Source organism: Budorcas taxicolor, chromosome 10 (assembly GCF_023091745.1).
Source record: "Budorcas taxicolor isolate Tak-1 chromosome 10, Takin1.1, whole genome shotgun sequence".
NCBI classification, from domain to species: Eukaryota; Metazoa; Chordata; class Mammalia; order Artiodactyla; family Bovidae; genus Budorcas; species Budorcas taxicolor.
Window position 1 is genome coordinate 43,087,250 of NC_068919.1, and position 288,358 is coordinate 43,375,607.

Consider the following 288,358-nt stretch of genomic DNA (forward strand, 5'->3'; position numbering starts at 1 on the left):
ATATACCCAGAAGTAGATTTGCTGCATCATGTAATAGTCCTATTTTTAATATTTTGAGGAACCTTCCTACTATTTACCATAATGGCTGCAACCAACTTACATTCCCACCAAACTACAGAGGTTCCCTTTCTCCACATCAGCACTTACTTTTGTCTTGCTAACAATAGCCATCCAAACAGTTGTGATGTAATAGCAGCTCTTTGTGGTTTTGATTTGCATTCCCCCGTGACAGTGATATTTAGCACAGTTTTAGGTACCTTTTAAAGCATCTGCCTGCAATGCGGGAGACCTGGGTTCAATCCCTGGGTTGGGAAGATCACCTGGAGAAGGAAATAGCAACCCACTCCAGTATTCTTGCCTGGAGAATCCCATGGATGGAGGAGCCTGTTGGGCTACAGTCCATGGGGTCGCAAAGAGTCGGACACAACTGAACAACTTCCCTTTCACTTTCACTTTTCACTTTATGTACCTTTTAGCCATCTGAATATCTTCTTTGGAAAAAACATAGTCAGATTCTTTGTCCATTTCAAAAATTGAATTGTATTTTTACTATAGAGTTGTATGAGTTTTTTAATATTTAGATATTAACCCCTTATCACATATATGATTTGCAAATATTTTCTCCTTTTTCATTTTGTTGATCATTTCTTTGGTTGTGCAAAAGCTTTGTAATTTGACATAGTGTGGTTAGATGGCAAATTTAAAAAATTGTTGCCAAGACCAATATCTAGGAGCTTACTCTCCTGTTTTCTTCTAGGAGTCTCATTTTCTTCTAGGAGTCTTCAGGTTTTATATTTAAATCTTTAATATATTTTGAGTTAATCTTTAGTTAGTTTTGTGAAGGGTGTAAGATAGGGGTCTAGTTTCATCCTTTTAAGTGTGAATATCCAATGTTTAAGCACTATTTATTGAAGAGACTCTCTTCTCTGAGTATTTCTTGGCTCTCATCAAATATTAGTTGACCATTTAAGCATGAGTTTATTTCTGGGCTCTTTTCTCCCCTCCATTGGTCTATGTATCTGGTTTTATGCTGGTAACATACTGTTTTGGTTACTATAGCTTTGTAATATAGTTTGAAATCAGAAAGTGTGATGCTCTCAGCTTTGTTCTTCTTTCTCAGGATTGCTTTGGCTATTTGGGGGTCTTCTGTGGCTCTATATGAATTTTGGAATTATTTCTCCAAAAAGTAAATTTTTACTGAAGTCTCACAAGGAGATACTAAAGTGAAATACATTACACAGCAGGTGGCATGATTCCTAAAGATTCTCTTCACTGTCAAAAGTATCATTTTTAATTTGAAATAACAGTTCTTATAAAAATACGTAGTGATTGTGGGTCAAAGTTGTTTTTTTTTAAATCATCAAAATGATGATGAAGCCAGTTAAGGATGATAAGAGAATATACTGAATATTTAGTTAGTGAAACAAAAAAATGAATGTTTAAGAATAAGACTACTAATACAAAACTAATGTATTTACCACAGGACAATTAACCATTATCTTTGGGGTTCTCTTTTCTACTTTCAGAAATAATTTGTGTTTCTACAGCTCAAAAATTATTCTCCAAAGGTGTCTTAGCTCAGGCTCCCAAAATAAAATACCATAGACTAGGTAGCTTAGGCAACAGAAACTTATTCTCTCAAAGTTCTGGAGTCTAGAAGTCTACGATCATCATGTCAGCTTGTCTAGTTTCCGGTGAGATTTCTCTTCTTGGCTTAAGGATGCCCATCTTCTCCCTATATCTTCAAAAGTGAACTCTAGGGTGTCCCTTCTTAGAAAGCCACTAATCCCATCACAAGGGACCCATCCTCATAACCTCACCTAAATAAAGTAACCTCTCAAATGTTCCATCTCCAAATATGACCATATTGGGGGTAGATCAACATACGTATTAGTGGTAGAATGGAGACAGTTCTTTCCATGGCAGTAGGCAAAAACATTTGCATTAGCAGTTTTCTTTAAAGTTTAGATTTTACGCTTATAAAATGGTAAAACATTCTAATAAATAATTAGTAAGTTGGACTCCCCTGGTGGCTCAGTGGTAAAGAATCCACCTGCCAATGCAGAAGATGTGGGTTTGATCCCTGGTCTGGGAAGATCCCCTGGAGAAGGAAATGGCAACCCATTCCATTACTCTTGCCTGGAGAACCCTAAGGACAGAGGAGCCTGGTGGGCTATAGTCCGTAGGGTTGCATGGAGTTGAACACGACTTAGTGACTGAACAACATGACAACCATTAGTAGGTCAAACAAATGTACACCCTTCTGAATTCAGATGACCCTTATGAAGACTTAAAAAAGGACCCTGGCATGACAAGGAAGGCATTTGCCTTTTGGGACTTGGAGAGTTGTTCTTAGCATCACTCATTTACCTCTGAAGACCTACTCAAAATTCAGATTTATGAATTCTGAAACACAGTTTGGGAGGGAGGGATATTCTGTATATAGAAGAATATAAAGTGAGCATATAAATACAGTACATGGGTCCCAGGGACTTAGGAGGAATCTTTGCTAATTAGAACTTCATGGAAAATCCATGTCCAGTCCTCCTCTTCATAGCAATTTCCACAGTTTCCCCCTAAATCTCTCTTTCCTTCTACATGTTCCATGAAAATCTTCATCTTTCACTGATTCTTCTTTCCCCACTCAAGACTCTTTTCCAGCTCCTTTTGGCACCATGAATTTCTTCTAACGTCTTTCTAATGTAAACCATTTTAACATCTCCAGGTGTCTTTTAATTCTTGGTACCCAATATCTCTATAGCAAGAGGCAAAAAGAGTCCTTAGAACCAGGAATAGGGAAAGACCATGAACACAAACTCAGTCATATTTATTCCTTCAACATCTAGCTTTAGGTAAAGACCATTACTCCTTTTCACTAAGGTGGAGATGGCTGAGGAAGCCTAATGGCTACCTCCCTAAGGAATTTTTAACAATAGTCAGGAAGCCTTAAATCAAAAAAAGTGAAAACCATTATTTGTGCAATTTCAGGCAGAGGGAATGAGGTCTGTGAGATTTGAGGGGCATAAAGAATAGCAGTATTGATTTTTAGAAAAACTCCCAGGAGCATGCATTCTGCAGAGCATCACTCACCTGTCACTGTAGCCACTTCATCATAGCATGCTTCCCATGTGCCACCTGGTGGGACGAGGAATGAAATGATCATCACATGAGTACTGCTACCACTCCCCTCATCATTGTTTCCCTCTTGTTACAATGATATTGGCGGCTGTGTGGTTAGCATGGGATATAATGTTTCCATGGCTTAAAGTAACTGGCTTGAGACCCTCTCAATGTGTGTCAGAATGCCTTTAAGACCCCCTCATCGTGCAGTACCAATTGAGTTAGAAACATAGTCTTGCTCTCGGGAAAATTATTGGAAGAGACAAAAAAATTGTCAGTTACAAAAATTTGTAGAATGCTGACTTTATTTGGAAAGTGCATTAAATAAATAACACACTGCACTGAGGCTTCTGGAGAAGGCAGAAGGAAGGTGTTTTAAGGGCTGACAGGAGAAAGGAAAGCAGGAATTACCTCAGAGGATTCTTGTCTTTCTGTTAGCTAGAAGGATGCAAATACCTATTTTTCTATGTATAGAAAATCCTCCAGAGTGTGCCTGGCCTTAGCATATAGACTTTGCACAACGGTCTGGGACTGCCAGCCATGCTCTGGTCTTCATCCCAGGGCTTGCCTGGCTTCTGTCTGCCCTGGGTTCCCTGCTGAGGTCACAGCCATGTGGAAGCCAGGCCTTCCCTATGACTAATGACAAAGCTTGTCAACCAGCTGGAAGACAGGACTCAAGTGCTGGGGAAAGATGGCAGATGAAAGGCTGGCTTGGTGCTAATGTGACTCCCTCCAGAGGGTAGCAAGTCAGAAGAAAGCCTCCCCTGCTTTATGCAAAAGGCCTTGTGCTTGTGTGCTGTGTGGATGCCCGTGTCCCTGAGTGGTGCTTAAGGAGAAACACATGCTGTTCAACACTGAGATCATTAAAGCCACTTTAATTTTCTAGAAGCATCCTTTTCATGGAAGAGAAGGAAAGCATACAGGATGTTGCCCAAGTGGGGTCTGAGAACACAACTAGGGCTGTAACAAACGCAAAATTATTGAGTACATGGCCTGAAGTGCTCATTAATAGAATGCAAATGTTCTGGAAATAGATTTTGTTTCCCATTCCCTTTAGGGCATTCCATTTATTTCTGTATGTCCAAAGAGACCCATTTTCCTCTGTAATCCATGCTCTGAGTTACAGCTCTTTCTTATATGCCTAGTTTAAAGATGGCCTAAATATCCACCCCACTATGGTATATAAACAGATAACAATAAATTCCATGCTAGAAAGAGCTGGGAACTCTGATGGTCCGCAGGGTCTTCACCTAAGTAGAGGAACGCAAATGAACAGAAGGGCAATTCTGTAGGGTTAGGCTTTCTCTCCTGGAATTACTAGCAAGACTCAGCTTCTTTAATGCTCCCTCTGAGGGAGGAGCCAAAGAGACAAGAGCAAGCTTCAGGCTAACCTGATGTTTATTAACGGCTGAGGGAAAGAGCTGAGGGTGAGATTCAGTAATTACCATGGGAAGCAGAAAGGAACACTGAACTAATATAGCAGATAAGAGTTATAAAGCACCAGAAAATGCAAAATGAAGACAAAGCATTCAGATTTTTTATTCTCTCCAAGCCTAACTTCTTACACCCTTTCTTTTATCTTCAGAAGGAGGAAAATTACTTTTATATTCAGACCTCCATACCTCCTGGCTCTCTTTATGTATAATATTTTAGAGGTCCATGGCTATCTAGGTAAATAAGAGGAGTTTTCATGCGATCCATCCTGGTTGCCTCTTCCTTCCCCACAGCTCTGGAGCATCACCCACCATTGGTTTGAGATAGGCTGACTCAGGCATATCAACCCGCTCGTCTTGCCCAGGCTCTGTGCTCCTCCACAAACGCTTAAACTGAAGTACCTAAAGAAAAGCGTCTTGGAGGATGGGATAGGGTGGTGGGGGGTGTATTTTAAGGCAGATGACTAGGGTCATCCACTCCTGCTCCTTACCGGCAACTTTCCAATTAAGGAAAGACCCAAATTTATTAGGCTCCCAAAGTGTCTTCCTTTCAGAATGGGAAGTAAATGTAAATGCAAACATAAAATGAGGAAGCAAAACATGAAGGCCCATGGAAGAAAAGGAGTAGGCAAAAGTGAGAGGCAAATGAGGAAATCATTCTGTAGGAATTAGGAGATCATTGTGAAAAACAGACATGCCTTCCAGCATGCAGGTCTGGGGACAGATTTGGTGGAATGCCCTTCTTTAGGGCCGTACAGGAACAGTGGTGATCTCAATGACAGCCCCCAGATAATGTAAATTCTGTCACGAAAAAACAGTAGATTGTGTCTAGTACAGGAAATAGAGACAAATACATTTAAGAATGATGTTGAACACGAATTAACTTCACACGCAGTGCCCAGAAAGTCCCCTCGAGGGAAACATACTGATTTCTGAACATTCTGCCTCAGGAAGTTTTTATTACACTGCATGTTATTTTCCCATTGTCTGCAAGACCTCCTTTTTTGTCTAACCTATGATGTCATGCTTATTTGCCCTCTCCTGACCTAAACGGTAATGAAGTCTTTAAAAAAAGAACTCTCCTTTTCAGAGCCAGGACACTAAAAGCTTGTTCAGATATGAGACAATTGTCTCGATAATATCTAGTCTAGACACAGGGACTCATGAAAAGAAGGTACAATTATAATCTTTTAGTCTGAAGTTGATGTCTTCAAATAAGTTTTCTAAAAAGCTGATGTTAATATGTGTTATTTTTATCAAGATGATGAGAGAGCAAACATCTTTCCTGGGTCTTCACCAGAGCAGTTAATTATCTCTTCTTTCTGTATCCTCTAAGAATTGTCAAAGTCAGTAACTGACCCTGTGATGGGCAGGCAGGATGTCTCAGGCAGCAGCTCCGGGGCTCTGAGCACCTGAACAAAGTGCTGAGGATCTGGCCCTTCACCATCCCAGTACAGGAGAGGTGCTTCCTGAGTTCCCACCACCAGAAGAGTCGTGGACCTGTTCAAGGTCCAGATTAATTTAACAAGATGTCAGTTTGGCCTGTGTTGCCAGAGGGATAGCCCATGTGTGACCATTTTTCACAGAGCACAGATATTTGCCAGAATTGAAGTCAGGAAAAATGAATCCCTCTTCCTCCTGAGATCTCTGCTGCTAATCTTGGTGCCACTGAAGTAGCAAACTGAGATGTTCCAGTAAAAGGCCCACCCATGTTCTTATAAAGCAGAAGAGATCAACAACCCAGTTAAGTTAGAATTAGCTGAACTATATCAAGTGCTGCTAATCAACACCATTCTTATTATAAATCATAGGGAAGGTCTTTAGGACAAAGAGAGAGACATTGCTTTTATAGCAATGCAAAGAAATAATTGTTGAGTGGAGAGATGAAGGCGCACCCATCTACTCTGGGTAGTTACTCCTGAGAGTACTCCTTGCCTCTTCTTTCTTCCCCTCTCTCCCTTTGACCTCCTCCCAGATATCACCAGACACTTGACCACTGAGTGCTGTGGAAACCACTCGAACATTTTCTGTGTCTACTCTTGCCTTCCATCCTACTCCCTTTCAAAGCCAACCCCACATTGTCACAGCATTGTTTTTCCCAAATGCCAACCTGATCATATCAGCCCCCTGACTAAGCTCTTCTCTGCTTCCTCCTTTTCCTGCAGTGGTTGAAATGTCCCAAACCGCCCCCAGCCCACTTCTTCAACCCATGGTGGGCTCCACCAATACAGCTCGGCCATTTGCTCCCGCTAGACCAACCCCTCATGGCTCTGTCCCACCTCACACTTCTGAACAGGCAGATACCTCAGCCTGAAGAGTCCCCTTTCTCCTACTCAGCCCTCAGCCACTGTCTCAATTGCTATTTCTGTTCTAAAGACTCTCCTGGAAGCCCAGGCCAAATAAATTCATCTCCTCCCTATGCTTTCTCTTCTCAATTTCCCCTATCAGTGTTTAGTAGGGTTTACATGGGCTGTTCCAGCTACTCAGCCAGTCTAAAGACACTCAAGCTGGTGAAGTACAAACATGGATCTGTTTTATCCTTCAAGTGGCTTCTACCAGCTTTGTTGCAGTTGACTCTCCATTCCTCTGGGCAGCAAGCTGCCTTAATGGTACTTCATTCTGTCCCATAATCCTTCAGTCACTTCGCATCTCCCTAGGGCAAGCAAGACCAGGTCAGGGGGCACATCTGCTCTCTGACATAGCCTCTTTATCCTTAAAGTATTAGAGCAAGGGGTGGTAGAAAAGGTCTCCTTTTCTCATTGACTTCAGCAGTGGTGAGGTTGCTGACAACCTGTTGTTTCTCACGGCTGGTAGGTGGGGGTCACTGTATAAGCAATCAGTGTGGCCTCGTGGAAGCCCTAAAATGTCCACTGAAGAGGACTTGTTTCCCAAAAGATACCCTAAGCATTGGTGTTTCCTTCCCAGGTGAATCAACAGCAACATCCAGTTGACACCACTCCCCTCCACTCCCCTCTACTCCCCATCCCCAGAGGTATCACTCACATCCCTCTGATGTCTGTTCCTCTTTACCTCTTGACACAAATTTGGCTGAAACAGTTGGGAGCTCTTGTGGAGTTTAATTTTAGAGAATGTTGCCTGTTAGACCTATGGAAACTATAATAAAATCTTGAAAAGAAAAATATGTGCTCTTGTCCTTAGGTTTAAAGTAAATATTCCAAAAGTCACCTGATTTACTGTAGATCCCTTTTTTAAAATTCTTTTTTTCTTTTTATTGCTATCTTAGGAATCTGGCTACAGGCTAAATTAGATAATCATATGGAGCCAATCACTTTTTTAAATCTTGTCATTTTAAACCCTAAAAAGCCATATGTCTTTAAACTACAGTTAGAGAAATTAGACCCAGCATTTCTCAAAGAACTGCTGAAGAACTCAAGAGATGTTCTGCGAAGACATGGCTCAGTGGTCAAATACATTTGGGAAATATCATATTCTCTAGGGCCTCTTCCTGTTCTATTCTGTATTCTATTTATTTTCTCCAGTCACCATCAATATTGGCATATCAAAACCTCTGAGAAGTTCTGCATCAAATGAACCTGTGATTTTGAACCTAAGACTTTGTAAAATTACGTGTGCTCTGAGTTTCCTGCCCCAACTTTTTACCCTGTGTGACACCTATTGACCCAGTTTGGCTTTTGTGATGAGGCAGAGTGGAATGCCAGAAAGAGCATTAAGAAATGGCAGTTACCGGGCCAGGATCTATCCACCTTGTACCCTGGAGCACCCCCTCAGCTTCAATTCTCTGGCATTTGTAAAACTTGGCATGCGTCAGCTCATTGCAGCTCCAACCTTCCATAAGACAGGCATTCAGAAATGACTTCATGCTTTTTTATGGCTAAAAATAGAAAAAAAAAAGATTTCATGATTCAGCTACTGATAACTAATAGTAAAGCATGTTAGTAAAAGCATATTAGTCTAAACTAATAGTAAAGCAAACTAACAGTAAAACTAAAAGTAATATAAGTACTTCTGTGTGTGTGTTTCTCAGCATCTATGAAAATTCTGCCTGATTAGGTTTTTAAAAGCTTTATTTGTTTTAAAATTTGTCGAAAGCAGAAAAAAATTGGTAAAGAACGATAGATTAATTTTAAACCATTTGAATCTAAGATATGAAAAGTTAAGAAAGTAAATGATCAACAAATTTAGTTTTGTGTACACAGAGTAGTATGAGATATATTTTACATGCTTTTTATATACTTGTGCTCTTTGTGGTTGGGTTTAGTTGCTAAGCCGTGCCAGACCCTTGCGACTTCATAGACTGTAGCTCGCCAGGCTCCTCTGTCCGTGAGATTTTCCAGTCAAGAGTAGTGGAGTGGGTTGCCATTTCCTTCTCCAGGGGATCTTCCCAACCCAGGGACTGAACCCTGGTCTCCTGCATTGCAGGCAGATTCTTTATCGACTGAGCTATGAGGGAAGCTCATTGTAGATATTACTAAAGACAGGTAACACCCAAGCTATGAAAACCATCAAAATCTGCATGAATCAATTTTTGAATGTGGTTTTATCTGGGTGTTACAAATTTTTTTAAAAAGAAAAAAATAACTGCATTTTGTTATTTCTCCAAAGTTACTGGCTAGAAATAAAAATCCAACAAGTGTTACAAGTTAGAGCATTTGGGATCTTAATTTTATATTTATGAAACTATACAAATAAGAGTAACTCTAAAAAGTGTCCATGAAACCTCTTTTTTCTGTTTTGTTTTCAGTCTAAATTAATTCTTCCACCCCAGTTAAATATTCCAGATTTCCTTACAGAGGGCCTCTGGCTTATTATTGAAGGGCTCTAGCCACCTGAGAATGGCATCTGTCTTCCTGTCACCATGCCAACTCCTTAGGCAACAAATGAGGGATTTCCCCTTTTTTTTCCCCTAGTTTTGCCTCCGGTGAGGGAGAGTTATGCTCCTACCACAGGAAGAGTACCATTTCTTATTACAATTGATTCCTTTCCTCTGCTTTGTGTGAGAGAAAGGCTTGAGATGAAATCCTTTGTCTTTTTAGATATGATTTTTGTTTTCTCACTATTCTTACTGACGTCTTTGTGTGGTGCAGTGGCTGGGATCCCACGGCATTTACATGGCAACCAGGAAATCAGTCATTCACAGTTGCCATGGTAACCAGAGGGGGCAGGGAGGAGAAGTCCATTTTATCACAGTCACTGTGTCCCTTCCTGGAAGCCTACAGAATTTTTAGACAGAGGTCATTATGAACACAACAACAACAACAAATGCCTGTTGGCATCAAGACAGCTGTGTCCTGGCATCACAAAACATCCTGTAGAGGAGGGTGTGGGTGAGGCAAACATCACAAGGAGGCCAAGGGCGTTGCCTTCTGCGCTCAGAGCTCAGGGCGCTGACTTGGTCTCTGAGCAAGTCTGTAGAGGGAGGGCTTTGAACACCAGCTCCACACTGAATTGCCCAAGCTTCTCTCTAAAGCTTCAGTCTGCAAAAAAAAAAAGAGCAGGTAACCAGTGCTGTATAGGAGACTTAGGGTCTCAGTGTGGGTGGGGAAGCACAGCTCTGCTTTTATGGTAAAAGGAGCCCCAAACTGCGGAAGTGGGGCAGAGGGTGCTGCCCCAAGAAAAACGGAAGTGTCTGTTAAGTTGTTTCCTCCCGCATCTGCTTCTGGAATTGAAGGTCGTCATTTTTCAAATTTTTTTTAAAAAGTCATCTGAGATGAACCAATAAGATTACCTTTTACAAGCATGATTAGAATCCTTCATGGATGGTCAGATGATGCTTTATAATAGACAACAGAGGCCCTGGTCTCCAGGAACAGACGTGGTTCTTGGATTTGTCTAGTCTCCTCTTTGGGGAACCAGAAGTGACCTATGAAACAATCACATTTATAACTGAAGTTGAGAATGCACTACTTGATTTTAAAAGTCTTCTAAGGGCACTCTCCTAATAGGCTAGAAATGCTGCGCTATATATGTAGATCCTTTCCTTTGCAAAGGAAGGGGAGGACCGCTCATCTTCCTTTTTTGAAACAACGGAATGCTCTTCTTTTCCTCTTTTGACAATGAAATGAACAAACTCTTGATTTCCACCCCTCTTTCCTCCAAGCTGCTCCTCTCCCCACCCTCACCCCCCAACACACATTTCCTTGTGTTCGTCTCAATAAATAGCTCCAGGCTTCATCATTCACTTTAGAGTCTTCGTTACTTTTACTTCTCCCACATTCAATTTAGCAGCAAATTCTTACAGGTCTAGTTTCAAAATATATCCTGAATTCAGTCATCTTACCACCTTTATTCATCATACCCAAGCCTCCTCATCTTTGTAAATTCTAAAAGACCCTCCTTACTGTTGCCTGAGTTTCTCTTATGTCTACCTATATCTTGGTCTCATAATGCAAGTCAAATCATGCCATACCCCTGTTCAAACCACTCCCCACTCACCCATAGCTGTACCTAACACTCAGAACACAACCATAACCCACAGAATGCTGCCTGACCTGGCCCCTGACTGCCTCTCCCCTTCACTTTCCTGTTTGTGAATTCTCTTCCACTGAGGCTGACCTCCTTGCTGTTCTTTGAATACATGGAATATTCCCTCATCCTAGGAGCTCTGCATTTGCTGGAACGTTCTTCCCCCCACTTTAGCAGGCCTCAAGCCCTCACTCACTCCCTGCAAGTCTCTAAACGTTGGCTCCTACCAGGAGACCTTTGCATCAGCCCAAGTCTTGGTAGGAAATAGAAAGCACACAATTTTTATGGGAATGAAGGGACTCAGTACAGAGGTGTGTACACGGTTAAGGAACCCAACAGCAAGATTTGATGCCACGACTGGGCTTGAAGGGGCAAAGGGAAGGAAGAGTGTTGCAGAAGTGCTAAGAGAGCTGCAGTTCTGGAGGCCCTTGGGGCTGCCCAGAGGGGGCTGTGGTGACTGTGGGAGGAAACTAGGACCAGAGCAGAATGTGGAGGAGTAGACACACTCACCTCACCTTCTGTGCGTTGGCCAAACACAGCTGGAAACCAGAGTCCAAGGCTGTTGGGTACTATTCAACTTTTCTCTTGTTGCATCACAAATTACCCCAAAGCACAGAGGCTTGAAACAATAAACATTTATTAATCCCTTCCAGTTTCTGTGGGTCAGGAATTTGGAAGCAGCTTATCTTGGTGCCTCCAGCCCCAGGTCTCATATGAGGTTGCAGTGAAGATGTCAGTTTTTTGAAGGCTTGTCCGGAATGGAAGGGGGCTTCCCATGGACAGAGGAGCCTGGTGGGCTATGGTCCACAGGGTCACAAAGAGTTGGACACAACTGAAGTGACTTACACACGTACACACAGCACACTGGAGTGGAAGATTTGTTTCCGAGGTGGCTCATTTAACGCGACTGGAAAACTGTTGCTCATTTTTGGCAGGAGGCCTAAAATCTTGCCCGCACATGGGTCTCCTCGTAGCTCCTTGAGTGTCCTCATAACATGGTACCTGGCTTCCCCCAGAGTGAGTGGTCCAAGAGCCCACGGTGGAAGCTAAGAGCCTTTTACGACCAGCCTGGGAAGTCACACATTGTCATCTTGGTCCCACAGATCCACCTGGGGGATGAGACCACACCCGTTTTGAATAGCAGGAGCCAAGAATAAGTGGGGCCATCTCAGAGATACCACTGGGCACAGAACACAACAAAGAGGGCAGAGAATGAGTTGAAAGGAATGGGTAAAATGTGGAAATCAGGGACGAATCAGCAGCCTTCCTGACCATCCTACTTAAGATATTGTATGCATTCCTGCCACTCTCTTCCCCTTTGTTATTTTTCTCCACAAGACAAAGCTACTTGACATACCAGATACTTATTTGTTTGCTTTTATTTTTTGATGCCCCTACTATCATATGAACTGGCTGGCACCTAGTAAGCTTCCAATAAATACCTGGATATTTGAATGTATAAATTATACCCAATTTGAGATACAAAGTAAGTGCTTTTAAATAACCAATTCCAGTGACATGCCCACGTTTTTTAAACTAAAAGTTTATTTTGTGCCCCCACTCCGCCCCGCCACCGGCCCACCCACCCCTGCCCAAAGGATCCTGTTCAGTGAATTAGAATTTGCCTCTGGGAGTCTTACAAGCAACACAGTTGCTTCTTGGTCTTTCCTTCCTCTTCATCTGGTGGTGGTGATATTTTTCCCTTCTTTTTACAGTCAAGTGTTCATATTTTTTTTTCCACTTAAAAATAAGTTACATTGCCTTTTATTTATTTGGCTCTCAGTTGAGTTCTGTTTTCAGAAGTCTTATTTTTAAAAATGGCTCTTATGAGAAAAATAAACCCTTCTCTCTTAATCTTTCCCCCTTGTTTTCCCCTCTGGATGGAGGAGCCTGGTAGGCTGCAGTCCATGGGGTTGCTGGGAGTCGGACACGACTGACCAACTTCACTTTGACTTTTCACTTTCATGCATTGGAGAAGGAAATGGCAACCCACTCCAGTATTCTTGCCTGGAGGATCCCCTCTTCCATTTATTCCCGAAACCTCCCAAGGGCACCTGGGGGGACTTCTGCGGCACCTATGAGGCTAAAGAGATTGCTGGCCTCTGCTTACCATGGGTCCAAAAAGAGTAGGTTGCAAGCAGAGAACATTTCTCCTGGGCCCCACTGGAGCCCATGTTCACGATATTTTCTCCATTGACTGACCATGAGGAGAAGAAGTAGGCAGCCCCAGGAACTCTGGGGATGGGTGGAGGATGGCTTTTCTCCTCCAGTAGCCCTACAGGGTGTATTAACATCTCTCCAGAAACGAAGTGGGAGAAACTAATCCCATATGTCATGAAACAGCTTCCCTTGGAGTGGAGGAGTAGTAGTCAAAGTGATAAAAAGACATGACTTGATGCCACGTGTGCTCACGTATCATTCCACACAACATCTACACAGAAGCATTCACTCATAATTCGGTACACCTCGTTTCACCATCCATACCATAATCGGCAGCTTTCATCTCTTGTTAATACTAAACCTAATCCTGGCTGCCAACTCAGTTAGTTAGAGTGTGGTGCTATTTCATAAACCTCATCATTTACACATATTATAATATAAGTAATGAGTAATTCTTGTAAAATCCATTCATTCATTTAACAAAGTTTTTTTTTAGTGAGCGCTCACTTGTGTATCAGGTGCCCTCAAGATAAGCAAACAGTTATCACTCAAGAAATTTAGTGGTAGAAAGGTGTTTTTATTTTCCCATCCGATGAGTGTTGTAAATGGTAGGACTTTGAAGAATTTCCTTAGATTATTATTCCAGAATAAAATGGGAGTTTGTTTTGGAAATCCATTCATTCTGGAGACTTTAATTTCTTCCTTGAAATCTCATTTTTCTCTAACGGCGTCCCCTCAGCTAAGGGCTTCCCTGGTAGCTCAGTTGATAAAGAATCTGCCTTCAATGCAGGAGACCCTGGTTCGATTCCTGGGCTGGGAAGATCTGCTAGAGAAGGAAACAGCTACTTACTCCAATATTCTGGCCTGGAGAATTCCATGGACTGTATAGTCCATCTATGGGCAAGTAAAACTTTTTTCTTCTTGCCTATATTAGTTGAGGTTATTGTTGCCACTTTGTTCAGATGTAAAACCATTGATGTATGTAATCCTTAAGTAAAAGTTCAGGTCATGTAGTTTTCCATGCTTATATCAGAGTACCAAGTGTGTTTATAAGGTATTGGTGGGATTTTTTTTTAAGTCATATTTATGCTGTCAGTTTTCAGATAGTATAACTCTACTTTCTAGATGTAAAAATCTGATGGTAGAAGGTTAGGGGGGCTGTCTGTAAATGTTTAATAGCAAACAGATAGCTTGGCTGTGGTCTGAATCAATTTCAGTATTTTGTGCTGGGAAGGAATCAATGACAACCACTGGTCTTGAGCAAGTAACCCAGTCTTTCCACTTGAAAACAAAACCATTAATAGCAATGTATAAATAATGATAAACTTGCTTCCTAACATGATACTATAGGATTTTTTTTTTTTTTTTTTTGGCTGTGCCAAGACATGTGGGATCTTAGTTCCCTGACCAGGGATCAAACCTGGGCCCCCTGAGGTGGAAGTACAGATTCTTAATCACTGGACTGCCAGGAAAGTCCCAGGATGTTTGTTTGTTTGTTTTTTTAAACTATAAATAAAACTACAGATGTTTGGCTTATAATCTTCCTCCTAAAATTAATCTCTGTACCTCACTTGAAATGCTTTGACTTTACCCATAAATGCAACAAATATTTACTGTGCACCTATATGGCTATGTTCTGAGCATTTATTAGAGACACAGCATGAGTAGGACATGACCTGTGTGTTCCAGAATTCCGCACATGGTGGAGGATAGAAGAAGGGGAACACACAAGGACAACACAGTGTGATAAGAGCTATAACCAGGATAAGCAATAGGGGATTTGTGGAGGAGCAGGGTAACAACTAACTCAGCCATTTCGTTTTAGAAAACTGTACAAGTAAAATAGTAATTTGCTAAGAAATCTTATTTATTGGCTACGTTTGCGAAGTCAATCATTGGAGATTTTCAAATTTACTATACACCATGCAATTCTTTTCTGCTGAAATTACCTGTGTAATCATACAAGTAATATTTAAAGAATGTTGAATAACATCTTACAGAAATAACTGAAATCATTTTTGTAACATTTCATTGGAAGTTATAGCAAATTCTTCACATTACTGAAAATGTACCTTCCAAGTTTACAAACTGTAAAAAGAGCCATCAACTGACAAACCTTCATAAGAGCTTTTTACATATACTGAGACTTCATTATCATCTTAGTAAATAACAGATATTGCTTCCTGATTTAAGATTCTTATTTGGTTGGTAACTTCAGGATCTTTCCTGTTTCAATATCAATAGCACATTTTCCTCCTTGCCACATCCTCTTCTCGATTTCTGATTCCCAAGGACATTTTGGGTCATATTTTAAGCAGGCTTGGTGGTTTGTTTGTTCATTTTCTTAGAATTTTGTAAAATGTATGCTCTTACATCTTAAAAGTAGTCAGTAATACTCATAACTTTCTTCCACAGGACCTAATGGTTTCAACTCAAAGTTAACCAACTTGTCCCCCTGAGCACACACAGTTTACAGAGAGCAGAGACACATCCCTGCCCTCAGGAAGCACTCAGTCTAGTTAGCCTCCAGTGGACTTCTGAGTAGAGACAGAGTCACCACCCAGCACTCAACATCACAATGCTCTCCTCACCACCTATGGTTCTGTTTCTGAAATTCTACCACAGGAGAATCCAAGGTGAGAAACTTAAGACTTAGGAGAAAGCTAGAACTGGGGAGACCAAGGTCATAAGCAAACCTGTGAATGTGCTTTGCAGTAGGGAAATCACCTAAAACACAATGACAGAAGGTCCTTAGACATCTTTTATTGTCCAGCCTTTTGCCAACTTATTTACCATCCAAATAGATCAGCCTGTCTGACAACACATTTGGCAGAGAAGAATCAAATCTTGCCCTTCTGCCTTGTCTGCAAATCATTGGAGTTATTATCATATGGCTTTTCTTTCAAGATACTTCAAAATGATTTACTTGTGTGATATTAATCTCACTGGTTCGTACCCTTTAATTCTGACCTTTTCGAAGGCTTGTTTTTCCCAGGCTTTGTTTGTGTGCCATGTTCTCTAACCTCTGCCATACTTGGTTGCTGACTCCTTCCTCTTGATCTTGTTGCTTGTTTCCTGCTATTTCTGCTTCTCTGTATGTTTCTTCAGAGACTTTTGAGAGGGAATGAGTTGTATTTTGCAGAATCATGCTTTGTTTTTATGGTAACAATGCATTTGGTTTAAACTCTTTCATCACCCTGATGGACAGCCCAGCTCTACTTTCCGCTGGTGGAGGGTTTGAAACATTTTCTGCTTCTGGGAAGACACGAAGCAGGCAACATCCACTCGGGGAGTATCTGCCCTTTGTCCCTACTTACGCTGGCCAAGCACTCCCTATGCACAGCTGTTTGGATCCACAGCCAGGCCTCTATGGCTCTTTCTCGCCTGCTTCCAGCTCTGACTCCTTCCCCATCTCTTGCCTGCTTCCTGCCGTTGTCCCTTCACACCCAGTGTATTCTTCAACAAGACCTCCTGCTTTACAATTAGCCCTCCTTCTGTGCCCCTCAGCTCCCATCTATCTTTGGCCTCTGAGCCACACCCTCTGGCCTTCCCTTCCCATCAGCACTTGTATTTGTTGTTGCTGTTGTTCTGTCCTTCAGTCGTGTCCAGTTCTTTGTGACCCCTTGAACTACAGCACGCCAGGCTTCCCTGTCCTTCACTATCTCCTGGAGTTTGCTCAGACTCATGTCTACAGAGTCAGTGATGCCATCCAGCCATCTCATCCTCTGTCGCCCCCTTCTCCTCTTGCCCTCAATCTTTTCATTTCTTGAACTCATGGATCCCTGTCAACCTCCCCAGGGCTGTATGTAGTACAAACATATAGACACTTGAGTTAACAACCCAAATGGGTTCAGTCATGGTGACATGTCAGGCAACTTAAGGGGAAAATCGGGGAGCATTTAGCCCTGCCCAGTGCAAAGGGAAAGGACAGCTCATGCTTCTCTGGAGGAAGAAGAGGTGGCCATCCCTCGGCAAACCCCTTGTCCTATTAACTTCTGGGCTGGGATTTACTGCAGACACCGACATGTCCCATTTGTGAGGGTCAGCCGCTCTCTCAAGAAACATTAGTTCTACCCACCCTGACCCCTGACTCTCTATGAACCAAATATGATTCGTCTCCTTGGCTCCTAACAGCTGGGGGTAGGCTCAGATGTCTCGGGGGAAGGAATGACCATGTGACACACAGATCAGATCCTGATTATGCCTTTTTTTTAAAAAAGAAAAAGTCTTTAGAGAGACTGTTCTGTTCTTTCAGTTAATCCAAGTAATGCCTGGAATTCTGGATTTTCTATGATAAGATAACAGCTGAATGATTCATTTATTTATTCTTGATTATTATTCAGCGCTACAATTAAGCCATTGAGTGTCCCATTGGTGCATATAAGTGGACAGGATTTGTTAACATACACATTCACCTTCTTATTCCCGTTTTGCTTTTCCCTCTCCAGCTCAGGAGCTGCAGTGTTGGTAGTTTCTGGGTCCTTCCTAAAACAATAGAATAAGGAAGGGGAGAGAGAGACCCAGACTGAGACATGGACAGAAAAGCAGAGAGGGCTTAGCCAGAGAAGGCAAGTCAAGCAGAATAGTAAAGAAATAGCTGGGCAAGGCAAAAGGAGAAGGCAGAGGGAGGAACAGTATTTAATGAGATTAGAGGGCGAGTTTGGAGAGTGAGGGGCCCTGGGACAGCTGTGAGTTGGCAAAAGCCAGAAAATGCAGGAGGGAATGTGACAAGGGTTTCTGACTTATAAATTAGTCTCTTATAAGTTTATCCAGAAATGCAAGTAAACAATAGCTTTCTTTCCTTTTTCTTTTTTTCTGCTTCTTTTTAACATTTATTTTCTAAATTACATTTTCGTTGCCAGACTGTGCTTCTTTATAAACAATTCAGTGCAGAAATGAAACCAGGAGTTACCCCCAGATTCCCCAGGGTTGCATAGAGAACAAATATTCAGAATATATGTATGTACCCCAGCTTTCTGCAGACAATTTGGAAAAGGAAAAAAAAAAAAAAACAGTAGAAGGATTCTTGCTTCTTACCCCATGACCAACTTCTCAAATCAGAAACTTCCTTTTCCCCTCTCCACCATGCACCCAAAAGAAAACAAAAGCACTTTTGGAATCTCTGCCAATGATGCTCTTTCATTACGCAAGCATCTGTTAAGTACCTGCTATGTAACAAGTAAATGGCAATGGCAACCCACTCCAGCACTCTTGTCTGGAAAATCTCATGGACAGAGGAGCCTGGTAGGCTGTAGTCTATGGGGTCAACTAAGAGTCGGATACAACTGAGCGTCTTCACTTTAACTTTTCACTTTCATGCATTGGAGAAGGCAATGGCAACCCACTCCAGTGTTCTTGCCTGGAGAATCCCAGGGACGGCGGAGTCTGGTGGGCTGCTGTCTATGGGGTCGCACAGAATCGGACACGACTGAAGTGACTTAGCAGCAGTAGCAGCAGCATGTGACAGACCATGGCCCTAGGCTTTAGGGCTAATATTGATGAGTGAGGTGGACATTTTAGTAACTCATTAAAACACCGCAGTTAGTGCTGCTATGGAAACAGAGGCTAGGCCCTGTGCTCTCGTGAGGCAAGGAAGACAGCCCTGCTTGCATGGTAACGGGAGGCTTCTGCGAGAAGCTGAGTTTACAGGGGTAAGTGGGAGTCACCAGCAGACAAAGTGGAGGAAAGAATAAGGGCTCCTGGTGAAAGGGAGGGCATGTGCTGAGATGTGGAGGAGGGACGAGCACGACCCCAGGAGAGCCATGACTGTGGGTCAGATTGTGACTGGTTAGCTAATAAGGCTGGGATGGATGTGGGTGCCATTATAAAAGGCCCACTGTGCCGTGCAAGCCTGCAAGCAATAAGAAAGAGAGATTCTGAAAAATTATAGCAGGGCTGTGACTTGCTCACCTCTTCATCTTAGAGACGTACTGCTAGTGAGCATGGCTTAGAAGAGAGACTGGAGGTACGGGGACAAAACAGAAAGCATTGCAGTCATCTAGGGAAGACCAAAGCATTGCTGGCCAGGGTAATAGACAGGAGGAGTTTGGTTGAAGAGCTAGTTTCATGGTGGGTGTGAAGGATGAGGAACTTTAAACCAGACTTAGGGTTGAAAAGACAGATGGTTCTGGTGCTGTTCTTATATTCCTGCTGAGGGCAACTGGTTTGTAGTCCTCACTGCATGAAATAGAGAACATAGAAAGAGGAACAAGCTTTGGATGAGGCAATGTATACAATTTGGGAAATACTGATATTAAAGAACTCCAAGGAGCATCCAGCTAGAATGTTCGATAACACAGTAGAGATATCAAGCCAAAATCATGGCCTCCTTACCACCTTATCTGCCAAGTAAATGTAAAAGGTACAAGGTATCCGTGCCTACAAACAGAGCCACTGATGACTGTTGGAGCATTTTTAGAGGCTTCTGTCTTATGTATAAGCTCATGTTGATTTACTGATGGTGTGAACATGTCATGGTGAGATGTAATTGTGTCTCCTAAGAAATGGACACCTTGCAGGCTGAGTGTGCATATTTCCCATGATTGTGTTAAGAGCTCTGAACTAGGTTAATCTCTCTTGACCCATCTATACCCCATTTTTCTTTCTCTCCAGAAAAAGAAGCTATTTGAATCAGTTGAAAGCAATGAGATTAATGACAGAAAGAAAAAGATCTTAAAATATAGTTTTTAGCTTTGAAGAGAGATTGGGTACTACTTTCTAGCAATGGGCAGGTTAACCCACTGTCTTGGGGCCAGAGATGGAAGAACTGATCGGAAGGCAGCAGGCCAAATTCCTGGAGGCTTTAGTGTCTGAAAGAGACTTCCCTCTGTAGACATAAAGATGAGGACCAGCCACTCTCATGGTTAAGAGAGAGAAAGTGAGAAGGGTGGCAGAGATGATTTAAACAACACTAAGAAAAAGAGGCCTGTTTGAATCCAGAGTTCATGCCAGCGTCCGCTGCTAGTTTAAAATTGACCAAAAATTTGTTTCAATAATCTCTCCAACCATTCTTACTTGTGCTTCTCATTTTTCTTAGACTTGATTTCATATATATTTAAATTTTCATTTAAAAGCTTCCAGTAACCTTTGGCACCAGGATTCCTGACTTGGAGGTAGTCCATGTCTGATCACTGGGCTATAGAAGGCTGTGGGGATTTAATGAAATCCTCTCCTGCTACAGTTCTGGTTACTGGTGGTTCAAAAGTAGTTCCCCATTTAAAATCTTGAAACAATCCATTCATAATTTTCTGATGTTAATGAGTTGATTTCAGGGTCCTTTTTGATAAAAGATTTCTAGGTAGAAGAAATAAGCAAACTCTTATTCATGGAATATCAAACCAAAACAAAGGGTATCCCAGGGACTGTCTCAGAACACTTCATAGAAATTGAATTCTATATCTTCCAGGCTAATGTGCTGTGGTCTTTAGGTGGGATAGGAAGGCTCACCTGGTGACTTCCCTGATGATAGAGTTATCCTGCATCAGCCCTAGTTTCCCAATGTTCCTTGTTAGTTTACTTGCTAGAGGGGTGAGGCAAGCCTGGGTTAAAATGTAGAGTTGAGAATTTACTCTGTTGCCCAGGAAGATTAGCTTTCCAAGCACTGATTCTTGAGGAGAGGTTTCTTAACAATGTTGCCTGGACACTAGAAGGATTCCCCCCACCCCTACCCTCAGCCTGTATTTAATTTGTAGCTTCCCCCAAAGCACCTTGTGTTCCTAATGAGGAAGAATGACTCACAAGATGAATAAATTCAGAGCCCCAAGAGCAATGAGGTTTAGTGGTGAATATACTAACCATGGGGAATCAGGAAACCAAGTGGTGGTCCTGGTTTGGCTGCTGACTGCTAAAGTTACCACCATCTCTGAGCTTGTATCCTCTAAAAAGAGCTCTGATATGTCAAACGTATCTTATGTTTTAGGAAAATATTATTATCATGTTGTGCGTCATTTCATTTAATCCTCAAATTTCTGCTATGGGGCATGACCCTGCGCTCTGTTGTTTCGGTCGTGCCCAACTCGTTGTAACCCTATGGACAGTAGCCTGATAGGCTCCTCTCTTCATGGGATCCTCCAGGCAAGAACACTGGAGTGGGTTGCCTTGCCCTCCTCCAGGGGATCTTCCTGACCCAGGGATTGAACTTGCATCTCTTGAGTCTCCTGCGTCAGCAGGTGGACTCTACCACTAGTGCCATGGGGTGTGACTTTAATCACCTCTATTTTTGCAGATGAGGAAACTGAGGCACGTAGAGGTTAAATAATTTGCCCAAGTTCATAGCCAGTAATGACAGCGTGGACTCAGATACTGGTGGGCAGACTGCTTGCAGTCTCTCCCCTTATTGCTAACACTCCACCACCTCCTAAAGTGAAGGGAAAGGCCGAGAGAATGGCGAGGGTCCTTTTAGTTCTGCTAGTGTAGGGCAGAGGGCTCTGGCTCTGTTTCTGGGGGGAGAAGATCCAGCATTCAGCCCCACCTCGTTCCTTCCCACTACTGAGAATCTCTCGGGGAATACGTCTTCACTACTAGGTCACAGGTAGCATTTCTTATCTCCTATGCCCCACAAAAATACATATTAGGGCCATTCTTTTCTGAGCACGTGGGTTAAGCCAAAGCTCAATGTAGTAGGGCCTTGGAGAAATGAAGCATCGGGAATGTTGGCCACAGAGAGAAGTGTTTCAGCAAGAAGCTGCAAGCTCCCAGCTCACTGGCTTGGTAGGGACCCCAGTAAATCAGGATAAGCCATGGAGGCTGGCACTGGATCTCAGGGGTAGAATGTGGTCAGGGGCTGCAGACCCCTCAAAACAACAGCAGCAGCAGCAGCAACAAACCAAGTTCAAGCAAAGAAAGCAGACTGTGTGTGTGGAAGGGGGCTGAAAGCAGGGAATGAGGGGGAGGAAGGAGCAGACAGGACCAAAGGGACCTGGAACAAAAGGGGGAAGAGGATTTACAGGCAAAGGGTTCCAGTGAGCCCTGAAATGGAAGGAGAGGGAAAGAAGTAAGCAGCTCACTGTAAGCTAGAGGAGGAAGTGGGAGATGCGCTGCTTCCTGTAGAAAGACCGATGATTGAAGACAAAGCTGGGTGGGGACTAGTCCCTGGGCTGCAGGCGCTGCTGCTACACATACACACAACGGCTGCCGCTCAGTGGGCAGCTCCTACTACTGCGGGGCTGGGCTGGGCGGGCTGCGCCGGAGCTCGCCTGCACTCAGCGGCGCGGAGGGCGGAGGAAAGCCACTCTCCTCGGACCAGCCTCGGGAGCCAAGGTAAAGGAAATGCTTTTCGTGTTGCTCCTTGTTAAGTGGGAAAAATGACCACCGCCAGCGGTTTTAAGGGCAGATTTCGAAGGGAAGAAAGGCACATTGTTCGGGGATGGGAGGAAATGATCAGGATGGGTTCTGTTAGGAGGACTTTTGAGAAGGACCAAATTTGTGACACCTAGGTTTGAAAAAATAATCCTCATTAGTGCTTAGCTTCCGTGACTCATCAGGAAAACATGCTAAATATTAAGAAGCTGTTTGCAGAGTTCTCTTGTAAGAAAAGCAGAGCCCAGGCGAAATCAATGGGGGCTGTGAAGCTGTGGGCTGACCATCTGAGCGCCGCAGTCCTGTTTCAGGGGTGTAAGTGGTGTAAAATGTTAATTGCATTATCTTTCTTACACAGAGCACTGGAGTGGCCTGTCTTGCAGCCTAAGGATTGTGATTTGGCTTTTTATGTTGTTTGTTTGTTTTGGGAGAGTAAATCCTTTTGTACTCAGAATTTACCAACAAAGGCTGGAATTGCGTATGTGAGGGACAGTATTTACCATTTAAAAAACGGTGTCTTCCTCCCTCTGCGCTCTGCAGCTGCTCTCAGGATAACCTTAGAAACAGCTATCAGTTGCCAGTGGGTCTTATCCTAAAGTTGCATCCTTTCTCAAAGGAGTGGGGCGAGTTTAACTTACCTAGAATCAGATAGGAGTGTATATATGGATTTTATGTTTATATAGATTTTATTCAGCTCTAGGTCAAGGTACATATTAGCCTCGGTGAGGGACAACATGTTAAAGTGTTGCCAGAGTTGTTTCCTTACCTGCATATGCTGTGCATGGACAAAATAGTGAAATCAGAACGTGATTTTTATTCTTTGATTTTCTTGAGCAATGGGTCATCTTATTGAGAGTCTGTGGCCCTGGCTTGTTCATATTTGTGAATGATACATACAAGTGCAGTAAATAGGTCTAACGGATTAGAAATGAAATTGTGAGATTCTTTTCGCAGAGTATGTAGGAGGAAGAGTTTAATATCCCAACATAGCCTGATGTTAAAAATTAACCTTTGTCTCCAATAAGAAGTATGGTTAAGCAATAAATGACCATTGGTAAAAACGTTTTGTCTTGCATTTTTAGAATGAAAGGAGATACATTTTCAAAGGAAAGAAAGAACTGCTTATAGTGGAGTAAAAATAATAAAAAGGTCCTATTTAGACACTCATAAATTTTTAAAATGTGGGTTTTAAATACTAAATATGCCATGGAGAGTGTATATGCTTCCTTTTTTATCATTATTCTCAATTGTGAAGTTTCTTTTAATGTCATCTTTATGAAATTGATTTGGCTTCTCAAAATATGTGGGGTAACAGCACATTTCAGAAATAAGAATTTTGGGGTCCTTAAGGAATAAAATGTCTAATTTTCTGAGCTTGTTTATGATGACTAACAGGCAAAGTATTACTGGTGTTGAAACCATGGCGCTCCCCTGACAGATCTGTTGAATTTAATCAAACCTGTGGGCAAAACAAGGCATGCCACGTATTCCATGGCTCCAGTTGCTGTATGTCTCCTGGAGTAAAATATGTAAAGATCATGTACCCAAAGAAGAGATCTTGGGTGGATCTTGGATCCAGAATGCCCCTAACTGCAGCTATATGCTCGAGCTGCCTGTCATGAAATGGAAAGTTGGGAGTCTGGGCTATATGAGTGAAAATGGGACTCACCCCCTGGTACTTACTCATCTACAGTCTGGATTCACTAGGTAATGCCAACACCCTGCTTTGTGTGGGGATGTGGAGACAATCTGCCTTACTTCTCTCTGTGTTTCATAAAAGAGTAAGAAAATGAAACCTTGGGTCATAGACACAGGGGAGTCCAGAAACCCCCTGCTCTCTTTTAAAAAGACGTTGAACAAGAGATGCCTATTTTTGCATAGCCCAAAACATTTCCTTAATTGTTAAATTCCAGCTTGAAGCACAACATGAATGAGTAACAGCAGATCAGTAACTATGATGGTAGGAGGTTTAGGAAAAAGGTGAAGAAACTCCTAGCCTGTAAAATGGGACTATTTCCACTTCTTCTGGCCATACAGAATATAAGAAGACATACTGCTTTTGTCCAGAGTGTTTAGAGTCAGCCGACACTGAAATTTTAATTGTGTGTGTGTGTGTTTTTCCCCTGCCATATGGCTCATGGCAGAGTGGAAACACGACTCCATTATTTCCTGGCCAGTCCTGGGCCTCATGGTGGGCTCCTAGTGAATGCGTTTGGTTGACTGACTTTTTTAGCGTACTTCAGAAGGCAGGCTCAACTTTTAAGTATAAAAGCTCTATAGTCAAAGCACAAAGCCTCTTCAAAGACAACTGTGGGAGCAGAAAACAGCATGGTAGAGTGAAAAGAACACAGGCTTCGAGAGGCAGGCAAATTTGCCTTTGAATACTACCGCTAGTGCTTGCTCCTTGACCTTGTACGTGAATTTATGAACCTTGCTTTCTTCACTGTAAAGAAGGGTTAATAATCAAGGTAGTTTTTCATCGTTGTTTGTTGTGTTATGGTTTTATTTGGTTTTTGCTTTTGTGTATGATTTGTGAGTGCCTGTCAGGTACATAGTAGGTACCCAGGTCCTTTTTTCTCCTGCATCAGGATAAGTTAGTCTATTCTTAATCTTTGCCACCGTCTCAAAGATTCCAGGAGACATTTTTTTAATTGCAGTTAAATATATATATAAAACAAAATTTCCCATTTTAACCATTTTTAAGTATGCCATTCTGTGGCATTAAGTATGTTGACGTTGTTGTAACCATCACCACCATTCATCTCCAGAGCTTTTTCATCTTCTCAAACTGAAAATCTGTTGCATTAAACAGTAATTTCCCATTCCCTCCTCCCCCTGGCAACCACTATTCTACCTTCTGTTCATGAATCTGGCTACTCTAGGTACCTCATCTAAGTGGAATCATGTGGTATTTGTCCTTTTGTGATGGCTTAATTCATTTACCAAAATGTCTTAAACGTTTGTCCATATTGTGACATATGTTGTAATTTTATGCCTTGTTTAGGCTGAATAATATTCCATTTTATGTATATATTATATTTTCTAATTCATTAATCTACTGATGGACATTGTGGTTACTTCCTTGTTTTTGCGTTTGTGACTAATCCTGCTATGATCATGGGTGTACAAACATCTGTGTGAGTCCCTGCTTTCACTTCTTTTTGGATACCCAGAAGGGTTAAATGCTATATTATATGGTAACTGTGTTTAATTTTTGAAGAATGACTATACTGTTTTCCATAGCAACTATGGTGACACCAGTGGTAAAGAAATCGCCTGCCAATGCAGGAAACACAGGAGAGGAGGGTTCAATTCCTGGGTCAGGAAGATCCCCGGGAGGAGGAAATTGCAACCCATTCCAGTATTCTTGCCTGGAGAATTCCATGGACAGAGGAGCCTGGCAGGCTACAGTCCATGGGGTCGCAAAGAGACAGACACGATTAAGCAGGCCTCACAATGCAACGGACACAACATATTTCCATTACAGCACATTAGGGTCCCAATTTGCATTTCCCTGAGGATTAGTGATGTTGAATGTCTTTTCATGTGTATATTGGCAATTTGTTGTCTTCTTTAGAGAAATGTCTGTTCAAGTCCTTTACCCATTTTTTTTTAAATTGGGTTGTTTTCAAGGAGATGTATTTAAATAGTGGCATCTCTTAACATAGTGTGTCAGAAAGATCATGACTATAATATTTGTGTTTAATCTCTTGCATGCACCAATATTACCCCTGCCCAAGTGAAATACTTCTCTCAAAAGTAACTTTTAAACTGAAAAGGAGAAAGCAAATCTGCATAGATCCTGGTAACTGGTAACATCAAGAACTGGATAGTGAACTTCAAACCCTTATTGTAGACCAGTGGTCCTGGTGGCCAGGCTGCCACAAAGGAGGCAGTAGGGACCTGTCACTTCAGTGTCCTTATAGTCTCTACACATTAGCTTCAGGAGAAAAAAATGCCCAACAGGTAGCAAGTTCAACTACAGTACTAAGTTTTTCTCGAACTTTTTCTAATAGAGAGGATTAATCTTGGAAAGGGGCTATAGTAGTTAAACAACAACAGATTCTGAGAGAAGTTTCTACTAACAAAATGTGATTCTAATCCAAATTTCACATCTTAAAATAAAGAACCCTGTGTTTCATTCTCCGCCACAGATTTCACTCTCTATTCCAAAACCAGAGAGGTAGGGTATGGATGGGGCTGAGGACATCTGAGTGGAATGATTAGGGAGGACTCTGATGAACAGCAATGATGCCTGAGATGGCGTGGTTGAAGATGTTGACCTTGAATGGTTTGAAGAGATTGTATATTAATGTGTATGTTAATTTTTTGTAATACACTCTGTGTGTGTACTAAGAGGTTGGATAATGGCCCCCAACTTTTTAAAATTTGCAAATCTGTTGATTCTACAGTTACTGGGAAAACCTATGACTGGCTTTACTAGATCCAGATGGGAGAGGGGAATTACAGCGCTGGGTTAAGGCTAGGACATCACGGAACGCATGGTGGAGCTAAAAACTACCTGGGAACAAACCTATCCTGTATCACCCCCTCAGTGATGGATTATAAAATAGACCCAGAATTTACCTTTCCAGAACTGCACAGTTGATTAATACCTCATTTCTCAATTCAGTTTCCATTTTACTTTCCTCCATTGTAGAGAAAAGATTTAGAGAAAGTCATTCTACTTTGTCACTTTAAAAATTGTTTGGAAGACCATATTATTTGGTTTAAAAAGAAGGTAATGATTACATTTTATATGCTATGTTTCTCTGTTCAAATTTGTTCACATGTAAAGCTGTCACTGTGGAACTGAGATTCAGATTTTCAAGTAAGAGCATTAGAAATGTATGTGGTTCCCTAAAACTCTTATGCTAAAGAAAACGAGTTATGTCTAATGGGAGTCGATGTTCATACAGTGTTCAGAATCTCCAGAGGACTTCATTAAACTTTAAAAAAGAGGGAGCTCAATTCTCAAACTCTACTGGTAAAACATGTTTCTTAGAAGTGAAGATAGAAAACAAAATCAGCCCTTTCATCTCTTGGCAAATATGTTTAAATGGTCAGCTCTTAATGTTTGAAAGATTTAGAAAAACTGGGTGGTTGACCCTTCCTCCCCATTTCTTTGGCCTTCCATTTGTCCCCTTGTCAGCCTGGTTGTCAGGGTCATGCTTTCCCATGATCCTCTGTCCCAGTCACCCAGCAATAGAACTGAAGGAGAGGGTTTGGAAACTGAGGTGATGGCTTCACTTCAGAGTCCTTGCAACACCAGCAAGGACTTTGCTGTTTTTGGAAAATCCTTTTCCTTTTTATTTCACTTTTTTACTCCACTCTGCATTTTCAATGAAAACAATGAAATCCAACCCCCCATTTCCTTTTTTCATTGCAGGTCACTTTTTGTTTTTCAGAGAATGTATGTATTATGGAATTCTTCAACCTCATTCTTTACCACCTCAAAATTTTTCCTGTCTTCCTTCATTTTCTTCTCCTCCCTTCCTAGCTTGTATTAGCACAGCCTTTCTTTCAATCCAGAAGTCAGCTCTTTACTTGGAACGTGTCAGTTCATTTCTTTTTACTTTCTAGGGGGCTATGTTCTGATGATAATTCTGTCTCCTTCCTACATATTTGGTTTCTTCCTTTTATTGACCCTTTCCTCTGCCTGCAAACTTGTTTCAATTCAGTTCAGTTCAGTCGCTCAGTAATGTCCAACTGTTTGTGACCCCATGGACTTGGCACACCAGGCTTCCCTGTCCATCACCAACTCTCAGAGTTTACTCAAACTCATGTCCATTGAGTCAGTGATGCCATCCAACCATCTCATCCTCTGTCATTCCCTTCTCCTCCTGCCTTCAATCTTTCCCAGCATCAGGGTCTTTTCTAGTGAGTCAGTTCTTTGCATCAGGTGGCCAGAGTATTGGAGTTTCAGCTTTAGCATCAGTCCTTCCAATGTATACTCAGGATTGATCTCTTTAGGATGGACTGGTTGGGTTTCCTTGCAGTCCAAGGGACTCTTAAGAATCTTCTCCAACACCACAGTTAAAAAGCATCAATTCTTTGGTGCTAAGCTTTCTTTATAGTCCAACTCTCACATCCACACATGACTACTGAAAAAAACATAGCCTTGACTAGACGGACCTTTGTTGGCAAAGTAATGTCTCTGCCTTTTAATACGCTGTCTAGGTTGGTCATAACTTTCCTTCCAAGGAATAAGCATCTTTTAATTCAAGGCTGCAGTCACCATCTGCAGTGATTTTTGGAGCCCCCCAAAATAAAGTCTGACACTACTTCCCCTGTTTCCCCATCTATTTCCCATGAAGTGATAGGACTGGATGCCATGATCTTCATTTTTTGAATGTTGAGTTTTAAGCCAACTTTTTCACTCTCTTCTTTCACTTTCATCAAGAGGCTCTTTAGTTCTTCACTTTCTGCCATAAGGGTGGTGTCATCTGCATATCTGAGGTTATTGATATTTCTCCCGGCAATCTTGATTCCAGCTTGTGCTTCCTCCAGCCCAGTGTTTCTCATGATGTACTCTGCATATAAGTTAACTAAGCAGGGTGACAATATACAGCCTTGATGTACTCCTTTTCCTATTTGGAACCACTCTGTTCCATGTCCAGTTCTAACTGTTGCTTCCTGACCTGCATATAGATTTCTCAAGAGGCAGGTCAGGTGGTCTGGTATTCCCATCTCTTTCAGAATTTTCCACAGTTTATTGTGATCCACACAGTCAAAGGCTTTGGCATAGTCAATAAAGCAGAAGTAGATGTTTTTCTGGAACTCTCTTGCTTTATTGATGATCCAGCAAATGTTGGCAATTTGATCTCTGGTTCCTCTGCCTTTTGTAAATCCAGTTTGAACATCTGGAAGTTCACGGTTCACATACTGTTGAAGCCTGGCTTGGAGAATTTTGAGCATTACTTTGCTAGCATGTGAAGTGAGTGCAACTGTGTGGTGAAAGTGAGGTCGCTCAGTCGTGTCTGACTCTTTGCGACCTCACGGATTGTAGCCTACCAGGCTCCTCCATCCATGGGATTTTCCAGGCAAGAATGCTGGAGTGGGTTGCCATTTCCTTCTCCAGGAGATCTTCCCCACCCAGGGATCGAACGCAGGTCTCCCTCATTGTAGACAGACGCTTTAAGGTCTGAGCCACCAGGGAAGTCAGTTTACACTATAACTAAACTTTAAATAAACCTGTTGCCAACAAAGGTTCCCTTTGACTTTGGTAACCTTTGCTAACTTTGTTTTCTTCCTACCTGTAGGGGAAGAAAAATAGTTTTCCCTTCGCCCTTCTCAGTTCTAGGAAGCCTGTAACAAAAGGTTGATAAGGGAAAAGCAAACAGACATTTATTAACTTGAATACCTCATCTATACATGGGAGGTACCAAGGAAGAATGAGTAGCTCTCAGAAGCGATTTAGAACTCAGGCTTAAATACCACCTTGAGCTAAAGACAAAATTGAGAGGGAGGAGTGGAGGAGGTCAGTTATGGGGAGGTGGCCAGGAAAATTGAGGTAAATAAGAGTTAAGAGTTGATACGCATATTTAAGTTGGTGCCGGTCCTTTGACGAGAGGCTCTATCAAGTTAATTATCCTTCTTTCCTAGGACCAGAGAGGGAGGCATTCTTAGAAATGAAGATTTCCTTTATAAATGTAAATTTCCCTTACAAAAATGTAACTTCTAGTCTGTTTTCATAATTTGTCCGATTTCCCAAAATAATCTGCTCAAAATATTTTTACGCCAAAGAGACATATTTGGGGGTGGTATATTCTACCACCCTTCATGCCTATCTGAAGGTTCCCAACTTTGCCATTAACTCCAAGTTCTGCACCTCAAATATGAGTATTCTCAAGATTTGATTCTTCTGCCACTTAATTTCTCCCTCTTCCTTTTTCAAATCCTTTTCTAAGATTTCTGTCATTGTCACAGGGGTGGAGAGCATCTCCAAATCTAATTCTGCATCTTCATCTCTAACTTACTCTAAATTTGCACATCAAGCACCTTATGGACTTGGCAGAACACACAACCCACTGAAACTGAGACCAGAATCAGTGTTTGCCATTGCCTTTCCCCACTCACAACCAGTTCTTCACCTGATTCCATGACTATTAATGACACCCCATTCTCTTAGTCCCTCAATTAGGAAAACTCAATTCCATTATTTTCCTCACCAGTCAAGGTGGAGTCAGTCACTCAGACCTTTGCCTTGTCCTTGGAAACATACCTTGATACTATTTGCTCTTTCCCACGTTGATAGTTGGTGTCTTAGGTCTGGTTCTCCTGACCTCCAGATGGGCTGATTGGTGGTTTTCTTGCCCCTCCCTAGAAGAACTCTCCTGCTGCTCCTTCTATACTTCACCTCTATGGTTTGGCTTCTCTGCCTCACCAAAGTCCTTTCATCCTGTAAGACTCAGTTCAAATGCTACTTCTTCATGAAGTTTCCTTGGTTTCTTCCTTCCCCAATAAAAAACAGCCTTTATTTCCCCTGAAGTCTTTTGTTCTTTCCTCTCAGCAGTTAGTGCATTCTAGTGTATATAATGGCAATGGCAGTCTTTTTCTTTTTTTTTCTTTTGCAAGCTCTTTGAGGATAGCAGGCACACCCAGTTTCATCTTTGTCTTCTTTATAGCACGTGAGAAAGAACAGCTTGGGTTTTTGTTTGGTTTTAATTTCAGTTTTAATGAAGTGTAATTGTCAAATAAAATTATAAGATATTTAAAGTGTTCATCATGGTGATTGGATATACATATATACTGTAAAAGTATTCCTCCCAATTAATTAACACATTCATCAACCCATATGTATTTGTGGGTTTGGTGAGGTTTTTGCCTCTTTTTTTAGTGAAAGCCTTTGGGTTCACAAATGCAGTTTATCATTTGTTTAATGAACTTTCATGGGTCATTTACTTTTTGATGCAGAGTGGGCTAGATATTCTAGGAGCTCATAAACTACTGGGGAAACAGACAAATACTGATGAAATTACAATATAGTTAGTCAGTCTGTCCGCAAGTCTTAACTGAATGTTTGCAGTGTGCCTTGTGTCCTTTGAGGGCCTAGGATACTTGGATGAACAAAACAGGCCAGTTCTTTGTTTTCTTGGAATTTACACTGTAGTGTTGAGAGAGACCCAGTAAACATGTAAATCAGCGGTTTTCAGATCTGGCTGCACATTAGAAATCACTGAGAGGTACTTTGAAAAAAATACCTGTGGCCCAACCTCAACCCAGACTAATTAAATCAGAATCAGCCAGGATTGGACTCCACTGACAAAAACAAATTACTATACAAGAAAATACCAGGCAGTGATAAGTGCTGAGGTGGATTAAAATAGAAATAGACTAAATGATAGAGATTGTGCGTATGATGGTGTAGTCATGGCGATTTTACTTTTGTGGGGTAATCCCTGAAGGCCCCTCTGAGATGACATTTGAATGAGACCTGTATTATGGTGAGGAGTAAGCCATGTAAGCAGCTTTGGGGAGAGAGTTCCCAAGCAGGAAGTACAGGTCTCTTTCTGAAATAAGGGTGAGGTGGACTTCCAGCTGAAGTGTGACCCTTTTCACACACACCTGTGCAAGAATCTATAGCATGTCCTTTCTCTGCCGAAAGCAGCTTTCCAGTTGAACTAGGTAGACTACAAATGCAGAACACTTGGCTTCTCTGTTGAGCATATGTGGGTGAGATTGTATTTAGATCAAAGTGATTTAGTAGTCAGAGTAGCCAGGAAGACTACTCTGTTTAATAATCTTCTTTTACATGGCCACCAGCACCACAGGGCTTGTTGTCAGAATTAAACATGAATCTTACTGTTTAAAATCACCTTAGATATTTGGTATGATCTCTTAGATGGATAAAGTAGAGAAAATAGTGACTTCTGCCCTTAACTCTACGTGGGGGAACCAGGGAAAACCTCACAGGGGAGTTATTCGAACTACACAGCACCAAGCACTCACTCATGTCCGGATGAGTGTGTTTCAAGAATCAGGTTGAGAACTAGCATTTGTTGAGCATTCTGTTTGAGCTTCTGTGTGCTGGAGACTTTATATATGTTACTGTTTTCCATTAGCTTTTTCTTTAAATTGAAGTATAGTTGATTTACAATGTTGTGTTAGTTTCTGGTGTATAGCAAAGTGATTAAGATAAACATATATATTTCATATTCTTTTTCATTATGGTTTATTATAAGATATTATAGTTCCCTGTGCTATACAGTAGGACCTTGTTTATTTTTAGACAGTAGCATAGATCTGTTAATCCCAAACTCCTAATTTATCCCTCCCCCGCCTCCTTTCCCCTTTGGTAACCATACATTTGTTTTCTGTGTCTCCGTTAGCTTTTAAAGTAATCCTATGTGATGAGAACAATATTTTTCAATCAGGATACTTTTGGATGCTGGTGAAAGAATACCCTACCAAAACCGTGTAAACAATAGGACATTTATTGAGGACCTCCTCCTAGCTGGACACTGTTCCTAGCAACCTCAAATCTTTCTCTCCTCCTATTCTGACATCCTGAGCAGGTTGGTTTGTCTTCTGAAGCCAGCTCTCCTCACTGTGCTGAGATGGGCTCTCACTACAATTTCAGTTATGGGCTGATTTCAGTTTCACTGGAGGCACAGTGAAATGCCCATATACCTCTTCTTAATGTTACAGAAAAGCTGCCCATAGCAGAATTCACCTTCACAACTCACCACGCCTTCCCTATTAGTAGCAAGGCCAACAGAACTGCTGAAATTGGCTCATTTGTTTTCTTGTGAGGCCATGGCACAACCCTGCCTTTCTGAAGAGCATGGTCACCAGACCCCAGACAAAAGATCTGACTCAGTTAGCAAGGATGAAGGGTGACTGATTATCGAGTGGGTGGTCAACAGAGTCTGCCGCTATATTATTTCCATCCTGTACATGAAGATATCAAGGCTCAAAAAGGTCAAAATTATCAAGATCACACAACTTTGAGTTGAACAGTGTTTCCATGCATTCTCTTTTCAGAAAAGCAAACACACACGTATACACAAATGAAAAGCTTGTTTTTGTTGATAGTGATGATCTAGGTAGATTAGAGAAAGAGTCCTGGAAGAAAATACAAAATGGCTGCTATGAGACTTAAGCAAAAAAAATCACCTTCAAACAAATGATTCCAGAAGAAATTACAACAGGTCCTGGTGAGCATTAAGAATGGCATTTAGTTTGGACAACCAGTCCTGCATTTCTGCATTATAATTGTATCATTTCAGTTCAGTTCAGTCGCTCAGTTGTGTCCGACTCTTTGCGACCCCATGAACCGCAGCACGCCAGGCCTCCCTGTCCATCACCAACCCCCGGAGTTCACTCAGACTCACATCCATCGAGTCAGTGATGCCATCCAGCCATCTCATTCTCTGTCATCCCCTTCTCCTCCTGCCCCCAATCCCTCCCAGCATCAGGGTCTTTTCCAATGAGTCATCTCTTCGCATGAGGTGGCCCAAGTGCTGGAGTTTCAGCTTCAGCATCATTCCTTCCAAAGAAATCCCAGGGCTGATCTCCTTCAGAGTGGACTGGTTGGATCTCCTTACAGTCCAAGGGACTCTCAAGAGTCTTCTCCAGCACCATTTGTAATTGTATATATATATATAATTAAATTGAGTGCTGCTGACTGGTCATTATAATCAATTTGATCTAAAGAAAATCCACCCTGGACCAAGAAATGACCAAGAGAGGCCAAGGGCTCTGTGTACGTTGTCTTTCAGACTTAAATGAAAACTGTGTTTTCTCCGGAGAGCCATGCATTTTGTTGATGATGGCGTGTGTAAGGGAAGAAAGAATAATCTCTGACATTTCTAATTATGAGTTATTTTGAAAGTGGGTTTTCACTTTGCAACTCCAGGGCCAACATGCAGTTCGATCAGTGTTGCTTTTTCTTTGTGGTTTCTTCGCTTCCCATATGAGACTCCATTGCAGAGGCTGGGTTTGTAAGAGGACAGCAGTGAAAAGAGAAACTGCAGCGGAGCTGCTGTCATCGCCGGTGTTTTGGCGGCTTGCCCCAGGTGTACTTCTGTGCCTTATCATTGTAACAGGTTAGTGTTAACGGTGGGAGTATCTTCTCTGTAATAAATGACTGAGTGCTTCCTACTCTTCTATTTGCATTTTTAAACAGGAAAGTAAATGTTAATTTCTAGGCTTTTCCAACAGAGCTGTGTTTAAGAAGGGTATTTATCTGATCTGCCCAGAGCCATATGAGAAAAATTGTGAAAAAAATCTAAACATGAAAAATAAATTAACTCTCATTTTAGAGTCTTTGATGGAGAATTGAATTGATCCTTTGAGATTTTTTAAACTTCATGAATTTTAGTGGTGTTTAGATGGCTCAGACAGTAAAGCATCTGTCTACAATGTGGGAGACCTGGGTTCGATCCCTGGGTCTGGAAGATCCCCTGGAGAAGGAAATGGCAACCCACTCCAGTACTATTGCCTGGAAAATGGCATGGACAGAGAAGCCTGGTAGGCTACAGTCCATGGGGTCACAAAGAGTCGGACACGACTGAGCGACTTCACTCACTCAGAGACCATTACTATATATAAGCATTAATTTCACTAATAGTTTTACTATGATTTTTTCCTTTGGGGACAGAAACTTGATTATTGAGCAGTCCCAAGATTATCTTTTAATTAAGCTAACAAAAATTTGAGTAAAAAAAAAAAGTAAAAATTTCTAAGCAAAAAAAAAAAAAAAAAGATTTTTTATTATGTTTTAAAATAATCCCAAAATACTATAGTGTAGAAAATAATATTCTAAGGCTTAATTCACAGGAGAGCATAGTAGTTAAAGAATATTGGTTTGGAATCAGAATATCTTGGACAAGTTCCTTATACTATTTGTGCCTGTTTCCTTATCTATAAACTAGGATATAATGACAATACCTACTTTACAAAATTGTCAGGAGAAGATTATATAGTGTGTATAAAACGTTTATTTAACATCAGTTCAGTTCAGTTCAGTTCAGTCGCTCAGTTGTGTCCGACTCTTTGTGACCCCATGAATCGCAGCACACCAGGCCTCCCTGTCCATCACCAACTCCCGGAGTTCACTCAGAATCGCGTCCATCGAGTCAGTGATGCCATCCAGCCATCTCATTCTCTGTCGTCCTCTTCTCCTCCTGCCCCCAATCCCTCCCAGCATCAGAGTCTTTTCCAATGAGTCAGTTCTTCGCATGAGGTGGCCAAAGTACTGGAGTTTCAGCTTCAGCCTAGTGCCTAACAGATAGTAATTAACTATTCAGAATTGTAGCTGTTATTATTGTTATTTTTATTTCTGTTACCACAGTAATAAATTTATTATTTTATTATTATTGTTACCACGAAGATGGAGGCGAGTATCTTTTATTCTAGCTTTGGGGTTCTTAGCAGGTTTTAGCAGAAACGATTATGATCCAGTAAGAGTGACAGGTGCTCAGAACTTAGAGTAAAGAATCACCCAAGGAAGCCTTCTTCCCTGGCATAATCAGATGTTAGTGTTTTGACTTTAAGTGATAGTCTCAAGCTTGCATTATTTGTTCACCAATGCATGTGCTTAGTCATAAATATTTCCAGTTTTCCTCGCCTACTTATGATAGACTCACATCTCTGTCTACTTTAGTTTGATGTAGCCATGTGTCTTGCACTGGCCAGTGAAACGTGACCGGAAGTGATGTTTGTCACCTCTAGGAAAAAGCTTAAAAGAACCAGGATGTGAATACATTCCTTGGCAATTGACTGTGGTAGAAGCACAAACACAGTGGCTGAGCCCTTAAGCCTGGTTCTTAGAATAAAGACAACAGAAATGGTCTCTCCACTGACCTACAGTGGACATGTAGAGAGAGGAGAAATGAGTTTTTCTTTCTTAAAGGGTTTGAGGATTGTTAATTATGACAGTATAACCTAATCTATCCTAACCAGTATAGTCTGGTTATCCCTTCAAACTCTAGAGAAAAAAATATTATTGGTAACAGTACATAAAAGATGTAGCACTTTGGAGAAATTAATTTTTAATGACTATTGTATGTGTGTGTGTGTGATAAATTATACCATAAGTAAGCCTTAGGATACTTCACATTTTAATTTAAATAGATATGCATAAAATTTATTTAAATCTCTTTTAAAATAGGGTTTATTTCCATTTCAAACAGAGGAAAATCAGTATACCAAGATTACAACATCTGTTTTCCTTTGAAGAGAGTCATCTGTGATGCCCAAGTCAGGACTATGAATTCTAGACCTGATGTAATCACTGGGTCATGGTTCCTTTGACTTAAAGCTCATCCAGAATGGTACTTTGTGACACAGAGGATCTTCTGAGAGAAAATAAGGGACTAAACCATGCCTGTGGCCTTTGTCTCCAGTAGGAAAATGGTCTTCCCTAAGCTCTATTGCAATGTTCAGTTATAAACAATGGTGCTAAGTACATACAGGGTCTTAAATAACTCGTATTGATAAATGGATGGAAGTAGTCTACAGTTCTTCCAAATGTTGGCGTCTCTCATATTCACTTTTTAAAAATGAACCTTTATCTTAGACCTTGGTTTAAAAACGTCTCGGTACTAAGACTTACATTTACCCTAGAATCAAGTTACATTGTTATGATTAGACAGTGTTAAGGAAAAGAAAATTCATTTTAATAAAAAAAGACATTTATTCTTTTAAAGCATTTTACATGTACACACAGATGTAAGCTATTTTATTTGATATTTTTTACTACTGATTTTTTCATCTGATTATTACGTTTGGATCTCTAAAACTGCATTATGAAATACCTTAATTATTTAAATTAGGAACAGATTCATTATCTCCATTGTACAAACTCAAATTAATTTCATTATTAACCCAAATTTTAAATTGATTAATCTTGGAGTGTTTAAGGAATCAAGAGGGATTTTTTTCATCCTTAAAGAAAAGGACATATTGATTTGATGACTCTCTCTCCATCATACCAGTTGTGCTACAAAGAGCAAGAAATTTGTAAGAAACTTTGGATAGATTTTATAAACCAGCCAGAAACCTGTTTGTCTGGGGCTTCTAGGGGAACAATCTGTGAGTCATTTTAAAAAACAAACACACTCATAATCACAGAGCATGTTGTTACCATGGTTATCAGGCCTGTGGAGTTGGGTTGCTTATGTTCCTGTAAAGGGAAGAGGGGGAGAGAAACTGAGAATTCAGAGCTTTGACTATCAGCTTCAATTTGACTATTGTGAGAGAAAGTGTAAGGGTTTCTCAAGAACATGCTGGCTCAGTCATCCTGAGAGGGAAGTGAAGAAACTCTGGAATCCTCCCTTTGTTACTGAATATAAGTTAATCATACTAGTGTTAGGTGTTATGATTCACAGGGGAGAAAAGGACCATTTGGCATACTCTTGGGAAGATGGGGGAAATAGGTCCCTTATCTGCTATGTAATTACATGTAAGTCTCTAAGGTCTACCAGGGAAGTGACTGGTGTGCAGATGCACAGGGCTTTAATGAGCGTCTAAAAGGTACCAAATGCCACTGGCATAATATTATTACAGATTTAAAGGATCCTTAGTGCATTATTCTGATACAGTTAGAGATGGGTTTTAGGCCATTGTTTCAGATCCAGTCCCCAAGTAGACCAGGTCTCTTTTCTCTGTTTTATGGAGGGAATATGACTCCTTTGTCTTGTACAATCATCTTATAATACAGGCCTCTGGGTCACAAAGGTGACCAAGGAGGTTATGTGAACTCTGCCAAAACTGTTATTCCTCCAGGGGAAAGTAAAATCAGCATGCTTGTTTTTTTTTGTTTTTTTGATGGACAGTCAACAAAGTGGGATTACTGAGGAATGATTCATTATGATTCTATACGGAGAACAAACAACACTGTAAATTAAAGGTATAAGTTGGTACACATACAATACTGGTTTTCAAGAATATTTTTAAATTTAAGAAGCTTCAGCATCCTCTTAAATGGAAAAGTATAATACATTGACCTAGAGATTTGTTTTTTTTTAACCTGGGTTCGATCCCTGGGTTGTGAAGATCCCCTGGAGGAGGGGCATGGCACCTCACTCCAGGATTCTTGCCTGGAGAATCCTCTTGGACAGAGGAGCCTGGCGGGCTACAGTCCATGGGGTCTCAGAGTCAGGCACGACTGAGCAACTAAGCATAGCACAGAGGTTTTTTAGGGTATTCCTTATGCAGACTTTATTTCTAGAACTTTTCTTTATTAAAACTATTTTTTAAAAAGCTTGAAATGAAGTGCCATGGGGTGTGATTAAAGGGTGATACAAATGCAGGGAGTTTGTATATGATTTTGCCGTGGCATATGGTGTAATAACTATTTCTCAAAACTCATTTCTCTTTTCATATATAGGAAGAAGGCACATGTTATCCAAACTTCATTCTATGCTGTCTTAATTTTTTTTAAGATTAGTAAACAAGGCTTAAACTTTTTTTTTGGATGATGAAAGGAATTCATTGAAAATTCCAAAAATACTTAAAGTGTAAAAAATAACCTAAGACTGACCCTTTCCATTAATCAAGTTGTTGGTTGAACTACATGTGACAGAGACCTGATCACAGTGACTGACAAAAGTTAGAAGTTATTTGTCTTTCACATAACAGCCCAGAAGTGTGTAGTCCAGGGCTGGTGAGGGAACTCCTTGACAAGATCTCCCAGGGACCCAGGCTCCTCTGTCATACTGTTACATCATCCCTATCATGTTTTCCTTGCTTTGTGGTCTAAAGTGGCTTCTTGCCATAAAAACCTCACTGTGACCAGTAGGAAGGAAGGAAGTTGGAAAGGGGAGGGCATGACCCAGAAGTTGCATGGATCACTTTTGCAGCCTTCCCCTTGAACTTTGTCACATGACCACATACCTAGCCACAAGGGAAGGTGGGAAAAGCACTTACTCTTGACTTAAATGTGTCTAGCTTAGAATGGAGGCAAGAGATATTGAGTCATATCTAGCAATTTCTAGTACTTACATTTTCTGGGCATAAAGGACAATACACTGTTAACATTTTGATGTGATCCTTCCAATCTTTTTCTAGAAAAATGTGTGTCAGAAAGATGTTATGTATAATATTTACTAGGAAATATTATATATGTTATACTAGGAGAATATTATATATGAAAAATATTAAAGAAAATATTAGAAAATTTATATATAATATAAATATTAGAAAATTAGCTGGGTTTATACTATATATATAATTTTGTATTCTTTTCATGTAAGTTTATTTCATGTGTATTTTCCTCAGCATTTAAATCTTTTGTATTTATCCTTTCCAAGTTCCACTGTGTGTAGTTTTTTTGTTTTACTTAATAGCTGTTATTATTAATATTTAAGCTATTTCTAATGCCTTGATAATAATTATTTGTGTATATTTAGCATTTGGGGGATCACATTAAGGAGTGACCTCACTAAGACAATGGCTGAGAATATATCTGAGATCTTAATATAGTGCCCAACTACTTTCCAGAGAGATTGTGCCAGTTTATGCTCCCCCAATAGTGTGTAGGCTTCCCTGTGGCTCAGCTGGTAAAGAATCTGGCACAATGGGCTTCCCTTGTAGCTCAGCTGGTAAAGAATCTGCCTGCAATGTGGGAAGATCCCCTGGACGGGGAAAGGCTACCCACTCCAGTATTCTGGCCTAGAGAATTCCATGGACTGTATCGTCCATGGGGGTCACAAAGAGTCGGACATGACTGAGTGAATTTCACTTTACAATAGCTTATGAGAGTGCTACACTAAGAGCTCCCTTCAAGGCTAATTTTGCAAGTCCCACTAATCATTGTTGTCCCTAGGGTTTATTCTCTGAAAATAGGTTGTTTTTTGCCCTTGGCTTGTTTTTGTTTCCTTTGCTGTCATTAATCATGAAATAATAGTTTTCTAATAACTTTGGCTCATTTAAAAACATATGGTCCCTTATAGTCATCGGGAATATGAGCACTTGAGCTGAGATTTTAGCACACATGTCAGTCTCAAACAGTGGGCAGTCTCTAGAGACATTGATGTTCATTTGGTCTTAGGACCCAACGTGAAAGTGATTTCCACCCTCAGTCATAATACTCTAGATGCCAAATACCTCTTAATTCTGAGACATAACAAATTAGGAATGATAGAGCATTCCTTGAGGCTTAGGTAGTTCCCTTTGAGCTGACTGCTCGATATCTTTTCAGCAGTAAAGAAGCTCCTCTACATAGGAACTTTCTCTGATATGAATCACACTCGCACTCGGCAAAATTAGGCCAGCTCTGCTGAACATCTTCAAAGGTCATTAGTGGCTAGGGGTATAGGCATTTCTACCTCTTTATTTATTATTATTTTGGCTGTGCTGGGTCTTTATTGCTGTGCATGGGCTTTCTCTAGTTGCCCTGAGTGGGCTTCTCACCGCGGTGGCTTCTCTTGTTTTGGAGCACAGGCTCTAGGTGTGTGGACTCAGTAGTGTGGTTCCGGGTCTCTAGAGCACAGGCTCAATAGTTGTGGCTCACAGGCTTAATTGCTATGCAGCATGTGGGATCTTCCTGGACCAGGGATCATACCGGCGTTCCCTGTGTTAGAAGGCAGATTCTTAATCACTGGACCACTAGGGAAGTCCGTGTTTCTACTTCTGAATAGCCTTTTGCTTTGGATGCTAAAGATGTTTTTAACCATAAACTTATTCAGTCTACCCTCTTAAAGGGCTGCTGCTGCTGCTAAGTCACTTCAGTCGTGTCTGACTCTGTGCGACCCCATAGACGGCAGCCCACCAGGCTCCCCCGTCCCTGGGATTCTCCAGGCAAGAACATTGGAGTGGGTTGCCAGGTTGCCATTTCCTCCTCCAATAGATGCACACAAATGGAGCCCCACTTCTGTCCCTAGTACCTGACAAAAGAGCATATCTGCACGTTGGTCCTGCTGGGAGCTAATCGAGTTAGGAGGAAAGTTTGTTTCATCTCACCTGTACACAGCCTCTCACCAAGAACTCTGCTTGCCCTAGGTTCCCCAGGCTGACTTTCGTGTTTTCTTGTAGGCTGGGGATGTTCACAAAGAAAGGAACTCATATTTTCACAAATCTGTTTCTTCAAAGAAAAAGAGTTAACAAATGTTTCTTGGCTCAGAAATGTAAACCTGTGAACCCCCCTGCCCTTCAAACTATTTAGCCATCACCACCAAACCCTATTTACAGAAACATTTATTTGCTTGTTCAGCTTTTATGTATCATGTTGTCTCTCCTTTTTTTAATAAAACACTTTCCTCTCTGTTTTCTCAACAGCCAGTGAGCCTCAGGCTTTGGGAAGTGAAGAGGTAAGAATTCTGAAATATTTTCTTCTAGGATCTTAAATCTAACCAGAACTTTAAAATGAAAAAAACATCTTCAGTAAGCCTATAGGTGAAAGCATTTAACATGAAATGTTGATCAAGAAGAAGCATTTATAGTCTTTAGCAATGTTGATTGCTGAAGGGGATTTAAAGGGGAAAGAAAAGACTCTCCTTAATGATTGTTAAAGATCAGATTTCTCACCAGAACTCGCTCTGCCCTCCTCCCCACTTTGCCCCCTACTTTTTTCTAAAAACCTGAATTTGGAGACCCTTTGAGATGACTGCCTTAACAAAATGTATCCCTATGGCACCAGACATGATTAACTGGTAGCACCCATTGAGGATAATGAAAGACAGATGTCAGAGTAAATTAGACTGGAGAAGGATAGGGAAAACCCTGTTCTTAACTGGTTTTGATGTTATAAGGGCTTTTCCAGCAGCAACAATAGTAACAATAAAAGGTCTGTTTAATACTGGTGTAGTTTCTTCTTGAAGAAACTGACTTGGCTTTTGAAACTGATGAAAGTCATTTGAATCTAGCTATAGACTTGAAAAAAGTGAAAGTTACTCAGTTGTGTCCGTCTCTTTGCAGCACCATGGATACATCCATGGAATTCTTGAGGCCAGAGTACTGGAGTGGGTAGCCTTTCCTTTCTCCAGGGGATCTTCCCAACCCAGGGATTGAACCCAAGTCTCCCACTTTGCAGGCAGATTCTTTACCAGCTGAGCCACAAGGGAAGCCCTAAGGTCACCATATTGCTGAGGCAGGTGATAATGTATTCACCCTCTCCAACCAAGACATAGTTCCACCTTTCGTCGTCCTGATGTGGACTTTCCCCCCTATTTTAAAATTTAACTTCCTTATGAAAAATTTCAGGCATATACCCAAATAGAGAGGATAGCATAATGAACCTCTACATCCCTGTCACTCAGTTTTCGTAGTTATTGGCTCATGAGCAGTATTGTTTCTTTGTACCCCTACCTGCTTCTCTTCTTTCCCCACTGGATCATATGGCAATGGCTTAAACATGGCTGTTGGATTTTTTATTGTTTATTTACATAACTATTACTGGCTACAGCAAAATGCAAATAAAAAATAAAACCTACTTTTACCCTTAGTTTACTGAAGGTAGCCATTCATCCATTTACTCATTCAGCCAATATTTAGTATTCACTACTCTCAGAACCTTCTTAGGAGAAGAAGTAGAGAGAAGCCTCGTGCAAGGGAGACCAGTATATATCTTGGGTTGGGAATGATGGGCTGGATATGTAAGAATGGCTGAATAGAGATGAAGGAATGGAGGACATCTAGAAAAACTGCCAAGTTTCTCTTTTGGGAGATTCAGTGGTGGTGATAACTGGGCTACAAGAAGAACAGATTCAAATCTGAGGAGTGGCCACATCCAGATGGGTGTGTCCAGTAGACTGCTCGTGGATGGTACAGAACAGTGGTTCTCAGTCCTGGGTGCACATCGGAATCTTCAGGGATGTGTTTGAAAGTACTGACCAGTTGAATCAGAATCTGAATATCTGTAGTTTTTAAGAGCTCCCGGGTGATTATAATATATAGTCAGGATTGAGAATTTCTGGTCTAGAGATTATTAGAAGGAAGGTCTACGTGTGTTTTGTGCTTTTAAGACCATGCATAGCTTTTGTTACCCCATAATGAGATTTTGTTTGAAGTATTTAATATCTTTCAGGTGAGGGCTGAGCCATCCCTACTTTCTACCAAATACTATAAATAATGAAGTCTTTTATTTATTTATTTATTTATTTATTTTTGTATTTTTTTTCCTTTATTTTAATTTACAATACTGTAATGGGTAATGAAGTCGTTTAAAACAAGTACTTCATGTTCTCTTATCTGATTTGGTGTTGATTTCTTTCATACTAATAAATGTACTTAAATGTTTCAAATTAATTCAAGCGGATTTCTCAGTGGGAGTTGCTGTGTGTTGAATGGGGCAATTCTTCATTGTATTCCTTGGTATCCTGCCCTTGGCTCACAAAAGGCCAGTGGCATCTTCCAGCAATCTGGTGCCCTAAGGATACATTGAGGACTGCTGTGTCTTTACACACCTTTAAAGAAGTTATTTGTCATTTTCACTCTTCTGTACAAGCATTTTTGCTTCATACATAATTACTGGTTTCAGTTATGCAAAGAAACTCCTTATATAAGTGATCTCTGCTAACAAACTAAAGAAAGAAACTAAACAGACATTTAAAAAAATATATTGTTTTGCACTGTTGGAGGGATTTTGAGCATATTTGTTCTAGTACCAAATCTAATTTTTGTGTCTGTATAGAGATGCAAATGAAGCAGTAGGTAAGAAATGGTCAAATATTGAGATTTAAAACAAAATACTGCTAAAGTGTTATGCAAATTGAACAGCAGTGATGACGATGTCTTCATTTCTTGTTTGCTGCTATAACAAGTTATCACAAACTTTGTGGATTAAAATAGTACAAGTATATTATCTTACAGTTCTGCAGGTTAGGTTCTGTAGAGATCTCACTGGTCTAAAGAACTGTGTTCCTTTCTGGTGGAAAGGAGAGAAAGAATTCTGGAGAGAATCCTAGAGTCCCCTTCCTCCATTTTCAAAGCCAACAGCCTTGCATCTCCACGTGTCTTTCACCCATAGCCATTCCTCTGAACTGAGCCAGGAAGTGTTCTTTGACTTTAAGGGTCCATGTAATAAGATTTGGCATATCTAGGTAATGCAAGATACTCTCCCCATCCCAGGGTCCTTAATTTAATCGTATCTTCAAAGTTCCTCTGTCCATGTAAGGTTGTATATTCACAGGTTCCAGGAATTAGGGCATGGACCTATTTGAGGGCTATTATTCTGCCTGCATGCATGCTCAGTTGTGTCTGACTCTTTGTTACCCCATGGACTGTGGGTTAAAATAGTACAAAAATATTATCTTACTTGGAGCCCACCGAGCTCCTCTGTTCATGGGCTTCTCCAGGCAAGAATACTGGAATAGGTTGCCATGGTTTCCTCCAGGGAATCTTCCTGATCCAGGGATCGAACCCACATCTCCTGTGTCCTCCTGCATTGCAGGCAGATTTTTTACTGCTGAGCCACTGGGGGAAGCCCATTATTCTGCCTACTGCAGAGTAAAAAAGATGAACTGTTCAGAAAGGTAGAAATGCTTCAGGTAACAGAGATGGAATTATCTTACATTTCATTGTATAGGGTTGAGAAGGTTTAGGGTTCCCAACTTGATTAAGTGAGTTCTTGTCTTGACTCTGCAAATCCTGCTTTGTGGATACGGGCACTAAAGGCTTTTAGTTTTCTTGGAGTATGTGGCGTTGGATCAGGTGGACAGGTTGAAGTCCAGTGGCTCCTCCCTTGGCCAGACTTTCTGGTGCTGTGGGTGTGGCCTCTGAGGACTGTGCTGCTTTTGGCGTTTCTCCAGCTCTGGAGAGTTTGCCGGCAGTGTGCAAGTTCCAAGGTCTTTGAATAGCACCAAAGAAATGTGAGATTTTTATTTTATGCTGTTATGTCTGCCTGTCACATTATGCTATATTTATTAGGCTCTAACCTGTAGAAATTGGAAGAAAAATAACAATATTCTAGAACTTTCAGTTCAGTTCAGTCACTCAGTCATGTCCGACTCCTTGTGACTCATGAATCGCAGCATGCCAGGCCTCCCTGTCCATCACCAACTCCCGGAGTTCACTCAAACTCATGTCCATCGAGTCGGTGATACCATCAAGCCATCTCATACTCTGTCATCCCCTTCTCCTCGGGCCCCCAATCCCTCCCAGCATCAGAGTCTTTTCCAATGAGTCAATTCTTCGCATGAGGTGGCCAAAGTATTGGAGTTTCAGCTTTAGCATCAGTCCTTCCAATGAACACCCAGGACTGATCTCCTTTAGGATGGATTGGTTGGACCTCCTTGCAGCCCAAGGGACTCTCAAGAGTCTTCTCCAACACCACACTTCAAAAGCATCAATTCTTCGGCACTCAGCTTTCTTCACAGTCCAACTCTCACATCCATACATGACCACTGGAAAAACTATACCCTTGACTAGACGGACCTTTGTTGGCAAAGTAATATCTCTGCTTTTTAATATGCTATCTAGATTTGTCATAACTTTCCTTCCAAGGAGTAAGTGTCCTTTAATTTAATGGCTGCAGTCACCATCTGCAGTGATTTTGGAGCCCCCCAAAATAAAGTCTGACACTGTTTCCACTGTTTCCCCATTTATTTCCCATGAAATGATGGGACCAGGTTGCCATGATCTTAATTTTCTGAATGTTGAGCTTTAAGCCAACTTTTTCACTCTCCTCTAGAACTTTACTGTAGTGGTATTTATTCTAGCTAATTTCTAAGTGTGGTTTAATTTCCATACATTAGGTAGGTCATCCCCACAAAGCATAAAACCATTGCTTGCCTAGTGAATGAAATGGATCACTGTGTTATTTTTTAAAACGATCTCTGCAGTAGTATGTAGCCATAAATTTTTGATGGAGATTTTAAATGTAGCTAATTTTGTAACGAGTCCCCTCTCTATCCACTTCTAGACAGGTCAGCAATACAGATCTGAATGTCAAACATAGGGCTAGCTGTAGAATAACAAACCATCCTGATTTTGTCCAAGACTGAGGGATTACTGGGGAGTTGGGATCTTTAGTGCTAAAACTACTAGAGTTCTGGGCAGTTTGGGACAGTTGAGCCCAAAGATGTTTAAAAATAGCTCTGGTAGAAAGTGATTGTCATGCTGATGAATTGTGAAAGTAGAAATTTTGATTGAACAAAATAATGACAATAACCTCCCGGGTTTGGGTTGAGCATAAGGGTGAACCCTAACTCTTGAAAAATCTGTATCCACATACATTTGTTTGCCCCAAGCCATCTTAGAAGAACCAACATTTATGAAGCGTTAGATTTCATAACCCACTCTTAGATTTCTCCAGTGTTACCTGTGTACCCCTGCATGATGTCCATGGTGTAAGTAAGTGGGTGCATCTTATTGAAGACTCTTATTCAGCCTTTCCTCCCTTCTCCATAATGCCCTGCTCTGTCCTCACCCACAGCATAGTCAGACTGAGAAATCAGGAATACTAAAGACCCTAAAGCCTCATTGATTTTATTTCTCTGACATTTATTTGGAGATTTTTATTCTCTAAGCCGCTGGTTCAAAGAGGTTGTAAGTGGGTTTCCGGAAGATGTGGCGGCTCTTGCCTGGGCTGCTTCCCGGCTTCATTCTCTCCACTTCGCTCCACACCCAGGGCGCTCCGAGGTGCTATTGCCGCCTCCCTCACCTCTGCAGCCATGATCTCGTTAACGGACACACAGAAAATTGGAATGGGATTAACAGGATTTGGCGTGTTCTTCCTATTCTTTGGAATGATCCTCTTTTTTGACAAAGCACTACTGGCTATTGGAAATGTTTTATTTGTGGCTGGCTTGGCTTTTGTAATTGGTTTAGAAAGAATATTCAGATTCTTCTTCCAAAAACATAAAGTGAAAGCTACAGGATTTTTCCTGGGTGGTGTGTTTGTGGTCCTGATTGGTTCACATTTGATAGGCATGATCTTTGAAATTTATGGATTCTTTCTCGTTCAGGGGCTTCTTTCCTGTGGTTGTTGGCTTTATTAGAAGAGTGCCAGTCCTTGGATCCCTCTTGAACTTACCTGGAATTAGATCGTTTGTAGATAAAGTCGGAGAAAGCAACAATATGGTGTAACAACCATTGAATTGAAGACTCATTTAAAATATTGTATTATTTATAAAATCCTTTGAAGAATATTCAGCACAAAATTAAATTACCTGAAATAGCTTGTAATGTTCTTTACAGAAGTTTAAAAGGTATAGCCTACAAAGTACCAACAACAGTTAACAAAGAAGCGATGAAAACAGGCTTCTAACCAAGTCATCTAAGAGGTCAGCAAGCAAACCGAAGGAGGTGAAATCTATGTTACATGCATATTGAAACTTTTAAAGGCCATTTTTATTATTTTTCCACAATGTGTGAAACACAGGCATCCATAGAGAACTGTATGTAATCCCTATTTCTTTCCTTCTTATGTTCAAGATGCAAGCATATCCATAGGCATTTGCTTTTTAGAAGTGTCCACTGCAATGGCAAAAATATTTCCAGTTGCACTGTGTCTCTGAAAATGATGCATGAGTTAGATTGGATTATGTCATTTTAATCTATTAAAACCAGGAAATCCCCCCCCCCCCCCAAAAAAAAAAAAAAACAAAGAGGTTGTAAGTGTACTTAAAAGAGCAATTCATTACCTTCCCCAGAACAGAATTTGACTTTTAGGAGCTGGTAATCTTTTTTTTTTAATGGGTTTGTTTCCTATCTTCTAAATGGTTCTAGCTGGTAGGTACAAGGAATTCTTTCTTCATTTTTATTTTTCTTCCAAAAAAAAAAAAAGACTGAGCACTGTCTGTTGTAGAAGATCTGGGTTTCTGATGAGAATAGGTCTTGAATAGATTGTGAGTTAACTCTGATATTCTTATGAATCCCTTTTTGGGGTTCCTTCCTTCTAGGACTCTCAATCTTGGTTTCATTTTTTTAAGACTAACCTCTTTTCAGTTTTGAATCTCAGCTGGGTTTTTTCGTGAATCAAACAAACTCTAGAAGAAATGAAAGGAGATGAAATCCTTATGCTGTTGATTAAACTCAGCTTCTTTTATTCCTTTCCAAAGAGAAATTACAGAGTCAATGTAAATAGGAGATCCAAATGACCCAAACTATTCTGCATGCAGGGTTTCTGTGGGGGTAATAGGAATGTTTTGGAACTAAATAGAGATGATGGATATGCAACTTCTTAAATATACTAAATGCCATTGAATTGTACACTTTAAAGTGGTCCATGATTAATTTCATGTTCTGTGAATTTTTACCTCGAAATAAAAATGCTGAACTTCAAGAGGAAGGAAAAAAAAAAAAAGACTGTTTCTCCCTATTCAAATTCTGGAGGAAATCTCATCCATTTTAATACACTCATGTTTTTAGATTTATAAACCAAAATAGTTGTCCTGTCCTGTGCCATTACTAGGAGAACATATTTGGACTTAAAAGTGTCTGCCAGCAGAGCCAGTCAGGAAATTCAAAGAGTTAAGATACTAGTTGTTTCTTATTAAGATACATATTTTTGTTGCTTAATTATAAATGGCCTATAATTTACAAAGCTATTGCAATAAAAAATTTTTTTGAAGTTTAACAATTTAAAACACTGGACTTTTTCCACTTCCACTTTACAAGTTATATCAACTAAGTTGAAAAGTTTTTTAATACCCTGTAGTGGTGGTCTTCAATTGGGTATGACAAAACAGAAAGAGTCCAGATGTTGCAACTTCAGTGAAATGTGAGCATGGTAACAAATTTCATATATAGAAATGTCTTTTATTAAAACATCTTCTTAGATATTCCCAAGTGCTGCCAGCTGATCAAAGTGCAATGGGCATTTATTTTAAGGGATGTCTACATAGGGGTAAAATGGTAAAACTTTAAGGTTTAATTCCTTCTAGATTTAGAGACAACTTTTTTGACCTTTTGCAGAGACGTAACTAGGCAACCAGTATAGCACTTAGCTGGTGCACAGCATCCAAGCTTTGTAGCTGTTGCATCATTTTTTAAAAATGCTAGTTAAATCTTTTAGTTTTGGCATCTGCTGCCATGTAACCTTTAATTCCTCAGAAATAACATACAAACCCTCCGCTATAAGACAGAATGGTTCCTAGAAGTCTAGCATCCTCTGATGTTAATAAACAGCAGTAACAGAGTAGAGAGGCAGCTGAATGTACTGTTTTATAATTGGACATTAAGAAGGTAGTTTTTAGTGTCGGTGTGTAAAGGTGTAAGAATTTAAAACCATATCCTCAGCAGGTGGGTATGAGCATTCCTCACAATATGATGAATGGAAAATGTACTTTCATAGAAATCAGAGCTGGCTTTTAGTCTAGTGAAGTGCACTTCACTTTGCTGGATAGGTGGTAACTAGAAATACTTAGTTTGATCAGTAAGCAGGAAATATTGAAAGCTTCTTAAGTGTCAGATTCTATATTAGATATATACTATGTTCAATTTCTGTAGTAACTAACCTAGTAATTTTTCAATGTTTTTTTTATTAAAGGAATATGTGTGTAAGATTTTTAAAAATTTAAGTAGTAAACACAGGAATAAGTAAAAAAGAGAAGTTCTTTCCAAACACCAACTTATAGCCCACTCCTTGGAGATAATCACTCTTAATACTGGTCTTGTATGTCTTCCAAAAATTTTCCATCTCTTGGTTAATCTGTACTGAGAAGGTACGATGAGTGCCATTAAACCATCTGTTTTTAAACTTTTCTTTGGGACTAAATCTTTTCAAGACACCATTTGATGCTTCTTAAAGAGTAAAAATGTCAGAAGCAACGTGATGCTAACGGAGGGCTGGTGGCGGGGAGAATGATGACTGAAGACTGTTACTGTGTAATTTTAGCTTCTGTAAGATTCACATACAGAATGCAAGTAATAAACCTTAAGGTAGTTCCTTATCATTTTCAAAGTCATCTGGAGTATGTTGTCACCCTTTATCCTTTTGATGACCCTGTGATGCAGAAATTGTTTACTTTGCTTTACAAAGAAGGAAGCTGTGGTTCCCAGAGGTTAGGTAACTTGCCCATGAACACAGATGGCAAGTGACAGGAACAGGACAAGAATCTGAGGTCTTTTCCAAGCCTTGAACCAGAGTGCACTGGCAACTGTGAGGAAGAGAGGAACTCCATAGGGTCCCTGTAGTGAGAGGCCAGAAGTGAAGGAGAGGCTGTTAGGCTTACAGTCTGAAGATCCAGTTGTGAAGTCGTTCTGATTCTGCTCCTTGGGCAAGATGCAGCCTGTATGCCCTGCTCACAGTTCCCTAACTGGCCGTGTCTGTTTTGCTTGTCTGGGGAGTACTGGCCAGAGGAGTTGGTTCGAAGGGTGGGCATGCAACCCAGCAAGGGTCAATAGAGTCTTTCTCTGAAATTTTTCAACTCAGGTTGCGAGAGGAGAGGTCCCACCCTTTCCTGCCTCAAGGTAGTAAGAATCACTAAGGGCATGCTTCAGTCTCCTGAAAGAGTAAAGTCTGATGCATAGAGGGGAAGCAAAAGAGAGAAAGACAGAGAGATAAAGGGAAGGAAAGAGAGCCCAGTGAGAATTGGAGTCCATCCATCCAGTTGAAGTGAACCAATATATTCCCATTTTTTTACCTAACCTAATTCAAGTTGCTACTGAAAGAATCCTATTATTTTGGGGCCTTAGTTTCCTCATCTGTAAAATGGGGATTTTAATATTTTCTGTGAAATACTGGAAAAGTGAATTGAGATAATGAATAGGAAAGTTCTTTGTAAATTTTAAAATGCTGTACAAATACAAGATAGTATTATTCATGGATATGTTGTATTAAGCTAGGGAAAAGCTGAAAGAATGAAGCTACCACTCATTTAAAAAATAAGAGTTGAGAGCTTTGTAAGAACCATCTGGTGTTATGTAGAAGTAAATGAAAGCTGCCAGAACTCCCAGATTTTCTTTTGGTATCCTTTTTCAAATACTCTTTAAGTTCTAATAAATACCCATCATAAATACAGGGGTAGGTCTTTCCTCACTGGCTCAGGTTAATCCAGTGAGTTCCTCTTTTCTATCTCCTGTCCTAATCTATGGTAAACACACACACACACTAACAAAAAACAAACAAAAATGAACAAAGCATCGTATTAATATTTCAACATTTTATCCTTTTCACTTAAAAGAGCTTTACAGATTTTAAATGGTATTTTGGCATCATCAAAGAAATTTAACCTTAAAGTAGTTATTCTGTTTAGTTATGACATAGTTGAGGCAGTTCTTGGGATGGGAGGTTAGTTTGGGGCTTAGATAGGATCAAAATCCATCTTTTACCTTAATAGACTTATATCTTTGATATAGAAACTCTAATCAAAGTCTACTTGAGATTGTATCTTATGCATGTCACAGGAGGCATCACTTCACCTCTACAGCATTATACACTGTATATGATGCTATTTATCAATGAGAGAAAACAGATGGCACCTCTGAAATCTGTTCTCTTTCCTTGATTTGCTGTTTAGGCAGTTTTTATTGTAACAACTGTATCTTTCTTTGTATTTGACCATTAAAACAGAAAGAGTGGTTTAAAGTCTCAATCTCAGTGGAATGTCATATGCAGAAAGGTCGAAGGTACCATAGAAGTATGGTCAGTAAGTGTAAAGAAGCATGACATAGCAAACTGGATGTCAAACATCTCTCATATTTTAAAAATCTGAGAAATACATCCACCACCTTCACTGTTCTTACAAATCTATGCTTTTGCCTTACAGAATTGCCAAGGCAGGAAGGGCGGATTGGTGGTGTTTGACCACCCTACTCCACATCTCACCTTGCTGTTATTTGTTTTTGTCTGGGCTTGATTTCAACCCCATGAATGTCAGTGTTTTCATATAAATTGAGAACTTGGAATAAGTTCTTTTTCTGAATAAGCATAGTCTTAACCCTCAGAAACTGTCAGCTGCACTGAAAACAATTGACATCCTTAAGTCAATTAATTTTAGGAGAGCTTAATAAAGAGAATATTTATAAGGACATGAACAGAGTTTAGGGAAACCACAAGGGAGGATGTACCTCCTCAGGGCTCCTTCACCATCCTAGACCTAGCGGGGATGAGGGCTAGGAGGAGAGGACCCTCCTGCCTGGAACTGCGGCCTCTAGGAAAGGGATGTGGCCCAATTATAATGATCCTGCCAGCAGGGGTGCTGGGAAACAAATGCCCTGAAATAATTCTCCTCTCTCCTCCTATCTGCTTGTGCTCACTATTGACTAAAGTCAACTGGAAGACAATGAACAAGGAAGCTGGCTGCCGAGTCCACAGTTTAGTCTCTCAGAGTGTAGAGCCAGGTACGACGGAATGGAGAATGGGTTTGGAGAGGCAAATAGAAGATATATGCCACAGTTAATCGTCATTGTGAAGATCTTCCGTGAAAGAAATAACACCCTCTTCTCCCCCAAATCTGAGTTGTCTTATAAAAAAATTGTTTTAACCAGCTTTCACTTTTTCATTAATTGTACTTAATTAGTTTCCTAGTCCATGTTCAAATGAACACGGACGCGATTGGTAGCATTTGGAGAGACTTCCGTTGTTTGTGTGGTAAAAACATGATCAGGAGGAGGTAAGGAGGTGATGAAACCACCTTCGTGCTTGTCCTGCTCAGACATAGGATGGGATCCTCAACTCAAAGTTCAAGTTTAGAGGAAGGAGTGGTGAAAAGTAAGTAGACGCCTCAGAGCAACTCTGAATAGTCCACATTCTTGGGCTTCTCATAATCAAAGGAGTGACTTCTGTCCCAGAGAAGTACAGCATCCACCTCTGGTGGGTTGAGTAGGCAGGTTTTGTTTTTGTCCAGCTTGCTTTTAATCTCAGATGAATTATTTTCACTCCTTTGACCTAGGGACCAGGATTACTTGCCTTGATCTAATCCAGATTAACCATTCTGATCCACTGAGAATGAGTAAATCAATTGAATCGGATAAATCTCCATAATTGGAAAGGTATTTGTGGCAGCATAAAATGATGGGGGGAAAAAAAAAAAAACAAATTTGGAGTACTACCCTAAAGCATACAGTTCTGTGGACCAGAAACTCCCTGACTTGGGAAATGCTTGGACCAAGGATCCCAGAACAGAGTTGGGTCTATAACAGAAACAGTGAAAGGCAGTGTGGTGTAATGAAAGGGCATGGATTTTGAGATCTCAGCCTGGTACTGACTGACCATCTTGGAAAACTTCTGTGCTTTCACATTCTCAAATTTCCTTGTGTGTAAAATGAGAGTAATTTAACTTGTTACAGAATTAATTGAAACCATATCTGCAAACTAAAAGTAGCGTTTTCCATATGCTCACTTTTTTTGGTGTGTGCTTAGTTGCTTCAATTGCGTCCAATTTTTTCCGAACTTCTGGACTGTAACCTGCTAGTCTCCTCAGTGCATGGGACTCTCCAGGCAAGAATACTGGAGTGGGTTTCCATGCCCTCCTCCAGGGGATCTTCCCAACCTAGGGATCAAACTCGTGTCTCCTGTGTCTTCTCCACTGCAGGCAGGTTCTTTACCACTGAGCCACTGGGGAAGCCTACTTTTTTTGGGGTGGTGGGAATGGTATACTCTGTTTTTAAAAAATAGTGTTTCTTAACAGCTCTGTTGAAACATAATTGACATGCAATATAATGGACATATGATGAATGATACCTATTTAAAGTTGAAGAATATTGACTGCATACATCCATGGAAGTATAGCCACCATCAAAGCAGTGAACAAATCCATGTAAAAGTTTCTTAAAAAAAAAAAAAAGTTTCTTCATGCTCAGTAACAATCTCTCCTTTCCCTTCCCCATCTTCAGGCAACTAATGATCTGCTTTCTGTCACTCTAGAAGAGTTTGCATTTTCCAGAGTTTTATGTAAGTGTAGATATATATTATATTTACTTTTGCCTGGCCTCTTTTGCTAACATAATTACATGGAGATGCATCCATACTGTATGTATCAATATTTTATTCCTTTTATTACTGAGTAATATTCTAGAGTATTGGTATGCCACAATTTATCTGCTCACCTATCAAAGGAGTTTACTCAATTATATTTTAATTCTATTTTCCTTCTTCTTCCCTCAATAATAGTATAAGAAAAAATTTTATATCCCGTGTTAAGACTGCTGACATTTCTACTAACATTATCTAGAAGTAATATGATTTATGGGAATGGAGTGTAAAAGCAAGTATCACAGTAGTTGTCTATTAACCCCAGGCTTAGGTTTAGTTCTGAGCTGAAGGCTAGTTCCTTCTGCTTTCTAGACTTTCTTTTGTTCTTTATCACAAATTAGCAACCAACCCAAATGCCCATCAACTGATGAATGGATAAAATTATGGTATATCTATACAATGGAATATTATTTGCCATAAAAAGGAAGTACTGATTTATACTACAATATGGATGAACCTTGAAATGATTATGCTAAGTGAAAGAAACCAGGCACAACAGGCTACGTAATCTATGGTTCCATTTATCGAAGTGTCCAGAACAGGAAAATCCTATAGATACAGAAAGTAGGCTGCAGGACCTGGGGTGGGGGAGGGGAAATGGGGATTGACTGTTTAAAAACTATGGACTTTGTTTTTTGGGTGAAGAAAATGTTCTGGAATTTGATGGTAGTGGTGGATGTACAATTTTAAAATTTTCTCAAATCACTGAATTTTGTATACTTTAAAAGGGTAAATTTTTATGTGCATTGTATTTCAAAAAAGCTGATTTTTTAAAAAAGCAATCTGTGCAACTTTGCTGAAGGAAATGTACTCAGGCACAGCAATTAATTTAATTTCCCATTTTTCACTTGCTAAAGAGAAAATTTAGAGCTGCTTACCTCATTGATCGTGCTGCACCTGTATTTCCAGGTCATGAGCATGAAGTGGAACTTTCTAGCATGAGGAAGTAAAAATGTCGCATCTGTAAATAAGTCATGTTTGGGGAGGTAGTTCAGTATCATACTGTTTTGGTTTACTTGAGATGGTGAAGGGCCTGGAGCCACTTTAACTTTTTTGTCTTTTCCTTTCCTTTTAAAAATAACATGCTTGCAGATTGTCTAACCACTCTTTCCTCTAGCCTTAGTTAACCAGATACAGGATATCCTGTCGGTAAAACATCTTAGCTAAATCAGATTATTTACCAAACTCCTAACAGCAATAGACAGAACAGAGTGACAAAGTAGACGTCCAAATATTCAAAATAATCCTTGGGAAAGGAAAGAAGCCAGTAGCATAGAATTAGCAGTGATTCAATTAGAGGAACAGCTTTGGTTTCCAGCAGCTGTGGAGGATGGGAGTAAGGACAGACTTCCTCCCTTTCTAATTGTCTTCCTTCACCTGGTAAAACACCACCTTATATAGAAGGCTTTTAGCTGCTCCACTGCTGTGAATCAGGACTGACATTGTAATATCTGGAAATAGAGCTTCATCTGGTCTGTTCCCAATAAATCAGTGTTTCCTGGGTCCTCAAGATTTGTAGTCGAGAAATGGCATGTTTTCCCCCTGCTTTTGAAAATCTTACTAGCCGAAACTTGAGTTTTGGTGTCATGTAATTTAAATTAGAAAGTAAATCAAAGGATTACCCCAGGGTGAAAGTAAAACCCATGTAACTCTTGCCCAGAAATGTTCCCTTTGCTTTTTGCTGTGATTTAACAAAGTTTTCCCAAGGTGATTTGAAAAATTTTATGTCACTGTGTGTGTTTATCTTGGATTTTCTGATACAGTCTCACCAGTTTCTGGTGCACTGCAAAAATTGTGTAAGAGAAATTTCCACTTTACCCTGACTCTGGAAGAACATGACTCCCAGGGCTGTTCCTTTTGAGTATTACTCTAAAATATATCTGTTCATTTATATATTAAACATCTGCAATGCAAAGCATTCTTGTAAGATGATTAAGTGACTTCTCTAGTAATAGGATGGGCTTTGTTGGCATGGGCAAGCATAGCTCTAGATTCTGTGTGCACATGTGTGTGTGAGTGAAACACACCACACATCCTGAAAATATATGGATGTATACACATGTACACCTTAAAGACTGTTGGTGAAACATGCATACGTTTCCTGACTTTTCTCCCTATCTTTAAGACTCCCGTTTGCTCCTTCCAGCCCCTCCTTTCTCCTTCTTCCTGGAAAGCCATAATCTGGATTATTTTTCTTTTACCTGTCATTCCCCTGCTTTTTCTTAAATTGTTTAGTGTCACCTGTTTTTGAAATGCAATCATACTTTTTCTCTGGCTTAGATTTTTACCCAACATTACATTTTGAGATTAACTAGGTAAATATATCAGAGAAGGCAATGGCAACCCACTCCAGTACTCTTGCCTGGCAAATCCCATGGATGGAGGAGCCTGGTGGGCTGCAGTCCATGGGGTCGCTAGGAGTTGGACACGACTGAGCAACTTCACTTTCACTTTTCACTTTCATGCACTGGAGAAGGAAATGGCAACCCACTCCAGTATTCTTGCCTGGAGAATCCCAGGGACAGGGGAGCCTGGTGGGCTGCCGTCTCTGGGGTCGCACAGAGTCGGACATGACTGAAGCGACTTAGCAGCAGCAGCAGCAGCAGGTAGGTATATGCAGCTGAAGTTCACTCATTTTCCCTACTATCTAGTATTAATTAGTACATCAGTATTTCTTCCTGTGTATGAAACATCCCATACTTTTTCTGTTAAACCCATTTGGGACATTTGGGTTGCTTCCAGTTTTTTAGTTTAGTTTAGTCGTGTCGGACTCTTTGTGACCCCGTGAATCGCAGCACACCAGGCCTCCCTGTCCATCACCAACTCCCGGAGTTCACTCAGACTCACGTCCACCGAGTCAGTGATGCCATCCAGCCATCTCATCCTCTGTCCAGTTTTTTGCTCTCATGAAAATGCTGCACAGTACACTCTGTACATGGGTCTTAGTCCTCATCCAGTTTTTCTAGGACGTATACTTTGGAGTTCAGTTGCTAGGTCATACAATATGCAATGCTCAAATTTATTAGGTAATGCCAAGTCATTTGAAAGTGATTACACTGATTCACTCTTCATTAGTAGTGTAAAAATGTGACTTTTGCTCCACTTGTCAACACTTAATGTTCTCTGAATTTTTGTTTTTATTAGTCTTATTGCAAATTCTGAAATTTGTTTTGGTTAACAAATATTTGGTTGGGTTTTTATTTTGCATCATCTTATTGAAAGAGACAAGAAAATAAATGTGTTTGTTCACTACATTTGATAAAATTAAATGGACCATCACTAGATTCTGCCAATAGATATATTTCCAAGTGATAGCCAGCCTGAGAGTCTTGTTCCTTTCCTGTTTTTGCTTTATTAGATATTTTTGATATGCAAAAATTTCAACAAGTAAAACAGTGCAAAGATATATGAGGAAGCTAATTTCTCCTTTCCTCTTTTACCCTCCCCCCAGCAGGCTACCAGTGTTAATGATAGGGTATATCATTACACATTTTTTTCATATTCATAAACATGTAATAGACTTATGTTAGATTGTGACTTAGATTGCCATTTTATTAGATCGAAAAGAGTTGAATATCAGCAATTTCATACGGTTCAATCACACATGCACACATATCCCGATCTTTGAGGATCTTTCAAATGTAAGCGTTACCACGCGGCTGTGTTTTCATGGTAAATGTCACAGACGTTCATCCAGCTCATAGGCATGGCTCTCACTCACTCACGTTAGTGATTACACCATGTTCACTCCTCCGTCCCTGTGGAGAAAAATTAACGTCTCCCTTGGGTGGCTTGTGGTTCTTCACCCTGGTTGAATCCCAAGACGGGGGAGCAACAGGGGGCAGAGTCAAAGGACACATATATCTCCAGTTTAAAAGTATATTGCCAGATTCCTTTCCCCAAAAGTTGTAACAGTGCAGGTTTCCATTAGCAAGTGTCAGAATGCTTGTTTTCTGTATTTAGTCATCACTGAGTATTATTACTCTTCTGGGTGAAAACTGGTATCCTATTTTCATTTATATTCCCATGAATTTTGGTGAGTTGAGCCTGTTTTCACGTTTTATTTTTCTCTTGCATTCTTCTGTGAATTGTTATTTCATATCCTTTGCTCATGTCTCTTTAAGATGATTTGGCTCCTCAGTTTGTTGGGAGCTCTTAGTTTATTAATGATAGTGATGTTTTGTTTGTTCTATATGACACAGTTGTTTATTTCCCAGTATATTATTTGTCTTTGATTTTGTTTACATTATATTTTGCTTTCCAAAATTTTTTTAATATTTAGTCACATATATCTGTCTTTTTCTTTATGGTTTCTATCTTCAGAAGGCGTCTTCTGTCTAAGCCAATATCCTTCTAATTCTTCTTCTAATGCTTGTATTGATTTATTTATATATATATTAAATCCATCTGAAATATATTTTGTACATGGTATGATATATGAGTATAACTTTATGATCTTTCAAATGTATAGCCAGTCTGATGACACCATGTATTTTATTTATGAAGTCAAATGCAACTTTAGCCCTATATTGTTTCACATATACATCTATCAATTTCTGTACCTTGTATTATATTTCCTGGGTCTGTTTCTATTCCTGTATCAAGATGATACTACCTTGATTATGATAGTTATATTTTAGGCTTTAATATATAGAAAAGCAACTGAGTCCTATTTTACTCTTCTTTTAAAATATTTCTTGGTATTATTTGGCATTTTTTCCCATATAAGGGTTAAACTGATTTTGTTTCAATATAAAATGTCATTGGAGATTCTGCTTAAGATAGAATTAAAATTATATATTAATTTGGAAAGGATTAACTGTTTTATATTCAGTTTTTTCCATCCAGGAGTCATGTCTCTCTGTTCAAGTCTTATTTTATATCTTCTAAAAATACTGTCAAATGGTTTTCAAATAAATACTGAACTTTCTTCTAAAATGTGTTCCTCAGTATGTAAGAGTTTTTATTTCTTTTGGAATTGGAAATTTGGTTAAATGGTTAGATAAAAGATATAAATATAAATAACTTTTCTACTCTTAAGGCTAAAACTCATTCTCAGGCTAAAGTACAGAGGAGTCTCCAGGGATGGATGTGGTAAGCTGACTCAAAGACTGTTAAAGAAGAGCTTTGTGCCACTTGACCTCATTCCCGCTTTGCTGCCATGGGGCAGACAGAGGCTGTGCTCTGAACTTTGTGTGATCAGGCACGCTCGTTTCTTCTCTCAGTGCTAGATTGGCCATGCCTTATTTAAAGGTGGGTCTTAGAGGAAACTAATGACTGTAGTTACATTTCTGTTTTCTTTGAAGCGTACTTTTATCTGTTTGTATAGAGGTTCATTTGAAAATAAAACCTCACTTATATGAAGTAGATGAGGAAAATTACTTATTGGATAATAACTTATCATCAGTTTAAAAAACATCTACAGTACTCCTGTATTTACTTTTAAAGGCTAGAGTTTACAAGTAAAAATATTTGTACTTCTTGGAAAACAGTAACCTAAGTGGCAGTGTAGACAGGCTTCTTCATATTAAACCCATTAAAATGCCAATGAAAATGTCACACACAAAAATTTTCAATAGTACAACCTCCGTATTCAGAAAACAACTCAAAGAAGAGTTTTCAAAATAACTAATTTTAAAAAAATAACTCATTTATAACTTTACAATCACAAGGAACAAAATTACAAACAAACAATAAACTTTAAAATTATCTGATTCAGAACAACAAAGTCTCAGAGTTCAAAAATGATTCAACTATGCCCTAAATGATAAGAAAGAAGATATAAAGCTGTGACGCAAAGGCCATGTAGTGAAATTGCAATACTACAAATAAGGACATGTCTAAGAGTAGTAAAGAATACATTGATAACTGCTAAATATCAATAGTTAATTAGGGCGGTATGTTTATTAACTACTAAATGAATTCCAAAATTAGGTTGCTTAAATAAATGTGCATAGACAGTGATGAATCAAGATAACTCATTTCTAGAAAATTGAGCATAGTATTTCAACTTAAAAATAATAAGTAAATACTTGACCCAATAAAAGAAATACATTTTGAAGAATCAGTAATCTAAGGTAAAAGTATTTTCAGAATTGATTTGGCCTATAAGTGAAAATGAATACCCCGAGAAAGATATCAAGACATTTACTATTCATATCTTCAATCTTCAGTGAAAAATAAATTTTAAAACATTTGGAAAGAAAGTCCAGATAACTTTCAAATAATGATTTCAGATGTAGCCACAATTAAGACCATGAACTCCCCAAGGAAATGAAACAACATCTGCAGTTCTTTTTATGGAAAAGAATGATCCAGGCAAGATATCATTCATTTGGGAAAGCTAAAGAAAGATTTTCACATATCCCACCAACCCTAAATTGTCACTGACCTTACACTTTGATCCAGAACAAGAACTTCATGTTGTAGCGGCCTTATCGACTAAAGATGGGAGACTGAAAACACCAACTGAAGAGAGATCAATGCTTCTGACCCCATCATCCCATTTCAGAATAAGATTGTGATCTAAAGCTTAAAAGGAAGAGAAGAAGGGAACTACTATTTAGGGAGCAACTACTATGTATCAAGTTCTTGACATTTTTTCATTTACTCTTCAAAAACCCTGATGGTATGATCTCCCTGTTTTAGATGAGAACACAGTCTCAGAGAGGTTAAGAAACTTGCTTTGATAAGTGAAAACGAAAGTTGCTCAGTTGTGTCCGACTCTTTGCGACCCCATGGACTGTACCCCACCAGGCTCCTCTGTCCATGGAATTCTCCAGGTCAGAGTACTGGAGTGGGTAGCCATTCCCTTCTCCAGGGAATCTTACCTACTCAGGGATTGAACCCAGGTCTCCTACATTATGGGTGGATTCTTTACTGTCTGAGCCACCAGGGAAGCCCAAGAATACTGGAGTGGGTAGCCTATCCCTTCTCCAGGGGATCTTCCCAACCCAGAAATTGAACCGGGATCTCCTGTATTGCAGGCAGATTCTTTACCAGCTGAGCTACTAGGGAAGCCCTGCTTTGATAAGTAGTAGAACTTGAATTCATGTCTTTCTGACCCCACAGAAAAAGCAGAAGTTTCAGAGTAACAGTTAAAAACTAAGAATAAGATAAGACAGGTAAGGGCTGAAACCTGTAACTCAATTTTTTTTTTAATTTATGCAATAAAAGTCTAAGGATATGATGTTTATTATATGGCTATATGTAGAAAACAACAGAAAAATGAATTTGATGATTGTCATGATTGTGTGTGAGTCGGTGTACAGATGTGGTTTAAGTGAAAATCCTTTTACTGAATGCTTTCCAACAAACATATTTCAAAAGAAAGGAGAAAGAAGTATATACACAGTGCTTAATACCAATGGCATGTATTAAGCATAAATAAATAGCAAAAACAAGATGAAATAAAGATAGTTGTCCAAACATAACAATCATAACAGATATAAAATTAATCTGCACAAAACAGATGTACTTAAAAGGTAATTAAAATATAAGGCAGAACTATGATATATTAAATTATAAGGAAATGGAGAATAATAATATCTGAGAATATCACAACAAAATGGATAAAGGGGAAAACCTTTAGAAGCATAAGGAACAGCGTTGTGTGTGTGTGTGTGTGTGTGTTTTTGCATTCGTGGTCAGTTGTGTCTGACTCTCTGCAACCCCACGGACTGTAGTCCGCCAGACTCCTGTGCCCATGGAATTTTCCAGGCAACAATACTGGAGTGGGTTGCCATTTCCTACTCTAGGGGATATTCCCGATCCAGAGATCAAACCTGCATCTCTGGCACCTTTTGTGTTCGCAGGTTTACCACCACAGCACTTTACCACTAGTGCCACCTGAGCAAATAATGTTAAAATGTACAAGTGGTGACTCTGGAGTGAGGTCTCTTTTTGGTGAGGCAGCATTCCAGGAATGAAGGTTAACATCATCGGGTGTAAACCAAGAGCCCTCGGGCCAGGGAAAAGCTTTGGCCTTTTGAAATTTAAGAGTAAATGTTGTATACCTCTGGGTTTACTGAGTAGAGTTGGAGAGTCAGGCTTTATCTGGAGTGGATATAGTTGAGTAAAACTATTCATTCATTTATAGTTAAGAAATGTATACATCTCCTTGGCTTAATCATCTTTGGGAAGAAAGAGACTTCCTAAGGTGATACAGCTGTAAAAGTGATGGCTCCTGTAGCTAATAAGAATGAAGACAGATGTGGGAGGCAGGGTTATGTCACTCACAACTCCAGGGGGGCTTGTGGGAATGAAGTTGTAATGTAAAAAGGATAATGCTAGAATTAAGAGATGTCTGTTGAGCAAGGTTTACAGATGGAATCAAGCTTGCAGTTGAATCAGAACTCTCATGGTCACTTCAAGAAGGAGAGATGGATTGAGAAGTTTAACTGATGAAAAAGTTACTGGCTGGGTAAATGAGCGATCAACTTTGCTTTCCAGGGACATAAGCCTACTTGTAATATGGTCTGTATTTCCCTGAGGAGATTGTTACCAGATTGCTTGGGTCCCCTCTTATCTGGTTTTGCAGGAGGCAGGGAACTCCTTTGGTGAAAGGCTAGATGGAACTCAGTGGAGTCAGGTAGACAGAGCATGGCTTTGGCCCTACCATGTTTGATGCCAGAATCTTATAGCTTATAACAACTGCATGCCCTGCAATGTGTTGAAGGAATAATGCTTTAAAGGAAGACCATGGGAAATATCTGCATAATAATGACGTTCTTTCCTAGTCCTGCCTTGAAATGAAGTTGTTGGGAGGCAGGTCTGTATGAAAGGGAGAGAGACCCTCTCACTGTGGATTTAACACTCTTGAGTGTTCTCTGTAGGGTTCTTACTCTCAGGGTATTGCTTCCATTTATTTTATTTTCCATCTATGGCCCTGGTTTCTCAAGTGAATTGTCTCTGAACTCTGGTAACCTATGTTAGAGACCACAGATTCTAGTTTACAGATCTCATATTCTGAAAATTTTGGAGTGGTATTATTCCAACCTTTGAGGCTAATATTACTGCTTACAAATGATTGTGAAGTATTTAAATTATACAGGAAAGGACAGAGAATTTCTTTCTTTCTAAGTGGTTCTTTTGAAAGACTTGCATGAATAATTTTAAGGACAGAAATAGCCCCTGCATTTAGGTTTTGCTGGGTCTGACGTAGATGTGTGTTGGGGTAAGTATAGGCACGAATACCACAGATCTGGCCAGGAAGAAAGATTGTCCCCAGACTTCTTTCCTTGCTTCCTCATCTCTATTTAATAAAAAGTGAAAAAATACAAGAAAGTAACATGAAACAAAGCTGAAAAGATAACTCATTTGAAAAAGAAGGGACTTCTGTGGCAGTGCAATAGCTAGGATTCCATGTTTCCACTGCAGGCAACACCAGTTCTATTCCTGGTTGGGTAACTAAGATCCCACATCCGGCAGCGAAAGAGAGGGAGGGAGGGGAGAAGAAGTAAAGAAGAAAAAGAAAGAAAAATTGTGAAAATAATAGCTCCAACCAAAGCCCAATGGGCCAAACAAAATAGCCACAAAAGACCAGGGAAGGTTCTTTGTCTGAATTTAAAATACCAATAACAACAACAACAACAAAACATTAGGAAGTGCATTGAATACAAATGTTGATTTCATTGCAGAGTCCTTCCGTTCTGTAAGTTTGCAGCCTCTGCCACCACAGGGAAGCACTTACCAGACAAGTGTTGCTATGGCCAAGTCACTGTCCCTTGCTTTCTTCATTTTTTATTTAAATTGAGACATAAATAACATATAACACACTGGTTTAGAATGTATGACATACAATGTAACGATTCAAGGTATGAATATATTGCAAAACAGTCACTAAGATAAGTCTAGTTTACATGCATCACCATACAGTTACAAATTTATTTTTCTTGGGATGAGAACTTTTTAAGATCTTTTTTAGAAACTGCACTGTTAATGCTGGTCGCAATGCTGTACATTACATCCCAGGACTTATTTGTCTTGTTACTGAAAGTCTGTACCTTTTGACCATCTTCACCCTTTTCACAAACCCCCTCCTCACCTCTAGCAATCACCAGTCTGTTCCATCTATGTACTGGGGGAATTTGCTTTGTTTTACGATACTACTTATAAGTGAAAGCATACTGAGCTTTCCTTCTCTGTCTGACTTGTTTTACTTACCCTAATGCCCTCTGAGTCCATTCATATTGGCACGAATAGCAAGACTTCATTGTTTTGTATGGCTGAGTAATATTCTATTGTATGTGTGTGTATCACATTTTCTTTACCTCTTCATTGATGGACATTTAGGCTGTTTCTTTGAAAGTCTTTGCTTTTGTAAACAATACTGCTGTGAACATGGGGATGCAGATATCTTTTCAAGTTGATGTTTTTGTTTCCTTTGAATAAATACCCCGAGAAGGAACTGCTGGATCATATGGTAATTTTCCTTTTAATTTTTAAAAAAAGATTTATTATTTATTTATGGCCGTGCTGGGTGTTCGCTGCTGCACATGGGCCTTCTCCAGTTGTGGTGAGTGGGGGCTAGTCTCCAGTTGTGGTGCATGGACTTCCTGTGTTGTGAGCATGCGCTCTAAGGCACGGGCATCAGTGGCTGTAGCAGGCGGGCTCAGTAGTTGGGGTGCACATCTTATGGTTGGAATATTCCCAGGCCAGGGATCAAACTGACATTCCTTGTGTTGGCAGGTGGATTTTTCACCACTGTATCACCAGGGAAGCGCCTCTTTTTAATTTTTTGAGGAGCTTCTTCCTACTCTCTTTGATAGCCCGCTACAACACATAGACATTGTCAACTCTGCCTTCTAGGTCCTAGCTGTGACACCATGAGGATTTGGTGAAAATGAAATAGAAAGGGTGATCCAGACTGCTATTTAGGATAACCCTTCAAATTCTGTGTGTTTACCCTTCAGCCGCTGTGAGAAATGGTGGGGAAAAAGGGGGAGGAGGGGTAGTGTGTGTATAAAATCTCCATCTCTGACAGTGCCTTGTCAGCTTTCTGGAAACCTGTCTCTACTCTAGAATTCATCTTCAAGGACTAGACTGTTTCTGAGACTTTCCCTTGTCTCTGCTGCATGCTTCTGGTCTTGAAAATTAACTGACAAATAAGCGTTTGCTTCAAGGCTCTTTGAGGGGTAAACAATGTCTTTCCCTCTCCCAGCACATTGCTGCCCATCAGCTTTTGCTTGGCCTTGCCTTGGCTAAGGTTTGGCCATTTTCTGGTTGAGCTCACAGCCTCTGAACAGCCTCTTTCCTGGGACTTGGGCCATCCCCAGCTCAGGCCTAAGCTGGAAGGAACTAAAGCAAGGACAGTACCAACAGTAAGGCAGAATTATTATGATTTATGACAAAATTAAAGGTAGAGAAAGGGAAATAAACATCTTGGGTTTTTTGAGGTTTTTTGTATTGAAATTGTGGTAAAATACACATAACATAAAATTTACCATCTTAACCATTTTTAAATGTACAGTTCAGTGATCTTAAGCACATTTTCATTGTGCAACCATCATCCACTTCCAGAACTCTTTTCATCTTGCAAAACTGAAACTCTGTACCCCTTAAACAGTAATTTTCCATTCCTTTCTGCCCCTAGCCCCTGGCAACAGCAATTCGACTTTCTGTCTGTATAAACTACTCTAGGCACCTCATATAAGAGTATGGAAAGTGGAAAACATTAGTCGCTCGCTCAGTCATTTCTGACTCTTTGCAACGCTATAGTCTGTCCATGGAATTCTCTAGGCAAGAATACTGGAATGGATGGTCTTCCCCTTCTCCAGGGGATCTTCCTAACCCAGAGATCCAACCTGGGTGTCCTGCATTGCAGGCAGATTCTTTACTATCTGAGCTACCAGGGAAGTCCATATTGGAGTATATATCAATAACCTCGGACATGCAGATGACACCACCCTTATGGCAGAAAGTGAAGAGGAACTAAAGAGCCTCTTGATGAAAGTGAAAGTGGAGAGTGAAAAAGTTGGCTCAACATTCAGAAAATGAAGATCATGGCATCCGGTCCCATCACTTCATGGCAAATAGATGGGGAAACAGTGGAAACAGTGTCAGACTTTATTTTTTGGGGCTCCAAATTCACTGCAGATGGTGACTGCAGCCATGAAATTAAAAGACGCTTACTCCTTAGAAGAAAAGTTATGACCAACCTAGATAGCATATTCAAAAGCAGAGACATTACTTTGCCGACTAAGGTCCGTCTAGTCAAGGCTATGGTTTTTCCTGTGGTCATGTATGGATGTGAGAGTTGGACTGTGAAGAAGGCTGAGTGCCGAAGAATTGATGCTTTTGAACTGTGGTGTTGGAGAAGACTCTTGAGAGTCCCTTGGACTGCAAGGAGATACAACCAGTCCATTCTGAAGGAGATCAGCCCTGGGATTTCTTTGGAAGGAATGATGCTAACGCTGAAACTCCAATACTTTGGCCACCTCATGCGAAGAGTTGACTCATTGGAAAAGACTCTGATGCTGTGAGGGATTGGGGGCAGGAGGAGAAGGGGATGACAGAGGATGAGATGGCTGGATGGCATCACTGACTCAATGGACGTGAGTCTGAGTGAACTCCGGGAGTTGATGATGGACAGGGAGGCCTGGCGTGCTGTGATTCACGGGGTCGCAAAGAGTCGGACACGACTGAGCAACTGAACTGAACTGAACTGATACAGTATATTTGTTCACAGTAATTTTTTTGTGACTGGCTTATTTTACTTAGTATAATGTCTTCAAAGTTTATTCATCTTATAGCATATCAGAATTTCTTTCTACGTCTGAATAATATTCCATTGTGTGTATGTGTGTATCAAAGTTTATTTATCCATTCATCTACTGATAGACACTTGTTTGCTTCCAGCTCTGGGCCATTGTAAATAATGTTTGAGTATACAAATATCTCTTCAAGACCCTATTTTGGGGCTATACTTAGAAGTGGAATTGTTGGATCATATGATATGTATATTGTTAATTTTTTGTGAAACAGCCATACTGTTTTCCATAACTGTATCATTTTATATTCTCAGCAAAAGTACACAGGCAAAAGCATATTAGTTCACTGAGCATCTTTTCAAGTACTTGCTGACCACTGCTGTATCTTTGGAGAAAAGTATATTAAGTCATTTGCCCACTTCTTAATTGGGTTGTTTGTTTATTATTATTGATTTGTAGGAGTTTTTTATATATTCTGGATATTAACTTCTTATGTGATTTGCAAATATTTTCTTCCACTTTATGAGTTTTCTTTTTCCTCTGTTAATTGTGGGCTTGGCTGCACAGAAGTTTTAAATTTTGACATAAACCAATTTATTTATTTTTATTTTTGTTGGCAGTGGAAAATATTTTTCTCAGACATATAGGAAGTTTCAAAAGTATGTTCTTGAACACATAGACACTTTCAATGAGGAAAAAGTTAGAAAATATACGTCATAGTTTATGAACATAATACAACTCACCCAAAAGTACTTGTAGTAAAAATTCTGTATATAAAGTAATTAGATCATAGGCAAGAAGTACAAAGGGAAAAATTTGTCACTTTCAGGATTGTTTGATTCTTTATTTCTTCTGGGAAATAAAGGAAACTGTTAATCATATAGGAAAGAGGAGGGGCTACCATGTTTGAGAATGGGAAGAAGGGAAAAGGCAGTGGTGTTTTGAATCATCTGCAAATTGACAGGTGATTTGCATATGTTGTTTTACTAATTTCTTATACTAGGCTTGTGAGGGAGACATTGCTGTTGCCATTCCACAGGCCAAGGCTTGATATCTTGCACAAAGCGACAGATTTACTGAACAGTAGAGCTGGGATGGGAACCCAAGACCTCTTTTTTCCCTAACCCCTTACCAGGTGAACTAATAGTTAAGTAACAGTTAGTTATTTTAAGACAGGACACTTTATGGAATATAGCAAAATTATTTTAAAACTAATTAGTGAGAATTAATTTTCAAATTATCAAAAAATAGCAAGGATGATTTAAAATGTCTCACAGTTCAGAATGGTATGATCCAGAATTAAAAATGGAAACATAGATTATTGTGACAGAGAAGACCTCAAGAATAAGGCTTCATATATGTAGGATTTAATATCGAATACTCTTGAGTATAAACAATTATTGGGGGAAAAGCAACTCATCATTTTATCAAGGCTGCGAGTTCTATAAATCCACATGTAGAAAAAGTAATAGACTGGGGTCTGACACTTGCCAGTAGAAATTTCGTTTGACCAGAGACGGGTGTGTATCTGTGTGTGTGTGTGTGTGTGTGTGTGTGTGTGTGTATTTGAAGGCTTCTATGTGGAACATTGAGACTACAGTTTGCCAGGGACTCTCCATTTCCTTAGCATCCTCATCTTATCAAAACTGCATCTTTGTCCCTGCCTGGACCCTTTGCCATTTGGGCTTGTGGTTTCTGATGTGTACTCATTCTCGATGAGTGAGTCTTGTAAAAATGAGCAAAAAATCACAGTCACCTCAGATCTTGTTAAAACACAGATGGCTGGGCCCCACCCCAGAGTTTCTGCTTCAGTAGATCTGGGATGAGGCCCAAGAATTTGCATTTCTAACAAATTCCCAGATGAAGTAAAGTCCCTTGACCTGAGAGTACATAAATTGAGCAACTTTTCTACTTTTAAAAGAAACTTCTATATTGCAGAGCAATTTGGATTCTGCTGAATCTGATGATTTTTTTAAAAATGGGCCTACATTTTCTATGGCTCTTTTAAAATTGCATTTTCCTGGAAATGTATTTTTATTAAATGTTATAGAAGTATTGGTCCACAGGGATTAAAAATCAAAAACAAACAAGTGAACCAAAAACATGTCCAGAACCACAGAGAGTTTGAGAAGCACTGTCACCAGAATTATGACCAGCTGGCATTTCCCTTGGTGGGATCACATGTTCTGGGGTCAGCCACAGCTTGCAGGCCTAGAAACTTGATCTAGTTGAAGAACCAGAGTTGATTGAAGTCACAACATAGACACACGTTGTCAGGTTCCACAAAGAACTGGAATCTAAAACCACATGCCAATGATAATTTACTAATCTACAATGAAAAATGAACCTACAGACTGGCTGGGTTACTCATGTTGGCCTGACCAGTGAGTCAGTTCCCTGCCTGAGAAACCATCTTATAATCCAGAGGTTACTCAGTGAGCATGAAAATGAGAAAAAGGGAGCTCAGTATATGGTTTGAATGTTGATGGCATCAGGCTGATCACCTAGTGAAGACATAGGCATGTACCTGCTAAGTGGACCACATCCCCTTGGTCATTGCTTTGATGGATGGACGTTTACTTATGAAGCTTGCACTGCTGGCTCGCCCATTTCCCCTTCCTAACTGACAGGTAATGATATTAGTTCAGTCAAGTCACTGCCATCAGTCTAGTCAGATCTGTCTGAAAGTACGTAATTCTGTCTCTTTGTTGATGTCTTTGCAAATCTCCGCTGCACCCATTAAGCTATGATTGTCAAAGTCAATTCTGAAAAAATTAAAAACATGAATCTCATCCAAATGCATATTGAGCACATGTCAAAGAGTTAATTAGCTCATTAAAGGAAAGAGTGAATGAAAAAATTGATATAAGAAGTATGTATAGTCTATGAGAGAAAGAATGCTGAAATAATATTTTCAAGTTATATATAAAACTGGTTAATATCCTATAGGGCAATAAAGACATAAGCTTTGGGGTTGTTTTTTAAATCAACTTGTGTGTATCTCTACCAGAAAAAAATGCCATTTGTAATTTAGCGATTTTCTACAAATATCTGTCTAGCTTTACAGAGTCAGGCCCTAATCAATAGTAAGTAGAAAAAAAAAGCTGTCCTTCTTACAGTGATCAAATGAGCCTTTTAGACAATGCTCTTGTGTGACATTGAAGGGTACACAGTAATCATTCTTCCTTATTTCTGAGTTTTGGAAGACTTTTTTTTAACAGACTTAATAGTTTTACTCTCAGAGAGCTATCCCATTTTCTTGTCTCCAAGTTCTCTGAAAGAAGAGAGATCATCTGGGGAAGAGCAGAGAGAAACTGCTCGGTCACTGAACTTTCACTGTGCTCAGTTCTTCCCAGCCAATGGGACTCGACCTTAAAGAATTTGGGTCTATTGGTTGCCTAATTGAAGAAAAGAGGAACTCCGTATTCACAGTGTGCCTCCTGGCATTTAAATGTTCTCATCAGCTGACTTTGGGCTTGGTTCATTTGGGTCAGATATTCAGCCAGTGCATGCAGAGTTCAAATATGGAGCAATTTAAGGATGATTCCAGTGTGTTCCTATATCCTGCCAAGTTGACCGTCTGAAGTATTTGGGAATGTTTAGGATCTGTTATCTAAGCAGGTGTCACATCTGCAGGAATTATGTTCCTGAGTAATCATTTCATGTAAAATATGTCTTACAGGGAACCTAAGGCTAATCATCAGCTGATACAGCAGAGCTGCATCGAATGTTCAAATACTGCAGTGTTTTCGTATCAGTTGGTGAAGAGAAATTATCCTTGGTTGAGGTTATAAGAACCTAACAATGTTGCCCATCAGTGGCTGTGGAGGTGGTAATGGACCTGGGAGGAGTGCCAACTAGAGGCTGGTGGTCTGGGGGGCAGTAGGAAAGGCAGGTCCTCTCTCTGGCCCAGGGCTCCCTGGAGTTGCAGTGGTAGCAGAGCAGACAGAGGCCATCCAGTAAGCATTGGCATCCAGCTCTCTACCTGCAGTGAAGGGCCTGTAGGATGCCTAGCTGCAACAAAGACACCAGTTTTTGTGACTGCCAGTATCACGGTGACATCACTGATATGGATCTATAGTTTGAACAGGGGCATCACCTAGCTAAGTGACAGCTACATCAACTTAAGATCACCACAACAATTTGTAAAAAAAATCAACAATTGATTTGGAAATTTCTAGAATATTTTGGAAAATCATTTTCTGTATAACATATCATTTATGCATATTTTAAGATGTAGTTAATTCAACAACTAAAAGGGATGTTAAATATATTTTGGTTAAATGTTTTTGGCTTATTATATATTAATATTTTATCTTGCCAGTTGTTAAATATTTTGATTATGATTCATTTCTGGCTATTTAAAGTTCAAATTATTCAACTTAACCATCAAAATTAAGGAAAAAAATCAATTGGGAAGCTATTGGCATTATAATAGGAAGAGATTTATTGTTTGAATTTAGATAAGTGTTTATTCAAAGTTTAAGAGATGACACAGCCTCCGATAGTCATACAGCTGAATTTTAATAGGCAGTTTGTAAAAAAGTAAAGGCCAGAGGAGGGGAGGTTCCCCAAGGGCAGAAACTGCATCTGATTAAACCGGGTCTCTTGGTTGCCTGGTAGGGACTTGATAAATGTTGATTGACTAAGTGAATGACTGAATCAGTATATTAAAAAGCTCTTTATCTTCACCAGTAATTACATAAATACCAACTAAAACAATCATGAGATACAACTTCATAGCAATTAATTTAGCAAATTTAAAGAAATAAAAAACCAAAGCTGAAGAACTGTTGGGGAAACAGGAAAGCTCTTCATCACTTTCTGAAGGGACTTAGTTAATTTATAAAGAGAAGTTGCTCAGCCGTGTCCAGCTCTTTGTGACCCCATGGGCTGTAGCCCACCAGGCTTATCCGTCCATGGGATTCTCCAGGCAAGAATACTGGAGTGGATTGCCATTTCCTTCTCCAGGGGATCTTCCCAACCCAGGGATTGAACCCAGGTCTCCCGCATTGTAGGCAGACGCTCTACCATCTGAGCCACCAAGGAAGTCCTCAGTTAATTTATAGTTACTAATAATCAAGGATACTTACTTTCTTCACCCATTTCCTGAGGAATTTATCCTCTGGGAAAAAATGTTTAAAAAAAATGAAAACTTTTCTTTAAAAATGTTTATTGTAGAGCTATTTAAAATAGCAAAAAGTGAAAGTAAAAGTCATTCACTTGTGTCTGACTCTTTGCAACCCATCCATGGAATTCTCTAGGCCAGAATACTGGAGTGGGTAGCCTTTCCTCTCTCCTGGGGATCTTCCCAACCCAGGGACTGGAAGCCATCAAAACATTTGACAGCTCAGTGGAATATTGTACACTCATTTAAAATGATACACATGAGAATTTCATGGAGAAGTTCAGAAGAAATGTTAACTAATACAAATACTCTGTTTGCACCCATGTTTAAAAACAAAACATCTATTGAATGAAAATGTGAGAGGCAGTGGAAAGCATCCAGATGAAAAGCTGGTAGGATGTCTTTATTAATAAGTTCCTTTCTAATGGATGAACAAGAAATCTTACAGAAATATTTGCCTCCAGATTGCTAATAGAGAAATTACCACAGATCATTCTTAGCACATTAAAATTTAACCCCAAATTAATTTTCTCAAAACTGGGGATTGTTTTCTCTTTGCAATTTACATTGCTCCTACAGATTCATGACACATAAATTCAAAAGGGTGATGTGGGATAGCAGTGTTCAAAAGCAATTCATGGTTTATAGGAATATTTCTGGGAACAGAGCACAAGTTATTTGCAAGTTCCATATGTGTGAATTTGCCTACTTACTTAAATTTATTTGTAGTCCCCCAATCAAAACTCAACAGCATTTTCACAGTCATTCACAGACATAAACAAAGGAGGAAAAATTTGAGTTGCTCAACATGTATAGTCCCAGCTTAGGCCAAACCAAAAAGATACTCTGCCTTTTTGTTTCAGCGCTCATACTTTAAACAAAGTGTTCTTTTCACGGTCTATTTAGTGCCATGTTTTTCACATTATTGAGCTCTTTTTTTGTTGTTGTTGGTGGTGATTATACTATTCAAAATGTTCCCCAAAACATAGTGCTGATGTGCTATCTAGCATTCCTAAGTAGAAGAATTCTGTGATGTGCCTTATGGAGAAAATACATGTGTTAGATAAAATTCCTTCAGGTATGAATTGTAGTGTTGTTGCCCCTGATTTCAATACTAATGAATCAACAATATATATTAGGGACTTTCCTGGTGGTCCAGTGGTTAAGACTTCATCTTCCAAGGCAGAGTGTGTGTGTTCAATGTCTGGTCAGGAAGCTAACATCCCACATGCCTCAGGGCCAAGAAACCAAAACATAAAACAGAGCAATATTTTAACAAGTTCAATAAAGACTTTAAAAATGGTCCATATAAAAAACCAATTTATATATTAGACAAGATGTGTTCATAAACAGAAACATACATAAAACAAGGTTATGTGTTGATCAACTGATCAAATGTCGTGACCTGAGTTCCCAGGAACTTAATCCTGTATTTCCCCTGGGTACAGTGCTTCAGTATTTGCTCGCTTATTTTTTATGGCAGCTTAAAGAACACACTGCCATGAACAATAAGAATTGACTGTGTATGGTTCTAGTGGGAGCATAGACTTGATGTATTCATATTTGGTCAGGTATCATCAGTGATACTGAAAATCTTGGGCAGAGTGGAAAAAGACATCTGTTTTTAGGTTATTGTAATTTTTGCTCCCCATTGGCAGTGGGCACACACCTTTCCAGACCCACATGGTTTTTAGCCTTTTGTAGAGTTTTTCAGATCTCTTGTTCTCTTTTTTTTCCTCTAAGATCAGCGAGAATATTGTTAGTCAAGTAGTGTGGACATGCACAATAAATCCTAAGGAGATGGTAAGAACCTCAGAAGATGTATCCAGTGTTTTTCTTTATGTCCCCACGAGATCAGAAACTGACAAGTGCTACCAATTGGGAAGAACTCAGTGACATAGCGGCTATGACCTGACTCCTAATCAGACAGCCCATGCTGGACGTAATGAAGACTCAAACCTCAGAGAACGGTGTTCTGTTCCCAGGTCTACCCACTGTGGGCATTCTTAGTTAAAGCAGTAGCAACTAACTTGGGCATAAAATGAATTTACCAAAAGGATAGGTAACACTCAGAGAATCTCTGGGAGAACTGGAGATCTTTACTTATAGAGCATGCATAGTCAGACGTGCACCCAAATTATACTGTAGAGCTGGTCCAGAGAAGACGCTACTACTGCTTCTGTGGGATGCAAACACGGGAGTTCACACAGCTGGCACCCGACACTGGGAGCTTGAATTCTGCTGCTAAACTGCTGCCATAGCTGCCTCAGAAAACCCAGAGTAGCTGCCATCACACTCACATCCCGCAGATTCCATTCTCCACATTGCTTGCTTCCTTTTCAGATTTCTAAGCAGCGGCTTCGGTGATGTACTTGTACAATGGATTTTTTTTCTAATTTTTCTTAAAGTATAGTTGATTTAAAATATTAGTTTCTACTGTACAGCAAAGTGAATCAGTTATACATATATCCACCCTTTTAAAAATTCTTTTCCCATATAGGTCATTACAGGGTATTGAAAGAGTTAACTTTTTTTCCCTGTGCTACACAATAGGTCCTTATTATAATGGTTATCCGTTTTATATGGAGTAGTGTGTATATGTCTCAAAACTTGGGAAGAAGCAGGAAAAGGAGGAAAATGAATGATAAAAGTGCCTTACCATTTGCACAGTTCTTTACAAAGAGGGGTTCATTGGTGGTGACTGAGGCCACCATAGAGACAGACACATTTTCTTTCACCCTTCTAAGCCAGTAAACACAGGGGGATTATTGCTATCCCAGGTCCACTTAAGTTTCTAGAATCTTCCATATGAGACAGGAGTTTCTACTCCCTGCCTTTCCTACACCTGGCCCTCAAAGGCCATACTCTGTTTCTTCTTTCCTCCTCCTTCCTTCTTTATTTTATAATTTCATATGAAATTTTCTTTACCCAGTAGGAAATATGACATTATGATACATTTTGTATAGCATACTTTATAATGAAACTGCTCTTCTTTCTTCTAAAATGTGTATTCTGTAAATGTAAATTTATGCATAGAGCATGATTTGCTTTAATCAATGTACAAGATTTTCCCATTCAAGCAGTGAGTGAAACAATCAGAATGCAGTTACATTTCAATGGAGAACAAGAATTTTTTTAATCTCCCTGTAGCATTTCTAGAACAATGATTCTCAACATGTCAATTGGAAAAGCCATATTTTAAATAAAATTTTACCAGTCTTAGTAATAGTATGTAATAGAAGCCAATCGTTTACTATCCAGCTCTTAATTGAAGAGTGTTTCTAAATGAATTTGCATTTGATGTATCACACTGTTATCTATGTATTCTTGTGAAAACAGAACAACACATAGGTGTAGAATATATTTTCTGTGCAGCCAGTTGGAGAACCCTTTGTGGGGACTCTGACTTTGTTATTAGGTCACGCCAGAGGCACAGGCATGACATTTCCTGGATTGTAGTCAGGCTGGCGTCCACTGCCAAGTCTCCTTGGCCCAAGCTGGCAGCAAATTGATGGTGTCTTGGGAGAGATTGGCTCCCCCTGCCCAAATATGCTGGCCCTGCTTTCCAGCCTCTCACTGGCTTTTGAGGTGGTGGTTCATACACATGTTTTTTTTTATTTTTTCAGTTATGCAAAAATGCCTACTACATATGCAAGCCATTTAGAAACAGAAAATAAAAGCCATTCCTAGAATAATTTAAACAGATGTTTATGACTGGATTAAAAAACCATTAAAAATAAGAGTCTTGAGTGGAAGCACACTGACAAAGCAGAAAAGACTGTAATAGTGAAAGCTCATTTCCCTCACTGCACTGGACATTGAACAGAAGTAAACCCACGTATGAAAGCAGCTCATTTCTTCTTTCATCAGAGACCCTTACTTACAAGGAAATAATGGACAGTTCTTTCAGCTCTACGGTCCTTTTCTCTTTGTTATGAATGTCCTCTTGTTACATTTCATTTGAGTCCCTACCTGAGTCAATAAAGTAATGGTTTAAAAAGATGGAAAGCTTTTCAGAAGCACACAATTTTAACTTAAAGGTCTGAGACCAAATCAGTTCCAGGCTCTGGTGACCTCCGTTGCACTCCGTCCCCCTTTCCTGATCATTATTGGACCCCTCCTGAGGACGGAATAAAATGCCTAATACTGATTTTCGTTGCTGTTGTTACCAGTTCAGGGTTGATGCAGAGTGGGAACTAATGTGAGATTAAGTTTAGAGCATAAAGATGGTCATTTAAAAGGCAATACATGTAGACTGGGAGACAGGCACTAAAAATCACATAGTTGATTGGGTCCTGTATGAGTTTTCTATGGCTGCTGCTGCTGCTAAGTCGCTTCAGTCGTGTCCGACCCTGTGCGACCCCATAGACGGCAGCCCACCAGGCTCCCCCGTCCCTGGGATTCTCCAGGCAAGAACACTGGAGTGGGTTGCCATTTCCTTCTCCATTTCTATGGCTACATAACAAATTAACTCTGCCTCCTAATGTCTGCGTTATTTCCCTTTGCTGTACTTTGCAGTGATTTTGGGGAAGGTGTTTCATTTGGCAGAGAAATCTGACAGAAAGGAGAAAGGCCTGCAGTGAGACCAGGGCAACCATCCAGGAGAGTGAAGAGGAGCCATGAATGGCTTGTCCCCAGGTAGCAGAAACCCCTCTGCACATAGATCCAGAACCCGAGTTTGGCTTCTCCACCTTGAGTATGAACACTGGGAATGTGTATCCCTTGCTGAGATAACTCTGACATCTTCAGGTGTCTGTGCATCGGTGAGGACAGGAATAGAACAGACGAGAAGAGTGTTATAGAAAGCAAGTTCCCCAGTTCTCGTCAACAGCCTGCCACCATTCCTGCTGGAAACCTCACTATCGCTTTGCTTGACACCTTGAAATCAAATTATCTGAGAAAAGTAATTCATTGATACCAGCCACTGCTGTGTAAGTTGAGGTTAATGTTTCACATTAGTTGAAGAGACCATTCATTCATTGATTCATGGGTTCATTCAACAAATAATACCTATTGAGTACCCACATAGTCTCTGCGTATATAATCGTGATCCAAAACAGGCGTCAACATGGAACTGTCAGTCTAGTGGAGAAGATGGACAATGATCAAATAATTCCAAACTCAGTTACAAACTGTAACTCTGTCTAGGAATAAGCCAGGGAGGTGGAAATCTAAAAGATGAGTTGAGGTCAGTAGGGTTGACTGCTAGACAGAAAACAAAGTAACAAAAAGCATAGCTGCAAAGGCCTTGAGGTGGGAAGGCATTTGTCTGTTTTGAGAAACTATAAAAGGCCAGTGGGGCCATAGCGAGAGATGAGGTTAGAGTGGGGCTTGGGGCCAGGGGCCAGGTCATGCAGGGCCTATACATCTCGCTAGAAGAAGCAGTTTAAAAAAAGAAATTCAGCATTTGGAAATGTTCAAAGAGGCAGACACAGGGATTGGAGGGGAGTGATGGACATTGGACTGGAAAGGAGAGATGTCCCTGGGATAAGAAGGCCCCAACAGCATCCTTAGCCACGTCTGTCCTTCCCCTCATTAACCACCTTGGGTTTGTAGGCAGGGCACTGTTTGGCTGGGACCCTCTACTGCTCATGGCACTCACTGCAGGGGCAGAACAGACTTACCAGGGCCCTCCTTTCTACCCTCATGGACTTAACAGTCTGCGCCCCACTTTGCCTTTCAGCCGCCTGGGAGGATTCCAACAAAAGTCCGTCTCTAATTCTGTTAATTGAATTACAGAGGAAAGGCCCTAGTGCATTCAGCAAACCTTAATCCAACTCCACGTAACCTTAGAACGCTCCATGTTTTAAAAAACCTACTGCAGCATGCCTCTAAAGCAGCATTTAATTGACATAATATGGGTCACCTGTCTACATGGAATTAACTGGCAGAGCTTCCAGAACAACCTACTTTCCCTCCCTTTGGCCTCTGGTTCTTGAACTTCTGAAATGCGTGACTGCCACTCGAGTCAGTTCTGAGTCATTATGTAACAAAGAGGCGTAAGGTTGAGAACACCTAGCTTCAGGGTTGGTCCAGGGATGCGGTTGAGGGGTGAGAAGGGAATGTGGTCGGGGGCTTGGGAACTGTGCTGGGGCCTGCCGGTGTTGCTCAGCAAACTGATCAGCTTCAGCTTCTGTAAACACACAAGACAGAAAGCATCCCCATGGCTCGGTGTGCTGCTTTCATGCGGTCATGCCTGTAGTGTCAGTCTTTATTAAAACTTGCGCACATGTGTGTGCCTAGGGTGGGGACAGTAAATGAGAAAGTTCTGTTATGGGGCAGGAGATGGAATAGTCCCTGAGCATTACCTTGGTGTCCCTGTGCCCTGACCTAGGAAGTCACAGACCTGAACAACCAAGTGTGCGTGGCCTGGGAGATCCGCCATCTGAGGTCACATCCTGGCTTGGACCACTGCTCAGATTCTTAACCACTTTGCCACATTGGCTCTTGGCCATATATAAACGTTAGCTTTCATTATTATTGGGAGAGGGGTAAGAAAGGATGGGGGAAATATGGCAGAAATGGCCAGAGGAGGAAGGTGAGAGTACTAAGTTCCCTTGGGCAGCACTGTGAGCCTCTCTGCCCTCCACCACCACACCTCTGGCCCTCTTCACCCCCTACCCCTAAATCTCTAGTGGGTCAGACTAAATACCAAGTATCACTTGAGACTGTTACACCCTCACTGAAACCTCCTGAGCTCACCTAGGTGAGGGAGAGGCTGTCACTTTCTGCTGTTGCTACAGCTGCCCAGATTAGTGAAGGCTGTCAAGGGTCAGGCCACAAGACTCTGCCACCATGGCCAGAGCAGAGCCCCTTTTGTGGATTGAGTCATGTCCCCTTTCATTAGCCAGGAGTGAAATTCTCAGAACAGAATTGCAAAATTGACCAAATCTGACATTCTAGAGAAGAGTTATTCCCTGCAGGGTTACCACATCGAATCTTTCTTCTAATATGTCAGTAGTTGTAGTATAAGGCCAAAGTCGTCACACAGGGGAACATCATATGGGCAGTTCTTCCCAAGAGTTTTACACCACATATCTTGCTGCAGTCTATATCTCAGCTACTTGGCTTGGTTTTGTTTGTTTTTTTTTCCCCTGAGGTGGGAGATGGCCTAGGAAAGGCTAAAATAAATATTTAGATAAATTGCTAAAGTTCATTCACTCTGCTGGGAGTTTGCTTAACCTGTAATCTTAAGAGTTTTGCTTTCAAAGGGATGCTACTGCTGAAATGTTCAGACATAGAGCTGTCTGATATCTGCTGTCTAGTTTCACGTGGTGGGTAGGGAGACAGAGAAGGCAGAAGTGACAGTTGTTAAATCTAGGTGGATGATATATGGTTTTATTCTTTCAACTATTCTGTATGTTTCCAATTTTAAAAAATAAGTTGGGATATCATATGGTATTACTTATATGTGGAATCTAAAAAAATATATACAATTGAACTTCTATACAATACAAAACAGAAGTAGACCCATGGACATAGAAAACAGGCTTACAGTTACCAATTAGAAAAGGTGGGGAGTTATAGATTAAGAATTTGGAATTAACATATGATATATATACTATTATATGTAAAATAGATAACCAGCAAGGACTTACTGTGTAGCAAAGGGAACTATAATCAATATTTCATAATAACCTATAAGGGAAAACAATCTAGAAAATATATATGTGTGTGTGTGTGTAGCTAAATCTCTCTGCTGTACACTTGAAAGTAATGCAACTTGTAAGTCAGCTATGCTTCAATTAAAATTTTAAACTTGGGGAAAAACAGACACATATAAAAATAAAGTTTAAGGGAAGAATGTAAAACCACAGTTACTACTGATGGGATCTGTACAATGGAAGTGTGATACAGGGTTTGGTGATCTTTTCCCCTGTCATCCACAGATCCAGTAGAAACCTAGAAAGTCTGTAGGGAAGGGAGGCAACAGATGGGAAAGAGGTGCACCAAATAAAGAGATGACTTTCATGGCTGTTAGTACTGCTGCAGAGCTGTAAATTTCTGTGGGAGTGAAGTTTACAACCTTTAAGTAACATTTTTAAGTCTAATATTAAGATCCAGGCCTTCCATATGCCTTTGAAACTGATCCAACAACAGCAAAAGTTTTGCACGTATGTGTGAAATATTTTTTCATTGATGTGTTTCATTCAAAATATATGAAAAACAATGGAAAGAATGTCATTAAAAATTTATCTCTATGTGGTAGAATTAAAGATGCTTTTTATATTTTTTCATATTAAACCTCTCTGAATTTTTCAGATTTTTTTCAAGTGACATGTACTATTTTATAATAGGAAAAAGTTGGTTTTATATGAAAAAGAAATGTCATATAGGTATTAATAGTATCTCTGTTGTTTTCTATGTAGTTACATGGAAGCTATCCACAAGTTTCTATGTAACTTGTTTTCTATAATTACCACTATTAATAACCACCACATCAAGTGGAATGTATCTCTTTTATTCAGAAATTAAAATGAGAAATTTCCAGAGAGTCTGTCCAGTGTCTTAACAAGAGTTGATAAATAAACCTTCAATGACTTTATTCATACTTTTAATATTATGAGTTTTAACCACCTTAAAAATTTGCCCAATTTTGAGGCGTTTTTCACATTTACTGATTTTAACAGTGCTTCGGCCAATATCTACCCAATTTCACCCTTACTTTCTCTTTAAAACTCTTGAGTAGAGCCATCTTGGCCTGGTAACTTCTCTAGATGCAATTAGTCAGTCCGGTCGAGAATGTTATGTGCATTGACCACTGTTTGACTGAATTGCTCAAGCATTTCTCTTTCCCAAGATTATTTTCAGATTGAATCTCCCCAGTGGTTTCCTCAATAAAGACTAGTGCCAATAATTCATTTAGTTTCTTGACAAACATATTTTCATCCCTAGGCCCATGTCATGTCTACAAATAGCCAAATGATTTATTTTTAATTTATATGAATGAATTTTATAAGGGACTCACAAAATTCTTTCTGGCCCAATTTCAAATTTTTACCCAATTTGCCATATTTAGTAGATCTATTTGAGCTATGTTTGGGTAGGAATTTCTAATTCTGCGCTTAATACTGGGAGTCACTGTTTTGAGTATAAGGTTCAAAGCTTTTTGTTTTTGTTCAGGGTTTTGCTTGCTTGCTTTTTTATGTACTTTGGCAGAAGGTATTTAAGTTGCCATCATCTTGTTTCTTGAGGATGTAATGGTTCCATGTTTGCTCTTCTCTGTGTCTGTCTCCACTCTTATTCCAGCTAGAGGCTGCCAGATATGGCAGCATCATTGCATAGGAGTCATTGGGCAACGAGAAATAGACATCAGATCAAGGTAAAATGGAAGAGGATTGCCATCCTAGACAGCTTCGGTAGGCCCAAAGAGATGTGGATAAAGAAACACTGACCTCAGTGACCATCAGTTCAGTTCAGTTGCTCAGTCGTGTCTGACTCTTTGTGACCCCATAAATTGCAGCCTGCCAGGCCTCCTTGTCCATCACCAACTCCCGGAATTCACCCAAATTCATGTCCATTGAGTTGGTGATGCGATCCAGCCATCTCGTCCTCTGTCGTCCCCTTCTCCTCCTGCCCCCAATCCCTCCCAGCATCAGAGTCTTTTCCAATGAGTCAACTCTTCACATGAGGTGGCCAAAGTATTGGAGTTTCAGCTTTAGCATCAGTCCTTCCAAAGAACACCCAGGAGTGATCTTCAGAATGGACTGGTTGGATCTCCTTGCAGTCCAAGGGACTCTCAAGAGTTTTCTCCAACACCACAGTTCAAAAGCATCAATTCTTCGGCACTCAGCTTTCTTCACAGTCCCACTCTCACAGCCATACATGACCACGAGAAAACCATAACCTTGACTAGACGGACCTTTGTTGGCAAAGTGATATCTCTGCTTTTGAATATGCTATCTAGGTTGGTCATAACTTTCGTTCCAAGGAGTAAGCGTGTTTTAATTTCATGGCTGCAGTCACCATCTGCAGTGATTTTGGAGCCCCAAAAAATAAAGTCTGACACTGTTTCCACTGTTTCCCCATCTGTTTCCCATGAAGTGATGGGACCAGATGCCATGATCTTCATTTTTTTAATGTTGAGCTTTAAGCCAATTTCTTCACTCTCCTCTTTCACTTTCATCAAGAGGCTTTTTAGTTCCTCTTCACTTTCTGCCATAAGGGTGGGGTCATCTGCATATCTGAGGTTATTGATATTTCTCCCGGCAGTCTTGATTCCAGCTTGTGCTTCTTGCAGCCCAGCATTTCTCATGATGTACTCTGCATATAAGTTAAATAAGCAGGGTGACCATATACAGCCTTGATGTACTCCTTTTCCTATTTGGAACTAGTCTGTTGTTCCATGTCCAGTTCTAACTGTTGCTTCCTGACCTGCATATAGATTTCTCAAGAGGCAGGTCAGGTGGTCTGGTATTCCCATCTCTTTCAGAATTGTCCACAGTTTATTGTGATCCACACAGTCAAAGGCTTTGGCATAGTCAATAAAGCAGAAATAGATGTTTTTCTGGAACTCTCTTGCTTTTTCAATGATCCAGCAGATGTTGGCAATTTGATCTCTGGTTCCTCTGCCTTTTGTAAATCTAGTTTGAACATCTGGAAGTTCACGGTTCACATATTGCTGAAGCCTGGCTTGCAGAATTTTGAGCATTGTTTTACTAGCATGTGAGATGTGTCTCCTTGAATCTTCTTGAAGAATCCTTCCTGCTTTGGATGCCCAGGATGGAGAAGAAATTCAAATAAATGGAAACTGTTTTGACAGGAAGTTTGGTGAATCATCTTGGGTGCTGAGCCCCATGTAACACTATCTGAAAATAATCAGATGTCCTCAGTTTTTATGTAGCTAAAGCTTTAAATAGACTATGTGATTAACGTACTTCAGGTGCTTATCACTCATTCATTCATTTGTAAATGAAATACCTAAATAAAGGAGTTTAAGGGAGCTCCTTTGTAGCTGTGATCTGGTGCGTCCAGTAACAGAGAAATGTTACTCTTGGCAGATGAAATTTGTTGGACAGATTCCTACTGGTTAGTTAGCTTGATCACACTTTATTTGAATATTGGTTTGGGGATTTTTTTCTAAGTGTAATACAGGTTTGATTTGGTCTTTAATATTGACCAGAGTCACTCACATATTCATAGCTTTGGAGGAAAGCTGAAGATAGTATGATCGGAAGCTCTTTCAGTAAGGCAGGGGAAATGGACAAAAGATACCCATGGCTTCCTGTTATGGCTTACTTCCTTGCCCTCTGCCATCAAGAAGGGCCGAAGAGCCTGTCACTTCATGATTTCCCCCTTGGGTTTAACTTCAGGGGCATTTCTTCCTATTTATGAGTTTGCTTTGCCTTGTCAGAAAACTATGCAACTCTGGAAAGTACTTACTGTTGTGCCTCAGCTATTCAGAAACGTTGACCATGTTTAGAACTTGAAGTATATTAATCAGTTCAGTGATCTGTTCCCTATGCTCCCTTTCATCTTCGTTCTTTTCTTAGAATAAGGACCTCATCCTTAAAGGAAAAGAGGCTTGTCAAAGCTGTTAACTAGCTTATGGGTAAGAAAGGCAAATTTATGTTTTATCTTAATGTGCCTCTGCTCCATTATGAGGGAAAAGGAAGTATTTCAGTGTAGCAATTATGACTGACTTATAATGTGTTTTGTTCCTTGTAAACTGCTACTGCCTCAAATAAAATGAAAAGAACAAAGAGCATAAATGAATTCACAGAAGACATCTAAGTTGCTCTCAGGATATGGGAAGATTTAGAGAAGCAGCAGGAAAACAAATTAATCCTGGGATAAATGGAAACTTAGGGGGAAATGGGTAAATATGATGATACATTAACAGCTGCCTGTTCTCTTCTGTAGTAGACTTGTCACTATGGGGTGGAGCTCACCCCACTCTTTAAGCAAGCTCCAAGCCTTGCCAATGCCTTCCTTCCTAGCTAGATTAAAGTGATATTTGTATTGGGGAAAAAAACCTTATATGAATGTTAGGCCCTTAATATAATTTCTCCTGAAAAAATATTAATGTTTTTCTAAAATGTTTTGTGATGAAGTGCTATTTGGAAAAATTCACATTGTTCTGAATTGGTTCTTTGAAAGGAACATATACTTAGCATGGATTAATCATTTTTGCATGCATTTGTGAAATAAAGGTCATGTTCTTAGAACTTTGGAACCAAATGCTGTACTCCTTTTCTGAGGTAGAAACATACTGCAGAACGCCACCTCTGGGTTTTTTCATTCCCCTGGGAGTGTGACAGTAGGTGACAAGTAACAACAGTATTTATTGTAAGAATAACCTATTTTTACTGTCATTTTTACAGGAGGCATTAGAAATACAAAGGATACAGTGGAGCTGTAAGAGAATATAAAACTCAACCTCAAAGATAAATTCCTTGAGAACAGGAACTCTTCCTGTTTATTTCTTTGTTCTCTACTAGACAACATACTACATAGAGTAGGCATCAAATGAATGAAGAATGATTCAGTTAATGAAATCAGGCATCATTCTATCTACATAATCATTTTATTTCTGTATGTAAGTTCCTTGTGTTGAGTGGTAGCTGATAGTGTTTAATAAAAGATGAATTTTAGCTAGAAAGCCATGTTTGAGCTCTATTATTATTTTAGACAGAAAAAAACACAGAGATTGAGTGGGCGCTGGAATGTCTCCATTATTTGCCCCCAGAGATGTATGGAATAGCTGAGCATAGTGCCCCGTTGGCAGAACATGGTAGGAAGATTTGCATGTTGGCTTCCCACAAGGACCTATTCTGTGCTGCTATTTCATATTTCAGTCTCCAGGATACCAGTGTTGTAACATCTTAGAGTGCTAAAATTTTACCACCAAAATAATTCTGAAAAAGAAAGAAATGGAAATTAATCAAATTAAACACATTCCCCTGGGAGAACAGGATTTGTAGCTAGTGCCGCTTCATCAGAGGTCGGTGATAGAGGAGAAAGCCAGGAGCATAGAAGTAGGACCCAGGGAGACCCAGCCTCCTGCTGTGTGGTGGGGGCAGGGCAGGGTGCCTTGGGCCACAGTCAAGTTGGTGTAGGTATCCCAGGGTGCCATGCGATGAACCGGGGATGTCAGGTAGTGACTTGTGTCAAGGTTCCGGGCCCATCTGCCAGCTTGAAAGCTGCTTCCTATCTGCTGCTGCTGCTACTAAGTCGCTTCAGTTGTGTCTGACTCTGTGTGACTCCATGGACAGCAGCCCACCAGGCTCCCCTCTCTACAGGATTCTCCAGGCAAGAATACTGGAGTGGGTTGCCATTTCTTTCTCCAGCTTCCTATCTAATAGCATTTATTAAGATTCAGGAAGGAAGGTGAGGCCATTGGGGGTTGAGGCCAGACAGAAGGCCCAGCCAAATGGGAAGGATGCACGGAACATTACCTAGATGCCCCAGGTGTTCCCTGCTCATGAGGCTTAAGAAGCAAAATCTATTTCAGACCTTACCCATCGCTGGAAATCTGATTTTATATACACTGCTACATTTGTCTAGGGCTACTTGGGTAACAGGTAGGATGAGTCTGCCAAGAGTAAGGCAGATTTTTACTTACACAAATGTATTTTCTAAAAACCAAAGAGCAGTTGGTAGCTAGAAAGGAGGAGGAGGTGGCTAGGGAAGGCACGGTCTAATGGATTTCCTTACGCCTTTGGTAGCTCTTTGGCATGTGAATGCAACTTCAGCTAATCCCTCTCCCTTTCAAAACGATACTGCCTTTCTGAAATTTCTTCCATCAAAAGTGAAAACAATCCCCAAATGCTCTGGAGTCAAAATACCAGCAGTATTCCAACCAACACTTCCCAGCAAAACCCAGCCACTGCCAGGAAGAGTGATGGAGAAGGATTGATTTTTGCATAGATGTACTTGCTAAGCCCCAGGAGGAGAGCACAAGAAAACTGCATCCCATTTGTTGGATGGCAGTGATGTGGTTGGTTTTCTTCATACTGCAACATCCTCTGGCATCTTCCTGCAAGACACAACACATTCTATGGGGTTAGAGCCAGAAACTTAACCTGGTGCTGAGTTTATTAGAACTGTGTCTTTTTTATTACTTAAAATTGACCAGGCTCCTCTGTCCAAGAATATTGGAGTGGGCTGCCGTGCCCTCCTCCAGGGGATCTTCCCGACCCAGACATTGAACCCACGTCTCCTGTGGCTCCTACACTGCAGGTGGATTCTTTTACCACTGAGCCACTGGGGAAGCCCACTTAACATCCAGAGAATGGTATAAATCTTGAATGTACTGAATGTTCTCTAATGAAAGGCATTTAGAATTAATCAAGGGTGTTTTCTTTTTCCCTGAAAGTCAAAATCAGGCTGTAAAACAAAAACCAGAACCATACCATTGAGCAATTTAGCCATATGTATTTCAATCAAAAGCAAATCTGGATTTTTGATCATTTATTAATCATCAGACACACTATATTATATTAAAAACTAACAACCAGGCCCCACTTTTCTCTCCAGAAAAGGAAAGAAGACTGAAGCTACAGGGTAATGAGCCAGAAGTGACAGGGAAAACAGCTGGATACAGTGGGATAGAAGTGATCCCCAAAGCATTTTTATTTGACGGTGTCAAAGACAGCTGCCAAGGTTGTGACCTAGTAAGATTTGGCTGTATCATCCAAATGTGGTCATACACGTTGGTAAAGAGCTGCACTATCTCTGCACTGCACAGAGCAGCATTCAGCCAGTTCTACTGCTTAGTAGTTCCCATGTAAACATAAGTCCCAGGAGAGAGCACTTTTAAAAATATAAAGTTGACTCCTGTCTTCATTTTAAAAAGAGAGCAGACTTTTCAGTTTCACCTGAATGAGATGAGGCTAAGCGATGAGTCTAAATTTTTAAAATATCTATCCATCCCAACTAATTCAATGGTATTTTCTTTTCCTGATATTTTTAATATTTTTTACTGCATTTTTATTGGACTATAGTTGATTTACAGTGTCATGTTACTTTCTGCTATACAGCAAGTCAAAGGTATTTTCTAAAAATAAAAGCAATTTTTCATCTTTGGCAGGGTCACCATGAGAGAGTGCTTCCCTTATGTTTTATAGACTCTCTTTCCAATAATTTGGGCTTGCCTGGAAGCTCAGCTTGAAAAGAATCCGCCTGCAATACAGGAGACCTGGGTTCAATCCCTGGGTTGGGAAGATCCCCTGGAGAAGGGAATAGCTACCCACTTCCGCATTCTGGCCTGGAGAATTCCATGGACCGTACAGTCTGTGGGGTTGCAAGGAGTTGGACACAACTGAGCGACTTTCAGTTTCACACTTTCACTTTCCAATAACTTACACTTTTCAAAATAAGTAACTAAATAAATGTACTAACACATATTGCACAAAAATGAGACAGTTTTTACTCAGATCCAGCTATAGAATAGAAACTAAAGCAGATTGGTTACTTACACACAAAATTAACGCCGCTTGTTTGACTATGTTGTCTTCATTGTGAAAGAGTTAAAAAACAAGGCGTTATCTTTTGGAGAAATTCTTATATATCATCATTAAGGAAATAGAAGTTAAAAAAGTTTTTATAATTCAGCTAGAGTAAAAGCTTTAGGCCAATTTAAATTCCATTAATTCATAGTTGGTTTCATTTCAGATAGTGACTGGATTGACATTTAATTTTACTCAGCAAAGTTTTTCTTTGTGGATAATAATGCAAGTGATTATAATCCAGTAATGTGTAAGCAAGATTGTAGGAGTAACATTTAAAATATTAAAAGAATAATCTGTTTTTGAAGATCCTTAAGGTCTTTTGAAACAGCTCTTTCCATATAAAAAGTGAACATACCAAACACAAGTTATTTTATCTGGTCTTTGAAGCAGATCTTCAGAGAAATATCTAGCAGAAAGCTCTGCTCACATACTTTAAGTTACCCTGAAACTTAAAAGTAATACAGTTGACCCTTGAACAATGTGGGTTCAGACTACATGGATCCACTTATAAGCAGATTTTTTTAATAGTAAATACTACAGTACTACACACTCGGTGATAATTTGAATCCTTAGATTTCAAACAGTGGATGCAGAGGGGCTGACTATAAGTTAAGCCCGATTTTTCAACTGTGAGGAGGGTTTCTCCCCAACCCTCAAGCTATTCAATGGTCAGTTATACATTCTCCCGCCAGTATATCCCATGACTTAGATGTTTTAGACTGGTCTTTCCTTCTACTTAGTTTGATGATTGAGGTTTAACAGTATAGCCAGTCCCACTCAGTGGGTCCCTGGACCGTGAATGAAAGATAGATTTGGGAGCCAATTAGGCCTCTGCTACTTAAGACTTTGACTGTTAGAACATGTTCAGCCTTAGGGAATGGATGTGGTCCATTGACTGAGTAAAGGTAACAGGCCCTGAAAAACAGATGTCTGTTAGGCAAAATATGGAGCAGCCTAACATTATCTTTTAAAACTGTTGCTGAGTTTTCGTTGTATGTTCATTTAACAAGTATTAATTGAACACCTATATACCAGGTTCTAGACATTTATAGGCAAATAAAAATAGATAAAGCCTCTGTCCTCATGGAGCTCACTGTCTAGCTGGGGAGGCAGAAAATAAAAACACAACTCTGTGTGTGTGTGTGTATTTACAAATTGTGATACAGAAATCCTCAGGAGGATGGTAACAGGGTGCCCTGATATACAATAGGAAGACAGGTGAGCATTAGGATTTTGAGCTCTTAAAATAGTCTTCCTTGAATGGTTCTTAGTTTCTTCTTCCTTTCATCCTATTTGACAGTGAAAGATAACAAGAATGTCTCAATAGTGAATTTTTCCTGTGTTGCTGTCAATATTGATCTTTCTTAACCAAGATATAACGAATTTACAGAGGCCTGATGAAACACGATTGTTGGGGTCGTGGAAACATGAAAGGCAATATGGAATCTTGAGAAGGGTACCTAGCTCCTTGTTGTTGCTTAGTCGCCCATTCATGTCCAACTGTTTGTGACCCCACGGACTGCAGCACACCAGGCCTCTGTGTCCCTCACCATCTCCTGGAGTTTGCTCAATTTCATATCAATTGCATCAGTGATGCCATCTCTGACACCCTCTTCTCCTTCTGCCCTCAATCTTTCCCAGCATCAGGGACTTTTCCAATGAGTTTGTCTTCCTAGCTCCTTGCTACTGCTGCTGCTAAGTCGCTTCAGTCGTGTCCGACTCTGTGCGACCCCATAGATGGCAGCCCACCAGGCTCCCCTGTCCCTGGGATTCTCCAGGCAAGAACACTGGAGTGGGCTGCCATTTCCTTCTCCAATGCGTGAAAGTGAAAAGTGAAAGTGAAGTCGCTCAGTCATGTCCAACACTCAGCGACCCCATGGACTGCAGCCTTCCAGGCTCCTGCATCCATGGGATTTTCCAGGCAAGAGTACTGGAGTGGGGTGCCATTGCCTTCTTAGGGAGACCTAAATTCTGCTAAGGACCAGGGAGGAGGCAGAGAGAGAAGAGAACAGTATGTACAAATTTCTTTAGGATTGGAGTGATGTTGGTTGTGCTGTGGACTTTGCTGAACTTGCTGTATGTCCCTAAGTTAAGTCTCCTAACTTCACTGAATCTCATTTTTTCTTCTATAAAATGAGAGAATTAAAATGAGATAATTTCTGAAGCCCTTTCAGATCCAAAGTCTTGAAAGACTATATAGTATAGTATATAACTTAGTACAGACTCTGAAACCAGATGTAAGAATTTAAATACCAGCTCTGTCACCTACTGGCTGTGAGCTTGAATAAGGTTCTTAACTTCTCTGTGCATTCATTTCCAAAAGTGGAAGATAATATTAGTGCCTACCGCATAGCAGGAGGACTCTGAATTAAGAACTTGTAGCAGTGCTGCCTCATAGTAAGTGCTCAATAAGAGTGTTGCTATTATCAATATCCTCTGAAAGAAAATTATCTCTAAAGGATGAAACTCCATTAGAGGCAGAATGCTCAAGACACTGGAGCAAACATATAAACAGAACAGTGTGTAGGTTCCAAGATTCACATTTTCACTATTCCTATCACACCTCCCTTTGTTTCAGCATGGTTTAAAGGGGCAATTGCTTATTGCTGGAAGAGGGGCTATAACCATAGAATGCTCTATTGGATGCCCATAGGGCCTCTTCTTTCTTAGGACACATGAAGATGACTAAGTCTCTGGGTATGGGATATGTACAGGATATTAAAGTGCTTACTTCATAATTCTGTCACACGCGCAGTGCAGCCAGTACCATAAGGCAGCAGAGATAAATGCCAGGACGAAAGATGCTGAGATGTGGATTCTTTTAAGGCAATGAGTTTTTTTCTTTTAAGCAGCTTAATGAGACCTCATTAATTGAACTTGGGAAGGAGTTTTCAAATCACAAAAAAGTTCATTTAAAAATTATAAGCATTACCTTTAGCCGACTTCTGTCTGCTGCAGATTCTATGTTAATGAAGCTAAGGCAGAGTTGTAATAAGCAGCATAATTTTTCTCTTTATTTCTTCATGCTTTTAAATCTCTGAAGTCGTATCACTTTTTTCTTTGTTCTATTTTCATAAATACTACCTGGATTCAGTTGGTACCTGAATTGTTTAATGAATAAAGAATAAACTGATAGCTGGTATATATCTTTTTCCTGTGTGCATATGTGTATAATTATGTGACAGCCAAGTAAGGCAAATTGTAAAACTCTGCACAGCCTTTTCCTACACCTTCCTTAGATTGAGGGATATCCAAAATAGTTTAGACAGGGATTCCCACCTCTGGAGTCTAATGCCTGATGACCTGAAGTGGAACTGATGTAATAATAATAGAAATAAAGTGCTCAATAAATGTAATCCACTTGAATCGTCTGAAAGTCATCCCCCTGACCCCGGTCCATGGAAAAACTGTCTTCCTCAAAACTGGTCCCTGGTGCTGAAAAGGCTGGGGACTGCTGGTTTAGAAGATCTTGCTTCTTTAGTAAAAAGAGACAAACTAGGATAGTATGATGGGAAGAAAATTGTTTGTGAATCTTGTAAAATTTAATATGTAGTCGCTTTCCTGGTGGTCCAATGGTTAAGACTCTGCCCTTCCACTACATGGGGTAAGAGTTCGATCCCGGGTGGGAACTAAGATACTGTGTGGCATAGCAGGGGGGAAAAATGTAGTGTTTTAGATAAAAGGCAAAGAAAAAAAAGATAATTAACTCTACTTATAGAAAAACTAGTTGCCTGACATTTTTCTGGAGATCAGCGCACCAGGGTTCCTCTTTATTGTTCCTTGCAGAGATCAACCCTCTTCTGGGGGAAAAGACCCTGAGTGATTGTGACCAGTCCACACCTCTTAGCCCTGACCATGCACCAGGACCCCACTCCCAACCAGCCACCAGACACAGGAACATTTACTCAGAAAAGCCTCCAGTACTTCCCACTCCCCCTCCATCATCCCCAGGCACGTAGCATCTCTGATGAGCCTCTTCCCCATCTTCAGTTTCTCCTCCCTCTCCAAAGACTGTTCACAAGGAGCTCAGTTTTTCCTAAAGAGTAAGAAACAAAAAAGTCTTTATGTGAGAGTCTGCTTAAGAAATAACCGACTCCAATTTATAAAGGCCCCTTTCATTCTGTTTGCTGGCCTGTGCTTCCTGAGCAGCCGCGGGTGGGACAGCTCAATGGGGCCTAGTCACAGGCTGCAACTGCTAATTTCCATCCAAGCCTGCGCCGGGGAGGAGGAGGGAAGGGTGCATGCCGCCCTGCAGACGCCCTCCCAGAGCAGCCCTAGGAGCTCTGCCTTTAAACAGACCAATGCACGTTTCCTGAGCGAGGTGGTCCTTTCTACCAAATAACTTGCTTTAATGATTTCCCGTGTACAGAGTGACTTTATTTTTCATAAAATGCCTTACTTAAAAATAACAACCGATCAGAGAAAATAATAGGTATTAAGTAGAAAATGGTTGGAACCTAGGGTCTCTTTCTGCTGCAGGTCTGCAAAGTGGTACCCTGCTAAACCAGTCTGTGACATTTCCTGTTGGAACCATCAGGGTGGTGCCCCAAGTGAGGCAGAGCTATTCTGAGAGAGTTCCCTCTTGGTCTTGGGTCTTAGGTTAGAATTACATAGAGGTCATCACACAGTCCAGACTTTGAATGTAAACTGTTGGGGTAAAGAGACGGTTGGTTTTACTGACTCACAACATTTTTTTGGAAGCTGTGAAATCAAATAGTTTTACTTTTTTTCATATATATACAATACAAATGTATACACATTTTCATTTTTCCATTCTATATTGATAATATATATTTTGTCTATATTTAAAACATAAATATATAAATTTTATAATATATAAGATATGTAAACATTTAAAATATATTTATATATTATGTGTATGTTTTAGATTTAAATGAAATAACATTTGTATTTAGGACTCCAGCTGAATTTCATAGCAGCTTTATAAACTGGGAGAATGCAACCATGTACCAGGATTAATATGGTTAAAGTTTCACTCTATCTTATTTTTTAAAATTTTATATTAAACATGGAATAGAATGCAAAATGGATGAGACTTTAAGATAAAAATGGAATGTAACCCTTGCTTGTAGAAGAAAAGGCCGAGATTTTTAGGGGCACAGATTTCTTCTATTCTCTCAACCCAAGCAGATACCCTGAGACACTGGTCAGCAAAAATTAGAAAGATTCTCTACTCAGAGCTAGTTAAACCCCCAGCCCCACCTTCATTCTATAGTTATATATTCTATAGCCTTTTCAGGTTTCTCTTTTTAAAAATTTCTTTATTTACACTGTTTGTTCCTTCATATCTTTGTTTCACTATGTTGAATTACTTTATTTTTTAAATACAAATTTATTTATTTTGATTGGAGGCTAATTACTTTACAATATTGTATTGGTTTTGCCATGCATCAATATGAATCCGCCACGGATGTACACGTGTTCCCCATCCTGAACCCCCCTCTCTTCTCCCTCCCCGTACCATCCCTCTGGGTTGTCCCAGTGCACCAGCCCCAAGCATCCTGTATCATGCATCAAACCTGGACTGGCAATTTGTTTCATATATGATATTATACATGTTTCAATGCCATTCTCCCAAATCATCCCACCCTCTCCCTCTCCCATAGAGTCCCAAAGACTGTTCTATACATCTGTGTCTCTTTTGCTGTCCCGCATACAGGGTTATCATTACCATCTTTCTAAATTCCATATATATGCGTTACTATACTGTATTGGTGTTTTTCTTTCTGGCTTACTTCACTCTGTATAATCGGCTCCAGTTTCATCCACCTCATTAGAACTGATTCAAATGTATTCTTTTTAATGGCTGAGTGATACTCCATTGTGTATTATACATATACTGTGGTATATACAATACTACATTGTGTATATGTATCACAGCTTTCTTATCCATTCATCTGCTGATGGACATCTAGGTTGCTTCCATGTCCTGGCTATTATAAACAGTGCTGCGATGAACATTGGGGTACACGTGTCTCTTTCAATTCTGGTTTCCTTGGTGTGTATGCCCAGTAGTGGGATTGCTGGGTCATAAGGCAGTTCTATTTCCAGTTTTTTAATGAATCTCCACACTGTTCTCCATAGTGGCTGTACTAGTTTTCATTCCCACCAACAGTATAAGAGGGTTCCCTTTTCTCCACACCCTCTCCAGTATTTATTGCTTGTAGACTTTTGGATCGCAGCCATTCTGACTGGCGTGAAACGGTACCTCATTGTGGTTTTGATTTGCATTTCTCTGATAATGAGTGATGTTGAGCATCTTTTCATGTGTTTGTTAGCCATCTGTATGTCTTCTTTGGAGAAATATCTGTTTAGTTCTTTGGCCCATTTTTTGATTGGGTCGTTTATTTTTCTGGAATTGAGCTGCAGGAGTTGCTTGTATATTTTTGAGATTAGTTGTTTGTCAGTTGCTTCATTTGCTATTATTTTCTCCCATTCTGAAGGCTGTCTTTTTACCTTGCTTATAGTTTCCTTTGTTGTGCAGAAGCTTTTAATTTTAATTAGATCCCATTTGTTTATTTTTGCCTTTATTTCCAATATTCTGGGAGGTGAGTCATAGAGGATCCTGCTGTGATTTATGTCAGAGTGTTTTGCCTATGTTTTCCTCTAGGAGTTTTATAGTTTCTGGTCTTATGTTTAGATCTTTAATCCATTTTGAATTACTTTAAACACCAGCTTTCTGTCCTGATTCACTTCACAGACCAACCCAGAAGCCCCAAGTTCCTAACGTAGGGTCCACTTAACAGTTTCATGAGCTAGAGGAAGTCAGTTCATTCATTTAAACCCTAGTTTCCTAGTCTGAAAATAGGAATGATAGCATCTGCTTTGCCATCCCAAACAGCTATGAAATCAAAATGACATAATATACATGGAAGGCCTCTTGTCAATGATGAAGTACTACTTAAATATTAGTCATCCCTAGAGTTGGACTGTGAAGAAGGCTGAGCGCCGAAGAATTGATGCTTTTGAACTGTGGTGTTGGAGAAGACTCTTGAGAGTCCCTTGGACTGCAAGGAGATCCAACCAGTCCATTCTGAAGGAGATCAACCCTGGGATTTCTTTGGAGGGAATGATGCTAAAGCTGAAACTCTAGTACTTTGACCACCTCATGAGAAGAGTTGACTCATTGGAAAAGACCCTGATGCTGAGAGGGATTGGGGGCAGGAGGAGAAGGGGACGACCGAGGATGAGATGCCTGGATGGCATCACTGACTCGATGGACGTGAGTCTGAGTGAACTCTGGGAGTTGGTGATGGACAGGGAGGCCTAGAGTGCTGCGATTCATGGGGTCGCAAAGAGTCGGACACGACTGAGCGACTGAACTGAACTGAACTGATGAATAATTTTAGTCGAGATCAGTGGCATATCATTATACATTTTACTAATGTATTAGTTACTAGATGAAGAAGAACTGTGTAGGGGGAGGAAATTTTGAAATATAAGCCATCTAAGAAGATCAGGTCTATAGTGTTACCTCAGTGAATGACTTCAGTATTTGAAATGATCACATATCAGGAGAGAGAAGGAAGAAGAAAGAGATGAGTAAATGTCAGAACAAAGTTCTGCTCTGTGGTTCAGCATTGGGAGCTTGAAGTCAGAATAGCCCCTCATGGCCCAAGTCGCTATAGAGGAAAAAGTCCTTAGATGATACTTACCTTCAATTATTAGACAACCCCAAGACACAGACCATGGAGTTCTGAGTATAATATTTCTCACAGCCAGGATCTGCCCAAACTGTAAATGGTCAACACTAGCCCCACTTAGCTTTCAAAATAAGTAATGCTCTTGTCTACTTCTATAGGCTGGTGCAGCCTGTCTCTCCTCCCTGGTGTTCACAAGAACAACCAGAGGTTGTTAAACATGTACTGTGTATGGGGCACTATACTAGCACCATGCAAACATAACTCATCTTATTTTAACCTCACAGCAACCCTAAGAACTAGATACTTTCATATATCCATTTCACAGTTGACAAAACTGAGGCTGAATGTGTAAGAAACTCAACCAGTGAATATAGGGCGAAAGATCCAACTGAAAGGTAGTAGTGTGACTTTAAACCTGGGTGGGTTCCATGTCTCCCTGTACTTCCAACAGGTGGCATGGCTTTTTGCAGAGAAAGTACAGAGGACATACCCTTCTTGGGGCCTGCTGCTCAAATTCTCTTATCAAAAGCCTTAATTATACTTGGAGAGGTGAGGACAGAGTAGAGCCCAAAAGGGAAAGGATCCAAGGAAGTGACGGATTGTGTTTTTATTTTGGAAGCTAAATGAGGGTTTGAGAAGAACAGAGATCTCAGATCATTGAGAATGAAAATGTCATTTTTTAAAAAGTGATCTGTTCGTATTTAGTGAGCTCTTAGATCTGCTGTTGGCCATGATAAGTTACACTGGGTTGTTTTGCTGTCTTCCAAATCTTCTGAAATCCTCAGTTTGACATTATGTTTGCTTCTAACACTCTGCTTCACTCACCGCATTTAAGTTTATTTAGAGAAAAATCATGAAGTGCAAAGCAAAACAGTGGATTTTAGATCTTAACTTTTAAAAATACCCCATCTCTTACCTTCTAAACAAGTCATAGAAATTATAGGCAGAAATAGATTTGTATGTTGGAGAAGGCAATGGCAACCCACTCCAATATTCTTGCCTGCAAAATCCCGTGGACGGAGAAGCCTGGTAGGCTGCAGTCCATGGGGTCGCTAAGAGTCGGACACGACTGAGCGACTTCACTTTCACTTTTCACTTTCATGCATTGGAGAAGGAAATGTCAACCCACTCCAGTATTCTTGCCTGGAGAATCCAGGGATGGGGGAACCTAGTGGGCTGCCGTCTATGGGGTCGCACAGATTCGGACACGACTGAAGTGACTTAGGAGCAGCAGCAGTAGATTCCTATGTTAGGATAACAACAGAAGGTTTATATCTGACTCTAGAATGAACTTTGGACTAATGGTGGGAGGGTGGGGGGTATAGTAGGCAGATGCAGGCCAAAGTTTCATGTCCCAGTATATGGCTGACCAAAAATGGTCTTTGACACAGGAGCACAGTGACTCCAGTGCTGATCCCTGTTAGAGATTCTGATTTTTTGAATGGTTACTTTTGTTACCCTTCATCAACTATTGATGTGATTTTTAATTCAATAAAAGTTAGACTAACATTTATGATAGTTATAATAATTATAACAGGTCTTCCCTGGTGGCTCAGACAGTAAGGAATCCACCTGCAATACAGGAGACCTGGATTCGATCTCTGGGTTGGGAGGATCCCCTGGAGAAGGAAATGCTGCCCACTACAGTATTCTTGCCTGGGAAATCCCATGGACAGAGGAGCCTGGCGGTCTACAGTCCATGACGTCGCAAAAGAGTCAGACACAACTTGGCAACATGCATTTTCACTTTTCACTATAATAGTCTTGGTATTAAAATCACCAAAAGATAATAATCCATTTGAGAAAACACCTGGATATAAGTGCCAGATGTCTATTTCTCTGTTTTCAGGCTCATTCTTTTAACTCGTGGTCTGATCAGCAACTCATTGTGTAGGCACCTTTCACAATGTCTTCTCCAATCAGAAAGAGGCAGCTGGTGCAGACAGATACGCTCTCTGAATTGGGTCAAGTTGCCAAACTTACTTCATCTGATTCCTTTCCTTGGCCTGTTAATGAAGAGAAGAGTCTTCTCTCCTTCCAGGGCTGTGCTGGGCTCATTTTTTGTCTCCTCTGACCATTAGTGGTTCCATTTGATCAGATTATTCTGAGTGACTAGTCACTTCAGCAATATGGGAAATAATTTTGTCTGAGATCAAATGTCTGTTGCTTATTCGGTGCTGAGGTCATGTTAAATTATAATCACCACTCTTCTCTGATCCCTTTTCCCAATTTTATAGTATTAAAAGTCTTCTTATTCAGATTTTCTTGTGTCATTCAGGGTCTCTGGTTCAATTAAGACCCAGCTGCCATTGGATAAGTAACAGTAAACAATATTAGAACTCCAGTCAGGAGGGTCTGATTCTTCGTGTCACTGGCTCAAATTGCAGTTCCACTGGTTCAGTTTGTCTTGATCATGTATGTGGCCGAGGATCAATTATCAATTCATTTCCAAAGCTGGAGAAGACTTGTTGGCATCTTTCTTTTCTGCTTCTCTTAGGAGCTTTTGTCACGTACTTAAATTAAGTTCCATGCCTTTCTCACTTTCACTTGGACCATTTCATTTAAATATATGACTTGGTTCAGTTATGTACTTGTGTACTGAGCATGCTGTCAGTGCTTTGCATTGATTAGCTAGAGAAAAATTATTCTTATTATTTTTTGTACTTTAGTGTTTTATTATTCATGATTGAATCACAATGTCCCCAACACAGGTATTATGAAACAAGTTTTTATTAGTACTTATTTTGTTTTCCAGAGGGACTCTTTATGTACCAGATTCTTTTTTTCTAGATTTATGGAGATGCAATTTGCATGTAACATTGTTTAAGTTCAAGACATACAATGCAATGATTTGATACATGTATAACTGTGAAATAATTACCACAATAAAGTTAGTCATATCTATTGCCTCACATAATTACCTTTTTTGTGTGTATGTATGTTCTAAGAACGTTTAAGATTTGCTCTCTTAGCAATTTTTAAGTATGTAATTCAGTATTGTTAACTATAGTCACCATGCTATACATTAGATTCCCAGAACTTATTTGTCTTATAGCTGGATGTTTATGCCCTTTGACTGATGTCTTCCCGTATCCCTCACCCCTAGCCCCTGGCAACCACTACCCACTACTTAGAGAGAAATTCTTTCTTAACAGATGACTGTATTTCATGTGAGTACTATAAACTCTCTTTTTTTTTTCTTTCTCTCTTTCTGGAAAAGAAATGTGTTAGTTGTCCTTCCTAGGTGCCTCTGTTATACCCTGGGCTTTCTCCTTTCATAGTGCACAAGCTGCTATGTTGAAATTGCCTATTTATGGGTCTGTCTCAGCAGCTTTACCTTTAGAGTGTGACCTCCTTGGAAACTGCGTTGTGTCTGGTTTTCTGTTCTACCCCTGGCTCCCAGTATTGCTTGACACCTTAAGTAGGCAAACCCGAAATCTCTCGATTACACTGAGATTCCAAAGGAAAATAGTGCCAGAAGTCTGGCAAGACTTCTTTGTAATAGACAGTTACATTAAATCAGGCCACCCAGTTGTTGAGAAAGAATGATCTGTTAGGTAAAGGAAGACTGAAAGTTTTGGAACTATGTCTTTTTGGTGTTCTTCATAAATGACAAACAGGTCCCCTCGTGTAATTAAATTCATAAGGTTTTGTCATAACACCAGAACACTGTATGGAAATACCAAGTCTCCTCTGAAGTCCCTATTGGGTGTTTGAGTTTGCCAGCCTTTGCACCATCACAGTAAACGGTATGAACCAAACCACCATTCATATAAACCGTGTGCTCTCTTTGTTCTCACCAGCCCACAACTTTAGTAATTTTTACAGACTTTTATGTAAGATTCTGTTCTGACATCTGTATATATGTAGAACTCTTAGAATAAAAAGAACTTCACAAGCAAGTGGGACTATTGATGTTAGGGTTTTTTGGACCAAATCCCAGGAATTTCAGTGTCTCTGTAATGTCAGAGTATTAATTAGACTTCTGTGAGATGAATTGGGTTCATTTAACTAATGATGCTGGGAGGGATTGGGGGCAGGAGGAGAAGGGGACAACAGAGGATGGGATGGCTGGATGGCATCACTGACTCGATGGACGTGAGTTTGAGTGAAGTCTGGGAGTTGGTGATGGACAGGGAGGCCTGGCGTGCTGCAGTTCATGGGGTTGCAAAGAGTCGGACACGACTGAGCGACTGAACTGAACTGAACTGAACCTGATGAGGAGTCACCTGAATGATAGCCGAGCAAGTGTGCTGGGGTAGATGCAGGGCTAGTTGTTTCTTCTCCAGCTATTTTAAATAGATGCTCTACCGGGGCCATTGACCACTTCTGTCCCATTCCTGTCTGCTCCTCGGTGGTGGGTGCACCACATCTGCACGACCCATCTGACATTTGCCGAAGAAGTGGAAAGGTGTGCTAGAGGCAAGAGTCCAGTCACTCACTAAGCAGCCTTTCAAGACACACGGCGTTTCTGAAAATGAGTGTCTATAAACCGCAGAATTCTCTAGCAACTCCAACAGAATTTGCTTCTTCAACCAAGGCAAAAGATAAAGAAAGCCTGCCCAGGCATTAGTCATAAATATAAGCCTTGTGTGCTAGAACCCAAAGTAAACGAGTGTGGGTAAGGTTAATGAATATCCATATGTTGAAACTAAAAGGACATCTGCTTCTCTTTTCCACTCAGTTTTGGTGTGATTGTCATGGAAATATTCAGGATGAGAGAAGACCACATCCCTTGATCCTTCTATGCTTGGTAGGGCGGAAAACGCAAGGAGGAGGGAAGGCTGGTTTTGAAAGATGAGGCTGGCAGTAGTAATTGACGTAGGTTGCTCTGATGCCAGTTTGACAGATAATGAAAGTTTTTATAGGAGATTTTCAGTGCCTCTGAAAACTATTTGCTAGGATGTTATGTTTTCGCCAGCCGGAAATAAATGTATCATCCTAATTTTAAACTCACCAGCCATGAAAGCATTTATCTCAAGAAATTCGAGAATATGTTTCTATACAGACAGCTAATCACCATGCCTGTCTGTGAAGTGGCCCATTTATCTTAGCCTCAACTGCATGACAGTGTACGTTGCCCTCACCCAAGTGAATAATGCTCTAACCAGGCATGAACAGCTCTTCTGACTCTTCTGCACATACTTCTTTTGGTGTGTTTGGTTAGCACACTGTACAAGTATGGTCTGAACACTCATTCCTCTTCAGCAGAGTCAGCATTGAATAACAGAATAACAGGACTCTGTGGTCCTATTATTCCACAAAATGCTTGTTCAGGCCTGTCCTGCCTGTGCGTTGGTGATGGAGGACACAGTAGCCCTGAGCCTGACCCATCCTCAGCAGCATGAGCTCCATCCTTGGCCCTGCTTTGTGGAAGAAACTAGTCATTTTTACAGGAAAGACCTAGTAATAGGATTGTATTTTCTGGGTTTTTCTAGTGAAAGTACTAGATCTCAGAGACTTTAAGTATTGACTTGTCGTCCTCATCTGTGACCTTGGTCAGGTCATCTGATCTCTCTGTTGTTTCTTCATCTGCAAATTGGTTTCTGGTTTGCCTCAGAGGTATTTCCCCAAATAGTGGAAAACACAGTATGAGTTCTTGAAGGTAACTTTCCACTGTTGTACTTATCATTCTGTTCATATTGATATCCTAAAATTAAATGAAACAAGCCTCAGGAGTATCACCTGGAAGTTAGTGTCAAATCCTCTCACCCTCAGGTAAGGGCAACATTTAGATTGTCCATCAGAAAACCTGATTTAAAGCTGAGTTCCTGTAAATTTTTTTTAAGTTCTAAAATACAAAAACTCTCAAAGCCCATCTATAAGTGATGGTAAAAAGCAAGCCCCTTTCTGGGAAATGATTCTTTGAACAAAAGTATTATAGGTGCTTCATTCATTCACTTTACAAAGAGTTATTTAAAGCCTGCCATGAGCCAAGCACTGTTGTGGGCACCAGTGATTCACAAGTGATCAAAACAGACAAATTCCCAGTGCTCAGGGAGCTTATATTTTAGTAGGAAATACAAGCCATAAAAAATAAAGATAATATACATCAGGTTGTGATAAACGCCAAGAGAGAACATAAAACTGGGTAAAAGGGATGAGAGGTGTAAGAAGGAGAGGTGATTCTTTTTAGCCAAGAAGGCCATGGAAGGCCTCTGATAAGTTAGTGTTTGAGCGGACACCTGAATAAAGTGAGGAGGTCAACTCTAAGAATAGCATTCTAGAGGGGCCGGAAGGTACAAAGGCCCTGAGACAGGAGTAAGCTCACCATTTTTAGGGAACAGCAAGGAGATGCTGTAGCTGTATTGCAGTGAAAAGATGAGAGATGAAATCAGAGAGATGCCCACGGGCCTTGTTATTTAGCTCTTATACACCCTGTAAAGAACTGAGCTTTTACTCCTTGTGACATACCTTTTATTAGCAAACACTCTAGTTGCTACATGAAGAGTGGACTGAAAGGAGTAAGGGCAAAATCAGGAAAGACAGTAAAATATGGAAATGGTCAAGCAAGAAATAAAGGTGGTTAGGCCAGTATGGCAGCAGTGGAAGGGAGGAGAGCAGGGAATGATTCTGGGATTCTGGACATAGTTTGAAGGAACAGTTCAAGGATTTGCTGGTCAATTGGAGGTCAGATGTGGTTAACAAAGAAGCAAAAAGGTATCCTCATAGTTTAAATCTGAGCAACCAGAGGAATGGAACTGCCGTTGCCTGCCATGAGGAGCAGGTCTAGGGGGTAGACAATTAAAAATTTTGTTTGAGACTTATCAAGGCTGAGATGTCCATTCATGTGGAGAGATTGAGTAGGTAGTTGAATATGTGGGTCTGCAGATCAGTAGCAAGACTAGTAACTAAGATACAGATTTGAGAGATTTAAGCGTGGTACTTACAGCTGTGGGTCTGAATGAGATCAATGGGGGGCAGGGGTGGGATGGGGTGGCTGTTGAGCATAAACATAAAAATGCACAAAGACACCGAGACCTAGGAATTGAGAAGATGAATAAAACCGAGAGGAGAAACTGAGGTGAAACTGACAGTAACATAAAACAAGAATCAAGAAAGACAGAAAATGACAAGTGTTGGCAAGGAGGTGGAGAGATTGAAACCCTTGTGCACTGCACTGTTGGTGGAAATATAAAAGAGTACTTCTGCTTTGGAAAACAGGATGGAGGGTCCTCAAAAATCAAAAATGGGATTAACATATCCAGCAATCCCACTTCCAGGCATATCTCCAAAATTGAAAGCAGGATTTTGAGGAGATAGCTGTACTTCCGTGTTCATAATAACATTGTTCACATTAGCCAAGAGGTGGCAGCAACCCGAGTGTTCATCCATGGATGAACAGATAAACATAAGTGGTATATGTATATAAATGGAATATTACTTAGCCTTAAAAAGGTGGAAATCCTGCCACATGCTGCAATATAGATGAACCTTGAGGACATTATGCTAAATGAAATAATCCAGTCACAAGAAGTCAAATAGTATATGATTTCACTTACACAGAGTATCTAAAGTAGTCAAACTCATAGAAACAGTAAAATTGTGGTTGCCAAGGGGTGGAGGGGAGAGGGAAATGAGTAGTTGTTCAATGGGCATAGGGTTGCATATTTTGCAAGGTTAAAAACTTCAAGGGATCTGTTGTACAACAGTGTGAATATGGTTAACACTACTAAACTGCACACTTAAAGACGGATATGGTGATAGATTTTGTTATGTACCTTTTGCCACAATTTTGAATGAATGAATCAATCAAGAAAGGGCCACTTCCCTGAAGTCAAATGGAAAAAGTGTTTAAGAAGAAGGAAGCAATATAACCGTGTTAAATGTTGCTAGAAGGTTTTAGTTGCTGAACGTCGTTGTTGTTGTCGTTGTTTAGTTGCTAAGTCATGTCTGACTCTTTTTGCCACCCCATGGACTGCAGCCTGCCAGGCTCCTCTGTCCATGGGATTTCCCAGACAAGAATACTGGAGTGGGTTGCCATTTCCTTCTCCAGGTGATCTTCCTACCCAGGGATCGAACCTGTGGCTCCTGCATTGGCAGGCAGATTCTCTACCACCAGGGAAGACCCCATAGTTGCTGAATAATAGCCCTGAAAGATATCAAGTTCTAATCCTGGAATCTGCAAGTATTACCATATAAGGATACAGAGTCTTAAGTTAAGGTTCTTGACAGGAAGTCATCACCCTAGATTATCCTGGTGGATCCACAATGTTAAGTATCCTTACAAGAGAGAGGCAGAGGCAGATGACACACAGAAGAGGAGGAGGAGGCATGGTGACCACAGAGGCAGACGTCAGGTTGATGTGGCCACAAGTCAAAGAATGCCAGCAGCCACCAGAAGCTGGAAGCAGCAAGAAATGGATTCTTTCCTGGAAAGTCCAGGGTAAATCATGGCTCCGATTTCCACTTAGTGGCACTAAGTTTGAACTTCCAGGTTCCAGAACTGTGTGTAATTTCTGCAGTTTCAAGCCATGACGTTTATGGTGATTTGTTACAGCAACCACAGCAAGCTAAGACCAAAGTCAAGTAAGATGAGGACTGAGAAGTGACTGTTGGATTTGACAGACTGGGAGCTGGACCTGCTGGTGACAAAGACAAATGTAGTTTTTACAGAGTGCTGGAGGAAAGGCTATTTGGAGTGAGTAGAGGAAAGAACTGGAGGAAGAGAAATGGATACAGAGAGGCCAGACAAGTTTTCCAGGTCATCTGTAAGGGAAAGCAGAAGAATGGGTTTGCAGAGGGCATGCAGTCAAGGAACAAGTTTTATTGTTGTTGTTTTTCTGAAGATGGGAGATGTTTAGCTGATGTGATTGGTCCAATAAAGAGGAAAGGAAAATTGGTGATGCAAGAGAAAATTTTAAAAAAAATGGCAAGAATCAAGTCCTTTAGCAGATAAGGATGGGAGCCCAGGCTGACGTGAAGGGGCGCCTCACCAAGACGGAGAAAAAAATCAGAGCACGAGCAGTTCATCGTCCAAGAGAAGGCAGAGTTTGTGAGCTTAGAAGTGCAGATACACAGAGGTTGGAAGGATTGGTCATGGTAGACTGTAGGTGTTCTCCTCTGGCTGCTGCTGGCTTTTCAGTGAGATTAGAAGGTTACCAGCTAAGAATGAGGATGGAGAGAGCGAAGAAGTATTAGAGGTTGAAGGACAGAGGCGAAGGTATGAGAAAAGTCACTGAAAGCTGACTAAGGAAATGTAGAAGAAAAGCTGGACAACACTGAAGACCCACTTTAAGTTAATGTCTGTGGATTTGTGATGATTTGTTTACTCAACCCTCCTAGCTGCTTAAGGGTAGTTTGGGAGTTGGATTCAACCAGGGTTGGGGATTTTAGCAGCTGGTGTGATTGAGGGAGAAAGAGGCAGAGTTGCTGTTTGTTTAAAGGGAGTGACCGCATGCTAGACCACGGAATAAAAGCCAGGTAAGGTGGCGTATGTGGAGAAGGCGATGGCACCCCACTCCAGCACTCTTGCCTGGAAAATCCCGTGGACGGAGGAGCCTGGTGGGCTGCAGTCCATGGGGTCGCTAGGAGTCGGACACGACTGAGCGACTTCACTTTCACACATTGGAAAAGGAAATGGCAACCCACTCCAGTGTTCTTGCCTGGAGAATCCCAGGGACGGGGGAGCCTGGTGGGCTGCCGTCTTTGGGGTCGCACAGAGTCGGACACGACGGAAGCGCCTTAGCAGCAGCGGCCTCAAGGTGGCATATGAGGGCGTGAGGGTTTGAGCGATAGTGAAAAGGCAGCAGGTTCAATGAATAAGTGTCCTGAATTCTTAGAATCTGGGTGCAGTAAGGGTAATCTGGAAGGATAGGAAATGAACTGGAGAGAATGGGAAGCTTGAAATCCTTCTTTCAGGAGAGGCTGTTCTCTTCGTCATGGGTCTTTTCTTCGTATTTATCTGCTTTCCTTGAACATTTAGTTTTGGAATTAGGGTTGAAATTTAACTAGGTTGAGAGAGTAGTAGATCTGTGGGATTTAATGATAAGAGTGGCAAGAGTGAAACTCTTGACTATCGCTTGAACAACAAGCAAAAAGAACTAGAAAGGAATCACGCAAGCATTCACCTCAGTCTTCATTTTACAGAAAACGAAACTGAGGCCCAGAGGAGTAAAAGGACTTCTTTCTGATTTCTTGGCTAAGTTGAAACTTGCATCCAGACCTCTAGCCTCAGAACTGACTGCTCTCTGTAATATACCCCTGCTGGTTCTCACATTGTCTTCACGAACGCCAGGAACACCTTGGAGAGCCATGACTGACAGCTCATTAAGCATCATCATGGCCTGTTACTTCCATGCCCCTCTGTCTTTCCCTCCACCTTTCCATCCAGAGACACCACATTTACTAAAAAGAGATTGCCTCTAAAAAACTCCTTGGAAATCTACACAATTATCTGTTTCTCCCTTCATGCAACATTAAACCTGTTTGATTAAAAATGTAGAGATCTGCTTAGCAAATACTATTCACTCACTAATCAAGGAAACTTTGTAGTCAAATTTGCTGGCTATTTACATTCTTTACAAAAATAGTACAAAATGTAACTAAGCTGGAAAAATCAAGCTCAGTTTCTCTGGTCTGATCCATTAGAATGTCTCACTGTTGGGTAGTGATCACCATAGGGTATTTGGGGGTCAGGTGAGAGAGAGAGATTATTTTTACTTTGTTGACCCCCCACTTCCCCTCCCATTCTCCTAATAGGGTTTCTCTGTGGTGACCACACATAGAGGGTGTGAAGGCTGTGAAACTTAGTGAGAAATTTGAACCTTTATAATGCTTCCAATGTATTGGGTACCAAGGCGTTAGAAATACTCAAGAAACAGTGAAAAGCACATCTAACTGGTATCTTAAAACTAAATTTAAATTCTTGGTTCTGACACTGGATTAGAGCTGCATTTTCTAAAGCAGTTCATTTTGTTTTGTTTTTTTAATCTGTGAGGTTAGGGTCTTGGTTCAGAAGGTTTCAAGTGTCTCATATTTGTGTGTTATGTGTGTTAGTCACTGAGTCATGTCCAACTCTTTGTGATCTCATGGTCTATAACTCACCAGGCTCCTTTGTCCATGGGATTCTCCAGGCTAGAATATTGGAGTGGGTTGCATTTCTTTCTCCAGGGGATCTTCCATCATATTTAAAGTCTCATATTTAGCCTCTCTTTAAGGGTTAGTGGCATAAATTTGCAGAGGAGCCATTTTCTAACTTGCTCATTCCTAGAAAAATCTTCAGCCCTAATCTTGAAGAAGGCTTCCTTTTATGAGCCCGCAGGGCCTGCCAAAGCTGGACCAACTTGTTAAATGAAACATAGGACCACTCTGCATTCCACATATTTATAGATATTTCTAAGCCTGTGTCACCAATGATTAAAGTGTATTAAATCAGTGGCTATAAAAAAGATTTCTGTTTTGGGTAGAGAGTTCTGCAAGGTAACTTCTGAGTCCTGCTTAACTCTGAGATGTAATAACACCATGAACTCCATGGTATATTAAGTAAGGTCAGTCAAGTTCACAGCCTTTCCTTTCTCAGAACTGCTCTTAGTACCTGGGGACCAATCTCAAAAGTGTTCATTCTGAGGGCAGGCTAGAAAAGGAAAAAAGTGAGCAGCCAAGGTGGTTACATAGCTCCTAAAAATAGTGTCTACAATTGAAGTGGTTTCAGAACTATATATACACAATGGTCAAACCCTTTCATCAGCACATGAAAAAATGGGTAAATTCTAATGTGTATAAATTACACCTCGATAAATCTGCTTAAAAAAAAAATAGAATCTGTAAGATGACTGTTTCCCAAGTCAACATTTTAGACAGTTCCTTGCACCCTTTGGAGATGGCAAAAAAAAAAAAGTAGTGTCCCTTGGAGAAGAGTCCTTTTCTTGATTCTCCTCCCCTCCAGCCCAGGGTATTTTTGAATCAGCGTGGGCAATTATTGTCCTTACTTTGTGACAAAGTAAAAAAAAAAAGACTACTTGTCCCTTTCTCTTTCTTACATTTTTTCCTCTATTCACTCCATGTAATCAAAGGGATATTGGTATGGCAATGTATTTTATGCACCTAGGGCAGTACTTTTAAAAATGATGTTGGCTAAAAGAAGGAAAAATGACTTTGTACTATGTATCAGAGCTGTGTAATAGCCTTAAAAGATGTGGTATAAAGTTTGACAGTTGACTAATGGGGAAACATTAAAATAACTTCATTTTCTTAAGAACATGGGGGCTGGCGGGAAAGGATAAATCTTGCAGAATGGGTAATGAGAGAACATCTCAGAAGGTCAGCTTTTACGCAGGTCCCAGCAAATGATTATATATATTAGTTAATATTATCTTCCCAGCATGATATTACACACCAAAAATAAGCACTGCAAGTAAAGGAAGGGCACTTGAACATTACTGTGAGGGTGAACTTGGTTGTCTTCGGTGGTAAGATTATAGGTGATTTTTGTGTTCTGAATCTCTGTGTTTTTCAGCTTTCAACGGCTATGTATTTCTTTAAAAACTATATATATATACACATATATAGTTTTTAAAAAATGAATTGTTCCCTGCTGCCCCTGAAACTCAGCTAATAAGAGAGATGAGTCCTTCTGGTTTATGTTCTCAGGGCTGTGGGGATTCTACCTGAGTTGAGTGGTCACAGATTGGTTGAGAGGGTGACTCGGGGCCAGTGCTACAAAGGAGCTCTCAGTATCAGACTTATGTTTACACTTTCAAACTGAGTGTGTGTGTAATTTTGCGCCTGGGAAAAGTTACTGACGATTTAGATGTTGCCCAAAACAACCCCAAAAATGGTGAGAAAGAAGAATGTGCACCAGTCTGAAGCTTCTCTTTTGCCCCTAGAATGGGGATACCTGAAGATCAGATGAGATATAGTTAAGAATCTGGGAGGCACCTTTTGGGGAAACATGCTATGTAATCTTATTTGCTCCTAACGAAAGCCAATATAAGCAATCTGTATCCAGGAGCATCTGTTTGATGGGACTGCGGTGAGGGGCATGGATGATGCCATGTACCAGGCACTCATCCTCAGAAGCAGCAGACCTTGCTGAGATCTGACAGGTGCCGGGTACACAGTGGAGGACTTTCATTTAAAAAAAAAAAAAAAAAAAAGTAGATGCTCAAAGTAGTTGAGCACCTACTTTGCTCTAAGTTAACATCTAAAGGCGGAGAGAGGCTGATGGTCAATAAATTGATTAGATAATTCCAAATTATTATAATAATTGAAAATAAATAGGGAGATGTGCAAAAAAATGACGGGCTAGAAAGGGGTCCTTTGGATAGTGTGAACAGGAGATTTGGTGTTTGGATAGAGGTCAGAAGAAGATAGTAACAGCAATGGGTGTCTCCACAGGAGCTATGCAACATTGCAAATGGGGGAGACGGCAACTATGGGGGCCCTTGGATGAAACCTAGCTGAGGCTGTTTAACCAGTAAAGACAGATTTAGAGCGATTTTAGAAATAGAGTATCAGCACGCTGTGTTTTTTAAAGCCAGAGAAATAGCTTGAATCATACTAGCACAGGCTCCTAGACTGGTGTGGCCTTGCGAGGGGGCCAAGGAGGGTGCTGTAGTCACTGAGGAAGATTCCTCAGTGGAAAGATCTGAGCTGTACGATGCAGGTGTGTGTGAAGGACGAGAGAGATGGCAAAGCCATGGCTGCCGAGGGCACGAGCTGTGTTGGGAGCACACAGAACAGGCTGATCTGACTGAAGATGAGGGCTGATGATATGGAGCAGCAGCAGGCAGTGGACGTTTTGATGGAAACAGTTGCTATGTGTGCACAGACACTCCGCTGGCCTTACATCCAGGAAATTAAATCAGCCTGAGGAGGAGGCAGAAGCCAGTCAGCCTCAGGTACTAGGCTTGCAAATTTATTCCATGACCACAGAAATCCTTTACAAGCACTATAACTGGATATGGGCTGTTGACTGGGATCCAGAAGATCCCAGTGAAAGGAAGCGCCATCCTGGAATTACGGAGGTGGCCCATGCACACTCACATCCACCCAGTGGCTGGTTTCCTTAGAAACTTACTGAGCGTAGCAAGTTCACTTGCTTCTGGGTCATGCACATTAAACGCTCAATAAATCCTCGTTAACTAATTTTATGTCACAATTGATTTTCAGATAATCACATCTCCTTAAGGTTGTCAACACAAATTGGAAATTTCAAAATTGGTTGTAAAGATTTACCCACCCTCCTCCCCCCGCAAAAAAAAGGTTTCCCTCCCTCTTTTGGATTGTTTGTTGAGTTCTTGCTTAATAATCACAGTTTGTCGTGATCATAGATTTTCCCCTTTGCCTTTCTTAGTCCCTGATTTCCTTTCCATGTCCCTTCTTGTGAGAATGAGATATTAAGTATGTAATCCTTCTAGGACACAGTGCTTAGTAATTGCTAAATAAATGGTGCTGGTCATTCTCTCTATTCATGCCGACTCCTTGTATGGCACTCCACAATGTACAAAATGCTGTCACAAATGTTAGACACACGTGTGCAGTCTTAGAGTTATTAGCCCCACTTGACTGCTGAGCCACGGAGGCCCGGAAAGATTGAATGATTGCCCTGCTATAAACGGCTGGGAGTATCAGCATGGCCTAGAATCCAGATCTTCTCCTAGTTTCTGTTTTTCTACTTTTGTACTGTCTCTCATTGGCATTATTGGGAATATTCCCAAACAACTCCGTGATTAAAAACAAACCTGAATGGAGGAGGTTTGATTGTTATTGGAGGGCTGTATTGGGGAGCTCTGGAGTGAGAAATGGCAACCCACTCCAGTATTCTTGCCTGGGGAATCACCAAGGACAGAAGAGCCTGGTGAGCTGCAGTCCATAGGGTCACAAAGAGCTGGACTCGGCTGAAGTGACTTCGCACACATGTATGCATTGGGGAGCTCAGCCAAGGGACTTCTGGTGTTACCATTTTGTAAGGAGCCATATGAGCAGTGGCCAGGAAGTCCAGGGGGTCAAGTCTTCCTTGCAAGATTAAAGCTGTGGGTTTGTTGTTGCTGTTGTTTTTTTTTTTTTTAAAGAAATTAATTAACCAATAGGTAATTTCCTACAAAATAACAGAAGGCTGCTGCCTGTCCTATCTGCCTTGCCTGTTGTGGTGGAGTATTAGATATTAGATGTCAGTAGGTTCACAGAGCCATTTCTATGGAAACGGTTTCATTATTTCTCTTTTGTTGAAATCCTAGCGATTCGTGGTCTGGATTTCCATATTAAAAAGAAAAGAAAATCCGACATACGCCATATAAAATACTAATCTTGTTTCCTTGGAGTAAACAAAGCCCATCTAACATCTAAAAATGTCAGCTCCCATCTGTGGACACAAGCCATTTCCTGGTCCAAGACTCAGATAAGAACTAAAAGCTTAAATGTCATTTCTTGAGCTGCAGCATGGCCTATTCACTCCTGTTTCATTTTACAAAATCCCGTGAAATCCATGACTTTGAGTCAGCATTTTTCAAGGGTTTTGTGTTTGTCAAGGTCATTAAAAGCAGCTAACCAATGATCCTCTTTGCAAGAGGAAGGCTTGTATCTGTGGAGACATTGTTTTGAAAACAACAGTTTACTGCAAAGCAGAGAGTTGTCATTTCAAATAATGTTTTCTGGCAGCAAGTGAGAGAGGGAAGCTCGCCATGTCTTACTGTCTACCTCCACAGCCTAGATGGTCCCCATGCTGATTTGAGGGAGTCAGACATGATCTTTTCTCCCATTTGGAAGTTGGTACCATCCCAGGAAACCCACATGAAAATAGCACACAGTGGACTGATTGCTTCCTTGGTTCATTCTCTTCCCCCTTGGCCCCAGAGTGCTTTCTATTGGTGTGGCTTCCACACCAGCCCTCATTCACCTTAGCTCTCCCTGTAGCTGCACAGACCATAAAAATCACTATTCGTTTGTGAAAATGGCCAACCTATGCCTTGACTCCCAGATCAGGATCAGTCTGCTGCCTCTAAAAATGTGAATTGAGATAGGCTAAAGGAAAAACCTTTCCCTGGGGAGCTTGCTTTAGAAACAGCCTTCTTGCTCACATTCTGACTTAATCTTAGTCTCTTTCAACTGGGGATGTGGTGCTTATTACTTCCCTAGGATTGTTGTGAGGATTAAATAGGATAATGTTCTAGAGCACTTGGCCCAGTTCCTGGCACATGGCAAGCCCTTGGTTTATAAGCTAATATTCATTTTCAGTCTGAGTTCCTAGTCCTCTGCTGATAGAACAGAGATTTAGGCTTGTAAAATCAATTTCTCAGAAATAGGAAGCCCTTAAAGATAGGGACAGGAGGAGGGGAAAGTCACTTGGAGGGCTCGTTTTGTTTTGTTTAAAAATTCTTCACTTAAGCCAGTATTGTGGAGTCTGGCTTTCTGGATTCTGGCTGCCGGTGAACTCCTTGAGGCTCCCAGTCCCTGCCCGTCCCCACCCTCTCCCAATGCTTACCCGTACCTCCCGGAGTCCATATCATTCCACAACCTCTGTCTCCAAGTCCTTGCATTCCTAAGCCTGTGTGCACATACCCTACCCTGCCTCCTCTTTGTTACCCCCACTTGCTCTGTACTTGTCTCCTTTCTGAACTCCATAGGTGAGGTGAAGTCGCTCAGTCGTGTCCGACTCTTTGCGACCCCGTGGACTGTAACCTACTAGGCTTCTCCGTCCATGGGATTCTCCAGGCAAGAATACTGGAGTGGATTGCCATTTCCTTCTCCGGGGGATCTTCCCGACCCAGGGATCGAACCCGGGTCTCCTGCATTGGAGGCAGACACTTTAACCTCTACTGCTCCTCAAAAATGAGCAAAGGCGAGTGAAACCACGACACTGTGACATCCAAAAGAAATCTTTGCAACGTCTCCAACTGTTGAAACATATGATTGGGAAAAAGGGAGTGAGCAACATAAATTCTACCCCCAATGCCCTGGGCCTTCAAAGTGTTGAGGGGAAAGCAACCAGCTTCACAAATAAATCCTTTATTGATTATAAATATCCCTTGTGGCTGGAGAACCAAAAAGAGTTTGGTGTTTGCTGAGGAGTAGAGATTGCAATGTGCGCTTTTGTTATTTTCAAGTCAAAATGGCCAACTGGTATGAGAGGATAATGCCTGACAAAAAGCTACCCTGAAACCTGGCAGGGTATTTTACAACTCTTATTTAATTCATTATGTCAGGCGAGTGTATGCTCCTAGGTTCTGTCACAACAAAGGTTTGGAGTGACGGACATGAAAGCCCCCTCAGCGCGTCACAGCTCTCGGGTCTTGGACAGACCGTGTTATAGCTCTCAGGTCTCAAGCGGACCATGTTATAGCTTTTAGACAAATCAGTGTTACAGCTCCGTGTTACTGCTCCGTGTTACAGCTCTATTTTATTTCGATAATAGCAGGAAAATCCACCCTCACGGCGTGAGGGCATGTCGACCCAAAGAGCAGAACGTCCCAGCCCATGGTGGAGAGAGAGAGAGAGCGCACAGGCATGCGCTTTGGCTCCTCCTTTTATTTGTTTCCCCCCACCTCCCCGCTCCCCCCGCCCCCCCACCTCCCCGTTCCCCCCGCCCCGCCCCCCCTCCCCGGGCCTGCCCTATGCAAACCGGGCCAGCCAGGAGTGCTGATTGTTCTACCTGAGGTCCTCACTCTGGTCCTCAGACCTTCCTTTGTTCTATTTTCGAGGGCTTTTCCCTTCCTTGTCTTTTAGCCACTGCCATTTTGGACTCCTGTTTCCTATCCTACCTACCTAAAAATTGTGTAGCCACTATTCATACGTTTACTGGTGTTTTGACTCTGAAGGACCTTTACAAGAAAGAATAATTAACAGTCCTTCCTATATAGAATCTAATCCATTTGATGATGACATACTTGTTGCAGAATAAATTAGAGTAAGGATCAAAAAACGAGTCACAGAATGACCAAGCCCAAACTTTGGCTGTCGGTCTGAACAGTTAACAGATACATTTTCTCAGCTGTCTAATTGTAGAAACTCTGAAAAATTCTAAATTGGAATAGTTTGAAATTGTGTGTTATGTGTTAGTTGGTCAGTCATGTCCGACTCTTTGTGACCCCATGGTCTGTCTATGGAATTCTCTAGGAAAGAATACTAGGGTGGGTTGCCATTTCCTCCTCCAGGGGGTCTTCCCGACCCAGGGATTGAATCCCGGGTCTCCTTCTTTGCACGCAGATTCTTTGCCCTCTGATCTATAAGGGAAGCCCAGTTTGAAATTAGTCCTCTAATTTAAAAGTAACTACTAACCAATCACCAATGCTAGGGCTAACTGACAAATGAGAATAATATAGATATCATCAAGTGACTCGAAAGCTATAAACCTCTAATTTGTTTTCTAGACTTAGAAATTGTTTGTTTTATTCCCAGCATAATGGTAACCTGAAAATATACAAAACAAATAAATCAAACCCCCTCAGCACCTACTGCAAATATCAAAACACAGTTCAGAGAAACACACAGTTATAATTAAAATGAAAGGCCTTAGGGAAGCCTGCCTGGATCCATGCTTAAAAAACACCATTAAAGTATGAAAAGAATGGAATCCTCCATGATTAACCTACAGTCTCCAAGGCACAGATCCCTCGATCAAAACATTTATTTATCTTTGTGCCACGGAAATAAGGGGTTGTGTGTTTATTCCCGAGCCTAAGTGACAAAAAAATATATAGTTTCTTAACAGAAAGATTCCTCCTAAAAGAAATTAAAATATTGGATGTATCTTTAGAGAAAGAAAACCATCTGATGGTTATTATTCCATAACAAGCCTGACCCTCAGGGATGGAAGTCTTCTGTCCTCAGTTGAAAAGAATAAAATGTATTCTGTTATTATTCTTGGGTTTGGAATCCAGGTGGGATAATTAGAACATTCTTGCAAAATTCCACTGATCCCTCACACACAAGCTAATTGTTCTAGGGGTTTTTGTTGTTTGTTTTTCCCCTCACTGGCAGATATAACTCAGAATAATCTCATTCTACCAGTACATTGCAAAAAAGAGACTATGCTCTTTTTAAACATGAATATGGACCAAATATCTGTAAAGCAAAATAATGCTAATGAGAATTATGAGCACTTATTCTTCCCTGGGAAGGTAATAGGGATCAGAAGACATAAGCATAAAAGCCCAGTGAGTTGAACCTTTTCTTATGGAGTTCTTTCTTTGAGCAGATTTTTCATGCATGGCTCTATGGCTATTTTTTCAGAGTCCTATCTCACTGAGGGTGCTGTGGGCCTTTTAAACAGCATGAGTCATTGTTCCCTGGCATTCTACAGGGCATGAAGAGCTCCTGCCTCTGCTCACTAAATGCCAGTAGCCCCTAGGTATCGTCAGAACCCACCCACCCCTGCACATTTCCAAATGTCTCATGTTGGATGATACCTCCCTTGGCTGAGAACTGCTGCCTGTGGTTCTAGTGTGAGGCTTGGAGAATAGATTGAATTTTGAATTTCCTGAGGGTAGACTTTTAGAATTTTAAGAAGAGATACTGGCTGCAGGAATCTGAAAGAATTTATCTGCAGCGTTATAGTTCCTGATTCAAATTCAGGGATATGTAGCCGCTCATTCTGTGCCATAACTTGGTTGCCAGGCTGGGCCCCCGCAAACGTAAACTGCAGTACGTCAGAAAAGCAGTCCAGACTAGACTGATAAGGTGAGGGGGAGTGAAAAGTGAAAGTGAAAGTCATTATCATGTCTTTGCGAGCCCATGGAATTTTCCAGGCCAGAATACTGGAGCTGGTAGCCTTTCCCTTCTCCAGGAGATACTCCCAAACCAGGGATCGAACCCAGGTCTCCCACACTACAAGCAGATTCTTTACCAGCTGAGCCACCAGGGAAACCCAGCAGTCCTAGAGTGGGTAGCCTATCCGTTCTCCAGGGGATCTTCCTGACCCAGGAATCAAACCGGGGTCTCCTGCACTGCAGGAAAATTATTTACCAACTGAGCTACCAGGGAAGCCTGAGGGGGAAGTGGTCTATAGAAATTAATCTCCCTTTCTTATTAACTAAAAGGGTTTTTTGTTATTGTTGTTTATTTTTAAGAAATGTGTGTGTGTGTATTTTAAAGCTTTGCATGATCTTTTCAGGAGTTTTAGCTATTTCAGTTGTCAGTGTATTTAAACCATTCCCTTCCCTCTTAGAAAAATAGTTTCTGCCTAGTTTGGGTTACATGTAACATGAAATGGAAACACTAGCAAAGAATATCTGTGCTTGCCTAAGATGCTTGTCTAAGTTGAAACTGCCTAAGCATCTAACAGGATTCTGTCAACACTTTTTCTTGGCCCCATTGTATTCAAAAGGCACACCTCTCCTCAACAACACTTCTACTTGCCTGCAATTACTCTCAACTCAGGTAACTCCGGTAGGAGAGAAGACAAAGAGTTTCCTCTTCCCCATTAAGAATCAATGTGGTGTAGCATTTCTATACCCTGATGATAAACAATCTGGAAAGGAAATTAAGAACACAATTCCAGTTCCAATATAATGAAAAAGAATAAAATATTTAGGAATTAAATAAGGAGATAAACTTGTACAATAAAAGTTGCAAACATTGCTAAAACAAAGAAGACATAAATAAATGGAAAGACATCCCATGTTCATGGATTGGAAGACTTAATATTGTTAAAATGTCAGTACTGCTCAAGGCAATCTACAGATTCAATGCACTCGGTATTAAAATTTCAGCAATATTTTTTGTAGAAATAGAAAAAGCCATCCTAAAATTTGTATGGAATGTCAGGGGCCCTGAATAGCTGAAAGAATCTTGAAAAAGAACAAGTTGGAGGACTCACATTTCACAGTTTACTTACAACAAAACTAAAGTAGTATAAAAAAAAGTGGGGCACTGGCATAAAGATAGACAAACAGAATAGAGAGGACAGAAATAAACTCTCACATATATAGACAAATAGTTTTCAACAACAATGGTGAGACCATACAGTAAAGAATGAACAATCTTTTCAACAAATGGTGCTGGGAAAACCAGATATCCACATGCAAAAAAAAAATAAAAAGTTAATAGAGTTGGACCCTTACCATATACAAAAATTAACTCAAAATGGATCAAAGACATAAACATAAGAGCTAAAACTATAAAATTCTTAGAAGAAAATGTCAGGGGGCGGGGAACTTTTCACTATAATTACCTCCATTTCCATCAAAGAAAGATAACTATAATAAGACTAACTTGTTCACAAGTTAAGTATAATTTCAACAAACTTTGCCTGATTATTTACTTAAGTGTAGCAAGAATAGCATTAACCATACAGACTCTTTCAAACTTTGCTTTGCTGAAACTTTTTATAAAAAAATCTCAGATTAAACTCTTAAAAGCCTCTCTAGGCTAGGACGCCATGCGAAAGATTTTCCATCAAACTTTGCCTGTGGATTTGGATGCATTTTCCTCTTTTTGAGATCTGCAAAATATCCCAAGGTTCCCAGGGTTGCCAGGAGGTGACCTTCCTTACTCACCAGACAAGGCTGCCAGGAACCTTGTAAACAGGATTGGCTAATTTTTACAAAGGGCTTTATTGGCTCCATAAAGTCAATCTTAATTCCCTAAAGCTTTCTGGCCATATTTGAATCTATGTATGTCTCTCTTAAAGAAAACATTCTAATCAAAGCCCTGGTAATATAAACAATGTTTCTAACTGTGTCCTGTTACAAGCAGAACAAATTCTTACTGAATTTGTGCAAATAATTACAATGCCATGAAAATAAGAATAATCATTGAGATTTCTTAATTCTGGAGGGATGAAAAAGTAAATGCTTCATCTTTGTTCACAAAGTTATGCTTTACCAAATTGCTCTAAGTCTTAATAGCTTGAGAAAAGAAAAAAATTTTTCTTTGAATCTGGAAAAACAAAACATTAAAGAACTAGCAGTGTTTCAAACAAAAAGTCATAAAAATTATAATCATCTTTATTCCATCCCATGTAGTTAATTCTTGGTCTTTGGTTAGCAGTTTTATGAATCCAGTTTTCCTTAGAGTTCTATAAATCCCTACCTGATTCAGTGGTATTATCTGAAAGTTGTCAAAAGCCTGTAATCCACAGAACTCCTCAGAGTCCTTTCCATGAATTTCTCTGAATATGAAACACATTGTGAAAATCATCAAAGTAAAACAATAACTGTAAATGACAAAAGGCTTTAAAATGTCCAGGATTAAAGATCTAATAAGAGCTCATTACAATACTATTAACAAGGAAATTTAGTTATTTCTGTAACATACATTCTAAGATAATAACTAGTGATCACATTATGCCTGGACATACCAGATTTCTAGAAATTTCATACAATTTCTGGAATATACCTATATATATATATCATAAAACACACTTGTATATTTTATAACATACAAATATAGCATAACATACAAATACAAGCACAATGGATGAAGCACAAGCTGGAATCAGGATTACTGGGAGAAATATCAATAACTTCAGATACGCAGATGACACCATCTTATGGCAGAAAGCAAGGAAGAACTGAGGAGCCTTTGATGAAAGTGAAAGAGGAGAGTAAAAAAGATGGCTTGAAACTCAACATTCAAAAAACTATGATCATGGCATCTGGTCTTATCACTTCATGGCAAATAAATGAGGAAACAATGGAAACAGTGATAAACTTTATTTTGGGGGGTCCAAAATCGCTGCAGATGGTGACTGCAGCCATGAAATAAAAGACGCTTGCTCCTTGAAAGAAAAGCTATGACCAACCTAGACAGCATATTAAAAAGCAGAGACATTACTTTGCCAATAAAGGTCTGTCTAGTCAAAGCTATGGTTTTTCCAGTAGTCATCCATGGATGTGAGAGTTGGACTAAAGAAAGCTGAGCACCAAAGAATTGATGCTTTTGAACTGTGGTGTTGGAGAAGACTCTTGAGAGTCCCTTGGACTGCAAGGAGATCCAACCAGTCCATCCTAAAGGAAATCAGTCCTAAATATTCACTGGAAGGACTGATGCTGAAGCTGAAACTCCGATACTTTGGCCACCTCATGCGAAGTACTGACTCATTTGAAAAGACCCTGATGCTGGAAAAGATTGAAGGCAGGAGAAGGGGACGACAGAGGATGAGGTGGTTGGATGGCATCACGGACTCAATGATCATGAGTTTGAGCAAGCTCCCAGAGTTGGTGATGGACAGGGAAGCCTGGCGTTCTGCAGTCCATGGGGTTGCAAAGAGTTGGACATGACTGAATGACTGAACTGAACTGAATTTTACATAAGCACACTATTGATATTAAAGCTTGTTTTTTAAACTCTTATATTTTAACCAACTTGATTGCACAAGATGAAATTCTCTCCTTCTCACTTCCCAACTTTCTATTTTCAATTTAATTTGTCTTCATTTCTCTTTCTCCCACTTTCCAACTTCCTATTTTCAATTTAATTTGTCTTCGTTTCTCTTTCTCCCATTGTGAACTAACCAACCTTAATTTAGGATAAAGTTATCTTCATTTTTCTTAACAAAAATGCATCTTCATACCACATTTTTTACCTAAATGCAACCAACTTTCCTTGCATAGAGACGTTTTTCTTATTATCTTTAGTAATTTCAATTACATTTATTAAGAGTTTTTAACTCTTAAAAGCATTAATTTCTAGTAAAAACCAAAGTAAGCAGTTATGAACTGTACATTATACCAATATTTTTGGATTGGCAAATTTATGAATACATTTTATAATTTCTGGAAACATGTTTCTTTGTATTGTAACCTTTCAATGTGATACATATGTTTACTAATAGACCCAAATATCTTTTCGGTATCTCTGTTATAAGAAACCAAAACTTCAAGAATTGATATTCCTGTGTCTTATCTCATTTGGAAATTATAGATAGTCAATAAATTTCTATCATTTAATTTAACTGAGCAAAACTCTAAGAATGTAAGTTACCAAAGACATTTGGGAAACTAAGATGACATCTTAAAACATAATTATTATTGAAAAGTTCACTTAAAAACTTTTATCCTACTTTACATTTATTTAATTCAGTTGTTCCCAACAGTCATATCTAGATCACTCATGAAAATTTCATAAACAGCAGAACAGCCAGCCATCACTTTAAGTTATTTTTCTTGTTTACAAATTTTTCAGCAGGGATATCATGAGCTTACTTGGCTAGTAAATCCAGGTACAGAGGAGCCTGATGGGCTGCAGCCCATGGAGTCACAAAGAGTTGGACATGACTGAGCGACTAACACACACAAACCCAGGTAGAATAAAAGTTGCATGTCTGCATTATACTTAATGCTGATAACTCTGAAGACATGTCTATTTTAATTAAACCAACAAACTTAAACTAGTGTTTACTTAGCAAAGATTATCCCACATCACATGCACTTGAAAAACATTTGAGTTGGTTTCTATATTTCTGAGTTTTAGGGATGCTTAATTCATAAGAGCTAAAGTGTAAGTCAGTTAAATAGAGCTCAGCTGCAAAATGATTTTGTTAATACTATGCAGAGGTAGGAAATGTCACATACACATAACATATTTTTATAGACATATGTAAACATGCAGACAGATTGCAGAGACTTTATAGTTTTTGTTCTAAAACTTGAGCCATGAATCAGGTACAATAAAATAACACTCAGCTCAGTTCAGTTCAATTCAGTCCAGTCACTCAGTTGTGTCCGACTCTTTGCAACCCCATGAACTGCAGCACGCCAGGCCTCCCTGTCCATCAACAACTCCCGGAGTTCACTCAAACTCATGTCTTTCGAGTCGGTGATGCCATCCAGCCATCGCATCCTCCGTTGTCCCCTTCTCCTCCTGCCCTCAGTCCCTCCCAGCATCAGGGTCTTTTCCAATGAGTCAACTCTTCACATGAGGTGGCCAAAGTATTAGAGTTTCAGCTTTAGCATCATTCCCTCCAAAGAACACCCAGGGCTGATCTCCTTCAGAATGGACTGGTTGGATCTCCTTGCAGTCCAAGGGACTCTCAAGAGTCTTCTCAAACACCACAGTTCAAAAGCATCAATTCTTCGGTGCTCAGCTTTCTTCACAGTCCAACTCTCACATCCATACATGACCACTGGAAAAACCACAGCCTTAACTAGACGGACCTTAGTCAGCAAAGTAATGTCTCTGCTTTTGAATATGCTATCTAGGTTGCTCATAACTTTCATTCCGAGGAGTAAGCGTCTTTTAATTTCATGGCTGCAGTCACCATCTGCAGTGATTTTGGAGCCCCCAAAAATGAAGTCTGACACTATTTCCACTGTTTCCCCATCTATTTGCCATGAAGTGATGGGACCGGATGCCATGATCTTTGTTTTCTGAATGTTCCGCTTTAAGCCAACTTTTTCACTCTCCTCTTTCACTTTCATCAAGAGGCTTTTTAGTTCCTCTTCACTTTCTGCCGTAAGGGTGGTGTCATCTGCATATCTGAGGTTATTGATATTTCTCCCAGCAATCTTGATTCCAGCTTGTGTTTCTTCCAGTCCAGCGTTTCTCATGATGTACTCTGCATATAAGTTAAATAAGCAGGGTGACAATATACAGCCCTGACGTACTCCTTTTCCTATTTGGAACCAGTCTGTTCTATGTCCAGTTCTAACTGTTGCTTCCTGACCTGCATATAGGTTTCTCAAGAGGCAGGTCAGGTGGTCTGGTATTCCCATCTCTTTCAGAATTTTCCACAGTTTATTGTGATCCACACAGTCAAAGACTTTGGCATAGTCAATAAAGCAGAAATAGATGTTTTTCTGGAACTCTCTTGCTTTTTCCATGATCCAGCGGATGTTGGCAATTTGATCTCTGGTTCCTCTGCCTTTTCTAAAACCAGTTTGAACATTAGGGAGTTCACGATTCACGTATTGCTGAAGCCTGGCTTGGAGAATTTTGAGCATTACTTTACTAGCATGTGAGATGAGTGCAATTGTGCAGTAGTTTGAGCATTCTTTGGCATTGCCTTTCTTTGGGACTGAAATGAAAACTGACCTTTTCCAGTCCTGTGGCCACTGCTGAGTTTTCCAAATTTGCTGGCATATTGAGTGCAGCACTTTCACAGCATCATCTTTCAGGACTTGAAATAGCTCACCTGGAATTCTATCATTTCCACTAGCTTTGTTCATAGTGATGCTTTCTAAGGCCCACTTGACTTCACATTCCAAGATGTCTGACTCTAGATAAGTGATCTCACCTTTGTGATCATCTGGGTCACTAGTTTATAAATAACAGTTTAATTCAAGTTTTATTTCTGTCAAACAGAACACATTAAGGTTACTCTCTCAAATGGCTAAAGCTTTCTACTGCTGTTTATGCAAAAGACTTTTAAGTTGTGTTTGTCCTTGACAAGATCATCCTTGACAGTCTTTTGAACACTGTGGACTTGATTTAGGCAAGTGAGTTTTATAGCAGTTTATATTTTTAAAAACCTCCCCCATCCCCTTTTTATCTTGTGTTTTAGGCAGTTGTGAGCAGTGTTTTATTTACCTTCTGAGGTATTTTCATTATAAATACATGATAAGATTTACATCTTCAAGGGACAGGGAAAGAATGTAAGTTTTCTCCTAGGAATGTTGGTGTATCTTCATTATCAGAAGTCTAGGATAATTGCTGTTTAATTTTTTTTCTTCTTTCCCTTGAAAGTGAAAGTGAAGTCGCTCAGTTGTGCCCACCAATCTCCTCTGGGATTCTCCAGGCCAGAATACTGGAGTGGGTTGCCATTTCCTTCTCCAGGGGATCTTCCCAACCCAGGGATCGAACCCAGGTCTCCCACATTGCAGGCAGACGCTTTAACCTCTGTGCCACCAGGGAAGCCCCTTCTTTCCCTTAAGTCAGGACAATTGTACTTTCAGTGTCCTGATTTTTTTAAAATAATATCTGCAAACACCTGAAAGCAAACGGGAAAAGGTCTTAGTGGACTTTGAGTTGCTTTCAAAGTTATGCTTTTGTTTTTCTAAAGATTCAAGCAGATAAATCAAGTATTGTTGATTGTAATTCCTTTTTTCTCCTGAATTCCTGCAAGCTATCTTTAAAGAATTAGGTAGCTGCTTATATCACAATGCTTAGAGGTTGACTATCCATCCAGGACTTTTGAATTTGCCTTGTTAAATTTAGGAGAAAATTTCCTATTAAGGAGGAAATTGAAAGATTTCTATATTCTGGATCATCAGGGCTTAATGCAGTATGCCTTTGAAAAGTCTGTACAAAGCATGTTACAAAGACCTTTGGATGTCCTCCTCTTTCTAAGTGTACCTTTGCACATAATATATAAAAAGACAGAATATTGATACATTTGCTAAACATCAGCCTCCAGCTGATCCATTTCCTGACCATTTAATAGGAGGGCCTGGGAGAAATTCTGGTCATCTGTTTTCCTCTGTAAAAACAGTTATAAATGACCACTAATCTTTTTAATACCTCTTTAAATTTGGTAGGATCTTCTGAAGGTGAAGATAAAAGGGTTTTATAATTTGAAAGATCTCTAGGGGATATGAATTCTTTGTGGTGTCCATGGGGTAGGAGTAGGGGTGTCCAGGATACATCTGCAAAGGGCAAAGGACATTGTATGGAAAGACCCGAAGCTGGCAGAGCCTGATGACAGAGTCCCTACAGGCAAGGAGCTGCAAGGGACAGCAAACAGACCCTCACTCTCCATCCTGGTTGCTTCTGTTAAATTTACTTCTTAGCTTTCATCATTTACAAGAGTAACCTATATATTTGAGGCCTAGAGATCAGAGTGTTCTCTATAAATCTTTTAGAGAAAGGGAGGTTCAAACAGGCGGCTGAGTGTTTAAGGGATTTTCTGGGGAATATGGAGGAGTTGGAGAACTAAGGGAAGTTTCTGAGGAGAGGAAGGGGAATATGTTGGATGTGGTCTTTAATTTTTGTTCTAAGTCTAATGTCTGTTCTTTCATCTTGCTAAGAGAGTTGCTAAGGCTATGGCCACTGTGTTCCATTGTGTTCTCTTTTTAATTTGGTCTTTCCATAGGTACCAGTAAAACGTTGTTATGGGTGAGAACCTCCATTAAAAAACTCTTTTTTTCGAACATGACCAGTTCAAAGGATCCTTTGTCTGGTCATTGATGAGTAGGAACTTATATTAATCACAATAGTGACTCAAACCGAAAAGCCTTTATATGATTTAACCATGGATGCAAGAGGCATCCCAAAGGAAAGTGCAAAAGATACAGCCCTCAGAAGATCCAGAAAGTTTGTTCCCAGATTTAGCCTAAGAAAGCAAAGACCTTTGTTGTCCCAGGCAGTAAGAATGGTGTATTTCAAAGAGTGTCTCTAGTCTCTGACAAGAACACAAGGCTGCTCTAGTCACAGACCTACTAATCTGCGACACCGGGCAGGCATTAATAGAATGAGACTTCTCCAGCACTAACTAGACAACGAAGGCTGAGATGACAAAGACCCCTTATGGATGAGGACCCTTTATGACAAACTCCCCTGAAAGCTGAAACGGTACAAAGAGCACAGTGCTTGTGACTTCATGCCTTGGAATTCAGTCTATTCAACTGGCCACCATATGCAAGCTATTATTTGTACCCTCTGGCTAGCAGAAACCAGAGAATATTCTTACTGGTTACAGAGTCATGCTCTCAGGACATAGAACAAGATGAAAGGAAAACTTTACTCTCTTACATTAGAGAGCCCAGAGCAAAGTTTGTCTAAATAGATGCCAGTCTGATAAAAACCATGAACTCACCAGGGTATGAAGGCAGCTCAAACAACAGGCTTACAGAACTTACGCCTGCATTCTACCCTATGGTTTTTCTCCTTATGAGAAATGACACAAAAGTTGGAGGAAAAGGAAAACAATAACCATCTCTAGAAGAAAAGGAATCAATAGATAGCAAGCATACTCATAACAAATCTTTACAAGTTGCTATACCCAAAAACTAACTTATACAAATATTTTCTCCTACTAATCTGAATTTAGAAAAAGAAAAGGACTCTTACCATTCTCACTTCTACCACATGTTGCAGGCAGAGATCTGGGAGACTGACTGGGTAAAAATTCTTTCCTTCTGCCAGCACTTGCCAGAGGTCCCAGGATCTCTCCACTGCAGCAGCCCAAAGGTGAACAGTGTCCAGCCAGGAGAAAGCCCTATTTTGGGCACCTAAGCTGTAGAGGATGAACACTTTCCCCTTCTTCCATTCTTAATTCTTTGATTACTCTAATAATTAAATTGACATAAGATTGTCAGGAAGCAACAGTTAGAACTGGACATGGAACAACAGACTGGTTCCAAATAGGAAAAAGAGTATGTCAAGGCTGTATATTGTCACCCTGCTTATTTAACTTATATGCAGAGTACATCATGAGAAACACTGGGCTGGAAGAAGCACAAGCTGGAATCAAGATTGCCAGGAGAAATATCAATAACCTCAGATATGCAGATGACACCACCCTTATGGCAGAAAGTGAAGAGGAACTAAAAAGCCTCTTGATGAAAGTGAAAGAGGAGAGTGAAAAAATTGGCTTAAAGCTCAACATACAGAAAACGAAGATCATGGCATCTGGTCCCATCACTTCATGGCAAATAGATGGGGAAACAGTGGAAACAGCATCAGACTTCATTTTTGGGGGCTCCAAAATCACTGCAGATGGTGACTGCAGCCATGAAATTAAAAGATGCTTACTCCTTGGAATGAAAGTTATGACCAACCTAGATAGCATATTCAAAAGCAGAGACATCACTTTGCCAACAAAGGTCCGTCTAGTCAAGGCTGTGGTTTTTCCAGTGGTCATGTATGGATGTGAGAGTTGGACTGTGAAGAAGGATGAGTGCCGAAGAATTGATGCTTTTGAACTGTGGTGTTTGAGAAGACTCTTGAGAGTCCCTTGGACTGCAAGGCAATCCAACCGGTCCATTCTGAAGGAGATCAGCCCTGGGACTTCTTTGGAAGGAATGATGCTAAAGCTGAAACTCCAGTACTTTGGCCACCTCATGTGAAGAGTTGACTCATTGGAAAAGACTCTGATGCTGTGAGGGATTGGGGGCAGGAGGAGAAGGGGACAACAGAGGATGAGACGGCTGGATGGCATCACCAACTCGATGGACGTGAATCTGAGTGAACTCCGGGAGTTGGTGATGGACCAGGAGGCCTGGCATGGGGTCGCAAAGAGTCGGACATGACTGAGCGACTGAACTGAACTGAAGATTAACAGGAGAAAACTACATTTGATTTTGTACATAGAAGAGCCCATAAAGATATAAGACTCAAAGAAGTGACCAAAGCAGGCAGCTTTTAACCTTTTAGCCAGGAAAACAATATGTTTGTGAAGAACTGACTAGACAACAGAGTTCGGGTTTGGGGTAACAGATTAAGGAAGAGGTTACAAGGTTTGTTGATACAGCCCTCTTGGCCCTGAATTCTCCATCTCTGGCAATGAGGATAACTTCTACGTTCCTAGTAGAGGGTGGGTACTTTCATATGGGAGACTTATTTCTTGGTTTCAACGGGACAAAGAGAATAAGAGTGTTCTTCTTTCATGACTGTTTTCTTGAATAACTTTAATTCAGTATCATCAATATACCATCATGATATATTTTGAGGTTAGTATATTCTTCTCTCCTTCAAAACAAAATGGCGCATAACCTTCACAGCATTGGAGTTGGCAGCGATTTCCTGGCGTAACATCAAAGGCATAGGCAACAAAAGAAAAAATAGAAAAATTGGACTTCACAAAATTAAAAACTTTTATGTATCACAGTACGCTATTGCCAAACCATATGTCTGACTAGAGGTTAATATCCAGAATATATAGAAAATTCCTAAAGTTCAATAGTAGCAAACCTGATTTTATTATAAAATGGGCAAAAGGCTTGAATAGACATTTTTCCAAAAAAGATACCCAAATGGCCAGTGAACACATAAAAAGGTGCTCAACATCACTAATCATTGAAATGCAAATCAAACTGCATGAGATACTACCTCACACTATTAGGATGTCTACTTTGAAAAAAAAAAAAAGATAATAATGTGTTTATGAGGATGAAGAGAAACTGGAACCCTTATGCACTTTTAGTGATAATGTAAAACGGCACTGCTGTTGTGGAAAACAGTATTGCTATCCCTCAAAGAATTAAAAATAATCTTACCCAGTGACCCAACAACTCTATTTCTAGGTATATACTCAAAAAAATTATAGCCAGTCAGTCAGAAGTACAACCTGGGCTTGCAATTGAGATCTGAACTGTGTGTTGACATGCAGGTACCCTTCACACCAAAAGGCAATCCTCTCATGCAGTTGACTGTCCTGCAATTTAACTTAATTCTTTAGTTCTCACACTGTCTGCCCAGGGACAGCATCTGGTTCCATAGGTTAAGGGTTGAATCCTCCAAGACTGCCTTCTGCCCACTCCCCCTACCTGGCTATAAATCAGAGAGGTTTCCATGACCTCCTCCTTGGTTTTGGTGATATGAGATGATATCATCAATGGTTTCCATCAAATATTTGGCATACACAAGCACTGGAGAAGGAAATGGCAACCCACTCCAGTACTCTTGCCTGGCAAATCCCATGGACGGAGGAGCCTGGTAGGCTGCAGTCCATGGGGTCGCTAGGAGTCAGACATGACTGAGCGACTTCACTTTCACTTTTCACTTTCATGCATTGGAGAAGGAAATGGCAACCCACTCTAGTGTTCTTGCCTGGAAAATCCTAGGGATGAGGGAGCCTGGTAGGCTGCCATCTATGGGGTCGCACAGAGTCGGACAAGACTAAAGTGACTTAGCAGCAGCAACAGCATTATCCTAACACCAAAGCTAAGGAGAGGCAGAAGGATAAAAAAGGAGAGAGAGAGAGGGAGAAATAAAGAAGGAATAAAGAAAAAGAAAAGAAAAGCGGAAGAAAGCAATAATCTCATGAAGATTGATGCAAAAATCTTTAACAAAATATTTGAAAATATAAAGTACTTGGATTTGATTAATTTACTATTACAGAACTCAGAGAAACATTTTATATACTAGGTTACCAGTTGATTATAAAAGAATGTGACTCAGAAACAGCCAGATGAAAGGGCGAGATGTGGGGACAACGTGCAGAGTTCCAGTACCCTCTCTAGGTAGACCGCGCTTCCAGGATCGTCAGGAATTCATCAACCAGGAAGCTCTCCACACCGTGTCCTTTTGAGTCTTTATGGAGACTCCTTTATATAGTCACAATTAAGTAAATCATTGGCCACTGGCTATTGATTCAACCTCCAACCTTTCTCCCTTCCAGGAAGTTGGAGGGGAGGGGGTAGGTACTGAAAGTTCAAACCCTCTAATTACATGGTTGGTTCTCCTGGCAAACAGCCTCCCCCCCCACCCCCACCCCCCCCACTGCCATCCCCAGGTTGCTCAAGAGTTTTCCAAAAGTCACCTCATTAACATAACAAAAGACCTTTACTCCTATTACTGTAGGAGATTACAAGGGTTTTAGGAGCTCTGAGCCAAGAACAGATCAAAGACCAAATATATTTCTTATAAATCTCAATATTACATACTTCTTTGGAACACTGGTCTAGGACTCTATAGTTCTTTCAGTTTTTGTGAGGGGGATCTCTTCATTGCTTTTGTGGGAAAGCAGCTGAAGGTGAAAAAGAAGAAAATACACTAAGTGATTCTAAAAGTGGCCCTAGATTTTGGGGGGGTCGTATGGTAAAACAAAAATATACAGGATCTTTCTAAAACTAGAAGCACAAACCAAACCCTTTGTCTCCTTTTTTTCTTAAGACTGATAGGGATAGAATAGCATAGTTATACAGGTAGTTGTAGAAGTCCTGGTAGGAGACTATAGATAGAGAAGGAAACCTAGGAAACCTTAGGAGGCCACTGTAAGTTAATGATCGCGTGAAAAACCTATTGGAACATTGTTCAACGAAGCAGACTTGCTTAAGTATAAAACCATGAGCAAAACCACAATATATGCCCCAGGCCATTAGATGGAAGAAAAATGTTACCACCCTTCCTGCATACCATAATTCTAGACCTCATAGTGCATGCATGCTCAGTTGCTTCAGTCGTGTGATTCTTTGCATCCCTATATTACTGAAGCAGACATGACTGAAGCAACTTAGCAGCAGCAGAACTGTAGCCTGCCCGGTTCCTCTGTCCATGGGATTCTCCAGACAAGAATACTGAAGTGGGTTGGCGCGCCCTCATCCAGGGGGATCTTCCTGACCCGGGGATGGAACCTGCATCTCTTATGTCTCCTGCATTGGCAGGCAGGTTCTTTACCATTGGCACCCCCTGGGAAGCCCCTGACCTCATAGGGTCAGGCACTTTCCTGCCTAATATGAAGGAGGCGCTAGTGATATATGCCTTATGTCTGCATCTATGTCTACTTGAAAAAGGGGGAACTACCCTTTTTCATTATAAACTGTGACCCACTCAGTCCTCTGGGCAGAGCTCCCTTGCCTGCCCATTGGCATCTCTCACAAGCATCCTATATTATTAGTAAATCTGCTTCTTGCCTGTCACTTTGCCTCTCACTGAATTCCTTCTGCTCTGAAACATAAAGAACCTGAGCCTCAGTAAGTTCAGACATCAGGTAAGTGTGTTCTAATTAAAAGATCATGAGTTCAGGTCCCAAGCAGGGTTTTAGCTGGATTTGAGTTCTGGCCATGTGGGTTTGAGTCCCAAACTAGGTTTTGGCTAGGTTCAAATCCTGGCACACGGGTTCAAGTCCCAGTCTGAGGTAAACGGTTTCAAGACCATTTGCTGCTGCTACTGCTGCTAAGTCACTTCAGTCGTGTCCGACTCTGTGCGACCCCATAGACAGCAGCCCACCAGGCTCCCCCGTGCCTGGGATTCTCCAGGCAAGACCACTTAGGTTTTATGTATTCTTTCCCCTGCATTTCTAGACTTGTGTCCTGTCTCATCCCTCTTCTTTTCCTATCTCAACACTCCACCTTCCCACTTTCCAACTCTCCTTGCACAGAGGTCTCCTTCCATGGTAGATAGAATAAAGGCCCCCCAAAATGTCTGTGTCCCTGTACCTGGAACCTGAAGATTGTTGTGTTACATGTCAAAGGGGATTTGAGGTTCAAATGGAATTAAGGTTGCTAATCAGCTGACCTAACGATAAGGAGATTATCCTGTATTATCAGAGTAGACCCAGTGTGGTTACAGTGGTTCTTAAAAGTGGAAGGAGGCAGAGGAGAGTCAAAAAGGGAGGTGACTACAGAAGAGCTCAGAGCGATAAAGAATCAAAAGGAGTCAACTCACTTTTGTTGGTTTTGAAAATGAAGAAAAATGCTAAGAGTCAAGGAGTGTCAGCAATCTTTAGAAGCTAGAAAAGGAAAGGAAACATTTTTCCTTAGACCTCCAGAAGGAATATCTGCCAATATCTTGATTTTAGGTTAGTGGGACCTATTTCAGACTTCTACCCTGCATAACTGTAAGATAATAAATTTATATTCTTTAAGCTAGTAATACTAAATTTACAGTAATATGTTACAGCAGCAATAGAAAACTCACACGCTTTCCCTCTCAGCCTCCTAAGGACAGCTATGCCTTTTCCAGGGAACATAAACAGGCATTAGGACATAGACTTTTCCTGGATACTCAAATGAAAATAATGGATCATTTAATCAGTTAATGGCAGATCTGTCAGCTAACAGCAGAGAAACCCTTAATAATAATGGTGTAAACAAGATAGGTGCTTATTTCTGTTCACGTAGACGGCAGCCAGTTCACAGCTGACATAGTAGCTCTACAGAATCAGTAAGGACCATCCCTTACTGCTCATCCTGGAGTGTTAGGCCATATGTTCAAGGTGGAACCCTATGCTGAACATGACTACCTTCTAGGCCAGCAGCAAGAGGAAGGGGAGGCAAAGAGCACATCCCTTTCCTTCAAGGACACTTCTGCTTATGTCTCAGTCGCTGTAACATAGTCAGATAACTATATCAAGCTGCAAGGGAACCTGGGAGTTTATTTTTCAGCAAAATGTACTCAACTAAAATTCAGGGTTCTTGTGGTCTTTGTTAAATAGAAGAAAAAAAATTGTTATCACTGATGAAGACAAGGAAAAGTGGTATTGGAAGCAAGCTCTTCCAATACCAGAGACTTCCAGAGACTTGTGGTCTCTGCCACAAGTTACTGTGTGATCTGGTTTAGATTGAAAGCCAGCATCATAGCTGACCAGTCTCTCATAGCTCCCTCAGGTCCAATGAGGATTTGGAAATTCTGTGATAGCCTGTATCCTAGTGTGACAAATTCTAATTTGGAGGAAATATTAACTTCCCAGAGCAGTTTCCATGATCCTATAGATTGTGGCTCCTTCCATCTTTGGATGAATGGAAGAGTTACACTATGCTACTGGATAAGTGGGTTCGATCCCTGGGTTGGGAAGATTCCCTGGAGAAGGGAAAGGCTACCCACTCCAGTATTCTGGCCTGGAGAATTCCATGAACTGTATAGTCCATGGGATCGCAAAGACTTGGACACAACAGAGTGACTCTCACTTTCTTTTGCTTGGCCCTGTGAAGTTTTACGAGGCTGTAAGATGTTTGTTTGATTTGGGGCATATAATTTACCTGTGGGTTAAATTATATTTAAATGATTCCATCCCCAACCATGCTGATGAAATCATTGTTGTTGTTAAGGCCTCCTTTTTCTTTGTTTGTTTTTATATGCAATATCTCTCCCTTGATCTTCAAGCATTTGAACCTAGAGTTCAGATATCTTCCTGGCCTCAAAATTCTTTCAGCCTTCCTTCCCATTTTATTGTCTCAAAGCCCTTTGAAAATAAATTGAGAGAACAGTTAAAAGTGTTAGTCACTCAGTCATGTTCATCTCTTTGGGACCCCATGGACTGTAGCCCACCAGTCTCCTCTGTCCATGGAATTCTCCAGGCAAGAATACTGGAGTGGGTTGCCATTCCCTTCACCAGGGGATCTTCCTGACCCAGGGATCAAACCCAGGTCTCCTGCATTGCAGGCAGCACTTTACCATCTGGGCCACTAGGGAAGCCCCTGAAACAGTTAACTATCAATTTATACTGTGCGCTGTTGGGTTGGCATTTGCAGTATTCTTTATAAAATAACATTCTCTATGCAGGGACCTCTTTGTCCACAGAGAGTTCTGTCTAATTATTTCTGTTGTCTTGAAGAACTAGATATCAAGAAATAAAAACCAAAGAAAATAATTCGTAGACTTTTGCTTTTTTGGTAATTAAATAAAAATTGTTTCCTGATTTTCGTGAATATGTAAAAACCTATGTACTGAATTTATTATGGGTTATTTTTCTTTCTATAGGTTTTCTATGTGTCTTCTTTCCATTTTGAAATTGTAGCTTGAGCCTACTTTATCCCTAGATAAAAATATTCCCCAAAGCTAGTGGAAGTCGTGGTTTTTAATATAATATCTTCCGAACAAGACTCAATTGGTGTTGACTAAAGCAGTGTTTAATGCTTCTCATTTATGGGGTCATGCACTCTAGTTAAATTGCAGCTCTCAGACATTGCTTCAGTGACCTAAAGGGCAAATTTGCACAGACAGTCCAGAAATAGTATATGGCACCTTGACATGGAGGAAGACTTGATCACAACATGGGGGAAGTGGGCACTGAAAATAAAATAGGATACTTTCTGAGGTGAACGGCAAGAATAAAGTGAGATGGGAGGGGTCAAGAAATAATTAGAAGAGAAATGAAATTGGGATAGGATTTGAAGAGGGTGGGGGGCAAGGAAAGAAAGAGGTCTGGCAGAGCCAGAGACAAAGAACCCATCTCACCATCTACATAGGCATAGAACTCCACTCTAAAGCAATATCTAACAATAGCAGTACCCAATAAATAACAACAGTAATTATGCGTATGGTCACTCTTACCATTTTGAATTTATTTCATAAACTTATTTCATAAATTCAGTTCAGTTCAGTCTCTCAGTTGTGTCAGACTCTTTGCAACTCCATGGACTGCAGCATACCAGGCTTTCCTGTCCATCACCAACTCTGGGAGCTTGCTCAAACTCATGTCCATTGAGTCGGTGATGCCATCCAACCATCTCATCCTCTGTCGTCCCCTTCTATAATAAATTTCATAAATTAAGATAAATTTGATAACTTGCTTTCTTCCTGTGGCAGTTTGTCTTAGCTGATTTAATGATCCCCCCTGAGGAAAGAATGAAATGGGGAGAGATAGGGAGGAGGAAAAGCAATCCTCGTCTCTCTGATCTCCCTGCCTCTCAGACACAGTGCTGGATTGGGGATGTAGACGGCTGCAGAAGCCTGGCCTGACTGCAGTCGTTCTTTTGGGATCTCCCAGTTACGGTGAACCCACACATTTGGCAGCTGGTGATTTCTCTGATGTATTTTCCCTCTTTGTTTTCTTTCCTAGTGTATCTGAAACCCACCCAGCATTCCAATGGCCAGCAACAACACCGCCAGCATAGCACAAGCCAGGAAACTGGTAGAACAGCTGAAGATGGAAGCCAACATCGATAGGATAAAGGTGAGGATGGCGTCACCCACAGGCTCAGCTGGCCTTGTCAGGAGTATGACTTGTAGCCAGGTGTCATTTGACTACTCTTCTATGGAGAGTGATGAAACCAGAGATGGTGGGAGAGAAACGTAATAGTTAGGCAAAAGTTCATTTTCTAATGTGCCTTTGCCCTCTCTGGAATTTTCCAGAATAAAATGATAGTATAAATTAAAGCTAATTCACTGAGTAAACTTCAAAGCAGAACATAGGCTCATGGCTGAATTCTAGCCAAAGGATTTGGAGAAGCCACAAAACATAGCAATCGACCAGTTCACTTCTCTGACCTCGTAAAGAAATCCTTCTCACTCGGGTTTAATTTTTTCTATCCTGATGTATGTTCTAATTTTTAGTGTCTATCTTCAGGTCTATTTTATTTTTACTTTTTTTCTCTTTTATACTCTTAGATTTTTTTCTTCAGAACACAAAAACCACACATGATCTCCCTGAGAAGTCAAACAGCATAAAGGTTTCATGGAAGTTAGTAATCTACTTATTTCTTTCGCTCACTCCCCAGATCTAACCTGATAGCTTTGCCTTAAGTTGGATCTAACATATTGAGCCAGGACTTTTAATAGAAACCTTTTGCTGGCAGATTTTCAATGTAAATTAACCCACATAGATAGCTACCGCAGGTAGTAAATTTTTGTCAACTATCAAAGCTTCACTTCCTCAGAAGACCTGAGCGTTTTATGACATAGAACTCAGCAGTGTATTTCATTTTATTAAAATTAGAACATTTTTCCAAATGCCTTTTTTAAACTGGAAAATTTGTCCATACCTGCCTTAGGAACCTGAACAATCCAGCCCTCCTTTGGAATGTGCTTCTAGAGCAAGGGTCAATAAATTATGGCTCATGAGCCAAATCCAGCCCACTGTCTGTTTTTGTCAATAATGCTTTATTAGCACACAGCCCCATACACTCATTTACATCTTGTCTGTGGCTTCTTTGATGCTATAACAGCAGAGTAGAATAGTTGCAATAGTTGCAACACTTAGCTCAGAAAGCCTCAAACTTTTGCTCTCTGGCCTTTTAGAGAAAAACTTTGCTGAACCCTGGTCTAGAGGAGTGATTCTCAGCCCACCTGTACATTCAAACCACCCAGGGAATTCTATAAAAAGAACCATTTCTAAGACCACAGTATAGACCAGTTAAATTACAATCTATGATTCAGACAACAGTAATTTTTTATTTACGTTATCAGTTAGTTTTAATATATAGCTAAAGTAGAGAACCATGGTTCCATGGGAAGAGGTTTGCTCCTTATAACTCCCATCAGATCTGTGCTAGAGTCTGAAGGGAGAGCTTATTTTCCTCTGTAGGTAAGCCGAGCAAATAACCTTAGACATTTTCCCATCTATGCTTAATTTCCTTTATACAATTTGAATCCTGGTAATGAGCCACAAAATGTAAACAGCTTCTTTCTTGCAATTGCTTTAATTCTTCTTTATTTATAATGTGATAAAGGGTCCTTAACATCTATTTTGCACCTTCACTACCTTCCTCTTCTCCATTTTCCCCTTTACCTGTTCTTTTTTATTTCCTTTCTTAAAAAGTACAATGTGGCAAGTGGGCATAGTACCTGCTGGGAGGAGTGAGGTCACGCAAAGATTGTGGCACCAAAAAGAGTCATTCAGTTCTTTTTTTCTCCCTGCTGGGAGGTGTTCTGTGTGTGGGCCTCTGGAAAATGCCACTTTGCCTTTTGGGGTGGCCCAGTGAAGATGAAAGTGTTTGCCAAGCCCCGATATGGTTGGCATTTTCTGGTATAACTCAGCATCCCCAAGCCCAGGATGTAATGGTGTAGGTGGTATGAGAAGCTGACAGTGGGAGGAACAGCTCAGAAACAGACCTTTTCAGCTGTAGGTCAAACCATCATCACCTCTCACCTGAATTACTGACTGCACAGTGCACTTAGCTGACCTCTGCAATCCCTTCTCAACCCTAGTCCATCCCCACCATCACTTACCGTCCATGTGGCTGCCAAAGACCACAAAGCAAAGACTTGCTGCAAGAAAAGCTCATTAGGTTCCTCTCCTATTGAACATCTTTTCATGACTCCTATCACCTGGAACTTGAAATTCAAACTCTCCAGCAGAGTGTGTGTAAGGTCCTTCTGGCCCCTGCCCCTCTTTTCAGCTTCAGTCCCTTCCCCTCACCCCCATGCCATATTGAACCATTCTTAATTCCCTTGATGGGAATTTTCAAGTGACTGGAACATTCAGTCTCCTCCTCTTTACATTTCTGCTTTCCCAACTCCCATGACTCCTTGAAGACTCAATCATTATATCCTTTAAGATGCTTTCCCAGACCTTCATCATAAGAGTGGACTTTGGCTATTTTTCTGTTATTTATTCCTTTATCCAATACATATTTTGGTGAGAGCTTTCTAAATTGCCAGGCCTTATTAGGTCTTAGAAATACAGAGCTGGATAAAGATAAAGAAATGATTCTTGCTCTCAAGGATCTCCTAGTCTAATAAAGGGTTACCAAAAAAAATGAACAAGACCTATTACTGATACAAGTAAGACATCCAAAAAGCATAATTACCAAGTATCATCAGAACGAAGCCGATACCTCACCCTGATTACCTTGATATACTACTTGTGAAGAGACCAAATAAAGCAGTATCTCTTTGAGACATAAAGCATTGGCCTAATAAACTGAACAGTGAGTGATTGCCTTCCTAGCTGATTGTAACTTTCAAAACTCTCAATTCCTCTTGACATCATTGGACCCAAAATTGTTGGAAATAACAGTGGCTGCCTATATTTCAGCATTTGTTCTGCACATCAGAGCCAGGCAGGCATGCTATGGTGAAGTGTCAGGTTATTTTTAGTTTAGCTCTTGGAATAAAACTGCCACTGGTTTAGGACTAGTTTATCTGCCTTTCGGAGTCCCTTTCAGGGTTTTGAGCGTTCAGGTTTCTCCACCTACTTTCCATGCATGATCCTGTCAGCAAGAAGGAGCTTCTCTCTGAAGATCCCAGGTCCGATTTTTCGAATCACAGCAGTGGCCTCTTCAAGCTATAAAGGCTGCGGTGGCTTGATGTCCCTCTGGCAGGGCGTAGTGTAGCTGAGGCAATAGGGAGCAAGGAAAAGGGGGCACAGCTGACACTGGGGGTGTCCAGGGTCCCTTCCGCAAGGAGTGGCCTTATCCCTTCTGTGGCCTCCAGAATGTCCTTGGCTGCCTAGAGTAGTCTTACTATGAGAGGGTCTGAAGAGCATATTCCTTTTTAAGCCTTCTTGTTTCCTATCCCTTTGTATCACAGATCCTGGGAGATTTGGGCTAATGAACCCATTAACTGTTCATAAGCCTCAGGCATATATAAATTATACTCCCAGCCTCTCTGTGTTTCTTTGTTAGCATTTCATTCAAGGACAGAAAGGAAAGAGAAGCCAAAGAAAGCTGGGATGGGCTGGGGAAAGGGGCAGAGAGAGGTTTTGGAGACTGTGACACTCAGATGTATGAAACAAAAAGATATGCTGCTGTTGAGCAAAGGCTGGTGAAAGAAAGCTTGTCCTGAGAGCACAAGTCAAGAGAGCACGTGTGAAAGCAAAGGACAGTAAGACTTCAGTGACTCTATTTATTCGTCACTATATTAGGACTCTGGGTTTCTAATAATAGAAACCTAACTCAAGCTGGCTTAAGCAGAAAGAAGGCATTGATGATAAAAGATACAAGGCGTCTCAGAATCTGAGAGCAGAAATGTAGCTGAGTGAGCATGGGGAGTCAGAACTGAGAAGCCAGCAGGAACTGTCGGGGCTCTGGGATGTCTCTGCTTCTCTCAGCCTCTTTCCTTTCCCGGGAGGAATAGATTTCTCAGCTGCCTGTTGCATGTGGCGGACACAAAATGGCTGCCCACAACTCCCAGGATCACACATCACACTTTCAGCTCCACGAAGAAAGAGGTAGACTCATGTCATCCCTTTTAGTCTCACTTCCTAGAGTGGTACATTTGTTCTACCAAGGATGAGCCATCTGCAGCTTCAATCAACTAATGCTTGAATTAGCCACATTGCACAAACATGGCTCCTAGGAACCCACCCACCCGTAAGCATGGGAAGGGTAGTTAAGGAGGGGTGAGAATCATCATAAGCTGAAAGGAAGCCCTTTAATGCATGGCATTGTTGGCATCATGAATAATATACATGTAAGTGCAAAAGAAAGCCAAGGCCAGGAGCATGGGTGAAATGATTGCTTCTTAACTAATTGGATGCTCCTTATATTGGCTTCACATATAAATGCCAAAGTTATTTCTCATTTCTCCCAAATGGTTCCAATAGACCTTTCCAACTGGCGTTCTTCACTGTCTAGAGAATGTGCTGTGCAGATTACTGTCTCTCTGGTTATTCTGAATCCCTCAGTGAGAGCACTCTTCCCCTTATTCTTTTCCTATTTGTGGTTGTTCAATTGCTCAGTCATGCCCAACTCTTTGCAACCCCATGGACTGCAGCATGCCAGACTCTTCTCTGTCCTTCACCATCTCCTGGAGCTTGCTCAAACTCATGTCTGTTGAGTCAGTGATGCCATCCAACCATCTTGTCCTCTGTCATCCCCTTTTCCTCCTACCTTCAATCTTTCCCAGCATCAGGGCCTTTTCTATTCTTTTCCTATTTATTGTAGACTAAATGCTTGTGTCCCTCCCCATATTCATATTCATGACTTCCCCGGTGGCGCAGACAGTAAAGCGTCTGTCTACAATGTGGGAGACCCGGGTTCAATCCCTGGGTCGGGAAGTTCCCTAGAGAAGGAAACGGCAATCCACTCCAGTACTTTTGCCTAGAAAATCCCATGGACAGAGGAGCCTGGTGTCCATGGGGTCGCAAAGAGTCGGACACGACTGAGCGACTTCACTTTCCATATTCATACATTAAAATCCTAACACCCAAATGTGGCAGTATTTGGAGATGGGGCCTTTGGGAAGTGATTAGGGGTCATGCAGGCAGAGCCCTCAGGAATGGAATTAGTGTCCATATAGAGGTTCAGCAAGCTCCCTTGCCCTTTCCACTTTGTGAGGTTACAACAAGAAGATAGGCATCTATGAACTAAGAATCGAGACCCAACAGACACTGAATCTGCCGGCACCTTGATCTTAGACTTTCCAGCCTCCAGAACTGTTGTTTACAATCCACGTGGTTTTGGCATTTTATTAGAGCAGCCCAAATGGACTGGGACAATATCTGAATCTTACTCCTCTATGACAGGTCAGCTTAAATCCCCACTTGTTCATGAATCTTTTCTACTCTGATCCTACATATTAGTCAGTTTATTAAATAATTTTACCTTCATCAGATAAATTACACACTCCTCAACGTCAAAGACCTTATTGTCTACTTCTTGGTGATGAGATAGGCAGGCAAAGAGAAAACACTTTTTTTTTTTAGTGGATAGCTTTACGTTCACCAGGGCTTCCCTAGTGGCGCAGAGGGTAAAGCGTCTGCCTACAGTGCGGGAGACCTGGGTTCAATCCCTGGGTCGGGAAGATCCCCTGGAGAGGGAAATGGCAACCCACTCCAGTATTCTTGCCTGTAGAATCCCATGGACGGAGGAGCCTGGTGGGCTACAGTCCATGGGGCCGCAAAGTGTCGGACACAACTGAGCGACCTTCAGTTTCTTTCGCTTTAAGTTCATGTACTAAATGTGTCATATAACAAGACATTAGGAACTGTATTTTGGATGACATTTCCAATTACATTTATGGTTTGGGAAATTCCAAGCATGATGTCACTGGCCAAAGAAAACTCATCATATAGAAGAAAGTTCAGTAAAATGCCAAAAAGTAGGGCAGAATCGATCATTTTAAAATAGGTAAATTGTTTTATGTCAAGTATATGAATATAAGTAGCCAGTATTTATAGTATACCTTTCTTTTTGAAAACAGCTCAACATAAAAAAAAACAGACTGATATTCATAACTGAAAAAGTTGTTTAATTATTGAACCAAATGTAAACGTTTCTAGTAATCAAATCATCTTTCTGACAATCAACTCATAATACATTGGAACTGAACTTCAGGTAAAGTTGTACTGAGACACAAGTCAGTTAGACATCCTGCTTCATTCTAGAGAGGGGACAGACATCCTAGGTTTGGGACTTTTCAAATACTTCTCCAGCATTTGAATCAAAAGTTTTAACATCTCTTCCCTAAAATTCTTGCATTCAGTTTATTAGGAAGAGTAAGTTTCAACCTTACATATAGGCCAAACTGAGACTATTTTCAGGGTTAACAAAATAGGTATAGTATGTCTGGAACTTATAGAGGAAAAGGCTGTGTTCAAAGATATCCATTTTAATTCATCTGATTTGCTGAAAGTGGAACAAAAAATTTAAATTGAATCCAGGCATACATTAATAATTGAGCATAAAACTTCATTTTTATGAGGGTTGATACAATTTTCAAAGTTCAGTAGATGTTTGTTAAGCACCAAGTATATTCTTAGCCTTGTGCATTATACGTGGGAGCTAGAAAAGCAGTACTGCTGAACCTTGATAATTCAAAATCCCTAGAAAATGAATTTTTCTGAATAACCTAGTTTTCAGGCCAGAGGAAGCTCTTCCTTCTTCAAAATATAAATTAAATTGAGTAAATACCATGTACTTTTCTTGATGACTGTTTTGAAAATTAATTCTATTATTTCCTTTTTAAAAAAAAATCCTATTGGCGTGCATCATCAGTCTAATATCACCTTGGACAAACAGGGAGGGCAAGATTATTTAGAATATTTATACTTTATTTTACAAATTTAAAATGCTAGGTATTTATTCATACAATTTTACTTTCTCTAATATCACAATCAAAGTTTGATCCTGGGTGCTTTCCACAGGCATAATGGAGAGATCCTTTAGACTCACCTTTGACCACCAGCAGTGATGTGGGCCCCTTGGTGATACAGGACATCATGGTGGTATGCTGCTTTCCATTTCTGGCATTCCTAATGTTGCTCAGCATACCGACTGTTGTGTTTTCAGTATAATTCCAAGACACAGGAAAGAATACAGACATTTCTTCTGCATTTACTAAGGATCAAACTAGATATTTCAATTTTCCCTTACTTGAATTATATATTGATAATTCAATGAATGATAAAGCCTTTACTGTAGCCAACAGCTTTTGACCTGAGTAAAAACATCTTTCTAAACAAGTGCAGGTCAGTCTCTCTAGTGTGAAAATTTTATGATCTCTTCCCACAGGTGTTACAGTTTCTTTTGCCTTCAGCTGTCTTGCCAGGCTTGTGACAGGCAATGTTCAGGATAACTTCTCATTCTAAGGTTCCATCCCAGTGTGATCTTTGAAGTCCTTTTAGGAGTCAATTTGAAACTGTAAATCCTGAATGGCTCCAATAGTGCAGGCCACACAACTGAAGGAGTGATTCAATGATGAATACCCTTAACACATAGGCAGTTGTCCATGGGCACAAGCAGTGATGACCCATCGGTGGGTTGCAAGCATTTTGCAGCATTAATTTTAAGGTGTGTTTCAGGATTCAGGATGTAATGAAGATGGAGCTTACTTAACCCTTACTAACAGTTTAAATTCTCAGGTCTGATTTTTATTCTTACTGACAACTTATATTACTCAGAGCTGTAAAAGTGTCTGCCAGAGTAGATTCCTGTTTTTCAGAGCCCAAGATTATAATCTGGTGGTTTTTATTGGGACTGCCTAGAGCCCTCCTTCCCTTTCTCACTGATTCTCAGCCCCAGTCCAGTTGGGCGAAGTGCCTGGGTAGCTGGGTTTCAGCAGCTGTCAATCTAGGGATATGCTTGCTCTTACCGAAAGTACATTCCTTCATTACACAGTAGATCTCATCTCCCTTATCAGAGACATGCTCCAGCAGTTTGCTGCTCATTCTGAATCACCAGTTTTGATTCTTTATTTCATCATTTCCATCATCATTCAAATATAGTGTTATTTGTACATCTTAAATGAAATTTAAATTTCTTCTCTTGAACCCCTCATTTCCTCCTCTAGCAACTACCTCATTTGTTTGCTCTGCTTTGAAGCTTAACTTCTTGAGAAAGTTGTTCATACTCAGTATTTCTAATTTCTCTTTTCTTTAGAAAAAATATTTTTACTCTGGAAGTAACCTCAAAGGTACAGAAGAGTTTGAAGTACAATGCAAAGAGTTTTGTTTTCCCCTGAACCATTTGAAAAGAATTGTCAACAGGTGCCTGTTACCTCTGGATACTTTAACTAATTTCCTATAAGTAAAAACATTGTTTTACATATTCATAATATGATCATTATGTACAATTAACATTTATACATCACCACCTTCTACTCCTCAGACCCCACTGAAGTATTTCAGATAACCCCAATAATACCCCTTTCAGCAAAAGCACCCAGTTCCGAATGATGGGTTGTATTTAGCTGTCCTGTCAGGCACAGTTCCTTAGACTCTTAGGACGTGGACAGTTATAAAGATTATATAGATTTATAGAGTGCCACTCAATTTTGGTTTGCCTGGTGTTTCTCTATGATTTAATTAAAGTAACAGAAATTTGACATTAATATCAGAGAACTGGTGGGATAGCCGTCTCACTGCTCCCTTCTGTCAGTGATACACGATTTCATATTGTCACTTACTGGTGTTATTGACTTTAATTACTTGATTAAGGTGGCGTCTTCCAAGTTTCTCCATATAAAGATATTTTTTTCTTGGTAGTTTACCCTGCTGTACTTTTTATTTTCTTATAAAACAGACTGTCATCTAACATCCTCCATAGCTATTTATTATGTTTTATTTTCTGTTCTCTCCATCCTTCTACTCAAGTACTACATAAGCAATTTGATTATGCTGTACATTGGTGTAGTTTGATTCATGGTTCTTCATTTGGGTATTGAGTTACTTGAAACTGTGGATTTATAGTTTTTATCAAATTTGGGAATTTTCAGTTATTATGTCTTCAATCATTTTTTCTTTCCTTTCTTCCACACACTATATTTCTCCTCTCCTCCATAGACTCCAATTGTATGATTATTAGGCTACCTGAACTTGTCTCCTAGCTCAGTGGTCTCAGTTTGTTTTCAGTCTGTTTTCTCACCGTGCTTCACTTTGGAGAGTTCCTGTTATTGTCTTCAAGTTCATTATTAATCTTTTCTTTCTGCAGTGTCTAATTGGTGCTAATTCCATCCAGTGTGCTTTTTATCTCTAAAAATTTGATTTAGGCCTTTTTAGTATCTTCCACCTAGATAGCATATTCAAAAGCAGAGACATTACTTTGCCAACAAAGGTCTGTCTAGTCAGGGCTATGGTTTTTCCAGTGGTCATGTATGGATGTGAGAGTTGGACTGTGAAGAAAGCTGAGCGCCGAAGAATTGATGCTTTTGAACTGTGTTGGAGAAGACTCTTGAGAGTCCCTTGGACTGCAAGGAGATCCAACCAGTCCATCCTAAAGGAGATCAGTCCTGGGTGTTCTTTGGAAGGAGTGATGCTAAAGCTGAAACTCCAGTACTTTGGCCACCTCATGTGAAGAGTTGACTCATTGGAAAAGACTCTGATGCTGGGAGGGATTAGGGGCAGGAGGAGAAGGGGACGACAGAGGATGAGATGGCTGGATGGCATCACCGACTCGATGGACATGAGTTTGAGTGAACTCCGGGAGTTGGTGTTGGACAAGAAGGCCTGGCGTGCTGCAATTCATGGGGTCGCAAAGAGTCAGACACGACTGAGCGACTGAACTGAACTGAACTGAACTGATGTCTCTTTTAATCATGTTTTCCTTATCTCTGTTTCCTTGGTCATGTAGACAATATTTACAACATCTATTTTAACAGCATCCTTATCTATTTATTTTATCATTTATGTCAATTCTGCATCTTTTTCTCATTTTTGGATTAATTAATTTGTATTAATTTTTTCTTCACTATGGGATATGTTTTTCTCCTACTTATTTGTATGCCTGGATTTTTTTTTATTACATTCTACAATTTGTGAATTTTTTTGTGTGTGTGGCATACTGGAAGTTTTCGTAGTCTTTAAATATTTGGATGTTTTGTTCTGTGGTCCAGTTAAATAACTCAGAAACATTTTGATCTGTTCTTTTAAACTTCGATAGGTGGGTCCACCTCAGCCGTTAGTCAAGGCCTACTTGGCACCACTACTGAGGATACCCTTTCTAAGACCCATCAATCCCCTATTTGTATGAGATCTTTCTACTCTGTCCAGCAGAGACACAAACTACTCCAGCCCTGTGCAATCACCAGGGACTACTTCACTTGATCCTTTCTGAAATTCATTTCATAGTTTCAAGCAGTTTTCTCCCACATATGTGCTGATCAGTATTCAGCCAAAGACTCTAAAGGAATCCTCTGGAGGCCTCCAGAGTGCGTGCTTGCTCTCTTTCTCTCTCTCTCTCTCTCTCTCCAGTGACTCTGTGTGTGTGTGTGTGTGTGTGTGTGTGTGTGTGTGCGTGTGTGTGTGTGTAGGGTTTTCTTCTCTGTCACTCCCTCATCAACTCAAGGAGGTTTCTGAAATCTGTTTGGGCAGCCCCCCCTGTGCTGTGGCCTAGAAATCTTTTCAAGCCGTAAGCTGGGGCGTGGGGCTTATCTTGCCTCCCTTCTCTCAGGGACAACTGTCCTCTGGTGCCTACTGTCTGATGTTTTAAAAAACATTTGTTCATTTTTTTTTTCCAGTTTTTAAGTTAAAGCAGGAGGGTTTAATTAGTCCCTGTTCCTCCATCATAGTCAAAATTGGAAGTCTAGAATACTACATTAGTTCTGCAAGGATGGGAATTTTTATTTTGTTCCCTAATTATTTCAACCTTCCAGAACTGTGACTAGCATATTAGGTACTCAGTAAATATTATTTGAATGGAGTCTTTGTTGATTAAGATTATATTTGAGAACTTTTTCAGCAATTATTTGAGTCTTTCCTATGTGCTGGCACTGATGACATAGTGGTGAATAAAATAGATATGATTCCTATATTCAAAGAGCCAAATGCCTGAAGGGAAATATCAAACGTCAAATAAACAAGCGGGAGTTGCAATTATAAATTGTGATAAGTGTTTTTCCATGAAGGAAAAGAGTGAGGAGACAGAATAGGTGAGGAAAGTGATGACTTCATCATTATTGGATAAGATAATCAGTCAAAACTCTGCAAAGAGGCAATATTTCAACTGACTTCTGAAGAGAAAGGAGGAGCCAGCCTGGTGAGGAGATGGTTCCAGGGACTTGTATGTGTGAAGCTTCGAGGCAGAAAAGAACTTGGAGCTTTCACAGAATTAGAGGAGACCAGTATGGGAGGGGATAACGCTACAACGTGAAATTGGAGAGATGGCAAAAGTAGGCAGGACCCACAGGCTGTTTTTGTGATGTCTTGGCTTTCTACAAACTACAATGAGAAGCTCTTGAAAGTTTTAAATAGGGAGTGATATGAGCCAATTTATATTTAAAACTATTTTTCTAGCTGCAGTATGGAGAATACTACTCCTGGCACAGTTGTAAAAGAGAAGTTATATACAGCTGAGATTCTTAAAATTTTTTGTGCCCCTAAGCTTGTTTGGCTGTCTGCTGAAGCATATGGTCTCCTTCTCAGAATAATGTTTTTAAATTACAAAGGAAATGAATTATACTAAAATATAGTTCGTCAGAATATTTTTAGGAAAGCTTTTGTGATACAGTTAAACATAGATACTTCTTTATTAACTGATTAGGTTATATAAGAATGGGTATGTACTTACAAAATGAAAGAACATAAAATGTTGATATATCTATACTAACTAATATGATGGAAAATATCTGATTTTTATTGATGACTAAATCACAGAAACTGTTAATGCTACTTGTATTGTCTACATCTATAATGGAAAGAAATGTTAGATTTCCATTTGAGATTGGTGAAAATAACAATGTCATTTTTTTTTTAATCTTTGAACTTCACAGACCACACCCTGAATTCAGTTCATCAAGCCCATCTTAGTCCATTTGAGCGACTATAAAAGAATGCCATAAACTAGGTGGCTTATGAACAACAGAAATTTATTCCTCATAGTTCTGGAGGCTAGAAGTCCAAGATCAAGGTACCATAGATGTGACATCTAGTAGGAGCCTGTTTCCTGGTTCATAGAAGACCATCTTCTCTCTATGATCTCACATGGGTAAAGGGGCAAGGGAGTTCTCTGGGGTCTCTTTCTATAAGAGCACTAATTCCATTCATGAGGGCTCTACTCTCATGACCTAAAAATGAAAATGAAAGTCATTCAGTTGTGTCCGACTCTTTGTAACCCCATGGACTGTAGCCTGCCAGGTTCCTCTGTCCATGGAATTCTCCAGGCCAGAGTATTGAAATGGGTAGCCTATCCCTTCTCCAGGGGATCTTCCCAACTCAGGAATTGAAAGTGAACCGGGGTCTCCTGCATTGCAGGTGGATTCTTTACCAGCTGAGCTACCAGGGAAGCCCCTCATGACCTAATCACCCACCAAAGGCCCCACCTCCAAACACCACCACATTGGGAATTAGATTTCAACATGAATTAAGGGTGTGGGGAGGAGACACAAACATTCAGTCTATAAAGATCCCTTGGAAATTTTTAGTTAAGAGGTTATTTCAGTAATTATGGAAAAGAAGATGGAGGCTTGGACTAAGGCATTTGCAGAAGAGGTGACAATAGGGACAAAGCTGAGATGTTTTTATGGGAGCATCCCTGTACAGTGTGCATGTACTCAATGGCTTTGGTAGGAGAGCTGGATTTGGCACGAACACAAGTCTCATCTTTCCTCAGGGTGTGCTGGCAGCTGTCACCTTGGTAGGAGGGTAGGGTTGGAGGTGAAAGGGATAAGACCAGGGCGAGAGGGAAGCCAGGGCTTCCTGCCTGCTCAGTGGCTGTTACTGCCCTAATGGGGGTGCAGGCAGGTCCCAAGTTGCTGGAGCAGACGCTCTAAGGGTTGGGTCCAAGCGGGTTCTATTCCCTTGAAGTGTGAACTCTACCCTATCCCAGCACCAGCACCCTTGGGAGCAGTGCTGGAGCAAAAGGGGCCCATTTGGGCTCTCAGCGTCTGTCAGGGTGCAAGCTGCTGTGGTACAGCCTCAGTTCAAGGCTGCTTCTGAGGCACTGCCTGTGAGAGTGCCAGTAATGGCTGCCCCCGCCCTGCTCACGCAGCGCTTCTGGTCAGAACCCCCTCTGCGTCTTAGAGCAGAGTTCTCTATGTCATGCAGCCCTCACTCCAGCGTAGAGTTATGACATGAATTAAGCAGGGCGGGAACATTCACTCAGCTCAAGCTGGGGGGCTCTGGGGCAGTCATGGGAAACCAACCAGCCACCAGTGCAATTTCAATCAGCCCTCTCCACTCTGCTTCAGGAGAAGGTGAGTGCGTACATGCATTCCTCCCAAGTAGACAGAGTCTGGGCTTCCCACAGCCCTCATGGTAGTCCTCCCAGTCATCCAGTCAGTCAAGGGAGCTGGTCTTCACTGGGCCAGACCTCAGGACTCGTGCCTGTAATATGTAGCTTGAACCATTTATTGCCCAGGGAGGATCTCTACCCCTGTAATCTCCCTTTTCTTCTGAGTCCCCTGCCTGAGCCACAGGTCCTGACCTGATTGCTTCTCTTCCCTTCCTACCCAATCCTGTGTAGATCTTTCTTTCAGCCTTGGTTGTACAGGAGACTTTGCCAGTTTCCAGTTAGTTTTCAGTGCCACATGTAGATGTATTTTTGATGTGTCTGTGGTGGGAGATAAGTTCCAGGTCCACCTACTCTGCGTCTTGATCATCTCTAAAATTTAAGATATTTTAGTAGGAACAATCAACAGAACAGAAAAGAGAGAGGTTACCTAAAGCTATTGAGGAAATCTTCATGGAAGAACTAGGCCTAGGAATGCGAAATGTGAAAGAATCTCATGAGAAATGTTAGCAGGTATGGTTAAAAAGCCAGAAGATTTGCCAGGCAGGCTATTGCTGTAACTCATTGAAAGGTAAAGGATAAAGGATAATATTAAGAATTAGAAAGAAAGAGCATTCCTAAAAATCAAGTCAAGAACACTAAGACTCAAGACTCTGGTACTCACGAGCTGTAAACTAGGGCGAACACTTACCTAATGAAACCTCAGCTTCACATATTAAAAATGAGGATAATAATAATAGCTTGTGACCTATAGTGTTATTTTAAGGATTAAATAAAATACTGTGTGTAAAGTAACATGTATCAAGGGCAGATAAATATTAGCGATTGTTCTAATTACCGCTAGGATTCTGACATTGTATTGGACCGTCACCCACAGGAGATTGCAATCTAGTTGAGGAAACATGATAGAACACATAATATATTTTCAGAATGAAATTGTTCAGAATCAAGTTTTCAAATACAAGATCTGAGCAACTCTAAGCTGTTAACACATTATTAACCAGAGACATATTAATTCCTCTCTTGTTATCCAAATGTTATAGACCAGAGATGTTTCAGTATTCCCTTACGTAACAAATCACCAGCCACAGGCATTAGCTTCTGCAAAAATTCCTCTGTCAATAACATGTTAAATTTTGCCCCGGATAGTGCTTTCTGTACCATAAAAAGACTGAAAATTCCTGCTGCACATTTGTATGTGACCATTGCAAATGAGTAGGGACACTGCTGTATCTCTTGTTAACAAGGAAGTTTTAGACATTACTATTGTCTAGTCTCTGCTGCTTGCATAATAATGACTATGACTCAAACAATTAAAAAACCAAAGCAATAAAAGTAATTGAGATTCTAAAAGTCTGTTCTTTGCTTTCATTTAGAGGAGCTAAGACAAGAACAGGCTGTTTCCTTTCATTCTGTCATAATAGCATTTCAAAAAGATGCACAAAGAATTTCAATTGACCTTTGGAACTAGCCCTGCATTTGAGTAGTTTGTATGTAGAAGGCTGTTTGAGTTGTTTGTATATAGATGGCTGTGGCTTAATGGCTATACATTAATGTTCAAATTCTTTTTCTGCAGCATACTTTGCTATATGACACTGAACCACTCCTGCAATGTGTTAAGCCTAAATTTTTAATCTATAAAAGGAGGATAACAGATCAGTAGAGAAAACTTAATGTCTGTAACAAAATAGAAACACAATAAAAATACTTTAATAATCAATGTAATGCCTATTAAACAGTGAGGATTTAAGCCAAAACTTATAACAAAGACAAAGAAGTTTGTTATATAATGATGTATAGGTCAATTTACTAAAAGGATACAACAATTATAAATATATATGCATCCAAAATCAGAGTGCCTAAATACATTAAGCACATATTAACAGAACTAAACAGAGAAACAGATAATACAATCGTAGTTGGAAACTTTACTACCTTACTTTCAACAATGGGAAGATCATCCAGACAGAAAATCAATAAGGAAATGTTGAACTCTACTTTAGACCAAGTGAGCCTAAAATATATATAGGACATTGCATCCAACAGCTTCAGAATATACATTCTTCTTAAGTGCACACAGAACATTCTCTTGGATAGGTCAAATGACAGGTCATAAAACAAGTCTTGGCAAATTTAAGAAGGCTGAAATCATACCAAGAATCTTTTCCAATCACAACTGTATGAAACTAAAAATCAGTAACAGGAATAAAGCTGGAAAGTTCACCAATATGCAGAAATTTAAAAACACACTTGTAAACAACCAGCCAATGGATCAAAGAAGAAATAAAAAGAAAAGTTAAAAGGTACCCTGAAACAAATTAAAAAAAAAAAAAGGAAATACAACATATGAAAACATATGGGATGCAGCAAAAACCAGTTCTAAGAGGGAAGTATATAGTGATAAATTTTTAAAGGTGTCAAACAACCTAACATTATACCGCAAGTAACTACTAACCAATTTTAAGCACAAAGTTCGTGAAAGGAAGCAAAAACAAAGATCAAAGAAGAAATAAATGAAATAAAGACCAGAAGGACAAAAGTCAGCAAAGCTAAGAACTATTTTTTGGAAAATTTAACAAAATTCACAAACCTTTGGCTAGGCTAAGGGGAAAAAAAAAAGAAAACTCAAATAAGTAAAACTGGAAATGAAAGAAGAGACATTATAACTGATATCACAGAAATACAAAGGATCATAAGATTCTACTATGAATCATTAAATGCAACAAACTGGATAATCTAAAAGACATGGATAAGTTTCTACAAACATGTAACTTACCAAGACTGAATCATTGAAAAAGAAATAGAAAATCTGAACAGACCAATTACCAGTAAGGAGATTGAATCAGTAATCGAAAATTCTCACCAAAGAAAATCTCAAGACTAGACGACTTTCCTGGTGAATTCTACCAAACATTTGAAAAATTAATGCCAATTCTTCTAAAACTCTTCCAAATAACTGAAGAGGAGAGAACACTTCCAAATTAATTTTACAAGGTCAGCATTACCCTGATACGAAAGCCACATAAGGACACTATAAGAAAACTGTAAGCTTATATCTCTGATGAATATGAATGCTAAAATTCTCAACAAAAATATTAGCAAACCAAACTCAACAGCACATTATGTGCTACATCACATTAATAGAATGAAAAATAAAAGTCACATGAGCATCTCATTAGAGAAAATTTAACAAAATACAACATTCTTTCCTGTTAATAACTATCAATAAATTGAATATAGAAGGAATGCACCTCAACATAATAAAGTCCATATATATCAAGCCCACAATTGACATCATACTCAATGGTAAAAGATTAAAAGTTTTTCTTGTAAGATCAGAAGCAAGACAAGGTTACCCACTCTCATGACTGTATTTAGCATAGTACTGGAGTTCCTAGCCAGAATAACCAGGAAGGAAAAAATAAATAAAAGGTATTGAAACCAAAACCAAAAAAGTAAAATTGTCTCTGTTTGCAGATGATGATCTTATATAGAGAAATCCTAATAATGTCACCCCCTCAAAAAAGAAAAAAAAAAAAACCTGTTAGAACTAATAAATGAACTCAGTAGCAGAATGAAAAAAATCAACATACAAAAATCAGTTGTGTTTAAGACTTTGATGGCAAACTATGCATTAGTTCTTGAAGTCTCTGCCCCAAAGTGACTCATATCACTTCTGCTTATGTCTCATTGAGCAAGTCTGATGCCTTTGTTGGGTATGTATAACCCACATGTAGGAGGGGCAGTGGATCATTTCAGAAATAATCCTGTCTCTCCACTTTTAGAGAGGACTGTCTTCCAGCAGTCACTCTGAGTTGCTGTTGTAGTAGTACACTGATGTGGGGAAATGTTTGTGTTGATTTCTAGAGTAAGTGTATTACGTCTTGTAAGAGACTGACTCTTGACTTTATGGTTCTGACCCCAGATGGCATTCTCCGGGTAGATCATCATCCACCTAGGCCCAAGATGCAGTTACAAATGACTTGTAATTTATTTCCTCATATTCAATTCCCCTTCAGTAGTGAAAATTTGCCACTGTCAAAGCTCATCAAAGAAAGGTACCCCAGAAGACATTCAACAAGGAGCTACAGAAATGTTACGAGAAATGACAGCATCACTGAGATCACTGACCAGCCTCCCAGGGGAATTCCTTAAAGCGTGTGATGCTTGGTTGAAGTAACACATAAAATATGTGTAATAAATTACATATAATATTATCATATATATAAAGTTACATGAGTACATATATAATACCTCCTCTTGTATTTGTTAAAAACAAATCAACATGGCTTTAGGCATCCCTAGCTCAATTTCTGAAGCAGAGAGACACAACTACAGAGTGATAATAATGGATAGCCTGTGTGAAAATCTTATAGTGTTGTAGGCACTAAGTGATGTATGTGGTTCACCTCATAAGCCCTTGCAGCCAGGGCTGGGACTGGGATGAGGGAAGGAAGCAACCTGCCCGGGGCACAGAATTTAAGGAGATGCCTGGACAAACACAAGGTTGATGCTTGCTTGACCCTGACCATGAATGCCTCCTTCAGTGCCTCACTCACCTCTCCCTAACCCTGGACCTGCTTGTAGCAACCCTATGAGGTCAAGATCATCAACTCCCTTCTTCACAGATGAGGAAACAGTAGCTTTTGAGGATGAATATTTTGCTTGACTTGAACCCAGGCAGCATGGACACCCGAGTCTGAGCCTTGACTCACTGAGCCTGCATCAGTGCCTTCGTCGACGCCTTAGCTAAAGTTTTGGTTGTTTTTGTCATCTTTTCCAGGTGTCCAAGGCAGCTGCAGATTTGATGGCCTACTGTGAAGCGCATGCCAAGGAAGATCCCCTCCTGACACCTGTTCCGGCTTCAGAAAACCCATTTAGGGAGAAGAAGTTTTTCTGTGCTATCCTTTAAGTCTTCAGGAGGAACCTGAGGAGCCTCGGGGCTCCAGGGACACTGATGTAGAGTTTTTAGCAAAGTGGGCGCCTTTCTAGTCCACAGCATTTAAAGAGAGGGAGGAGAACAATCCTGGAGTCTCCAGGCTTATGCATGTTTAAAGAACTGGTCCCCTTTATGAGTATGAAAGCTGATCCACACCCCAAGTTAAGAGATCTGATGTCTGGAGAACTGCCTAGAGGAGGGGAATATGTAAAGATAAAATTGATGTCATTTCTTTCCTGCTATCCCTCCCCAAACCTTATGTTTCTGCTTCATATTTAAAAAAATAAAAATTAAAACAGACAGCTGTACTGAGCTCAGATATGTATGACCTTCTTGGAATGAATATTGCCTTTAGAGTACCCTTTGACAAGCTGAGTCGCCCACTGTAGCCGTGGTTCGGTTCAATGGCGTTGATGTTTCATCTTTGTTTCTTTTCTTTTTCCCTTTTCCCCCACCCTTCCCTCCACCCCTCTCCATTAGAGTAGTGAAAAGATAGGCTGGATTTGTCTGTAAGACTGAACTCGAAGGATGAGCACCCAAAGGGTTTAGAGAGATTTCCCCGTGGTTTATCCTCATGGTAATAACAACAACAAATGCCGGTTATCTGTGTTCTCTGATCACTATTCCTAACATTTGTACATGATAGCTTTGATTCTGCGAGTAAAAGTAAATCATGTGTTGTGACTGGTGCTTTCATATATTTGTGACAGTTTTTGAGTAATACTGCATGAAAATGTCCCCATGTTACATCCATTCAGAAGTTTTGTTGTTTTACTATGAAGTTCAGAAAAAGAATAAAAGAGAAATAAAGCTAGGGAGGACAAGACTCAGTATCTTGAAAACTGAGATGACTTCAGAGCCTTAGCCATGCCTAAAATACCTCCTAGTTAACAGAGGCATCAGTGCTTCTTCAACGTATTTTCCAGAATCCAAAGCATTTTGATTTGATCCAGGATCCAGGGCAGCACACCTACCAACAAGCAACAGAAGCAAGGATTCACCTTGAGTTGGGAAGTGCTGTGGTCACAAAGTCAGAGCAAATTCCCTTTTTCCCTGAGTCACCAAAATTCTAGAGTGAAGAAGGCTTTCTGTGCTCTTCTTAACAAGAAAAAACATGGCCCTCACTTGTTCAAGTATCAAGAGGAATAACCCTTGACTCCAAATCAAATCCACTCTCAGAATCCAGCTGTTCACATGCCAGCGAGGAAGGGTCAGATGCCACCCCAAGCAGCTCCACCAGAAACAGTTCTGGCTCTTTTTTCCACTGAGATAGCCTTTGTTTTTCACCTAAATTCTCAATAGAGTCTTTTCTTTGTGTTTGTTCTCCGCTTTGTTGGTTAGAGTCTCTCTGCCTTTGTTTACAACTTCCTTGCAGCTCTAGCTTACTCTTCCCAAGAGATGTGTTGTAAGTGATTTTTTTCTTTGTGGCTCCTGTCCACCAGTAATGGGAAACTTGGAAGTCTTTCTCGCTTTTTTCAGTGTTGTTTCTAGGCAGATGAGGGCTCTCTTGCAACTCTTTTTTTATTTTGAAATTCCAAAAGACGATTTCTGAATTAATTTTATTCTGTTTCCATTCTCTTCCTCCCATTTAAAAAAAAAAAAAAAGGAGAGCAAGGAAGGAAAAAAAGAAAATAAAAATCTGCCCAGGGACAGATTTTGAAAGAAACTTGATAAACACTTTGCTTAGCTTCTTGTATGGGGATGAGGGTAAAACAATAAATAAATTCAATTAAAACTCATATCTGGGGGGGGGGCAGGGAGAATATTAAGACATTGTGAAATTCATGAATGCACTCCTGTAACCAAATACTTCTGTTCAAACTTTTGGATTTTGTTACAGTCAGTGGGACTCTGATGAAGATTTAGTGGGGGAAAAACCCTGGAAGAATATTAAACTACAGTATTGTACCATTGGCTTACTAATACTGTGGAATCAACTAAAACCCAACCATATTTAAAAAATAAGCCAAAATATGAATTGAATATGTGTTCACATAAAAACAAGTGTGAATAAAGCACTCTTTGGTGGTGATTAAAGCATCATTGTAATACCCTGATACTTTTTATAATCCACACCATTTATTTTTCTCAGAAGGAGTCTCTATATTTTCATGTAAAGCTAGATCTTTGAAGCAGTTAAAATGGAATTAAAACTCATAGGAATACAGCTCTGTTAATTAAAAGTTAAGGAAGTATCAAACTGCACATGATCTTGTTTATTGAAGAAAGAAGGCAGAAAATACACGGGTATTCTGAAATTAAGAAAACTGTTTGGCTCATTCATAATTTCATGTCCTACAAAAGGGCATTATAATCCCAGAGTTTTTATATGAGTTTTAACTTATTGGTATTTTTACTTGTTAAGGAGGAAATAATCTTTTGATTACTTATGCCTCTAATGAATTTTAATTCTTTTAGAAATTTAACAATCATTTTCACCAGCATAATTTTATCTTAAGGGGTGACTAATAGGAAAGCTTAGCTTAATTAGTCAAGGCCCTAATTTATGTATATAATATATTGGGTAGTAATGAAAATCTGCCATGAAATTCATTAACCATTAATAATAGCCCTCTACTTAGAATGCAAACCCTATTAAGGAGAAAACCAATCTTGTACCATCCTCAGTATTAAATCTTTCTTCTTTTTTTCTTTCAATTTTAAACCAAGTGCTATTTAAGTCAGAGCTTGTGAATAAGTACTTTGAACTGAGGCTAACTTTGCTCATAATATTTGAAAGAGATTGCTTACCAAGGAAAAATTTTAAACCATTTCTCTGTATACTTATAATCACAAAAAGAATTTTGAGAAATCAAGCAGGCTGTCTTATGGGATTTTTTTTGTACTTTTTTTTTTTATAAATATTTGCTTCTAGCTGCTCCTGGCAATGGTGAATTATTATACATATACATTAATGTTTTCCCAGCCCTAGAACTGTTCACATTTTTCCTATATAAGATCTATGGAGTGTATCTTTCAAAGAGAGAAATGCAGAAATGTTAAAGCAGAAAAACCTGAATGTGATGTGTACACTTTCATCCCCCATAGACAATGTATTTGTTTTAATAAATGGAATTTTCAGATTCATTTCCATATGCAGTTGATTTTATTGTGAAAGCCTGTGGACCACCTCACACAACGATTCTATGGTTAATTTGGGAAGGATAACACATAACAAGATGGATGAGGAAATAGAAATCCATGGATTTTCTTTAGGGTTTTGTTAATAAAGGCACCCAAGGAGGCAAAAACTCACACGAGGCTCTTGAAAAGCCTTTCTCCCAGGGGATAGTGCCTGGGGACAGAGAAAGGATACAGGGAAGCGTCCAGACTGGCAGGCTGGACTATGAAGACAGATGAGCTGCATTCACACTTGGACATCCTATGGGTATGTCACACGGGGATTTTTTCCTTCCCAAAAGAAAAAAAATTGAACAGAGAACGTGCTGTTCTCTGTAAGCTGCTCGTGGTTTAAAAGAAGCAGTAGAGAAGATAAATGCTTAGGACTCTAGACTCATGGCTCCTTGGAGATATTCTCAATCAAGAAACCCTTCTGTATGTCCCCCAAATTATGCTAGTGAGTCATAGACCCTGTTAGTAAGAAGCAGGGGCTTCCCTGGTGGCTCAGAGGGTAAAGAATCTGCCTGCAGTTCAGGAGACGCGGGTTCAATCCCTGGGTCAGGAAGATCCCCTGGAATAGGGAATGGCAACCCACTCCAGTATTCTTGCCTGGAGAAGGAGACTCTGGACCTCAGGAAGTGTGCCTGCAACAAAAGCATCTTTGAACCTCTGATGAAGGAGGGGCCACTTGGAGTTTGTGCATTTATTTACTTCATCATTGTTTCTCAGACTGTGGTCTCTGGATCCCCTGCTTCAGAATCACTTGGAAAGCCTATGGCTAGTTCAGAAGTACTAGCGATGGCACTTAAGACCATGCACGGTTGCATGCTACAGTCTGAGGACCACTGATTTAAGTACTTACGACAGCTGGCTTTTCATCATGCCTCACGAAAGGCACACACTCACTGTCAACATGCCGGCCCTTGTTCCCACAGCTGCAGGAAGTGGTCGCCCTAGAGTGAACCGTGGCTGAGAATTTCGGCCGTTCCTGGATGTGAGACACTGGGAGGAGGAAGCTGGTGGGTTTTAACTCTGCTCCTGTTCCACTGAGCCCCTGGGGAGGATTGCCTCCAGCTCTGGTTCTTTAATAAGCTGCTCACATTTTAGATAGTGCTCACAGTGACGTGGGAATTGGAGCTGGGTCAGCTCCAATCCACAAATTGCAAATAATTTGCCAAGGGAAATCCCTTCCCCTTCGGTTCTGCCCCAAATCTACATTCTCTTCTATTTAGAATCAGGAGATTCAGGCAGAATTTATTTTTAATGAAGGGGGTCACGGGCTCCCAGGCCTTTCCTCAGTAACAATCCCTATGTTTCTCCATGTCCATGATAAAAGAAGCCTGGAGGCAGGGTGTCCTTCTTCATCAAGGTGATGGAAAGATGGTGCCCGGTGACCTTGGTTCATACTGTAGGCAAGCAAGAGCCCATCCTCGGTGAGCTGGAAAACAGGAACGGGGCCCCAGAGTTCCGTGTGATCTTGGCCGAGTCCTTTAACCTCTCCATGCTAAGAAATGGGGGCAGCGTACTTGATTCATTTGCCTTGCACAGTTGTCTAAGCCAAATGAAAAAGAGCAGGTTAAGGGCATCATTAAGGAATAGGTGGTAATCACTGGACCCTGCTTGCACAACTTTCAAAAAGAGGAAAAGTCTAGATGGTTCCTGCTCTTGACTCCCTGCCTTTTCTCTCTACCCCAGGGTGCCATGGTTTAGACCCTCAATGCCTCATGTCCATCCACTGGTATAGCCACTCTGACTCTCATCTCCCCCCACTCTAAGCCGTCCTACTTACCCCTGAGCATTCATTAATCAGGACCCTCCTCTGGTTACAAGTGGCAGAAATCTAGCTGAAACTGGCTAATCACTGGAGAGCTCAGAAACAGACCCACTTCAGGCTCAGCTGAATCCAGGTGCTCAGATGATACCATCAGATGTCTGTCTCATTCCCTTGTCTCTGCTTTGCTCTGTGCTGGTTTAACTCTCAGACAGACTCTTCCCCTGCAGATTCAGAATAGTTTCTGCAGCTCCAGACTCACATCTCACCCATTTAGTAATCACAGAAGAAAGATCACAGCAGTACCAGCAAAAGTTCCTGGCTGTATCCCTGAAACTTCCTAAGATTTTTATTGGCTGGATCTGGTTCATGTGCCCAGCCATCTGTGAACCTGAGCACACAGGCAGGACAGTGGGTCCCAGAAAATTGAAGCACTTGTGCTAAAGAATCAGAGATTGAAGGTTAAAGGCAAAAATAACTGGTACCAATCACATCTTGCCAGACTCACTGATGTAACTTAGGCCTCCCCACATGCAGCCACCCAGAGCAATCTGGCTCATGGAGCTCTTTATCAGCCTCTCCAGTCCACACACAACTGCCTGACTGGTAAGGCCCTGGGGAGTCAAGGTCATCCGGCTATTCCTACTTTGTTTTCTAAACTCTGCTCTGGTTCATCCTGTATCCTATAAATACAGCATCTTCAACCCTAGCTCCATGCCTTTGCTTATGATGTTACCCCCTCAGGAATGCCATGACTCAGCTCTTCCAGTAAACAAATCTCTTTCAGTTTCAAGCCCAGTCTGAATTTGATGCTGCCTGTGAATGACTTCAGGGAATGCTTACCTGCTTCCTCGCTCAACTCCTGTTGTCCTTGTTCTCATCACTGAACAGACCAGTATTTGAGTTTGAGGCATTGTGCTAAGGCAGACCCCACAGGCCCTGCTTTTGTGGAACTTGTGCTTTAGTGGACAAAGTAAACAAGTAAACAGTAATTATCAGTCGTGGTGAGAAGTTCTCAGACACAGAAAGCAGAGGGGAGGAGGGCAGAGGTGGATCACCAGCCACAGAAGGTGATGTTGGAGTTAATGGCTTATTATATGAGAATCTTGTCTCTCTGGGTGAACTGTCATTTTCTAGGGAGCAGAGAATGCCAGCTGGGCAGGTCTCTCTTTAATCCTCAGCACCTAGCTCAGCAGCTGGGGACACAGGCAGTACTCAGCAGTGATGCCTGATGGATTGAGCACAGGGCAGATGTCTGCAGAGAAGTGGGACGAGGCAGAGACATAGCTACAAAAGTCAGTCTAGTTGTGAGCTTCCCAGAGGCAGCTGAGAAGGAAGCGCTGCCCCACCACCCCCACAAAAATCAGTGTGACCTCTCTTCCCCAATTGGTGCCGGCTGCATGACCCCACAACTTCATCCTTTTTAGCTAGCAGCGTCTTGGCCTAAAAGATACCACTGCTTTCCAACCTGGAAGTGAGATTTGGGGGCCCCTGTGGGCCCCAGGGCCAGAGGAAATCCTGCTGACTACATTGCCTTAATTTAAGCTCTCAGTTCAGTTCAGACGCTCAGTCGTGTCCTACTCTTTGCAAGCCCATGGACCGCAGCAAGCCAGGCCTCCCTGTCCATCACCACTCCTGGAATTTACCCAAACTCATGTCCATTAAGTCGGTGATGCCACCCAACCATCTCATCCTCTGTCATCCCCTTTTCCTCCTGCCCTCAATCTTTCCCAGCATTAGGGTCTTTTCAAATGAGTCAGCTCTTCGCATCAGGTGGCCAAAGTATTGGAGTTTCAGCTTCAGCATCAGTCCTTCCAATGAACACTCAACACTGATCTCCTTTAGGATGGACTGGTTGGATCTCCTTGCAGTCCAAGGGTCTCTCAAGAGTCTTTTCCAACACCACAGTTCCAAAGCATCAATTCTTCTGTGCTCAGCTTTCTAGGGAGGGTCCATTCAGCTCTCTACTGAGAACACAGTCTTTAATTGCCCTCCACTGTGTCGACTTGTGGCCCTTTTCAAAAACTGAAGTATAGTTGATTTACCATGTTGTGTTAGTTTCTAGTGTACTGTAAAGTGATTCAACTATATATGTGTGTATATATATATATGTTCTTTTCCAGTTTCTTTTCCAATGTAAGCTATTATAAGATACTGAGTATAATTCCCTGTGATATGCAGGGTCCTTGTTTCCATGTGGCTTTTTAGATTTAAATTAACTAGAATTGAGTAAAATGAAATATTCAGTTTCTCTGCACATTAACCATATTTCAAGTCCCCAGCAGCCATGTGCAGCCAGTGACCAGTCTATTGGACAGCAGAGACACAGGACATTCCCTACATTCAGGAAGTTCTATTAGCAAATGCTGCTCCAGAGCAATTGTTAGCAATCTTTCTTCCACTCCATGCAATGGACAGAATATGCCTTCTCTTTGTGCCCAAATTTTGACGACAACACACACACAAAGGAAGAAATTAAAAATACTGTAATAAACCACACAATTCATAATAATTGGCCATAGGTCATGGTAAATCATGATATGAAAGAGACAGGCTATAAATAATCTATCATTCCTGGAGTCCTCTAAGCCATAAACTTACCCCTCTCTTTTTCATTCCAAGAAGTACAGTGATAATAACCATGATGACAATGATGATAATAACAGCAGCAGCAACAGTAAAGTGAACACTTATTAAGCACTTAACTAGGTACCAAGCATGATACTAAACATCGTGTAGACATAATTGCATTTAATTCTCACAATAACTCTGTGACATGGAGATTATTGATCTCCCATAGCAGGCATCTTTCTTGCCTCATGTCATATCCGGTGACCCACTTCTGACTGCAGCTGCAGCTGCAGTAGAGACTCCTCCTTCCCTGGAGTGGGGATGGGAGTGAATTGCCCTCAGAGATAACCCTCAACCAGTGAGGGATGAGGTGCTCCCCTTTCAGAGGCTAATTCAGGGGTACATTTTGTAGGACTTCTCAGACGGTCTTGGGAAGGTCTGAGTCTCAATTGACCAGGCTAGTAACCAATCTAATAATACATCATATTGGTTTTTTCCTCGTTATCTATTTCATTTTCTTACCTCCTTAATTTCTGCTTTCTGAGATCACTCTCACCACCAGTCCCAATGAATTACCTGCACTTAGACTCTGCATTAGGGCAACCCAGACAAATTCATTCCCATTTTATAGGTGAGGAATTTGAAATTTAGACCAGTTAACACTTCCCAGAGTTCCCACTGTTATTAAGTGGGAAATTGAGGCCATGAACCTAAATCTGTCTTAATTCCAGAAACTTAACTCTGAGTTACTATCATACACATTAGAATGCAAGTGCATCAGAGAGAGGTGATTAAAAAAAAAAAAGTTCTGAATCTGCTCCTATTTATAGAATAAGCAGATTGTTTGTAAACTTCAATCCCCTGAATCTTCTCTGGAATGAAGAAATCAGTGAATTCTTTCTTGACAATACTTGCCTTTTCTTCACTGTAGTCATTGGTACCTAGGAAGTATTCACCTGGCTCAGAAAATATTTCCTAGTATGGAGAAGCCTTTGCAAGGAGAACCAAAAAGGCTGTTTGTAACAGGGAAGTTCTGGAGTGTTTCTTTTCTTTCAGGAGAGGGAAAATCCCTTCCCTTCCAGGAGCTGCTCCCCTGTGATCTCAGAGCCCAGTGACCCTCCAATTGTCAGAAGCAGGGTCTGAGTGGCAGTGGAGGCTTCCAGGCATTTCAATGGCGAAAAGCCCAGCCAAGAGCTCTTGAAATGTAGTAGCTTCAAGGTCTCACCCAGTCTGTTTTTGGGAAAGGATGAGAACGGTGCTCATTTCCTCCCCCCCAACCCCCACGCCATTTCCTGTCCCTACTCCAAGAATGTGCAGTATCCCACTCAGACTAGGAACACAGAATCCCAGCACAGGTCAGCAGTCACTGCTGCTCTGGCATCTGCATGCATGGGAGGAAATTTTACTGTTCTATAATGCTTGCAAAAGCAAACTGTCACCTAAGAAAGAGGTCAGCATGAGGTACTCATACATCCCACTGCCGAAAATCACCGCGTCCTCCTGCAGGTTATCTCCATTTATTTTACAACAGCAGTTCTCAAAGAGTGTTCTAGGAACTCATAGGGGTTCCTGAGAGCCTTTCAGGGGGTCTGCAAAATTATTTTTATAATAATACCAGGGTGTGTGTTGCTCTCATTCATAATAATACTAAGATGTTATTAGTAGTTATTCTCATACATGAATGTAGGGTGGATATTTGAGAGGCTCCGTGATATTGATGGGGCTTCCATGATAGCTCAGTTGGTAAAGAATCTGCCTGCAATGCAGGAGACCCTGGTTCAATTCCTGGGTTAGGAAGATTTGCTGGAGAAGGGATAGGCTACCCACTCCAGTATTCTGGCCTGGAGAATTCCATGGACTGTGCAGTCCATGGGGTCACAAAGAGTCGGACATGACTGAGCGACTTAAAAAAAGATATCGATGTCACAACAGACTGAAGGCAAACACACATATGAGAATTTAGCAGTCTTCTATTAAGTCAATCATTAAAAAGATTTTCAGAATTGTAGAACAAAATAAAAACAAAGCCATTCTTCTCATTATGTATTTGTTTTTTATTTTGGACAACATAGTTATGTATGTTAACATGTAATGGGTTTATCATTGTTATTTTCAATGAATTAATTGATGCATAAGTTAAAAATTTTCAGTTTTAACTCCTAATATGGCAAATAGCAATAGATATAATCCACCTAAACCAAATCCTTCATAATTCAAGGAGGTTGTCAATAATTTTTAAAAGTGAAACAGAGTCCTTAGACCATAAAGTTTAATCTTGCCTTATCAACAGTTTTCTAGTCCAACTCCTTATTTGGCAGGTGGGAAAATTTTAACATCATTTAAAATCATATCACTATTTCCTAGCGGAGTTGTGAGTAGAATATAAGAAGAGAGATGATGATTTGATTCAAAAGGGGGAGACAAAAGAATTTTAGGTTGTCCCCTTGGATACTGTTCAAATGTTTTCTAGGAAAACGTTCCTGAATTCAATTTTACAATTAAACATCATGTTAAGAGATAATTTTCTACCTAAAAAAAGGTAGAATCATGACTGTCAGGCAGGTGTAAAAGAAACACATGGCAAAGATATAATTCACTGTTGATAAGGAAACGAGGCGATGTTATAGTAGGTAAAAGCAAAAGTCAGAGACATTGACAGATCAGAATACTGAAGTGGATTTGCAATGGATATAAAATTAGCCTCTTTCACAAAGAGGGAGAGAAGTGAATTGAACCTCCTCTAGACAGACTGTAGTTGCATGTCTAAGAGTTATTTCACATTGCTATCAGTTATCTACAACTCATAGAGTCCTAAAATATCTCAAAGGCAAAGAAAGGGACAGAGCCCCTGGGAACCAGAATGGGATAAACCCAGAGGAGTGTGCTTTACAATGAAGCACAATTTTTCCCCTACAGTTGAGATCCCTTTAGATGCCAGCCACTGAGCTAATCTGAGTAAGAAAAAAGTGGAATTTGGTGTGTACCCTGCTCTCCAGTCCATGGGGCTGCAGAGTCTGACTAACACAACTGCTCTCAAAAGGCTCTTTCAATCCATCCCTATTACCATGTGCTATAGACTGGATGTTTGCGTTCCCCTCAGATTCATATGTTGAAAATCTCAGGTCCAGTGTGTTGGTATTTGGAGGTGAGCTCTTTGGAAGATGATTAAGTCATGAGGGTATAACCCTCATGGACAGGGTTAGTTTATAAACAAAACCCCAGAGCTCCCTCATCCCTTTCACCAGTGTGAAGATGAAGAGAAAAGACAGCTGTCTAAGACTCAGGAAGCAGGCTCTCTCCAGACAGCCAATCTGCTGGCACTTTGATCTTGGACCTTCCAACCTCCAGAACTCTGAGAAACAAATTTCTGTTGTTTATAATTCATCCAGTCTATGGTATTCAGCCCAAATGGGCTGCTGTATTCTGTGGTAGGGTAGCTTGAATTGACCAAGACATCATATAACCCACCACTAAAACTGGATCGTACCCTAGCTCTCATACACAGATATTTAGGTATTTCTTAGGGTTCATCACCATCTTCTGGGTGATAAAAGCTGCCATCTATTTTAGTGCCTACAGTGTTTCAGGTTCTTGACATTCTCCTTAAAGCCCCATCAGATAGGTAATAGCATCTCTCCTTTTACAGATGAAGAAAGAGAAGCTGAAGAAGTTGTCATACACACACCCAAGATCTCAATCTCTAAGGGTCTGTTTAGGTTCAGCCTTGGTGTATCAGGCTCCACTTTTGCTCTCTCCCCTAGTTCAGTGCTGATCCAGCAGAGCCTCTCTGGCAAAACTTGCACTTTGCAGTCACTATTCACACCAGAAAAGAGCAGTTAGTTTTGTTGAACCTTGAGAATCATGTGTTTTCAATAACCTCTGAATTTTCAACATCTCTATGCTCAGTAATAGAGATAGTAGGACCTCAAAGAGATGTTTATTTCCTTCATCTTTCTTGGAGGCTGAATATTTCTAGATGGGACCCAGGGAAAAAAATTTACAAAGATATTCTCTCAGAGAGATGTAGAAATTACAGATGGAGTCCAAAGTTTGAGTCAAGAGATAGTTTAAAGCAGGAGTTGGCAAACCACAGTCCGTGGGACAAACCTGGCTGGGTTTTTTATGGCTATAGATGACACCACCCTTACGGCAGAAAGTGAAGAGGAGCTAAAAAGCCTCTTGATGAAAGTGAAAGAGGAGAGTGAAAAAGTTGGCTTAAAGCTCAAAATTCGGAAAACTAAGATCATGGCATCATGGCACTTCATGGGAAATAGATGGGGAAATAGTGGAAACAGTGTCAGATTTTATTTTGGGGGGCTCCAAAATCACTGCAGATGGTGACTGCAGCCATGAAATTAAAAGATGCCTACTCCTTGGAAGAAAAGTTATGACCAACCTAGACAGCATATTCAAAAGCAGAGACATTACTTTGCCAACCAAGGTCCATCTAGTCAAGGCTATGGTTTTTCCAGTGGTCATGTATGGTTGTGAGAGTTGGACTGTGAAGAAAGCTGAGCGCTGAAGAATTGATGCTTTTGAACTGTGGTGTTGGAGAAGACTCCTGAGAGTCCCTCGGACTGCAAGGAAATCCAACCAGTCCATTCTTTTTTTTTTTTTTTTACTCTATTTTACTTTACAATACTGTATTGGTTTTGCGATACATCAACATGAATCCGCCACAGGTGTACACGTGTTCCCAATCCTGAACCCCCCTCCCACCTCCCTCCCTATACCATCTCTCTGGGTCATCCCAGTGCACCAGCCCCAAGCATCCTGTATTCTGCATCAAACCTAGACTGGCGATTCATTTCTTATATGATATTATACATGTTTCAATGCCATTCTCCCGAATCATCCCACCCTCTCCCTCTCCCACAGAGTCCAAAAGACTGTTCTATACATCTGTGTCTCTTTTGCTGTCTCACATACAGGGTTATCGTTACCGTCTTTCTAAATTCCATATATATGTGTTAGTATACTGCATTGGTGTTTTTCTTTCTGGCTTACTTCACTCTGTATAATCGGCTCCAGTTTCATCCACCTCATTAGAACTGATTCAAATGTATTCTTTTTAATGGCTGAGCAATACTCCATTGTGTATTATACATATACTGTGGTATATACAATACTACATTGTGTATATGTACCACAGCTTTCTTATCCGTTCGTCTGCTGATGGACATCTAGGTTGCTTCCATGTCCTGGCTATTATAAACAGTGCTGCGATGAACATTGGGGTACATGTGTCTCTTTCAATTCTGGTTTCCTCGGTGTGTATGCCCAGCAGTGGGATTGCTGGATCATAAGGCAGTTCTATTTCCAGTTTTTTAAGGAATCTCCACACTGTTCTCCATAGTGGCTGTACTAGTTTACATTCCTACCAACAGAATAAGAGGGTTCCCTTTTCTCCACACCCTTTCCAGCATTTATTGCTTGGAGAAATATATATAAATGGAACTAAATAGAAAGCCCAGAGATAAATCCACTCATCTATGGACACCTTATCTTCGACAAAGGAGGCAAGAATATACAGTGGACTAAACACAATCTCTTTAACAAGTGGTGCTGGGAAAACTGGTCAACCACTTGTAAAAGAATGAAACTAGAACACTTTCTAACACCATATACAAAAATAAACTCAAAATGGATTAAAAATCTAAACATAAGACCAGAAACTATAAAACTCCTAGAGGAGAACATAGGCAAAACACTCTCCAACATAAGTCACAGCAGGATCCTCTATGACCTACCTCCCAAAATACTGGGAATAAAAGCAAAAATAAACAAATGGGATCTAATTAAAATTAAAAGCTTCTGCACAACAAAGGAAACTATAAGCAAGGTGAAAAGACAGCCTTCGGAATGGGAGAAAATAGACAGCCTTCGGAATGGGAGAAAATAATAGCCAATGAAGCCACTGACAAACAACTAATCTCAAAAATATACAAGCAACTCCTACAGCTCAATTCCAGAAAAATAAACGACCCAATCAAAAAATGGGCCAAGGAACTAAATAGACATTTCTCCAAAGAAGACCTACAGATGGCTAACCAACACATGAAAAGATGCTCAACATCACTCATTATCAGAGAAATGCAAATCAAAACCACAATGAGGTACCATTTCACACCAACCAGTCCATTCTAAAGGAGATCAGCCCTGGGTGTTCTTTGGAAGGAATGATGCTAAAGCTGAAGCTCCAGTACTTTGGCCACCTCATGCGAAGAGTTGACTCATTGGAAAAGACTTTGATGCTGGGAGGGATTGGGGGCAGCAAAAGAAGGGGACGACAGAGGATGAGATGGCTGGATGGCATCACCAACTCGATGGACGTGAGTTTGAGTGAACTCCGGGAGTTGGTGATGCACAGGGAGGCCTGACGTGCTGCGATTCATGGGGTCACAGAGTTGGACACAACTGAGTGACTGAACTGAACTGAGCTGAAGCTAAAAATTATTTTTTCATTTTTAAATGGTTGGAAAACAAGAAAAATTATATTTGTGACCCATAAAATTATATGAAATTAGATTTTGGGGTCCATAAATTAGGTTTCATTAAAATACAACCATGCCCACTCATTTTATATTTTCTGTAGCTGCTTTTGAGCTACAACAGCAGATCTGAGAAATTGTGACAGAAACTATATGGCCTACAGAGGTGAAAATGCCTATTATTACCAGAAAATGTTTGCCAACTTCTGGCTTAGAGTCACTTTCATTTTGAATGTTGAGAATAATTCCCCAGGGACCCAGAGTAAGTAGTTTTGAAGGAGTTCAACACGACATGACCTAAATATGGCAAGTTTCAGAATTACTTGGGAGGAAATTCTGTTATTGCAGGGATATTGGTAAGAAGGCAAAACCCTAGTGGAGGCTTCAAATTCTCATCTAAGCACCACTTTAGGTAGGTTCTCCTGCTGGGTTTCCTGCCTTTGGCACCTCTCTCATTCCTTAGCTGTTCTGGTTTATGTCCTGTGGAAGCTCCGCTTGCATTTACCATTAATTACAATAATTAAAATTAACTGGTGCCTCCTGTGTGGGAATTTTCCGGTCCCTGACAAGACGCTTCCAAAGGCGTCTTGTTTCTCAAGAGCACCCTCTGCTGGTCAGTTCTCAGAAGGCACCTCATCGTCACATTCACAAGCTGCAGGTGGGTTTTGCTGCCAGGAAGAAGCGACAGGCCGATTTTCATCTAGAAACAAAGGCATTTGAGGGGATTGTCTCCATGCCTGGCCAAGTTTTTCACAGAACACAGGCATTAACTGAAGAAACAGAACTTGGTGAGAGAATAAAACTCGCATTGAATGCAAACTAACAAACCCCTAGTTAGGCTTCAGAGGCCTGGAGTACACACAGGCCTGTTAAATGCTGACTTTCAAAAGACCTGTTACTATGGCAAAGCTGTGTTCATTACCATTTACCAGTAAGGAAGGCTGATAATGTCTTGATAAGGGAAGGGCAAGGTCTGTTTTATTAAGACTTTGAGGCCTGGTTGAAGGCAGATCAGAGAGGCCTGATTAGGATTGAGAGAGGATTGTGGTATAACAGATTAAGATTGTGGGCTACAACCATGTAAGGCAAGTCTAGGAATGTAAATTTACACTGTCTGCTGATGACTTGAGACTTGCCAGAAATTTCTGCAATGAAACAAAAGATTTGCAACTTGCTTTTCCAAGGTAAGAGTCTCTGGACTAGTAAAGTTATGCTAATGAAACTGACTTGTTAATGTAGACAGGTTGGGGGATTGCTAGTTTGGGTTCTAGGCTGACTGAAAAAAAAAATGCAGAACTTGAAAGTTGAGAATTCTGTTTTATTTGGCAGGCAAAACAGTAGTAAGCCCAGGACTCAGTCTCTCAACTCTGAAGGACTGCTTCAAAGAGGTGAGAGAGAAACCAAGAGTTTTTGCAACAAAGACCAGGTAGTTGGAATTTCAAAAGATTACTGTTAATTTACCAAAAAAAAAAAACTTAGATATCTCAAGTTAATGAATTTAGGACTTTTCTTTATAGGGGAACATGTGAGAGTCTGGACTCACTTAAATCATTTCTTTGGTATGCACCTCAGCTATCTAGGGCCAGTATCCTATTCTTGGGGACAGCTTTAGTGGTCTTGATAGCTGTAACGTCCTTTCTTTACTCCCATGGCAAGCAACATTTTTCATTCACATGTCTTAAGATGGTGAGTGTCCTCTAAGAGGCCTAGTGTGGGTGGGAGTTGGGCATGCCTAATGCCCTTGTGACTCCAAACAAAATGTCAGGGCTGTTCTGAGTTTCCGCATTTCTTTGGGGGTGAAGGAAACTTTGTTACTAACTCATGCTTGGAGGTGGGCACTCTGCAAGTACAAGGGAGCTGCTGCTGCTGCTAAGTCGCTTCTGTCGTGTCCGACTCTGTGCGACCCCATAGACGGCAGCCCACCAGGCTCCCCAGTCCCTGGGATTCTCCAGGCAAGAACTCCGGAGTGGGTTGCATAACCCTTCTCCAATGCATAAAAGTGAAAAGTGAAAGTGAAGTCGCTCAGTTGTGTCCTACCCTCAGTGACCCCATGGACTGCAGCCTACCAGGCTCCTCCGTCCATGGGATTTGCCAGGCAAGAGTACTGGAGGGGAGTGCCATTGCCTTCTCCACAAGGGAGCTAGAGCTGATGAAAAAAACCAAACAGACCATGTCACTCCAAAATATGCCTCTGACATAAAAAATTATTTTGAGCTGAAGGCAATTAAGAAGCTGCAAACCCAGGAAAAGCTCTCCCTTGTTTGCCTGAAGACAGGAAATAAAATTCTCCTTTTACTGGATATAGACTCTTATCAGCCCATAGAGGGCACCAGAGGAACCTCTAAACAAACCTTGTTAAAGGAACTCTTAATCCTTGCTAAAGAAGATACCTGGGCCTCCTTGAAACATCCTTAGTCCAAACTCCTTTGTGTTGTTAATTATTCACACATTTACTGTTTAATTGTCAGAAAAATATAAACGTTTCCTACTCTGGTCACTTGTTTGAGTCTTCATTCTCTGGTGAGGAATCCCACATACCTGTAAAAAAAATTTTTTTTAATTTGTATGCTCCCCTCCTGTTTATCTGTCTTTCTCAGTTTAAGTTTCAGACCCAGCCAGGGACCCCAAGATGTCCCTGGGTGGTGGGGGGGGGGGGGGGGGGAGGGGGGTTTCTCCTCCCCCAGCACCTGTCAGAAAAAAGGTTAACATCTATAGACTGTGTGAGTGCCAGTTTGATAGGAATATATGCATTGGGCCCCGAGGGGGCCAGGGTGAGTGAGAAACCACCCCATTCTCCTCTGCGGAGGCCCTGCCCTCACTGAAGAGATCCTGAAGGTGCTGAGGACAGAGCCTAGGCTTGGCTGGATGCAGGGAAATGTTGGCGTGAGACCTGGGATTCCAGGGGTGATGGGAAGGGACAGGCTGTGGGAAGGTGTCCCAGGCCTGAGGGCCAGAAAGCTCCCAGCATATCCAGTGTGCTTTGGGAACAGGCAGGAAAGGAAGTCTGGGGCTGGCCTTATTTGCAAAGGTGTTGAACTTGATCTTTTAGGTGGTAGGAAGCCCCTGAAAAAGTTTTAGCAGTGAAGTGCTAAATGTGCTAATGATTTTACTTGCTTTTTAGAAATGTACTCCAGTTTGGAAGCTGTAATAACAAAAACAGAGTGAGGGCCTTCCCTACGAAAGTGAGAGGAAAGATTCCAGAGGAAGAGGCAGGATCACCACACCCTGGAGAGCACCCCAGATGGAGGAGCGGAAGGTGAGGAAGAGAGAGGGTTCTCTAGCCTGGATGCTGCAGGAGACTTTGGTTCCATTAGCTGAGATGGGAAATGCAAGAGAACAAGTTCATTATGGATACCGCCTCTTTGGTATAAGGATTATTTGAGCTGGTTATTTTTTTAAAACAGCAGATCCCGGGTAAGCTCTGAGAGTAATACAAGTTACCCTTTTATAAGGTAAACTTATAAAGGAACTCTCCATTTGCAAGGGTGTCTCCCTTTCTGTACCAGGAAGAGAAGGGTGACCCCTAAACCACTAGAAATTCATCCAAGGAGAAGGCAGCGATTTAAATCTGCATCACAAACAACCGTTCTTTTCCTGGCCGTTGTCCCCACGACTGGCCTTCCCCACACCCATTTTTTGTTTTTAGTGAATATGAAGATGGTATTTCAGCCTGAATTCTAAGCCACCTCTTAGAGAGTTACTTTTTCTTTTTTCATGGGTTTCTCGCATGTCCGCATACACCAGGTACTGCTGCTGCTAAGTCGCTTCAGTCGTGTCCAACTCTGTGCGACCCCATAGACGGCAGCCCACCAGGCTCCCCCATCCCTGGGATTCTCTAGGCAAGAACACTGGAGTGGGTTGCCATTTCCTTCTCCAATGCATGAAAGTGAAAAGTGAAAGTGAAGTCACTCAGTTGTGTCCAACTGTGCGACCCCACAGACGGCAGCCCACCAGGCTCCTCTGTCCATGGGATTTTCCAGGCAAGAGTACTGGAGTGGGGTGCCATTGCCTTCCCAGGTACACCTGGGAATTAACTTGCTTGTGTTTTTCTCACTAATCCATCTCTTTGCCAGCAGGGCCCCTGCTGAGACTTTATAAGGTTAGAGGTAAAAGATTTTCTCCTTCTCCACAGAGGTGACCGATTCAGCTTTGCAATTGCTGGCTGTGAGGTCCAGAGGATGGGGCTAGCCCGGAAAATGCAGAATGAGAGCTTCTCTGGGAGGTGGGGATTGCACACGTGGGTTCAGGCTTCTTCAACAGCTGAAGCTACAAAATAGCTGTAGTCAGCAAAGGAGAGAGTGAGTGCACATGGCACAGAGGGGGAAAAACCCTGAAGGAAACAGTGGTGGCTTTACCGTAGCATCAGTGGCTGTGCAAAACCAAATCCTTACAAGGTCCTGTGCTTCTTTCTCCAGGGACCGAGCCTCTGGTCAAAGGACAAGAAAGTGTCTTCAAGCTTCTGTGGACAACTAGGGGCCTTGTGCCCTGCCTAGAGGAGAAAGCTGTCGACCACATGGAGGATCAAGCGGGGTGAGAGAGCAACAAGGACTCACCCACCTCACAGGACAGAACGAGGAAGACAGAGAAGGGAATTAGTTTGTATGGAACAGAGGGTTTGGCCTATTTCTGCCTCTGAATTTAATCAACTTAGTGGCTGAAAGGTTGGGAAACAATAGAAGTGGGAAGGAAATTGTACCAAAAGAAGCTGCCTCTGGGCGATCCTGCCGTGTGAGCTGCAGGAAAGGCAGGTGTGTGCTCTTGTGGTTCTTCCAGTCTCGGTGGTTGAACAAGGACAAGTGAATGGCCCTGGAGGAGGTGGGGCTGAGCTGGGCCTCAAGGGTCTGAGTATGGACTTCTGTGTAGAAGCTCATGGGAGCCCAGAAAGGTCTCTAACAGCTGTTCCCAGTCTTGAGAGTGTCACCTGGGGGGCTTGTTAAAACGCAGCTTGCTGGCCTCACTCTCCTAGACTCGGAGTCATTACCTCTAGGGTGGGGCTAGAGAATGTACATTTCTAACAAGTCCCCAGGAGATGTTCGTGTCGCTGGTCCAGGGATCACTCTTTGAGTACCACTGGTCTATCAAAGAGTAGTGTGCATAGCTGTACCCAAAATGATGGTAGACAGGTGAATACTGTAACAGATGTGTATATATTTTCATGTGTATTTAAAAAGTACCACTTGCCTAAAAAATTCATGATTTAAAAAATATTGTATTTTAGAATAAGACTAAAGTGGATATAAACAAAATGCAAGTCAATTTATATAAAAATACTTAGCCAAAAAGTAGTATAGGTAAAATGTGAATACAGGATAAACCAGAAAGTGGTATGCAAATAACTAATGTTTAATAAATATGAACATAAAAAGGAAATGACCTTACATTTATACTTACTATGTAGTTAGGGGTCAGGGTGAATGTTCAAAAATTAACAAATAGAAAGGCATGGACATTGCACAATCAGAACAGACACAGTCAAAAGCAGTGAGTTATCAGTAGAAGTGAAGTGAAAGTCACTCAGTCGTGCCCAACTCTTTGTGACCCCATGGACTGTGTAGTCCATGGAATTCTCTAGACCAGAATACTGGAGTGGGTAGCCATTTCCTTCTCCAGGGGATCTTCCCAACCCAGGGATCAAATCAGGTTCTCCTGCATTGTGGTTGGATTCTTTACTAGCTGAGCTACTAGGGAAGCAAAGTAGAAGGGAATGCAGCTAATTTCAGCCCAGGGCTGCTGATTGGGTCTCCTTTATAGATGAGGGAACTGAATTTTTAATAAGTTGTTTTCCAAGATCATAGTCGAATTAGTAGCAAAGCTACAATCACTGCAATATATAGAGCATTGCAGCCATAACTGCAAAATGTGCCCACAACCTGTGTGTGTGTTAAGTTGCTTCAATTGTGTCTAGTTCTGCGACCCTATGGACCATAGCCCACCAAGCTCCTCTGTCGATGGAATTTTTCAGCCAACAATACTGGAGTTGGTTGCCATTTCCTCCCCCAGAGGATGTTCCCAACCCAGGAACTGAACCCACATCTCTTATATCTCCTGCATTAGCAGGTGGGTTCTTGACTGCTACCAATAGCACCACTGGACACTGACATGGAAAGGTGGACACACTCCTCTGTCAGCACTATCCCTTCCACCCAACCCTTACCCTCAGAAATAGAGGAGCTTCTCCCCTCATACCATGGCCCTCCTTCCTCTCCTATGGACCACCCAGGCCCTCCACAGGGGTCATTGGCCCACATGTACATATGTATATACAAGCCCTGTCTATAAATCATTTTGATTGTTTGCATTTGTTCAGCAAATATTTCTAGAGCATTGCTGGAGCCAGGACACTGTGCTCGATGCGGGATACAAACCCTGCCCTCAGGGAGCTCACAGTCATTGATGGTAGCAGATAAGAAAAGAGTACATGGAGTCGTGATGGGCTGAGGGAAGTTGCATACCACCAGATGGAGAGAGGGTGACGCAAGGCACCCCAAAGTGGTGACCTGACCTGGGTCATGAGGGCAGGAGGATATGAGGCTATTCCAGGCCAAGAGGGGAGCAAATACAAAGAGACGGAGAAGTCACGGTGTACTGCGGGACCAAAACTGACTCAGTCTGATTTAAGCACTGAGTGTGGGAGGGTGTGATAGGAAAGGAGCGTGGCATGTGCCAGGCACTGGTGTAAGCTCTTTGCACGCGCACACACACACAGAATTTTTGTAAATCAATTCATATATACATATACATGTGCAAATGAATTAATATATATCATTAACATATGTGCATATCATGCACGTATATACAATATATGTACAACATATGTTGATACATATAAATTCATATACACATATGTATACATGTGTCCTATATGTAATGTTGATGAATAAGTAAAGTTAATTTTACTTTAATTTTTGTTACTCAATTGTTTTAGTTTTGGTTGTGCTGGGATTTCATTGCTCCTCACAGGCTTTCTCTAGTTGCGGGAAATGGGGGCTACTCCTAGCTGCAGTGTGCAGACTTCTCATTGCAGTGGCTTTTCTTGTTGCAGAGCATGAGTTCCAGGCACAGCCTGTGGGCTCAGTAGTTGCGGATCTCGGGCTCTATAGTATGCAGGCTTCAGTATTGTGGTAGGCACCCTGGCCTAGTTACTCATTGGCATGTGGAATCTTCCCAGACCAGTGATTGAATCTATGTCCCCTGCATTGGCAGGTGAATTCTTATCCACTGTACCACCAGGGAAGTCCAGTAAAATTAACTTTAATATTCACAAGCCTACCAGGTAAGTACTGTTATTATTCCTGTTTAATAGACGAGAAACATGAGGCACCAAAAGCTTAACCAGTCTTCCCAAGGAAAATTATTAGAAAGTAAAAAATTGGTAGTAAAGCTATTAGTAATTTTCCGAGGAAAATGACTAGTAAGTGGCACAGCTGTGATTTGAACCCAGGCCATCTGATGCTAAAACTTGAACTCTTTTTATACTGGACTGATAGAATAAGCGTGGGAAGAAATGTAGACAGGCTTCAGACTGTGGGCCCCAGATCCCATGTGGAACAGACAGGCCTTTATCTTGAAGCCTGCCAGCCTGAAGGATTTTAAGTAATGGCGCAACAGGATTCATATATTCAGTCAGTCAACACATATCTTATTAAGTGCCTATAGTATGCCAGGTACCATATACTAGACCCTGGGGACAGAGCAGTAAACAAGGTAGAAAGGACCCCTACAGTCAGGCAGGGGGGTTTCTGCTAGCAGTAAGTACAGTCATTAAAAGAAAAAGTCCACAATTAATTAAATCCTGACCACGGTGTGGATAAAGAATTTGCCTGCTGATGTAGGAGCCGTGGGTTTGATTCCTGGGTTGGGAAGATCTCATGGAGGAGGAAATGGCAACCCACTCCAGTATTCTTGCCTGGGAAACCCCATGGACAAAGAAGCCTGACGGGCTACAGTCCATAGGATCACAGAGAGATGGACACGACCGAGTACGAACATAGACAAGATGGTGATAAACTGAAGAGCAGATCAAGGTTGGGTGAAAGTGCGCAGCCAGGGGCCCAGCCTGCTCTAAGGATCTGGTGGCAGCTTCCTGAAATCAAAGAAATGCCATCTTCTAGCTGAGTAGATGGGAACTGGGCAAAGGGAACTGGGAGGGAAAGGTTAGAGGGAATTTCAGCCTGGAAGAACTGCATATGCTGGGCGTCTTCACAGCCAGCTGGGTCTGGAGCACAAAATCAAAGAGTGGGGAATGGCAAAGGAGACAGAAGAGTGGGCTTTATTTTGGGGAACACTGAGCTTGAAGTATCAAGAGGATACACAGATTGAAATGTCCAGTGGGCACTGGGTACAGAGATTGGGTACAAGGATCTGGGTTTCAAGACAGAGGCTTGACCAAAGGGTACAGATCTGAGAGTCAGCGAACATGGCAATTAGAACTGCAAGAATGACTAAGACCTTTAGGGAGTGTTTGAATAGAGGAAACAGCTGAAAGTGGTCCCCAAGATAGACAAGGAGGTAAATATCTGAGTTCTTTGGGGGCAGAAAGGAGCCCCATCAGCCATAAACCATCAGAAGTGGGTCTTCCTACCCCTGACCTCAACCCCCATCCCAGGCCTCACACTCACAGACAGCCTCACATACAGACTTTTAGCTTTATTTCTACATGAGGCTAGATCTGCAGTCTTCTTATCTCTCTGTGTGTGTGTGTGCATGAAAACTGTTAATTTGCTATGTATTAGGCATTTAATATGTAATACTACAATTTTTACATGGCTTGATGTTCCTTGATTTTGAAAACATACCCAAACCCTCAAAAACCGGACATAGTCTGACCTCCCATAACTTCAGGGAGGCCCTGAAAGGGTAGGCAGGACTTTCCATGTCTTCAGTATCCCTCCCAAGCGGCCCAGTTCCTTCATTGTTCCAGCCTCCAGGGTTTTCTTTTCCAAGAAGAGTCTCTCTGAGGCTGGGTGGCCCTTGCCAGCAGCCTCCTTAGTAACACCGCTTTTGGGTCTCAGCCCTCTGGAGTCCTTCCTCCACCCCCACCCCCATACCCCTGCCACCTCTTTTAAAGCTGGAAAGAGAACCAGGAATGACCAAATCTTGGGTGAAAGAGAACCAGGGTCAAAGAACATGTGAATTCTAATTCCAGGGCCTTTTCATCTGCTTCCTCTAGGTGCCTGAACCTTCGTTCAAATTTGGGAAAATAGATTGTCAAATTTCAATTGGCAATAATAAATAGACTTGTGTTCTCTTAATCAGATTTTCTGTGATGATCTATAATAGAGATCTCAAGTTTTCAGGCTATATTTGTGCAAATTCATGAGGATGAAATTAAGAGCCCAAAGCCCTGAATTTTGTTCCCACTGCTGCCACTAACATTCTGTGAGCAACCAAATGGCATCTTTGGTTTGTTTTTTTTTTGAACTGAAGTATCAAATCAGCAAGTGTGTGTTGAGAGCCTACTTGATACAAGGCTCTGTGTTAATACCATGGGAAAGAAAGCCCTCAATCTCCGGCAGTGGAATGTCGGGTAAGGGGATAATGATTCCAGTATACATAACCATAGTGCAGTGTCCAAAGGTTGGCAGTTGATCTGTGCTCCCCAGGGGCTCAAAGAGCAGGAAAGATGCCTCCTAGCAGAGGTAGCGTTTGAAAGGACCTTAAAGATCAGGAGGTCTTGAGAAGATGAGCATGATAATGAGGGCCAGGGGAGGCAGGGAGGATGGACAGTGATGGGCACAGCTTTCCAGGTAGAGAAACAGCATCAGCAAAGGCACAGAAGCAGAGAAGTCTGGGAATTGTTCTGCCATGCTTATAATTGTTACTGACCCACGATGAGTTAAGTAGAGAACCAAGCGAAAGCTTTTAAAAATTATATAGTAATATAAGGTAGTAATTTTTCTGTTCAAACTAATAATTTTTTTAAATGAACTTGTGTTTGTATATGTCCTTTTATTTCATTTTTTGTTTAGTGTTAAAGTTTTTTACATTTTACTGTGTTTTAGGTGTAATTTTTTATTGAGATCTAAATGGCAGGGTATTTTGTGTAAGCTTAAGATGTCCAACAAGTTGATTTGACACATTTACATGTCGCAATGCGATTGTCACCATAGCATTAGCTAACACTTCTGTAATATCACATAATTACATTTCTTTTTGTAAATGAAACAAAGAAGAATATTTTCAATGATAAAAGGTACAATTCACAAAGAAAATAGACATCATAAACCATTAGACACCGTAACAATAAAAGAACAAAGATACATAAAACAAAAATCAGAAAAAATATAAGGGAAAAGAAAAAATAATCATAGTGAGACATTAACATTTCTCTGAGATTATCAAGTGCAGAAAAAAAAAGAATTAGGAGCATCTTGAATGATGTCATTAATAATTTAAATATAGATTTATATATAATTAATTTATATTAATCAGATCCCACACAAATAGCTTTAAAATTTTGTGTCTCACACATTGTTATTAGATGTCCATAGGACATTTTTAAAAACTGGCAAAAAGATAAACATTGCTAAATTTCAAAAAGTAGAATCCTTTTTTGTGTGTTTGATTCAGTTATATGTATACACACATATTATTTTTGAAATTATTTTCCGTTATAAGTTATTATAAGATATTGACTGTAGTTCCCTGTGCTATACAGTAAACCTTTATTGCTTGTTGCATATCTATTTTTTAAAATTAGAAATCTAGCATTCTATTCATACTAAGTCAAACAAGTGGGATCAAAATGTCAAATTTTTTAGTTAGGAAAAAATTAATAAGTTTTCTAAAATACATATATTATACATATTATTTATATTTATGTATACAAAAGTTTTTCCACTATGCTTGATAAGGCTTGAGAAAGAACATTTTAAAAAAAGAGATGGAGAAATAGGAAAACATAAACTAAATGAAACGGGAGCACTGAATATGAAATAGAAAAGTGAAACAAACTAGATAAAAGTAAAATATCCTCATAAGTCCAGCTGTTTTTAAACATGGTTGCTCATTAGAAACACATCTGGAGCTCTGGCAAAAAAAAAAAAATAATACCTGGGCATTTGTATTTTTCAGAAAATTCCAAGATAATTCTGATATGCATATGGATTTTAAAAAGTGATTATAGGCTTTTCTATTAAATGCTAGATTTGGTGATATAGAATTCTATAATTTTTCTGTTGACCAATCATGACACAATGATATTAAGTAATAGTTACATAATCACAGTAGTACAAGATGTTTGTCAGTTTTCACAATCAATAGCCAGACAAAAAATAAAAGGTGATTACAATTGCAAGCCATAATGGGAACATGATTAACCTAACAATATAAAATAATTGCATTCAATTTGGGGGGTCAAGCAGAGTGATGTGGTCAATGGAAGTGCATACATGCACAAGTTTTCATCAGGTCAGCCAGTCTCTTTTGGTTGGTGCATTTAATCTATTTACATTTAAGGTAATTATCAACATGTGTGATCCTATTACTGTTTCCTTAATTGTTTTGGGGTTCCTTCTCTTGTTTTCTGCCTAGAGAAGTTCCTTTAACGTTTGTTATAGAGCTGGTTTGGTGGTGCTGAATTCTCCTAACTTTTGCTTGTCTGTAAGCTTTGGATTTCTCCATCAAATCTGAAGGAGAGTCTTGCTGGGTAGAATATTCATTGTAGGTTTTTCCCTTCATCACTTTAAATATGTCATGCCATTCACTTCTGGCTTGTGGAGTTTCTGTTGAGAAATCAGCTGATAGCCTAATGGGAGTTCCCTTGTATATTATTTGCCATTTTTCCCTTGTTGCTTTTAATAGTTTATCTCTGTCTTTAATTTTGTCAGTTTGATTACTATGTATCTCAGTGTGTTCCTCCTTTTATCCTGCCTGGGAATTTCTGTGCTTCTGGGCTTGGTTGATTATCTCCTTTCCCGTGTTAGGATTCAACTATTATCTCTTCATATATTTCTCAGGTCCTTTCTCTCTCTCTTCTCCTTCTGGGACCCCTTTAACACGAAAGTTCATGTGTTTAATGTTGTCCCAGAGATCTCTTAGACTTCATTTCTTTTCACTCTTTTTCCTATGTTCTGCGGCAGTGATTGCCACCATTCTGTCCTTCAGATCATTTATCCATGCTTCTGCCTCAGTTATTCTGCTGTGGATTCCTTCTAGCGTTCTATTCATCTCTGTCTGTTTGTTCTTTAGGTCTTCTAGGTCTTTGGTAAACATTTCTTGCATCTTCTCAATCTTTGCCTCCATTCTTTTTCCAAGATCCTGAATCATATTCCCTATTGTTATTCTGAATTCTTTTTCTGAAAGGTTGCCTATCTCCACTTCATTTAGTTGTTTTTCTGGGGTGTTATCTCCCCCTTCGTTGTGACATAACGTTCTGCTTTTTCATCCTGATTAAATTTCTGTAAAGTGGTTTTGTTTTAGTTGCTGTGGGATTGTGGTCTTCCTGCTTCTTCTCTCTGCCCTCTGATGGAGGAGGCTAGTGTAAACTTCCTTAGAGAAGGGACTGGTGGTGGGAAAAACTGGGTCTTGCTCTGGTAAGCAGGGCCTTAGTAAAAAGTTATGTGAAAGTGAAAGTTGCTCAGTTGTGTCCAACTCTTTGCGACTGTATAGTCCATGGAATTCTCCAGGCCAGACTACTGGAGTGGATAGCCTATCCCTTCTCCAGGGAATCTTCCCAACCCAGGGATTGAACCCAGGAATCCACATTGCAGGTGGATTCTTTACCAGCTGAGCCACCAGGGAGAGGGTAGCCTATCGCTTCTTCAGCAGATCTTCCCGACCCAGGAATCAAACCAGGGGCTCCTGCATTGCAGGCAGATTCTTTACCAACTGAACTATCAGGGAAGCTACTCAGTTAGGTTCAGTTCAGTCACTCAGTTGTGTCCTACTCTTTGCAACCCCATGGACTGCAGCATGCCAGGCTTCCCTGTCCATCACCAACTCCCAGAGCTTACTCTAACTCATGTCCGTTGAGTCGGTGATGCCATCCAACCATCTCATCCTCTGTTGTCCCCTTCTCCTCCTGCCTTCTATCTTTCTCAGCATCAGGGTCTTTTCCAGTGAGTCAGTTCTTCACATTAGGTGGCCAAAGGATTGGAGTTTCAGTTTTAGCATCAGTCCTTCCGATGAATATTCAGTATTGATTTCCTTTAGGATTAACTGGTTGGATCTCCTTGCAGTCCAAGGGACTCTCAAGAGTCTTCTCCAACACCACAGTTCAAAAGCATCAGTTCTTCAGCACTCAGCTTTCTTTACGGTCCAACTCTCACATCCATACATGACTACTGGAAAAACCATAGCTTTGATAAACGGACCTTTATTGGCAAAGTAATGTCTCTGCTTTTTAATATGCTATCTAGGTTGGGCATAACTTTTCTTCCAAGGAGCAAGCATCTTTTAATTTCATGGCTGCAGTCACCATCTGCAGTGATTTTGGAGCCCAAGAAGTTAAAGGAAGCTACTCAGTAAAGTTTTAATCCAATTATCTGCTGATGGGTGGGGTTGCACTCCCTTCCTGGTAGTTTTTTGGCCTGAGGTTGACCCAGCCCTTGGCTCTATGGTCAGGTTAATAGTGACCTCCAAGAGGGTTTATGCTAAAGGGGACTTTCCCAGACAGCTGCTGCTAGTGCCCCCATGCCTGTGGTGAGCCCCTGCCGACCCAGGCCTCCACAGGAGACCCTCCAACACTAGCATGTAGTTTTGGTTCAGTTTCCTGTGGAGTCACTGCTCCTTTCCTCTGAATCTTGGTGCATGCAAGGTTTTGTTTGTGCCCTCCAAGTCTATGTTTCCCCCATTCCTGTGTAAGTCTTGTGATCAAATCCTGCTGGGCTTAGGTCAGATTCCCTGGGGATCCCCAGTCCCTTTGTCAGTTCCCCAGACTGGTAGGGGGTTCCAAACCTTCACAACAGTGCAAGAACTTCTTTGATATTGTTCTCCAGTCTATGAGTCATCCACCCAGTGGGTATGACATTTGATTTTGTCATGATTGTGCCCCTCCTACTGTCTTGCTGCAGCTTCTTGTCTTTGGACATGGGGTATCTTTTTTTGGTAGTTTCCAGCATCCTCCTGTTAATGGTCATTCAACAGCTCATTTTGACTTTGGTGCTCTTGCAGGAGGAGATGAATGCACATTCTTTTTCCCTCTACCATGTTGAACGGGACTCCTATATTTTACTATTGCAATCAATTGGGAATTTTTTGAATTGATCCTTTACCACAAACAGTTTAAGAAGCACTGGGGTTCAAGCAGTGCCAAGTCTCTAGCTCCATATAGTGTCAAGTGTAAAACAGAACTGAGAAAAGTAAGCTTGAAGAGGTAGTTTGCGGTATATTGCAGGGGATGGCCCTTTAAAGGTCTATTTGTGGGTTCGGAGAAGGCAAGGAGACAGGAACGAATGGAAGGAGGATCTGAAATACACGAAAGCTTCTGATTTCTAAGTGTTGGCTCTAATTTTAATTTTTTATTAGTACACATGAAACAAAACACATCTGAGGGCCACGTGTGGGGCCCCAATTTGCAGGGTGATGTGGGCAGATGAGGCTGAGTTACTCAGTGAAACAGGCCACAGCAGAGGATCAGCCCTGCAGCCCCTGGGTCCCAAAGGCCTTGGAAATAGATTTCTGTCACTGAGATGGTACAGGAGCAGTGAGATATTCCCAAAGAACTAAGGGCAGCACAGCAAAGAGGACCTGGAAACCTAGCTTGGACACGAGGGGGCCAGCAATGACTTTTGCAAAGATGGACAGAAATGAGAGCAATAATCAAAGACTGGACAGAAATGAGACCATCCTGGGGTACCAAGGAGGGCTCATTGAGGACACTGACCCACCACCCACTCCTTGGCATTTTAGAATGTCCCACCCGTAACTCAGGCAAAACCATGGGAAACGAGGTCAAAACAGACTCTGTCAACAGACTCACTGGATTGTAAGTTGATTGTGATTCAGCTCCTACCACCTACCACAAGAGGAAAGGAGATCCAAGCAGAAGTTCGGTTCACAAATGCAGACTTTTATTTCACTTTCTCCAGGAATGCTTGGGTCAGACAGGCTGGGACCTATTTTATTTCCCATGAGCACTGTCAAAGAGGCCTATTGTCAGAAGCAGATCTGGACTTTAAAAAAACAAATTCCGAATACTTCCAGACTGTGAGGAAAGAGTGCGAAAAAGGCAGCATCTTTAAAGACACATACTATGCTGAACTCTGAAGCCTCAGGCTGCCAGAAAATTGGCTCATTGGGGGAAATAACTCAAACCCTCATTGACAATCTGAATTATTTATTCCTACATAGTAATTAGTGGAACCAATGAGGTCAGGTTGCAGGTTCCAGCACCATCCCTGGGAAGACTGGGTAATGACAGTTGGAGAGGGAAGCAGGAGAGAGCAGGCTGCCCTGGGCTGAACACACCTGTGCCCAGGATGGAGTGTCAGGCACCGAACACGAAACTCCCCCGGAGGCTGCTGCCACTGCTCTCATTTGCCAAAGCTGTTAGGTAGGTAGAATAGGGAAACAGAGTCCAAAATGGTGGTGGCTAAAAAGGTCAAAGGAAGGTCCGAGGACCAGAGTGAAGACTTCAGAGAAAACAAACAGCACTCCTGGCTATGCCCAATTTGCATAGGGCAGGCCCAGGTGGAGGGAAACATATAAAAGGAGGAGCCAAAGTGCTTTCTGTTTCTCTCTCCCTCCCCCACATGCTCCTCCACTCTCTTCCCTTCAAGTCTTTGGGCTGGCATGCCCTCACGCTTCGAGGATGGATTCTCCTGCTATCTTCTAAATAAAATAGAGCTGTAACACTGATTTGCCTAAGAGCTATAACACGGTTTGTCCCGAGAGCTGTGACATGCTGAGGGCTTTAATGTCCGTCGCTCCAAATCTTTGTTGTGACGAGACAAAGAACCAAGGAACATATACTCGCGTGACAAAGCTAAGTAAGAATGACACAACAGATATGGGAAAAGTAAAGAGAAACAAAGTGTCCAAGTGCAGATGAGTATGAAGAACAAACTTTTTCCTCTTCATTATTAAAATCCAAGATAGTAGCACATGTGCCATATTTTCTAGGGAGCTTTGTAAAACAAAAAGCCAGTGGTTTTCCTGAGCCAAGGAGAGAAATTGGGGCCTGCATCTCACTGGAAAATAGATCTGTTTCAAGTAAGAGTCACAGTGGAAGAGCTGAGGAATATGTCTTGACTGATAGTGGCTATATTTCTCACTTTCTTTCTAATGGGCTCTTGCTGTTTAGAATTTATTTTACTATAATGGAAAAATTACCCAAATGGTTCTCCAGCTCTTTCAGAAATGCTGAGTAATAAACAGGAAGTATAAGGATAAATAGTGTACAAGATGACTCCCCATCCTTAACAATGATGGCTGAATAGAGGGGAAAGGGTAATTTGCAACAGTTAACCCCCTCTCCTATACATGATAGTATATCTGGCAGCCTGCTCTGACATTCCCTCTGCTCCCTAACTACTGCAGCACCTCCTAACTGGCCTCCCAGTTTCTTACTATTTTTCTTTTCCTTCTTCTTCTTCTTCTTTTTTTTTAACATATTGGCTGTGCTGCATGGTATGTAAGAAAGCTTCCCAGCTAGCGGTAAAGAACCCACCTGCCAAGACTTAAGAGACGTGGGTTCGATCCCTAGGTAGGGAAGATTCCCTGGAGGAGGGCATGGCAACCCACTGCAGTATTCTTGCCTGGAGAATCCCATGACAGAGGGCCCAGGGGGCTATAGTCCATAGGTTGCAAAGAGCTGGACACGACTGAAGTGACAGCATGTTCGCATGGTATGTGAGATCCTAGTTCCCTGACTAGGGATCAAACCCATGTCCGCTGTGGTGGTGGACCACCAGGGATGTACCCAGTTTCTTACTCTTTACCAGCTGCATTCTGTTCGCCACCAGTAGCCAAGAGGATCGTAAAGCCCAAGTCAAAACTCCCCACCCCTGCCACCATTTAATACCATCAATAGCTTTTTTCTGCACTTAGAATAAAACCTAGACTTCTTGGCTTCAGGGTACCCCTAACCTGTGTCATAAATGAAGTCAGATGCTAGCTAAAGTGGTAAGGACAGATTTTAATCAGTTAAACATTTTCCAGTAGGAAAGAGTCCATCATGAACAGAACTCAACCTGGATTGGTAGAGGTGCATGGATGTTTTAAAGGGAGAATGAGGGAGTACGGAGAGGAGGCAGATGGGAGCTTAATACAATCAGGGAAGTGCAAGATTACAAACAGGAGCATGTATCAGCGCAACTAGGCTAGCTGTGTCTGCTGGCCAACCACTGTGGACGTTAGGATTTTACCATCCAATAGAGATTGAGAGACGAAGGCCCTGTCCTCAGACGATGACCAGAACTAACAGCAAATTTCCTGACAGCCTTGAGTTTTCTCAGGTAGGTACTTTAAGTGGAGGCTTCCCTGGTGGCTCAGAGGTTAAAGCGTCTGCCTCCAATGTGGGAGACCTGGGTTCGATCCCTGGGTCAGGAAGATTCCCTGGAGAAAATGGTAACCCACTCCAGTATTCTTGCCTGGAGAATCCCATGGACAGAGGAGCCTGGCAGGCTATAGTCCACGGGGTCACAAAGAGTCAGACATGACTGAGCAACTTCACTTCACTTCAGGGTTATCTTAGGGATATGTGGCCTTGAGCTATTAGAAAACATACGTTTGTTTATGTCTTTAGAGACCACACTTAAGACCTAGTTAAGGAGGGGTCTCAGAGGAACCTGACTCTAGTTTTTCTGAGAAGAGAATCTTTGTCACCTGCCCTTTCCCTATCATTATCCCCTCCCCACTTAACACCCACCCACCCACCTTGCTGATCTCCTTTTTCCACCATGTCCTGCCTTCAGCTCCACGGTATCATGCCCTTCCTGCAAAAGGGATTTTTTGCTCATGCTATTTTCTCTGCCTTTTTTTTCTCATTTGGACATCCAGTAATAGCTCATATTTTATGACTCGGCCCAAAGGTCACCTCCTTCAAGAAGTCTCTCCTTGCCACCTTGTCTAAATCAAACCCCTTTCTGTTCCTCTCTGTCTGCTTTGCCTTGTTCTGTTTTCTGTCTCCCTGTTGGGCTGAAAATTCCATGAGGATGAAGATCAGATCTATCTTCATCATCTCTATATCCCAAGTATCTAACTGGTACAGAACAGATGGCTTGATGAATGAATAAATGGATGACTGGCCTCCACCCTCACCCAGGTCTCACTTCCTCTTGGATTGACCCTCTGTGAGGTATCTGAGGTTTACATGTCATTGGAGCACAGGATAGTTCTGTGAGACTTTGAGGTAGAAAGCAGAGAATCTCGTGTTCCTGAATCAAAATAGAATTTAACTTACAATGTCCTCATATCTGAGAGCCAGTGTGGGATTCGGGCAGATCTGGAGGAGTTCCTCATCCCCTCCCTCCTTCTCAGCTTGCCGGCTGTGCTCCAGTGCTGAGGTTAACAGCGAGGAACCCTGGGAAGTCTGGCCCCAGCATGAAGCCTGCATTTGGAGCTCACTCAGTAGGACAATGCCCTTTACAAGACGATCAAAGGACCTTTGAGAAACCTGACTTCTCAACACTATAGGGATCCCTGTAGTAGCAGTCCCTGTCCAACTCCTAGCATCCTGAGGAAAGCCTGCTGCTGCTGCTAAGTCGCTTCAGTTGTGTCCGACTGTGTGTGACCCCAGAGGGCTCCCCCATCCCTGTTTGCAGAAATTTGAAAAAAAAAGGAGTGTTTAGCCAATACTATGCTTACTGAAGGGTTTCCCAGGTGGCTCAGTGGTAACAAATCTGCCTGGCAATGCAGGAGACATAGATTCTATCCCTGGGTCAGGAAAATCCCCTAAAGGAGGAAATGGCAAACCCACTCCAGTATTCCTGGGAAGAGGAGCCTCGAGGGCTACAGTCCATGGGGTCTCAAAGAGTCAACCATGACTTAGCAACTGAGCACATATACATATGCTTAGTGAAATAAGTCAGATGGAAAAGGACAAATATTGGATGATATCACTTAGATGTGGAATCTAAAAAATAAAACAAACGAGTGAATATAACAAAACACAAGCAGAGTCATAGAGAACAACCAGTAGTTACTAGGGGAGAGGGAAAATGGAAGATAGGGATAGGGGATTAAAAAGTACAAGCTACTATGTATAAAATAAATACACTACAAGGATATATTGTACAGTGCAAGGAACATAGCTTATATTAAATAATAACTATAAATGGAGTATAACCTTTAAAAATTGTGAATCACTATGTTATGCATCTGAAGCTTGTATAATATTGTAATTCAAATACACCTCAATAAAATAATAATACTTAAATATTTGAAAAAACAGGAAATAACTAAGCTTTTGTGGGTAATTCAGAGAGTTAGCAAATGTACCTGAGGGCTCACCGGGGTGTTGAGAAGAGGAAAGAGGGAATAAGAGTATCCACAGGAGATCTGGCAAGTTACTTATTTATTTAATATGATTTATTTGACTGTGCCAGGTCTTAATTGCAGCACTCAGGATCTTTTTAGTGGCAGTATGCAGGATCTTTAGTTGCTGCGTATGAATTCTTAGCCGGGGCATGTGGGATCTAGCTCCCCGACCAGGGACTGAACCTAGGTCCCTTTCATTGGGAGTACCAGGGAAGTCCCTAAAGTGAATTATTCAATCTGTATGTTAATATATGAGATCATAAGCTCTGCCATATTCATTACTTACCTGATTTCAAGTGTTCAGAATTGGCTCTTTTATAATATTTAGGGGAAGCTTCATCAAAATTCTATCACTCAAATGTTGATCTCTATTGCCCTGCTTCCAACTCTGCCTCTTTTCAAATCCTCTCTTCTCTGCCTTTTGGATCATGACATTCCTGATTTTCTTTCTCCTGCCAACCACTTTTCTCATGAAAGTCACTCCCTCAGGTTTTCCTAAGATGCAGTCACCAGCCCTCTTTTCTTTCCATGGTTTCTCAAGGAGCCCATCCTCGTGGTTCAATTACAGCTTTATATTAACAGCTCCTCAGCTGACATTTCTGCTTGGACCACTCACTCAGGCTCATTCCAGAATCTCAGGAGTGTTCACAGGTGTAGGCAAGGAAACATCATTATTTTCCCTCTACCCTGTGAGTTCTTGGCTGAGACCCCTGTAACAACAGTAACAACCACAACAAAACAGATGAACTAGAGAAAACCAAGTCAATTATTAATACATGCAGCACACATAGGCGAGCCTAAACAAAAAGTAACTCAAGATGGTGGTTTAGAATTCCAGATTATAGAGTACCTTCAACAGAGGACGATTCATCTGTAGACAAATAATAAGACAGAGCAGTTTTAGTCTTCCAAACTGAGGGAAGGTAAATATATGGGAGGAAAGTAAGGAAATGAGGTTTGTTTGCAGGTTTCTCTGTTGCATCTCTGAGCTGATGAGACTCCATCTTGAGTAAAAGGAGAATTTATATCCTCAGTCAGTTCAGTTCAGTTGCTCAGTCATGTCCGACTCTGCAACCCCATGGACTGCAGCATGCCAGGCTTCCCTACTCATCACCAACTCCCAGAGCTTGCTCAAACTCATGTCCGTTGAGTTGGTGATGCCATCTAACCATCTAATCCTCTGCTGTCCCCTTCTGCTCCTGCCTTCAATCTTTCCCAGCATCAGGGTTTTTTCCACTGAGTCAGTTCTTTGCATCAGGTGGCCAAAGGACTGGAGTTTCGGCTTCAACATCCGTCCTTCCAATGAATATTCAGGACTGATTTCCTTTAGGGTTGACTGGTTTGATCTCCTTGCAGTCCAAGGGACTCTCAAGAGTCTTCTCCAACACTACAGTTCAGAAGCATCAATTTGTCAGCATTCAGCTTTCTTTATAGTCCAACTCTCACATCCATACATGACTACTGGAAAAACCATAGCTTTGACTAGATGGACCTTTGTTGGCAGACTAATGTTTCTGCTTTTTAATATGCTGTCTATGTTAGTCATAGCTTTTCTTCCAAGGAGCAAGCATCTTTTAATTTCATGGCTGCAGTCATCATCTGCAGTGATTTTGGAGAAAAAAATAAAGTCTGTCACTGTTTCCATTCTTTCCCAATCTATTTGCCATGAAGTGCTTGGACAAGATGCCATGATCTTAGTTTTCTGAATGTTGAGCTTTAAGCCAACTTTTTCACTCTCCTCTTTCACTTTCATCAAGAGGCTCTTTAGTTCTTCACTTTCTGCCACAAGGGTGGTGTCATCTGCATATCTGAGGTTATTGATATTTCTCCCAGCAATCTTGATTCAAGCTTGTGCTTCATCCAGCCCAGCATTTTGCATGATGTACTCTGTATTATAAGTTAAATAAGCAGGGTGACAATATACAGCCTTGAAGTACTTCTTTCCTGATTTGGAACCAGTCTGTTGTTCCATGTCCAGTTCTGTTTTATATCCTGCCTTTAGGCAAAAAAGGGAGGGAACTTTTTCTGGGTTTGCTGCTTCTCAATTACCTTCAGCTCAAAGTAAGTTTTATGTCAAAGAAGCATACCTATTTTATGGTGACATATTCTGGTTTCCTTCACATTTCCATCAACCATCACCTCAAACTCAGCAGGTCCCAAACTTGCTTCTTCATGTTCCTCAACTGGTTCATTTCTCCCAGTGCTCCTGTTTCTATGACTGCAACCACTATTTTTCAAATCTCTGATGTGTGACATTCCTGAGGTCTCCTTTAAGCCATCCCCTTTTCATCCCATGCTGAGTCCCACCAACTCTGGACTGTTTCTTTCAACCCTCTCTCTGGTATCTGTCCTCATGTTAGGACTATTTCATTTGTAAGTGAAAAAACCCCAACCCTAGCTGGTTCAAGGACCCAAAGGACTATATGGGCTCACATATATGAAAAGTAAGACCTTTTCAGGAATTGTCTTTCTCCACCTCTTGGTTCTGTTTTCTTCACATTGTTTTCATTGCCAGGCAAGGTTTTCTCCTGAGCATCAAATGTGGAAGGTGGATACTTCATGCTCCCTAGATGGCTAAGGAAATTCCTATTCATTCCTATTCCATTTCTACCATTAAAATTGAGCTTCATTGGCCTGCTTTTTGCTTTTAATGCTAAATCATGAAATTCCAGAGCCTGACCTTCAAAAAAGAAAAAAAAAGGAATAAAGACGTTCTATCTCCAAGGAAGAAGAAAGACTCTCTGTATTTACAATTTGTTTTAAAACGACATCTAATTTAATGGGGCATTAAATTGATAGCATTCATTAGAATATCAAACTTGTCTTTCTAGACAATAGAGACTTCTGTAGAAGTGTTATTAATTTGTTCTGTTTATTGTTTTTGGAAGAATAATTTGAACAAAGAGGTCTAGTAAATCTGCTAAGACTTTTTTAAAAATGTTGCAAATCATGAAAATAACCTTCAAAGAGTAACCTGTATCTCTGATTTGTTGTTTTACTTGATAGTGAGTTGGCCTGTTAATAATATTGAAATTGCCACCTCTGCATTTCTGAAACCATGCAAACTCTCACAGATACTCCAGGCTTCATGAGCCATGTGGTCCCTGTCACCAGCATTCAACTCTACCCTTTAGCACCAGAGCAGTCAGTGAGAACATGGTTGTGACTATGTTCCAATACCACTCTATTTAGGGACACAAAGTTTGAATTTCATATAATTGCCACATGTCATGAAATAATCTTCTTTTGATTTTTCAACTATTTAAAAATATATAAACCTTCCTTATCCCTCACGTGTACTGAGTACTCTGTCTAGAACAGTCTTAACCCTATGTATTCATGTGACTAACTCCCTTGCCTTCTTAGGTCTCTACATTTTACCTTCTTTTTTTTTTTCTCATATTTATTTATTTGGCTACACCAGGTCTTAGTTGTGGTACTTAGGATCTTTAGTTGTGGCATGTGAATTCTTGACTGGGGTGTGTGTGATCTAGTTTCCTGATCACGGATCAAACCAGGGCCCCTACATTGGAAGCATAGAGTCCTAGCCACTGGACCACCAAGTCCCTACATTTTACCTTCTCTGTGAGGCCTAACCTGACCATCCTCTTGAAAAATGCTACCTGCATCATTTCCCACTGCCTCTGCCATCCCCATCTCCCCTCCTTATTCCCCTTATCTGATTATGACTACCCCATAGAATTTATCGCCTCCTAAAACATGAAATAATTTACTTATTTATAATTATATAGTTCATCTTCCCTTGCCAGATGGCAGGCTCTCAGAGGGCAGAGGTTTTTGTGTGAAAGTGCCTAAAAGACTTCCGGGCATGCAGGCGAGATTGAATAAGATTGTTGAATAATTAAACAGATGGATTAATGACCTATCAACCCCTTGGCCAACTATTAGATTGGGGTTCAGGTCATTTGATTTAAAAAAATAGTCAATTTCTCCTTCTTGATGTACGTAAAGGACTTAATCTTCAGAAATGGAATTGTCCAAGATTTACTTCCTGTTGGACACTATAGGCCAAGGGACTCCTTCAAATGCAGGGGGAAGAAAAGACAAATTTTTGTAAATAAAAAAGTTGAATGCTTATAATCTTCTATACTTCTTTTCCATGATTAGTTTTAGCCCCTGCTCGAGTCTGGTGGTTCCTGCAGCATTCTGTGTGTCTGAATCCTCTTCCAACCTTCTCACACCTGGGGGTGATGACCAGGAAGTTTCAGGTGGCTGATAACTTTGGGCCTGAAATAGAGAGACATGGTCAGGAGCAAAAAACTTAGTTTTTTGCACTAAGGAGTCAATTCCAAAAAGCAAAATTTAAAAGCTGCTTATCCCCACTCTTTAAAGAAATGCACTATCTGTAGTTGCATTAAGCATTCCTTTATTATTTTCCCTTTGTTTATGGGTTCTGGTCATTTTTCTTAATTTTTGGCTGGTACCTCATTGATTATACAATTAGTATAAACCACAGTGTGTGACTAGGGCCCCAGCTCTGATCAAATTTTGTTTGAGGCAAAACACTTGGAGCTGATTTTCCTGATTTATTCAGTAAACATCTTCTTTGGAAAATATAGATTTTTTCACAGTTCCTCCTTAAAGCTGTATTCTGACCTGATAGCACACTTTGCACTTCTCAAAATTTATCACTTTATAACTCTAGATCATAAGCACTTATTTACATGCATATTTTTGCTTTTATACTTGAACTTCCATGTGTAGAGTCTTCTCTTGTGTTGTTGGAAGAAGGTGTTTGCTATGACCAGTGCATTTTCTTGGCAAAACTCTATTAGTCTTTGCCCTGCTTCATTCCGCATTCCAAGGCCAAATTTGCCTGTTACTCCAGGTGTTTCTTGACTTCCTACTTTTGCATTCCAGTCCCCTACAATGAAAAGCACATCTTTTTTGGGTGTTAGTTCTAAAAGGTCTTGTAGGTCTTCATAAAACCATTCAACTTCAGTTTCTTCAGTGTTACTGGTTGGGGCATAAACTTGGATAACTGTGATATTGAATGGTTTGCCTTGGAGATGAACAGAGATCATTCTGTCGTTTTTGAGACTGCATCCAAGTACTGCATTTCAGACTCTTTTGTTGACCATGATGGGTACTCCATTTCTTCTGAGGGATTCCTGCCCGCAGTAGTAGATATAATGGTCATCTGAGTTAAATTCACCCATTCCAGTCCATTTTAGTTCGCTGATTCCTAGAATGTCGATGTTCACCCTTTCCATCTCTTGTTTGACCACTTCCAATTTGCCTTGATTCATGGACCTGACATTCCAGGTTCCTATGCAATATTGCTCTTTACAGCATCAGATCTTGCTTCTATCACTAGTCACATCCACAACTGGGTATTGTTTTGGCTTTGGCTCCATCCCTTCATTCTTTCTGGAGTTATTTCTCCACTGATCTCCAGTAGCATATTGGGTACCTAATGATCTGGGGAGTTCCTCTTTTGGTATCCTATCATTTTGCCTTTTCATACTGTTCATAGGGTTCTCAAGGCAAGAATACTGAAGTGGCTTGTCATTCCCTTCTCCAGTGGACCACATTCTGTCAACACCGAAATCAGACTGATTATATTCTTTGCAGCCAAAGATGGAGAAGCTCTATACAGTCAACAAAAACAAGACCAGGAGCTGACTGTGGCTCAGATCATGAACTCCTTATTACCAAATTCAGACTCAAATTGAAGAAAGTAGGGAAAACCGCTAAACCACTCAGGTATGACCTAAATCAAATCCCTTATGATTATACAGTGGAAATGAGGAATAGATTTAAGGGCCTAGATCTGATAGATAGAGTGCCTGATGAACTATGGAATGAGGTTTGTGACATTGTACAGGAGACAGGGATCAAGACCATCCCCATGGAAAAGAAATGCAAAAAAGGAAAATGGCTGTCTAGGGAGCCCTTACAAATAGCTGTGAAAAGAAGAGAGGCAAAAAGCAAAGGAGAAAAGCAAAGATATAAGCATCTGAATGCAGAGTTCCAAAGAAGAGCAAGAAGAGATAAGAAAGCCTTCTTCAGCGATCAATGCAAAGACATAGAGGAGAAAAAACAGAATGGGAAAGACTATAGATCTCTTCAAGGAAATTAGAGATACCAAGGGAACATTTCATGCAAAGATGGGCTCGATAAAGGACAGAAATGGTATGGACCTTACAAAAGCAGAAGATATTAAGAAGAGGTGGCAAGAATACACGGAAGAACTGTACAAAAAAGATCTTCACGACCCAGATAATCATGGTGATGTGATCACTAATCTAGAGCCAGACATCTTGGAAAGTGAAGTCAAGTGGGCCTTAGAAAGCATCACTACGAACAAAGCTAGTGGAGGTGATGGAATTCCAGTGGAGCTGTTTCAAATCCTGAAAGATGATGCTGTGAAAGTGCTGCACTCAATATGCCAGCAAATTTGGAAAGCTCAGCAGTGGCCACAAGACTGGAAAAGGTCAGTTTTCATTCCAATCCCAAAGAAAGGCAATGCCAAAGAATGCTCAAACTACTGCACAATTGCGCTCATCTCACATGCTAGTACAGCAATGCTCAAAATTCTCCAAGCCAGGCTTCAGCAATACGTGAACTGTGAACTCTCTGATGTTCAAGCTGGTTTTAGAAAAGGCAGAGGAACCAGAGATCAAATTGCGAACATCCGCTGGATCTTGGAAAAAGCAAGAGAGTTCCAGAAAAACATCTATTTCTGCTTTATTGACTATGCCAAAGCCTTTGACTGTGTGGATCGCAATAAACTGTAGAAAATTCTGAAAGAGAAGGGAATACCAGACCACCTAACCTGCCCCTTAAGAAACCTCTATGCAGGTCAGGAAGCAACAGTTAGAACTGGACATGGAACAACAGACTGGTTCCAAATAGGAAAAGGAGTACGTCAAGGCTGTATATTGTCACCCTGCTTATTTAACTTATATGCAGAGTACATCATGAGAAACGCTGGACTAGAAGAAACACAAGCTGGAATCAAGATTGCCGGGAGAAATATCAATAACCTCAGATATGCAGATGACACCACTCTTATGGCAGAAAGTGAAGAGGAGCTAAAAAGCATCTTGATGAAAGTGAGAGAGGAGAGTGAAAAAGTTGGCTTCAAGCTCAACATTCAGAAAACGAAGATCATGGCATCCGGTCCCGTCACTTCATGGCAAATAGATGGGGAAACAGTGTCAGACTTTATTTTGGGGGGCTCCAAAATCACTGCAGATGGTGACTGCAGCCATGAAATTAAAAGACGCTTACTCCTTGGAAGAAAAGTTATGATCAACCTAGATAGCATATTCAAAAGCAGAGACATTACTTTGCCGACTAAGGTCCGTCTAGTCAAGGCTATGGTTTTTCCTGTGGTCATGTATGGATGTGAGAGTTGGACTGTGAAGAAGGCTGAGCGCCGAAGAATTGATGCTTTTGAACTGTGGTGTTGGAGAAGACTCTTGAGAGTCCCTTGGACTGCAAGGAGATCCAACCAGTCCATTCTGAAGGAGATCAACCCTGCGATTTCTTTGGAAGGGATGATGATAAAGCTGAAGCTCCAGTACTTCGGCTACCTCATGCGAAGAGTTGACTCATTGGAAAAGACTCTGATGCTGGGAGGGATTGGGGGCAGGAGGAGAAGGGGACAACCGAGGATGAGATGGCTGGATGGCATCACGGACTCGATGGACGTGAGTCTGAGTGAACTCCAGGAGATGGTGATGGACAGGGAGGCCTGGCATGCTGCGATTCACGGGGTCGCAAAGAGCTGGACATGACCGAGCGATTGAATTGAACTGAACTGAACTTGAACTTCCTGAAAATATCTAACTCATTTGTAGGCCCCACAAATGCTAACATAGTGTTTAATTATAATCTGTTGAAATGAAATTTATATAATTGGCTTACCCCCCAAGAACTTCAATAGTTCCCAGTAGCATGGCATGAAAGATCCTTCTTGATCAGGTCCTTGCCTCTGTCCAAGTCTCATCAGCTGTCATTCTGTCCTACCCTCCAGCTCCCATAAGTTCTAGCCCCCCTGGGCCATGCCTTGCCTTTGTATATCCTCTTCCCTCAAGACAAGTTACCCTTTTGACTGCATGGTGAACTTACCACCTTCAAGTCATAATTTAAGCTTGTTTATCTGTTTATTGCTTTTCTTCCCTCTAGGGCTTATAAACTTCATAAAAGCAGAGGCTTGGTCTCTCTGGCTCACTGTTGTCTGTCCAGTATCTGAAAGCAGATGGGGACTGAATCAGGAAGGATCTTAAATATGATAAGGAGTTTTGATGATTGCTAGAAGGCAATGAGGACCCACTGAAAGATACTAAGCATTAAAGTGTTATGGACAGGTTTTTGTTTTAGGAGGTTTTTATTTTACAAAATCACTATCATTGCTGTGTGGGGGAGTGGGCTGGAGAAGGCAAAACTGGCTCTAAGAAATCAGATAATTAGAGCAAGCAAAAATTATGAATCCCTGATTTGAGGTAGCAACAGTGAGGTTGGGAAGAGGTGAGGAATTTGAGAGGCAGAACCCTACTGGATGTTGTAACTGCAGTCAGAGGGAGTAAAGGGCAAGTCCAGGTTTCTGGCTTCAAAATTTCGTGGTTGCTAGACATGTCAGGAACTATCACGTAGTATTGCAGTTGTATGTTTATCTATGGACCACTCCTAACAAGTCATGTGTATGCATACTCAGTCGCTTCAGTCGTGTCTGACTCTTTGCGACCCTACAGACTGTAGCCCGCCAGTGCATGGAATCTTCCAGGCAAGAATACTGGAGTGGGTTGCCATTTTCTTCTTCAGGGGATCTTCCCAACCCAGGGATCAAACCCACGTCCCTTGCATTGGCAGGCGGGTTCTTTTACCACTAGCGCCACCTGGGAAGCCGAAGGAGTCATAAAGTGGTGGTTTGAGTGAGTGAAGTCACTCAGTCGTGTCCGACTCTTTGTGACCCAGTGGTCTGTAGCCTACCAGGCTCCTCCGTCCATGGGATTCTCCAGGCAAGAATACTGGAATGGGTTGCCATTTCCTTCTCCAGGAGATCTTCCCGACCCAGGAATCGAAGCCAGGTCTCCCACATTGCAGGCAGATTCTTTCCCGACTGAGCCAGGAGGGAAGGCCAAGTCATAAACGGACCTTGCTAAAAGTCTTTGTATTAGCCTTGTTAGAAGAGCACCTATTATGTAGGAGGCATATAATTAAATGAATGAATGAATGAATTCACTGAAAATACTAAACAGTTTGTATGGTCCAATAAGAGGTATGGCCCATAGCAGAAATTCTAAGGATACTGTTCTTTGCGTGCTGTTATCAAGACCGCGAAGAAAGCAAGCGGTAACTATGTTTCTCAGTTGCTCTCTGCCTATTGTACAACTAGAAAGCTGACAATAAAGTTTATTTAAGCGTCGACGTGCCCCGACGTGGCCCCGCCTCCCCAGCCAGAGCCGCGATTGGTGGGCATTGTCCGGCGGCTGCCGTTCCTAAGCCACGATTGGCTAAGGCCGCCGTCATTTCGGAGCTCCCGGTGCCCGCCCGCCTTCTCGCCGCGTCACCCGTGTCTGCGCCTTCTGCTCCTCCTTGCCTTGCCTCGCCTCGCCTCTCCCGGCCGCATCCCGGGGGACCGGAGCGAGCAGCGGGGACCATGTTCCGACGCAAGTTGACGGCCCTTGACTACCACAACCCTGCCGGCTTCAACTGCAAAGGTGAGGCGGCGGCCCCGGGCCCGCAGCGCGTCCGTGACCGGCCGGCCGCCGCTTTCTCAGCGCCGGCTCCTGGGCTCTCCACCCGGACCGTCCGCGGCCTTGTCTCCCCGGCGCCTCTCTCCTCCCGGCCCCGAATACCTCTGCTTTCTCCCATCCTTCCTTCTCCGCTACCCACTCTTGCCTCGGCATCGCCGCTTTCTGCACTTGCTGAACTCCAGACACCACCCTCACAGCCCTCGCCCTCAGCACTCTAGAAGGAAAGTCTTCGCTTTTTAACTTAGCCCTTCAGCCCCGTGTTTCACGGGTGATTGGGCGATACCCTGAGCACCTGCTGGGGTCCACACAGTGCTGGAATTCGAAGAGAAAAACCGAGTAACTTGAAGACTCGTTCAGGGAACTAAGGAGGGGAGGGATTAGGAATAAGGGCAGTTAGAACCCATCCAGTAGTTTGAGCCCAAGACAAAAATGAAGTCCAAGACAGTGTTGGGGTGAGCGCGTGTATTAACGAGCTAATTACAGTGTGGGGATTGGGGGGGGGGGGGCGGGAGTTAATAGATGAGCGGGGCGGTTGAATTGTAAATACAAAGGTGTTTGGGATTTCACAGCTTGAAACTGTAGAAAGTATTAAGGTTGCTACCCACTGCTACTCACCCGTCGCCCACCGCTACTTATTTTCTTCCAGAATTCTTGGCCTGTGGTAGATTAAGTTTGAAAGGGATCAAGTAACACCTGGGATGTTAAGACCATTGTGTATTCTCAAGACTTGGGGAAGCCGGAATTTGAACTCAAGCTTGAACTTGAAAATTGAAGATGATTTCCAAGCAGGATGACAGTGTTTTGTCATCTCCTGTAGAAGCATGTCATCTTACAGAATCTTGTTTTTCTGCTTTGCCTTTTATTTAACAAAAAAGGTTCAGTAGGAATAGAGCTTAGATCTGGTTTTGAAACTTTGAGCCTCAACTTTTTCACTGGTAAAATGGGGATATTACTTACCTCAAAAGCATATGGAAGGATTAAATGAAACCACATGCACACTATTTCATGAATGTGTTTAATGTCCTTAATAGCAAATGACAGTGATAGTCGGTATCCTTGTTGTGATCGCCATTTAATTTCTTGTACTTTATTGTTGCTATTAATTTAACCTTGCACAGTCCATTCTCCCCCTTTTCCTCACAGGAACTGAAATAATAACTGACACTTAAGTAGCAAAATTGTGTGCCAGGCACTGTTTTTATTGTTATTTTATTAAATCTTTTATAACAAGCCTAGGAGGTAAGTCCCCATTTTGTAACTCAAGAATCTGAGGCACAGAAAATTTAGTTAATTAGCCCAGGTTCACACAACCACTAAATTTCTGGATCCAGAATTTGAATTTGGGCCAGAATATGAACAGAAGTTAATTCAAAGTCTGTACATTCAACTCCTACTTCAAGCAGCTCAAGTAATTTATGATTTTGCAGTTAAAAAAAAAATTCCACAAGACTATTTGTGGAGAAGGAAGTGTTTTACCTAGTGCTTCTCATGGGCTTCCCTTGTGGCTCAGCTGGGAAAGAATCTGCTTACAATGCGGGGAACCTTGGGTTCGATCCTTGGGTTGGGAAGATCTCCTGGAAAACGGAAAGGCTACCCCTTCCAGTATTCTGGCCTGGAGAATTCCATGGACTGTATAGTTCATGGGGTGGCAAAGAGTCAGACACGACTGAGCAGCTTTCACTTTCTTGTGATTTATATGGTGTTTTTATTACAGATGAAACAGAATTTAGAAACTTCATTGTTTGGCTTGAAGACCAGAAAATCAGACACTATAAAATTGAAGACAGAGGTAACTTAAGAAACATCCACAGCAGTGACTGGCCCAAGTTCTTTGAACAGGTAATGAATTAGAAAGTAAAATATACCAAGAGCTTGTCTATGAAGACAGCTTTTAAAATAATAATATAATTTTTCTTTTAAAATAATATAGCTGAATAAAACGGATGTTTTATTTGCAGGGCAGGAATAGAGATGCAGACTTAAAAAACACTGAATACAGCAGGGGAAAGAGAGGGTGGGACAGATTGGAAGATTAGGATTGACGTATATACACTGCCATGTGTAAAGTAGATACTGGGAAGTCAGTGTATATAGTGCAGGGAGCTCAACTCAGTGCTCTATGATGACCTAGATGGGTGATGAGTGGAATGGGGGGTTGGGTAGGAGGGAGGTCTAAGAGGGAGGAGATATACACACACATACACAGGCATAAGTACGTCATTGACAGCAGAAACTAACACAACATTGTAAAGCAATTATACTCCAAACATAATAATAATCAGTGTTAGAAAAGCTTGATTTCAGGGATGTAATTTTTTTTTTAAAGCATATTCTCTCTTCCTACCAAGCATTCAGTATTAGATAGAAATAGTATGGTGAACCATCAGGCATGAGGGTGGGGGCAGGGGTATAGGGGATAAAGAGTTTGATCTTCATCGAACTAGGGAGCTCTCACAGTTTTAGGTGATATGACTGGACTAGTGTTGCCACTCCTCAGCTTTCCCAACCAATCCCTGGCTTCTCGAAACTGTCAGCATTAAGGTAATGTATCTGGAGAGCAGGCCTTTATCCCCAGTACTTAGATGAGTGCCTGACATTCAACAGAAGGATCTGTTTCTTTCATGAAAATATATATTTATAAGTGTGTATTTGTATACATATATGTTATGAATATAAATGAGTGATTGATATGTCGGTATTCATTTCTGCATTTTCCCTATAGCAGAATTTATTCAAATCCTCTAGGGCCCTGTACCTGACTAGCAGGCTGCCCATTGAAAACAAGCTTTATAGACTATTAACTAATAAAAGTAATGGCACAGTTTGACACTCAAAAGAAATAGTGTAGTCCAAAAAACAAAGAGACTTCTTAATTAAACAGTGATGCATATTATATAAATAGTAAAAATGGCCAAAATAAGATTTTTTACATTACATTAAAAATGTAGCAGAAATAGTATTGTATTAAAATAAGACATTATTAACATGATTGTAAACTAAGGTTCTCTTGTGTTTGCTTATATTTAATATACACAGTTCTGCTTTGTTGTATACTATAGAAATAATACTTTTTAAAAAACGGTATTATCTTATTTTTGTGGGTGGAATAACTTTTTCATTGACCTAGTTTAATTTTAGTAACATTTTTGCAGAAAACAGTTTTTTCAAATTAGAATAAAAATTACATTTTATAGTGTCATTATATTAAACATTTGATCAGCTCTGTTACTTTGATGAGATCTTTTCCTTTAAGAATTTGAAAATGATGATGTATGGCAAAACCAATACATACTGTAAAGTAATAACCTCCAATTAAAATAAATAAATTTATATTTTAAAAAAAGAATTTGAAAATGATTTAATTTTTCATTGACTGGAGCAGAGTGTTTAGGTAGCTAACTTTCTCCTTTTGTGGACTAGGGAATTATATAAGTTACATACTATCTCTGTGACAATGAGTAAGTTTATTAACCTTTCTGTGGCTCTAGATTTTTATCAATAAATGGGGGTAACAGTGGTATCTTATCTCAGGAGTGGCATATTGTTAATGAAATATACCTTCAGCCTGTCACAGAGGTGCCTGGCCCATCGCAAGTGCTATATGTTTGTTGATATTCCTGCTTCTGCTACTAATACTGGTACCACTAGATCATTTTCCTTTACCCTTCAAAACTATATTTTGAAATTTTTGACAGACTTGTTAAGACTTTGAAATACATTATTAGAATTTTATATTTGCTTTTATCACATTTTACTTACTGGTCTACTTGTGTACAAGACGATACAGAGTTCCACATGTGGGAGGGTGTTGAAGAATAATGAACTTTCCAATGAAAAAGACCCCAAAATGACAGTAAAGTAGTATAACCTAAAGATAAATATATTGGAACTCTCTTTGGAATGATGATGTCATTGCTTAAAGCATATTTAGAACTTCTTTTGGAATTACTTTTAGATCAAGAGACATATTTTGAATATTGGCAGTTTTTTTATACTTTGAAGGTGGGGGTGGGTTTGCTTTTTGTATCATGACTAAATCTTGTGAATGAGGTGCCTTTTTTTTTTTTTATAAAAGCAGGTGAATAACATTTTTGGTTAGAAAATAAGTTATGGTTAAAAAGTGCTGATTCATTAGGTATCCGCCAAAGGATTTCCAGAAGGTTTGAGTTATAGCATTGTTGTGGGATTAGATTTTAAGCTCCTGAGAGACTTACTTTAAGGACATGCTCATTTGAATATATTGCTTCTGATGTTTATTCAAAACACTGGTGTGTCACATAGCTTACTCTGTTGGAAGCATTCCAAAATATGAAAGCTAAGGTTTAGATAATAATTGGGTTTTGTTTTTTGATACATATTTTTATTTAACTATTGTGTGTATTGAGACCTAGAATCATATGGTTTAGATTCAGGTCCCTGATTTCAGTTGTGTAACTGTCAGGAAGTGTTGACCTATAGGCTTTGGTTTTCTCATCTACAAAATGAAGTTACCGTAGATCAGTGATATCCTGTCTGCAATCTGCAAAAGTAAAACTTTCATAAACCATGATGGAAGTACTTAATTTTTTTCGTAAGTAGTATATGCTTAAATGGGTTATATAATTGCATCAAAGGTTTAGTAATATAAATGTTGCAAGAAATTCTTAAGAGATACAAACTCAGGTCTCTTAATTCTACCATGTTTTATTTTGTGACTTTATAGTAAGAATGAAGCAATTTTCTTTTTCCTTCACAGTATCTCAGAGATGTTAACTGTCCTTTCAAGATTCAAGATCGACAGGAAGCAATTGACTGGCTTCTTGGCTTAGCTGTTAGACTTGAGTATGGAGATAATGGTATGTTTTGTGGGGAATATATTGTTTTAGAGAGAAAGGGTGGGAAAGGGGGGTAAAAATGTAGGGAACTTGCCCGTTTGTCTTAGATTGTTTTACCTTTGATTCATTTTAAGTTTTGTACATCCTCATCTCACTTTGCAGTATCTGATTAAAATTTTACTTTTTGTTTGTAGTCATTCTGGATTTTCTTTTTTAGAATTTGAAGGTGATGTCCTCTCACGAAGTCACATCACTTCAGTGAATTTGCTGGCTTGGCACAGTCTGGACCTTAGCCTTCAAGTTCACTTTTTGCTACTGTCCCAGAATTGATAGGATTTCCAGTCTTGGTTGCAGCAGCCAGTTTCACTAGAGACTGAAATATACATCTAATGCAGATATGCACTATAAGCCAAAATATATTTATTATTCATGTTTAACATTATTTTATTACAGATACTGATGTCATTGGAAGATTTTGAATGTTAGTACTTACTGTGAAAATAGTTTTCCAATAAACCATTTTCTCTCATTAGGCCATTTCATTTTGAAAGGCCTGTTAACATCTAAATGTAAGATCTGATTATCTTATTTTATCTCCATCTTCTGCATTTATGTTGTTCTCTTTTTTGTGACTATCAGTTCCAGTCTTAATCATTTGCTTTTGAAGCCTTTTTAATGCCTTTTGTTGTTTAGTCTTTAAGTCATGTCTGACTCTTTGGGAATCCATGGACTGTAGCCCACCAGCCTCCTCTGTCCATGGAATTTCCTAGGCAAGAATCCTGGAGTAGGTTGCGAGAAATGCTCCAGGTTTGGTTTCAGCGTCTTTGGCCCGTCTTTTCTTCCCATCCGTCTTTTCCTTTGTCTGCTGTATCTTTCATTCTCCATCTCCACTGCTGTCACCCTAATTCTAGCTCTTGTCCCTTTCTCCTGAGATTATCATAACACCTTTCATAGTAGTCTCCCATCTGTGTCACCCTCTGTTTTCATCCACATGGCCCCCAGCAACCTAATTTTTTAAACATAAATGTTTTAGGATGCTACACTTTGTCTCCAAAGAATAGTTCCTTTTATGTGTTCACAAACACCATTGCTTTCCCATTTTCTACAAAAGGAATTCCAGGCTCCTTAGCATGATATTCAAAGCCTTTAAACTAGTATTCATATACTTGCCACCCCAGCCAAACTACAGTAATGCCGTTTCCTCTTTCCATCTCCTTTTTTCCCCCTTCTTTCTTTGCTTTCACTTTTCCCTTGGCTAATATGCCATTTCAGTCTATCTGTCCTTGTAAGATCCAGCTCAAATGCCAGCTAGCAGCAATGATACTTCCTTCTTAACTTTCGTAACTTTTACCTCAATACCTTTTTAGATCATTTTCACTTTCCATTTTGCTCGTCTTACTGGCCTCACTAAATTGTAAGCTGATACTCAGCCTTGTTTTCTACATGGTACCTCTGTTAATTTCCTGTTGCTGCTGTAACATATTGCCATGAACTCAGTGATTTAAAAGACAGTATCTTACAGTTTTGGAGGTCAGAAGTCCAACACCTGTATCAGGACTAAAGTCAGTTTGTCGACAGGGCTGGTTTGTTTTGGAGGCTCTAGGGGAGGATTCATTTCTTTGTCTTTTCCGTCTTCCGGAGGCTGCCTGCTTTCTGCTCCCTTTGTCTTCGAGTCTAGCAAGTTCTAATCTCTGTAATTCTGCTTTCATTGTCACCTCTTCTCTGACTCTGACCTTCCTGCCTCCCTCTTCTAAGGATGCTGTGATTTCATCGTGCCCACCTAGATAATCCAGTTTAACCCGCCACCCCCAGTTTCAAGGTCCTTATTTCAGTCACACCCACACAGTCCTTTTTGCCACGTAAGATACCATATTCATAACTTCTAGGGATTGCAGTATGGCCATCTTTTGTGGGGAGGGAGCAGTCATGATTCTCTCTGCCACAGTGCCTGATGTAGTTTCTTGTGTACAATAGATATGCTTATCAATTTTAATAAGTCCTTGGTAAGTGCAGTATATTAATGTAAGTACAGGTATTTCTCAGTGATAGCATGGTTTCTTTTAATGTGTAAAAAAGCTGTTTGTATCTGAAACACTGCCCCTTATCAGTAGGGGGCACTGTTGCTCTCTTATGGCTTTATGTTGGTGAGTTCATTCTTCTTGACTTTTAAGTTATTTAAAATTTTTATTTTTGATAAATTATGAATTTTTATTATTTATGCCATAATATTTTGTAAAGCCTTTAGCTTGCTTGTCAATTAAGGTGGTTAAAAGCTAACTTAAGTTCTTTTAACTTTTTTTGATAATTTAAAATTTATAGATATGTTGCAGGAATAATAAAAAGAATTATTACATGCTCAAATTCTGCAGGCATTATTAACATTTTAGTTCATTTGCCTTATCCTTTTCTGTGTATTCACATACTCCTAATTTTTTTCTAAACCATCTGACACTAAATTGTAGATGATTTCTCTTTTAAGCACTTAAATGCACATTTCCTAAAAGAAAAAGTCATTGTCTTACATAGCTGCAGTATGCTTATCATAATCAGGAGATTAACTTTGATTCTCTGCTGTTGTCTCTAGGTATTACTCACATTTCAGTGTTTGTCTCAGTAATGTTCTCTGCGGCAAAAACAAGCCAATAAAAACCTCCAGAGCAATCCTGGATTGTGTGTTTTGTTCATTCTCGTTCATCTCTTGTGTTCATTCTCCTACACTCTGGAACGATTTACTCAGTCTTTGTGCTTTAGGACAGTGACATTTATTTTGTAGAATGTCCTTCAGTTTGGGTGTGTCTGATGGTTCCTCGTGGTTGGGTTGAGAGTTTGTAGTTTTATTAAGAATAATACAAGTTATGTTGCATTCTTGTTAAGTACCTCATATTAGGATGCATGTGTTAGTGATATACCTAAATGTTAGTCATTTTGCTGATCACTTCGGTAAACTTTCTTCAGTGTAAAGTTACTGTTTTCCCCTTTGCAATAAATATGTATCTTATTTTTTTCTTTTTGACTGCACCTCACAGGATGCAAGACCTTGGTTCATCAAACCCCATGCCCTCTGCAGTGGAAGACCAGAGTCCTAGTCACTGAAATTCCTTAGATACATATCTTGGAAAAGAGATACTTTGAGATGATTTCTCTGTGCTTTTCCTCCTTAAACCTTAGCTTTAGTATCCATTTGATGATTCTGGCCTGAGTCAATTATTATTATTGATTATGATGGCCAGAAAGTGTTTTTCTAATTCCATCATTCTTCTACATTTTTTTTGGCTTTCCACTGACAGGCCTTTAAGAGCAGTTTCCTTCTTACCAATGTGTGTTTTTATTCAAATCAGTGTAGATATGTGAATTCTTATTTTACTCAGTGGGTTTTAATCCTTATTTGTCATCGTGTATTTAAATGTTTGTTCCAGATTTGGCTAGTGGGGACTCCTTTCAGCTAATTTCTATGACTTAAATTTTAATGCTTTTATTTTCCCTTTTTTTTTTTTAAGCAAATCATAAAAGCACTATAGCCAAAGATGTCTTTGGGGGCATTAAATTTAGTGAATTACTATTAAATATTTTTATTTGTAAAATCTTAAAATATTATTTTTCAAGTAAAGCTAATAAAATCTATTTTTAGAATTCTGCATTTTAAGACTCAAAAGTTTAGCTTTGTGTATCATGGTGTATTTGAAGTGCTATTTTTTCTAAAAAGCAAAGTTTTTGATTCTGTATACAGCATTCAAAAGAAATTTTGGTAAGAAACTTCTTAGTGAGTTTGTATTTAACCTCATGTGACCTATATTTACCCACTTCCCATTCTTCTACCCCTCCGAAGTTTCAGAGGAAGCTGAAAAGCAAACTTTCTCTCTCAAAATTTAGATACTTTAAGAAACATTAATGAAAAGGTATTTGTGTTGGATAATCATTTTAGTTTAATTAAAAAAATAAACTCGCATTGTCTTGTAGAGTTTTTTAATAGCAAAAAGTAATTTTGAATGGATGAGTTGTCTATGCTTACAACCAATTTAGCTTAGTTAAATTCAATAAATAAGCAGTGTTTATCTTACCTTAAGTTGAAGTCCTACAAATTGTATTTTTGCCTATCTTTACAGCTGAAAAATACAACAAGGACTTGGTACCTGATAATACAAAAAATGCTGACAATGCAGCTAAAAATGCAGAGCCATTGATCAATTTGGATGGTAAGTTTATAAATGCATAAAAATTATCAACATTTTTGGTTTCTTAAATGTTTTTTACGTCTAGAATGAAGTTTGGGTTTACTTGGTTTTAGTAGATTAAGAATGTTTCATGCAGACAGACATTTGTGTTCATATTTTTTATTCTTTATGCTGTTTTTTATTGTTGTGACAGTGTCCTTTCTCCCTTATATAGTTGAATACCTGAAATTTAAAATGCTTTTCTTTCATCTGTCCGTAGTAACTTGGGCATTTGATTTGTATTTAATCATAGTGGTAATTGCTTTCCTAGGTGTAGAAAATATTAAATCTAATGACTATGAAACAGGTGTTAAATTTTTTCATTTTTGTAAGTCCCAGATGTCTTTAGTTCTTTCTCCTTTTAAAAGTATGATGATTCTAATTACTTAAGTTATGTTAAATATTCTTTTGCTGACTGATGTTAACTTGTTATTTATGAGTTACTCTTATGAATTAATAAGCTACTTGGACACTCTAGGGCTGCTGCTCAGAGAAAAGGTTTTGGGAAAACTGTCCTTTGAAGGGAAATCTGTGTGTTAAAATTAATAGCTTTGTGAGAAAAGTTAATTAAAAGTGAAACATAAATGGGCCTTGCAGAGAAAGTTACAGGACAAACCTCATGTAAGTTAGTCATTTATTGGGTTGTTCACTTTGGTTAATTAGTAGGAAAACCATTGATCTCATCAATTTACCTAATGATGATGCCCCATACTACTTTTGTCAGCATTAATTTTAGAAATTGAGATTTTTTTTTGTTATATATGCTTACATTTATGTCTGTAATTACATGCTTACAGAGCTATAAGTTTCCATTTTTAATCTTTTATAGTAAATAATCCTGATTTTAAGGCTGGTGTAATGGCTTTGGCTAACCTTCTTCAGATTCAGCGTCATGATGATTACCTGGTAATGCTGAAGGTCAGATTCATATTTTTGATTCATACATGTAACAATTTTAAAAACTCATTTTCTAAGTAATTATATATTTGTATATAATTTTTAAAATTGTCATTTTCTAAAAATAATTGTTTGATATTTAAATCTGTGGTTGAATGAGTAAAATGTGGAGGAATGTAGGACATAAACCAGATTTAATTAGTTCATTGGTTTTATATTATCTAACAACCAATATCAAAGTATTTACTGTGTACCTGCCTCTGTGCTAAATCTTTTGCAAAGATGATCTCATGCAGTCTTCCCAACAGTCCTAGAGGTAGTTAACTGGTATCTTTTTAAAAATATGTATATGAAGAAACAGACTGAATGATAATAGATAAATAATGTTCAAGCTGACACAGAAAATGATAGTCAGGATTTAAACTAGACACTTGACCTTAAGCTAGACACTCGGTCCAGTCTTCCTCCTATCATCCCACCTCTTTTTAATTAGTCCTTCTAAAGATTCATGGTCTATAATTCATTAAGATCATGGAAAATGCCAAACTAGTAAATGGTGCATTTGGTCAAAAATATATACCCCCAACTCTCTTTGAGGAATGAATGTTTCTGTCCTCCAAGCCCCCCATGCTAGATAGGCCATTCAGTTCAATCCTTCCATCAGGGAATCTGATGGTCTGAAAGATGTCTTATTTCTGAGAGGAAAAATCTACTCTTGCTTCAGACGATTCATGTTGAGTAACTATGATAGTCTTGTCGGGGAGGGACAGGGGAGTGGTCCTTAGGATACCAGATTTGGAAGTTATTTTAGAAGTTATTATTGATTTTTATGAGAAATTAAAGAGCTTTAAATTACTTTAGGCTACTTTGCAGGAAATTAATCTCACTCTCCCCACAAGAGATTAAGCCATAATTTATTCTCCGTTTTAGAATTATATTAAGTGACAGTTGTAAGAAGGGGAAGACTATTCTCTTCCTAGATTAGTATAATTCTGCTGAATCTGAATGTTAACTTTGATTGTCTCAACTCCAATTGGATGCCAAGAGACAAAAGTTGTTTTTAGTGAAATTTAGCTCTTTCAAAGGCTTGTTCCTTTCTTGGGCAATTACAGAAATTATTTTGGGATGGTTCTACAGTGGTTGTGTCAGCCTTAATCATAAACAGAGAGAGAGGAAAATACTGTATTTGGGATGCTAAAGTATAAGTCAGTTACAATCAAAAACTATAAAATTCTAATCCTAACTGCATGTTTATTCTTTTGAGTTAATTGAAGCAAACAATACATGACAATTTGGACATCTTCATAGGTTTGCTAGATGTGAGAATCAGTACATTAACTGTTTAGCAACTGGACTATGTAATATATTTGCAGTGACTGTTAGATTGGTTTAGTTATTTTTCAAATGTATTTTTCCAGGTTTTTGTTATTAAAAATAATATTTCACACTTTCATACTTATTTTGGGGTTTTCACTATCATTCACTAAAATTCCTTCAAATCTTTGTGTGTGTGCAAGTACATGCATGCGCTCATGTCTGCAGTGATAAAATGTGTTGATAATGAAAAAATCAATGTCTATGAATAATATGAAAAAATTTTACTATAATGAAGAACCCAAGGACAGTATTATACACTACTCTGTGTCAAAGATTATGTGTGTAACACACGCATGTGCATATATCCCTGGTGAGCTTGTAATTTGATAAGAGACTTTGTGAGTATGTAGAAGGATCTGGTAGCAATGATTGTTTTCTGAAACGATGACTGAGGCTTGGATAGAAAGGAGACCTACTTTTTCACCGTGTATCCTTCTTTATTAAAATTTTTTACCACACACAAATTACTTAAAAAATGTAATTGTTATGAACATCATTCCACATTATTAAATGTTAAAAGTGAAAACTTTCATTACAGTAGCTGTTTTATTTAACTTGCTGGCAGTTTGGTACTGAATTAGGTATTTCTAATTTCATCATATTGAGCATCCTTATTCTATATATTTAGAGAAGAAAAGATAACAGCCAATAAAAAGTAAAAATAATATTTTGGGGAATTTTTAGGCAATTCGCATTTTGGTCCAGGAGCGCCTGACACAAGATGCAGTTGCTAAAGCAAATCAAACAAAAGAGGTACGTTGTTTTTTTTTTAATCTAAATAAATTCTAAATTATTACTGAACGTTTTTTTTGGAGTTTGAACTTTGCTTGACAATGCTTGAGATAGTCTGTGTTAGAACTGCGCAGAGAAAGTACTTCAGCAGGGTTGAATTTGATTCTTAAGCAAATTGTACCCGGTCAAATTTGAGTGAAAGGTGAACTTCACATTTATCTCACTTCATTACTTTTAAGAAGCTGCCAGTAGCACATTTACATCCTACCAGTAGAAAACCACTGTGTGTGCTCAGTTAATTTAAAAGAACTTACCCTTGTGAAATTTACTGGGTTATTTTGACTAACTACTAGAAAACAGGACACATCTCCTGTTTGTTACTCATTAGTTTTCCTTTTCTGCATCACCCTTTTGTTTCTCAGAGAAATCTCATTTCCTACCATAAACCATGATAAAGTAACTTGTTCCTAATTTTAGGGTAGTTTCCAATGGATTTTACCAAAAATCCAAATGTCCCTAAAGTCTTCTTGAGTATGGGTCAGTGTAGACAGTGTCCTCGGGTTAGCAGCTGCAGATATCTGATAATGCCCTTTCCTGCTACATAGATGAATGTCTTGGTTACAGTCTATATTCTGAACCCTGGTCCTTCGGTCATGCCTCCCTCACCCTCTAATTCCCCAGTGTCTGTTGTCCTCTGACCTCATCTTTATCAAAGCCCGGTAGTTTTGAAAGGTTATTAATGCCAGGGCAGGGTAGTGCCCCTCTGAAAGGCACTCAGTTTCTTTTAAAGGTTTTTATTGGCTTATTAATTATGTATGAATCAGGCCACTGGAAACTAAAGATCAGCTTATTTCACCCCCACTGCAGAACAAACAGTAAGTAAGTTATTTTGGCATAATAAAATCATTCATCATCATTCAGCAAAACTATGCCTTTGGTTTGGAAGGCAGTGCAGATAAGGCCATAACCAAATAATCTTTGCTCTTATTTGCCAAGTAAAATTCAGTTTATTTTCAGTGTTCCAAATAAATCTAACTTCAGTGTCATCTCAGAAGATACTGTGCTACAGTAATAACAGTGGAAGAGTTCTATAGTTTCTTGTTTGCACTCATTCATTACACCGGATTTGGGGCATGAAGTGAGAAGTGACAGTTTAGCATTTGTAACAATGAAAGTATTGACTTTAACTGGTAATGATTTTATACAGTATATAATAAGCAGAAAACCTAAACCGCCTTCCTTATTTTTGATAGTTATTGTGAACTTTATATGGTTTGGCATCATACCAAAGATGGTGATTATGATACAGGTGCTGACTGGTTAACTAAATGGTTTAGATTCTGTTCATTTTCCTAGACCATTTCAAAGTAACTTTTAAATAACATATAATCTGATAAATGTCATAACCAGAAAAAGGTTATGTGTATTTTAGATTTGTACAGTTCATAAAGACAATATGTTCAAACAAAGTCGAGGAAGCTCATGAACAGAAGTGATCCTGTTGGTTCTGTACACTGGCTGCTCACTGTCACTAAAGGGGGATAAGAGCAGCCCTGTTCAGCCTTTGCTGCATAGCTGTAATGGTAGCACTGCTGCAGAAAGGAGCTATGCTTTTATATTGCCTGGTTTTAAAGGATTGGATTGTGTTATGAAACTAGCTTCTTACTACATGGAAAAAAGCCTTTTTTGGGTGGGTTTTTTTTTTTTTGGTAGTAGGAAAAAAGTCACTCAGCAAAAGGCATATTTAAAGAGAAAATTCTCAGGCACCTTGCCACTGCAGCTAAAAGGGCTAAAATAACAGGCTAGCTAGCTGCTTTTCAGTTTGAGGTAAGAAAATAGAAATGTATAACTAACTATATATAGTCTGATTTTTATCCTGTTTCCTTAAGGGCTTGCCTGTTGCCTTAGACAAGCATATTCTTGGTTTTGACACGGGGGGTAAGTGATTTTTAATTCAAACTTTTTAGAGACTTGGTGATTATTTGGGGGAAGTAAGTGAATAAATGCAAAAGTTACTGATTAATCCAGTGTTTCTTATGAAACAGATGCAGTTCTTAATGAAGCTGCTCAAATTCTGAGATTGCTGCACATAGAAGAGCTCAGAGAGCTACAGACAAAAATTAATGAAGCCATAGTAGCCGTTCAGGCGATTATTGCTGACCCAAAGACAGACCACAGACTGGGGAAAGTTGGAAGATGAACAGTTTAGGATTTCAGCTTCTCACCTACTTAGTACAACTGGGAACCATGTAAGCTTTGGCATGTGTTTGGAAGTGTCATGTTTTCAAGGGAAGAATCCCAGAAAATTGACTCTGTTCTAGAGATTTACCATCATTGCTTTTTCTTTAATAAAGTTGGGAAGGCCATTTTTTTTTTTTCTGACTGTGTGTTGTTTTATGTATCTGTAAAAGTAATCTGCTTTTAAGTTCCTGCCACCCCCCCCCCGCCCCCAACTTCATTATAGACAACACAAATCCTTAAGTCATAGGAAAACTTAAAAATATATTTTATTGGAGTAATCTAGAAAATTTGAGAACTGTTACATCTTTGGTATTTATATATAAATGTAATTTCCGTGGGTAATCCTATAGAGGGATTTACAGGATCAGAAAATACAAATTGAAACATTCTAGCACCTTTTAATATAAATAGAAATGCACTGATGTAGAGGTAAAAAAAAAAAAACCCTAGAACTTTTGTTGGGAAGCTATAAATAAGTTGGTTATTTCCCATCAGTTCTGCATTAGCCTTCTCTTAACTATGTCAGGGTTTATGATCTTTTAGGATTGTATTTTTATACTGATCACGTGTGCTTTAATTTCTTGTCCAGAAAGCAAAAATCAGATTTAGGGTCTCAGCATGCTCTAATTGGTTATTAGTTGAATGAATTTGACTTTTTAAATATGATATAAATGTTTATGGAAAGTTGCTTATATAAGCAACAATTAAAATTCTGTTGCCTTTCTTAATCTTGAAATAACTTGTTTTTTAAAAATACAGTAGTAAAGATTGAGGTATAAACTTTTCACAAAATATACTTAGTCTTCTTGCACTGAAAATGTTCATCTTGTATGGCCAGGAACTTCTAATGACCAATTCCTTTTTCACTTTCACCTTTGTTCCTGATAAATGTTCTTTAGGGTCCAGATTCCAATTGTAAATTCCAAGTCCATATTTACTTTCTCCCTGTGGAGGGAGGGAACAATATGTGAGTATTTTATATCTAATTTGCAACAGCAAGTCTTTTTAAAGGGGAAATATTCTAGTAGGCTGACATTTTTTGTATACAGTTAAGCTTGGTAGACTTAAGGTAGCAGAATGGTCACCCCTGTGTGTTAGCCAGTAGCTTTTCTAGCTCAGAGTGGCTCTCACTGGTGGTGGCAGCCGGCCAAGGGTGATCAGCTACTAGATCTATCCTCCTCTACCCAGCTGGTCCAAAAGGAGCTGCCTGAGCAGCTGTTTACCTGGGCAGTAGGGGTAGACTGCAGTTATCCCATAGAGGTGAGATCGCTGCTCTGGGAGATACTCATCAGTGAACTGGCCGGTGTCTCTGTTGACTGCTATAACACCATCCCTGGTGACAGAAAGGAAGAGTGAATTCATAGGATTTAAGACGGGGGTAGAAAAAGTCAGTTTATCGATAAACGAAATCTCTGCCAGACTTCTCAAATACATTTTTAAAATTAATTTAACTAACTTTTGACTTGGATTCTGAAGATCCGTCTGTATCGGTGATTCTCAAAGTAGTCCTCAGATCTATATTATCTGGGAACTTGATAGCAGTACAGATTCTTTGGGCTCCTACTCAGATGTCATGCTAAAGTTTGAGAACCACTGTGCAAATCAGAATTGCTGGGGGTGGAATGGAAGAACATATACTTAATGTTTCCCAGTTCCTCTTGGCGAACTAGTGTAAGGTGTAGTATTTTTCATTCTCCTAGGGAGCAACTAATATGTCCATAATGTCATTTTTTATTCCCTGAAGATCAGATTCAGACTAATGTCCTTGCTTTTTGGATAGTTTATTACCAAGTAGTATTGCTCACATGTAACTTAAAAATGGCAGAGCTATTAAATTTCTGGGTGATATAAAAGTATGCTTTTAAAAGTCTTCAGTAACACTTGAATATTATCTACTAATGAAGAAAGAATGAGAAAAAAAAAAGCTCAAGCATAGGGCTTAATTTCTAAAGTCACTTACTAACATGGTACAACAAGTGCTGTGTCCTCCAGAACAGTTTGCCTTTTCAGGCTTGTCCAGAGTGTTTCAGGCTCACCTTCTCCAGTCGGTGTGGTAGAAGTGATCTGCGTAGCTCACAATGTTGAAGGGGTAGTTGAGGTTGTTCTGAATGACACGCCGTCCAGTTCCATCAGGTAATATACACTCCAGTTTTTTAGTTCCTTTTAAAACAGAGATCCTTTTATATGATGAAAAAAATTTTTTTCTTTTACCAGAAACAGTGGCAAGTAAAATTCATTCTCAGAGAAAACAAAGGTGGAATATTTTATCCCCATTGCAATAATACAAATTAAAAACTATAAAATTTTCCTGTTCTATTACCAGTCTTCAGGTTGTTAAGACCATTCTAGTTTTTATTGGCATTTAAACTCTTAATCCTCTTTTGGAAAACAGGATTGCATTTACAGAAACCTGGCTAAGTTTCTCCCAGAGGAGGAAATAGAGATAAAGTTACATCAGTGTTAAAGAAGTTTACATGTGAGCTCGTAAACTATTAAAACATTTGGATAAATACCTGCCCTTTGTAAGCAATGTATGATAATAGCCAAGGCTGCCTTTTAACTAAAATCCTTTTTTTTTAGACTATATTATTTTCTAGGCAGAAATAAAAAGTAAAATGCTAGCCTGACTTGTATTTTTCAGTGTAAATATTTTAATAGCTAAACAAGACAGGAATTTCCAAGTGTGACCTCATGGACTGTGTATCCCACCAGGCTCCTCTGTCCATGGAATTCTCCAAGCAAGAATACTGGAGTGGGTAGCCATTCCCTTCTCCAGGGGATCTTCCCAACCCAGGGATTGAACCCAGGTCTCCTGCAGTGCAGGCAGATTCTTCACCAGCTGAGCCACTGGAGAAGCCATTTTCTCATGGAACCCTTAAGTAAATTTCAAATACCTATTAAAAATATCACTTGTTTTGGGCAGCTGGGTTGTAATATTGACCCACCTGCATTTTTGTCCCTTTTATTAGAATCAAATTCCTTAAGAACAGCTTTATTTTTTAGTATCAAATGAAACATAAAGTATCTTTTCAGTTGTACTAATAGTAACGAAATTATACAACAGAGAGCGAGAACCTGGGAACAGGCAGCCCAAATTTATTACTAAAGGAAGCCATCCTGCCATATTGCTTTTCAAAGAATGTCCCCAGCATAACATCATACTGACTGTTAGAATAACAGATACTTAGAGATGTTGCAATACTGAGACAAGAAAATAACCTCTGTTCATTTATCTAAGCCTGTCAATTCCAACAGTGTATAATACTTATTTTTAACCTACAAGATGTGCCAAGTGCTTGTGTTGGGGGAAGGAAAGCAGTAAAAAATAAGTTGGACATCGTACTAGCTCTCAAACTTACCGCCTCATTTATACACATAAGACCTCAGGAAGTTCACTGTAAGAATTGTTACAAAGTGTCCTTTAAAACAGGGGTCCCAAATTTCTGGGCTCCAATGCCTGATGATCTGAAGTGGGGCTAATACAATTAATAATAGAAATACAGTGCACAGTAAATATAACCTGCGCAAATCATCCCAAAAGGCCCTGTCCTCCCCCGTCCATGGAAAAACTCTTCGACGAAACCAGTCTCTGGTGCCGAAAAGGTTAGGGACGCTGCTGTAAAAGGCGTAGAGCGTTTGCTGTAGTGTTATAAATTTAAACCAGAAGTTCCAAATGGTGGGATCTGGTTTTACTGTAAAATCAGAGTGCTCACACTGCACGCTGTAGTGTTCTGTATTTGCATTCCATCAATAGTATTACCTGCATCTGCCCAGCAGAGCAGTTTGGAGAAGGGGTCGAAGGTTAAACCATTGGGTAGTCCAATGTCTTTATTCACTAGAATTCTTCTGTTTTCTCCATCTAAGGATGACATTTCAATCTTAGGTGCTTCTCGATTCCAGTCTGTCCAGTACAGATTGCTATGGGTAAATGAAACGGAGAAAGATAAACCTTCCTCAATGCGTAGAATGCAAATTTCAGAGTCAAAAACGCTGCTGAAAGTTAAAGCTGAAGGTTATCTTTATATGTCCCAGTTGATGACCTTAGCAATTATTGTAGACAGGAAACACTGCCACTGTGAAAATGGGGCCAGAGGAATAACACATCTGGTGTCTGAGTTTTGCTTACTTGCACCATTTTACACAGGTAACCCCACTATGGCTTTAACAACTGGGATTTCCTAATATGTTGCTGGAGGGAGACCCACCTCATTCCAGTTGAAGTCGCAGGGTTGGCCTGATCCAAGGTAGCCCCCAGTCTCTCTCACATACTCTTGAATTCTCTACATACCACATCACAGGCTTAGTAATTTCCTTGTTACTCTGTGATTCATTAGTTTACTGTCTTATTTCCTAGAACGTAGTAGAACATAGGCTCCATGAAAGGATAGACCCTGTCTTTGCCTAAACAGTGCCTGACACCTAGTAGATCCTCCGTGAATACTGTTAAATTAACGTGCACTTTTATGCTCATGTACTGACCCGCCCTACATTGTACTTAGAACCCAAGGGCTTCAAGTGAGGGTCAACAGGTAACAGAGGAGAATTAGGGAAGCCCAGCTGACCCCTGGATTGGATCCACAGCGATGGCACGAGGGTTCACTAGGTCCGTGTGAAAGAGGGCCCGACGCTCAGAGCCATCCAGCCTGGCCCTCTCTATCTTATCCAGGCCGCTGTCCGTCCAGTACATTGTTCTACGGAAGTGGTCGATGGCAAGACCTTCAGGGCTTATTAGACCTGAAATAAAGCAAAGGCAAGACTGAAGCAACTGCAGCTATGAAAGGAGAATCTGAAGCAGAAAGGTCTACTAAGTTCCAACAGTTAACGGGAAAATCTTGAGAGTCTCTAAAAAAACAGACTTAATAGAGAAGTAGGTCCTTTGTAGTTTTCCTGCCATGTCTAGTTCACTCTAGCCTCATAAGACCCCCCGCCCCAAGCCTGGTGGCACCAAGCGTCCCCAGGGCTGGGGCCACTCCCTGAGTTCCTACACAAGCCCTTCCTGTTCAGAGTCCTATCTAGAAGGTAGGTGGGAGACTTAGGCACAAAACAGGCAAATAACCTGGACTGAGTAGAATGAAATAAAATGGGAAGTGTCTTCTGGGTGGAGCTGCTGACCTGAGTTAATGACCATCTCGGGCTCTGCTCCTGGTTCCAAACTGGCACGGCTAATTGTCCGTCCAGCAACATCTGTCCAGTACACCATCCTCTCCCGGCAGTCATAGTCAATTCCCACGACTATGGAGCCCTGTGTGACCAAAACACAGAATTGGAAGAATTAAGATTCCTTGCACTTCCCCCGACTTCATGCTCAGCCACCTCACTCGTTTGTTCATGGCAGCATTGACCAGCCCTGCACTCTATGGTTTTATGGGCAGCTGGGCGCAGTGGGTAGAAGTATAGGCAATGGAGGCTGGCTTCCCTGAGCCAATGCCAGGCTTGGCCACTTACTTTGGCACTACCTTCATTTTGCAAATGAGGTGACAAAGGCATACAGAAGTTAACAGCACCTACTTCACATGGCTGCTATCAACATAATACCAGAAAAGCTTATAAAGTATCCTAACCAGTGATGAGTACATTGTAAGCTTTCAATAAGCATTATTACTGTTGCTGGTAAAAACAAAAGTGATTTCATGAAAAGATCAGCCCATTCAGTGATTAGAGGACAAATGTTAGTCTCAGCAAAGTAAGTCTTTAATACTTCACTGGACAAAAACTGACTCTGTCAAATGTAATCCAGCACTTTTTGAAAAAGCCTGTCTAAAATTTGCCAACATATAATGAAATCAACCCTCCCCTGCCCTGTCAGTCAGATCTTTCTTCTATTTGAGGTGCAGACACCCTTACCCTTGTCTCTGCGTCTTACTACAAAGCAATCCTTGGGCTGTACTCTAGTGTAAAAGAAAGTCTGTTAGAACTCGAAGGAACTGGGGAATGGTGGCCACCTGACTTCTGGCTTGGGAGCTCTCCCCTCCTTCCTTATTGCTAAATAAATGACAAAATCCTTTTTTTTAAGTGCTGAGTCGGTGATATTCCTTTCCAAAATTCTGCCCAGAAGTTGCTTCATTGAATTCCAGCCCAGACTCCTGCTCTGAGAAGCCCAGCAGATGTGCAAAGCCAACACCAACGCTGTCCCTGAGGTCTTGCAAGCTCGCTGCTTGCCTAACAAAGCCTCCTGGGACTGGCCTGACTGGGAGAGGAGTCAGGACAAGAAAAGCAGCATTAGGCTACTGTGGGAAAGTGGGCAGTTTTATATAGGATTTTAATTTTCAATTTTACTTGAAAATTGAAAGTTACCTGTCTTGGGCAAGGGGGCACATCCATACAGGCTTCCGTTAACCCAGGGGATCATGGGATTTATAAGCCCATTAATGATTTCAAGATTTCTTGGAGAAAAAAGTCCCACTTAAATCTTGTAGAGAAACTAAAAATCAGCAGCTAGTGTCTGGAATAACACACAATTCAAATCTTAAAAGTGGGGAGGGCAACCCATTGTAAGTGTCAGTGCCTTTCTGGTGAACTCCCTTCTCTTTCCTCCCATCTTAGTGAAGAAATCCCTGCTCCAAAATGGAGTGTGTTGACCATAGGGAAGCTGTCAGCTCGGGAAGCAGCCAGCATCCTTTGGGGAAAGCCCTGTCTACTCCTTTCCAGCATCATGTGCTCCCCATATTTTCATCTAGGACAGATTCAGCTGGTCAACAGGACCAAAGAGGAGGGAAAGGGTCCACAACAACAAGGCTATCACTAGTTGACTTCCAGAATATGCAGAGATGTCTAGGGCTTAAAGAGAATGCTGGGGGCTGGGGTTAAAAATCATTTTCCCTTGGATCCCCATCGCTGCTTCAGTATCCTGACAACTCTGAAATTCGCCTTCCACATAGCTGAAACCCCACACACCAACTGGAGAAAGTGGCCTTGATCAGTCAGATGCGGCTCCCAGCAACAGCACCCCTCCCTTAGGTTCCCAAAGATAACTGCCAAACAGGAGCCCTCCAGGAGCGCCCCTGCACCTCAGACCTTGCCCAGATCTGATAATGCAATACTGCCCCACCCCCAGGGGAGAAGTCCACTTTACATGCAGTGACAGCAGGGTCTTGGCCATGTCCTTCTGAAGCCTGGTACCATTGAGGGGCAAGTGGCCAATCTGCTGGCCCTGGGCATAGAGCAGGAAGGTGCCCACTGGTGGAGGGGTCACGTCGGGCCGGGGCATGGGCCGGATCGTGGGTGGAGCCACGGTGGGAATACCTGCGGTGAGGAAGAGGGAGGTGGAAGGAGCAGAGCGAAGGAAATGGTCAGTGGAGAGGAGAAGAAAAGTTTACTTCCCCATTTGCCAGAGCCTCCAGGAACATCAGAAGTTCTTTACTCTGGACAGATGTGCCCCAGATGTGCCTTAAAAGAAATTCTAATTTCCAGGGTTTTTTCTCCCAAAGATCAATTATACAAATCAGTGCCAATTACTGGGGAGGAAGACAACACAGTATTTCCCTTTGAACAAAGCAGAACATCCCCCTTTTTTTAAAAAAAAAGAAAAATATCCAGAGCCAGTGTTGTGTCAGCTTCTCTTTGGGGCCCCATGGTGACACCTGTCCCCTTACACTCCAGGCTCAGAGTAGTGGGAGCAGGCGGTGGCACTACATATTGAACTGAGCTCCAGATGTTCTAATTACAGCAAGTGCTGATGACAAAACCAAACGTTAAATCCGCACTGGGATTTGGGGCGGACAAGATTATAAATCAGCATAGCCCATCAGTGACTTCTTCCACTGGACCTGTCCACCCCTCATTCCCCCACCTTCACCCACAGCTGGCAGCTTCCCTACAGGGACCTCAACACGGCAGAGGGGAGGGAGGGCTGCCCTGGGGTGCTTACATGCAGGGGTGATGCCTGGTTGCGAGCGGGTGCCCTGCACCTCTCTGCCGTCCTGGTCAACACACCAGCAGAAGTCACTCTTGCCGTGGCACTGCAGTGGGGTGAAGTGGCCCAGGTCGTCGCACTGAGGCACGTACTGGTCGTCCCTGGGGGTGCCCCCGTAGTGCTCCAGCAGGCTTTCCCTCCAGCGCTCACAGACGGTCTGGGGCCTCTGGGTGGGCTCTGAGCAGATGCGGACAAAGAGCCTTTTGAGTGTGAGCCAAGAACAGACTGTAGCATGTGGTTCAAGATCCCCAGGCCTGGCCTCCTCATCTTCTTCCCCCTCATGTCCATAACAAGGCCTCAACCAAGCCCTTGAATGCTGGCCCCGAGCAGCAAAGTGCTCCAGGAGGTTCTGGGGATTGGGAGAAGGGGTTGTGACCCTCAGGCCAGGAGGAGTGTCATCAAGGCCCAGCCACATCAGGAAAGAACAAGAGGCAGTAACATCTGGGGTGCAGGGCTTGCTCAGCCTGGGAAGGGGCCTCTGCTAACAGCACTTCTGGGGACTCTCCTTGGGGACTCAGTGGCCTACATGATGCTTAAAGCCAATATTTATTCCTTCTTGTTTCAAACTCTGGGACCTGCATCTGAGAGGGCTGTCTTGAGACTGGCCAGTGTGTCTTAGGAAGTATTACCCAACGCCCTGCTTACGTGTGGCCCTACGTATCTGTCCGCTGGAAAACTATACTGAATAAAACTGACTATAATTAGTATGTGTGATCATAGAGTTGGTGGCAAACAACTTGATACAGACTGCGACACTCCGGCTCCTTGAAGTCCTTTGGCTACCCTGCCCTGGGTTTATCTCAAAGCTGAGGCCCCAGCTTCCTGCCGTGTTGCTCGGTCCCTCCCTTTCTCCAGCATCTTTCCCCATCCTTCCTCCTTCCTTCCTCACGACTGTGCTGAAACTCTTGTTAGCTTCTGTGGCAGAAGAGCTTCCCTACCAGCAGTTTTTTCCCAGACTGCTTCTACAGGGCTGCCAAGGCTCTGTCTCAGATACAGCAGTCCTCTGTCTGCGAAGACTCTGCTTGAGGCAGTTTAACTTGACAGTCTCCTAAGATAGGATGACCTACAGGAATTGAAGTACTGATTGAAGGTATTTGTCCTTCATTAATTCCTGCAACTCAGAGCCTGCAGAATCGCACATCATACCTACTTCTATCACCACGTGGATGTGTAACAGATCTCAGAGGAGAACAAAAGCTGAACTTTCTCCCCTCAAAGCTTCTCTCCCCTAGACTTTTCCATAGCATTATACAGCATCTCCACCTTTCCATTGCTCAGACTCACTAAACCCTGACTCCCTTCTCCCACTCTACATCTGATATATCAAAAACTGTCAGCTGATATCTCCACATCTCACCACATCTACCCCTGTCATCTCGTGCCAGAATTACTATGTATGTTAGCCTTCTTACTGGTTTCCCTGCTTCCATCATCTTTCCTGCTCCCCACCCCCTGCCCTGCTGTAAACTCAACCAGCAGCCAGAAAGAGTCCCTTAAAAAAAAAAAGTCATCTCATGTCACTCCTTTGGTTAAAACCTCCAATGAGTTCAAAGAACAGCTGGAAACACTACATTTGAGCACCTGGAAAGCCAGAAGATGGTGAATAAAATCTCCAGAGCTCCAACCAAAGGAGCACAACTCCAAGACTCACAATGTTGGGGGCAAGCTGATGCCCTTCAGGTTGCCGCTGGAGCTCATAACCCATGGGAAGCAAAGCTCTTTTGAAAACATCATGGAGAAAAAAGACTGACTTCCTCACCCAAATGTGTCTCAGAGGACCCAGAGAGGGAGATACCATTTCCTCAGACACTCGCCATCATCACCGGGTGGGGTTCCCTGAAGAAGTTCCCAGCATCGCCCCTGGTCCACATTCCAAACTCAGAGCATCAGTTCTTGGGGGACCACCCAACAAGGCACACAGCAGTCAGCCTCTGGGAAAGGAGTACCTCACGTCACTTACACGTGGGCATCTGTCATTGCTCACTATTTCAAGCTGTTTCTCAATCCAATCATGGATTTATTTCTCTTTCTGGCTGGCAGGGTTTTAAATACTTTTGAATTTTGGGCACAGAGTGTTCTCTCACCCGTGAAAGCGGACCCTATTATGCAGATGAGACTAGTCAGAAATGGCGACCAAGGCCAAACCAGCACCAAGAGAGGCCTGGTCATGGGAAAGAGTCTGCACAAAGGAACGTGCCCCTCTTGCTGTAATTAACATCTCATTCTCTTGGCTCCCTTCTGGATCACTGTCCTTAATACATGACTATCTTAATAAATTTAACAGGATTCTGAACCATTCTGTTAGGGCACCTCCCAACCATCTGATTTCTTCAAATCCCAGCTGGAATTTAATCAAGACTTTTTAAAGACTAGGCATGAGTGAAACAGAATCTCTCTGTATTTGGTGGGGCGGTGGGGGGGCGGGGGGGGGGCTGGGGTGGAACCTGAAAAATCTTTCCCCAGAAACAGGGGAAACAAAAAGGAATGTTATAGTGGAAGCAAGGGTATATAGACATCTAAAGCAAACATTACCAATGTTTACTTATATGAATCTTAGAAGCACTAATGTCCTGGCCATAACAATTCATATTATTGAAAGGATCAAAACTGGCAATCAAAATCAAAACTGTAATCAAAATTACAAAAATGAAGTAATTTTCAATTTCTTACTCTCATACATTAAAAGCCAAGACTGGTACTTATGGAACCTTCCTCAACAGTAAAAACTGATCTTTGAATAGTGAGCTCATGGATCTGTACAGGAATTACTTTGGTTAAAATGATAATGCTGTGTTTCATTAATAAAGTTCTTCTGTATTAAAAGAAAAAGTTCTTCCCATCTTTGAACAACTCAACAAAGGAGCAGCAGTCTGCCTTGGCAACCTACAGTTGGCGTGAACTCTTGAGTGCTTGGAAACCACACACCACACCCATGCAGACAGGGAGTGCTTAGACCATAACAGACAAGTTCATCAGCAGCATCTTAGGTCTCTAAGGTAAACAGAACAGATCCCTGCACCTCTTCTATAGGTGGCAGGAGCAAGAGTGATTCCCCATCGACATGTTGGGAAGAGGGCTGGGGTTAGCTTAGAATAAACCAGTGGGATCCACCTACAAGGGTCACACTTATTTTCCCCACTGATATTAAAACAGACTTCAGACTATTTCCTGCACTCCACAAGTCAGAGACAAGTGATACAAAGTCACATGGGGAGGCCTCCCTGACCTTACCAGGTGTGCACTGAAATCCATCCCCGTAATATCCAGGTTGGCAGCGGCAGGAGAAGGAGCCAGGGGTATTAGAGCAGGTGGCCAAGGGGTGACATCTGTTTTCCGAGCATTCGTCGACATCTGCAGCAGTCAGGGACAGAGAGGGAGGGAAGGAAGGAGCATGATTTCACTGAACACGTGTCTCAGTGTGCGTGGATCGACACCCAGGCATCCACTTCAGAAGACCCTCGTGTAGGGGCAGAAACATACTGGCACCTTAAAGGGTACAGAGGGTACGGAGTGCAAGGGACACGTCCAGTGTAGAAGTCAGACACGGCCTCTCACACAGAAACACATCCTGGCGCCTTTCGTCCACAGTTAATGCCAGGAGGTTATTACCTCTGAACTAACCTTTAGCCCATAAATAATTTCCTTTCAGTAACACTACAATAAATATATATAACAATAGTTTATTTTTTCCTTTCTTTATTGGCACTATCTCGATATTCAGTTCAGTTGCTCAGTCATGTCTGACTCTTTGCGACCCCATGAACCGCACCACTCCAGGCCTCCTTGTCCATCACCAACTTCAGAGTTTACCCAAACTCATGTCCATCGAGTCGGTGATGTCATCCAGCCATCTCATCCTCTGTTGTCCCCTTCTCCTGCCCCCAATCCCTCCCAGCATCAGAGTCTTTTCCAATGAGTCAACTCTTCGTATGAGGTGGCCAAAGTATTGGAGTTTCAGCTTCAACATCAGTCCTTCCAATGAACACTCAGGACTGATCTCCTTTAGGATGGACTGGTTGGATCTCCTTGCAGTCCAAGGGACTCTCAAGAGTCTTCTCCAACACCACAGTTCAAAAGCATCAATTCTTCGGCACTCAGCTTTCTTCACAGTCCAACTCTCACATCCATACATGACCACTGGAAAAACCATAGCCTTGACTAGGCGGACCTTTGTTGGCAAAGTAAAGTCTCTGCTTTTGAATATGCTATCTAGGTTGGTCATAACTTTCCTTCTAGGAGTAAGCGTCTTTTAATTTCATGGCTGCAATCACCATCTGCAGTGATTTTGGAGCCCCCCAAAATAAAGTCTGACACTGTTTCCCCATCTATTTCCCATGAAGTGATGGGACTGGATGCCATGATCTTAGTTTTCTGAATGTTGAGCTTTAAGCCAACTTTTTCACTCTATTCTTTCACTTTCATCAAGAGGCTTTTAATTCCTCTTCACTTTCTGCCATAAGGGTGGTGTCATCTGCTAACCCTCTTCCAACAACACAAGAGGACTCTACACATGGACATCACCAGATGGTCAACACCGAAATCAGATTGATTATATTCTTTGCAGCCAAAGATGGAGAAGCTCTATACATTCAGCAAAAAACAACACCGAGAGCTGACTATGGCTCAGATCATGAACTCCTTATTGCCAAATTCAGTCTGAAGTTGAAGAAAGTAGGGAAAACCACTAGACCATTCAGGTATGACCTAAATCAAATCCCTTATGATTATACAGTGGAAGTGAGGAATAGATTTAAGGGACTAGATCTGATAGAGTGCCTGATGAACTATGGACAGAGGTTCATGACATTGTACAGGAGACAGGGATCAAGACCATCCCCATGGAAAAGAAATGCAAAAAAGCAAAATGGCTGCCTGAGGAGGACTTACAAATAGCTATGAAGAGAAGAGAAGCTAAAAGCAAAGGAGGAAAGGAAAGATAAAAGCATCTGAATGCAGAGTTCCAAAGAATAGCAAGGAGAGACAAGAAAGCCTTCCTCATTGATCAATGCAAGGAAATAGTGGAAAACAACAGAATGGGAAAGACTAGAGATCTCTTCAAGAAAATTAGAGATACCAAGGGAACATTTCATGCAAAGATGGGCTCAATAAAGGACATAAATGGTACGGACCTAACAGAAGCAGAAGATGTTAAGAAGAGGTGGCAAGAATACACAGAACTGTACAAAAAAGATCTTCACGACCCAGATAATCACAATGGTGTGATCACTCACCGACAGCCACACATCCTGGAATGTGAAGTCAAGTGGGCCTTTAGGAAGCATCACTACGAACAAAACTAGTGGACGTGATGGAATTCCACTTGAGCTGTTTCAAATCCTGAAAGATTATGCTGTGAAAGTGCTGCACTCAATGTGCCAGCAAATTTGGAAAACTCAGCAGTGGCCACAGGACTGGAAAAGGTCAGTTTTCATTCCAATCCCAAAGAAAGGCAATGCCAAAGAATGCTCAAACTACCACACAATTGCACTCATCTCACACGCTAGTAAAGTAATGCTCAAAATTCTCCAAGCCAGGCTTCAGCAATACGTGAACCATGAACTTCCAGATGTTCAAGCTGGTTTTGGAGAAGCCAGAGGAACCAGAGATCAAATTGCCAACATCCACTGGATCTTGGAAAAAGCAAGAGAGTTCCAGAAAAACATTTATTTCTGCTTTATTGACTATGCCAAAGCCTTTGACTGTGTGGATCACAATAAACCTTGGAAAATTCTGAAAGAGATGGGAATACCAGACCACCTGACCAGCCTCTTGAGAAACCTGTATGCAGATCAGGAAGCAACCGTTAGAACTGGACATGGAACAACAGACTGGTTCCAAATAGGAAAAGGAGTACGTCAAGGCTGTATATTGTCACCCTGCTTATTTAACTTATATGCAGAGCACATCATGAGAAACGCTGGGCTGGAAGAAGCACAAGCTGGGATCAAGATTGCTGCGAGAAATATCAATAACCTCAGATAAGATTGCCAGGAGAAATATCTCCCTATAGTACCAATTTATAGATGCAAAAGAACCCAGTGAAGCTCCAACTTAGTTTCTCAACTAACAAACACATTCAGTCTTACATAATCAGAGACTCCTACTACCTAGAATGTCCAAAAACTTTCAGAAATTAAAAAAAACTTTTTTAAATCAGAAATTTACTTTCCACCTTTAGAAGAAATATAGAAGTATAAGAAAAATATCATCAGAGGATTTAAGACAACACATAGAAAAGAAAATTTAAATTTGTCCAGGTTTTCAGTACAAACAGTTCAGGTCCCAACATTCCTACACAGTACCATGTGGATTAATCTTCATATTTCTCATAGCTGCAACATCCTGAAACTTCAAAGAAAGGCGGATTTACATTCCTTTTATTTACTGAAATCAGTGCAGGCAGACAATAGCAACACACCGCCCCTACCCTCCACCCTGCTGCCAGGAAAAAAATGTCTGACAATCTAACTGCTGAAACCAATGGCCAGTAGTTGAGATAAGCCATCTTCAGAGACAGGAAGTCTTCCTGAGCGAAGAGGGGATCAAGGCGGTGGATCTGATCAAGGCTCAATGGAAAATAAAGCAGTCACACCCGAGCTAACATACAAAAAATTTTTTAAAATTGTGTGAAGAGGGAAAAAAAATGGGACGGGATGATCAACATTAAACCATGAGAACAGGAGTCAGGATGAACTATGTCGAATCTGTACAGCTTGTGACAGAGACACATGGCGCCCTGGAAGCTGGAGACTTAAGAGCCCCGAATGCAACGCCAGTCAGCTGGGGACAAACATGGCTCCTCGCGCCCAGCCTCCCAGGTCCCAGATGAATTCTCTCCTGGGGTGATCAGTGCCACCCCTGCTGTGACCACGTTGCACCGAGCCACCTCTCCATCACTAAGGGCTTTTCCCATCTACCAGTAAGTAGACGTACTGGACACAGCACAGACGTTCTCTTCAGGAGAAAGGAAAATCTCTGACATTGTAATTAGCAATGTAATCACTTACACTGCTTATCCTCCTGATCTGGCATTTCAGTTCAGTTCAGTTGCTCAGTCGTGTCCGTCTCTGCGACCCCTGAATTGCAGCATGCCAGGCCTCCCTGTCCATCACCAACTCCCGGAGTTCACTCAGACTCACGTCCATCGAGTCCGTGATGCCATCCAGCCATCTCATCCTCTGTCGTCCCCTTCTCCTCCTGCCTCCAATCCCTCCCAGCATCAGAGTCTTTTCCAATGAGTCAACTCTTCGCATGAGGTGGCCAGAGTACTGGAGTTTCAGCTTTAGTATCATTCCTTCCAAAGAACACCCGGGACTGATCTCCTTTAGGAATGACTGGTTGGATCTCCTTGCAGTCCAAGGGACTCTCAAGAGTCTTCTCCAACACCACAGTTCAAAAGCATCAATTCTTTGGCACTCAGCTTTCTTCACAGTCCAACTCTCACATCCATACATGACCACTGGAAAAACCATAGCCTTGACTAGATGGACCTTTGTTGGCAAAGTAAAGTCTCTGCTTTTGAATATGCTATCTAGGTTGGTCATAATTTTTCTTCCAAGGAGTAAGCATCTGTTAATTTCATGGCTGCAGCCACCATCTGCAGTGATTTTGGAGCCCCCCAAAAATAAAGTCTGACACTGTTTCCCCATCTATTTCCCATGAAGTGATGGGACCAGATGCCATGATCTTAGTTTTCTGAATGTTGAGCTTTAAGCCAACTTTTTCACTCTCCTCTTTCACTTTCATCAAGAGGCTTTTTAGTTCCTCTTCACTTTCTGCCATAAGGGTGGTATCCACCATTTAGCCCCCATAAATTACTTCACTCTGAAGTCTGAAACACCTTGAATGCCTGACACGACCTAAGTTAATGCCACCTAGAGAGACTCTGCCTAGATGAGCATTTGGCCTGCCTGGATGCCTTCCTTTCACTGACAAAGGCAGGAAAGTGGTTATAAATTTATCTGCATGGTTAAATTGGTTAGCTCCTCAATTAACCAAAACTAAACCAAATTAATTACAACGGGAAACTTATCTCCAATCTGATCAGTCAGGGTTGTATATTGTCATGTTTCATTATCTTTGAGGTTGGCCCAGTTTGTTCAGAAGGACAATGCCAAGGTCCAGTTGGCTGAAGTTGGTGCCCATTCAGTTCCTTGTGCCTTCTATGATGCTATAAAACCAAACTGCAAAAATTAACATCCAACCAAATGCAGGAAATTAAAGCTATTCATAATGCATATGCTAAAAGTACTTCTCATGGTAACAGGAACCCCAGGCAATGGCAGGAAGCAGGAATTCCTGAGACACAGGGCCTATTTCTAGAACCCATAGATCAGTTGCTTGTGATTACTTTTGTGAACAAAGAGAAAGAGGATTCCCCAGAGGTTCTGAGTTATGTTCTTAAAGCCTATGGCCTAGAATTCCAACCAGACCTGAAAGAGCAGCCATCCTCCCAAAGGCAAAGTTTGGGAAGACAATAACTTACGAATGAACAGGGAAAAAGTCTCTGAAGAGACTGAGAGCATCACAGGTGAACAACTCCCGTCCCCTAAAGCTGGAGAAGCTTAAGATTCCCTGAAGCAAGCTCCCCATCTCCTCCTTGGAGGCTCTCCCACCATGTCAGAGAACTGGAGCCCCACCAGCCACTCCAGGACCTGAGTGCAGAGCAGGCTACCCACCTTCCTCAGAGGGCCAACCCTGAGGAGTATAGGGGGAACCAGAACTTTTGTGTAAAGGAGAACTCTTCCTAGCTTTAGGGGATCAGGTGTCAGCAGAAAGTATAAAGACACTTTGAACTCCTTAGCAAGGGAGGAGTTTCTTCTTACACTCCTGGGACAGGGGTCTGCTTAACCATCACTGTCAGGGTCTTCAGGTGCTGGTAGGTCAAGGTAGCAAGGTTCAAGGCACAGGAGAGTCTCTGGAAAGTCAGACAATGCCAGATGGCTTAATCTCAGCGCAATTCTCCATTCTATCTGCTCCCAAGCAGCTAAAACACCTCTTTGGAAAATGTGTTTAAAATTCTCTATTTTGAGTGCAGGCTTTGGTGCTTCAACATTCTTCTCCCTGCCTTAATTCTGAGTCCACACCCAAAACCCAGCTGAAATCCCTTCAAAACAAGCCCAGCCCCTGGACTCTAGCTTTCCCCTCCTACCTCCCCTGGTTTGCTTTCGAAACACCCAGTGAAATTCCCTGGCGCCAACTCTCCTTGATCCCGCTCCAGACCCCAACAAAGGCTTGAAGGCCCATGAGTTGTCACTCCCCACCTACTCGGTCAGGACCTGGATTCTGGCTGTGCCCATAGGGTCCTGCATGGCAGGACCTGTGAGTAGAGGCAGCTTCTTCCCTTCAAGCCTTGGTCTCCATATCGCTTGTGGCCGCACCAACTTTACTATACCTTATCCAGAGCCTACACTCCTCCCACAAAAGCCATGTGTGAGAACAGTGTAAGAACCCCTAGTCACAGCCCTTCTGTGGGTAATGGGCCATCTGTAACCCAGTTCCTCAACTCACACGTGCTCCTCCCTGAAAAGGTCTCAGCTCACAACAATCTGCTTTTCCATCCAGCAAAGTCACTAAGAGCTGCAGGGACAAACGTGCCTGAGAAATATCCAGCTCACACCAATGCAGGATCAAAATCAATCCCGACTGAGGGGAACTGGAAAAGATTTCATTCTACTTGCATAAAAATAATTCCTCCTTGTGACTCAGGCTAGATCAAGAACCCAAAGCCAAGGGTAGCCTCCCCAGGGAAACTGGTTTTTAACAAACTTGCTGGAGACAGAAAAACCCACACACTCTCTCAGTGCCAGTTTGATGGACTGAAAACAAATGTGCTCTCTAAGTGTGCTCACTTCACAAAACAGAGCCTTCATCGCGATTTTCCTCCTTTCTTATCTCAGTTGTCACTGGGACACATGCACCCTGTGACACGCCTTTAAAACTGCGTGCACACACACACACGTTGATACACTTATTCTGAAAGCCACCTTCATGACTAGCCCAGCCTGATTTATGCGCAGCAGAGGCCTTTAGGAAAATGATTGTTATTTTCTACTGCCCCGAAGCTTGGACGGCAACCACAGACTATGGCAGGCAGCCTCTCATAGATGATCCCAAAGATCCCTTCCTCCTGGTATTCAGGGTCTTCTATAATCCCCTTCCTTTGAGCAACTGGCTTCCAACCAAGACACTAAAGCAATACTGAGGAGACATCACTTTTGTGGTCACTGCCAACCTGCTAGAGAGGCCTCCTGCTGCTGGCCTTGATAAAGGAAGTTACCTTGTGAGAGAGGTCTGAGTGGCAAGAAGTTGAAAGTCACCTCCAGGCAATAGCCAGCAGGGGTTTGAAAGTCCTTGGGGAACGGGATCCTGCCGATAACCACGTGAGCCTCTTTCCTGACCCGGACCCCAGACGAGACCCCAGGTCTGGCAGGCGCCCTGACTGCAGCGTTGTGAAGATCCTAAAGCAAACGAATAAGCGAGACCATACAGATAATAATGCAGTGTACTGTTTTAAGCGGTTACGTGTCTGGGGTAAATGGTTAGGTTGCAACAGACTGCTAATGCACTGGGGAAGCAACAGATTGGGCCTGGCCTACGTTTACGTTTGTGGGTTCCAGAGAGAATCCCAAAAGTAGAGAAGCAGAGATGAAAGAGGGACAATTGAAAATGTCCCTGAAATCAGAAAGGGGGCGGCCATAGCAAAGAATGACAATCCTAGAAAACTCCCAGCATGGAAAAGTAGCTAATTTCAAGGTCCTACTACAACGCCAGAAGGTAACCCAAGTCCTCCAGGACAAGCAGAAGTTAAAAGAAGGGAGAATGATTCTCGAAGGGGTTAGGACAAGCAGCAGCTCACCTACGTTAGCATTCTGATTTTAATCCTCATCACATCTAAGCGGCGATTAATTTCAACTTCTTTGTTTTAAACCAAAGACCAAAGGAATGAAAGGCTTTTGAAACACCATCTCAGCTGACCTGAGCAGCCAGATGTTTAAATATGAAATTCTACTGACAAGATTTTTTTCTCTGGTTCTCATTTCTGAGAGCCAGTAGTATGTTAAGTCAAACTGAATGATGAGTTTCCACAAGGGAGGAAAAAGCAGTATTCCTACTGTGGGGCTCAACAGAAACGTGAGAGGTTTGTGCGCATCACCTGATGCCTCCTCCCACCCCCCCATCCCCCCCCAGACCTAGAGGGTGCCTCCATCTGTACAGAGTATCTGTTGCAGATGGAGCTCTCTGGCCAGTCAAGTGGGACAAGCATCTGTGACTTACACCTCTACTCCATCCTAACTTGAAAAGCACTTGAGCTCTGCCTAAACCTGGGGGTGTTTTTAGGGAGGAAAAACCACCTCAGGGCTGAACTGAGTCACAGTTTGGGGTCATTTCAATATAAACTGTGTTTTCAAGAAACCCATACAGCTAAGCTTCTGTACATCAGAAGTGGAAACGTTCAAGAGCCAGGTTCGAAAAGCCCCACATCTGGAAAGGAGCAGAGGGCTGTGCTGCCCTGACATATCTGTTCCGTCAAGAACATGTGGCTTTAGGCTGCTGGTCCATTCAGCCCATCCAGATGAAACCAAAGAGAAAGGGGAGGAGGAGAAGAAGCCAATGGCTGGTGAGGAGGGAGGGGCCAGGCTATGCGATCTGTTTAAGATCTGATCTAGTTAAGAACAGGCTATTTGATCTGTTTGAGGAGGAGGAGAAGGGGACAACAGAGGACAAGATGGGTAGATGGTATCACCAACTCAATGGACATGAGTTTGAGCAATCTCCAAAAGATAGTGAAGGACAGGGAAGCCTGGCGTTCTGCAGTCCATGGGGTCGCAAAGAGTCGTACACAGAGAGTCGCAAAGAGGCGGATACCAGAGGGACTGAACAACAACAAAGAAGCTCCTAGAGGCTGTTCTTAGCAAACTTGCTCAGTGGGCCCAGGTATTCCGGGTCCAGATGCAAAAAGCAATTTGAAAAGAAGGGAAAGCCTGCATTTTCAATTTCTGTTCCTAAAACTGACTCCTTTCCCACCATCCTCTCATTTCCGAGTATCTCATTTAACCATTATTTGTGTGTATTACTGACAGATGTTTTGAAGATCTTTGGTGAATTATCTAGGCTCACTGAATGATCTCTATATTAAGGTACTACTAATCCCAGTTTCATGAACATATATAGAGTGTTATTCCTAGATTTTCAGTAACAACCTCATACATCTTGAAGTTAAATTTAAACAGTTAGTCCTGCTTTCTGGTTTAGTGATTTCATAAAATATGGTACAAAGTCTTAAAGATAGTTAGATTTCTGGAAGGAAAGCTTTGAGTACTTAGGTATGCATTAATATCCTTTTATATCTGTGGATTTTTCTTCTCTCTCTCCCTCTCCCCTTTCAGAGAGAGAGAGAGAGAGACAAAGGAATAAATTACACAGAAAGAATTGTATGTATGTTTAGAGATTGTTTCAAATACCACTTCAAGCAGGGGAACAGCAACTAAAAATTGGGCAAGACTGGAAGTGCTGAATTAAGCCATTAGCCAGAGAGACTGAAGGATGGAGACTTCCTTCCAGGGGAATGTACAATTTTCCCTCGCATCCCTCTGAGCTACAGTAGCTCCAGGGAACAGAAGACTGCAAGCTGGCAGGAGCTCCCCACTGCTCCAGGCCTGTCTCCTCCAAGGACAACCATCCTCGCTCAACAATCTGGTGCCAAGGCAATCACATTTGGCCTCTGACTCAAAGGACACCTCTTTTCTTTCTCTTCCAGCAGTTCCAGGAGGTGTGAGTCAAAGGAAAAGAGAGGTTTCTGAGAGGCCCTGGGGATACGGGGATGTGCATCCAAAGCAACTTTCAGGGTCACTGAGTCGCCCACAGGTACTCACCAGTGCACCGGTGCCCATCTCCGGCATAACCAGGCAGGCAGGCGCAGCTGAAGGAGCCATCTCCATGGTGAATGCACCGGGCCTGGCTGGCGGGAGCACAGTTATGACGGCCATTCTCACAGGGGTTGGGAGGTGGGGTGATCGCTGAAGAGAGAAGGCAAAGATGTCCAAGAGCCCAGGCCTGCGAACGGGTGAGCCCTGCTCTTTGCAGTGTGATCTGCACACCAACAGCATGGGGACACCTCAGGGTTTATAAGGAATGCAGTTCCCAGACCCCAACCCAGAGCCAGGAATTTTAACAAGATCCCTGGATGGTTGTATGCAAATTACAATCTAAGAAGTGCCGGTCTTGGTTTGTGTCTATAATACTAGACATGAAAATAAGTTGTCAGCAAATGTCCTTGACTAAAGCAGAACACTGCTACTTGGCATGCTTGTGTGTACATGCACACACGCACACGCACACACGCACACACATACACACGTCTCTATGATTGCTGCTACCTTGCTCACTGGATTCAAAAGTGGGTTTTCTCTAAAATCATCTAGCTCTAGCAATGGAGTGACTTCGGAATTCTAGTTCTTTTGGATCCACTGTTATATCAAGTATTTATCTGGAACTCTAGAAAGGGTATATTTATTACCAATGGAGCTTTTGGTCAGTCAAATAGGACAAGCCTCTTTAAATTACAAAATCTATGTCATTCTGATTTGAGAAACACTTGACCTCTATCTAGAGCTGTTGGTATTAGAAAAGTTCATAGTCTTACTACATGATGGGGCCAAACACCAAGCTACACAGCAGTCCTGACAGACGTGAACATCCTTCCATGACTTACACCAAAAATTTCTATTTAGATAGATAAATAGCGCAATACAACAACAACAACAACAAAAACCCAGACAAAAACAAAACCCCAACACACAGGACTGAACTGAGCCATAGCTCTGGGTTCTTCCCATGTGAGTTGTCGGTCTCCTAGAAAACCATGCAACAGGCCTTCTGTAGAGCCACAGTGCAAACAGTCGTGCATCCTGGGGCATGGGTGGGCACTCACAGATGCAGGTGTGCCGGTCGTCTGCAAACTCGAAACCACTCCGGCACTCACACCTGTAGCTCCCCACCAAGTTGACGCACACAGAGTTGGGGCCGCAGCGGTGGAAGCCAGTTGCACATTCGTTGACATCTAAGGAGGAGTAAGAACAGAAAGGGCTGCTTAAACCAAAGGCCCCACAGGTGGACGGTCTGCAGACTTGGTATTCTCTCACCCCCGAGAGGTTTCGGTGGGACCAGCGGTCGGTAGACTAAACAGGGGGCAAAGTGCAGGCTGCCTCAGCACCAGGTGCAGATGCCCATTGCAGACTGTCAGGAAAATAAACGTTTATTTCAAGTCATTCCAGTATGAACCCCAGGCAGATGTGTTCTGAACAGATATTCTGAGAATTCTTTAAACATTTAAGCAATTCTGAACATTGAGAAGAAAAACACACAGGCTAACCATGTTTCTTTTAAAGTGTAAAGAAATCTCCATGACTGCTTTTGAGATACAGTAACTGAAAGAAATGGATGAAATGGATGTCTGAAATCTGAAGGTAACCAGAAAAATGTACTCTTTAATGAATGTAAAAAATACCTGATTCAGGCTCAAAATGACAATATTTAAGAGTAGAAAATATCCACAAATTACAATAGCCCTAAATACCCACTCCAAACTACTCTGGTAAACCTAACCAGAATTATGCCTGGTTTTTAAATAGTTGGTATTTTTCAATGAATAGCTGCTAAACTCATTGATCCATGGAGATGACAAAGCAGACACTTGTCTTCTATGGACAGGATGCTGGAGGCCTTCATGGAGGAACACAGAGCCCCAGGGTCTTACCCACACAACTCCGTCCATCTCCCTGGTACCCAGATGCACACTCGCAGGTGTAGTCCACACCGGTCGCCGGATGGCACCGAGCTGTGGTGGCACACGTGTGGCTCCCATCATAGCAGGGATTCACTGGGGTGGGCTCGGAGTCTCCTGGGTGGGTAGAGAGAAAATACAAAAGAAAAGCACAATCTGGCTGTCATCAAGAGAACGGCCCAGAAGGAAGAAGATCGGCAAGTGGAACTGGCTGCGGACTTGTAAGCTTGAGGCCTGCCTGGAAACCTGACTAAATTATTAATATCTGAAGTGAGGGTGGATCATCTGCATTGCAGTTCTCAATTCCAGAATGGCTTCCTGTCACCTACTCTGCAGATAACTAACCTTATTTACAGCAGGTTTGTGTCCAGGGAATAAAAATATCCAATAAAAAATAGAAGCATCCTTTTATTTAAAAGTACTTTCATTTTATTATCTTCTGTGATTCTCGGGATAATTCTGTGAGGCAGGCTGTCATTCCTTTTATTGGTAATTTTCACCAACAAGGAAAATAAGCAAGAGACATTAGAAAAATTGCCCAAGCTCAGAAAGCTGGGAAATGGGACAGCAAAACTTATACCAAAAATTTCTGCCTCTAAATTGGGCAGTCTCACTAAGTGCACTACTCTATGTTTCAAAATTCAATTAATAAGAAAATCTTGCCTTTTTTTTTTTTTTTAAGATTTATAAGACCAAATAAATGGGAATAACTTGTGCCGTATTTACTCTTTAGGATTAACCTTGCCATGGCTCCATCCGACCACTAGGCAGTGATGACAGTTAACATCTGAAATCTTTCCTTAATCTACTAGATTGAGTGTAACAGTAATGCATCTTAAGCATTTATGTGCCAGGCATTGTTCTAAACTATTACCTACTCTTATTCTATTAATTACTCATGACTATACTGTGAGGCAATGGCACCCCACTCCAGTACTCTTGCTGGCAAATCCCATGGACGGAGGAGCCTGGTAAACTGCTGTCCATGGGGTCGCGAAAGTCGGTCACGACTGAGCGACTTCACTTTCACTTTTCACTTTCCTGCATTGGAGAAGGAAATGGCAACCCACTCCAGTGTTCTTGTCTGGAGAATCCCTGGGACAGGGGAGCCTGGTGGGCTGCCGCCTGTGGGGTCGCATAGAATCGGCCACGACTGAAGCGACTTAGCAGCAGCAGCATCCTGTGAGGAATGTACTATGTTCTTTTTACCGCAGCACAGAGAGGTCAAGTAACCTGACCAAGGTCACACAGCCAGAAGAGATGGATGGGTCCAAAAGTCAGGCCGAGGCCATGCTCCCCGAATCATACAGGCATGCTTGGACGTCCCTCAGCCCTCCCCTCTGATTCTCTTGCCAGGCGGTCTGGAAGTATAGCATTCGGGTTGTGGTGGCAGGGTTAACTTGATCTTACTGACCAAGGTCCGGAGTCAGTCCCCAGTGCGTGCTGCAGTTGACAACAGGGTCAGGTCTTCACTGAAGGCCCCACATGAAACAAAGACCTGACTGCCTCCCATTATTCTCTCTCCATTTTAGGAGAAGGTTTTGTACCAAATTCCTGACCTACCCAGCCAAAGGAAGAAGTGAGCTTTGAGATACTTTAGTTTATAAACACTGATGACTTAGCCTTCTTGTTCAGTGCTCTCCAGCATCAAAACTGCACCATGGCGCATTCCAGCAGAGATTAGTGGGTATACATCATGTCAGGAGCTTACCAGCCTGAGAGGCATTAAAAGGAGGGGAAAAAAAATGCAGCCCAGAAGTTGATTGGCCAACTAGCCCTAGCCCTCCTGAAATTGAGGAGAAAGTGTGAATACCTGCATCATACTGACTTAAAATAGCCTTCACTGACAGCACGGCCACATCATTTGCTGAGTCCAGTGCAAAACAAAACTGTGGAACTCTTTGTCCAAAAATTATTAAGAGTTTCAAGACAGTGACAGCACAGCTTTAAACCAAGTATCAGCCAATTTCTGAGCCTGAGGCCCTATGCTCAGAATTTGGTTTCCAAAAACACTATATTAAAAATCCATTTTTAAAACTGTAAGTCTATTCATTCTCTGTGACTAGTTAGCTTTTCTCCTATTATAGTAAGTAAAAAAGAGCTGTATCCTTTTTAAGACATTTTCTATTTCTCCCTCTCCCTCTTGAACAGTTTGACTCTCTGACAGAGGATCTGGAACTAATTTAGTCATTTAATCAAGAGGAGAAGACTGGTTTTCCTTAAAGGAACAGTCCGTTCAGCTTCAATGCATGGCCATCTGCCCAAAGGCTCCTCAACTGGAGAGCTGAGCCCTGAACTGGGAGCAAGGGCAGGAAGCATCCCTGGATCCTGTCCTGCAACCCCACCAACACCAGCCAAGCCACACGGGAAGCTCAAACACTTGGGCAAGGCAGGGAGCTGGCTGGTGATTAGGGAGAAGGGGCTCCCTGGGAAGACTGCCTCCTGAACCCTGGACACCCAACTGGGAGCTCCCACGTCAGGTGGGGCTGCTGTTTTGTTTCATACACATTCCAACCAGATCACCGCTCCCTCTGGAGAAAGGGAAAGGCTCTTAAGATACTTGCAGGCACTGAGAGAGGAAAGAAGAGAGGCTGTGTTTTTCTTTTTAATTTCCTTCTTTCTTCCCCATTTTTCTCCTATTTGGATAGAATGAACAGTATTGCTGTTTTACATAGGGGTGGATGGATGAGCAGAGTTGAAACACAAAGGGTAAACATCCACATTCCTTCTTTTAAAATTTGATCTATGTTACAAGGCAGTCCTGGAGTCTGTGGGGTCCACGGGGAACAGCCATGAGTGAGGGATGAGAGTGGGCTCTGGGGCTGGCGTTGGATTTGAGCCCCGGCTCAACTCTTCCAGCTGTGACCAGGCAAATTACTTCATGTCTACACCATTGTCTCTGTAAAAGGGAGTAACAGTCCCTTGACTGGTAGGGTTGTTGTGGGGATTTGAGGAGTTAAATTCATGAAAGGTACTTAGAACGGTGCTTGGCATCAAGTAAAACTGTCCTTTACTAACTACCACTACTACTGCTACTAATTATTATTATAATTAGACCTGGGTAGAAAAGGAAAAATCATGTCATCCTAAAAGCAAATTAGCAACCTGGTACCCACCAGTTTGTGGGCTTTCTGACCTTTTGCTACTCCCTTAGGGTGTGTCTCGAGGAAAGATACACCCAGAGATCTGTCTTTTCCATAAATGATTCCAGAGTCTGAATGGGACTCTGGCCTAGGAAGTTCTCCCACTAAGTTACTTCTCTTACAGATCAGACTCCTATACCTAGCGAAGGGCTGAACTGGACATTCAAAGGTGACGGTCGTTTTCCCTAGGTGTTTCTGTTGAAATCTCTCCTTAAGAAATCAGCAAAAACTGATCTTTTCCTTCCTTCTGAGGTGCATGTTTCTATAAAGTCAGCTGATATTTTCATGCTGTTAATTCACTACATTATAATCCCTTCTTCGGACACTCAGCAGCTGTGCCCCCAACCAAGTTTTCTAAAACTGAAACAACCAGGCACACCAACAAGCTCAGGATTCCTGTTTTGTGTCACCTCTATATTCCACAGGAGAACCCAGTCCTCTTTATCTCCTGTTATCATACTGCTGAAGTGACACCTGCCCAGAGAGCCCGAGGAGGTGGTAAAGGAGGCCTCAGCTCCAGTGGTAAAACACAGAATTGCTGGTTATGAACCCACCTGTCTGAGGTGCAGATTCTGGACTCAGCAGTATCAGTACTGCTAAGTATCAGTAGAACTGAAGGGAAACATTCATTCTCATCATGTGCCTCTAGTCTTCAAGAACAAAGCTGCCTACTGGCTTTCAGAATTAATATGTCCCCTTGATCTGACAAAGTCATTTCCCATCAGTAGGGTTCCCTGATGTCCAGGCTCATCCTCTGGCCTGCCTAGAACTTTTTTAAAAGTTTAAACACACTTTATTGTTTAAAAGTTTTAGGTTATCAAAAAATTGAGCAGAAAGTATAGAGTTTCCATAGCCACCCCCTAACCAATTTACACAGTTTCCTCTATTATTACCATTATGTATTAGTATATACATTTGTTATAACTGATAAATCAATACTGACACTTTATTATTAACTAAAATCCGTAGTTTACCTTGGGGTAGACTCTCTGTGCTGTACAGTTCTACAGGTTTTGACAAATGTATAATGACGCGTATCCTCCATTAAAGTGTCACAGTTTCCCCTGTGCACCACCTATTCATTCATCCCTCCCTCCCTCCCTCCCTCCCTCCCTCCCCCCCTCCCTCCCTCCCTCCCCCTGAGCCTCTAGCAACCACTGATCTATCTACTGTCCCTACAATTTTACCTTTTCTAGAAAGTCTAGACTCACACAGTATGAAGCTTTTTCATACTGGCTTCTTTCCTTAGTAATATGCACTTAAAGTTCCTAGAACAAGCTGGCAGAGTAAAAGGATGAGCGCTCATCTTCTCCTGAAGGAACACCAAAATCGCAGCTAGCTGCTGAACAATCATCAACAGGAAAATGTTGGAACCCACCAAAAAAAGATGACCCATGTCCAGGGGCAAAGGAGAAGCCACAACAAGACAGTAGGAAGGGCCCAACTGTGCCTAAAATCAAACATTATGCCCGCCAGAGGAACTGAGAGGGCGCACTGGGACTCAGGGAAAGGAGCAGTGACCCCCCAAGAGACTGAGCCAGAGCTGCCCGTAAATGTCTGAGGGTCTCCTGAGGAGGCTTGGGTCAGCGGTGGCCCGCTGTGGGGAGAGGGGCTCTGGCAGCAGCAGTCCTGGGAGGCACAGCATGTGGCATTGGTCTTCCTGGAGGAGGTCGCCATTAGCCATACTATAGAGCTGCGGGGTGGGGTGGGCGACCCACAAACTGGAGAACAATGATACCAAAGAAGTTCTTGTACTGTTGTGAAAATTCTAGGCCCCACAACAGACTTCCCAACCTGGGGATCCAGCAAAGGGACTAAGAATCCCCAGGGAATGTGACTCTGAAGGTCAGCAGGATTTGATTACTGAATTTCCACAGGACTGGGGAAACAGAGACACTTGGAGGGCCCAGCAAAAACTTGTGCACACCAGGACCCAGGAGAAAGGAACAGGGACTCCACAAGAGACTGAGTCAGACTCACCTATGAGTGTTTGGGAGTCGCTGGTGGAGGCGTGGGTCAACAGTGCCCACAGGGCCAGGGGCACCGACAGCAGCAGTCCTGAGAGGCATGGCATGCTGGTGTAAGTCCTTTTGGAGGAGGCTGCCATTACCCTTTCCATAGATTGGCCTCAGGCCAAACTACAGTGAGAGCCCCACCCATCAGCAGAAAATTGGATTAAAGATTTACTGAGCATGGCCTTGCCAAAGCAAGACCCAGTTTTCCCCCCAGCCAGTCCCTTCCATCAGGAAGCTTCCATAAGCTTCTTATCCTCATCCATCAGAGGGCAGACAGAATGAAAGGCACAATCACAGAAAACTAACCAATATGATCATGTGGATCACAGCTTTGTGAGCCATGCCGTGTAGGGCCACCTAAGACAGACAGGTCATGGTGGAGAGTTTTGACAAAACGGGGTCCACTGGAGAAGGAAATGGCAAATCACTTCAGCATTCTTGCCTCGAGAATCCCATGAATGGTACAAAAAGGCAAAGAGGTACGACACTGAAAGATGAACTCCCTAGGTTGGTAAGTGTCCAATATGCTACTGGAGAAGAGCAGAGAAATGGCTCCAAAAAGAATGAAGAGATGGAGCCAAAGCAGAAAAGATGCCCAGTTGTGAGTGTGCATGGTGGTGAAAGTATAGTCTGATGCTATAAAGAACAATATTGCATAGGAACTTGGAATGTTAGGCTCATGAATCAAGGTAAATTGGAAGTTGTCAAACAGGAGATCGCAAGTGTACACATCAACACTCTAGCGATCAGTGAACTAAAATGGATGGGAATGGGTGAATTTAATTCAGATGACCATTATATCTACTTCTGTGGGCAAGAATCCCTTAGAAGAAATGGAGTAGTCCTCATAGTCAACAAAAGAGTCCAAAATTCAGTACTTGGGTGCAATCTCAAAAATGACAGAATGAACTCTGTTTGTTTTCAAGGCAAATCATTCAACATCATGGTAATCCAAGTCTGTGTCCCAATCACTAATGCTGAAGAAGCTGAAGTTGAACGGTTCTCTGAAGACCTACAAGACCTTCTAGAATTTACACCAAAAAAAAAAAAAAAAAAAAAAAAAGACACCCTTTTCATCATAGGGAACTGGAATACAAAGTAGGAAGTCAAGAGATACCTGGAGTAACAGGCAAATTTGGCCTTGGAGTACAAAATGAACAGGGCAAAGGCTAATAGTGTTTTGCCAAGAGAAAGCACTGATCATAGCAAACCCCCTCCTCTTCCAACAACACAAGAGATAACTCTACATATGGACATCACCAGATGGTCAATACCAAAATCAGATTATTATATTCTTTGCAGTCGAAGTTGGAAAAGCTCTATACTACTCCATTTCTTCTAAGGGATTCTTGCCCACAGAAGTAGATATAATGGTCATCTGAATTAAATTCACCCATTCCCATCCATTTTAGTTCACTGATCGCTAGAGTGTTGATGTGTACACTTGCGATCTCCTGTTTGACAACTTCCAATTTACCTTGATTCATGAGCCTAACATTCCAAGTTCCTATGCAATATTGTTCTTTATAGCATCAGACTATACTTTCACCACCATGCACACCCACAAAAGTCAGCAAAAATAAGACCAGGAGCTCACTGTGGCTCAGATCATGAAATCTTTATTGCAAAATTCAGACTTAAATTGAAGAAAGAAGGGGAAACCACTAGACCACTCAGGTATGTCCTAAATCAAATCCCTTAATAATTATACAGTGGAAGTGACAAATAGATTCAAGGGATTAGATCTGATAGAGTGCCTGAAGAACTATGGACAGAGCTTTATAACACTGTATGGGAGGCAGTGATCAAAACCATCCCCAAGAAAAAGAAATGTAAAAAGGCAAAATGTTTGTCTGGGGAGGCCTTAAAAAAAGTTAAAAGAGAAAAGATATACTCATCTGAATGCAGAGTTCCAAAGAATAGCAAGGAGAAATAAGAAAGCCTTCTTAAGTGAACAATGCAAAAAAATAGAGGAAAACAATAGGTTGGGAAGGACTAGAGATCTCTTCCAGAAAATTAGAGATACCTAGAGAACATTCAGTGCAAAGACATGGACAATAAAGGACAGAAACAGTATGGACATAACAGAAGCAGAAGATATTCAGAAAAGGTGGCAAGAAAACACAGAAAAACTGTACAAAAAAGGACTTAATGACCTGGATCAACCACGACGGTGTGGTCACTCACCTAGAGCCACACATCCTAGAGCGTGAAGTCAAGTGGGCCTTAGGAAGCATTGCAAGAAGTGAAGAGAAAGTGAAAGTCACTCAGTCGTATCCAACTCTTTGCAACCCCATGGACTACACAGTCCATGGAATTCTCTAGGTCAGAATACTGAAATGGGTAGCCTTTCCCTTTTCCAGAGGATCTTCCCAACCCAGGGATCGAACCCAGGTCTCCTGCCTTTCAGGCAGATTCTTTACCAGCTGAGCCACAAGGGAAGCCCAAGAATACTGGAGTAGGTAGCCTATCCCTTCTCCAGCAGATCTTCCTGACCCAGGATTCAACCATGACCCAGGGGTCTCCTGCATTGCATGTGGATTCTTTACCAACTAAGCTATCAGGGAAGCCCTAGGAAGCATTGCTATGAACAAAGCTAGTGGAGGTGATGGGATTCCAGCTGAGCTATTTCAAATCCCAAAAGATGATGCTGTGAACGTGCTGCACTCAATAAGCCCCCAAATTTGGAAAACTCAGCAGTGGCCACAGGACTGGAAAAGGTCAGTTTTCATTCCAAAGAAGTGCAAAGCCAAAGAATGTTCAAACTACCACACAATTGCATTCATTTCACACGCTAGCAAGATAATGCTCAAAATCCTTCAAGCTAGGCTTCAACAGTATGCAAGCCGAGAATTTCCAGATTTACAAACTGTATTTAGAAAGGGCAAAGGAACCAGAGATCAAAATGCCAACATATGTTGGATCACAGAAAAAGCAAGGGAATTCCAGAAAAAATCTACCTCTGCTTCATTGACTATGAAAGCCTTTGACTGTGTGGATTACAACAAACCATGGAAAATTCCTCAAGAGATGGAATACCAGACCACCTTACCTGCCTCCTAAGAAATCTATGTGCAGGTCAAGAAGCAAGAGTTAGAACCAGCCATGGAACAACAAACTGGTTCAAAATTGGGAAAGGAGTACATCAAGGCTATATATTGTCAACCTACTTATTTAACCTCTATAAATAGTACATCATGCACAATACCAGGCTGGATGAAGCTCAAGTTGGAATCAAGATTGCTGGGAGAAATACCAATAACCTCAGATATGCAAATGATACCACCCTTATGGCAGAAAGTGAAGAAGAACTAAAAAGCTTCTTGATGAAGGGGAAAGAGGAAAGTGAAAAAGCTGGCTTAAAACTCAACATTTAAAAACCGAAGATCATGGTATCCGGTCCCATCACTTCATGACAAATAGATGGGGAAATAATGGAAATAGTAACAGACTTTCTTTTCTTGATCCCTTTTCTCGCACTCATCTTCTCCTGCCAGAGCACCAAAATCACAACTAGCTTTTGAACAATCATTGACAGGATGACACTGGAACCCACCAAAAAAGACACCCCACATCCAGGGATAAAGGAAAAGCTACAACAAAATGGCAGAAGGGGATCAATTACAATAACATCAAATCCTATGCCTGCCAGGTGGTGACTCACTAACTGGAGAATAATAATACCAAAGAAGTTCTCACACTGTTGTAAAGGTTCTAGGCCCCACGTCAGGCTTCCCAGTGTGGGGATTTGGCCAAGGGACTGGGAATTCCCAGGGAATCTGACTTAGAAGGTCAGTGGGATTTGGTTACAGAGCTTCCATAGGACTGGGGGAAACAGAGACTCTTGGAGGGCACACACAAAATCTTGTGTGCATAGGACCCAGGGGAAAGGAGCAGTGACCCCACAGGAGACTGAGCCAGACCTACCTGTGAGTGTCTGAGGGTCTCCTGCAGAGGTGTCTGTTGGCAGGAGCCTGCTGAGGGGATGGGGGCACTGACAGCAACAGTCCCAGGAGCTGTGTCATGACATAAGCCCTCTTGGAGGTCATCAATAGCCCTACTACAGAAGCCTATAGACTCCAGGACTGGGTCATCTCAGGCCAAACAATTAATAGAGAAAGAGAACAGCTCCACCCACCAGCAGACAACTGGATTAAGTTTTACTGAGTATGGTCCTGCCCACCAGAGCAAGAACCAGTTTCCCCAGCAAGTCCCTCCCATCAGGAAGCCTGCACAAGCCTCTTATCTTCAGAAGGCTGACAGAAGAAATAAGAACTACAATCTCATCAGCCTCCAGAACTAATACCACAATCAAAGAAAGCTACCCAAAATAAAAAGAAATAGGATTATGTCCCAGATGAAGGAACAGATAAATTCCCAGAAAAATAACTAAATTAAGTGGAGATAGGCAACCTTCCAGGAAAAGAATTCAGAATAATGATAGTGAATATGATCTTGGAAAAGAATGGAGGGCAAAGATTGAGAGGATGCAAGAAATGTTTACCAAGGACCTAGAAGAACTAAGAAACAGAGGTGAACAATACACTAGAAGGAATCAATAGCAGGGTAACAGAGGCAGAAGAATGTATAAGTGACCTGGAAGACAGAAGGTGGAAATCAATGCTGTAAAACAGAATATAGAAAAAAGAATGAAAAGAAATAAAGGCAGCCTAACAGACCTCTGGGACAACATTAAATGCATCAACATTCACATTATAGGGGTCCCAGGAGAAGAAAGACAGAAAGGACCCTAGAAAATACTTGAAGAGATAACAGCTGAAAACTTCCCCAACATGGGAAAGGAAATAATCATGTCCCGGAAGCAGAGAGTCACCAGGATAAATCCAATGAGGAATACATCGAAACATATGGCAATCAAACTGACAAAAATTAAAGACAAAGTTAAATTATTAAAGCAACAAGGGAAAAAAGACAAATAACATACAAGGAAAAACACATAAGGTTATCAGCCGATTTCTCAACAGAAACTCTACAAGCCAGAAGAGAATGGCAGAATATATTCCAAGTGATGAAAGGGAAGAACCTACAACCAAGAATGCTCTACCCAGCAAGACTCTCATTCAGATTTTATAGAGAAATCAAAAGCTTTCCATACAAGCAAAAGTTGAGATTATTCAACCCCTCTAAACCTGTTTTACAACAAATGCTAAAGGAACTTCTCTAGGCAGGAAACACAAGAGAAGGAAAACTACAAAAAATAAACCCAAAACAATTTACAAAATGGTAATAGGATCATACATATTGACAATTACTTTAAATGTAAATGGATTAAATGCACCAACCAAAAGACATGCACCAACCACAGCCTGACTGAGTGGATACAAAAACAAGACCCATATGTATGTTGTCTACAAAAGGCCTGCTTCATACCTAGGGACACTTACAGACTGAAAGTAAGGGGATGGGAGAAGGTATTTCACACAAATGGAAATCATAAGAAAGCTGGAGTAGCAATACTCATATCAGACAAAATCGACTTTAAAACAAAGACTGTTATAAGAGACAAAGAAAGACACTACATAATGGTCAAGGGTTCAATCCAAGAAGAAGATACAACAATTATAAATATATATGCACCCAACATAGGAGCACCTCAATATGTTAGGCAAATACTAACAAACAGAAAGGGAGAAATCAACAGTAACACAATAACATTGGGTGGCTTTAATAACCTACTTTCATCAATAGATCAGACAGAAAATCAATAAGGAAACACAGGCCTTAAATGACATTTTAGATGAACTAGATATAATTGACATTTATAGAGCATTCCATCCAAAAGAGCAAACTACACATTTTTCTCAAGTGCACACAGTCATGTGTAGCCCACACATGACCACATGCTGGGCTACAAGATGAGCCTTGGTAAATTTAAGAAAATTGAAATAATATCAAGCATCTTTTCTAATCACGATGCTATGAGATTAGAAATAAACTACAAGGAAAAAAACTCTAAGAAACACAAACATGTAGTGGCTAAATAACATGTGACTAAACAACCATTAGATAACTGAAGAAATCAAAAAATAAATTAAAAAATACCTACAGACAAATGAAAAGGAAAGCGCAAAGGTAAAAACCTTACGGGAGGCAGCAAAAGCAGTCCTATGAGGGAAGTTTATAGCAATACAGTCTTACCTCAAGAAACAAGAAAAATCTCAAATAAACAACCTAACCTTACACCTAATACAATTAGAGAAAGAAGAACAAACTAAACCTAAAGTTAGTTGAAGGAAAGAAATCATAAAGATCAGAGCAGAAATAAATGAAATAGAGATAAAGAACACAACTGCAAAGATCAATGAAACTAAAAGCTGGTTCTTTGAGAAGATAAACAAGACTGATAAACTATTAGCCAGACTCATCAAGGTGAAAAAGGGAGAGGACTCAAATCAGTAAAATTAGAAATAGAAAAGATGTTACAACTGACTCCACAGAAATACAAAGAATCATAAGACTACTATGAACAACTTATACCAATAAAATGGTATTTTTATTGGAATTACTGGAAGAAATGCACAATTTCTTAGAAAGGTACAATCTCCATAAACGAACCAGGGAGAAACAGAAAATATGAACAAACCAATCACAAGCACTAAAATTGACACTGTGATTAAAAACCTCCCCAGAAACAAAAGTCCAGGACCTGATGGCTTCACAGGCAAATTTTATCAAACATTTAGAGAAGAGTTAACACCTCTCCTTCTGAAACTATTCCAAAAAGTTGCAGAGGAAGGAACACTTACCAATTCATTTCATGAGGCCACCATCTGATACCAAAACCAGACAAAGATACCACACACACAAAAAAAAAAGAAAGAAAATTACAGGCCAATATCACTAATGAACATAGATGCAAAAATCCTCGGCAAAATACTAGCAATCCATATCCAACAGTACATTAAAAAGATCATACACCATGATCAAGTAGGATTCATCCCAGGGTTGCAAGGATTTTTCAACATCCACAAATCAATCAATGTGATACACCATACTCAACAAATTGAAGAATAAAAACCATATGATCATCTCAATAGATGCAGGAAAGGCTTTTGACAAAATTCAGCACCAATTTACGAAAAATACTCTCCACAAAGTGGGCATAGAGGGTACATACCTCAACATAATAAAGGCCATATATGACAAACCCACGACTAGCACCATATTCAATGGTGAAATGCTAAAAGCATTCCCTCTAAAATCAGGAACAAGACAAGGATGTCCACGCTCACCATTTTTATTCAACATAGTTTTGGAAGTCCTAGCTACAGCAGAGAAGAAGTAAAGGGAATCCAAATTGGAAAAGATGTTAAATTGTCACTGTTTGCAGATGACATGATACTATACATAGAAGATCCTAAAGACATTACCATAAAACTACTAGAGTTCATCAACAAATTTGGTAAAGTTGCAGGTCACAAAATTAATACACAGAAATCTGTTGCATTTCTCTACACTAACAATGAAAGATTAGAAAGAGAAATTCAAGAAGCAATTCCATTTATCATTCCATCAAAACAAATAAAATACCTAGGAATAAACCTACTTAAGGAGATAAAAGACCTGTACTCCAAAAAGTATAAGATGCTGATGAAAGAAATCAAAGAAAACATAAACAGATGGAAAGATACACCATATTCATGGATTGGAAGAATCAATATTCCCAAAATGACTATATTATCCAAGGCAATCTACAGATGCAACACAATCAAATTACCAATGGCATTTTTCACAGAACTAGAACAAAAAAAAAAAATCTCAAGATCTGTATGGAGACACAAAAGACCCCAAAGAGCCAAAGCATCTTGAAAAAGAAAAATGGAACTGGAGGAATCAGGCTCCTGGGCTTCAGACTATACTACAAAGCTACAGTCATCAAAACAGTATGGTACTGGCACAAAAATAGAAATATAGATCAATGGAACAGGATATAAAACCCAGAAATAAGTCCATGCACCTACAGTCAGTTAATCTATGACAAAGTAGGCAAGACTACACAATGTTGGAAAGACAGTCTCTTCAACAAATGGTGCTGGGAAAACTAGACAGCCACATGTAAAACAATGAAATTAGATCATTCCTTAACTGCATGCACAAAAATAAGCTCAAAATGGATTAAAGACCTAAATGTTAGACCAGACACAATAAAACTCTCAGAGGAAAACACAGGCAGAACACTCTCTGACATAAATCACAGCAAAATCTTTTTTAATCCACCTCCCAGAATAATGGAAATAAAAGCAAAAATAAACAAATGGGACCTACTTAAACTCACAAGCTTTTGCACAGCAAAGGAAACAATAAACAAAACAAAAACAAAACCCACAGATAGGGAGAAAATATTTACAAATGATGTGACTGATAAGGGATTAGTCTCCAAAATTTAAAAACAGCTTATGCCACTTAATAGCATCAAAACAAACAACCCACTCAAAAAATGGGCAGAAGACCTGAATAGATATTTCTCTAAAGAGAACACACAGATGGCCAATAGGCACATGCAAAGATGTTCAAAATCACTAGTTATTAGAGAAATGCAAATCAAAACTACAATGAGATATCACCTCACACTGGTCAGAATGGCTATCGTCAAAAAATCCACAAACAATAAATGCTGGAGAGGGTGTGGAGAGAAGGGAACCCTCCTGCACTGTTGGTGAGAATATAAATTGGTACAGCCACGATGAAGAACAGTAAGTATGCAGGTTCCTTTAAAAACTTAAAATAGAGCTACCACGATGAGAGAATTGACAGAACCTTGTGGTTTAATGTTGGAGACACATTTAAAAGAGATACATACACCCCAGTGTTCATTGCAGCACTGTTCACAATGGTCAAAACATGGAAACAACTTAAATGTCCATTGACAAAGCAAAGGATAAAGAAGATGTGGCGTACATAATATACAATGGAATATTACTCAGACATTATAAAGAATGAAATAAGGCCATCTGCAACAACGTGGATGGACCTGGAGAGTGTCATACTGAGTGAAGTAAGTCAGACAGAGAAGGAGAAATGTCACATGACATCCCTTATATGTGGAATCTAAAAAGAAATGATACAAATGAACTTACAAAACAGAAAGAGACTCACAGACTTAGAAAACCAACTCATGGGTGCTGGGGGGGAAGGGACAGTTAAGGACTTTGGGAAAGTTATGGATAACTAACAAAAATCTATTGTACAGCACATGGAACTCTGCTCAATGTTATGTGGCAGCCTGGATGGGGGGTGGATTTGAAGGAGAATGTATACATGTATATGCACAGCTGAGTCCCTTCACTGTTCATCTGAAACTATCACAGCGTCATTAATTGGCTATACCCCAATACAAAATGATTTGGTGTTAAAAAATAAAAGTAAAAAGAAAAAAAGTAAAGTGACAAACACTAAACAAAAAATTATTCCTACAATTATACTAATACCACAAACATGACTATCAAAGAACATAATCTCAATTAATATCACAGTCCATAGCTTATTAACTAGTCTATAAGGTTTTTCGTCTTAATTTAATGACAGTAGCCTTAACTTCTCACTAATTTTTTTCTCTAACTCCTTAATCAGCATCATTATTAATTTTCAACAATATGACTCATGATTAACATTAATAGCTAACCAATTTCGCCTACTGAAAGAATCATTAGCTTGAAACAATATTTACCATACTAATTATATTAGAAATGTTCCTAATTATAAAATTCACAGCCACAGAATTAACCTCATTTTATATTTTATTTGAAGCAACAGTAATTTCAACACTTATTATCATTACCCAATGGGGTTTTCAGACAGAACATCTTGAAGCAGAACCTTCTCATTTTATACCCTCGTAGGAGTTCTCTTAGCAGCACTAGTATATATTCAGATAATCTCAGGTTTGGGACCTCCTGGAAGTCCAGCGGTTAAGCCTCCAAGCTTCTACTGCAAGGGGCGTAAGGGAACTAAAGATCCTGCCTAGGATTCTGCATGCTGCACTGCATGGCCAAAAGAAACAAAAACTGTCACAGGCTCACTAAATTTTCTAATACTTCAATACTGAACACTAGCAGCACCCAACTCCTGATTCAACATTTTCACATGACTAGCATGTATGTTAGCCTTTACAGTAAAAATACTCCTCTCCAGCCTCACCTTTGATTACCTAGAGCGCAGGCAGAAGCCCCCGTTGAAGGATCCATAGTCCTAGCAGCTGAACCAGTAAGATTCTGAGGCTGTGGTATATTGTGAATCACAACAATTCTAAACCCACTAGCAGGTTTTATAACATACCCCTTTTTCATACTCTCCTTAGGAGGAATAACCATAACTAGTTCAATTTGTTTACACCAAACAGACCTGAAGGCACTGATTGTGTATTCTTGTCAGTCACACAGCTCTTGTTATTGTTCAGTTCAGTGGCTCAGTCATGTCCGACTCTTTGTGATCCGATGGACTGCAGCACACCAGGCTTCCCTGTCCATCACCAACTCCCAGAGCTTACTCAAACTCATGTCATGTCAGTGATGCCATCCAACCATCTCATCCTCTGTCATCTCCTTCTCCTCCTGCCTTCAAACTTTCCCAGCATCAGCAGTTTTTCCAGTAAGTCAGTTCTTCCCATCAGGTGGCCAAAGTATTGGAGTTTCAGCTTCAGCATCATCCTTCCAATGAATATTCAGGACTGATTTTCTTTAGTATTGACTGGTTGGATCTCCTTGCAGGCCAAGGGACTCTCAAAAGTCTTCTCCAACACCACAGTTCAAAAGCATCAATTCTTTGGTGCTCAGGTTTCTTTATAGTCCAACTCTCACATCCATACATGACTACTAGAAAATCCATAGCTTTGACTAGATGGACCTTTGTTGGCAAAGTAATGTCTCTGCTTTTTAATATGCTGTCCAGGGTCATAGCTTTTCTTCCAAGGAGCAAGCGTCTTAATTTCATGGCTGCAGTCACCATCTGCAGTGATTTTGGAGCCCCCCAAAATAGTCTTTCACTGTTTCCACTGTTTCCCCATCTATTTGCCATGAAGTGTGGGACCGGATGCCATGATCTTCGTTTTTTGAATGTTGACTTCTAAGCCAGCTTTTTCACTCTCCTCTTTCACTTAACACCTTAAAGGTTATATAGGAGCCACAAATCTAATAACTGGCCACAACCTCACATCATCCATATTATTCTGCCTAGACAATTAAAATTATGAAAGAATTCACAGCCAAACAATAATTCTAGCATGAGGTCTTCAAACATTCCTCCCATTAATACATGATGACTACTAGCAAGTTTAACAAACCTAGCTCTAACCACCAACTATCATTCTAACTGGAGAACTACTTGTGGTAGTATCATCCTTCTCATGATCAAATATCACGATTATCTTAATAGGAATTACCACAGTACAATAATTACTGCCTTATCTTCCTACACATATTAATTGTAACACAATGAGGCAAATAAACATAACATATCGGTAATATTAAACCATCATTTGCACAAGAAAATGCCTCATAACCTCTCACATTTTACCTTTCTTAGTCCTATCATTAAACCCTTGAATCATTTTAGGGTTCTTATACTATAAATATAGTTTTTTTTAAAAAACATTAGATTGTGAATCTAGTAACAGGAGACTAAACCTTATTTACCAAAAAAGTATACAAGAACTGCTAATTCATGATACCCCATATAATAGCAAGGCTTTTTCAAACTGAATAGTAGTTATCCCATTGGTCTTAGAAACCAAAAAATTGGTGCAACTATAAATAAACTAAACTTACTTACTTCTTTCACACTACATATTTATACTAACTGTATCAATTATAATAACAAACACCAACATCTACAAAAGTAATATATATCCATCCTACATAAAAACAACTATGCTTCTATCACCAGCTTAATTCCAACAATATTTATTCATATATGTCAAGAGATAATTACCTCAATCTGAACCCTTAAATCATCACTTAGCTTCAAATTAGACTATTTCTCAATAATATTTGTTCCAGTAGAATTATTTCTCACATGATCAGTTAAGGAATTTTCAATATGATATTTAAATACTACTTTTTCTTATCACAATACTAATTCTTGTCACTGAAAACAATCTTTTACAACTTTTCATTGGGTGAAAAGAAGTCAGAATTATATCTTTCCTACTTATCAGGTGATGATAACGGATAAGCAGACGCAAATATAGCTGCTCTTCAAACAATTTTATATCATCACACTGGAGACATTGGATTATATCAGTAGTATAATTTCTATTTAACTTAAACCCATGAGACATACAACAAGTCTTGATGCTTAACCTAAATCACTTACTCAAACCTACCTCTAATAGGACTTGCGTTGGCTGCAACTAGAAAACCTGCCCTATTTGGCCTCCGTTCGTGACTTCCCTCAGCAACAGAAGTCCCTACTCCCATTTTAGCCCTACTCCACTCAAGCACAGTAGTTGTAGCAGGGATTTTTCTACTCATCCACTTTTACCCTTTTTAACAGAATAATAAATTTATCCAAACAACATTATATGGATAAATATCAATACATTATTTACAGCAATATGCACTCTTACCCAAAATGACATTTAAAAAATTGTTGCCATCTCTACTTCAAGCCAATTAGGCCTTATAATCATTAACAATCAATATTAACCAATCTTATGGAACATTTCTCCATATTTGCACACACCCCTTTTTAAAGGCCATACTGTTTATATGGTCTGGATCTATTATTCATAGTCCAAATTACCATGAGTAACCTATGGTTTTTCCAATAGTCATGTATGGATGTGAGAGTTGGACCATAAGGAAAACTGAGCGCCAAAGAATTGATGCTTTTGAACTGTGGTGTTGGAGAAGACTCTTGAGAGTCCCTTGGACTGCAAGGAGATCCAACCAGTCCATCCTAAAGGAGACCAGTCCTGAATATTCATTGGAAGGACTGATGCTAAAGCTCCAATACTTTGGCCACTTGATGCAAAGAGCCAACTCATTGGAAAAGACCTTGATGCTGGGAAAGATTGAAGGCAAGAGAAGAAGGGGACGACAGAGGATGAGATGGTTGGATGATATCACCGACTCGATGGACATGAGTTTGAGTAAGCTCCAGGAGTTGGTGATGGACAGAGAAGCCTGGCGTGCTGTAGTCCATGTCACAAAGAATCAGACACAACTGAGCGACTGAACTGAACCTTTATAATAACCACAATACCAATAAGCAGTGATACACCAGTAACAATTATCAATCAAGTACCAGAGCTGTACAACACCCCAATTCCTGTACCTCTTCATCAAAAAACTCAGAATTACTTGTATCATAAATAACCCAATTATCTAGCCCATTAAACTTAAACACAATCTCCCCTTCCTCACCATTTAACACACAAAATACTACTGAAAATTCTATCATCAACCTTGAAAGAAATACTCCTAAAACAGTCTTACTAGAGACTCAAACTTCAGAATACTTCTCAGTAGTCATAGCTGACGTGTAACCAAATACTACCACTATTTTGCCTAAATAAAAATACTATTAAACCCTGAAATGAACCACCATAATTCAACACAAGCCCACAACCAATACCACCACCTACAATCAGTCTAAGTCCACATAATTAGGTGAAGGTTTTGAAGAAAACCCCGCAAAGCTAATTACGAAAATAGTACTTAAACACAATGTATGTTATTGTTCTTACGTGGACTCTAACCATAGCCAATGAAATGAAAAATCATCACTGTTAATTCAGCTATAAGAACACTGGGGCTTCCGTGGTGGCTCAGTGGTGAAGAATCTGTCTGCCGGTGCAGGAGACACGGGTTCAATCCCTGGTCTGGGAAGATCCCACATGCCACAGAACAATTAAGCCTGTGCATCCCAACTCTTGAGTCTGTGCTCTAGAGCCCCAGAGCCACAACTACTGAACCCACATGTCGCAACTACTGAAGCCCATGTGTTCTAGAGCCCTTGCTCCACAATGAGAAGCCTGCATACCACCAACTAGAGAGTAGCCCCCGGCTTCCCACCACTGGGGAAAAGCCCATGCAGCAACGAAGACCCAGCACAGTCAAAAATTAATTTTAAAAAGAACATTAATGATCAGCATCCAAAAATCACGCCCATTAATAAAAATCATCAACAATGTAATTACTGATCTCCTAGCTCCACCAAACATCTCATCATGATGAAACCTTGGTTCCCGACTGGTTATTTGCTCAGTTCTACAAATCTTGACAGGTTTACTCCTAGCAAGACATTATACATCAGACACAATCATCACTTTTGCATCAGTAACACGTCTGCCAAGATGTAAACTATGGATGAGTTATCCAATATCTACATGCAAATGAAGCCTCCATATTTTTTATTTGCCTATTTATTCATGTAGGACAAGGCTTATATTACTGATCCCACACTTTTTTAGAAACATGGAGCACTGAAATCAACTTATTTACAGTCATAGCTACAGCATTTATAGACTACGTCATACTGGAGGACAAATATCTGAAGGGCAACAGTTATTACTAATCTCCTTTCAGCAATTCCAAATATTAGCACAAGCCTCATCAAATGAACCTGAGGTGACTTTTCAGTAAATAAAGTAAATCTTACACAATTCTTCACCTTCCATTTTATTTCTCCCATTTATCATCGCAGCACTAGCAGCTGTCCACTTACTATTCCTTCACAAAACAGGATCTAATAACCCCACAGGAATCTCATCTCATATAGACAAAATCCCATTTAATTCCTACCGTGCAATCAAAGGGGCTTCCCTCATGGCTCAGTTGGTAAAGAATCTGCCTGCAAATGCAGGAGACATAGAAGACCCAGGTTCAGTCCCTGGGTTAGGAAGATCCCCTGGAGAAGGGAATGCCAATCCATTCCAGTATTCTTGCCTGGAGAGCCCCATGGACAGAGGAGTCTGGCAGGCTACAGTCATGAGGTTGCAAAGAGCCGGACATGACTGAAGCAACTGAGCATGCACACATGCGTGCAATCAAAGACATCCTAGGTGCCTCATTACTAATTCTAATACTAATAACATTAGCAGTATTTTCACCACTTACTAGCAGGCCTACACAACTACACCCCAGCAAACGCCCTCAACACACCACTTCGTATCAAACCAGAGTGATATTTTCTATTTGCAATTCTACAGCCAATTCCTAATAAATTAGGAGTATTGACCCTAATCTTTTCAGTTTTAATTCTAGTATTTATCCCAATGTCTCACATATCCAAATAATGAAGTGTAATGTTTCGACCTCTCAGTCAATATGTATTTTGAGTACTAGTAACAGAACTGTAACACTGACATGATTTGGAGGACAACCTATAGAGCACCCCTTCATTATTATCCAACAATTAGCATTCATATATTTCTTTTAATTCTAGAACAATGCCAGTATGGCTTCCCAGGTGGTGCTAGTGGTGAAGAATCCACCAGCAATGTAGGAGACCTGGGTTCAATCGCTGCGTCAGGAGGATCCCCTGAGGAGGGCACAGCAACCCACTCCAGTATCCTTGCCTGGAGAATTCCACGGACAGAGGAGCCTGGCTGGTTACAGTCACACAGAGTTGGACGCGACTGAAGAGACTTAGCATGCATGCACACACATAATGCCGGTAACTAGCATCATTGAAAATAACCTCCTAAAATGAAGAGTCTTTGTAGTATATCTATAATCCTGGTCTTGTAAACCAGAAAAGGAGAATAATACGTCTCCCTAAGACTCAAGGAAGAGGCTCCAGCTCCACCATCAGCACCCAAGCTGAAATTCTATTTATTTAAACTAGTCCCTGAAGATTTGTTATGGGATATTTATAAGATTTACATTTACTAAGTATCATCTCAGTGTTAAAATCACCTCTTTTTACCATAAATTTCTATGTACTTCGTGCATAACATGTATTACCACATTAATAAGTACAAATACATATTATACATAATATACTACATGTATAATTATTTGTTATTTACCCCATCTTATAAGCATGCACAGGAACCTACTGATAGTATATAATACACTATACATAAATTCATTATTTACTCCACGCTTAAAAGCATATATGTTATACTATTATTACATGGTACATATTATTGGGTGTACATAGTACATTAAGTCAAATCAATTCTAGTCAACATGTGCATCATATCCAATAGATCACAAGTTTAATCAGCAAGTCACATGAAATCATAAACCCCTCTTGGCTGGCGTCCCTCCTCTTGTTCCAGGCCAATAACCTGGGGTGGTTTCTATTAATGTCTCAACTTCATCAGATATCTGGTTCTTCGGGACCTAAAATGACCTGCCCTTTCCTCTTAAATAAGACATCTTGATAGACTAATGACTAATCAGCCATGCTCACACATAACTTTGGTTTCATGCATTTGGTATATTTTTAATTTTTAAAGGCATGCTGTAAGTTGCTGTATAAGACAGGGAGCCCAGCCTGGTGCTCTGTGGTGACCCAGAAGGGTGGAATAGGGGGGCGGGGATGGAGGCGATACACATACAATTATGGCCGACTTGCACTGTAGTACAGGAGAAACCAACATAACACTGTAAGACAATTTTCCTCCAATTAAAAATAAATGGAAAAAAAGCCCATAAAGGGATGCTGTGACTCAGTTATGGCCATCTGAGGCCTTAACACAGTCAAATAAACTGAACGTTAATTGAATGTTATTGAATATTATTTACCGACATCAACCACAAGGTGTTACTCAGTCAATGGTCACAAAACAAGGAAATTGCACACATACAGGTAAATGACCTATTTAACAAACTCCCCTCAGTCCCCACTAAATCCCATGCTCTACAAGTCCTTAATGCCCTGTCAAACCCCCCAAACAGGGCAGAAACATATAAATACATAGAATTTAATCTATCCAACAATGTACTGTGCAAAATAAAATAGACCTAGAAAATAAGCATTAATCATACCAAAGAATTGCTTAGATATTTACTATTTATATAGACAGATATCTCCCAAGATCCATCAACCATTTTAATAAAAAGTTTAACACTAAATTTAGCATAAATCACACAAAACATTATATACATGTTACTTCACTATATAAACACAACTTGTCAATGTAGCTTAAAACCTAAAGCAATCACTGAAAATGCCTAGATAAGTTTATCAATTCCATAAACACATAGGTTTGCTCCCAGCCTTTCTATTAGTTTTTTTTTTTAATTGAAAGATAACTGCTTTACAATATTGTGTTGGTTTCTGCCATACATCAACATGAGTCAGCCACAGGTATACATATGTCCCCTCCCTCTTGAATTTCCCTCCCACCTCCCACCCCTCTAGATTGCCACAGAGCCCCGGTTTGAGCTCCCTGCATCATACAGCAAATTCCCACTGGCTATCTGTTTTACACATGGTAATATAAATGTTTCCATGCTACGCTCTCCATTCGTCCCACCCTCTCCATCCCCGCTGTCCATAAGTCTGTTCTCTGCATCCACATCTCCATAAAACTACATATGCAATCATCCACACCCAATGAGAAGGCCCTCTAAATCATTAAGATTTAAAGGAGCCGGCATCAAGCACGCTAACAGTAGTAGTTCATAACGTCTTGCTTAACCAGACCCCCATGGAAGCCAGTAGGAATAAAAATAAAGCCATAAACAAAAGTTCAACTAAGTTATATTAACTAGGGTTGGAAAATCCCATGACAGCCACCAAGATCATACAATTAACTCAAATTAATAGAAATTTAGTGTAAAACATGTTAAAGAGTAATATAAAGTTAAATTTCAATTAAACTGTAAAAAGCCATAGCTAAATAAAAATACACTATGAAAGTGACTAGTATTTCCTGACGACATGACAACTAAGACCCAAACTGGGATTAGATATCCCACTATGCTTGGCCCTAAATCCAAATAATTATAATAACAAAATTATTCACCAGAGTACTACTAGCAACAACTCAAGACTCAAAGGACTTGGCTATGCCTCACAAGCCTCTAGAGGAGCCTGTTCTATAATCGATAAACCCCACCAACCCTTGCTAATTCAGTCTATCTACCACTGTCTCTAGCAAACCCTAAGAAAGGAATAAAAGCATAATTGTCACAAATAAAAATGTTAGGTCAAGGTATAACTGATGGGGTGGAAAGAAGTGGGCTGTATTTTCTATCTCAAGAATATATTTCTCACTACACAAAAGTTTTTATGAAAACTAAAAACCAAAGGAGGATTTAGTAGTAAATTAAGAATAGAATGCTTGAGTTTCCCTGTTGGTCCAATGGTTAAGAATCCGTCTGCCAATGCAGGGGACGTGGGTTCGATCCCTGGTCCAGGGAGATCCCATATGCTTCAGGACAACCAGGACTGCGTGCCACACCTAGGAGCTCATGTGCTGCAACTACGAAAGCCCACGTGCCTAGAGCCTGTGCTCTGTACCAAGAGAAGACACTGCAAAGAGAAGCCCAAGAACAGGAACTAGACAGTAGTCCCCGCTTGCCACAACCAGAGAACGCCTGCACAGGAATGAAGACCCAGCGCAGCCAAAAGTAGATATTTGCTTTTTAAAGAAAACAGAATGCTTAATAGAATAAGGCCATGGAGCACGCATATACCACCCATCACCTTCCCCAAGCACTGTAATAAACACCAAGTATATGAGAAGAGACAAATCAGAACAAAGTAAGTATACTGGAAAGTGTGCTCAAGTAAGTCAAAACATGGCTTGAAGAAAAGCATCTAGTTTACACTTAGAAGATTTAATAATTTATGAATACTTTGAACTAAGTCAAGCCAAACCCCCACAAGTTTTACTAATATAAGCAAATTAAATAAAACATCCACTCAACATTTAAAGTATAGGGGACAGAAATTCAAAATATCTTCTGGCACTATAGAGAAAGTACAGTAAGAGAATAATGAAAGAAACATTAAAAGTAACAAAGAGAAAAGTTTACCCCTTGTATATTTTGCATAATCATTTAACTAGCAAACATTAACAAAGAGAAGTTAAATATCCTGAAACCAGAAGAGCTACTTATGAACAAACTCATCTATGTAGCAAAATAAGATGTATAAGTAGAGGTGACAAGTCTAACGAGCCTAGTGATAGCTAGGTTTTCCAGGAAAAGAATTTTAGTTCAACTTTTTAAATTACCAGAAAATTTAAAACTTTAATGTATTTTTAAATGTTAATATAAAAAGGTTAGATTTTAGAGGATACAACCTTATCTAGAGGTTAAAAACACCACCACAGTTGGCTTAAAGGCAGTCACCAATTAAGAAAGCATTCAAGCTCAATAACTTTATCTTAATACCAATAATAAGCAAACTGACTCCTAGCTTTATACTGGACTAATCTATTGACCAATAAGGGCAACAGTGTTGATATAATGATGAAAGTAAAAGTCACTCAGTCATATCCAACTCTCTGTGACCCCATGGACTGTAGCCTGCCAGGCTCCCCTGTCCATGGAATTCTCCAAGCCAGAATACTGGAGTGGGTGGCTGGTTCCCTCCCTTCTGCAGGAGATCTTCCTAACCCAGGGATGGAACCCAGGTCTCCTGCATTGCAGGCAAATTCTTTACCAGCTGAGCCAGGAAGCCCAAGAATACTGGTGTGGGTAGCCTATCCCTTCCCCAGTGGATGTTCCTGACCCCGGAATTGAACTGGGGTCTCCTGCATTTCAGGTAGATTCTTTTGTTTTTAAATTAATTTTATTTGGAGGTAATTTCTTTACAATATTGTGGTGGTTTTTGCCACACGTCAACATGAATCTCCTGTGGGTGCACATGTGTCTCCCCATCCTGAACCCCCCTCACCTCCTGCCCCACCCCATCCCTCTGGGCTGTCCCAGAGCACCAGCTTTGAGTGCCCTGCTTCATGCATTGAACTTGCACTGGTCATCTTTTTCACATGTGGTAATATACATGCTTCAGTGTTATTCTCTCAAATCATCCTACCTTCGCCTTCTCCCACATAGTCCAAAAGTCTGTTCTTTACAATTGTGTCTCTTTGGCTGCCTTGCATATAGGATTGTCATTACCCTCTTTCTAAATTCCATATATATGCATTAATATGGCCTTCCCTGATAGCTCAGTTGATAAAGAATCCACCTGCAATGCAGGAGACCCTGGTTTGATTCCTGGGTCAGGAAGATCCACTGGAGAAGGGATGGGCTACCCACTCCAATATTCTTAGGCTTCCCTTGTGGCTAAGCAGGTAAAGAATCTGCCTGCAATGCGGAAGACCTGGGTTTGATCCCTGGGTTGGGAAGATCCCCTGGAGAAGGGAAAGGCTACCCACTCCAGTATTCTGGCCTGGAGAATTCCATGGACTATACAGTCCATGGGGTTGCAAAGAGTTGGACACAATTTTCACTTCATGCATTAATATACTATATTGGTGTTTCTCTTTCTGACTTACTTCACTCTGTATAATAGGCTCCAGTTTCACCCACCTCATTAGAACTGGCTCAAATATGTACTTTTTTATAAGTGAGTAATATTCCATTCTGTATATGTACCACAACTTCTTTATCCATTCATCTACCGATGGACATCTAGGTTGCTTCCATGTCCTAGCTACTGTGAACAGTGTGCAGGTGGATTCTTTACCAGATGAGATACCAGGGAAGCCCTCAATAACTTTATCTTAATACCAATAATAAGCAAATCAATGCCTAGCTTTATGCTGAACTAATCTATTGACCAATAGAGGCAACAATGTTAATATGAGTAACTAGAGATACTTCTTCTTACATAAACTTATCTCAGTAACTAATAATATACTGACACATGCATGCATGCTGTCACGTCAGTCGTGTCCAACTCTTTGCAACTCTATGGACTGTAGCCCGCCAGGCTCCTCTGTCTGTGGGACTCTCCAGGCAAGAATAGCGGAGTGGGTTGCCATGCCCTCCTCCAGGGGATCTTCCTGATGCAGAGCTCAAACCATAGGCTCCTGTGTCTCCTGCATTGGCACGTGGGTTCTTTACCACTAATGTCACCTGGGAAGCCCATTATACGGCTAATTAACAGCAAATAAACACAACTCAAGATTATTCAGTAATTATGCTATTAATCCAACACAGGCAGGCACTCAAGGAAAGAATTTTAAAAAGTAAAAGGAACATAGCAAACAAAACAACATCACCTCTAGCACAACTAGTCTTAGAGGCCCTGCCCGCCCAGTGACAACTGGTAAACAGCCATGGTGTCCTGACCGTACAGAGGTACCATAATCATCCGTTCTCTAAATCAGGACTTGTATGAATGGCCACATGAGGGTTTTACGTTTCTTACTTTCAATCAGTGAAACTGACCTCCGCGTGAAGAGGCAGCAATAGCAAAATAAAACAAGACCCTTTGGAGCTTTAATTAACTAACTCCCGAGAAAACTAACTAAACCACTAAGGGATAACAAATTTTTATCTGGGTTGACATTTTTGGTTGGAGTGTCCTCAGAGAATAAAAATATCTCCAAATGACTAAAGTCTAGACTTACTAGTCAAAATATTATTCCTTATTGATCCAAAAATTGATCAACAGAACAAGCTACCCTAGGAATAACAGTGCAATCCTATTCTAGAGTTCATATTGACAAAAGGTCTATGACCTCAATGTTGGATCAGGACACCCCAATGGTGTAACTGCTATTAAAAATGTGTTTGTTCAACGATTAAAGTCCTACATGATCTGAGTTCAGACCAGAGTAATGATTGTTTTCTATTATATAGTTCTTCCAGCATGAAAAGACAAAGAGAAATAATGCCCACTTGAAAAAACTGCCATATACACACACACACATATATATAACCAATTAATGATGTAATTTAATATATACAAAATATCACCCAAGAACAAAGTTTATTAAGGTGACAGAATCTGGTAATTGTGTAAAACTTAACCCTTTATAACCAGAGGTTCAAATCCTTTCCCTAACAAATGTTTATAATTAACATCTTAATATTCATCATCTCTATTCTTTTAGCCGTGACATTTCTTGCATTAATTTAGCCAAAAATCTTAGGTTATATGAACTTCCAAAGAGACCAAATATTGTCAGACCATATAGCCTCTTACAACCTATTGCTGACACAGTCGAATTAGTTATTAAAGAACTACTATTCCTTAAGGAACCAGCTACATCTTCCATTTCTATACCAGTCCTAACTTTAACCCTAGCCCTAATCATATGAATTGCTCTACCCATACATTATCCCCTCATTAATATAAATCTAGGGGTAATATTTATACTAGCTATGCCAAGCCTAGCTCTATATTCCATCTTACGATCCAGACATGCTTCCAACTCAAAATAGACATTAATCAGAGCCTTATGTGCAATAGACAATTTCATATGAAGTAACACCAGCAATTATTCTTCTATCAATCCTTTTAATAAATGGATCTTTAACCCTCTCAACCCTCATCACAAGAACATTTATGAATAATCTTCCTATCACGACCCCTAGCTATAATCAATTTATTTATTTCCACTCTAGCAGAAATTAACTGAGCCTGAGCCCCCTTTGATCTAACTGAAGGAGAATCTACACTCTCATTGGGTTTCAATGTAGAATATGCAGCAGGCACATTGGATATATTTTTCGTAGCAGAATATGCCAACATTATTATAATAAATACTCTCACAATAATCCTTTCTAGAATATTCCACAACCCCCACATACCAGAACTACATACAACCAACTTTATTATAAAACACTATCCACAATTTCTTTGCTATGAACTAAAGCATCCTACCCTCGATTCCCATATGATCAACTAATATACCTACTCTGAAAAAACTTCCCACCACTAACACTGGCTCCCATGCCTATGACACATCTCACTACCTATTATAACATCAAGCATCACTCTCCACAAACGTAAGAAATGTATGACAGGGACTTCCCTGGTAGTCCAGTGGTTACGAGTCTGCCTGCCAATGCAGGGGTCACAGGTTCAACACCTGGTCCAGGAACTAAGATCACCCATGGCCTAGGGCAACCAAGCACATGCAGTGCAACCACTGAGCCCATGCACTCTGGAGCCCATGCTCCTCAACAGGAGAAGCCACCAAACGAGAAGCTCATGCACCGCAACTAGAGAAAGCCCGCCCACAGCAACAGACCCAGTGCAGCCAAAAATAAATAGGAAAAATAAAGACAAAAAGATTCTTTTAAAAAAAGTCTGATAAAAGTTACTTTGCTAGAGTAAGTAACAGAGGTTTAAACCCTCATATGTCTAGAGTCATAGAAATTGAACCTGCCCTTAAGAATTCAAAATTCGTGTTACCATATTACACTATATTCCATAGTAATGTCAGTTAAATAAGCTATCAAGCCCATTCTCTGAAAATGTTAGTTTATATCCTTCCTGTACTAATAAACGCCATCATCTTTATCATCATCCTAACAATCAATATCTCCAGGGCCATAACTGCAATGACCAGCCCCCACTGACTACTTATCTGCATCCAATTCAGGCACTGGGTCTTTGTCCCACCTTGATTTGGTGAAATCCTTATCACCCTTTAACTAGCTTAAATGTCACTTCCTTGGGGACATCTTCCCTGAAATTCCCAACTAGGCTCACAGCACCCTGTGCTTATCACTATCATAACAAATATTTGTCAGCATCATTCTCCCTCCTAACTTGGCCACACCTTGATCACAGGTGTGTCCCCAACACAGATGTGCGCACACAATTGGGTGTTACAACAAACCAGCCTCATGTATAATGCTCTGTTCCCGATCTTGGCAGGGACACTATCTAAAAGCCCCATTTCTACCTCTGTCTCCACCTCAAGGACAGGATCCTGCTTTATTCATCCTTACAACCCAGCACCTAACAGAGCCTGGCACTCAGTTGCCCTTAGTAACCTGTGTAAATCGTTCTGAGGCACCAAAAAGGAATGAAGAGAGAGGTTCAATGTAATTTTTGCCCAGTAAGAACAGAAAAGGGAAACCATACCTTCAACGGGGCCAATTTGATTGGTCACGGCGAATCTGAGCACTTTTTCTTCATCCGAGTACAAGGCAAAGACCCGGTCAACATTTAGCTGCTGGGTGACGGGGATGGCCCAGTGTCTGGGGGCATGCCTGCACACCTGGTAAGTGATGTTCTGGTGGATGCGGTAGGACCGTGTTTGGTTGATGGCACCAGACATGAGAGAGTAGGTTCTGGTACTTGTGGAGGTCACAGCTGCAACAGACATCATTCAGTCAAACAAGAAAATTTGCAAATATTAAAAACAGAGGGTTTTTTTATGTGGGTTGAGTTTCTTGGCACAGTTTTTATGTAGTTGCTGGAGTATGTCCCCCTCAGAAGTTCCTGAGTTTAAACGGGAACCTGTGAGGCAACCCCAAGAACCGGAGTAAAAGTAAAGCCAAAGCGCTGAGGGCAGGAGATATAAACCCTGCTGTCACTATTCACAAAGCATACCCTATGTTATCTGCCAGCCATTCCCAGCACTCTATATGCCCTGCCTCACTTACTCCTCACGGTAGCCAGTAAGGTGGGACCTGTCATCTTGTATGGAGAGCCTTACAGAGGTTAAGGAGTAGTTCAGAAGTAATCTAAGACACAAGGCTGGTAGCACAGAGTGGTAACTGGAATTCAAGTTGGCCTGACTCTACTTCCCAAGTTTTCAGCCAATCCATCCATCAGTGCACAGAAAAGAAGCTTTCCAACACCTTGCACTCAAGTCTGAAGGCTTCTGGGGAAAGGAAGTGTGGGAGAGCGTCTTTCATCTCCATCTGAATGCAGAGCAGGGAGGCCTGACAGTTTTCTGGCCATCAGTCACCCTGTGCCCAGGCCAGGTCTCTGCTGCCCATTCTCTTCCCTATGCCTTTTGCCTGATTTCATCATAGAAGAAGCAAAGGCACAATCAAAAGCCTTGTGCTGCAGGACAGGAGCTGAGATCGGGGCAGCATCTTGAAAGCAGGTGGTGTTTTACAGAACACATCACACTTAACATGTCACCCACGTGAGACAGAAAGAAAGCGGGTTATTATTCTAGAGATGAGCAAACAGGCTCTCTGATGTAAGTGACCTTCTTCCCCAAATTCTTTAGACACATTATGACAAAAATTCCTATCTTCTGACTCCAAATTTAACAGTAGTTTTACAACACTGCAGCTCCAAACAAGGTTAGAGAACAAGTATAAATTCCAATAATCAGTACTTTTCCATGGTCCAGAGAGGACGAGAGTTAAAAACCATACATAATTATACCATCCCTTCCCACTCTGCAGACAAGGTTGTAACTGATTATATTATTATTACTTGCAAGTACTGGGTAGGGATGTTGATATCCTTGTGTTACCACAGCCAGCACCTTTCTCACACTAACAAAATAACAAGAATAATCAAACCAATGTTGAACTCATTTCATGGGCCACGCACTGTTCTAAGGACCTTCCATGCAGTCACTCACATCAGCTTCATAACTATCTTGTGAGATGTGTACCATCCCCATTTAACAGATGTGAGAACTGGCGGCATGCACCTGAGTCTGCGTAGTGGTAGAGTTCCTTGTAGGGAGCCATGTGGGCAGAGAAGTTTGCTGGGATGTAAGGCACCTGGCCTTGAATGTTGGTCTTAATGCTCAAGTAGTTCTCTGGGTCCAGCCCCTCAGCAGTTTGAGTGATTCGAACCCTCTCCTCTCCTGGGTAGAAAGTAACTTCCACGTCATGGATAAAGGTAGCACCTGGAGTGTAAAATAAAAATTCAGCCCAAGAGTGAAAAGAAGCATTGCATCTTTCAGCAATAATCACCACTGCATACTTCCACTTCCCAATTTCTGCTGCTGTTGGAGACAGTACCTAAGGAGATCTGATAACCAGGATAAAGTACTATCAGCTGTTGATTTCATGAGTTTCCCCAAACTTTCTGTTCAAGAGTGTGGTTCCATCCTATCCCATTTCACACTGCTTCTCTTTGTAGGAACTTGTTTTCTGTTAAAAATAAACCCCTATGAACATCCTTGATCTTTCTCTTTCTAAGGCTGCCAGACTTAGCAAAACCAAACAAAACTCCCCAGGACACCCATTTGTATTTGAATTTCAGATGAATAAAAAAACAGATTTTTAGTATAAGTTATGTCCCATACAATATTTGCAGCATACTTACAGAAATTATTCACATTAATCAGTTTATCTGAAATTCAAATGTAACTAGGTATACTGTATTTTATTTATCTACTTTTGACTCAAGGTTTTATCAAACCTTGATTAAAAGCAAGACCCTACAAATAGCTATTGAGCTCTATAGCTGGAGGTGGGCAAAGAACTTCTCTCTCACACTTTATGTGTAATAAAGATAAATCCACTGGGGAACAAGGTGTACTGAGGTGAGAAGCCAGGATGTATTCCCTACACCCTTGCTATTAAAGGGTGGGCCTCAGACCAGAATTATAATCTCCTGGAAGCTCACTAGGAAAATAGGATCCCAGATACCCCTGGCCCCCCTTCTCTGCACCTTTCTCCTCCCCCTACTTAATCAGAACCTACCCTTTCCTGAGGCCCCAGGTGATGTGCATGTGCGTTAAAGTCTAAGGAGTGCTGTCTATACCATTATAGGTACAGGTCATCAAGGGACAAGGAGGAAAGGCACCCTTCCCCATGAAGTGAAATCACCTCCAGGTGCCCTAGAATTTTCACGTGCATCCCTATTTGACAGATATGTGCATGACAACTCAGTTACATGGGGTGTGACACCCAGGCTTCAACAAATGGGGTAAGAGACAATGAATGACCCAAATGGAGTCATCCTGCTTCTCAGAACAACCTGGAAAGCACTTAGAAGGAATCATGGGGTCTTAGAAACAGTCCTGCAAGGCCAAACCATCCCCCACTACCTTGGACAGAACATGCCCACCCGTGTGGCTCTGGAGCAAGTGAATCCTCTTCCACTGAGTGGAAACCCAAGCCTCCAAGCCACCAAAGCAGTGGTGACCACGGTCTTGCTCACCTGTGAGGCTGAAGCCGTTCTCCCAGCCTGGTTTTTCTAAAGCAAAGAGCCAGCCAAACAGACCTCCGATCGGCGTGAGTGGGAGAAGGGCCTGGGCAGCAGGCTGCGGGATGTGGCTGATGGCCGTGTAGGCTCTGCCGTCGTTGCCCACCACGTAAGCGTGCAGATCCACGTCGGTGAAGTGCACGGGTGTATGGCCCACGAGGAGGTGCCCACTCACTTTCCCATTGACTCGATGAGGTGCCCCTGAGAGATAACATACCCTGTCAACCTTGACCATCATCCAAGCGCACAGATAAAGCCACCCACCAACTCCCCAGTCTCCATCTTCAGCCCTTTTCCCAACTCCTTAACATCCCACTGGCCATCTAGGTACCAGACAGACCTACCTTCCATCTGTCTCCTCCCATCCTCCCTCTGTCCCATCCACTTTGACTCTAACACACTAGCAAAATGGGAGGAAACATTTCTGGTTAATCCTCAAATTGGGAAATCAGCTCAAACGTGTTCATTCCTCAGATATTTATGGAGCACCTGCAAGTTGCTAGCACTTTGATTCAAACAGTAGTGACACAATGTCCACAAGCAGAACTCACGGTGGCCGCTAGAAATAGCAAGTGGCAGGAACAGACCCAGAGCAGCCCCCGGCCCCAATCAAGCCATCACCCCTCACCTTCAGGTAGACAGTGCTTCCCGTTCCCATAAAACCTGGACTGGCAGTGGCAGCAGAAACCCGTGGCATAGTCAGTGCAGAAGGCATGCCGGGAGCAGCGCTCGTGGTTGTGTTCACAGGTCTCCTTGTTGGCAGCATTGTATGTGAAGACTGGAAAGTAAAACAAACTTGCATGAAAAGGACTAAGTGATTCTGGCGTCGTGGCTGCCAAGCTTCATCATGGACACAGCATCTGCTCCATAAAATCCATTTAGAGTGTAATAAACAAATGCAGTTTCGATGTTTAAGAGACAGGGATGACATTCAACGCAGGGGGAATGAACTTGCTTGGTCTTCTGGCAAGAAGCACTGCTGACTGCTTGCATCTGGTCTCCCTGCAGAGCTGGTGAGCACGGATGAGGCTGAGACCCTCTGTGTGGGGATAGGAAAGCCAGCCAGGAAGCAGGTCTTAGGCTGAACTGTACAAAACGGCCATTTTCTGGGTCAAAAAATGGCCAAAGGTCAGCAATTTTATATGGTTCAAACTACTAGCAATGAGTTTCTGAGAGGATGACGAAAGAGAAAAACTAACAAATGCGGTCTTATGTCTAACCATTCTTCTCTTCTTTTCGGTAACCCTGAACTTGAGAGGGAATAACCTATAGCTTGTCTTACTACCCAGGAAAAAAAAAAAAGTTTTTCTGAAAGAGAAGAAGGGTGTTAAGGAAAGAACACACATACACACACACCCCCTAAAGAACGTGCATGGAGAGGCAGGTCGAGATGGAGGAGGAGGAGCAGGGAACCCAGGCGTGAAAAGTTCTGGGCCTTCGCAGGGTTTCTTGTGGTGGGTGTGACCCAAACGAGATGTCTGGGCAGTAGTGGAGAGCCTGGGCACAGGCACCCCTCTCTAGGAAGCCATGTGGCCCCAGGTAAGTTCAATGCTCCAGTAGCTGTCCCTTCCATCTCCTGCTTATTCTGCCCATTAAAAAAAGAAAGAGGACCATTTGTGCTGCCAAGAAAGAAAGGAACTGGAGCAGATTCCATTGTCACTACAGCAAATGGCCACGGAGCTGGGGTGTGGCCAGGGGGGCTGGCAGACAAGAGAAGGCTTTCTCCGGACACTGGGGACGATGCCAGTCCCGAGCACGGCCACCAGGAGGCAGAGCGGCTGTGCACACCTCTGCCGCAGCATCCCCTGGAGCAGGGCTTGGGCGGAGACTCCCCGAGCGGACTGAGGAGGGAAGACTGCGCAGAATCTAGGGCTAGACTCCGGAGCTGCTGTGAGGAACGCGGATAACCTGCTCTTTGGAAAAACTGAGTGGCAGCTGCATTCCAGGACTAGGTCTGAAAAGGAGGAAATGGGAAGGGGAGGAAGAAATGGAAAACCCAATACTTACCCAGTATTCCAGAAGAGAACAGAAGACAAAACTCGGGGGCGGTGGGGGGAGGGGGCACCACCATAGAAGCTAACAGTGGGGCCAGCATAAAGACTTGTACCAGCAAGTCCTCCTTACAGCCAAGTGAGCATCGAAACAGTGCCTGATAAATGCCAGGCACTTTAAACGCCAGGAACTTAATTTGTTCAGTTTGCACAAGAGCAGGGACTTTTTTCAAATTCCTATATGCAGATAAACAAGTTTTGGCACAGATCAAACTGACTCTCCTAAAGTCACACAGGTGGCCAGTGTGGGATCTGAACCCAGAGACACTTGCTCCAGATTCTTAACAGCTGCACCTGACCACCAGCTGGTGGGGCCCAAGGACGTCTATCCTGAGAGCCAGGCAAAGGAGCTGGTCAGGTAACCAGCGTTAATCAACATAGACTTCGACCAGTAGAGTCTGAGTCACACTTCATGTATCAGACCGAATGGGAGAAGACAGCAGAGATCCCCCAGAGGGCTCTCTCCCTGACAGGAAAGCACAGGGAAGAGAACTGAGCAGCAGCAGCCACTTCTGGACAGTGTTTCCAGGTTCCTTTGAGAAAGCAGAGAGCTGAGGGTTGGCAGGACAGACGATCTTGACTCAAGTGGAATATCTGACTGGGAACAGAAAATAAAGTTGGTGAATCAAGATTTGGTACTGGGCCTTGAGCACATGGCTGAGAAATTCCAGCTCGTTAAAAATAGAAAACTAGGCATCACTCTGAACATTTGGGAAAAAATAAGAACAGGAAAGTGACACAAAACTCAATGCAGAAAAACAAAACAGATAATAAAAAAGATTGTAAAAGGTGGCTATGAGGAAAAACACTATGCATCATTATTTACCATTGGTTTAATAAGAAAGAGGGGAGGAAAGCCCAGTTTGAGTAAAAATAAATGAATGTAACTTGTCAAAATCTCCGATTCCTCCAGCTCAGAAAGTCATGACTAAAGTGTTAAGAAGCGGCCCCTGGAAGGACTGGCACACGTGTGAGTGTGTTCATGGCCTCAGCTGCCATCAGGACCCTCCTCTCCTGGAGCATAAGGGAACTGGGTGGCAAAGCATCCACGTCAGACACTCAACAGCAGCCTGGCTCAGATGGCTCCACGGAAACCACAGAGATGTACAGTCTGTTTCTTCCTCTCCAAAATCAGGATGACCCCCCACACACACATACCCCTCATCACCAGAAATCACACTGTTTCTCAGCGGACTTCTGGATGCAAAGGTGAAAAGGTGATCTGATGCAGGACTAAAGGGTAGTCATCTTCAGGAAATTCAGGTTAAAAAAAAAACTTGGTATAGATGAGCCTATTTCCAGGGCAGGAATAGAGATGCAGATGAGAGAAGAGGTATGTGGACACAGGGGGAAGGGATGAATTGGGAGATTGGGATTGACACAGATACACTACCATGCGTAAAGCAGATAGCTAGCGGGAACCTGCTGTAAAGCCCAGGGAGCTCAGCTCGGTGCGCTGTGATTACCTAGAGGGGTGGGATGTGGGTGGAGGGAGGCCCAAAGAGGGAGGAGATATATGTGTGTGTGTGTGTGTGTGTGTGTAGCTGTTTCACTTCATTGTACCGCAGAAACTAATGTTGCAAAGTGTTCGTATTCCAATTTTCAAAAACACAGTTCTGCCATCACATTAATAAATGATGGGTTTGTATTCAGTTCAGTTGCTCAGTCGTGTCCGACTCTGTGACCCCACTCTTTGAGCCTGCCAGGCTCCTCTGTCCATGAAATTCTCCAGGCAAGAATACTGGAGTGGGTTGCCATTTCCTTCTCCAGGGGATCTTCCTTACCTAGGGATTGAACCCATGTCTCCTGGATTGCAGGCAGATTCTTCACCATCTGAGCCACTAGGGAAGTCCTACAGATGTGTAGAGTTGGGTTAGTTGAACTAAACTACTAGGCAGAGGCATAGCTACGCTATGGGTAAAAAGAGAGGCTTGGCAGTGTAGCCAGCAACATACAAATGCAACTGTGCCAAAGTTTAAAAGTTTATGGGCACACTGTCTGCATGTTTCTAACAAAAAATAAGTTAGGCCCCCATGAAAGTCTGTTACATGACTGACTATAATTATAATGGGTTAGCTACTGGTAGGCTGGTTTGGGGATCTTTTAAAACTGTGTATGTAGGGGGGAGGGGAGCTGCATGCTCAGGATGGGACTTGCTGAGCCAGGAATACAAGCTGTGCTTTCCAGACCGTGCAGGCCACACCAGGGGGAACGTGGGTATGCTCGTGGTCAGAGGAACATCCAGTTCCTTTTCTGTACCTGCCTCCATGTGCAGATGAGCACATGTAATACTGGCAGTGTCAACCTAGGTGAAAAGCAAAGGCTACCATTTTCTTTCAGTAATTCAAACAAGTATTTACCAAGAACTCCCTATGCACCTGGCCCTGGAGTAGGAACTGAGGATACAGCAGGGAACAAGAGAAACAAAAATTCCTGTCCTGGACTTCCCTGGTGGTGCAGTAGATGGAAATCTGCCTGCCTTGCAGGGGCCATGGGTTCAATACCTGGTCCGGGAAGAGTCCACATGCCTCGGAACAGCTAAGCCCATGCACCACAGCTACTGAAGCCTTCGTGCTCTAGAGAGCCGGTGCTCTGCAGCAAGAGAAGACGCTAGCAATGAGAACCCTGCACACTGCAACCAAGACTAGTTCCCCCATGCTGCAAACAGAGAACACCCTCGTGCAGCAACAAAGACCCAGCGTGGCCAGAAATAAATTTAATTAAAAAAAAAAATTTCCTGTCCTGAAGCTTATATCCCCCTCCCTAGACAACAGTCAACAGACAGGTAAATTATTTGGCATGGGGGATAATATCCAGAGCTATGCAGAAACTTAAGTCCGGGAGGGACGGGAGGGCGAAGGTGACTCTGGGCAGAGGCCTGGAGGAGAGGAGGATGAGTGAGGGCAGGCACGCCCTGTCAGGCAGGCAGGCATGTGGGAGAAACAGGGACAGGGAGAGGGGATAAGGCCGGAGAAGTAGCTCTGGCCACTTCCTGTCAGGCCTGGAAGGTCGAGGGGAGGATCTGGGTTTTAGTCTGAGCGAGGTGGGAAGCTGCTGGAGGGTTTGGAGCAGAAGGGTGATGCTGTGTGGTGGGGAAAGGGGCAGTGGCTTGGTCGTTGGAGGTGCTCACGGAGGGGCTGGAGAAGGGACCAGATCTGGAGTGCTGTGAGGTGGAGCTGATGGCTGATGGACTGGACAGAGGGAGAGAACAGGAGGAGGAGTCGGGGGTAAGGTAGAGAGAGGGGAGGCGGGTGGGGAGGAGAAGAGGAGCAAGAGAGGGCTCCACAGGGATGTTCATTTCCTGACATGGGAACTGGAAGCCTGGAGCGGCCACTTACTGGAGGAGGTCTGTGGGAGGTCAGTTCTGACAGCACCTTTGAGGCACCTGGGAAGCTCCACTCTGGCTCTGACAGGTACTTACATCTTCAGCATGGTGCCAGGATGAGGGAACGCTGCCTTCCTTCCTATGAATTCTGGGAACTGCTGCATCAGAATCACCTGGGATCCCAACTAAAAACGCAAATTCCTAGGGCACACCTTTGACCTACCAATTCAGACTCAGTGGGCGGATCCCGAGTCTGCACCGTAGCCACTCCTGGGGTCTCTTATGCCCATGGATGACAACGGTCAGCATATTTGCAAACCGTCCCTTTCTGAGTTGGAGAATGCTGTTTCATGTAGTGAATGAATTTCATCTGACCAATTAATTAGCAGCTCCTGGGGTGGGTGGGTTTCAGGGAATGCTTTAGCATTCACTCCTGCCCTGGCTGAGAACAGGATGCTGCGTTGGATGGCCCACTTAGGCTAAGTCTCCAAGTGTGGCACGTGAAGATCCTTAATGGAGGAAACCAGGTGCCCAGGACCCAGGTCTTTATCTGGGCAAGAAAAGCCAGACTTCTGGCCAATGTACTTCTCAAACTTCTATGGGAACTGCAGGTAGATTCAAGGATGCTGAACCCCATGGAGGTGGGGAATCAGTGTCTGAATCCCAGATGGATGAGATGTGCAGTGAGTACCTTTTCTTTCTCAGTGGTCATTTCTATGCCTCTTTATCTCACAGTTGTAAATGTGTTTTCACACACTTCTTCCTGTTCCACAAAGACTATGTGATCTTCTGGCTCTAAACCCCACACTCCTTCCCTCATATCAGCAATACTCAATTGAAGTGGACTTCAGAATCACTAGGGACCTGGCTTAAACAGGCAGATTCTGGGTCAGAAGGTGGAGGAGGGGTGTGGAATCAGCATTTTAAACCAGGGCCATGAAAGAAAGAGCCCCAAGTGGACTAGAGCCACACTTCAAGAAATCTAGCTTTCATCCCACAGATTCCTCTCTCCCAAATTTTACCCACTGGGCAGGCTTCACTCCAGACGCTCTGGGGGCCCACGTTCTGCTTGGCGGCTCCTGTCACAAGGGAGGGACAAGTCTGCTGGCAACTAGGACCTCACAGGAGGGTGGAGGGCAGCCAGGTCTGAATAGGCTCAGTTTGCAGCAGTTTTGTTAAATGAGGTTAGACAATTGCTAAAAGAATCTCCCTATGAGGATTTAAAAAACGTCATTTCTTTTTTTTTTTTCGTTAAATGTTTTTTCACTCTTTTCCTATCCTTAACGGAAAGAAAAAATGAGGGTGGAGTCACGGGGCTATATCAGGAAAAAGAAAGAGAGGTGCTGCCAGGGCACTTGAGATTTGTCCTAACTGGGAGATTTTCACACAAATGGAAAACTCATCCTCTGCACTTATTCTGATCCATCCTTCAGTCTTCATTTCTCCAAAAACCCTTAAGCACTCATCTTCAGCCTTGGCCCAGCCACATGGAAGACTGGCAGGCTCCAGGGTACAGACCAGATTCACCGTGCAAACGGGGACCAAGGGCTTTCCTGAGCTGGCCCTGCCTCTGGCAACTGGGTTGACCTTTACTTTAACAGCTCTTCCTGCTACCTCAAGATAAAGAACCTACATTTTTCACTGCAGGACAGAGTTTTTCTAAGTTTCCCACCTCACAGCATGATAGACGAATTAAGAAAAACCACATCCAGCTTTATAATGAAAAACAGTAGCAGGCTTTTCCCTCCAGTGTTCATTTGTTTTTGGTGTATATGTATGGTACATAGTGAAGCTGGCTGGGCAAACAGGTATTAGGACCCTGTTTTTTGTTGAGGGGAGGGTTACATCTGACCCTCGAAGGCTCTCCCTTAAGGTGTCTTCAGCGGTATGGGCGACCCTCTTGTTCACATCCCCTCAGCAACCTGGGGGTGCCCCCCACCCCTGGAGAGGGGCTTTTGTGTCTGGAAGGCTGGGTTGGGCAGCAGAGCCTGTTTGAGTTCATCCCAGGGTAGAAGCTACTTGAGACACATCCCTAAGGCCTTTCCCAAGGCCAGAAGCCACAGGGAAACCCTATTCACGTCTTGGGCCTTCCCTGCATGACTGCCATCCGAGTACAATCAACAGGATCGCAGGCCAGAGTGAGAACGCCTGAGGGTGCTGAAAGCCAGGTGTCGCCTTTCCAATTCATCATGCAGACTGAGGTCAAATTAAGCTCCTCATTGCACCACCTGGGCAGGTAGGTTTCAGAATCTTAAGAATCTCTATGGCCCCTGTGAATCAAGCTCGTCCCTGCTGCCCACAATACTGGCTCCAGGCAGCAAAAGCCTTGCTGGCAGCTGCCTCTTACACCTACCCTCTATAACTCTCCTCTCTCTCCCCATTTCCACCTTATAACCTCCACTCTTGTCACTCCTCTGTCCAGAATATGCCCCAATTTCTCTCTCCCAAAACTGAGGCCTTGACCTCAAGACCTGGCTCAAGTCCTCCTTCTCCAGGAAGACGTCCCTGACACACCACAGGTGGATCTGCCCTGCATGGTGCTTACTCTAACCTTCCATGGCTCTGCTGCAGTCCTGGCCTGCCTCTTACCCCAACAAATCACTCAGTACTTCAGGCTTCCGTCTCCTTCTCTGCACTGTGGGAAGGCTCTACTGCGCAGGGCAATTCTGAGGATTAACTGTGCTAGTGGCATCCAAGCAAAGTTCCCACTCAGAGTTCAAGTGGACACCCAATAAATATGAGTGAAGACTTCCACTAGTGCCCTGATCAGAGGAGGGTCAGGTAATTTTTGGTTTGACAACAAGTTTCCAGAGTTGCTTGGAGAAACAATACCCCTGAAACAGAGAAAGTTTGTGCAGCCAATTTACTGCTAGTTTTGTGGTCTACAAAAAGATAACAAAGAAAACAATAAGCTTGAGGCTAGAACTAGAGTGAAATTGGGACATTCTTGCCTGGTGTGGACATGATCTAAAAAGAATCTAGATTTCTCAACAAAAAGTCTATAAAAATAAAAAAAAATTTTTTTTTCCTTAGGGACTAAAGAGAAGGGAAATTATTTAATTTCTTGGTTTAGCAAGTTAACCACTATGAAACTTAAAGGCGAAAGTAAAATCTACTGGGACTGGTGCTTCCATGCCCAATTTTAATTCTTGCAACTCTTCGATGAGGTCCCAGGCGGCGCTAGTGGTAAAGAACCTGCCTGCCAATGCAGGCGATATTAGACTTAGGTTCGACCCCTGAGTTGGAAAGATCCCCTGGAGAAGGGCACAGCAACCCACTCCAGTATTCCTGCCTGGAGAATCCCACGCACAGAACCGAGCTACAGTCCACAGGGTCGCAAAGAGACACAACTGAAGCAACGTAGTACACACAGCACACACACATTATCTCTGCTTCACAGCTGAAGAAAATGAGACTCCAACAGAGCAAATGTCTTATCCTAAACCACATAACAGAGCTGGAAATCAAACTCAAGTCCATTGAAAACCAAAATCCACACTCCTCCATTCCATCATTAGAAAAAGCTGGTAACGTGGCTCAAGGCTGGCATTTTAGCAGGCAGTGTTCAGCGTGAGTCTCGGCCACCCCATCCACTAACTTTCCCAGAGGGAGTCCACTTTTGCCTGATAGACTTGGGGGATGCTAATGTTTTGTTTGAAAAAACAAACATCACTGCCAAGAAAAACCAAGTAATAACTGCACGGTTCTATACAGTCAGCCCTCTGGTGTCCACAAGTTCAGCAACTGCATATTCAAGAAGCTGAGGATCCTGTGCTGCATTTAAGATCCACGGTTAGGGGAACCCACAGCTGGGGGAGCTGAGGTTGTAGAACCGGGGATCCGAAGGGCTGACTGAGGGCCTTGAGCATACACAGATTTTGGTTTCTGCACGGGAAGAGGGGGTCCTGGAACAAGTTCCCCGAGGATACTGAGTCTTCCTAAAGCCTGAGATGAAATCAGAGGTTCAACTATTTTTCATTTCTGCTTTCAAGTTTTAAAGCTTTCTCTCTCTGCTAATATGGTGGCTGATTTTTCTTTTTTCAAAGTTCAAAAACGTATAGATTTTTCCCCCTAAATGTCTCATTGTATTACCCAGATGTTTCAAACGCATGTTGCCATTTCCGAGATGTCAGGGGTAGGCGTTATCTAGCAGCTGGTAAATATCATAGTTCATGCCCCACGAGAGTTATGGCTGCTGCCTCTGTTCTCTATGGCCAGTTCCCTTGGCCTCCTCCAGTTACGCCGCTTCTCTCAGCCCCTCACAGCTCAAAACAGGGCGTGCAGCCCGTTCTTCTTAACCCTTTAACAAATCACTCTAGGGATCTGCTTTCTAATATTCCAAGCTCTTCTCAGGGCAGGAAGTCACAACCCACAAATGAAAAGACCACTTTGGAGCATATCTTTACCTCAAAATCTCTTTGGTCAACAGAAACCAACACAATATTGTAAGCAATTATCCTCCAGTTAAAAATAAATATTTTTTTAAAAAAAGAAAAAACAAGTCTTTGATACTTGGCTTTATATTTTCTTTAGATATATGTCACTTATGCTGAAAATTCAGGAGACTAGACTAAAAAGGTGTGAAGGTTCTGAAGCCTCCCCATAAAATTTGCATCTCTCTCTTGAGAGAAAGGCAGTCCTTAGGCACAAATTAAGGCACAAGTACTTAACAAGCCCACTCTTCCTTCTCTACCGCCCCACCCCCATTCCCACTGCTTTAAATCCTCTGTAATTAGTAAAAGCAGCCACCACTTATTAAGATCTAACTAGTACAGACACTAACCTAAGACCTTCATTATCTCTTTCAATCCTCTCAACAAATTTAGGAGAAACTAGAGGTTTGGGGTTACATGAAGCCAGCATGACAGCCAAGATTCAACCCTAAGTCTGACACCAGTGTTCTCCTTGTCATCATTACCCAGCGTCACCACAGTCACGAAATAGTTTCATCCCCCACCTCGCAAAAGAAGCGCTTCTTCAAGCAAATTCTTGCAGGTCAGGGGCCACTGCAGAACCACCTGAAAGCTCTTTTGCTAGGTCAACCTGTTTTAGAGTAAAAAGTATGGGAAACAGGAAAGGTGAAGAAAAAATACAAAGGTTCTAAAGAATGCTTTCACCTCTGACCTCTTTCCTCCTGTCAGAGGTCAGATGAGCAGTCCCTGGAACAAATGGGATAAATCTGTGGCCAGTTTCCCATTCAGGTGTTCACATAAACCTGACCTGACAAGTCTCGCCTTCAAGAGAAGGCGACATGGGCTCCGTGTCTATATTAATTAACCGAGGCCTTCCCTGGGCATTTCTCTGCTGGCCCCTCACTCTGGTCAGTGAGTCATGAAATGAGGACAAGGCTCCAGGGAGCTGAATAGCACAGCTGCACAGCCGTGAACCAGAAATGACAAGACACAGGTGGTTCGAAGTTTTCTCCCCAGGGGTCCCCTCTCCCACACACTCCACCACCATGTCCCTAACTGAGGGGAGCACTGAGGTCATCCCATTATGGAGGAAGAATCTGGAATGTTCATCCCAGCCAGAACAACTCATCACTTGAAACTAAAGCCCGAAGCCCTCTATCACCATAATATGTGTGAGGCCTCAAAAACGCTTTACCTTTGTTGAACTTTCAGACTAAAATACTTCATTCCACTTGAGAGCGTAGCTGGCATGAGCAACCCCCAGTTTTTCCCCACGTGCTTCAAGAAGCCCCTTTTTTAAAAAAAAAATATTATTAATGGTCAACAGATTCCAAACAGAATTTGCCTGCCAAGATTTCTTTGGCAAAGAAAAGATACTTGGGTTTTAAAAATAAGTCCCCAGCTTCTTTTGCTAAACTCTTCATCTACATGCTTGAAAGAAAATTCATGAGTCTCTGCAAGACCAGCATTTTTTTTTCAATGAATTCTTAGCACCCAGGGTTCAAATCCACTTACCCTCAGTGTTGGAGCTGATGTCGTCCTCCACCCCGACCACTTGCCTCCGGTGACCCAGGTGCGGGGCGTGGTCGGGCCCAGGGTAGTTGGGAAGGGCCGCCTCTCCTCCAGGATGGGCTGGAAGAGCATCCTGGTCGGCTGGCCCAGCTCCTCCCTCTAGGGAGGGCGGCGGGGCTTCCCCGGGAGGAGCAGGTGAATCTCCTTCAGTCTCTGGAGGAGCAGGGACTCTGGTCCCTGGCTGTTGAGAAGACTCGACTCGCTGTTTTAAATCTGGGGCATTGGTCTCCCCCTGAGGTCTCCTCTCTTTGGCGTGAGGGTCCAAGGGGGAAGCTTCTGTTTCAGTTCCACCCCGAGATGCTGAACGTGGCACAGGGGAGGCCAGGTCAGAATCTGGAGCAGAGATCCTACCTCCTAAAGAAACATCGATTGTGCTGTGGCCATTTGATGCCTCTGCTGGCTCACTAGGCGGGTATTCGATTTCCTCCTCATTCTCATCATAATCATCCAAAGTGTCCTGAGTGTAGTCATCCTCCAGGGTCACGGCATGGCTGAAGGACTGTCCCAGAGGGGCCCAAGGACGGGCTTTGGAAAGGACTCCTCCAACGGTCGCTGGCCTGACGTTGTCCAATGGGGAAGTGCTGCCTATGTGAAAAGCCCACACTCCAGGAATGCCCAGGTTGCTGTGTCTAAATAGAAAGGAAAAAAGATATTGTAGCATACGTGTCCACCCACCACCTTCTTACAAAGGTGAGCAATTTATTTGAAAACTGAAAGACTATTCAGATCAGATTAAGTTTTCACTGGCAGGAAACCAAACAAAACCAGACTTACATGATAACTGAAAAGCATTATATTGGAGTTTTGATGCAAACAATCTCTTATTAAACAATGGGTTTCAAAGGCCATATGCCTACTGCCGGACACTCAAAGCAGAATTCTGTACTACATGTTTTATCTAAATGGCTATATGAAAACACCTAGGGAACAAGGGCTTCCCTGCTAGCTCAGATCGAAAAGGATCTGCCCACAACATGGGCGACCTGGTGTTCAGTTCCTGGGTTGAGAAGATCCCTTGGAGAAGGGTATGGCTACCCACTCCAGTATTCTTGCTTGGAGAATTCCATGGACAGAGGGGCTTGGCAGGCTACAATCCATGGGGTGGCAAAGAGTCAGACACAGCTGAGCAACTAATACTCCCTGATGACTCAGTGGTAAAGAAGCCTCCTGCCAGTGCAGAAGACACGGGTTCAATTCCTAGGTTGAGAAGATCCCCTGGAGAAGGAAATGGCAACCCAATCCAGTATTCTTGTCTGGAGAATTCCATGGACAGAGGAGCCTCGTGGGCTACACTCCATGGGGACACAAAGAGTTGGATATGACTTACCTACTGAACGCAAGCACACACACACTTTTAACAAACTCAAGAAAACATATGCTTAAACATTTCTGCCAAACACCTAAATAATAATGAGTCCTTTTTATTTAAGAGCTAATTACATGCCAAGTGCTTAACATTCTTCAACACAACTTGCAAGGTAGGGGCAGTGATATGCCTGATTTTTCAGAGGAGAAAACAGGTTTAGAGAGGTTAACTAATCTTCTTAAGGTTGCACAATAATAATTGGCAGAGTTTGGACTTGAATTCAGTAATAACACCAAAGCCCATGCTCTGAATATCCATGTCATGTCAGAAAACCAGTACACTATAATCAGTCCACATCCTAATTATTTTACACTACAGACCGTTAGAAACATTTCGCTGTTTAGTCACATGGATCATTCAATTAACTAATTCACAAACCCTGGTAAATCAATGTCAAAAAACTCAAAGAAATAGAAATATCTAAGTATCAAAAATGTTGAGCAAATGTAGAACAAAGGTAAGGGCGGTGGGGATAAGAAAGCAGGTTAATTAACTGCCACGGGTCACAGGTGAGAGATGTCCAGAAACATCTGGAGCCAGGGAGCTCACTTCTACACCTCCACTAGAAAAGAACACAGGCTCCATTCAGTCTTCCAAATATCCCAGCGATCCATTATTTTAGTCAATGATACATTCTAAAGAGAATAACCCCGCAAACAATTTTTTTTTAAAAAGGAAAAACCCGAAGAAAGAAAGCGTCTGGCTGGCTTGAATACACCCATTTCTATCCTATCTGGTATATGGACCAAACACCAGGCGCTCAGTCTCTCATGCTGTGGGATTTTCTCCACAGTCAGTCCATGAAAAGTCAGTTAATGACTAATAATATAACAGGAAATTCATTGACTCATATGAGGACAAGAGAATTTTGCTCATTTGGGCTGGTATTCCTCACCTCCATGTGGGTTTCTATAGCAATAATATTTATTAACACAGTTCCAAGAATCAATCAATCAGTCCCCACTCCTTCACATGTTGTTACCACCACTGCTGTTGTAATTAGTTTAGGGAAACGAGTGTAGAAAGAAAAACTTTTGATCCTTTGTGCAATATGCTATGTAAACTTGGTAAGTTCTAAGAATTAAATGCTGGTGCTTTCTGGCAAGCAAGCAAGGAATGTTAAAGAAGATAAGAGAGGACTCAGAAGATCTGAGGATGTTGAGTTTATTATCACATCGGAGGTGTTGCAGCTGTGAAATTTCTTCTTGAGGTTAGAAACAGAGAACTATAAAAGCTTCAAAGAGTAGGAAAGTACAAATTATGGCAGTTAAAAGCTAAATAAAATAGCCTTCTACTTAAATATGAATCACTACCCTGGCTTTTGTCATTGTGCATGATAGGAAAGTAGCCAGTTTGAGTTTATCCTAAAATCCAAGGTCATTTGGAAAGCTTAGTGATAGAAAGAACTTAATTTATTTCCTAGAAAGAAAACAAGGCTACAAAATGAGATGGACAGTGCCTTCCTCCCTGGGGTATTAGGAGGATTAAGCTAGAAAATCACATAAAATGTTCAGCATGGGGCCCTGCATATAATAAGTGCTTAGTAACTACTGTTTTCTAGGAGACAGAAAAGAATAATCTCAAAAAATGCAAATGTATACATTCATATTTAAATGTGCAGAAGGAGAATTATTACAAACACACTGTGAATTATATAATTTATGACCTCTAAATTTATAAGACAAGTTTGAGGAAGGAAACTTTATTGACTAGGAGAATAATTTTATTTTTTTTTAAATGCATACTGAAGCACTGAGGGGTGAGTGGCATGATGTGTGTCACTTACTTTAAATTAGAAACATAAAGGAAAAAATTATTAAGATGGCAAAATGTCAACAGCTTGTAAATCTAGATTACAAGCTGCATATTTTTGATATTTAAAATAATGAATGCTGGAGAGAGAGGGCGTGGAGAAAAAGTAACCCTCCTACACTGTTGGTGGGAATGTAAATCAGTACAGTCACTATGGAGAACTGTATGGAGGTTCCTTTAAAAATTAAACATAGACCTGTCATATGACCCAGCAATCCCACTTCTGAGCATATATGCAGAGAAAACCATACTCTGAAAAGATACATGCACTCCAATTTTCATAACAGCACTATTTATGATAACCAAGACATGGAAGCAACCTAAATGTCCATCAACAGATGAATGGATAAAGATGTGGTGTATATATACACAATGGAATATTGCTCAGCCATAAAAAAAGAATATAGTAATGATGAAAGTGAAAGAGGAGACTGAAACAGTTGGCTTAAAGCTCAACATTCAGAAAACTAAGATCATGGCATCTGGTCCCATCACTTCATGGCAAATAAATGGGGAAACAGTGGAAACAGGGTCAGACTTTATTTTTCGGGGCTCCAAAATCACTGCAGATGGTGATTGCAGCTATGAAATTAAAAGACGCTTGCTCCTTGGAAGGAAAGTTATGACCAACCTTGACAGCATATTAAAAAGCAGAGACATTACTTTGCCAACAAAGGTCCATCTAGGCAAGGCTATGGTTTTTTCCTGTAGTCATGTATGGATGTGAGAGTTGGACTATAAAGAAAACTGAGCGCTAAAGAATTGATGGTTTTGAACTGTGGTGTTGGAAAAGACTCTTGAGAGTCCCTTGGAGTGCAAGGAGATCCAAGCAGTCCATTCTGAAGGAGATCAGCCCTGGGATTTCTTTGGAAGGAAAGATGCTAAAGCTGAAACTCCAGTACTTTGGCCACCTCATGAGAAGAGTTGACTCATTGGAAAAGACTCTGATGCTGGGAGAGATTGGGGGCAGGAGGAGAAGGGTATGACAGAGGATGAGATGGTTGGATGGCATCACCGACTCAATGGACATGAGTTTGGGTAAACTCTGAAGTTGGTGATGGACAGGGAGACAGACAGGGAGGCCTGGCATGCCGCTGTTCATGGGGTCGCAAAGAATTGGACACGACTGAGCGACTGAACTGAACTAAACTGAATACCATTTGCAGCAACATGGATGGACCTAGAGATTATCACACTAAATGAAATAAGCCAGACAAAGAAAAATATCATATGATATTACTGATACATGGAATCTAAGAGAAGAGAAGACACAAATGAACTTACTTCCAAAACAGAAAGACACAGACACAGAACACAAACTTACAGCTACCAAAGAGGAAAGTGGGAGAGGGATAAATAAGGTGTTTGGGGGTAACACATACACACTACTATACATAAAATAGATAACCTGTAAGAATCTATTGGATAGCACAGGGACCTATATTCAATATCTTGTAATAATGGGAAAGAAAGAATGAAAGGGAAAGGGAGGGAGGAAAGAAAGAAAAGGAAGGAAGGAAGAAGGGAAGGAAAGAAGAAAGAAAAAGTAAAATAGAAGATTAAGTTGGGGAATCTTTCTAACATTTGGAGGTAGAAAAGGCCTTCCTAAGAATAATACCAAGACCTGAAATCATAAAGGAAAAGGCCAATAAGTTTGACAACCCTCAAGTTATACCTTTTAGATTGTAACTACCTTTAAAGATGAACAACTGGATAAAAATATGGATGGCACTTAAGAGAAAATATTTTTACTAGCTTTTTCTTATTTGTAAAAGATCTCTGTAAATACCTCAGCAGAAAAGAGCAAAGAAATGGCTATTAACCATTGAAAAGGTGCTCAGTTTTACCATAATCATAAAAATTAGAGTGAAAATATGAACATTTACACCTATCAGATTCACAAATACTAAAAAGATTAGAAGCCTGTCGGAAATGAACATTGTTGATCACAGCTCTCTGTGGGATTGTAAGCTGGTGCAGGGTTTCTGAAGGGTGAGTGATTGGTTAACGTGTACTAAAATGTTAAACTGCATATACCTTTTCTCAGCAATTCTACTTTTAAGAATTTACCTTTAAGACAAATGAGCATCCAAACAATGTGTATTACTTTGTTTACTGCCACAGTAATTATAAAAGGAAAAACCAGAAATGTTTAAATGTTCATCAGTTTATCGTTTTAATAAGACAGGCCATATATGATGCCATGTTTTATAGCCTTCAAATAATACTATAAAGATATCTTACTGAAAGATGTCCATACGACAGTGGTAAATGGGTAAATGGCCTCCGCTGCCTCCTATACCCTGCGGAGGTGTTAGCACCTACTCCCATGCTCTGGAACTGTCCAACTGTTCCTCCATCTAGCCTAGGAGAGTGCAGGCTGCTAGTATACAGGGCCTAGGCCTTAGACATCTTTGTCTTTCCAGCGGTTGGATGATGTCTGAAAAGCAGAGAATCCATGGGCTCCAGAGAAGAGGGTGGCGGAGCTAGGGCAGAAAAAGCAAGGAGCTAAGTTTTCTCCAGAGTCAAGACTAAAAGGCAGCCTCAGTGGAGCCCATAAGATGCCCAATGTGAGTCCTGAGAATGGGAAAGCAAGCCAGGATTCAGCATTAAAAAAAAGTAGTTCAGAGCTCCAGACTCGTGCTTGAATTTTGGCTTTGCCACTTCATAACTTTGAGATTATAGGCAATTTAACTTTCCTAAGCTCATTTGTCACATTGACAAAGGAACAGAACTTACCCCCTGAGACTCTTGTTGAGTTTTAATTAAGAGAACTTCTGGAAAGTGTTTAACATAATGTTGGCAAACAGTAAGCTCTCAATAAATGTCAGCTCTGAGTAACCCTGTTTGGCTATAGGGCCGCTCTCTGGTCTCTGAGTAGAGCGGATGGTATGCAAAAGTGTAAGCTCTTCCAGTACCCAGTAATCTCATTCTGTCCAGCTTGTAGACCAGTATTCAGGGAAGCATAAAAGCAGAGATTTTTTTTTTAAGCCCAGAAATGAGTAAATATCAACTGATGCCAACCCAGATACTGAGCATGATATGGACAAGCAAAGTGGGCTCACGTGATGGGACTAAGGAATGTGCCCAGTTCCAGGCATTTCATGAAAAACCCATCAGAACGATTTCAGATAATGAAGCCATTGAGAAATCCCAAGACTTCCAAAACCCTAGCAATCTGTTTGTTGGTTTTTCTCTTTTTTTTTTTTCCAAATTACACAACCCTTAATTTAACTTTTAACACCTATCTGTTTAAAAGACTAACAACATTTCCAGCTGTGAAACGATTAACCTGGAAAAACCTCAACCTGGGCAGTTGTATTACTGAATATTTTTATGTGGTTCCAAGAGCAATGTTTTCCATAGCAAGCCTCAGTGGCTGTGCTAACACACACACACACACACACACACACACACACACAAACACACAAATATACTCACACACATAGTTTGGTTTCTGGTATCGCTAGCCAATACGGCAGGAAAAATAATGAACCTTTTATATTTTGGTCAACTTGCTCCTCCCAGGGTCTAGCCTAGTTCCTGGTTTTGATATTGATGCCTTGCTTAATTAGAAACTACCAAGATACTTAATGGTCTTAGAGCCACTGAAGTTTGGGTAGCTCCTAAGAGTCCTTACATTCCAACAGGAAAGGGCTTAAGCCCTATGCTACTTACTGGTAGAGATTTTTCACAGACTGTTCAGTGCTAGTCAAGCTGAAATATGGTCCCTGTCTATTCAGGTCATCAACCTCTCCTCGGCAGAAGCCCACCCGGGCAGGAAGCTGGAGCTGGACGTTGTAAGACTCTTTGGGGCGTGTTCCAAAGAACTGAAGGCCATTGGCAGGATAAAGAAAGAGGGCGTAGGTGTCAGATTCATCAGATGCCAACACTGCCTGGAAAGTATTCAGCTGTGAAAAAAATAGACAATATTCTTAATAAATCAAACAAACAACAACAAAAAACACTGCAAGCAAAGCATTATGAAATGCAAAGTGTTGTCCCCCTTCTCAGGATTTCTCTAAATTGTTTTAACATAATATTCTTTTAAATTTCCTCTCCAAGTTATAAGCATAATTACATAAGCTGTATTATTATAATCATCTTTTACCAATTTAGATTAATAGTTGAAATATGCATAGGTTAAAACAAAAAAAAAAAAACACAGAGGTTAGGACTTCCTTGGTGGCATAGTGCCTAAGAATCTGCCTGCCAACGCAGGGGACACAGGTTTGATCCCTGGTCCGGGAAGATCCCACATGCCGTGGAGCAACTGAGCCCGTGCACCACAGCTACTGAGCCTGTGCTCTAGAGCCCACATGCCACAACTGCTGAAGCCCGTGCACCTAAGGCCTGTGCTCTGCACTGCCATGAGAGGCCCACACACTGCAACAGAGCGTAGCCCCCACTCGCTGCAACTAGAGAAAGCCTGCGCAAATCAACAAAGACCCAGCGCAACCAAAAATAAAGGACTTTTTAAAAAACACAGGTTAAAAAAATAAAACTATTTTTTAAGGTTTCAAACTTTTATCATCCAAACTTCTCTCAGAGCTGAGAGTAAACAGGAAAATTAATGTGTACATCCCTGTAGTCACCGCCCTGGTTTACTGCTCTGGGCACTTATCGGGATCATTCATTCACTCACTCACTTATTTACTGAATCCCCTTTATGGGGAGGGGTGGTGTGAGGCACTGGCTGATCAAAAGGCCTCATTACTGTTCTCACAGCCTCACTCTCTATTCTCTTCCCTCTACCTTCTGACACCAGCACCGGAGTTATCCTATCCTCATTTCTCAGATGAGGAAACCAAGACATAAAAGCTAAGAGCTCTGCCTAGGGTTAGGCTGTTAGTATGCAGTGGCAGGCCAGCCAGCTCCAGGGTCCCTGCCCTGCACCACCAGGCCATGCCAACCACTCCTTGGCCTGCCACACCAGGTGATTTATAAGCTGCAAACTCTCTTTCCAGGCTCACATCCACTGTATCTTCACCAGATTATTTAATATTGCCCATCTGTCCCAAGTACTTTGATGCTTCTAAATATTTATTTACTCACGTTTTCCTGTGCCTAGAAACACTCCTGACCTTCTCATACTGACCTCTGAGGGGTTTTTGAGATTCCCTGTAGATTTATTGCTGTTCTCTGACCCTCCACAACATCTTAGTGAGTGTTTCTAGTTAGCAGTCACCTAGTTTAGCCTGGTTAGCTGTTTACATGTTTGTAAACTTGATTCATTAATTCATTTGTACATTAATTCAGAGAGCCAGGTGCCAGCTAAGCACTGGACAGTATGCTTGGTGGCAAGAAGCAAAGGGGCAAAGGATGGAAGCCTCTAACCACGACAGTCTCAGAGTTTACGACAGGGAGCAGCCATGGCTGGGATTCCAGGAGAGTTGCTGGAGAAGGTAGCAGAGGCCAGAGAGGAAGGCGTGGGCCCCAGACCTCAGGGCTGGAATGGGCAGGCGTCGCAGAGGCTGACTGTGAATAGTAATAAACACTGCAGGAGCCAAGGCAGACCAGAAGGACAGGCCAGGAGCCTGAACTAGCCACAAACGCAACACCCAGGTCCTTATAGAATCACTCCTTAAAGTTCAATTTACTCTAGTATTTTCAACAGGACACTTTTTTTTTTTGCCTTTATCTACATCCAGCTATCTCCCCCACAACACACAAATGATCAGTTAATGGTACTTGAGTATCTTTTTAAAAATGTTATATGAAGGCCTCTGAGGACACCCCTCTCACTAAATCCCATTCTTTTTGCAACTTAGCAGGGAGCAGGAGAGGTATTTATAAATACCACCACTTCCTAAATAATGTGACTCCTAGAAACATTATTTACTGGTAAGGAGCACTGTCTCCCCATTTTGCTAGATACGAAGTTAGGCAGAAAGAAACATATCGCATTTTACTAAATAAAACAGCAGAAAATAGGTATGGGCCTGTCCTGCGTCCTTCCCCAAATGGTGGCCAAGCTCTTTTCTAATGTTAATTATTCTTTTTTGATGTTTAATTTCGAAGTATAGTTTGGATGGTTTGCTTACAAGATAAAGTTTAGGTGTTAAAATGTTTTTCCAGAAAAAACTCAAAATATTATCCAACTTTTCTTCCAGATCGCCAACATAGAAAAGGTCACCTAGCGTGGCTTGGCTTTTTGCTTTCCTTTAAGTTCAGAAACTTAAAGACAAGGTGGGGGGGGCCTCATATATTTGTTATTGTTTTCGTTGTTGATTGTTTCAGCCGGAAAGCTTGACTTTTCCAAAAACAAAAGGCAAGGGATGTTTTCTAGAATTTCTCAAAGCTCGGAAGCCATAACTTCTGCCAAATGTAAACAAAAGCCATTCTGTATCATGTCCATACAGAATGTATACATGATCGATTAATGGCAATTCAGTAACTTCAGAGTTTTACTTAGAATAAATAAAGTTCAGCTAGAGAAAGAAAGGTACTCAAGGAAAGAGACTCTGTTTTAAGAAGCAAAGCTTTCAAAGCTTCTGGCATTGATTGCCCACAATAAATGTCAGATTGGAGGAATCCTGGTTCTACATCTAGAGAAGCTCTGTGAGATAAGGAGGTCCCATAGATTGTGAAGGAATTGAATGGGATAGGAAAGGGAAGGAAAAAGTAAACAGAGCTGGGAAGGGAAGAGTCTGGCGTTTTACTGTGGGGTCTGGGTATTTAGCTAGTCAACAAATTTTATTCATTCTTTCAGCCAGTGAGCAAATTTATTTCAATGAAAAGTTATTCAACATCTTTATATGCCATCCTTGAGACATGCCCTTATTACAGGTGGCAAGCATTTATTTAATCTACTTGTCTTCAGTGAAATAGGCAAATAGAAGAAGTTTAAATAGAACTTAGGATCCCAGAGTACCAGCCAAAAAAGTCTGGCTGTTTAAAAACCACCCGCACACCAAATGATCACGTTTAAAGTTCTCCCTCAGTTCCACAACATTCTATACCTAATCGCAAAAGAGCCTGCTTCATGATGTCCTGCAGGGCTCCTCTCCCTAGAACACTCCTTGACTGGCTTCCTAACCGGAAAGGTCTACACATTCCTGGAGAAAAGACTTCCCAAGAACCCTACATGCTCTGTCCCTGAAGGGAAAGCCTCAGATGGGCTGCCAAACCTCACAAAAGGGTCACCAGTTTCCAACTTCCTCAGGATCCCAGGGAGGAGAGGAGCAGGGCCTGTGCTGCAGAGCTTCAGGATCCACCTTCCTGCTATCAGAAAGAGAAAAGCCAGAGCCCTCAGCAGAAATCAGCTTCGGGCTCTCCCTTCCAGGTGCAGGGCATCACCAATCAGTGCTGACTTGATGCTTGGCAAAGCCAGGCTGATGGATACAAAGCATGCTCCTCAATGAGTTCCCAGTTTATTCAATTTACTTAATTTCAGCCATCTGGCCAAATATCACGACAATACCATCCATGTCCCAAAGGGTTTGCCTTAAGTGGCTTACAAAAACTATAATGAAAATTAAGAAGTAGGGTCACAAAGTTCCCCTTCCTGTCTTCTTTAGGGCCTCATGCTTTCTATACTGGAGAAGGCAATGGCAACCCAGTCCAGTACTCTCGCCTGGAAATCCCATGGACGGAGGAGCCTGGTGGACTGCAGTCCATGGGGTCGCGAAGATTTGGACACAACTGAACAACCTCCCTTTCACTTTTCACTTTCATGCACTGGAGAAGGAAATGGCAACCCACTCCAGTGTTCTTGCCTGGAGAATCCCAGGGGCGGCGAAGCCTGCTGGGCTGCCATCTATGGGGTCGCACAGAGTCGGACATGACTGAAGCGACTTAGCAGCAGCAGCAGCTGCTCTCTATACTCCTAGCATTATTAGCTTCTCGTCTCCATTGTTTGGTGTGAATGCTAACCTTCATTCCTTAGCATATTTCTCTATCTACCATTACCTATACATCACTGTCACTTGTATGATTTTCCCTCATTCATTTTTTCTGCCCTAATCCTACAGATCCTGCCAAAAATACCAAAATTAATGCCCAGTACTATCACATCCCTAATATTATAACCTTCCTAACACTTGGTCTTTAGCAAAACTGCAGCATTTCTTTAACCAATTTTCATATATGTCTCTGTTCTCTATGTCTGCATAGCTAGATCTCAGACACAAGCTAAACTCTCTCAGACTGTACACCTCCCTTCTTTGGGACCTCAGCTTCAAAATTCAAAAAAGCTACAACCATGTCCTGCTTTTACTTCTCATTTTCTCACTGGATCAATGACCATCATTCTTTGAAACATGTTGGCATATATCACTCCCGAGGTGAGGCCTCCACTAGGAAGCCTTCTGCTCATCTTACTTTACTGCCCACATCTGCCTTCATCCATATCTCCAGCCTTAGCTCTCTTGGCCTTCTCCCAGGACACATCCTTGGTCAGCACAATCTGTCCTGTTGCTCCATTCTCGATATCCGTCATTTCAGCCCAACTTAGATAAAAGTCGACAAAACATTCCCTGTACCACACAGATCTGTGAAGCCCAGTTTTCTATCCCCCTTCATCCCTCAAATAACAACACCCTCACCCACACCACCCTCGAGAAAAAGACACAGCTAAGGTAAACATTAGTCCTCTTTATGTCTCCTGTCAGTAAGTTCTTTGAAGGTCAAACTGACTCACTGGAAAAGACCCTGATGCTGGGGAAGACTGCAGGCAGGAGGAGGAGGAGATGACAGAGGATGAGACGGTTGGATGGCATTACTGATTCGATGGACAGGAGTTTGAGCAAGCTCTGGGAGTTGGTGATGGATAGGGTAGCCTAGCGTGCTGCAGTGGGGTCTCAGAGTCAGACACTACTGAGAAACTGAAGTAAACTGGGACTTTGCTCTGTGATGTACTTATGACAATTCAAGGCATCTCAGACTGCGCTGACAAACACTATGTGGTCATAGCTTTTTAGATACAGTAACACCTTGACATTCCTACAGCATCGGGTACCATATCCTGTCACATCCATCAAGAATGTCCAAGGTGAGAAAGGACAACATCTGAAACAGTTTTAAAAGGTAAAAATGCCTTTCCTCTGACATCTTCAAGTCTCTGGTAACTCTGCAACATGTTATATGCCAAGGTTTAAGATGGTCATGTAGAATCCACACAGTCCTTCAAGCAAAGTAGATTACTGTTTGCCAGAATCTATTTCCAAAGAACTATTAGAACAACAACTCATATCACAGGGCTCTTTAAAGTATTCAGAAGGAGCCTTCAATGTGGGTAATTAAAAAAACATCCTCTCTCCAAACAGAATCTTTATCTCCTTTCTAAATGAAACATTCTGAAGCCAGCTCAGCATTTGGCAACATTTCTGAAGATTAATTTTAATTAGAAAAGTAAGAGATGGATTCTACAAATCATCCCACGCTCCGCCCCCACCATAAAGAGGCCCAGACAGAAGTTGCAATGCAGAAAACCTTGTATTTAAAGAGTCCTTAAGTAAAAGACTCACATCACAGTATCCTTTCAAGACAGAGAAATCAAAGAACCAGAATCTGGTCCTACATCAACCCCATGTAGGGGAACACAGATCTGCTGAGCAAATACACCTGCTAAGTCTAAGGGACTACGATGGCTACTTTAAAATGTCACCTTAGTGAATTCTCACAACAGTCCTGTAAGGTAGGCATTGCTACCTCATTTTACAGGTTAGTAAACTAAGACTGAGGCAGGATCATTGCTTCCAAAGTCACTGGATAACCTTTCATAAACTACTTTCAAACATTTTTTGTCATTATCTTCACATCAGAAGCATTATTTCCATGCTACAGATGAAACAGAAAAATATTTGTCTGCATTATAATTTCCAGTTTCAAATAAGTTCTGATAAAATTGGACTCCTGAAGCTCTAAGAGTGACTTCATCACCGCATAGGTTCTGTGCAACTGCTCATCTCTCCAATTCATCTCACTCAGCTCAACATTACCTTTTTTTCTCTGTTGAAAAAGTAAGACAGATGCAGCTGGATTCACTTCAGACCACTGGAATGCTAATTTGGAAGTAATAAGGCATCAATAGTATCCTTGGCAAAATTCATTCCAAGTTAATTCTTCCTTTGAATGAGATATGAGTCCAAGGACTCTTCTGGTGCTAAGATCACATCAAAACAATAAAACAAGCCTCATTTACTGGAAGTGTTTGGAAAAGGCATAACTATTGTGTCTGCCTACATCACTTGTGCCAATAGAATGGGCCCTGCATGAAAACTCTAGGTAGAAGCAACAACAACAAAAACCTAAGAATCAACAAGTCTATATTATAGGGACTTCCCTGGTGGTCCAGGGACTGGCACTTTACACTCCCAAAGCAGGGAACCTGAGTTCACTTCTGGTCAGGGAACTAGAGCTGAAACTGGAACTAGATACTGAAACTGAGGGTTCACATGCCACAATGGAGGATCCCACACACCGCAAAAAAGAAAAAAAAGTCTGTATTCTAAACCTGCCTTTGCCTTACTACGTACAGAATTCTGCACACTCACCTTAACTTACTAGGTAATGGCAAACAGTGAGTCTTTCTGTACTTGTCTTGCAGCAGTGTTGTGAGAAGACAGCAAGATAAAGTGTTGTTATAAGAATTAACAAGATATCCTGAATAAACAATACATATAATCATTGTCTAAGTAGTCAGCCTTTCCTTTGAACCCTTATCTTCTCAATAGTCAG

At 41.2% G+C, this 288,358-nt stretch overlaps 3 protein-coding genes across 3 annotated transcripts in view; 2 read left to right on the forward strand and 1 right to left on the reverse strand.

Moving 5' to 3' along the window:
* The first annotated feature begins 22,213 nt into the window (after window positions 1-22,213).
* Window positions 22,214-150,865, forward strand: GNG2 (G protein subunit gamma 2). The gene is made up of 4 exons (XM_052647362.1): window positions 22,214-22,415; window positions 41,679-41,710; window positions 96,750-96,848; window positions 150,737-150,865. Exons 1-4 carry the CDS (start codon window positions 22,214-22,216, stop codon window positions 150,863-150,865), a joined length of 462 nt encoding a protein of 153 aa, XP_052503322.1.
* A 42,942-nt stretch (window positions 150,866-193,807) lies between these two features.
* On the forward strand, window positions 193,808-208,389 carry RTRAF (RNA transcription, translation and transport factor). The gene is made up of 8 exons (XM_052646858.1): window positions 193,808-193,956; window positions 195,707-195,831; window positions 198,728-198,827; window positions 202,910-202,999; window positions 203,847-203,935; window positions 205,976-206,044; window positions 207,913-207,961; window positions 208,069-208,389. Exons 1-8 carry the CDS (start codon window positions 193,896-193,898, stop codon window positions 208,221-208,223), a joined length of 738 nt encoding a protein of 245 aa, XP_052502818.1. The 5' UTR covers window positions 193,808-193,895; the 3' UTR covers window positions 208,224-208,389.
* Window positions 208,390-208,541: 152 nt separating this feature from the next.
* NID2 (nidogen 2) overlaps window positions 208,542-288,358 on the reverse strand; it is an 83,154-nt gene continuing 3,337 nt past the window's right edge. Inside the window, exons 3-20 of the mRNA XM_052646617.1 lie at window positions 281,357-281,589; window positions 274,444-275,129; window positions 263,769-263,918; window positions 263,096-263,341; window positions 261,633-261,833; window positions 260,096-260,326; window positions 230,935-231,078; window positions 230,110-230,238; window positions 229,052-229,195; window positions 219,408-219,527; window positions 216,132-216,353; window positions 215,337-215,506; window positions 213,377-213,506; window positions 212,827-212,998; window positions 212,025-212,182; window positions 210,301-210,424; window positions 209,488-209,597; window positions 208,542-209,209 (exon numbers count right to left, since the gene is read on the reverse strand). Coding sequence (XP_052502577.1) covers window positions 209,199-209,209; window positions 209,488-209,597; window positions 210,301-210,424; window positions 212,025-212,182; window positions 212,827-212,998; window positions 213,377-213,506; window positions 215,337-215,506; window positions 216,132-216,353; window positions 219,408-219,527; window positions 229,052-229,195; window positions 230,110-230,238; window positions 230,935-231,078; window positions 260,096-260,326; window positions 261,633-261,833; window positions 263,096-263,341; window positions 263,769-263,918; window positions 274,444-275,129; window positions 281,357-281,589 — 3,381 coding nt within the window. The 3' untranslated portion in view covers window positions 208,542-209,198. The remainder of the gene's footprint in view (window positions 209,210-209,487; window positions 209,598-210,300; window positions 210,425-212,024; window positions 212,183-212,826; window positions 212,999-213,376; window positions 213,507-215,336; window positions 215,507-216,131; window positions 216,354-219,407; window positions 219,528-229,051; window positions 229,196-230,109; window positions 230,239-230,934; window positions 231,079-260,095; window positions 260,327-261,632; window positions 261,834-263,095; window positions 263,342-263,768; window positions 263,919-274,443; window positions 275,130-281,356; window positions 281,590-288,358) is intronic.

Coding starts and splice junctions, on each gene's coding strand:
- GNG2 (XM_052647362.1), top strand. CDS start 22,214: ATGATTGAAGACAAAGCTGGGTGGGGACTAGTCCCTGGGCTGCAGGCG. Junction 41,711..96,749: donor AGGCTTTGGGAAGTGAAGAG/GTAAGAATTCTG, acceptor TAATTATAACAG/GTCTTCCCTGGTGGCTCAGA. Junction 96,849..150,736: donor CCCCTGGAGAAGGAAATGCT/GCCCACTACAGT, acceptor CATCTTTTCCAG/GTGTCCAAGGCAGCTGCAGA.
- RTRAF (XM_052646858.1), top strand. CDS start 193,896: ATGTTCCGACGCAAGTTGACGGCCCTTGACTACCACAACCCTGCCGGC. Junction 193,957..195,706: donor TGCCGGCTTCAACTGCAAAG/GTGAGGCGGCGG, acceptor TTTTTATTACAG/ATGAAACAGAATTTAGAAAC. Junction 203,936..205,975: donor ATTACCTGGTAATGCTGAAG/GTCAGATTCATA, acceptor GGGAATTTTTAG/GCAATTCGCATTTTGGTCCA.